This window comes from Bos grunniens, chromosome 13, assembly GCF_055505025.1.
Source record: "Bos grunniens cultivar Pamir isolate PY7600 chromosome 13, Bosgru_T2T1.0, whole genome shotgun sequence".
In the NCBI taxonomy this organism is placed as follows: Eukaryota; Metazoa; Chordata; class Mammalia; order Artiodactyla; family Bovidae; genus Bos; species Bos grunniens.
The window spans coordinates 80,019,974-80,263,766 of record NC_141177.1 but is presented as its reverse complement, the minus strand read 5'-3'; the positions used below and the strand labels follow the sequence as shown (position 1 = coordinate 80,263,766).

The 243,793-nt window shown below is 41.1% G+C and overlaps 1 long non-coding RNA gene across 2 annotated transcripts; it reads left to right on the top strand.

Annotated features, from left to right (window-relative positions):
- Positions 1–12,020: 12,020 nt before the first annotated feature.
- LOC147361285 (uncharacterized) lies at positions 12,021–174,327 on the top strand. Of its 2 annotated transcripts, none has more exons than XR_015140013.1 (3): positions 12,021–12,169; positions 74,964–75,061; positions 173,832–174,327. It is a non-coding gene; the product is annotated as an uncharacterized LOC147361285 (long non-coding RNA). The 2 variants fall into 2 exon arrangements; XR_015140014.1 differs by lacking the exon at positions 12,021–12,169 and adding an exon at positions 56,391–56,499.
- Positions 174,328–243,793: the final 69,466 nt, after the last annotated feature.

The window sequence follows — 243,793 nt, the reverse complement described above, 5'->3', positions numbered from 1 at the left end:
AGCATCTTTTCATGGGTTTGATTGCCATCTGTATGTCTTCTTTGGAGAAATGTCTATTTAGTTCTTTGGCTCATTTTTTGATTGGGTCATTCATTTTTCTGGAATTGAGCTGGAGTTGCTTGTATATTTTTGAGATTAGTTGTTTGTCAGTTACTTAATTTGCTGTTATTTTCTCCCATTCTGAAGGCTGTCTTTTCACCTTGATTATAGTTTGCTTTGTTGTGCAGAAGCTTTTAATTTTAATTAGGTCCCATTTGTTTATTTTTGCTTTTATTTCCAGTATTCTGGGAGGTGGGTCATAGAGGATCCTGCTGTGATTTATGTTGGAGAGTGTTTTGCCTATGTTCTCCTATAGCAGTGTTATAGGTTCTGGTCTTATTTTTAGATCTTTAATCCATTTTGAGTTTATTTTTGTGTACGGTGTTAGAAAGTGTTCTAGTTTTATCCTTTTACAAGTGGTTGACCAGTTTTCCCAGCACCACTTGTTAAAGAGATTGTCTTTTCTTCATTGTATATTCTTGCCTCCTTTGTCAAAGATAAAGTGTCCATATGTGCGTGGATTTATCTCTGGGCTTTCTATTTTGTTTCATTGATCTATATTTCTGTCTTTGTGCCAGTACCATATTGTCTTGATGACTGTGGCTTTATAGTAGAGCCTGAAGTCAGGCAGGTTGATTCCTCCAGTTCCCTTCTTCTTTCTCAAGATTGCTTTGGCTATTCGAGGTTTTTTGTATTTCCATACAAATTGTGAAATTATTTGTTCTAGCTCTGTGAAAAATACCGTTGGTAGCTTGATAGGGATTGCATTGAATCTATAGATTGCTTTGGGTAGTATACTCATTTTCACTCTATTGATTCTTCTGATCCATGAACATGGTATATTTCTGCATCTATTAGTGTCCTCTTTGATTTCTTTCACCAGTGTTTTATAATTTTCTATATATAGGTCTTTAGTTTCTTTAGGTAGATATATTCCTAAGTATTTTATTCTTTCCGTTGCAATGGTGAATGGAATTGTTTCCTTAATTTCTCTTTCTGTTTTCTCATTATTAGTGTATAGGAATGCAAGGGATTTCTGTGTGTTGATTTTATATCCTGCAACTTTACTATATTCATTGATTAGCTCTAGTAATTTTTCTGGTGGAGTCTTTAGGGTTTTCTATGTAGAGGATCATGTCATCTGCAAACAGTGAGAGTTTTAGTTATTCTTTTCCAATTTGGATTCCTTTTATTTCTTTTTCTGCTCTAATTGCTGTGGCCAAACTTCCAAAATTATGTGGAATGGTAGTGGTGAGAATGGGCACCCTTGTCTTGTTCCTGACTTTAGGGGAAATGCTTTCAATTTTTCACCATTGAGGATAATGTTTGCTGTGGGTTTGTCATATATAGCTTTTGTTATGTTGAGGTATGTTCCTTCTATTCCTGCTTTCTGGAGAGTTTTCATCATAAAGGGATGTTGAATTTTGTCAAAGGCTTTCTCTGCATCTATTGAGAAAATTATATGGCTTTTATTTTTCAATTTGTTAACGTGGTGTATTACATTGATTGATTTGTGGGTATTGAAGAATCTTTGCATCCCTGGGATAAAGCCCACTTGGTCATGGTGTATGATCTTTTTAATGTGTTGTTGGATTCTGATTGCTAGAATTTTGTTAAGGATTTTTGTATCTATGTTCATCAGTGATATTGGCCTGTAGTTTTCTTTTTTTTTTTTGTAGCATCTTTGTCAGGTTTTGGTGTTAGGGTGATGGTGGCCTCATAGAATGAGTTTGGAAGTTTACCTTCCTCTGCAATTTTCTGGAAGAGTTTGAGTAGGATAGGTGTTAGCTCTTCTCTAAATTTTTGGTAGAATTCAGCTGTGAAGCCATCTGGACCTGGGCTTTTTTTTTTTGCTAGAAGATTTCTGATTACAGTTTCAATTTCTGTGCTTGTGATGGGTCTGTTAAGATTTTCTATGTCTTCCTGGTTCAGTTTTGGAAAGTTGTACTTTTCCAAGAATTTGTCCATTTCTTCCACGTTGTCCATTTGATTGGCATATAATTGCTGATTGTAGTCTCTTATGATCTTTGTATTTCTGTGTTGTCTGTTGTGATCTCTCCATTTTCATTTCTAATTTTATCGATTTGATTTTTCTCCCTTTGTTTCTTGATGAGTCTGGCTAATGGTTTGTCAATTTTGTTTATCCTTTCAAAGAACCAGCTTTTGGCTTTGTTGATTTTTGCTATAGTCTATTTTGTTTCTTTTGCATTTATTTCTGCCCTAATTTTTAAGATTTCTTTCCTTTTACTAACCCTGGGGTTCTTCATTTCTTCCTTTTCTAGTTGCTTTAGGTGTAGAGTTAGGTTATTTATTTGACTTTTTTCTTGTTTCTTGACGTATGTCTGTATTGCTATGAACTTTCCCCTTAGGACTGCTTTTACAGTGTCCCACAGGTTTTGGGTTGTTGTGTTTTCATTTCCATTCATTTCTATGCATATTTTGTTTTCTTTTTTGATTTCTTCTGTGATTTGTTGGTTATTCAGCAGCGTGTTGTTCAGCCTCCATATGTTGGAATTTTTAATAGTTTTTCTCCTGTAATTGAGATCTAATCTTACTGCATTGTGGTCAGAAAAGATATTTGGAATGATTTAATTTTTTTGAATTTACCAAGGCTAGATTTATGGCCCAGGATGTGATCTATCCTGGAGAAGGTTCCTTGTGCACTTGAGAAAAAGGTAAAATTCATTGTTTTGGGGGTGAAATGTCCTATAGATATCAATTAGGTCTAACTGGTCTATTATATCATTTAAAGTTTGTGTTTCCTTGTTAATTTTCTGTTTAGTTGATCTATTCATAGGTGTGAGTGTGGTATTAAAGTCTCCCACTATTATTGTGTTATTGTTAATTTCCCCTTTCATACTTGTTAGCATTTGTCTTATGTATTGTGGTGCTCCTATGTTGGGTGCATATATATTTATAATTGTTATATCCTCTTGGATTGATCCTTTGATCATTATTTAGTATCCTTCTTTATCTCTTTTCACAGCCTTTGTTTTAAAGTCTATTTTATCTGATATGAGTATTGTTATTCCTGCTTTCTTCTGGTCTCTATTTGCATGGGATATCTTTTACAGCCCTTCACTTTCAGTCTGTATGTGTCCCTTGTTTTGAGGTGGGTATCTTGTAGACATCATATATAGGCGTCTTGTTTTTGTATCCATTCAGCCAGTCTTTGTCTTTTGGTTGGGGCATTCAACCCATTTACATTTAAGGTAATTATTTATAAGTATGATCCCGTTGCCATTTACTTCATTGTTTTGGGTTCGAGTTTATACACCCTTTTTGTGTTTCCTGTCTAGAGAATATCCTTTGGCATTTGTTGGAGAGCTGGTTTGGTGATGCTGAATTCTCTCAGCTTTTGCTTGTCTGTAAAGCTTTTGATTTCTCCTTCATATTTGAATGAGATCCTCGCTGGGTACAGTAATCTGGGCTGTAAGTTATTTTCTTTCATCACTTTAAGTATGTCTTGCCATTCCCTCCTGGCCTGAAGAGTTTCTACTGAAAGATCAGCTCTTATCCTTATGGGAATCCCCTTGTGTGTTATTTGTTGTTTTTCCCTTGCTGCTTTTAATATTTGTTCTTTGTGTTTGATCTTTGTTAATTTGATTAATATGTGTCTTGGGGTGTTTTGCCTTGGATTTATCCTGTTTGGGACTCTCTGGGTTTCTTGGACTTGGGTGATTATTTCCTTCCCCATTTTAGGGAAGTTTTCAACTATTATCTCCTCAAGTATTTTCTCATGGTCTTTCTTTTTGTCTTCTTCTTCTGGGACTCATATGATTTGAATGTTGGGGTGTTTAACACTTTCCTGGAGGTCTCTGAGATTGTCCTCATTTCTTTTAATTCGTTTTTCTTTTTTGCTCTCTGATTCATTTATTTCTACCATTCTGTCTTCTAGTTCACTAATCCTATCTTCTGCCTCTGTTATTCTACTATTTGTTGCCTCCAGAGTGTTTTTGATCTCATTTATTGCATTATTCATTATATATTGACTCTTTTTTATTTCTTCTAGGTCCTTGTTAAACCTTTCTTGCATCTTCTCAATCCTTGTCTCCAGGCTATTTATCTGTGATTCCATTTTGATTTCAAGATTTTGGATCATTTTCACTATCATTATTCGGAATTCTTTATTGGGTAGATTGCATATCTCTTCCTCTTTTGTTTGGTTTGGTGGGCATTTATCCTGTTCCTTTACCTGCTGAGTATTCCTCTGTCTCTTCATCTTGTTTATCTTGCTGAGTTTGGGGTGGCCTTTCTGTATTCTGGCAGTTTGTGGAGTTCTCTTTATTGTGGAGTTTCCTCGCTGTGGGTGGGGTTGTACGGGTGGCTTGTCAAGGTTTCTTGGTTAGGGAAGCTTGTATCGGTATTCTAGTGGGTGGAGCTGGATTTCTTCTCTCTGGAGTGCAATGAAGTGTCCAGTAATGAGTTATGAGATGTCAATGGGTTTGGAGTAACTTTGGGCAGCCTGTATATTGAAGCTCAGGTCTGTGTTCCTGTGTTACTGGAGAATTTTCATGGTATGTTTTGCTCTGGAACTTGTTGGTGGTGTTTGGTGCTTGGTTGATGGTGCAGGTGGTGCTTGGTTTCAGTGTAGGTATGGTGGCGTTTGATGAGCTCCTGTCAATTAATGTTCCCTGGAGTCAGGAGTTCTCTGGTGTTTGCAGGATTTGGACTTAAGCCTCCTGCTTCTGGTTTTCAGTCTTATTTTTATGGTAGTCTCAAGACTTCTCCTTCTATACAGTACCATTGATAAACATCTAGGTTAAAGATGAAAAGTTTCTCCACAGTGAGGGACACAGAGTTACATGGAGAAGAGAAGAGGGAAGAGGAAGTTAGAGGTGACCCGAATGAAATGAGGTGGAATCAAAAGAGAAGAGAGCAAGCTAGCCAGTAATCACTTCCTTATGTGTGTTCCACAGTCTGGACTGCTCAGAGATGTTCATGGAGTTATACAGAGAAGAGAAGAGGGAGGAAGGAGACAGAAGTGGCCAGGAGGATAAAATTGGGGAATCAAAAGGAGAGAGACAGATCCAGCCAGTAATCAGTTCCCTAAGTGTTCTCCACCATCTGAAACACACAGAGATTCACAGAGTTGGGTAGAGAAGAGAAGGGGGAGGGTGGAGACAGAGGCGACCTGGTAGAGAAAAGGAGAGTCCAAAGGATAACACTGGCATGTGTTTGCAGTGTCTCAGCCACACTGGGTCTGCCCCCTCTCATGGTCCGTGTGCCCTCCCTTCCCACACTGCTCAGGCTCTAGGTTGCTCTGCTGGGAACTGTCTGAGGCTGGCCCTGGGCTGCCTGCACCTCCCAGGTCTAAGCCGCTCAGGTTCAGGCACTCGGGTAGTCCTCAGAGGCGCAGACTCCATTGGGCCTGCGTTTTGTGCCTTCCCAGGTCCGAGCAGCTCAGGTAATGAGGTGTTTGGCGAGCGCGGTCACTGCGACTTATCTCCTCCCCCATCCCTGCCGCTTGGTTTTCTGGGTGTACACCTTCTGGCGCACCTTCACAGGTGGATGTCCAGAACCCCAGAAGTTTTAGTTAGCAATGAAGCCTGCTTGCAGTTTGGTAGATAATGTCTCTCTGGGGCTGCAATTGCTCCCTTCCAGCTCTGGCTGCCTGTCACTGGAGGGGGATGGTCTGCAGCAGGCTATCTCTGTTCAGTTCTTTGTTCTGTGTGCGGGCCTGGCGGTTTCTTAGGTTAAGGCTTTTCGCTTTGTAGGTATCCCTCAGTCTGGTTTGCTAGCCCAAGTTAGTTCCCTCAGATTGCCCTCAGGGCATTCAGGCCTGGTCCTTACTCTAAGCAATGCATCCCATGCCTCCCCACCCAGCCTCTGCTTGCTAGTGGTTTGGTGCAGGCATCTGCGCTGCTTCTCTCCTGGGGGAATTACCGTTGTGCTCGTAATCTGTGGGTTTTAATTATTTATTTATTTTTCCTCTGTGTTATGTTGCCCTGTGTGCTTCCAAGGCTCGCCACAGACTCGGCTGTGAGAGTGTTTCCTAGTGTTTGGAAACTTCTCTCTTTTTAAGACTCCCTTCCCAGGACGGAGGTCCATCCCTACATCTTTTGTCTCTTTTTTTGTCTTTTATATTTTTTTCTACCTCCTTTCGAAGACAATGGGATTCTTTTCTGGGTGCCTGATGTCCTCTCTCGGCATTCAGAAGTTGTTTTGTGGAATTTACTCAGCGTTTAGATGTTCTTTTGATGAATTTGTTGGGGAGAAAGTGGTCTGGTCCTATTCCTCCAGCATCTTAGGATCGCCTCCCCAGAGGCAGGTTTGAGGCTCATTTTTCTTCTACTGTTTCCATTTTTCATCCCACCTGCTTCTCAGTTGATGGAGTTGTATTGGGCCCTGATGGATCAAGAGGTACCTTTCAGGGAAGCCCAAACAAGGCAAGCTCAGCACTCAGGAGGCTTAGAGAAGTCTCTGAGGATAGGGAGGTGACAGTCTGCTGAACAGGGTAGTGTTTTGATGTAGTAAAAGTCCTGCAGACAGTGTCTACAGCAGACATGACCATTTTCCTGAAGGCCCCTGGCAGGTGGTTTTGGGGAATACCCAGAGTTTCTGGGCATCCTATCTGTGTGGCCTGTTTACAGGGCAAATGCCCTAAGGAAAGGGATTAGAAAATTGGCATCCTGCTTTTTGCCCCTCAGTGTGTGATTCTGAGGTGCATCCTACAGAGCCCTTCCAGGGGCCCGAGGCTGTGACCTCAGTTTCCCACAGCAATCCCCTAACAGACATGCTGTGTACTGGCTCTACTTCCCTTCCTTTTCTCCCTGCTCCCCTCTCGCACTTCCACTTCCTGGGACACTTCCCAAATAACATGCCCGCACCCAAGTATTTTCCTCGGGAACCCAAACTACACCCAAGTCAGATAAAAATTTAGTTGCCACAGCAAAAAGAATGCAAGGGACCCCCTGAAAGCTCCATCTCCCTCAAGCTGATACATCCAGGTGTCTTGCTTTGGATTCTCCAGAAGCAAACACTAAGATGAGGACTTCATCACAGATAGTTTATTTGGAAGATTCCAGGAAATGCTGGTAGGGGGGTAAGGAAGTGAGACAGGGAAGGGATGGGGGAGATAAAGTAGGTGTTATTAAGCCACTTACCCCTGTGAGCAGCTGGAGCCCAGTCCTGCAGAGGCACTCTGCTTCTGGAGCGCTGAGAGTATGCCTCCAAATCAATAAGTTAAACCCCATGGACCGCAGCACGCCCAGCTTCCGTGCCCTTCACCATCTCCTGGAACTTGCTCAAAATCACGTCCATTGGACAGTGATGCCATCCAACCGTCTCATCCTCTGTCGTCCCCTTCTTCTCCTGCCTTCCATCTTTTCCAGCATCAGGGTATTTTCCAATGAATTGGCTCTTTGCATCAGGTGGCTAAAATATTGGAGCTTCAGCTTCAGCATCAATCCTTCCAGTGAATATTCAGGAGACTCTAAATGCTTAAAATATGTCTCTGGAAGAAGAGAAAATGCAAAGGAGTCACACATTCTCTCATTCAGTAAATGCTTGTAAAGCTCTCTCCACATGCAGAGGAAGGTGGCCTTTCTGGGGTGTGAAGACTCCTCTCCTATAAGGAGTTCCACGGTAGCCTGCACAGAGGCGCAACTGACTTTTAATCCCGATGAGACCCCTTGAGTTCATGGGCTGTTATGTAGATTATAGACCTGAGAATTAGGAAATGTGTGTTCTCATCCCCACTCTGCCCTTGATCAACCTTGCTCCCAAGACCTCTGTTTCCTCTTGTGCTAAGTGAAGAAGTTGGCATAAGATGTTCTGCAGGCCCTTCCTGCCTGGAATGTGGTTTCAAAGGACCCATGTGCAGAAATGGGTGTAGTTGTGAGGATCATTTGCTGTGTGTAGCTTCCGGTCTGGAGGCATTTCAGGTTAGTTGGAGCTAGAAACTTATTTTTATAATTAATAGCAGTGATGCTTAAAGAAACACCATGCTCTGTGCAAGCTCACTCAGCTAATTGCTGTTGTTCACTTTCTAAGCTGTGTCCGACTTTTTGAGATCTCATGGACTGCAGCACAAGGCTCCTCTGCCCTCCACTGTCTCCCGGAGTTTGCTCAAATTCATGTTCACTGAGTTGGTGATGTCATCTAACTGTCCCATCCTCTGCCACCCCTTTCTCCATTTGCCTTCAATCTTTCCCAGCATCAGTCTTTTCCAATGAGTTAGCTCTTCGCATCAGAGCCAGAGTAGTGGAGCTTCATCTTTAGCATCAGTCCTTCCAATGAATATTTAGGACTGATTTCCTTTAGGATTGACTGGTTTGATCTTCTTGCAGTCCAGGGGACTCTCAAGAGTCTTCTCCAACATCACAATTTGAAAGCATCAATTCATCAATTCTTTGGCACTCAATCTTCTTTATGGTCCTACTCTCACATCTGTACATGGACTGCTGGAAAAGCCATAGGTTTGACTATACAGACATTTGTTGGCAAAGTGGTGTCTCTGCTTTTTAATACACTGTCTAGGTAATTTGGAGGTAGAATTGGAGCCAGAACCTACTTTTCTATTACTCAATTGATGGATCTTTCTATTAATCCATGAACCATATTCTGTGTCAAGCTATAAGGAATACGCCTTCCTAGTTGGTGGACTAACAGCTAAAACACACACTTGATCCAAGCACTGTGATCACGAAATTGAAAGACATCCTCATTTAAGGGCTTAACCCAAATCTCAGGCTATAGGCCTCTTAGGAAAGCTCTCCTACAGAAGTGGTTCTATGTACTACCCATAGAACTTACAATCCCACCTATAGAGATTGCTGTCAAGTGGAAAGGTGGACCAAACAAGTGGATTAAAAAGATCCAACCTTACCATGAGTGCTTAGGTCAGTAGATTTCACCTGTGTTATTTGGCCTTCGTTGATCTATACTGGGGCTTCCCAAGTGGCTCAGTGGGTAAAGAATCCTACTGTATTGTAGGAGAAATGGTTTAGATTCCTAAGTCAGGAAGATCCCCTGGAAGAAGGTGTGGCAACCCACTTCAGTATTCTTGCCTGGAGAATTCCATGGGCAGAGGAGCCTGGCAGACTTCAGTCCATGGGTGGCAAAGAGTCAGACAGGATTGAAGCAACTGAGCAGGCTTATATGATCTATATTCAAGATGTAATAAAAAATTTTAAAGAGTAAAAAGAATATATATATATATTCAAGATGGAAAGTTGGTAATAGTGACAGACAAGGAGAGGGAAGTGAACTGTGGAAAGAAGTAGGGGAATTCAGACTCCTTAGACTGTGAAAGAAATTTAGATGTGAATTGAGAACATAAAGACACACCAGCACTGCTGCTTCCCGTGTGAACACATGTGCCTTGATTTCATTCATCGAATGACCAGCTAGAAAATGGTAGCACAGTTGGCATCACATAGGACTGAGTTTAGGCTGGTGATCACAGGGTGAATTATAGGTATTATGCAAACTGCTTTCTATTTTCTGGTCTGATCTTCATTCATGTGCTCCATCATATTCCATCTAAGTGAAATTTTAAGCATTGGAAAATCCAACACAGTAAAAGTCCACTCTAGACTCTTGTGTGGTCCATGGACCAGTGTCATCAACATTACTTTGGGAGCTTGTTAGATATGCAAGGTATCAGTCCTGACCCCAGGCCTTTTGCATCAGAATATCTGCATTTTAACAAGATCTCCAGAGGATAAGATAAAATTTTAGAAGCACTTATCAGAGACCTGAAGTGCTATTCAAAACAAGCAAATACTTCCTTGAGTGGAACCACTGAAAAAAAATCTCAGCCAAAAATAGACTTCTTATGGAGACCTTGCAAACAAGTGGAAAAACTGAATGTAATTCAAATAATCAATACAATGACTTCATATTTACTGCTGTTGTGAGCTTAATATTGAAACAATGTTAAATCAGACACAGAACTTTTAAGAAAAACCTGCTTTAGTTTTTTCCATGTGTGAAGGTACAGGAGGATGTTACAGTTACACCTTAGTTCATTCTACAAAGGACAGGCATGCTGATACTAGGCATAACAATAATTAATGCAAAGAAAAACTCCAGGAGCTGGCCAAAGGCTGTTGTGACAAACTGTCTTCATTCCATGCATGAAATAGAAGGTCTCAAGACCATCAAATTCCCACCTTGTCTTTGAAACCAACAGAGGTATTGTTAATCTTAGTTCTGAAACAACCCCAGCCTTTTTTAGTAGGGAATCTGAGACATTTGTAAAGAAAGGAGGTTAAAGTTGGCTTTTTCTTTTTCAAAGACCATGAAAGGAATCATTTACAAAACAAATCTTGACTAAATACATTTTGTTGGGGGAAGTGGTGAAATTTTTTAAGAGAACAAACTTTTAAAAGCAACTTGAAAGATCTGAGAGGCATCCTTTCACTGGCAGAGTTCAACAGATTAATTACAAACCATTTTATATAACCATGTGAAGGCATGCAATTGCCTCTTGACTGCTAGGCTTGGAGAGGCACACGGTCACTTCTGCTGTGTTTCATTTGCCAAACCAAGGTCTGTGGCCAATCTTAGATTAAGGGATGGAAAATAGATTCCAACACTTGATGGAAGAAACTACTAAATTACATTGAATGGAAGGGAAATAATTGGGAGAAAATTTGTAATCCATTTACAACATCAGGGCAGGATGATTGCCATAGCAAATAACCCCCAAATCTCAGGATTTTGACACAATAAAGGTTTATTCCTTGCCTTTATTACAGTCAAGTAAGGGTGGGCAGGGGAGTGGGCGTGGGAGGACTCTGATCCACACAGTCATTCAGGAGCCTAAGTTCTTTCTGTCTAGCTGTGGTGTCATTCAAGGTCATGTAGCCTTCCACCATGTCTTCTGTTTCCAGCCAGTAGATGAGGGAAGACAGCAAATCTGTAGAAGGAACATCTAATCATCTCAACCTGGAAGTGTCATACAAATCACTCTTCCCCCTTTGGGAAACCCAGAACTGGATCATGTGGCCAAATACAATTACAAGGGAGGCTGGGAAACTTGGTCCAGCTGTGTTAGGAGGAAAAGGGAAGACGTTGGTTGAACACCTGGCCAGACTCTGCTGCAGCTACAGACTCTGTGACTGAGGAGCACGTTCCAAGAGAAGGGGTGCCTGGACACATTTCAAAATGTTGACTAGTGACCCGGTGCAGTGGACAAAGTTTAGAAAGACAAGGTCATAATTAGGGAGGGGAGACAGACCCAGGTCCCCGTATAAATCCCTAGGAGATGCAGCAGAAGTCTGGGGAGGGGTTTGGAGAGACTTTGGACAAAGTAGGCATTTTGGAGGCAGAGTGACTTTAAAGGAGGAGGCAGGAGTGAAGGGCATAAGAAGAGCTTGAGCCACGTGGGGAGACTGGGTTTGTGTGCTTGCTTGACATTGTTGCCTCTGCTGGGGCCTAAAGTTGCTGCCTTAATGTGGGACGGGTTTGTTAGTGCTGGTCAGAATAATGTACCCCTTTAGGGCTACATTAAAAAGTTATGCTTGGCGCCTCATTTGCACCTTCAAAATATGCACATACATGCACAGGGCAGAAAAGGCTACACTGAGAACATGCATTCTTATGTGCACTGCAGGTAATTGCACAAGCAAACAGGAAGTTGCATGGGTATGCAGGCAGTCTCCCGCTGGAGAGCTGGGTGTCGGCATGGGCAGGCGTGTGCCTTGTCCATTTGCAAAGGGTTTTAAAGGATTCTGTGGTGGGGAGGGAGGGAAAGCAGGCCTCCAGGCATCTACTTCTCCAGCTACAGCTGTCCTTGGTCCTTCTCAAGGTTTTCTTTCTGGGCAGGGCCAAGTTCAGGGCATGTTGTTTGTGGCTGTAGAAAAACAATGCCTTTTCAAGGTCTTATAGGAGCACTCATGCAGGGGGTTTGGTCTGAAAATGTGTCCCCCCCACCCCCAACACTCATGTGTTGGGATCCTCAAGCCCAGTGTGATGGTGTTTGAAGGTGGGGCCTTTGGGAGGTACTTGGGTCCTGAGGGTGGAGCCCTCCTGAACAGAATCAGGGCTCTTATAAAAGAGGCCCCAAAGAGCTCCCAGGCCCCTTCCATTAATGAGGACACAGGAGGAGCTGGTGACCCGAAGGAGGGCCCTCTCCTGACCGTGCTGGCTCCCTGATTTCAGACTTGCAGCTTCCGGAACTGTGAGCAGTAAATTTCTGTTTTCATAAGCCGCCTTGTCTGTGCCATTTTGTTACAGGAGCTGGACAGGCTAAGACACAGGGTTTGCAGGTGGCTGTGTGGACCTGTGTTCATTCTGTGCTGGGAGTCTGTGGTTGTCTCTTTTGCTGATGGCTGCTGTTGAGTAAACTCTTCCTTTTGCTGGGTTCTCTGCATCCTCGTTCTCCTCCCGACTCTGCTGGTCATTCTCCTTTGTCCTTCCTCACTATCCTCTTCATTTGTCCCTCGGATGTTTCCCTGTGAGTCTGTCCTCAACCATCCTCTAGATTTCTGGGCCAGCACTGTCCAGTAGAACTTTCTGCAGTGATGGCAACGTCCTCTATCTGTGCTGCCCCGTACCACTGAGCACTTGATACATAGCTAGTGGGCTGGAGGAGCTGAATTTTACATTTGATTTAACTTAGCCATAGGTGGTTGCTGGCTACTGTACTGCAGGCATACTGGGTATGTGTGCTTGTTTGACATCTAGAGCATATGCTCTAGAACATTCTCTATGGGAAATAATGTCTCCAACACTATCCATTCATTATTGCTGATCTGAATCTCTTGCCCTACATGTTTTCTGGACCCATTTTTGGAACATCTTGACCTGGGTGGTCTGTGGACCCCTCAAATGCAGTGTCCCTAATGTTCAACTCTTTATCTCTACTCACAACACACATTTTCTCCTGGTCTTCCTCCTATCACTTTACCCTTGCCCATTTTTTAGAAACTAGTTCTGATCATACCATGTCATTCATATATTATCATGAAGGTGGATCCAGGTTTTGGGGAACCTAAACTTATATAAATATGGAACTTGTACAAATATGCTCCTTAAGAAAAAGAATACAAAAGTGTGCATGGAAAAGTAGATTCAGAGTGTTACAGGGGTCTGGGTAAGTGAGAGAGGTGTCTCTGAAACTTAGGCTTTGTTCCCTGTACTATAAAGTGGCCCCAGTCATTACAATGTTTTATAGTTTCCGGGTTTGGATCTCAATTTGACCTTCTTCTTGCTGTATGAACTTGGGCATAATACTCAACCATGCTGAGATTCAATGGGCTTACTGGAGTTAAAAATAATAATGCCTATTCAACTGAGTTGTCACAAAATTAAATATTATATAAAAAGATTAATACATCTAGAAGGTATTCCCTGAAAATAATTTTATTCCCTTGTTCTCATTACAGAGGGAATAGTACAAGCAATGATAGTAATAATGTATCAGATGTTATGTTCACCACCTTACACAGAGTATCTCACTTATTCTTACAAGGTAGGTACTTTTCTGTCCTCATTTTACAGATAGGAAACTGAGGCCCAAAAAAGGTAAGCAGTGTGTGCAAGTTCTCACATGCTAGTTAGGAGGGGAGCTGGGATTCAAACCCAGATTCACAAAGAGTCAGACATGACTGAGCAACTTTCACTGTTACAGATGGAAGATGGAGATGCAATCCATGGAAGGTAATCACTCACCCTGTGTTCTTAGCCTCAGGCCTTGAGCAGGGCAAGCGGGATTCCTCACAACCCCTTTGCACGAGCTTGCTAAGTTCCAACCGCCCGTATTGGTGCTCTTGCAGCCAGGCTGCTAAACATTTCATGACTGGGGTGCTCTGTGTCTCCCCTCACACTGCTTCTCTTCCTTGGAATGGCCTTCCTTCCGCCTCAATCTCCTATGTGCTACTCTGTGTTTCTCTGTGCTATATTTACATCTTAATGGAACACCCTTCACTGCTTTCATTGTACAGGAGTTACTGAAAGGGTTTTATTTTCCTCCCCAAACAGCACAGTGTCCTATCCTTCATAGGAGCTTCAGAGATGCTCGTCTCCTGAGTAGCTGGTCTGCTGTTACCTCACAGGGGAGCTTTGAAAAATATGGAAGCTTGGGCCCTCCACCCCCAGGCCACATACATCAGGCTGGGCTTGAGTTCAGATTCACTGACCTAAAGGATTATGTTTTTTCCCTCTTTGAGCTGAAGAACCAAGTCCTAGCTCAGCTCTGCAAGGATACAGAACCTCAGGCTTCATTTTAATCTCTTCTCTTGATTTTCCCTTCACCCTTTATTTCAAATCATAAGTCAGTTTGCTTTTTGGCTTGCATTTTTGTGAGTGGGAATGTTAGTTGCTCAATCTTATTTGACTCTTTGTGACCCCATAGACTGTAGCCCGCCAGGCTCCTCTGTCCATGGAATTTTCCAGGCAAGACTACTGGAGTGGGTTGTCATTTCCTTCTCTAGGGGATCTTCCCAACCCAGGGATTGAACCTGGGTCTCCTGCATTGCAGGCAGACTGTTTACCATTTGAACCACCAGGGAAGCCTTTTTGTAGGTCACCTAATTTAATTTTGCAATCCTTAGAGTACAAATATAAATGGTGATATTGCTACTGATGATAACAGATTCACCTTGGAATGACAGGAAACTTTCTTGACAGCTGCCTATTGGCAGACAGGTAGAAGCAGATGGATAGAAAACACAAGATAAAATAAAATTGAAATTTTGAAGAAAAAATTCTGTTTAAATCCAGGGACACCAATCACTCCAGAAAGAATCCAAGGCCATGGCTGTGCAGCCCTCACATGGCCACCAGGCTCGTGCCTTCATCTTTCTTGGACCCTTCTTTGATTTAAGCTTTATTGAGGAGGTGAAAAAAAAAAACCTGTCTGTTAAGAGAGGTGTATTAAGTGAAATCTTGTAAAATAAATTGCCTTGTTTATTTGAAACTACTGACATAGATACATATGCAGTGTCTAACTCCACTACTCAGTTCTTGTTATTTGGGGGACTGGACTTCCCTGGTGGCTCAGTGGTAAAGAATCTGCCTGCAATGCGGGAGCCACAGCAGACTTGGGTTTGATCCCTGGGTTGGAAAGATCCCCTGGAGGAGGAAATAGCAGTCCACTGCAGTATTCTTGCCTGGCCATGGACAGAGGAGCCTGGGGTCTCAAAGAGTTGGACAGGGCTGAACTGACTTAGCACGTGTGCAGGCAGTGCTCAGGTGTCCCGATGTATCAGGTAACGTCTGAGTGTACTGAGCGTGGGCACTGGGCACAGCTGTGGGATTTCTCCATCTGCTGGCCTTCACCCTGGCTCATCTGAAAGCCGTAGGGCTGTGCCTGTGAAATGGCTTTTGTCCTCACATTTTAGGTGCTCTGAGGGCCCCAAATGGCAAAATGGAGAGGAGTAGCCAGGGAAGAGGGCCCAGTGAGGCTCCCTTAGTCTCCAGCAGGTCTTCTGCCCAGGCGAGGCCCACAGGTGGAGGTGGCTGGGGGCAGGTCCCACAGGTGGGGGCCCCAGTCCTGGCAGCCCCTGTGCCCAGCACCTCCTTAAAAGCCGATTATCCCAGCTCTGTGCTGTGAGTTGGCCCACTACCATTTCATTGTGTTGGGGCAATGCCCGCTCTGCGCCCTGAACACTGACTTCAGGCTCTCTTCTCTAGCTGAGTTACGGGGGGCAGTGTGAGAGCCGCGCTGCTTGCCCAGCTCCAGCCGGCCTGGCAGCCACTGAACAGTCTCCAGGAAAAGCTGTTCGCCTGAGCATATAGGGACAACAGTCACAGGCCACCACAGCGATTTATCAAAAAGCAGGAAAAGCAGAGAGAAGACCCTGAGGTCTTGCCCCAGCCGCCTGCTCGCCTTGCTTGCCTGCTTTCTCTGTCTCTCTCGTCTACCCCGCTCTCTTTTTTTCTCTCCTCCTCTTTTCCCTTTTACTCTCTTCCTCTCCCTTGTTCCTGCTTCTTTCACCCTTTCTCTCTCTGCTCTCATTTTTGAAAGGAGAGATGGGCAAAGGCCACTGTGTTTGAAGGCAATGCTTGAGGGACCTCGGGCCTCTTTTCTACACCTAAACACAGCACCCCAGTGAAGGGAGCAGGTCCCTAGGGTGATTATCTGTGATGCGCAGGGCCTGGGCGCTCGCAAACCCGTGCACATGCGCCCGAGTGCAGGAATCGGCGCACAAGCCCCTGCGCACTCACACCCACTGCGAATGGCGCGAGGCTGTCCTGGAAGGAGCTCTATTTGGGAAGGTGAGACAGGTGGTCCTCTCCTTGCCCCCTCACAGTGGTCCTGACCTTGAGCCCCTCCCCTGGTGCAGCGCCGGCTCCCGCCGAGACTACTCGGCGCAGTGGGCCCCGGCCGCCTGGCTTCTGCGGGCTGGTCCTTCTGCGGCCTGCTCAAGCCCGCCGAGCTCCTCTTTGCCTCGGGACACCTGACAGCTGCTGGGAGGGCAAAGCTTCCAGGGGAAAATCCAAGAAATTGTTTTGGATGATCATTTCTGTTGAGCTGACCCACCTTGGGATCATTGGGCTGGCTGCGTCGGGGGACCCTGGGCTCAGAAGGCAAAGAAAGCCAGCTGGTGACCCTGGGGTGCAGGCCACTGCTGGGCCATCGGAGCTGTTTAAGCCACAGGGATTTGTTTTCAGGCTATCTCTGAGGTGCTAGAACATGGGCTTCTCCTTCGTGGCTTCCAGAAGTTTTCCACACATGCTTGTTCTTGGAATCCACATCCAGTCTCCCTGCTTTGCTCTGGAGCTGATTTCTGAGCCCCCTCTCCTCCCCACCCAGCTGGCTGTTTGCTCAGGGCACTCTGCAGCCCCCTCCCCGCGTTGTCCCCAAATGCCTTGGCTCTCTTATCTTCCGCCATGAGGCTCTAATTAGCCGCCTCTCAACCCCATAAATCAACTGCCCCACCGCCTCCGGTTTGCTTCCTTGGCGGAGGCTGCAGGCTCACCTTTCCCTCCCAGATGACAAATCAGCCATTAATCTTGGGTTGAAAAAGGTTTATTGGCCAACTTCCTTCAGTGGCTTCTGAACTGTTTGCAATAAAGAGGAGGGATCTGGGGTGACCTCAGTAGAGATAGGAACTCACAGGTGGATTTATTCTCAGGTTTGATTTTTGTTGTTGTTGTTGTTCTTTTTTCAGGAAAGGGATAAATATATAACTCTGCCTCTCGGTGCTTGTGATTTCTTAGTTTTGAAAAGTTTCCAGATCTTCTGTTGGGCTGAAGTGTGGTTTGTTTGTATCAATGATCAGCCTGGTTGGTTGCTATGTTTGCATGGAGACAGGGTTACCTGCGGGAGTAAAGACAGGGGTGGTTTGACTGGGTGCTCAGTGACTCTGAACAGTCCAAGTAGGTCGCCACCACGATGTTTCCTTGTCAACAGACAACGACAGCAGAAGAGGATCTAAACGTTAGCAACCCAGGTCTTTTGAATCTCTTCATCAGTCTGGTGGTTTCCCTTGTCTGATCCCCAGGTGTTGAAGGGACCCTCCTCCCTTCTTGGGCTCCAGGAGATTGGCTCATCTTATAGTCTAGACTCAGCTGCTAGGAGGAGGGATGGATTTATCAGATGAAATGTTCCTTTAAGGATTTAGGAAATTAAGGTGGAAAGTTCAGGGGAGGATAGGAAGGACATTTCTTGAGGGAGAATTTATCTGCAAAAGGGAGACCAAGTTTTCCAATATCATGGGTTAGAGGTGGGCTGTGGGTAAAATGTCGGTATTGGGTCCTTAAGAGTCCCATCTGTGCTCTAGCCCTAAGGAATCTGTGATGTCAGTATTTTGGGTGTTGGGCCAGGGCAGAGGGGTAGATATTTTCATCTACTCTCAAGTCCTATGCAGTTTGTGCCTTTCAGAGAAGATTAATGGGGCTCCATGACCTCAAGGAAATGGATAGTCTTAAAACCTGAAGCCCTTGGGACACGATCTATGAAGCGGCACACCAAAATGAGGATGTTGGAGTTTGTAATCTTGGTGTTCATTGTCTGGTAATAGCACATTTGCCTCCTGATCCACCCCCACCCTTACAGTCACTTTAGACTGAGTACCACCCATTCAACTGATTAAAAAACTGCTTTTTTAGTTACCAGGGCTTTTAAATAAGAGGTCCCATGCATACTATAAAATGTGTTCGGCAACTCTGTCTTTTCCTCCTTACACTCTTTGACCTTGTCAGAGAGATAGTGTCTCCCTTGTCATTGGCAAGTCCTTGAATATTGTCATTTTCATCTCCCATGTTACCATCTGCCTCTCCAGAAGGGACCGTCCATTCTTTTTCACATGTATTTTAGTAGATGTATAAATTACTCATCAGTGAAATGCACAGATATTTGATGTGAGTTCAGTCATTTTGGACACATTCATACCCACATGTAACTCACAGAACATTTCTGTTTCTCCAGAAAATTCCTTTGGGCTCCTATGAGACAGTCCTCCTCCCCTTGCCAAAAACCAATTGTTTTGATATCTATCACTGTAGATTCGTTTTGCCTGCTTTAGAACTTCCTACAGTTGGAATCATACAGTATAATTATTTTGTGTCCTTTACTCAACAGACTGTTTTGAGATTGAGCCACCCATTGATGATTGCCATGTTTGGGGAGATGACTAATCCACAGAATTTTTCTGTGTAGAAATTCAATGTAGAAACCATCATTGCCACTAGGGTCTAGAGTGTAATCTTTTTACCCTGCATAACTAAACTACCAGTGCTGATTTGGGGGTGAAATCAGCTGCCTACCTACTATGTGTGTGCTGAGGTCGGGGTGGAGTGCACTCTTTTCTTCTGAGTGCTTGGAAACACTTTTGCATGTAACTTTTGGTCTCATTAAAATAATTATTTGACTGTTTGGAGGGATGGGGTTCTTTGTTGAGATTTCTGTGAGCTGGCTGAGACACTTATCTTTTGTGCAGAATATAGCTCCTGTATGACTCGCGAATGAACCCAGCCTGTTGGAAATGAAGGGATGCCTTGACCCAGGTATTCTTTGTTCTGTCAATGGCCCTGGGGCTCAAATCCTGACTTTGGAGAATTTTCTAGACACACAGTGTATACATGTGTTCTCCCTTTTGTAATCCCAGGCAGCTTAGGTTTGCCTGGCCTTGGTCGTACATCCTGCTAATTCTTAGGGTGGGAGTTGTACCAGTCTAACTGCTTAGGGCTTCATCTTGGGCACAGGCCAGAAAGTCACCTTAGTACTTACTTAATTTAGCTCCTTTGCCAGTGGTTCAGAGTTAATGATTAATGTCTTGTCCTTCATAATTGAAGGTAATCATACCGCCCTGAGGTTTTAAGTTTATAATTCTCTCTATCAATCCTTATTGACTTGTACTGTTACTGTCTGTCATTTAGTACTTACATGTCACAGAATTTTAGAGCACTGAGTGCTTTGGGGGTCGTTTTCAATAAAAGAAATGAAAATACACCTCAGAGAGCTTCACCGATTCCTGAAAGCTACTCCATTAATTAGTGCCAGTGGCTGCATGGCTGAGGTTGAAGACCCCTGCCTTCCAGAAAAGCATACGTGTGTATGTGTGTGCATGCCAAGTCGCTTTAGTTGTGTCCGACTCTTTGCGACCCCATGGACTGTAGCCTGCCAGTCTCCTCTGTCCATGGAATTCTCCAGGCAAGAATGCTGGAGTGGGTTGCCATGCCCTCCTCCAGGGATCTTCCTGACTCAGGGATCAAACCTGTGGCTTCTGAATTGCAGGTAAATTCTTCATCACTGAGCCACTGGGGAAGTCCTACACACACACACACACACATATAATATCTTTGTGCAAATATGGAAGCCAAGAGGCTATATTCTACAGTAATTGGATTACTAAATTCCACTGATAATATGTGGCCACTACATTCTTCATTAATGGGTGTTTTGAAGCCTTGGTGAGGAGATACTTTAACATGTCTCCAATTAGTTATACTGCTTGATGTTAATAAAATTTCTGGTGTCAAGACATTTTAGAATCATCTGTAGTTCAGTTTGAATGTGCTCTTTCTTGCTTTTGGTCTCCTATATTAGATAAACCTGAATTTGGACTCCTTACCATTTCATTTTTAGGTAAAAGAGTAGGGAGGTAACCCCCATCCAGACACAGGGTCTCAGAAGCCCCCCTGTTGATGCCTGTGAGAGCTGAACATGTGTGTGTGAGGCTCCAGAGGATGTGGCCTTCAGGGTTATGGATCTGCTGGCTAGGGGAGAAGTCGACCTTGACTGTGAAATAGTGGGTTTAAAAAGCAACTTTACCCAAGGGCCCACAGCTAATGATTCCAAAGTGTTGACTAAAGTATCAGAGTAAACAATAGCAGGTTTTCCCAGTGTTTGCTTAGTTCTGTGACTTACAAAGGATTTGCATGGGCTTCCATCCACCCCACTTTGCTGGCTTGTATCACCACAGTTCATTTTGAAGCAACTTAAGTGATTTTGACCTTTTGTTTAGGTTGTGGGTCAGCGTAGAAAGGAAGTTTTCTATAAACCACTGTGATGTTTGCTTCAAATCAGAATGGGTATGTCTTTGATTAGCATTCTTTTCATGTCTGAGAATGGCATCATCAGGGTGGATGAGAGTGTCATATAGGAGGGCATGTGCCTTACATTTGTCAGCCATTTACTTTTTATTATGTTTAGTCAAAAGCATGGTAGACAATCAGTTCAGTTCAGTCACTCAGTTGTGTCCGACTCTTTGCGACCCCATGAATCGCAGCACGCCAGGCCTCCCTGTCCATCACCAACTCCCGGAGTTCACCCAGATTCACGTCCATTGAGTCAGTGATGCCATCCAGCCGTCTCATCCTCTGTTGTCCCCTTCTCCTCCTGCCCCCAATCCCTCCCAGCATCAGAGTCTTTTCCAATGAGTCAACTCTTCGAATGAGGTGGCCAAAGTACTGGAGTTTCAGCTTCAGCATCATTCCTTCCAAAGAAATCCCACGGCTGATCTCCTTCAGAATGGACTGGTTGGATATCCTTGCAGTCCAAGGGACTCTCAAGAGTCTTCTCCAACACCACAGTTCAAAAGCATCAATTCTTAGGCACTCAGCTTTCTTCACAGTCCAACTCTCACATCCATATGTGACCACAGGAAAAATCATAGCCTTGACTAGACGAACCTTTGTTGGCAAAGTAATGTCTCTGCTTTTGAATATGCTATCTAGGTTGGTCATAACTTTTCTTCCAAGGAGTAAGCGTCTTTTAATTTCATGGCTGCTGTCACCATCTGCAGTGATTTTGGAGCCCAGAAAAATAAAGTCTGACACTGTTTCCACTGTTTCCCCATCTATTTCCCATGAAGTGATGGGACCAGATGTCATGATCTTCATCTTCTGAATGTTGAGCTTTAAGCCAACTTTTTCACTCTCCACTTTCACTTTCATCAAGAGGCTTTTTAGTTCCTTTTCACTTTCTGCCATCAAGGTGGTGATATCTGCATATCTGAGGTTATTGATATTTCTCCAAGCAATCTTGATTCCAGCTTGTGTTTCTTCCAGTCCAGCGTTTCTCATGATGTACTGTGCATATAAGTTAAATGAGCAGGGTGACAATATACAGCCGTGACGTACTCCTTTTCCTATTTGGAACCAGTCTATTGTTCCATGTCCAGTTCTAACTGTTGTTTCCTGACCTGCATACAGGTTTCTCAAGAGGCAGGTCAGGTGGTCTGCTATTCCCATCTCTTTCAGAATTTTCCACAGTTTATTGTGATCCACACAGTCAAAGGCGATAGGAGATGTTTAATTATAGTTTCAATCACTCAAGCAAAGCATATCCTGTAGACGTGTGCCCCTTCTATTGAACTTTAACAAGCAGCATTAGATGTACTGGTCTTACGCCCCAAGGTTGCTGTGGGATTTTTCAAATGGATAAATTTCCTCAAACTTTATCAAGGAAGATAATTTTGAACATTCAACTGCACATGGTACCTTTTTCAAAGAGGCTGGTATTATGTTCAAGAAAAATCAGGCATACAGACTCTGCCCAGAACTAATACATGAATGCTAGTGGTAAAGATCCTGCTTGCCAGTGCAGGAGATGCAAGAGATGGGTTGAACCCCTGGGTGGGGAAGATCCCCTTGAGGAGGAAATGGCAGCCCGTTCTAGTATTCTTGCCTGGAAAATTCCACAGACAGAGGAGCTGGTGGGCTACAATCCATGGGACCGTAAAGAGTTGTACATGACTGAGCACAGGACATGAAACTGATATAAAATTAGTATTCTGAATATGCTGGATATTATTATTACTATTCATTCCTCCACATTCTTTTTGAGATGTGAGAGGGAAAATGTACATACATTTTATCAACCCAAGTTTAAAACGTAGACCCTGAAGTTCAGCAGTTCAAGCAATGTAGGTAACGTCACCCAGAGCCTCTTGATGAAAGTGAAAGAGGAAAGTGAAAAAGTTGGTTTAAAACTCAACATTCAGAAACTAAATTCATGGCATCTGGTCCCATCACTTCATGGCAAATAGATGAGGAAACAATGGAAACAGTGACAGATTTTATTTTCTTGGGCTTCAAAATCAATGCAGATGGTGACTGCTGCCATGAAATTAAAAGATGCTTGCTCCTTGGACGAGAAGCTATGACAAAGCTAGACAGCATATTAAAAAGCAGAGACATTACTCTGTCAACAAAGGTCCATCTAATCAAAGCTATGGTTTTTCCAGTAGTCATGTATGAATGTGAGAGTTGGACTATAAATGCTGAGTGCTGAAGAATTGATGCTTTTGAACTGTGGTGTTGGAGAAGACTCTTGAGAGTCCATTGGACTGCAAGGAGATCCAACCAGTCCATCCTAAAGGGAATCAGTCCTGAATATTCATTGGAAGGACTGATGTTGAAGCTGAAACTCCAATACTTTGGCTACATGATATGAAGAGCTGACTCATTTGAAAAGACCCTGATGCTGGGAAAGATTGAAGGTGGGAGGAGAAGGGGATGACAGAGGATGAGATGGTTGGATGGCATCACCGACTCAATGGACATGAGTTTGAGTTAGCTTCAGGAGTTGGTGATGGACAAGGAGGCCTGGCGTGCTGCAGTCCATGGGGTTGCGAAGAGTTGGACACGACTAAGTAACTGAACTGAACTGAATGTCACCCAGTAACAGGACTGGAGCTAAGTCCTGAGTGTCCCAATTCTTGTTGCTGATCTGTTGGCAGTTGGCCACATGGCTCAGGATGCCATACCAGCCTCTAATGGACTGTCAATTCTGTTTACTTTAAGCCAAATGGCAGCTCTTCTCTGAACCCCTCCACTGCCTTTGAGTCTTGTCACTACCTAATCATATCAGTGCATGTGAACCCAATAGATGCGAAGTATTGCCTTTATGACATTTCTCCTGCAGTTGTCTGTATTTCACAGTTTCCTTGTCCCCTCTCCCAGCTAGGTTTAACCAATGCTGTGTCCTGTTTCCCCAGAGCCAACCTAGATGTCTTGATAAGTAAACGGAGGGTAACAATGGGACTTGTCACAGTGCCATGTATGTCTGAGCCCTTGCTGGAGAGCAGAGATCTTTCTTTCATGCCTTGGGTCAAAGCAAACCCATAGACTTCACCCTAAAACACCAAGACCATCTGATATGGGTAGTTGGTTCTGAATAGTGAATGAATGAAAGAATAATTCAAGTCCAATGTGTTTATTCTGAAGGGGCAAATTAGGGCCCAGAGAACTGGTATAGTCAGAGATCCCAGCAGTAGAGCAGAGACCGAAGCCAGATCTTTCAGAGGCCACACTGACATCCTTCAGGGTCAGTTCAGGTCCTGTTTGTGCTAGGATATCTTCCAAAGAAACTTCACCCTCTCTTTTTCAATCTGCTGCCGCCTTTTGACCCATTCCTCCCTCTACATGTCTCAGCACTGATTCCACTGAACGCAGCACTTTTTAATGTTCCGTTGTACTTTATTCTCATCCAAGCTCAATGCAAAAATACACTCAGTGAAATAAAAGTGTCTTCCAGTCTTCAGTACACATTCCTGAACAAGGAGGTATACACCTGCCTTCTATTTTTGTTGTTTGTATTTACACAAGTCACAGATGTGCCACAGGCACATAGTAGGTGTTCAGGAAAGATTTCTTGAAGGTAATTGAATTTCCTGGTAGCTGAACAACTGGACAGACTGGTGGACAGATATAAATTAGCACAGCAGATTTAAACCATGTGTTGATCATTGAAAAGTCGTTTCATTTTTAGCCAAGATAAATGCTTTTTTAATGTGTAAAGAAATCTATAATTTTTTGTGCTTTGAATTAAAGCTTCTACTTCCCAGGTTTCCTGCCTGCTTCTGGCTGCTCTTAATGAGCTAATTTACCCCACCGAGGTGAGAGGTTTCCTCTTGGGAAGGGCTTAGATGTGCCTGTCTCATATCCAGGGCCCCAGAGCGTTTCCTTACAGGGCTTTAAACACTCTGAACATATTTAAGAGAGAAGCCAAGAAACAAATCTGTTGTTTTAGTTTTATTCCTCGAGGCTCAGCGGCTCAGCTTTCCTCCCCCTTTGATCACACTCACTGGAGTGGCAGGACTGGAGACTGTGGAGAAGGGCTGGGTCTCTTTAGGAAGCCCAGTTCAGGGGGACCCACCCAGCTTTACACAATGAAAATAAAGTTGTCAAGCCTTTGAGGTGGCTGTGAAGATTTATTCTTCCTGGGCAAATTGGTGAGACATTTGTATTTTTTAAAAACGCTTTGATGAACTTGATAAGGAAGCCCTGGTTTGAATGTGGAAAAACATTCTAGAGCTTTTTCCACCACTGGACTGGGTTCTCAACATTCACTGTGAAGCTTGGCCTGTGGAAATGAACTTTCCCTTTAAATTAATGATAAGACCATGAAGAGGACTGTGTGGGAATTATGAAACGTGCTTACACTGTCTTGGAACATAAGTCTCCACAAGGCAGGAGGGCTTAGAACATTCTGCACATCTTGACCTGTTCTCCCCATCTTCCAGGCCTCAGCTGCTCACCCCTCTAATGACTCCTTATTGTTTTAATTTTTAGTTGTGTTACTAATTATGGTTCTGTTACTTTGGTAATGTTTACGAGCTAAAGCAATGGAGGATGCAGTCTTTTATTATGCATATAATGGAAATAGTTTCTGTCTTTCCTAAGATCAAGTATTGTTTGTTGTGGAAGAAGTGTCACACAGTGTTCCCAGTATGTCTTCGTCACATTCAGATCTCGAGGGATCTAGGAAAGGAAATGGAAACCGATGTGAAATATCTTACCCTTATATTCCAGAAAGCCTTTTTAGCCAGGAACATCTGCCAACATCCCTGAGATGGTCCTCTTAACATCTTTTAGTTAGACAGACTGTTATGAATGGCTTTTAAAAGGCTGTGAGCTTCAGACCCAGAAAAGCGTGAGCATTTATCAACTGGTAATGGCAGAAATTCTGCCATCATTGGGGAATTTTCTTGGGAAAATCAGAAAACTGTCCTTCTGTTATTAGGACAGCTTTGTCCTGGGTTGCATCTGACAATGTTGCTCAGTGGAGAGCCCGTGGACTTTTGACAGATGGAACCAGGTTTGAATTCATTGGTGGGTACTTATTTTCTGTATCAGCTTGGGTATATTCTTAATTCTTCTTGCTCAGTTAGTTCAACTGTAAAATCAGGGAAACTTGTGGTTTGCTGTTAGAGCCATTTAGGTTGTAAGGATCAAAGGCAGGGTCAGGTGATTCTGCAGATCAGAGATTTTACTACAAGAGACAGAGGCACTGAAGGAAATGCACCAAGTGGTCACCACGTAGGCAGAAAGCAGTTCCTTCATGAGAAGCACTTCCATGTTCATGGCATGATTTATTCTTGTCTCTCTTATCTCTCTGTGTGTCTGTCTCCATTCTGCCTTCATGGCTTTTTGTTGTTTCTACTCTGTCATTCTCTCTCCTTGACCTTGTATCACATTCAAACTTCACCAATAGCATCTCAGTGAGTCAGGAGGTAACCATCAAATAAGGAGTGCTCTTGGTCAGAGTTCTCATGCCAGGCTTCCTCAGAGCTGGCTCAGCCTATGAACAGTTGTCTTTGGCTCAGGATCCAATCCCTGAAACCATCTTCAGTAGCCCAACCAACAGGGACCCATGACATTAAACATGGTTATGTTGTTCAGTGGGGGGTGATCCTTGATAATCTCCATTTGCTCCTCCAGATCATTCTCCATTCTTCTTCACCCTCTTATGTGCCCTGGGGACTGACATCTATAAACTGTATTGTCTGTACTCCATTGATGTCGGGTTTCCTATTAGGTTAAATTAATGGGGAGCATTGGCAGGAGATCAGACAGTGGAAGAGAAAAAGGTTGGGGTACGTATTCATCTCCACTCCCTGCCATCTGACTGTGGTTTTGACAGTGCCCAGCCTGTGTCCATTAGCACCTGTATCATGACTATGGCTCTCTCTTGCATTTTAGTAACAGTCCTTTTCTCCAGGCCTTCAGGGTAATGGCTTCCAACTTTTGCTGGATCCTGGGTACTTCACCATCTCTGGTTTGTTCGCTTAACTGTCACCTCTGTTTTGTAAACAGTCCCTTCATTCAACTCATCAGTGAACACTTTGGGTGGGCCAGCTCTTTCTCGATGGAACCTGGACCGGTTCAGAGATTGCATGTATAATGGATCTAAACATGTCACATGCTGTCCAGGACAAATCCTCAACTTCAGGGGTAGTTGTAAGAACTAAGTGGGTTTACGTTCCTAAGGATCAAGTGCATCAGGCAACTCAGTAACTTGAAACTCCTATCAATATCACTTCTACCATGTTTGTGTGGAAAAAGCTAACATTACATGGTTAGGAGACCAAGTCTCTGCACATGTCCCATATAGTTCTTCAATAACTTAAAAGTGGTCCTTCCGAGATAATGGGAATGATGTTCATAGGCTCACCAGTGCCTATGTTGAATTTTCTGAAGCAAATTCAGAGAGATGGGGATGTAACAAGACTTTGTGGGATATTATCATTTTTTGTTAATTAAAATTTTTTTATCAAAGTATAGTTGATTTACAATGTTGTATTAGTTTATACATATATATATGTGTATATATATATATATATATATATATTTATATATATATCTTGTTGTTCAGTTGTTAAGTCATGACTCACTCTTTGTGACCCTATGGACTGCAGCATGCTAGGCTTCCCTGTCCTTCACTATCTCCCAGAGTTTGCTCAAACTCATGTCCATTGATTGAATTGGTGATTCCATCCAGCCATCTCATCCTCTGTCTCCCCCTTCTCTTCCTGCCCTCAGTCTTTCCCAGCATCAGGGTCTTTTCCAATGACTTGGCTCTTTGCACCTGGTGGCCAAAGTATTGGACCTTCAGCATCAGTCCATGCAATGAATATTCAGGGTTGATCTCCCTTAGGATTGACTGGTTGGATCTCCTTGCAGTCCAAGGGACTCTCAAGAGTCTTCTCCAACATCAAAGTTCAAAACCATCAATTCTTTGGCCCTCAGCCATCTTTATCATCCAATTCTCACATCTATACATGACCACTGGAAAAACCATAGCTTTGACTAGATGGACCTTTGTTCGCAGTGTAATGTCTCTGCTTTATATATATACTTTACATATAATTTCATAGTCTTTCTGTTATTACAGGTTATTGAATATAGTTCCCTATGCTATTGGTAGTTACTTGTTTTTTTATATACAGTAGTGTGTATCTGCTAATCCCACACTCCTAATTTATACTCTTTTGGTAACCATTAAATTTGTTTTCTATGTCTATGGGTCTTGTTTTGTAAGTAAATCCATTTGTGTCATATGTTAGATTCCATATATAAGTGATATCATATGATATTTGTCTTTCTCTTTCTGACTTACTTTACTTAGTATGATAATCTCTAGGTGTCTTCTACAGAAAAGTCAACAGAAGCCTAGGTCAGGAGGACAGATGTATGATGCATGCATGGCTACTCCTTCTCCCATGTCCTTGATGGTCTAGGAAGGCACTGCCTAGAAACCCATCTGCCATGGATGTTATCTGTCACTCTCAGACACAAGGGCTAGTGATTATAGCTCTTGGTAATGATGGAGAAGAACTGTTTTGGTTTTGCCTTTTGAATCTTGAGTTTTCAAGTTTCATAGTTATACAGATTAGCTGAAATAGAGCCTTTTAATGAGATGTGTAACTCATAGTTATACATGGGCTGCAGCAGCAGGCATGCGAGGGGAGGGGCTTGGAGGCCAAAATGTATGTGCAGCATTTGTTATCCAGTCTGACAGTTACCCAGACTCATGATTTCTTTCTTTTTGTTCTTTTTGCTACCTTCCTTTGGTCTATTTACCCACTTATTTAGATCACTTTCATGAGGCCAGTTAGAGGAAACCCAAATCGGTGCTTTTCTCCTTGTTTGGCTAAAGTGTTTGGTTGGTTCACAGTTTTTAGGGGATCTGCCACCAGTTTGGATTATTCATTGTCACTTATCTCTCATTCTGGTCAAACATCACTGGTTTTAGCAAACAACGCTGCCTGTTTACTCACGTTACATATCATTCAGCCATTTGAAAGGACCATGAAGATTTATGAGACATCTCTTTAGGTTTTAAAAAAATTTTTGCTCTCAATAACTTATGGGGTTGTGCCATGTGAGCTTGCTGATATTCATCTGTTTTTAAACTACAAAAATGGCAGTTTCATTTGGTTCAATCTAAAACTTATCAGTGACACCTTTGCATTTTTGTAGAAAAACCCTTGAAAATATGTCTGCAAATGGTATATATTAATAGTAAACAAGAGTATTATTATTATTTTTTTTTGGTCTGAGAGCAATTATGTGACACACAGTAATGATCAAAGATATCTGCTGTCACTGATCCAGAGAAGGCAGCCCTAACAAGCTCAGCATCTACTTCATGCTGCTTGAAGATGTAAGACCCAGGCAGAGCAGACACGCCAAACAGCTTTCGTGTTCCCCTTGCCAATAAACGTGTGTGATGCTCATGGAACCAGGAGATTACCTTCTCTCTTCTGTAAGTTACTACCCTACAGAGTGAATATTGGAAATATGGGCCCCAAAGACTTAAACATTTAACCTAAGTGGATGTTGACCAGATTTCTCTATGGAGCATCTGGTATTCATGAGAAAAAGAAGAGAGATTCAGGAGTCTCAATCTTTCTGCTTGTGGAGTACCTAAGCCTTGTGTAAGCATTTTGTTTGGAATTTTATTTCACTCAGTTGTCTAAAACCTGCCAGGTGTATGCATTCCCATAATGTGCTCAGACTCCATGAAGATGGTTGTCATCTGGCTCTTAATTTAGACGTTTCATAGACAGCACTAGTATAGTACTTGGGAACTTGGGTTCTGGCTTCTGGAGTTATAGGAATGGGATTCTCAACTCAGCTTTACTGCCTCTGGGAGTGTGTAAGCAGTTTCCTTTATCCTTCTTAGCCTCAGTTTCCCCAACTGTATGATGGTGACAGTAACCAAACATACTTTGTAAGTTGTTGGCTAAGACATGTAAAGTGCTTCATGAGAGATATTTGATCCTCAAAAATGTTAAGAATTATTGGTTGCTATAGTAATAGTTGCTATTGTTATCATATTTCCCCAACACCGATTGCAAAGTCAGGTGCCATCATGTCATGCCTACATTCCCTTTGCTTGTTTGGTGCCCCTATGCCATCTCTTGTCAACAGCTTGAACCTCTGACTGTCAGAAGGTTGCCTCTGGGCACTCAGAGCTGCTTTACCTACACCAAGAGACATGAGGGCCTGGGAGTTTACATTCCCCAACAACCCCAGCCTGACTGTCTATAGCCAAGACTGACCGGGGGTGGGACTAGGGAAGCCAGCTCCGTTGTCTTAATGCATGGCAGACTCTGAGTGGTAAGTAGCTCTGGAGCTTCTTATAGGACCAGACAGAGGCTGGGGATTTGAGGGAAATTCAGCCCTTGCTCTGCTTCTTCCCCTTTCCTGCCCAGCCACTCACGCCCTGATTTCTCTTGACAGCACTCCCTTAAATAGACCACCTGTACAGGATTCTTGCTTCAGTCAACTGCAGAGACTACTGTGTTTCATCTACACAGACCTTCCATGTAGGCATCCCATTTTACAGCTATGGAAATGGGGGCTCAGGGAGGCCACATGACTTACTGAAGATCACTTGCTGGTGGGTGACTCCACCTCCGGATGGTCTGTCCTTTTGGGTGCACCTGGTTCCAAGTCGCCTTTCTCCATTTCCCCCGGTTATTCTTAAGGATAAGAGAAAGGCTAGAGTATTTACTCCACACGATTTCCAGGGCCATGACTTGATTCTTCCCTTGACACCTATTTCTACCCATCCCTGTGGAGTAGAGGGGCCAGCCATCTTCAAATCAACATAAGCATTGTTTCTTCATGAGTGTACGTGGGGCAAGGTTTGCAGACAATGCTGTGAACACCATAATGGAAATGAAAACTGCTCTGGTCATTGGATCTAAATGCAACAGCTGTTCATATATCTGTGTTTTTCCTGATACTTGATCACATGTAGGTATATTTTTATATGGTTTTTGTCTTCACCATACAAATACAATTTTAAACCAATAATCTGTTTTTTGAAATAAGTAATAAAAGTTACATAAGAGAAAGCTAGAGTGAATGATCTCAGGAGGCCTTTGGGATTGAGATGGCAAAGAAAAACTTGAACTAAGTTAAGGAAGTGTCATGAATCTTATCAACAAAGACTAGATCCTGTTGCTTTTGGAACCACATGGTGAGAGAGATTCTCTGATAGCAGCAAGAAGGGCTTGAGAGGGGCCCTGAGGACTACTGTGTTTCTATGAGCTGGGTACCCTACAGCCTGCTTGATGCTGGGTTCGGCTGGCTTCGTGCTCAAACTGCTTATTAAAGTCTAGACGCAACATAAAAGCACATAAATTGGTTCCAGCCATCTCTAGTAAAAACTTCAGCTGGAGCTGGGAAGTGACTGGAGCATCTTTCGGTGTAATTAAAATTGACTCTTAAAGTTTCTTTAGCTTAATTGGTCACACTTTCTTTGGAAGTTGGTGAAAGCCTCTTGCTGGGAAGGTTAAATGCATTTCTGTGTATAAGATCAGAATTCAAATATAGTTTTATGGACACATTTACAGTTATGTTCTACCCGGGTGGTCTTTTTTTTCCTGTATCTTTTCTATTTAAGATTTATGCTGTCATTGACCACAGTCTAAATGTGTTTTGATAAAAAGGAAAAAAATGAACCGTTGCTGATGCATTTCAAACAGAGTTGGTAATATTTTGAAGCTTTCAGTAAATGAAATGGCAGTTTGGCTTAGTCCAAGCTCCTTCTTTCCCTCAAGCCCTTCACTTTGGAATCAGTGCTTGAACTTTGTTCTCCAGAAATTGAAAGTAACTACTACTGGGTCCAAAGGTAGGAAGCTGGCACTTTCTAAGATGGTCATGTCCTTGCTGTGGTCAAATGCACTCGACCCCATTATCTGAGACCATGTATGTTTATACACGTGAATGTGTTTATATGCACTGAGACTTTCTGCCCCTCAGTTTTGCTTCTTGAGGGATCTACCAGTGTAATAGGTTCTGATAGTCAAGAAGCTCATGTTTTAACATTTTTGGAGTGTAATTAGGGATGAAGCTCCCTGAATGATTCCCTAAATCATCCTTAATTTAGACTTGGGGGAAGACCTGCTTGGTTTTATATTTGTGAGTATTTATTCCACACGATTTCCAGGGCCATGACTTGATTCTTCCCTTGACATCTATTTCTACCCATCCCAGTGGAGCAGAGGGGCCAGCCATCTTCAAATCAACATAAGCATTGTCTCTTCATGAGTATACATGGGGCAGGGTTTGTAAACAATGCTGTGAATACCATAATGGAAATGAAAACTGCTCTGGTCATTGGATCTAAATGCAACAGCTGTTCATATTTCTGTGTTTTTCCTGATACTTGATCACATGTAGGTATATTTTTATATGGTTTTTGTCTTCACCATACAAATACAATTTTAAACCAATAATATGTTTTTTGAAATAAGTAATAAAAGTAACATTTTGCCACTAGGTATAATTGTAGAACATTTTAAAATATAGAAAAGTTGGTACCGTTATTCAAAGACAATGCCTGTTAGCATTTTGGTGTTTATTTCTTCAAACTTTTGTACCTGTATTGCTATTCTTCCTACATATATATATATATTATATTGCATATATAATTTTGTTTTCAAATTTATTTAATATGATGTTAAGCATTTATATTATTGTAAATCTTTGAATATCATTTAAATTGTTACATAATATAGAAAACAGGCTATAATTTGCATTAGCATTCTTTTATTAAAACATAGTGTTCCTTATTTTTTTGCTATTATAATGCTGCAAATGGGCATGATAATTATAAATTCAGATGTTTTTCTGTGTCAAGGATTATCTTCTTAATGTAGATTCCCAAAGATGAGATTGTGTAATCAAAGTTAATAAAAGGGTTTTCAGTTCAGTTCAGTTCAGTCCCCCACTAGTGTCCGACTCTTTGCGACCCCATGAATCACAGCACGCCAGGCCTCCCTGTCCATCACCAACTCCTGGAGTTCACTCAGACTCATGTCCATCAAGTCAGTGATGTCTTCCAGCCATCTCATCCTCTGTTGTCCCCTTTTCCTCCTGCCCCCAATCCCTCCCAGCATCAGAGTCTTTTCCAATGAGTCAACTCTTCGAATGAGGTGGCCAAAGTACTGGAGTTTCAGCTTTAGCATCATTCCTTGCAAAGAAATCCCAGGGCTGATCTCCTTCACAATGGACTGGTTGGATCTCCTTGCAGTCCAAGGGACTCTCAAGAGTCTTCTCCAACACCACAGTTCAAAAGCATCAATTCTTCAGCGCTCAGCCTTCTTCACAGTCCAACTCTCACATCCATACATGACCACAGGAAAAACCATAGCCTTGACTAGACGAACCTTTGTTGGCAAAGTAATGTCTCTGCTTTTGAATATGCTATCTAGGTTGGTCATAACTTTTCTTCCAAGGAGTAAGCGTCTTTTAATTTCATGGCTGCAATCACCATCTGCAGTGATTTTGGAGCCCCCCCAAATAAAGTGCAACAGTGTTTCCACCGTTTCCCCATCTATTTGCCATGAAGTGATGGGACCAGATGCCATGATCTTCATTTTCTGAATGTTGAGCTTTAAGCCAACTTTTTCACTCTCCTCTTTCACCTTTATCAAGAGGCTCTTTAGTTCCTCTTCACTTTCTGCCATAAGGGTGGTGTCATCTGCATATCTGAGGTTATTGATATTTCTCCCGACAATCTTGATTCTAGCTCGTGTTTCTTCCAGCCCAGCATTTCTCATGATGTACTCTGCATAGAAGTTAAATAAGCAGGGTGACAATATACAGCCTTGACGTACTCCTTTTCCTATTTGGAACCAGTCTGTTGTTCCATGTCCAGTCTTGATAGTCTTGTCAGTGGCTTTCCAAATAGCATTCAATTTATAGTCTCATGACAGTAAAGAATCTGCCTGCAAAGTGAGAGATACAGATTCAATCCCTTGTTCAGGAAGATCCCTTGGAGAAGAGAATGGCTATCTAGTCCAGTATTCTTGCCTGGAGAATTCCATGGATAGAGGACCATTTGCAGGGGGCTCACAGAGAGTCAGACACAACTGAGTGAATAAACACACAGAGTAACACATAGGCTGCCAGTCTTGATTATGATTGCATCCATGCTAAGTCTCTAGAGTTGTGTCCAACTCTTTTTGATCCTCTGGACTGTAGCTTGCCAGGCTCCTCTGTCTGTGGCATTCTCCAGGCAACAGTACTAGAGTGGGTTGCCATGCCCTTCTCCAGGGGATCTTCCTGACCCAGGGATTGAACTTGTGTCTCTTATATCTCCTGCATTCGCAGGTGGGTTCTTTACCACTAGCTCCACCTGGGATGCCCCTGGTTATGATTATTTTGCTATAAAAATGGCATCTTGTTAAATTTGCATATCTTTGATTAACGTGGTTGTCTAGTTCCCCCTTTCTTATCCAGCTCTGACTCCTCTCAAGTAATTCATCTATTTTCATCCTTTGCTTACATAGCTGTGGAATCTTTGTGCTTTAAAAACACGTTATATATGTTATGGATGTTAAAATATCTTGATTTTTGTATTTCTGCAGTTTTGGAAAAGCAGCATTTGCGTTGTGGGTTGGTTAGGTGTTGTGTGTGCAGATACCATTTCTACTTATTTTCTGGCCTCTCTGGGTTTTCTGGAAGTGCATTGTGGTGTCTTGAGCTGACATTATCTCTTCTCACTAGGGAGATAGACGTGCTCCCCAGTGTGGCTCCCCATTCCAGATGTCAGCCCAGGGGGTCCCCACATCACTTCTTTGTATATGAAAATCCTGTTTGCCCTTTAAGGCTCAAGTCACGAATAACCTTCTATTCCCATTTCCTGGTCTTCCATTGCTGCTTCCTTTTAATAACCTTGATCCTTTGTGCTTGATTAGAGAGGGAACACTTCTCAGAAGGTAGAGAATTTTTGGGGTAGGGGGAGTTTTCAAGTAGGTTTTATTCTCTTAGAGAAACACATAGCAAAATTATTGAGGTCCATTTGAAGGTGGGCAGAAAAGTTTATTTTCTTGGGCTCCAAAATCCCTGCAGGTGGTGACTGCAGCCAGAAATTAAAAGATGCTTGCTCCTTGGAAGAAAAGCTATGACAAACCTAGACAGCATTTTGAAAAGCAAAGACATTACTTTGCCGACAAAGGTCTGTTTAGTCAAAGCTATGGTTTTTCCAGTAGTCATGTACAGATATGAGAGTTGGACCATAAAGAAAGCTGAATGCCAAAGAATTGATGCTTTTAAACTGTGGTGTTGGAGAAGACTCTTGAGAGTCTCTTTGACTGCAAAATCAAACCAGTCAATCATAAAGGAAATCAGTCCTGAATACTCATTGGAAAGACTGATGCTGAAACTCCAATACTTTGGCCACCTGATGCAAAAAACTGACTCATTGGAAAAGATCCCAGGGCTGGGAAAGATTGAAGACGGGAGGAGAAGGGGACCACAGAAGATGAGATGGCTGAATTGCACCACCAACTCCATGGACATGAGTTTGAGCAAGCTCTGGGAGTTTGTCATCGACAGGGAAGCCTGATGAGCTGCAGTCCATGGGGTCGCAGAGTCAGACACGACTAAGTGACTGAACTGAACAGAGAAAAGTTTGTGGATTGGACAAAGGATTTGAAGCTCAAGGAAGAGTGAAAGGCATAGTTTGTTGTGTTGCCTTAGCCTTCTGCAGATGGGTGTGTGTGTGTGTGTGTGTGTGTGTACATGCATTAGCCTAGATTCTGCTGTTGGAAAGCAAAGCCTGAGGCAAGGATTTGTGTACAGGTAGGTAATTTTAGGCAATGATCCTGGGGAGCAGGAATGGGGAGAGTGACATAAGGAAGGAAAGAAAGCCAGTGTCAGGCCACATTATTGAGCTGGTGTTTGCTGTGGGCATGGGGCTCAGTCCATACCCACCAGAAACCACATAAGATTGTCTTCTGAGAAGAAGAGAATGTTTAACCACTGGTTTCCATTGCTCATTGTCATTACATGCTTCATGGGTGGTTAATTCCCTTACATTTCCAGGCTTGCACTTGTGTCAGAATGGTTGGTTGGGTTCCTGCTGGTATCCCTTGGGGCTGTGCCAGAGAAAGCCCCAGAATTGAAAGTGAGAGTAGGCAATGCAGTTGAGGTGAGGGATCAGGTGCTGTCATGTGCATGTGGTTGCTGCAGAAATGCTGTAGTAGAAAGGTGGAGAGACCACAGGTAAGGCACAAGTGGGTCACATACAGTGTGTATTCATAAGACTTTTTTCTTATTTAGTCTGATTGACTTGGCTTCTGAGTAGAAGCAGCATCTATTTACTCTAATCCTGATTTTTTCTTTTTAACCACACACCCTCACTTTCTTTCATCAACATTATCCCCCGTTCCCTTCTCCCACCTCCTGTATTCTCCAGACCTGACTGAATAGGACATTGCATTTCCCCTACCAAAGTGACTGGCTCAGGGGTGGGTATGTGACATCTTCAGAGTCACAGAGATCTAGTCAAGGCTTTTCTGGAACTGTTGAGGAGTGATCCCTTCTCCTTTCTGCTGGAAGCAGGTAAGACTATACCATTTAGAGCTCAAGAAAGAAGCAAACAGTGGAAAGCAGGGCCAAGATCCAAGGAGAAACCAGGTCCTTATGGGATGCCCTTGTTTGAATTCTTAGATTCAGCACCCATGAAATATTTCCATTACATTAACCAGTTAAATACCTGTTTTTGCTGAAGCCACTTTGACTTGGGTTTTCTGTAACTTGCAACCAAAAGAGACCAATAGATACTTTGACCAATAGATATTCCTGTTTAAGGTGAATCCTACCTTTTTACTTTATTAATTTATTTATTCATTCAAGCAATATTTGTTGAGTGTCTATTCTGTCTGGTACTTTGAAAAAGTTCAGCTTCCAGTTGCGTGGAGAACAAACAGAATAAAATAATGCTCAAAGCTACCATAACCCCTGGAATAGTGGATATACTATCATTGGGTAGGTGTGATTTAGTGTGATAGCTGAATTGCCAGAAAACACAATGGAAAGTTTTTGATTCTTAACAGAGTTCAAGAGGTGGGAGAGAATCAGGCCCAAAGGAAATTGTGTGTGCCTGTGTGAAGGGGCATATCTTTTTATTGAAACTTTATAATGATGGTAATATTTGTAATCTAGAAATTGTCATCAAATATTATTTTTATTACTTGTATCAGTTATCCATTGCCACAACAGTGCAGCATAACAAGTAACCACAAAGCCTGAGATGCATATGACAGTAAACACTTTTGTTCCTGAATCTGTGCTTTGGCTGGGGGTTCTGCTCTTCTGAGCTGAGCTTTGTTGGGCTTCCTCCTGTGCCTGTTACCAGTCTCCATTTGCCTGGGTAGCTTTGCTGGCCTTGACTGGACTCCCTCACATGTCCAAGACCTTGATGGAGATGGGTGGGATCTGTTCGACATGTCTGTCTAGCCAGGGCGTGCTCACCTATGAGACAGGAGCAAGAGACGAAGTGGAAGCCATGCAATGGCATTTCAAGCCTTTTCTCCCATAATGTCTGCTGGTGTTTAATTAATCAGAAAACCACATGACTGAGTCCAAGGATTAGAGGTGGGCACTGTGCTATTATACAGTCAAGAGCAGAGATTCAGGGAGAGGTAAAGAACTGAGGTCATTTTTGCAGTCTGTCTGCTACATGTGGTTGACTTGTATATAAAGATCTTTAAAATACATATTCATGTAGTTAGTTTGGTTTGTTGGAGTGTAGACCACTTAGTCTCTGAGATCCATGAAGAATGAAGGTCTTCAGAGAAGAGTGTAGGTCAAGTCACCTCTCCTTCAAACCCATGGGATATGTCCCTTTGCTCCATAGAAAAACCCAATATTTTGAGTCATTTATTTAATAGAAAAGAAAATTGCTTCTTGGACTTAAAATGTTCTGCCTTCTTTTATGGAGCTTAAATTCCCTAAATTGGAATCTATATATATATCTTTAAAAAAATTTTTTAAACCAAGGTTGGCCCTGTGCCTATGATTTCTGTTGTCTTCTTGGAAAGAAACAGAAACAAAATTCCTAGGGCTCTATACTATGTCCTTCCTCCAGATTTTATGTAGATTTTTAAAATGGCTGGTAGCTTTGGGCATGAGTGGGCCAGAATTATTACTACACTGGCTTTTTTTTTTTTTTTTTTTTGCTTTGCCTTTTTTTTTAAAGAAAATATTTATTTTTAATGGAAGGATAATTGCTTTACAGAATTCTGTTATTTTCTGCCAAACCTCAACATGAATCAGCCACAGGTATACATATGTCCCCTCCCTCTTGAACCTCCCTTCCATCTCCCTCCCCACCCTACCCCTCTTGGTTGATACAGAGCCCCTGTGTGAGTTTCCTGAGCCTACAGCAAATTCCCATTGGCTATCTATTGTACATATGGTAATGTAAGAAAGGCAATGCCAAAGAATGCTCAAACTACCGCACAACTGCACTCATCTCACATGCTAGTAAAGTAATGCTCAAAATTCTCCAAGCCAGGCTTCAGCAATATGTGAACCATGAACTTCCAGATGTTCAAGCTGGTTTTAGAAAAGGCAGAGGAACCAGAGATCAAATTGCCCACATCTGCTGGATCATGGAAAAAGCAAGAGATTTCCAGAAAAACATCTATTTCTGCTTTATTGACTATGCCAAAGCCTTTGACTGTGTGTGTGGTTCACAATAAACTGTGGAAAATTCTGAAAGAGATGGGAATACCAGACCACCTGACCTGCCTCTTGAGAAATTTGTATGCAGGTCAGGAAGCAAAAGTTAGAACTGGACATGGAACAACAGACTGGTTTCAAATAGGAAAAGGAGTACGTCAAGGCTGTATATTGTCACCCTGTTTATTTAACTTATATGCAGAGTATATCATGAGAAATGCTGGACTGGAAGAAACACAAGCTGGAATCAAGATTGCCGGGAGAAATATCAATAACCTCAGATATGCAGATGACACCACCCTTATGGCAGAAAGTAAAGAGGAACTAAAAAGCCTCTTGATGAAAGTGAAAGTGGAGAGTGAAAAAGTTAGCTTAAAGCTCAACATTTAGAAAATGAAGATCATGGCATCCAGTCCCATCACTTCATGGGAAATAGATGGGGAAACAGTGGAAACAGTGTCAGATTTTTTTGGGGGGGGCTCCAAAATCACTGCAGTTGGTGACTGCAGCCATGAAATTAAAAGACGTTTACTTCTTGGAAGAAAAGTTATGACCAACCTAGATAGCATATTGAAAAGCAGAGACATTACTTTGCCAACAAAGGTCCGTCTAGTCAAGGCTATGGTTTTTCCAGTGGTCATGTATGGATGTGAGAGTTGGACTGTGAAGAAGGGTGAGCGCTGAAGAATTGATGCTTTTGAACTGTGGTGTTGGAGAAGACTCTTGAGAGTCCCTTGGACTGCAAGGAGATCCAGCCAGTCCATTCTGAAGGAGATTAGCCCTGGGTTTCTTTGGAGGGAATGATGCTGAAGCTGAAACTCCAGTACTTTGGCCACCTCATGTGAAGAGTTGACTCATTGGAAAAGACTCTGATGCTGGGAGGGATTGGGGGCAAGAGGAGAAGGGGACGACAGAGGATGAGATGGCTGGATGGCATCACTGACTCGATGGACATGAGTCTGAGTGAACTCCGGGAGTTGGTGATGGACAGGGAGGCCTGGCGTGCTGTGATTCATGGGGTTGCAAAGCGTCAGACACGACTGAGCGACTGAACTGAACTGAATGTAAGTTTCTGTGTTACTCTCTATATATACCTCACCCCTCCTCCCCTCTCCCTGTGTCCATAAGAATGTTCTCTATGTCTGTTTCTCCATTGCTGCCTTGCAAGTAAATTCATTGGTACCATCTTTCTAGGTTCCATATATATGTGTTAGTATATGATATTTATCTTTCTCTTTCTGACTTACTTCACTCTGTATAGTAGGCTCTAGGTTCATCCACCTCATTAGAACTGACTCAAATGTGTTCCTTTTAATGGCCAAGTAATATTCCATTGTGTATATGTCCCACAACCTTTTTATCCATTTATCTGTTGATGGACATCTAGGTTGCTTCCACGTTCTAGCTGTTGTAAATAGTGCTGCAGTGAACATTGGGATACATGTGTCTTTTTCAGTTTTGGTTTCCTCAGGGTATATGCCTAGCTCGGGGATTGCTGGGTCATATGGTGGTTTTATTCCTAGGTTTTAAAGGAATCTCCATAGTGTCTTCCATAGTGGCTGTATCAATTTACATTCCAACCAACAGTGCAAGAGGGTTTGCTTTTCTCCACATCCTCTCCAGCACTTGTTGTTTGTAGACTTCTTGGTGATGGCCATTCTAACCAGTGTGAGGTGGTATCTCACTGTAGTTTTGTTTGCATTTCTCTAATAATGAGCATCTTTTCATGTGTGTGTTAGCCATCTGTATGTCTTCTTTGGAGAAATGTCTGTTTAGGTCTTATTCCCACTTTTTGATAGGGTTGTTTTTCTGGTATTGAGTTGTATGAGCTGCTTGTATATTTTGGAAATTAATGCTTTGTCAGTTGTTTCATTTGCTATTATTTTCTCCATTTCTCCATTCTGAGGGTTGTCTTTTCACCTTGCTTATAGTTTCCTTTGCTGTGCAAATGCTTTTAAGTTTAATTAGGTCCCACTTGTTTACTTTTGTTTTTATTTCCATTACTCTAGGAGGTGGGTCGTAGAGGATCTTGCTTTGATTTATGTCATCAAATATTCTGTCTGTGTTTTTCTCTAAGAGTTTTATAGTTTCTGGTCTTACATTTAGGTCTTTAATCCATTTTGAGTTTATCTTTGTGTATGGTGTTAGGAAGTGTTCTAATTTCATTCTTTTACATGTAGCTGTCCAGTTTTCCTAGAACCACCTATTGACATGGCTGTCTTTGTTCCAGTGTATATTCTTGCCTCCTTTGTCAAAAATAAGGTATCCATAGGTGCATGGGTCTATTTCTGGGCACTCTATCTTGTTCCATTGGTCTATATTTCTGTTTTTGTGCCAGTTCCATACTGTCTTGGTGACTGTAGCTTTGTAGTATAATCTGAAGTCAGGAAAGTTGATTCCTCCAGCTCCATTCTTCTTTCTTGAGACTGCTTTGGCTATTCAGGGTCTTTTGTCTTTCCATATGAATTGTGAAATTTTCTATTCTAGTTCTGTGAAAAATGCCATTGGTAATATGATAGGGATCACACTGGATCTGTAAAATCTGAGAAATGCTGGGCTGGATGAAGCATAAGCTGGAATCAAGATTGCTGGGAGAAATATCAATAATCTCAGATATGCAGATGACACTACCCTTATTGCAGAAAGCGAAGAAGAGCTAAAGAGCCTCTTGATGAAAGTGAAAGAAGAGAGTGAAAAAGTTGGCTTAAAACTCAACATTCAGAAAACTAAGATCATGGCATCTGGTCCCATCACTTCATGGCAAATAGATGGGGAAGCAGTGTAAACTGTGACAGACTTTATTTTCTTGGGCTCCAAAATCACTGCAGACGGTGACTGCAGCCATGAAATTGAAAGATGCTTGCTTCTTGAAAGAAAAGTTATGACCCACCTAGACAGTATATTAAAAAGCAGAGACATTACTTTACCAACAAATGTCCATCTCGTCAAAGCTATGGCTTTTCCAGTAGTCATGTATGGATGTAAGAGTTGGATTATAAAGAAAGCTGAGCACTGAAGAATTGATGGTTTTGAACTGTGGTGTTGGAGAAGACTCTTGAGAGTCCATTGGACTGCAAGGAGATCCAACCAGTCCATCCTAAAGGAGATCAGTCCTGGGTGTTCACTGGAAGGACTGATGTTGAAGCTGAAACTCCAATACTTTGGCCACCTGATGTGAAGAATTGAATTACTTGAAAAGACCCTGATGCTGGGAAAGATTGAAGGCAGAAGGAAAAGGGCACGCAGAGGATGAGATGGTTGGATGGCATCACCGACTCAATGGACATGAGTTTGAGTAGACTCTGGGTGTTGGTGATGGACAGGGAGGCCTGGCATGCTGCAGTCCATGGGGTTGCAGAGTTGGACATGACTGAGCGACTGAACTAAACTGAACTGACATTGAATCTATAGATTGCATTTAGTACTATAGTCATTTTCACAATATTGAATCTTCCTACCCAAGAATATGGTATATCTCTCTATCTGTTTATGTCATATTTGATTTCTTTCATCAATGCCTTATTATTTTCTGTTTACAGTTCTTTTGTCTCCTTACATAGGTTTATTCCTAGATATTTTGTTCTTTTTGTTGCAATGGTGAATGGGATTGATTCCTTGATTTCTTTTTTTTTTTAATATTTTTTCATTGTTAGTATATTTGAATGCAAGTGATTTCTGTGTATTGATTTTGTATCCTGCGACTTTGCTGAATTCACTAATTAGCTCTAGTAATTTTCTGATAGCATCTTTAGGGTTTTCTATGTATAATATTACATCATCTGCAAATGGTGAGAACTGTACTTCTTTTCTGATCTGGATTCTTTTTATTTCTTTTTCTTCTCTGTTTGCCGTAGCCAGGACTTCTAAAACTATGTTAAATAATAGTGTTGAGAGGGGACACCCTTGTCTTTCTTGTTCCTGATCTTAGGGGGAATGCTTTCAGGTTTTCACCATTGAGAATAATGTTTGCTGTGTGCATATTGTATATGGCCTTTATTATGTTGAGGTAGGTTCCTTCTATGCCCATTTTTTGAAGAGTTTTAATCATAAATGGGTGCTGAATTTTGTCAAAGGCTTTTGCTTCATCTATTGAGATGATCATATGGTTTTTATCTTTCAATTTGTTAATGTGGTGTATCACATTGATGTGTGTATATTGAGAATCCTAGAATCCCTGGAAGAAACCCAATTTGATCATGGTGTGTGAGCTTTTTAAGGTGTCGTTGAATTCTGTTTGCGAGAATTTTGTTGAGGATTTTTGCATCTATATTCATCAGTAATATTGGCCTATAGATTTCTTTTTTGTGTGTTGTCTTTGTCTGGCTTTGCTATCATGATGGTTGCCTTGTGGAGTGAGTTTGAAGCATTCCTTCCTCTGCAATTTTTTGAAAGACTTTTAGAAGGATAGGCATTAGCTCTTCTCTAATTGATAGAAGTCCCCTGTGAAGCCATCTGGTCCTGGGCTTTTGTTTGGGAGATTTTTGATAATAGTTTCAATTTCAGCATTTGTAATTGAGTTGTTCATAATTCCGCCCCCCCTCCCCCGGCTCAGTCTTCAAAGATTGAACTTTTCTAAGAATCTGTCTATTTCTTCCAGGTTATCTATTTTATTGCCATATATTGCTCATAGTCTCTTATAATCCTTTGTATTTCTGCATTGTCTGTTGTAGTCTTTCCTTTTTCATTTCTAATTTTGTTGATTTGATTGTTGACTCTTTTTTTCTTCATGAGTCTGGCTGAAGGTTTGTCAATTTTGTTTATCTTCTCTAAGAACCAGCTTTTAGTTTTATTAACCTTTGCTATTGTTTCTTTCATTTCTTTTTCATTTGTTTCTGCTCTGATATTTATGATTTCTTTCCTTCTACTAATTATGGTTTTTTTTTTTTTTCAGTTGTTTTAGGTATAAAGTGAGATTATCTATTCGTTGTTTTTCTTGTTTCTTTTTTTTTTAATTTTATTTTATTTTTAAACTTTACAAAATTGTATTAGTTTTGCCAAATATCGAAATGAATCCGCCACAGGTATACATGTGTTCCCCATCCTGAACCCTCCTCCCTCCTCCCTCCCCATACCATCCCTCTGGGTCGTCCCAGTGCACCAGCCCCAAGCATCCAGTATCGTGTATCGAACCTGAACTGGCAACTCGTTTCATACATGATATTATACATGTTTCAATGCCATTCTCCCAAATCTTCCCACCCTCTCCCTCTCCAACAGAGTCCATAAGACTGATCTATACATCAGTGTCTCTTTTGCTGTCTCATACACAGGGTTATTGTTACCATCTTTCTAAATTCCATATATATGCGTTAGTATACTGTATTGGTGTTTTTCTTTCTAGCTTACTTCACTCTGTATAATAGGCTCCAGTTTCATCCACCTCATTAGAACTGATTCAAATGTATTCTTTTTAATGGCTGAGTGATACTCCATTGTGTATATGTACCATAGATTTCTTATCCATTCATCTGCTGATGGACATCTAGGTTGCTTCCATGTCCTGGCTATTATAAACAGTGCTGCGATGAACACTGGGGTACACGTGTCTCTTTCCCTTCTGGTTTCCTCAGTGTGTATGCCTAGCAGTGGGATTGCTGGATCATAAGGCAGTTAGTTCTATTTCCAGTTTTTAAAGGAATCTCCACTCTGTTCTCCATAGTGGCTGTACTAGTTTGCATTCCCACCAACAGTGTAAGAGGGTTCCCTTTTCTCCATACCCTCTCCAGCATTTATTGCTTATAGACTTTTGGATCGCAGCCATTCTGACTGGCGTGAAATGGTACCTCATAGTGGTTTTGATTTGCATTTCTCTGATAATGAGTGATGTTGAGCATCTTTTCATGTGTTTGTTAGCCATCTGTATGTCTTCTTTGGAGAAATGTCTATTTAGTTCTTTGGCCCATTTTTTGATTGGGTCATTTATTTTTCTGGAGTTGAGCTGCAGGAGTTGCTTGTATATTTTTGAGATTAGTTGTTTGTCAGTTGCTTCACTTGCTATTATTTTCTCCCATTCTGAAGGCTGTCTTTTCACCTTGCTAATAGTTTCCTTTGATGTGCAGAAGCTTTTAAGTTTAATTAGGTCCCATTTGTTTATTTTTACTTTTATTTCCAATATTCTGGGAGGTGGGTCATAGAGGATCCTGCTGTGATGTATGTCAGAGAGTGTTTTGCCTATGTTCTCCTCTAGAAGTTTTATAGTTTCTGGTCTTACATTTAGATCTTTAATCCATTTTGAGTTTATTTTTGTATATGGTGTTAGAAAGTGTTCTAGTTTCATTCTTTCACAAGTGGTTGACCAGATTTCCCAGCACCACTTGTTAAAGAGATTGTCTTTAATCCATTGTATATTCTTGCCTCCTTTGTCAAAGATAAGGTGTCCATATGTGCATGGATTTATCTCTGGGCTTTCTATTTTGTTCCATTGATCTATATTTCTGTCTTTGTGCCAGTACCATACTGTCTTGATAACTGTGTCTTTGTAGTAGATCCTGAAGTCAGGTAAGTTGATTCCTCCAGTTCCATTCTTCTTTCTCAAGATCGCTTTGGCTATTCGAGGTTTTTTGTATTTCCATACAAATTGTGAAATTATTTGTTCTAGCTCCGTGAAGAACACCGTTGGTAACTTGATAGGGATTGCACTGAATCTATAAATTGCTTTGGGTAGTATACTCATTTTCACTATATTGATTCTTTCAATCCATGAACATGGTATATTTCTGCATCTATTAGTGTCCTCTTTGATTTCTTTCACCAGTGTTTTATAATTTTCTATATATAGGTCTTTAATTTCTTTAGGTAGATATATTCCTAAGTATTTTATTCTTTCCGTTGCAATGGTGAATGGGATTGTTTCCTTAATTTCTCTTTCTGTTTTCTCATTATTAGTGTATAGGAATGCAAGGGATTTCTCTGTGTTGATTTTATATCCTGCAACTTTATTATAGTCATTGATTAGTTCTAGTAATTTTCTGGTGGAGTCTTTAGGGTTTTCTATGTAGAGGATCATGTCATCTGCAAATGGTGAGAGTTTTAGTTCTTCTTTTCCAATTTGGATTCCTTTTATTTCTTTTTCTGCTCTGATTGCTGTGGCCAAAACTTCCAAAACTATGTTGAACAGTAATGGTGAAAGTGGGCACCCTTGTCTGGTTCCTGACTTTAGAGGAAAGGCTTTCAATTTTTCACCATTGAGGATAATGTTTGCTGTGGGTTTGTCATATATAGCTTTTATTATGTTGAGGTATGTTCCTTCTATTCCTGCTTTCTGGAGAGTTTTTATCATAGAGGGATGTTGAATTTTGTCAAAGGCTTTCTCTGCATCTATTGAGATAATCACATGGTTTTTATTTTTCAATTTGTTAATGTGGTATATTACATTGATTGATTTGCAGATATTGAGGAATCCTTGCATGCCTGGGATAAAGCCCACTTGGTCATGGTGTATGATCTTTTTAATGTGTTGTTGGATTCTGATTGCTAAAATTTTGTTAAGGATTTTTGCATCTATGTTCATCAGTGATATTGGCCTGTAGTTTTCTTTTTTTGTGGATCTTTGTCAGGTTTTGGTATTAGGGTGATGTTGGCCTCATAGAATGAGTTTGGAAGTTTACCTTCCTCTGCAATTTTCTGGAAGAGTTTGAGTAGGATAGGTGTTAGCTGTTCTCTAAATTTTTGGTAGAATTCAGCTGTGAAGCCGTCTGGACCTGGGCTTTTGTTTGCTGGAAGATTTTTGATTACAGTTTCAATTTCCGTGCTTGTGATGGATCTGTTAAGATTTTCTATTTCTTCCTGGTCCAGTTTTGGAAAATTGTACTTTTCTAAGAATTTGTCCATGTCTTCCATGTTGTCCATTTTATTGGCATATAATTGTTGATAGTAGTCTCTTATGATCCTTTGTATTTCTGTGTTGTCTGTTGTGATCTCTCCATTTTCATTTCTAATTTTATTGATTTGATTTTTCTCCCTTTGTTTCTTAATGAGTCTGGCTAATGGTTTGTCAATTTTGTTTATCCTTTCAAAGAACCAGCTTTTGGCTTTGTTGATTTTTGCTATGGTCTCTTTTGTTTCTTTTGCATTTATTTCTACTCTAATTTTTAAGATTTCTTTCCTTCTTCTAACCCTGGGGTTCTTCATTTCTTCCTTTTCTAGTTGCTTTAGGTGTAGAGTTAGGTTATTTATTTGACTTTTTTCTTGTTTCTTGAGGTATGTCTGTATTGCTATGAACTTTCCCCTTAGGACTGCTTTTACTGTGTCCCACAGGTTTTGGGTTGTTGTGTTTTCATTTTCATTCATTTCTATACATATTTTGATTTCTTCTGTGATTTATTGGTTATTCAGCAGCGTGTTGTTCAGCCTCCATATGTTGGAATTTTTAATAGTTTTTCTCCTGTAATTGAGATCTAATCTTACTGCATTGTGGTCAGAAAAGATGCTTGAAATTATTTCTATTTTTTTGAATTTACCAAGGCTAGATTTATAGCCCAGGATGTGATCTATCCTGGAGAAGGTTCCATGTGCGCTTGAGAAAAAGGTGAAATTCATTGTTTTGGGATGAAATGTCCTATAGATATCAATTAGGTCTAACTGGTCTATTGTATCATTTAAAGTTTGTGTTTCCTTATTGATTTTCTGTTTAGTTGATCTATCCATAGGTGTGAGTGGGGTATTAAAGTCTCCCACTATTATTGTGTTATTGTTAATTTCTCCTTTCATACTTGTTAGCATTTGTCTTACATATTGCGGCGCTCCTGTGTTGGGTGCATATATATTTATAATTGTTATATCTTCTTCTTGGATTGATCCTTTGATCATTATGTAGTGTCCTTCTTTGTCTCTTTTCACAGCCTTTGTTTTAAAGTCTATTTTATCTGATATGAGTATTGCTACTCCTGCTTTCTTTTGGTCCCTATTTGCATGGAAAATCTTTTTCCAGCCCTTCACTTTCAGTCTGTATGTGTCCCCTGTTTTGAGGTGGATCTCTTGTAGACAACATATGTAGGGGTCTTGTTTTTGTATCCATTCAGCCAGTCTTTGTCTTTTGGTTGGGGCATTCAACCCATTTACGTTTAAGGTAATTACTGATAAGCATGATCCCGTTGCCATTTACTTTATTGTTTTGGGTTCGAATTTATACACCATTTTTGTGTTTCCTGTCTAGAGAATATCCTTTAGTATTTGTTGGAGAGCTGGTTTGGTGGTGCAGAATTCTCTCAGCTTTTGCTTGTCTGAAAAGCTTTTGATTTCTCCTTCATACTTGAATGAGATCCTTGCTGGGTACAATAATCTGGGCTGTAGGTTATTTTCTTTCATCATTTTAAGTATGTCTTGCCATTCCCTCCTGGCTTGAAGAATTTCTATTGAAAGATCAGCTGTTATCCTTATGGGAATTCCCTTGTGTGTTATTTGTTGTTTTTCCCTTGCTGCTTTTAATATTTGTTCTTTGTGTTTGATCTTTGTTAATTTGATTAATATGTGTCTTGGGGTGTTTTGCCTTGGGTTTATCCTGTTTGTGACTCTCTGGGTTTCTTGGACTTGGGTGATTATTTCCTTTCCCATTTTAGGGAAGTTTTCAATTATTATCTCCTCAAGTATTTTCTCATGGTCTTTCTTTTTGTCTTCTTCTTCTGGGACCCCTATGATTTGAATGTTGTAGTGTTTAATATTGTCCTGGAGGTCTCTGAGATTGTCCTCATTTCTTTTAATTCGTTTTTCTTTTTTGCTCTCTGATTCATTTATTTCTACCATTCTATCTTCTAATTCACTAATCCTATCTTCTACCTCTGTTATTCTACTATTTGTTGCCTCCAGAGTGTTTTTAATTTCATTTATTGCATTATTCATTATATATTGACTCTTTTTTATTTCTTCTAGGTCCTTGTTAAAACTTTCTTGCATCTTCTCAATCCTTGTCTCCAGGCTATTTATCTGTGATTCCATTTTGATTTCAAGATTTTGGATCAATTTCACTATCATTATTCGGAATTCTTTATTGGGTAGATTGCCTATCTCTTCCTCTTTTGTTTGGTTTGGTGGGCATTTATCCTGTTCCTTTACCTGCTGGGTATTCCTCTGTCTCTTCATCTTGTTTAAATTGGTGATTTTGGGGTGTCCTTTCTGTATTCTGGGAGTTTGTGGAGTTCTCTTTATTGTGGCTTTTCCTCGCTCTGTGTGGGTTTGTACAGGTGGCTTGTCAAGGTTTCCTGGTTAGGAAAGCTTGTGTCGGTGTTCTGGTGGGTGGAGCTGTATTTCTTCTCTCTGGAGTGCAATGAAGTGTCCAGTAATGAGTTATGAGATATCTATGGTTTTGGGGTGACTTTTGGCAGCCTGTATCTTGAAGCTCAGGGCTGTGTTCCTTTGTTGCTGGAGAACTTGCTTGGTATGTCTTGCCCTGGAACTTTTTGGCCCTTGTGTGGCGCTTGGTTTCAGTGTAGGTATGGAGGCGTTTGATGAGCTCCTGTCAATTAATGTTCCTTGGAGTCAGGAGTTCCCTGGAGTCAGGGTTTGGACTTAAGCCTCCTACTTCCAGTTATTGGTCTTATTTTTACAGTAGTTTCAAAACTTCTCCTTCTATACAGCACCATTGATAAAACATCTACGTTAAAGATGAAAAGTTTCTCTACCGTGAGGGTCACCCAGAGAGGTTCACAGAGTTACATGGAGAAGAGAAGAGGGAGGAGGGAGTTAGAGGTGACCCGAATGAGATGAGGTGGAATCAGTAGTGGAGAGAATGGGCTAGCCAGTAATCACTTTCTTATGTGCACTCCACAACTGGACCGCTCAGAGATGTTCACGGAGTTATATAGAGAAGAGAAGAAGGAAGAAAGAGACAGAGGTGGCCAGAAGGATAAAGGAGGGGAATGAAAAAGAGGGAGACAGATCCAGCCAGTAATCAGTTCCCTAAGTGGTTTCCACCGTCTGGAACACACAGAAATTCACAGAGTTTGGTGGAGTAGAGAGGGGTTAGGGAAGAGACACGGGTGACCTGGTGGAGAAAAAGGAGAGTCCAAAGGGAGAGAAAGTAGTCAAGCCAGTAATCTCACTCCCTAGTGAAAAATGGGTACTGAAGATTGGGTTCTTAAAGGTATAAAATTGGTAACAAATACATAAATGCAAAAATTTTAAAAATCTAGAGTAGAGTTTGGAATTTCAAAAATACGATGTTAAAGAAAAGAAGGAAAAGAAAGAGAGAAAAAATAAACAAACAAAAACAAACAAGGTCATGAAAATTATCAAGAAAATATAGGTACAAAATTGATAACTAATACCAAAAAGAAAAAGTTAAAAATCTAGAGTAGAGTTTGGAATTTCAAAAATACAATGTTAAAAAAAAGAAGAAGAAAAAGAAATAGAGAAAAAACTACAAACAAAAACAAACAAAGTCGCAAAAATTATAAAGAAAATACAGGTACAAAATTGATATCAAATACCAAAAAGCATAAATTAAAAATCTAGACTAGAGTTTGGAATTTCAGATATACAATGTTATATAAAAGAAGAAGAGAAAGAAACATAGAAGAAAAAAAAAAGTCACAGAAATTATAAAAAAAAAAAAAAAACAAAACTATAGGTACAAAATTGATAACAAATACCAAAAAGCTAAAATTAAAAATCTAGAGTAGAGTTTGGAATTTCAAAAATACAATGTTAAATAAAAGAAGAAAAAAGAAAAAAAAAAAAAGGTCAAAAAATTATAAAATATATATATATGAAGTTTGCTGAAAAAAAAATAGGGTCTTTTTTTTTGGAAAGTACTAGGTTATAAAAGTGAAAATTAAAGGAATAATAAAGGACTTAAAATTTTTTTAAAAAATTAAAAAATAAAAGAAAGAATGATCGCAAAAACAGTAAAAATATATCTAGGACTTTCTCTGGTTTTGTTGTGAGTATTGTGGGTTCAGTTCATTTTTGGCTAGTTCCTTGGTCCAACTTATATTTCTCAAGATCTATAGGCCCCTTCCTTTGTAGTCGGTAGTAACCACAGGGTTTTAATCTATTGCCCGCAGCTTCCAAGGCAGTTCCCTCTGTTATAGCTTCTTCTGTTTGCTGGTCTCTTCAGTGTCTGGTTTCCACCCTTACACAAAAGGGATGGTGGAGGACACTTTTTTTTTTTAGGCTCACTTGTTCAGTCACGCTGTGGGGAGGGAGGGAGGGATGCTGCAAACAAATAACACTGGCGTGCGCTCGCAGTGCCTCAGCCACACTGGATCTGCCCCGGCTCACGGCGCGTGTAGCCTCCCTGCCCACACTGCTCAGGCTCTAGGTTGCTCCGCCGGGAACAATCCGTGGCCAGCCCTGGGCTGCCTGGACCTCCGAGGTCCAAGCCGCTCAGGTTCAGGCACTCTGGTAGTCCTCAGAGGCGCAGACTCGGTTGGGCCTGTGTTTTGTGCCCTTCCCGGGTCCAAGCAGCTCAGGTGATGAGGTGTTTGGAGAGCGCGATTGCTGCGACTTATCGCCTTCCCGCAGCTCGGTTATCTAGGTGTACAACCGGCGCACCTTCTCAGGCAGATGTTGACCGTCCAGACCCCTAAGTTTTAGTTAGCAAAGAAGCCTGCTTACAGTTTTATGGATAATGTCTCTCTGGGGCTGCGATTGCCCCCTTCTGGTTCTGGCTGCCTGTCACGGGAGGGGGAAGGTCTGCAGCCGGCTATCTCTGTTCAGTCCTTTGTTCTGTGCACCGGCCTGGTGGTGTCTTAGGTTAGGGCAGGCTTTTCGCGTGGTAAATATCCCACAGTCTGATTTGCTAGCCCAAATTATTTCGCTCAGATAACGCTCAGGGTATTCAGGCCAGGTCCTTACTCTAAGCAATGCAGCCCGTGCCGCGCCTCCCTGCCCAGCCCCCACTTGCTAATGGCGTGTGCACGCGTCTGCGCTGTTTCTCTGCTGGGGGAGTTACCGTAGGGCTCGCAATCTGTGGGTTTTAATTGTTTATTTATTTTTTCTCCCTGTTATGTTGCCCTCTGTGCTTCCAAAGCTCAGCACAGATTCGGCAGTGAGGTTTCCTGGTGTTTGGAAGCTTCTCTCTTTTTAAGACTCCTTTCCCGGGACGGAACTCCATCCCTCCCTGTTTTGTCTCTTTTGTCTTTTATATTTTTTTTTTACCTCCTTTTGAAGACTTGGGTTGCTTTTCTGGGTGCCTGATGTCCTCTGCCAGCATTCAGAAGTTGTTTTGTGGAATTTACTCGGTGTTTAACTGCTCTTTTGATGAATTTGTGGGGGAGAAAGTGTTCTCCCTGTCCTATTCCTCCGCCATCTTGGCTCCTCCGTTTTTCTTGTTTCTTGAGATTGGATTGTGTTGCTATAAACCTCTCTTAGAACTGCTTTTGCTTCATCCCATAGATTTTGAGTTGTGTTTTCATTGTCATTTGTTTCTAGGAATTTTTTGATTTCTCTTTTGATTTCTTTAGCAATCTGTTCCTTATGTAGAAATATATTGTTTAATCTCCATGTATTTGTGTTTTTTACTGTTTTTTCTTGTAATTAGTATTTGGTCTCATAGCACTGTGGTCAGAAAAGATGCTTGATATTATTTCAATTATCTTGAATTTACTGAGGTTTGATATGTGACCCAAGATGTGGTCTATCCTGGATAATGTTCCATGAACACTTGAGAAGAAGGTGTGTTCTTCTGCATTTGGATGGAATATCCTGAAGATATCAATGAGATCCATGTTGTCTAATGTATCATTTAAAACTTGTATTTCCTCATTAATTTTCTGTTTTGATCTGTCCATTGGTATAAGTGGGGTGTTAAAGTCTCCTACTATTATGTTAGTATCAGTTTCTCCTTTTATGTCTGTTAGTGTTTGTCTTGTGTATTGAGGTGCTCCTATGTTGGCTGCCTAGATATTGACGATCGTTATGTCTTTCTCTTGAATGGGTCCCTTGATCATGTAGTGTCCTTTCTTATCTCTCATAATATTCTTTATTTTAAGGTCTATTTTGTCCAATATGAGGATTGCTAGTCCAGCTTTCTTTTGATTTCCATTTTCATGAATATATTTTCCCATCCTCTCACTTTCAGTCTGTATGTGTCTTTAGACCTGAAGTGGGTTTCTTGTAGACAGCATATATATGGGTCTTGTTTTTGTATCCATTCAGTCATTCTGTATCTTTTGGTTGGAGCATTTAATCCATTTACATTTAAAGTAATTATTGATATCTATTGGCATTTTCTTATTAGTTAGGGTTTACTTTTGTAGATCTTTTTCTTCCCTTGTATTTCCTGATTATATAATTTTGATCAATATGTGTCTTGGCATGTTTCTCCTTGGGTTTATCCTGTATGGGACTCTTTGTGCTTCTTGGACTTGATTGATTATTTCCTCTTCCATGTCGGGGAAGTTTTCAACTATAATATCTTCAAAAATTTTCTCATACCCTTTGTTTTTCTCTTCTTCTGGGACCACTATAATTCAAATGTTAGTGTGTTTAATATTGTCCCAGAGGTCTCTGAGACTATTCTCAGTTCTTTTCATTTTTTTTTTTTTTTACTTTTTTCTTCTCTTGGGCAGTTATTTCATTTTATCTTCCAGCTCACTGATATGTTCTTCTGCTTCAGAGATTCTGCTATTGATTCCTTCTAGAGTATTTTTGATTTCAGTAATTGTGTTTGTCTCTGTATGTTTAACTCTAGGCCTTTGTTAATTGATTCTTGCATTTCTCTATTCTACTTTTGAGGTTTTCCATCATCTTTACTATCATTATTCTGAATTCTTTTTCAGGTAGTTTGTCTATTTCCTCTTCATTTATTTGGACTTGTGTTTCAAGTTTTTCCTCCATTTGTGTAGTATTTCTCTGCCTTTAATTATATATATTTTTAACTTATTGTGTTTGAGGTCTCCTTTTCCCAGGCTTCAAGGTTGAATTCTTTCTTCCTTTTGATTTCTTCACTCATAAGGTTAGTCCATTGGTTTGTGTAACCTTTGTGTAGGGTGTGACCTACAATTGGCTTTTTAAGGACTCTGTTATAAGTTTGCTTTTGCTTTTGTCATGTTATGGATTTTTACTGTATTTGGCCTTTGCAATCTCAGAGAGTTTTATCTAAAACAAGTCTTAAACCTTTTGCTCTCATAGTTTGTTGGATTCCAACTCTGAAGGGTGACTGGGGTCAAGACACTGCGTAGGCCCCTCCATTTAGCTACTATTTTTGGTTAACTGCAAGGGCTTTGAAAGTGGGTAGTCTGGATTTGAAACCAGGCTGTAGTACTTATTCGTGGATGGCTGAGGGAGATTATTTCATTGTTTTCAGTCTCAGTTTTTATTGCTATAAAATGGATGTCACAATATGTACTTCACAGTATTGTCATAAGGGTTAAATAAGTTAATGCAAGTAAAGCCCTTTGACCAATGCTTAGGAGATAGTAAGCACTCAGTTAGTGGGAGTTATTCTTATCTTAGCTTGTGAACTTGTCTTTCATTCACTGTCATCCGTGATTACCTTAAACACCAGTTTCCCATCCAAAGAACCCCCTTATACTAGTGATGGAGCTCAGAAACAAGTTCTAGGCTTGACATGATTCCAGGAATGACTCCACCATCTGAGCCAGGGCAGGAGGAAGAGTGTGGAGGCAGAGCCTTGTTCTGCCTTCCACAGGGGTTCTTGTGTCTGTTACCATCAATATCCAGCTGCTCTTCTTCTGTCTCAGACCTCTTATGTGCCTGCCCCCACATCCTTTCAGGGGGCTGTCACTCTCCAACAAAATGCTGTGAAGATCCAAATACAGTATATATTTGAATGTATAGTATTGAGAATTGCTTAGGAAACCTTAGAAAGCACTGATGCCTGGGCCCCACCCTAAAGATTTTGCTTTACTTCACCTGGAGTGGGGCTCAGGCATCTGCATTTTTAAAAAGTTCACCATGTGATGCCAATGTGTATCTAGGCTGAGAAGCACTGGGACAACATATCTCTGGACTTCTGTGCAAGATTTCCAGTTTGTTCTGCTTTTATTGTGGACCTAGTGCTTGTCATTTGGTTGCTTCAGCCTGTAAACATTCCATCATTCTCTGGTGAACAAGCTAATGGCTTTATCATGGTGTTCTGGGAGCTGGCAGTGCCTTACAATATGATTAGTCTTGTAGGCTGATTGGGGAATTTTTATTTGTGGATCCCAAATGTCCTTCTGAAAAGCAATAACCCAAATGTGTGCAACAGGAATGATTCAACCTTACATTTAGGCCATGATTTACACTCCTCTACAAGCTTTCACATTTGATGTGAGAGGTATTGCAGCACAGTGAAGGTTCCCAGGGTAGGACCTGAAAAGTATGGGCTGGAATTTGTCTTATGCCACTATTTTGTTATTGGGACTCTGGCCATAGCTTTTAAATTCTCCAAGACTTTGTTTTCTTACTTGCCCTTTCTAGATAATTCCAGTGTGAGGTATCGACTAGACATTACCACGTCTTTGTCCCATTCAGTAGATGAGGAAACTGTGTCATAGAGTGGACGGGTGAGTCACTGAGCTTTTTGCAAAAGCTTGGGGCTCATCAAAGTCAGGCCCCATGGCTCAGGTGCTCAGTGTAGGTACTCCTGCGTAGGTACTCCTGCTCTACACTAGCCATGTGTCTAAAAGGCTGAAAGATGTGTTGTTTCAGCTGTATGCAGGTACACCAGGTCCTTTCTCCTCCCCATTCCTCTTCTTCTGCTCTCTCCCTCCCTCCTTGGCCAGTGGGGAAGTCTGTGAACAATGGATTCCCTTTCATGGTGTGAGTAAGTGGTCGTAAAAGCTCAGAACGAAGTCTCCTCTATTGTGTTGGCACAGACATGTCTATTCTTGTGGCCTTCTCTGAGCAGAGTCAGAGAGCAGGGGTAGAGACTGCCTAGATGTTCCTCAAATGTGCTTCTTCCTGACATAACTGAACTATATTTCCCAGCCTCCCTTGCAATTCAGTTTGGCCATTGACTGAGTTCTGGCCAATAGGATATGGGTGGGAGCAATGCCTGCTCCTTTCAGGCCCTGAAAAGCTCCCCGGGGCCTCCACCTTGGGCTTTCCATCTCTTTTGTTTATACCGTGAAGACTGTGTGTATGAAGACTCTGGTGAAACAACACAATGGAAGGAGCCTAGGTCCCTGGATCAGGGCTCAAAGAAGAGCTTCCTGATGAGGAAAACTTGCATTGATCACTTACATGAGCAAAACCAAAACTAAACTGCTATTTTGTTTAGCTTTTGAGATATTAAGGTTTGATTACTTTATTACCTTAAGTGACTTTGGAGGAATAAAAAGAGGATTGGTGGTTGGGTGGGGTGATGGTTCTCACACCCAGAGTTCTCCATGGGATCAGCTGATCCTGCATCCTTTTGGAGCTCCTTTCTCTGCCCTGTGCTGTGTCCATCACTGTCTTACAAGTTTCATCTGAGAGTTTACCCTTGTAAATCACATGCTCAAGAATCCCCATCTCAGATTCTGCTCCATGGGGTCCTAATGCCTCAACTAGAATGTAAGGGCAGGAATGTACTCAAGTTCCATTGAATTTGTTACCTAATAAATGAATGTTTCAGTGCCTTATGTGTGTAAGTCACTAGCCATTGTGAATAAATACAAAGAAATATAAGTCATGAGTTTGGCTGTGTTTTCTCAAGTCTTTGAGGTTTCAGTTGTTGTTGTTTCTTAGTTGCTAAGTTGTGTCCAGCTCTTTGCAATCCCATGGACTACAGCACACCAGAATTCCCTGTCTTTCACTTTCTCCTGGAATTTGCTGAAACTCACGTCCATTGAGTCAGTGATGCTATCTAATTATCTTTTCTTCTGCTGCTGCCTTCTTTTGCCTTCAATCGTTCCCAGCATCAGGGTATTTTTCAGTGAGTCAGCTCTTTGCATCAGGTGGCCAAAGTACTGCAGCTTCAGTTTCAACATCAGTCCTTCCAGTGAATATTCAGGGTTGATTTCCTTTAGGATTGACAGGTTTGATCTCCTTGCAGTCCAAGGGACTCTCAAAAGTCTTCTCCAGCACCACAATTCCAAAGCATCAATTCTTTGGTGCTCAGCCTTCTTTCTGGACCATCTCTCACATTGTTACATGACTACTAGAAAAACTGAGTTTTGATCATACCTTGCAGTAGTCCTCCCACCCCTTATCTGTGACTTCACTGTCCCAGGTTTCTGTATCCCGTGGTCAGTAGCAGTCCAAAATATGAAATAGAAATTTCCAGAAGTAAACAATTTATAAGTTTTAACTTGCCCTCAGTGCTAAGAGTCCTGATGCATTATCTTTCCACCTGGTTTTGTCCTGCCTAGGATCCCCACCCATGGACATCGTCTGCTCCTGATACCCAGCCACCTGCACCACGGCCCTGGCCCAGAATCATCAGAAGCAGATGACAATCTTCTGACGTATTGTCAGTAGGTCAGTAGTAGCCTAATGTAGGTCACAATACTTACATCATTCACCCCTCTTTATCTCATCATGGAGACATTTTGTCATTTCACATCATCACAAGAAAGGTGACTACAGTACAGTAAGATATTTTGAGAGAGAGAGAGGGACAACATTCACACAACTATTATTAACAGCATATTATAATTGTTTTATTTTATTATTTTTGTTGTTAATCTCTTACTCTGCCTAATTTAGAAGTTAAATTTTATCATAGGAATGTATATATAGGAAAAAATATAGTTTGTATAGGGGGTCAGGAATCTGCTGGGAGTCTTGGGGAATACCCACATGGATAAGGGGGAACAACTGTACTCTTTTCTATGAATCTTAAAAGAATGTAGACAATATCACATATTTATGTTCCCTTTTTTTTTTAATGAGCAGCAATAAAGAGAATCCTACCACTTTATTTAATGCCCTTATTTTTTAATCCAAGTGAGATTTAATTGTGGAAGTGATTTTTAAGACAGTTTTATTTTCCTTGATCAGTTCTTTATATGCTTTTCTTTTCCTTGAAAACTGAGCATCTGAGAGAATTACTTTTTTTTTTTTAGTAAAACTTTGGAAGAATTTCATATCAATTATAAAAGTTTGCCTGGCTGTGTAGGCAAAGAACATATCCATTTTAGAGCCCTTTTAAATCCACGCATAATTCCTTTAAAGAACACTATAACAGACAATGTGGCCTTTGGTTTGCAAGGCCCGCTTTTGGCACAGAGAAGTGGGGGCTTTTCCATCTAGCAGTGGGAGAGAAATGGTGAAGAGCATGCAAAAAGCGATTGCTTTAAGCGTATTGGCATTTCCTTTCATATCTGCAACATGATCCTATTATTTTGAGGCAATGAGGTCATTTAAGTGTGCCTGGCTGGAGATTTGCTATTTTCCTCTATTCTTTCCTTTAAATCTTTTTGTCAACCATGTTGTCCTTGACTAGCAGAGCAGCTGTCTGGGTAGTTATAATCCCATTAAAAAGGCCTCTATTATGTCAATAATATATTTATAGAGAAATTAGTCACCTGGGGTTGTTGGGTGATTCTTCTGTTTAGACATATTGTACCTCAGAAAAGCAAGTTTGTCCCCTTCTTGTTAGGTAGACCCGCTGCCCTGTCACGGTGCCACATTGGCTGAAACTGATTAGCGATTAACATGGAATATGCCTTCCTCTGTTTGCAAAGCCCCCTTAATCTTTGCCACTGATCATATTCCTTTCAAGCTTTGCTGATAAAGCTAAGATTGTAGATGTGTCTGGGTGTACAGGGCTTATAGTGTTTAGGAAAATATGACAGGCATTAAATGACCATCCTGGTGGGAAAGGTGGGGAATCTAACTGCAGAAACTTCCTAAACCTGCTAAAGTGCTTTTGAGCAGTGTCTTAAAATTAGTAGTGCATCTTCCTGCACAGATTCCATTCTTTTTTCCAAAGAGATTTTACATTCTTGCCATATGAATTCAGGTCTAATGATGATCTATGAGGAAGTGGAAAGGCATGGGATGGACTGAATTCCTGAAATGGAATACCCGAGATTATTAACCTATCGCCATTAGTAGGTAGAGATTTATTTGTTGAAAACTCTTCATGTTTTTGCAAACCATAGAAATAGGGCACTTTTTAACAGGCTTTATAATAAAGGAGGGTAACATTGAAGTCAATCCCTATGCTACAGCATGTCCTTTGTACTGATTTTTCTTCATTTTTTCAAAACATGAAGGATTGATTTTTGAAACACAAAAAGGATTCTCTTCAAGGATGGCCTCATGGGCTCTCACTGTAATTCCTCAATAGTTTAGAAAATGCTGAGGCAGAGTCATCTATTGGCTAGGTGGTGCTTGCTCTTGGAATGTTGGGGAAAGTTGTAAATAGAAGTGCAAAGAAAAGCAACCTTCTGAGTTTCGATTGTTATCAGCTTTCAGTGCAAGGTAGGCTTTCAGGACCCTCATCAAATTGGCAGAGCAGGCCATAAAGTTTAAATAATGAAGTATAAAACAGATGAGTTAAGAGAAACAGCAGTATGTTTAAAGCACAGCTAAAATTCCCTCAGCTGTTTAGAATTATTTAAAATATGAAATTTAAAGAAACAAGAGTGGTTGGCCAGGTCTGTAATTCTATAAGTCAGATGTTCTTTGCCCTCAGGGTAGTCCTACTCCTTACCTAGAGAAAGTTTCTCACTGGTCTTTTCTATGTTCTGCACCTCACCTGCTCCCACCTCCCCTCCCTGCCTCCCCGTGTAGCATTTGCTACAGAAAATGTATACTTTTCTACCTTGGATATATATAGTTGACATTTGAGAAAATTGAGAATAAGGGTAGAGGACTATTAAGACATCAAATTGTATAGGTTCAGGAAAGCTTGTTGCCTTTTGCAGCTGTATGAAATCTGCATTTTAGTGCACTAGCAGGCTCACATGATTCTCATTAGAGAAACTGCTTATGGTGTTTCTACAGCCCCCACATGCTCATATTTACTTACAAGACCCCTTGGACTCAAGATGCCAATTTCCCACAGAGCTGGTAAACACCCTTATGACAGTACATCCTACCTTGATCTTAATTGCTTCTTCTTTCTTCAAGTTTGTTTCTCTTTGTGACTGTGGAACGCTCCTGAGCAGTGCCATCCAAGTAGAGCTTTTGGTGATGATGGGGGTGTCCCCTGCATTGTCCTCGTCAGTAGACACTAGCTGCTTGGGACTGTTGAGCCCTTGAACTGTGGCTCATGTGACTGAGGGAGTAAACCTTTACTTACACTAAATTTTAATTAATTTAAATCTAAACAGTCTCATGGGGCCACTGTTTTGGACAACTCTCATGAGGTAGGAGCTTGTCCAGTAGCCAAGATGGGAAATCGTGGTATGAATCACATGTCTTGAGACACATTGCAATGTAGTATCTGAGAAAGTTGACTCTGGAACCAGACTAGATGGCTCCAAACCCCATCTCTGCTTTTTTGAGCCATGAGATCATGGTAGTTGCTTACCGCTGTCTGTGTTTCCTCGTCTATAAATTTAGCATGCGTGCTAAGTCACTTCAGTTGTGTCCAGTGCTTTGCGACCCTATGAACTGTAGCTCACCAGATCCTTCTGTCCATGGGACTCTCCAGGCAAGAATACTGGAGCAGGTTGCCATTTCCTTCTCCAAGGCTATATAAATTGGGACATAGTGACAAAAGCAATCTCTACCTCCTAATGTTTGTGTAACAATTTATTGACTGATCCATTGAAAGCCCTTAGAATAGTCTCTGGCAAATTTTAAGCCAGGGTTAAAAGAAGACAATACCAATGGTCCAGTAGTCCCAAGACTCTGCTTCTGGAACCAATGAAATATATTAAGAGGATTACATAGAACATTGAACTGTTCATAGATGCTCAGTCACGAGTTTTCATTCCTCCTTTTCTTTCCTTTCAGCACTGGTAGTTAATTAATTTATATATTCATCTAACAAATAAGACTTCTCTGTATCAGTTTTGTCCTGGGGGCTGGAAAAATACCAGTGAACAGAACATATTACCAGTTCTTAAGTTCAAAGTCAGGTGGGGGAGACCATGAAGATTGAATGTAAATATAGCCCCACTTCTTCACTTCTCTCTGTACCACACTCCTTTGTCATATTATGTTGCAGAAGCTCTTATGAAGAGGAGTCTACTTCCTCACTCTTAAATCTGGGCTAGCCATGTGACTTGATTTGACCAACATCCTACGCTGTGCTTACTTGCTCTGTCAGGTCTGACTCTTTATGACCCCATGGACTGTAGCCTGCCAGGCTCCTCTGTCCATGGGGATTCTCCAGGAAAGAATACTAATTTGACAAATAGAATGTGGCGAGAGTGACCTCGTTCCATTTCTCAGCCTAGACCTCAAGAGGCCTTGTCTCTCCCTGCCCCCTTTTGCTCTCAGATCCTGGCCCAGATGCTTTGTGAACAAGTTCAAGCTAGCCTGCTGGAGGAGGGAAACCACAGACACATGGCTCAGAGCCAAGTCAGCCCAGTTAAGATCATCCTGGACCAGTTAGTGCCCACAGAGCCGACCACAGATGCATATGCAAGCATTGCTGGGCATAGCTCAGGAACTCATGTGTGAAGCCACTGAGTTTTAGGGGGTATTTGATACAGCAATAGTCCAATCACGGTGGCAGCAATTACCATATAGTCATAAAGATAGGAAGGGGGGAAAGTAGAGGCAGTGCCGATTTTCTTTTTTTGGGCTCCAAAATTGCTGCAGATGGTGACTGCAGCCAATGAAATTAGAAGATGCTTGCTTCTTGGAGGGAAAGCTATGACAAACCTAGACAGCATATTAAAAAGCAGAGATATCACTTTGCTGACAAAGCTCCATATAGTCAAAGGTATGGTTTTTCCAGTGCTCATGTATGGATATGAGGGTTGGATCATAAAAAACGCTGAGCACCAAAGAATTGATGCTTTCGAATTGTGGTGCTAGAGAAGACTCCTGAGAGTCCCTTGAATTCCAAGGAGCTCAAACCAGTCAATCTTAAAGGAAATCAATATTTGAAGGAAATCAACCCTGAATATTCATTGGAAGGACTGATGCTAAAGATGAAGCTCCAGGCCATCTGATGTGAAGAGCCAACTCATTGGAGAAGAGGAAGCAGAGGAAGAAATGGGTAGATGGTTTGATGGTGGCAGAGGAAGAGATGTTTAGATGGTTCAATGGACTTGAACTTGGGCAGACTCAGGGAGGTGGTGGTGGACAGGGAGGCCTACCATGCTGCAGTCCATGGGGTTGCAAACAGTCAGACATAACTTACCAACTGAATAACAACCATACAGAGATAAATACATGGTCTCCTAATGGAACATATCCCTCAGCTGAGGCCTGAGAGATAAAGATGAGTGTAGGAGATGTTTCAGACAGAGGAAACATCATTAGAAAGCTACAGCAGAAAAAGCAAAAACAGATTTTTTTTCCTACCTGCTGCTAGGAACATAGGAATATAAATATTCTTTTACTCAAAGAACTTCTTATATAGTTGTGATGTCGAGATACACACACATAAAAAGAAGTCAGTTCTACAGAGTGAGCTATATTAACTGCTGAATTGGTTCAGACCCTGGTCCAAAAAGTGGGGAGAACACAGAGAAAGATCAGTGAGGACTGAAATAAAGAGCCAGGATGACTTCTTAGAGGGTATGTTAACTAATGGGATGCAAGGAGTTCTAGGACATGGCTGGGAGTGTGGGACAGAGGGAAATATTCCTGGAACCATTTGGAGAATTTTGTAGGAAGGCCCATTGAACACCTACTGTGTGCTCTGTGGGAGGAATCACAGGAGATGAGAAAAAAGCAAGAAGCACAATGATGTCTTCATGAAACTGAGAGTTATGCTTGCCTTTGGGCTGCCAAGCGCTTCTTTTATGTCTTGGCTCTGGCACGTCATAAGCTTAGCCTGCATTCATTTCCATCTGCGTTGTTGAGGATGCTGCTTTGTGGCAGGGCACAAGGAGGACCATGAAATTGTAGATCAGTGAGTGTACTTTTAGCTGTTCTTCATAGCAGCTAGGGCTTTAATTGCCAGTTTTGCCAGAAGACGTCTCATGACCACTTTCCAGAGAGACCGAGAGTTCCACTTTTTAGTCCCCTGAAGTGTGGATTTCATGCTGAGCTGAAGATCTGAGCCCCGGGACATCGGCGCCTGTTGAGAGCTTTATCTTCTCTTCTTAAAACTTCTACTGAGCCTCCTTAGGATTTAGAGGCTTATATGGTGTTTTCTTAGCCAAAAGTCTTTGTAAAATTTGATTATCAGAAATAAAACAAGAGCAACCCCCACCTCCTGAAAACAGTGCTTAAGAAAACCTTAGTTTGGAAGGAGGAGCAGCCCGCACAGCACTGGCATTAGCTCGAACTGGCAAGCCTGGGCTGAAGCAGGGGTTTACTTATTTGTGAGAGACATAGGGAAAGCTGTCATCAAAACTAAGCCCAGATATCCAGGGACCTGTGTGGAGACGATTCACGCTGTCTGCTTTTCCAGTTTGCAGATGTCTTTGATACGACAGCGTTGGGGGATGGGGTAGGCAGTGTTTGTAAAGACTCCCGTGATCCCCGCCCCCGCCACCTTGGCTAGTGGAGTCAGTGTCTCTAACCCTGTCTGCTCTTATCTAGGATTTCCTAGACCTAGAAAGGGCTCTTGAAGACCTTTGAAAATAAACAAGTGAGAAAGCTTCCCAAGACCATCCTAGCAATCTACTCTGACACTCCGGAGACAGTGGGCCATAGCTGATCCCTCTCTGTCTCCTTTCATGGTCTAGCATTCTGAGATTCTTTTCCTTATTAGTTCAAAAGTGAGATTCTACACATGAATGTCAAGTTCTCTGGTCAAGAGCGTTTGCTCTAGTCACAATTTTAGAGAACTATTGTTTGAATGGAAACAAACACTTTTATTATTATCAGTGGCTTCTGAAAACTCATTTCAAATGTGTTTAAGTATAGCGGGTAGTTCCTTGCTAAGAAAATTCCTGTGGACAACTGGTTAACTTATAATAGCCATTTGGAAAAAATTTCTGTTTAAATCAGATAAAGGGGACTTTCTATAATATACAAAGAGTGCATACATATCAGTAAGGATAGGCCAAATACTCATAGAAAAATGAACTAAAGATATCAGATAGTTCTCTAAGAAACACATTAATTAAATCTATCCTGCATTTATAAATAGCCCCTCAGCCTTATAATAATAAAGATGTATATTAGGTATACATACTATAATAATAAAGGTACATATTAAACTATAAGATAGTTTTCACATCCCAGATTAGCAAACATCTAAATGTTTGATTATTTACTTCTTTGAAAAGTTGTGAAGAAAAGGGAACTCTCATAAATCATTAATGACCATAATAAATTGGTACTTTGGGGGCACAGTTTGGTACTAGCTACTAAAATGGCAAGTTGTTTGACCTAGAATTCTACTTCTTGAAATTTATCCTACAGAAATACCCACTTATGAATGAATTGTTCAATGCACAAAGTTATTTGTTGTGGCAATGTTTATAAGTTAAAAAGGTTAGAAATTATTCTAGATGCCCATCAATAAGGGACTAGTATATTATATATATTAGTTATGCTAGTCTATGTAGCAAATATATTATGCTACATCACAAGGTATTATGCAGTAGTTTAAAAGGATGAGGCAGATATTTATGCACTGCTATGGAATGCTATCTAAGATGTATTGCTGTGAAAAGAAATTCAGGGTACAGAAAAGTTTGTATTATGAGCTATCAGTGTAAAAAAAGGAAATAATGTATTTGTTTGTATGTGCATAACTCCTACAGCTCAACTCCAGAAAAATAAATGACCCAATCAAAAAAATGGGCCAAAGAACTAAATAGACATTTCTCCAAAGAAGACATACAGATGGCTAACAAACACATGAAAAGATGCTCAACATCACTCATTATCAGAGAAATGCAAATCAAAACCACAGTGAGGTACCATTTCACACCAGTTAGAATGGCCGCGATCCAAAAGTCTACAAGCAATAAATGCTGGAGAGGGTGTGGAGAAAAGGGAACCCTCTTACACTGTTGGTGGCAATGCAAACTAGTACAGCCACTATGGAGACCAGTGTGGAGATTCCTTAAAAAACTGGAAATAGAACTGCGTTATGATCCAGCAGTCCCACTGCTGGGCATACACACTGAGGAAACCAGAAGGGAAAGAGACACGTGTACCCCAATGTTCATCGCAGCACTGTTTATAATAGCCAGGACATGGAAGCAACCTAGATGTCCATCAGCAGATGAATGGATAAGAAATCTATGGTACATATACACAATGGAGTATTACTCAGCCATTAAAAAGAATACATTTGAATCAGTTCTAATGAGGTGGATGAAACTGGAGCCTATTATACAGAGTGAAGTAAGCCAGAAGTAAAAACACCAATACAGTATACTAATGCATATATATGGAATTTAGAAAGATGGTAACAATAACCCTGTGTACGAGACAGCAAAAGAGACACTGATGTATAGAACAGTTTTATGGACTCTGTGGGAGAGGGAGAGGGTGGGAAGATTTGGGAGAATGGCATTGAAACATGTAAAATATCATGTATGAAATGAGATGCCAGTCCAGGTTCGATGCACGATACTGGATGCTTGGGGCTAGAGCACTGGGACGACCCAGAGGGATGGTATGGGGAGGGGGGAGGGAGGAGGGTTCAGGATGGGGAACACATGTATACCTGTGGCGGATTCATTTTGATATTTGGCAAAACTAATACAATTATGTAAAGTTAAAAAAAAAAAAAGTTAAAAAAATCTTTAAGTATACACACACAGAATGAAAGTAGCTTTTTCTTCCAGAAGAGGGGATCTGGGTGCTTGGAAGACAAAAATGGGAGTGAGATGTATATTTTACTGTATGTTCTTTTGTACCTTTAGAATTTTGTACCACATATATGAATGTATTACCCATTAAACTCTAATCCCTAATCAGAATCCTCAGATAAAGGTTTGTTTTCTTTCAATTTTCATTCATCTGAAAATTTGGAATTATTTTCCCTCAAGTCTCTCTCTTTCGTGAGAGACTTCTTTACAAAACTACAGCTGATCACTGTCTTCTCCCCTTTGCCTAATCTAGTGCCTAGCAGAGAGCAGGGGCTCAAAAATATTTGTTAGAAATATAAAGGAAAGCAAAGGATACATGAGATGACTTCATATAGAGGCTTGCCACTCCCTCTGTGGATACATGGGGCTGATCATGTCCATGTGATTTCCAGGGGAATAATAATTTTACATTGAAATTGATTACTTTCCTTTTTAAAGAAAAACTGAAGAAAAAAAAGAGATGCAATTGAGAATGTGGTATTAGAAACCTGTCACTGTTTTGGCCACGCAGTAACCACATGTCCTTGGATACTGATTAAGTCTTCTGAGAGGATGGGGAATGAGCAGAGAAATCTGTGTGCTTTGTCTTGAGCGTCATATACTGGTGGTTTAATACGTGGCTTATTGTGTGAAAAAAACACACCCCGGTTTGTAGTGTTTGCCAGTTTCCATGGTGTGAATTCTGTCATCAGAGACACAATGTGACGTCTATGAATGTGAACTTGGGAGGATATGATGACAGTTGGCTCTCGTGACCCAGCAGGAGCCAAGTTCAGCACATCCCAGGTTATGAGCAGGCAAGTTAACGGAAGAGGCTTCAGAATGTAAGTGAACTCTTTGAAGGGTTGGGTTCTTAGAAATGTTTTGTAATTCTTCTAAGCTGGGTGGTTCTCAAAGAGTGATCCATGCACATTCTTGGGCCATTCCCCCAAACCTATGGAATTAGAGCCTCTGGGGATGGGGCCCAGCAGTCAAGATTTTAAAGAGCCCTGCACGTGATTCTGGTGCATGCCAGAATTTGAGGCCCGCTGCTCTAAGTCTCTCTTTTCCCTGGAAAGGGCCAGGAGTATTTTTTTTTTTTTAATGCAGGGCTATTTGTTGTTGTTGTTAAGTCGTTTCAGTCGTGTCTGACTCTGTGAGACCCCATAGACGGCAGCCCATCAGGCTCCCGCGTCCCAGGGATTCTCCAGGCAAGAACACTAGAGTGGGTTGCCATTTCCTTCTCCAAAAGCAAAAGCTTTAGACCAGAGTAAAGCTGGCCACCACTCTACTCACTGACAAGTTTAAACAACTGCACTGGCAGCCCTGCTGTATGACTTCCTGTCAAGTAACTGACATCCTCCGAGGTGACAGGAAATGGGTTTAAACACTGATAATATCACTAATCAATCTGAGACAGCACAAGTTCCCAGCCCACAATTGTGAAGTTTGGTTGCAATGTGTTAGCTGCTTTCTAGGCCATGTGATTCTGCATAATGACAGATGAAAGGAAAGATCAGATTTACTAAGTGTTGCAGAAGTGTCATCAAAAATGTGTATTACTTCAAGATGCCCTCTGCATCAGAGACATCTCATATATAGGGGTCAATTTCTTCTACAGAATTCTTCTGTTTCCCAACTACTTTTCTGGAAGCTCCCAAACTTATTTCAATATATGAAGAATTGAATTTTCTCTTATTTCTGATTGAGACCAGATAGTCCAAAGTAATGGTCTTACCTGTACATGATCCTACCTTGGTCTTCAAGTGCATACTTGTATATACTTTCTAGCTTTGCCAAATTCACTCTTGTCAAGTTAAAATAGCCAATTTTTCCTCAAAAGTTCTTTCGTGTGTTATCTTGATACTTCAGGGACTGAGATAGTTTCCTCCTCAAATATTCTTTTGTATTTGTTCTAAAGGCATTCTTCCATTTTACATGAAGGAGGGCATGAGGAAATATAATTTTCCCCTTATTTACAGAACAAAAGGGACTTTAGGGATCCTCTTACAGAGTTTCTTCTATTAAATATTCATTCCTACAGTCATAATTGTTTTTTAAACTTATTCTAAATCAGGAATTATGCTAACAGTTACAATAGTGACTAGACCCAGACATTGTTCCTGATCTCTTGGAGGCACTTAGATAATAAAACACTAAGTAATTATTTAAATGAATGTATAATTCATAAATCAAAATTTTATAATCATTAAATAAATAGGATTAAACATAATGATTATAAAGCATAGGCATGGTAATGAAGGTGACTTTTCTGTGGCTCAACTGAGTTTGAAGTATGCAAATTCCTTTTCTCATGTCTAAGGACAAGAGATAGTCCAAGAAGACACAACTGTAGCTTTCTATAGAGTTAGACCACGTGTAATTATCTTTTTTAAAAAATTGAAGTATAGTTGATTTATAATGTTGTGTTTCTGGTGTACAGAAACCTGATTCAGTTTTAGACATATATATGTGTGTGTGTATATATATATATACACACACACATAGATTCTATTTCTGATTCTTTTCCATTATCGGTTATTACATGATATTGACTAGTGTTCCCTGTGCTATACAGTTGGACCTTTTTGCTTCCTTATAAGTAGTAGTGTGTATCTGTTAATTGCAGGCTTCTAATTAATCCCTCTGCCCTTTCTCCTTTGGTAACTGTAAATTTATTTTTAATGTCTGTGAGTCTGTTTCTGTTTTGTAATTAAGTTCATTTGTATCATTTTACAAAAATTCTACATATGAGTGATATCATAGGATATTTGTCTTTCTCTGTGTGACTTACTTCACTTAGTATGATAGGTCCATCCATGTTGCGGCAACCATGTATAATTCTCTTAGTTCTCATAGCATCATTTGGGAGAGGTGAATACCAGCATTATTTCCCTGTAGCATGCTCATGTAGAGCTTGATGCCTCAAACTAAGGCCATGGAGGTGACTCTCCTTCAATACTCAGCTCCTTGGCAGGCCCCAGCCTTTTTTAACTGATTAAAGCAACATATATGTGCCAAAAACCAGTCTCTATGACAAGAATGTGGGGAATGGGAGATGTAAACGAGGAATGGGAGATGTAAGGAACATGTTTGGAGTTTTAGAACTTGAACCCCAGGAAAGGCTTGGAGCTGGATAACAGCATTTGTGATTTGGAGAATATTAGCTATATTTATTGAGCATCTATTACTTATTAGGGCTTATCACGTGACTCTTCACCATAGGCATTATCTGTCTATTTTACAGATGAGGAAACTGAGATGGAGAGTTCAAGTAAGGTGTTCAAGTAAGGAGTTCAAGTAAGGTGTTCAATAGGCAGTTGGATCCTTGTTTATAAGAAGGGAACAGAGTCAGTCTTTAACTATATTGTCTCTTTCCTTTTATGCCTGTTTTTTCCTCTTTTGCTTGTCAGTGATATGAATCATGGTGAATAGAAGGACCACTAACCCCTGTTCCACGTTTAAAAAAAAATATTTTTGCCTTTGGGCATATTTCAGAAGCTCTCATGCCAGAAAGATCAATGAGAGTCTTCCCTGGAGGTGCAAAGATGAACTTGCAAAGGAGTCAGTGCAGGGTGGGGGTGGGGCACCGGGGTCATGCCATCCAGTGGGTGGGTTCTGACTGTACCACTTATTAACTCTCTGATCTTAGGTCCACGGTTTTTCCTTGCTAAGTGTCTTAGGTCATATTACTTAGAATCAGAAACTCAGATGGAGATTTTTGTACAAATGATTTATTGAGGAAGGACTCCCAAGAGAACTCTGAAATAGAGTGAGGAAGCAGGGAAGGGAAGAGGAAGATACTGAGTGTAGAATCCAACTTAACTGGAATCTAGCCTGATCCCATGGGGAGCTCTGACGTGTAAATTGTACCAGAGACTTGGTCCCAAGGGGATCACCTTTTGTACCCTTGTGTCAGTCAGTTTTTGTCCTGGGGGCTTCCATGGAGTGGAAGCAGCCTCCCCATCAGGTGTTTCTGTCATAAGAAGGCAGTTTTCAAGAGAAGAAGGCAGCTAGCTCTGAGCATCAACAGCCCTTATTTATCTAAATGGAATCTGGACAGGGTAGCAATCTCCTCCTATGGTCACCCTCAGCTTTATCATTTTAAAATATAGATGCTAATGCCCACCCAAAGAGAGTATCATAAAGATTAAATGATATAATCCATTCAGAAGGTTAAGCACAGTGCCAGGGACAAAGAACACACAAAATCAATGAAAATGTCATTTCTCTTCCTTTTTAGTTTAAGGAAAGTTACTTCATTTCTTTGGTTGAGGTTGAAAGATATTTTCTCAAATAGCCTTCAGATTAGAAGAAGAAACTATTGTAGATGGTTATTCACTTTTTTATTCACAAATATTTCCTTCAGCACCTGCCGTGTACAGTTGTAATAAGATATAAGATCTCTGCTCTATGGGGGCTATCATTCTACTGTGGTTTAGTTCAGTTCAGTTGCTCAGTCATCTTTGCGACCCCATGGACCACAGCAGGCCAGGCCTCCATGTCCATCACCAGCTCTGGAGTTTAACCAAACTCATGTCCATTGAGTTGGTGATGCCATCCAACCATCTCATCCTCTGTCGTCCCCTTCTCCTCCTGCCTTCAATCTTTCCCAGCATCAGGGTCTTTTCAAATGAGTCAGTTCTTTGCATCAGGTGGCCAAGGTATTGGAGTTTCAGCTTCAACATCAGTCCTTCCAATGAACACCCAGGACTGATCTCCTTTAGGATAGACTGGTTGGATCTCCTTGCAGTCCAAAGGACTCTTAAGAGTCTTCTCCAACACCACAGTTCAAAAGCATCAATTCTTTGGCACTCAGCTTTCTTTATAGTCCAACTCTCACATTCATACATGACTACTGGAAAAAACATAGCCTTGACTAGATGAACCTTTGTTGGCAAAGTAATGTCTCTGCTTTTTAATATGCTATCTAGGTTGGTCGTAACTTTTCTTTCAAGAAGCAAGCATCTTTTAATTTATGGCTGCAATCACCATCTGCAGTTATTTTTGAGTCCAAGAAAATAAAGTCTGTCACAGTTTCCACTGCTTCCCCATCTATTTGCCATGAAGTGATGGGACCAGATGCCATGATCTTAGTTTTCTGAATGTTGAATTTTAAGCCAACTGTTTCACTCTCCTCTTTTACTTTCATTAAGGGGCTCTTCAGATATCTGCATATCTGAGGTTATTGATATTTCTCCCGACAATCTTGATTCCAGCTTGTGCTTCCTCCAGCCCAGCGCTTCTCATGATGTATTCTGCATATAAGTTAAATAAGCAGGGTGACAGTATACAGCCTTGACATACTCCTTTTCCTGTTTGGAACCAGTCCATGTACAGTTATAATTGTTGCTTCCTGACCTGTATACAGATTTCTCAAGAGGCAAGTCAGGTGGTCTGGTATTCCCATCTCTTTCAGAATTTTCCACAGTTTGTTGTGATCCACACAGTCAAAGGCTTTGGCATAGTCAATAAAGCACAAATAGATGTTTTCCTGGAACTCTCTTGTTTTTTTTGGTGATCCAGTGGATGTTACCAATTTGATCTCTGGTTCCTCTGCCTTTTCTAAAATCAGCTTGAACAACTGGAAGTTCAAGGTTCACGTTTTGCTGAAGCCTGGCTTGGAGAATTTTAAGCATTACTTTACTAGCGTGGGAGATGAGTGCAATTGTGCGGTAGTTTGAGCATTCTTTGGCATTGCCTTTCTTTGGGATTGGAATGAAAAGTGACCTTTTCCAGTCCTGTGGAGGAGCAGAGGATAGCTAAGAAATATATCTAGCAAATATTAGCTTGTGATAAGTACTACACAAACTATATGTTGCAGGGTTGGAATCCAGAAGGACTGGAGAGGTACATTAGACTGTGTGGTCTGATACTGACTTGAAGGGCAATAATGAGTTGATTGTTCAGGGTGGTAGGAGAAGATGGTTTCAGGCAGAGAGAACCGCTAGTGCAAATGTGCTGAGGCAAGAAGAAAGCTGGGAAATTCAGCTTGCATACAAGAAGCCGGTACTGGCATGTAGAACACCAGAGACAGTGACAGGAAAGGAGTCCAGAAATAAAGGTGGGAAGGTGGGTACAGGCTAGACTCTTCAAAACCTCGGTAAACTGTTCTAAGAAGACATACAGATGGCTAACAAACACATGAAAAGATGCTCAACATCACTCATTATCAGAGAAATGCAAATCAAAACCACTATGAGGTACCATTTCACGCCACTCAGAATAGCTGTGATCCAAAAGTCTATAAGCAATAAATGCTGGAGAGGGTGTGGAGAAAAGGGAACCCTCTTACACTGTTGGTGGGAATGCAAACTAGTACAACCACTATGGAGAACAGTGTGGAGATTCCTTAAAAAACTGGAAATAGAACTGCCTTATGATCCAGCAATCCCACTGCTGGGCATACACACTGAGGAAACCAGAAGGGAAAGAGACACGTGTACCCCAATGTTCATCGCAGCACTGTTTATAATAGCCAGGACATGGAAGCAACCTAGATGTCCATCAGCAGATGAATGGATAAGAAATCTATGGTACATATACACAATGGAGTATTACTCAGCCATTAAAAAGAATACATTTGAATCAGTTCTAATGAGGTGGATGAAACTGGAGCCTATTATACAGAGTGAAGTAAGCCAGAAAGAAAAACACCAATACAGTATACTAATGCATATATATGGAATTTAGAAAGATGGTAGCAATAACCCTGTGTACGAGACAGCAAAAGAGACACTGATGTATAGAACAGTTTTATGGACTCTGTGGGAGAGGGAGAGGGTGGGAAGATTTGGGAGAATGGCATTGAAACATGTAAAATATCATGTATGAAATGAGATGCCAGTCCAGGTTCGATGCACGATACTGGATGCTTGGGGCTAGAGCACTGGGACGACCCAGAGGGATGGTATGGGGAGGGAGGAGGGAGGAGGGTTCAGGATGGGGAACACATGTATACCTGTGGCGGATTCATTTTGATATTTGGCAAAACTAATACAATTATGTAAAGTTTAAAAATAAAATTAAATTAAAAAAAAAGAAATTTAGATTTCATTATAAGTCTCAAGAGAAGCCAGTGGTGAGTTTATACAGGGGAGTGAAATTAATTTATATATACTTAAAAAGATCATTCCAACTGCTTTTGAAGAATGGATGGTAGAAGAACAAAAGTGGAAGTAGAGTGACCAATTAAGTAGGTCATTTTAAAGATAATGTTGTCTTGGAACCAGGTGGTGGAACAGAAGAAACAGATGTAAACACATTCAGAAAGAGATGAAATGGATTCAGGAAATGTTTTGGAGGCAACTCAGCAGGCCATGTTGACAGATTGGATGCTGGCCATGAGAGGAAAGGAGAAATCAAAGATGGGTCCTGTATTTATGACTTGAGCCTTTGGGCAGATGGTTTAGCTATTTACTGAGACAGGAAAGACCAAGGGATTTCATGTATCCCAAAAAGAGGGGAGCAAATGAAAGACAAGGTATAAGGAGTGAAAAGAAAGAAAAGGAACATGCCACATGTATAAACTAAAATGTAGAAAATGTAAAATTAGAATACAATGGAGTAAACAAGAGTTTAATTCTATTGGCTTGGAAATTGTTTTTATGCATAATAATGAGATATATTGGAGTTTGAAAGGCCCATTGAAAAGAATTTGGTCTGGTGATCAGCATTTCTCAGAGAATGACAAATTTAAATTTATTCTTCTAGTTCTTCTAAGAGGAAGTTGTGTCTGAGGGTATTTAGGTTCTGGAATCTTGGAAGGAGTGAGGGTTTACTTACTTTAGAATTATAAGTGTTTTTTTTTTTCCCCTTCAAATCTAGTCATCAAAGCCATAAGTACTAGGAGTAAAGTTCTTTTCAAATGAGGATATTTTCTGAGTGATATACTTTGAAAGTCTCAATAGATGGGTAGAAAAAAAAAGCAAAATCTCAGCTTTTTCCATTGGCCCAACTTCTTTTGGGGCCATAAGAGGCAGGGGCTAGCATTCTGTTTCCATCATACTCAATAGTAAAAACTCATGAAGCAAATGTAGCATTTCTTCTTCAAAGATTTAAAATTAAGAAAAATATTTTGGGGTTGGAAACTTGGGAGCAATGTGCTGTGCTGATCTGTCTGTCCAAGACCAAAAATTCCGATGAGCTTAGAAGAAAACACAGCAGAAACCCTCCTGTAGCTTTGTTCTTGGTTAACTGTTCTTCCTTCAGGGCAGACTTTATTCTTCCCAATTAAGCCTCCTCCTATTTTACATTTTTTAAAACAAATCTCAAAGTTTAAGGATGAAAGATAGTATAGAGGCAGTTAAGATGTTGAGTTTTTTTTCATAGCCTTGCTGTTATGTTCCTGAGAGCAGCTCCCTGGGAGCCAAGGGAAGGAATGGGGATTCTCAGAGCCATCTGAGATCATTTAGTGGCCATCCAGTTGAAATCACAACCTTCCAGTCAGGAATCTCTCTTCCTTTTACTTGTCTAGTGGCAAAAAGGACAAGATCTTGGTGCAGACGAAGGGAGGTTATGGGTCCTAGTTGAGTGTTTTGATTGTGCTAACATTTCTAGCCACCTGTGAACTTATCTGGGTGAGTATTAGTTAGAAGCTGTAATGGAATCAGCCAGTCTCTAGCATCAGGAAATTATGCCTAATTCCAATACAGTTGAAATGACTAGAGGGAAAAGCATTCTTTCTTTCTTTAAAAAATTAATTAATTCAATTTTCAGTGTGCTGGGTCTTCACTGCTGCGTTCAGGCTTTCTCTTGTTGCAGTGAGTGGGGGCTTCTCTTGCTGTGGAACTCGGGCTCTAGGTTCTCTGACTTCAGAATTTGCAGCTCACAGGCTCTGGAGCTCAGGTTCAGTAGTTGTGGCCTATGGGCTTAGTGGTCCCACAGCATGGGACCTTTCTGGACCAAGGATTGAACCCATGTCCCCTGCTTTGGTGGACAGATGCTTAACCACTGGACCACTGGGGAAGTCCAAGCATTATTTCTTGATATCTACTATGCTCCCTACACTGGATGTTATATATACACTGTATTTATTCTTCACTTTAGCACCTGAATATTATAGTTTCCATTTCAGTTCCAAGTGAGAGCAGTCCTGCCTAGCTGGATCTGAGGTATGGATACATCAGGCAGGAGAAGCCGGGTGGCATCTCTTTCTCTAGTTTACTATGTGTACTGATTCTAGAAATTTCCTATAGGAGGAAAATAACTTGAAATGGACTTGGCAAGGGAAGGGTTACGACAGAATCCAAGATTCAGGGAGGGACTCTGAGATCCCCATGAGAATTTCTTTCAGTTATAGGAGACAGCATAGTGGTGCCGAGTCTACAATAAAGTCACATTTATGTTCATCCTGGGTTTAGAACCGAGGCTGGCACATGACTTTCTGATAGCGGTGTGAGCCTTTGGAAGAAAATGGGTGATGTTTTCAAACTAGAACTCTAGCTGACTGTCCAACAGAACTTTTTGTGATGATAAAAATGTTTTAGGTATGTTCTGTCCAATAGTATTCTCTGGTCCCATGGGGCAATTCAGCATTTGAAATGAGGCTAATGTGCTAAGGAACTGAAGTTTAGATAAAGGGCCACATGTGTCTAGTGCTCAGAACAACTGACTCCTTTAGTATCTACAGTGTTATAGAATCCCTACAATTAAGCATAGCTTCGTAAAGCCTAGTTAGAGACATGGAAGGTGGGGGTGGGGGCAAAGGGTGGTGAGTATGGAGTGAGAGATAGCAGAGGATACAGTCCAAATCAGTTTAGAGTCTGATAAGAATCAGCTTGTGTACTGAACTTCCTGTATAAGCAGGGGGAGTTTTAGAGCTGGCCAAATCTTTGCGTAAATGACTACATTTGGACCCATGTAGCAGTGAGCTTTAGGTTATAGTCAGAAGGGACGATTGAACTCTTCGCAAGGTGTTCAGCACCTGTTGTCATCCTTAGCACATTGCATGTATTCAGTACATATTTGTTTTGAATGAATAAAAGGATACATGGGATACAAACTCACCAGATCCTTGTCTCAGTTAGCTATTGCTATAGTAATGCTGCATAACAAACTGTGTGCAAAACTCGATGACTTAAAACAGGGTTCATGTATTTTTGCTCATAGGTCAGGAACCTAGCTGCAATGGCCAGTGTCATGTGAATTCATCTAGGGGAACAAGAAATCTCTCTTCATGAAGAGGCAACAGCACATGACCTCTTTAGGTGAGTGTTCAGAACTATATGTAGTTACTTCCATAGTTCCCTTGGCCAAAGCATGTCTCCTCACTAAGCCCGAAATTAAAGGCTAACCATGAAGTTACATAGCAAAAAACATGGTACAGGGTGGGGTAAAACATTGAGACTCCAAGTCTGATCTGCCATAGTCATGTGAGGAGCCAAGGAGTTCATACACACTTTTGTGCAGTTCCATAGTCTGCATTTCTTCCCCTGCTCAGATGCTTCATGTACAGTCAAAGACAGTTCTACTGTCCATGTGACTCCTAATCTCCAGGCTGGATATTATATTTCTATCCTTTAAAAATCTGATATTTTGCTTTTAAAAATTTTGTTATTTATCTCATTGAATGATTGTCATTTTTGTGGTACTGGACTGCAATCAATCCACATGATTTGGCTCTGTCATAGAGTTGGAGGTGTAGTCTCATGGAGGTTCAAAGAATCTGTTAGTCTGCACATATTTTTGCTTTAATCATGGACTGTCTCAGTTTCTGAGGGCCCAGAATGCTGCTGCCAATGGCTGAGGCACAGGAGGGTGGAATTTTCAGTCCCGGTACTCTGGGTTTGGTTTTCAACTCTGACTGAGGTTCTGTGCTGCTGTTAGAATCTACCATTACCTTTTAAAAATTTCATTTACTTAAAAAATGCATGCAGCAAAATTCTGTCTTTCTGGTGCATAATTCTATGAATTTGACAAATGTACACAGTCATGTACCTTCCCTCGTGGCTTCCCTGGTGGCTCAGTCAGTAAAGAATCCACCTACAATGCAGGAGACCTGAGTTCGATGCCTGGGTTGGGAAGATCTGAGGAGGGCGTGGCAATCCACTCCTGTATTCTTGTGTGGCGAATCCCCATGGACAGAGGAACCTGGTGGGCTGCAAGTCCATGGGGCCACAAAGAGTTGGACACAACTGAGCGACTAAGCACAGCACAGCACACAGTCATGTGACTACCAATGCAATCAAAATACTTCCATCAGCAGTAAAATTTCCTTGTGCTGCCCCACACATCCAGTCTTTTCTAGAATGTCATGTAAATGGAATCATATCATGTGGCCTTTTGAGTCTGGCTTCTTTTACTTAGCATGATGCATTTAAGTCTCGCCTACATTGTTATGCATATCCTAGTTCCTTCCTTTCTGTTTCTTAGTAGGATTCCATTGTGTGAATATCTGGCACTTTGTTTATTCATTCTATGGTTGAGGAACATTTGACAGTTTGTTTCTGGTTTTTGATAGTTATGAAAAAGCTGTTATAAATATTGGCATATACGTTCTGGTGTGACTGTAAGTATTCTTTTCTCTTGGATAAATACTTAGGGAGTAGAATTGCTGGATTGTATATTAAGAGTATGTTTTAGTATTCCAACTCCTCATTGGAATATTGAAGCCCAGACCAACCTTATGAAATAGTCAAATTGTTTTCCAAAGTGGCTGCACCATCTTAGATTCCTAGCAACAGTGTATAAGAGTTCCTATGGTGACTTATTAATTTCTCTATTTTCTCTTTTGCCACTTATTCCTTATATGAATGTGTAAGCTCAAACCCCATCTCCTTGCTTAAATTGAGTTTTTCACATTCCCTAGATTTTAAAAGAGACAGTTGCCTAGATCAGACCTGTTTTGGAATAAAGTACATAACCACTAACCACATGGTACAATAGGTGAGAATATTAGCATTCAAGAGGGTGAAATTAGAATATAATTTGCTGTTAGTGCCCTGAGCATCCAAGGGTCATTTTCTTCTTCAATACAAAATTAAGGTGCTGACCTAGAAAATATGTATTGTTTCTATAAAGCCAAGTCAATGATTTCTGGTTTCTTAGCCTTCAGTTCAGTTCAGTCACTCAGTCGTGTCCGACACTTTGCAACCCCATGAATCGCAGCACGCCAGGCCTCCCTGTCCATCACAAACTCCTGGAGTTCACTCAAACTCACATCCATTGAGTCGGTGATGCCATCCAGCCATCTCATCCTCTGTCGTCCCCTTCTCCTCCTGCCCCCAATCCCTCCCAGCATCAGAGTCTTTTCTAATGAGTCAACTCTTCGCACAAGGTTGCCAAAGTACTGGAGTTTCAGCTTTAGTATCATTCCTCCCAAAGAACACCCAGGGCTGATCTCCTTCAGAATGGACTGGTTGGATCTCCTTGCAGTTCAAGGGACTCTCAACAGTCTTCTCCAACACCACAGTTCAAAAGCATCAATTCTTCGGCACTCAGCTTTCTTCACAGTCCAACTCTCACATCCATACATGACCACTGGAAAAATCATAGCCTTGACTAGATGGACCTTTGTTGGCAAAGTAATGTCTCTGCTTTTGAATATGCTATCTAGGTTGGTCATAAGTTTCCTTCCAAGGAGTAAACATCTTTTAATTTCATGGCTGCAGTCACCATCTGCAGTGATTTTGGAGCCCAAAAAAATAAAGTCTGACATTTAGTTGCTTATAAAATTTTGAGCCATAAACCTACCATCATATTTGATATTTATCAAGCTGAATTCCTGACTTTGGCCTTTACCATTTCAACATATGCTGGCCTAGCTTTTAGTGACCAGCACTGCTTTTATTTCATTTAAGAACATGCTCCTGCCATCAAAGGCCACTCTGTTTATTCACATGGCAGGTTGGAGTACCATGGAATGAACACCACTAGGAGTAGTTGTCAGTCACTGAGGCACAGAAGAAGTAGAATGAATCTATATAAATGCTCCATTTCCCTTACCCTCTCGGATGGGATAACTCTGTGGTCTGTGGCTGTATCCAGGCTCCAGGGGTTCCCTAGTAGGTTTAAGTTCCAGATGCCCACAGTAGAGATTTTCTTAGAATACAAACTTTATTGGCTGCCTTCCTCCCCTGTTTGGCTTCCCCACGCTCTTGTTGGTATACCTCTGCTTTCTAAATCAACCACTTGAAATCAGTCCTTGACTTCGTGTCTATTTTGGGGGAAAGCCACATCTAGACTGGCCTATTCCTGATTCCTCTCCTCAACTCCTGTGTTCCTGACCTCCATGTGTTCTATTCTCATTAACTTAGTCTATGCAAACTTCTATCTAGTTCTCCAGGTCCTGACATATTCTAAGTATCTCTGCTGTCCTACAGCCCATGAACACGATGTAGCATTTGCTGTGGTGGAAAGGTTATGGCTGCAGGAGATGCATCTGTGTGAAGTTGGATGAGTGACTTAAACTTCTTCAAATATTAGTTATGATGCCTGTAAAATGAGGTTACTGGATCATATTATGAAGATGATTCAGAACCTTAGTGTTCCTTTGAGTAATTAGTGAATGATATAGGTCAGCAGCATAAGTTAGTTCTCTTGTTTCTCACTGTCTAATCACATAGTGATCAAGTCTTATTTCTTTCATGGCTGACCACTTTTCAAGAGCACAGATCAAGGATTCTGATTTTTATCTATGGCATTTTGTTTTTCATTGATTTGGTGATGTTATATGATATATTTGGGCCATAGTTCTTGTCTTAGTAGATTATTTCAGTAAAAGAAATAAGTTCTTTCAGTGTTTCAAATTAGGAATTTAGGCAAAAATTAGTTTCATAAGTGAATACTGAGGTTGAGTGAAAGGAAAGTGTGATACAGAAACAATTGCCTTATCTTTGCTTTGAATCCCAAGCATAATGAAAAAGAGAAGACTCAGAGCAAAACAAAATCTTAGAACTAGAAACAGCATGAAGAATCACCTGGTAGTAGTAATAATAATAATAGCTAATGTTTATTGAATACTGGACATGTGTGCCTTGTAGTGTTCCAATTGCTTCTTAGATGCTCCCTCCACAACAACCTTCTGAGGTCATTATTATTATCATCATGACCATTTTACAGATAGGAAAGTAAGCCCAGAGAAGTTAATTAACTTTCTCAAGTTCACCTTGCCAGTAAGAAGTGAGACAGGAGTCAGTCTCCGGGAGAGAAACACCATAGTCCCTACTTTGAACTTCTGTGCTGTGCTGACTCTCACCCCTGCAGCCTGAGTAACCCTGTCATGGAGAATCAGTGGTTTTCAACACATTTTGTTTCATGTTGACTAATCTTAGTTTTTTTATCTTGAGTGTAAATCAGCTTTCAAATCTCTTAAACTTTTTGATCCTAGTTCTAACTTTCAGAAAAGATTATTTCTACCTTGAAGGACTTCCGTGGCTTAATCCAACACCCTTTGGTTTTCTTTCCTGCAGTAAAAATAGGCCCTAAAAATTTCTGTTGCAGATCACTTGTGTAGTATGTGTGTTAACGATCATAGGAAGGCTGTTGCACATCCCTGCTTGTCATTACTGGAGCTAGTTTTTCGCCTAGGCATCAGTTTGCATTAGCTTTCTATCATGCCTAACTTTAGGCTTGTTTTCAAGGAAGAAAAGTTCAAAAGGTCCAAATGGAAGCAGAAGTCCAATATTCTGCAGGAAGAAATGAAGAACTCCAAAAACAATAAGTATGTGGGTAAACATTCAACTTATTTTTTCTATTTTTTAAAATGATAATTGACCATAAAAATACAATTGTCTATTTCAAGCAAAATAAGCAATGTATTTTGGGGCTTACAACATATATAATAACAACAATATGAAGATGGGTTTACAATAGCCAAGACACGGAAGCCTCTTAAATGTCCATCACCAGAGGAATGGACAAAGGTATGGTACATATATACAGTGGAATACTACTCAGCCATTAAAAAGAATGAGATAATGCCGTCTGCAGCAACATGGATGGACCTAGAGAGTGTCATGCTGAGTGAAGTAAGTCAGAACAGGAGAAATATCTTTTGACATTCCTTATATATAAAATCTAAAAAGAAATAATACAAATAAACTTAGTTACAAAACAAAACAGACTCACAGATTTAGAGAAAAAGCTATGGTTGCCAGGGGGAGGAACAGGGGGAAGAGAGTTAAGGAGTTTGGTACCAAGATGTACACATTGCTATATTTAAAATGTGACAGGATCTACTATTATTGTGTTAGTCCCTCAGTCGTGTCCACTCTTTGTGACCCCATGGACTGTAGTCCTCCAGGCCACTCTGTCTGTGGAATTCTCTAGGCAAGAATATCGGAGTGGGGTTGCCATGCCCTTCTCCAGGAGATCTTTCCCACTCAGGGATTGAACCTACATCTCTTGCATCTCCTGCATTAGGCAGGCAGGATCTTTACCAGCTGAGCCACCATTAATTCACGGTAATTGTGTTGAGAATGCATATTATGATCTTTAGAATAACCACTAATAAAAATAACCAAAGAGGCATAGCTTAAAAGATATTAGAGTAGATAAAAATAATACTAAAAGATAATTGATCAATTCAAATGAAGACAGGAAAGTAGAATCAAACGAACAACAACAAAAAAGTGGAACAAGCAGAAAACAAATCATGAGAGTGTAGAGTTAACTCCAGCAACGTCAATAATTGCATTAAATGTTAGTGGACTAAACACTCAGATTAAGAGGCAGAGATTGTCCAACTGGGTGAAAAATAAAATTCACCTATGTTTTACTTCAGAGAAGGCAATGGCACCCCACTCCAGTACTCTTGCCTGGAAAATCCCATGGATGGAAGAGCCTGGTAGGCTGCAGTCCATGGGGTCGCTAAGAGTCAGACATGACTGAGCAACTTCATTTCACTTTTCACTTTCATGCATTGGAGAGGGAAATGGAAACCCACTCCAGTATTCTTGCCTGGAGAATCCCATGGATGGGGGAGCCTGGTGGGCTGCCTTCTATGGGGTCTCACAGAATCGTACACGACTGAAGCGACTTAGCAGCAGCATGTTTTACTTAGATGAAGGATACATTTTCAATATAAAGGTACAGAAAATTTAAGAGTAGTAGATTGTTGTTATTCAGTGGCTCAGTCATGTACAACTCTCTGTGACCCCATGGACACACCAGGCTTCCCTGTCCTTCACCATCTCCCAGAGCTTGTTCAGACTCATGTTCTTTGAGTCGGTGATGCCATCCAAACAAGTTGTCCTCTGTCGTCCCCTTCTCCTCCTGCCTTGAATCTTTCCCAGCATCATGGTCTTTTCCAATGAATTGGCTCTTCACGTCAGGTGGCCAAAGTATTGGAGCTTCATCTTTAGCATCAGTTCAGTTCAGTTCAGTCACTCAGTTGTGTCGTACTCTTTGCGACCCCATGAATCACAGCACGCCAGGCCTCCCTGTTCATCACCAACTCCTGGAGTTCACTCAGACTCACGTCCATCGAGTCAGTGATGCCATCCAGCCATCTCATCCTCTGTCATCCCCTTCTCCTCCTGCCCCCAATCCCTCCCAGAATCAGAGTCTTTTCCAATGAGTCAGCTCTTCGAATGAGGTGGCCAAAGTACTGGAGTTTCAGCTTTAGCATCATTCCTTGCAAAGAAATCCCAGGGCTGATCTCCTTCACAATGGACTGGTTGGATCTCCTTGCAGTCCAAGGGACTCTCAAGAGTCTTCTCCAACACTACAGTTCAAAAGCATCGATTCTTCGGCGCTCAGCTTAATTCACAGTCCAACTCTCACATCCATACATGACCACTGGAAAAACCATAGCCTTGACTAGACATACCTTTGTTGGCAAAGTAATGTCTCTGCTTTTGAATATGCTGTCTAGGTTGGTCATAACTTTTCTTCCAAGGAGTAAGCGTCTTTTAATTTCATGGCTGCAGTCACCATCTACAGTGATTTTGGAGCCCCAAAAATAAAGTCTGTCACTGTTTCCCCATCTCTTTCCCATGAAGTGATGGGACCAGATGCCATGATCTTTGTTTTCTGAATGTTGAGCTTGAAGCCAACTTTTTCACTCTCCTCTTTCACTTTCATCAAGAGGCTTTTTAGTTCCTCTTCACTTTCTGCCATAAGGGTGGTGTCATCTGCATATCTGAGGTTATTGATATTTCTCACAGCAATCTTGATTCCAGCTTGTGCTTCTTCCAGTCCAGCATTTCTCATGATATACTCTGCATATAAGTTAAATAAGCAGGGTGACAATATACAGCCTTGACGAACTCCTTTTCCTATTTGGAACCAGTCTGTTGTTCCATGTCCAGTTCTAACTGTTGCTTCCTGACCTGTGTATAGGTTTCTCAAGAGGCAGGTCAGGTGGACTGGTATTCCCATCTCTTTCAGAATTTTCCACAGTTTATTGTGAACCACACAGTCAAAGGCTTTGGCATAGTCAATAAAGCAGAAATAGATGTTTTTCTGGAACTTTCTTGCTTTTTTGATGATCCAGCAGATGTTGGCAATTTGATCTCTGGTTCCTCTGCCTTTTCTAAAACCAGCTTGAACTTGTGGAAGTTCATGGTTCACATATTGCTGAAGCCTGGCTTGGAGAATTTTGAGCATTACTTTACTAGTGTGTGAGATGAGTGCAATTGTGCAGTAGTTTGAGCATTCTTTGGCATTGTCTTTCTTTGGGATTGGAATGAAAACTGACCTTTTCCAGTCCTGTGGCCACTACTGAGTTTTCCAAATTTGCTGGCATATTGGGTGCAGCACTTTCACAGCATCATCTTTCAGAATTTGAAATAGCTCAACTGGAATTCCATCACCTCCACTAGCTTTGTAGTGATGCTTTCTAAGGCCCACTTCACTTCACATTCCAGAAGGTCTGGCTCTAAGTGAGTGATCACACCATCGTGATTATCTTGGTCGTGAAGATCTTTTTTGTACAGTTCTTCTGTGTATTCTTGTATTCTTTAACATCAGTCCTTCCAATTAATTTTCACAGTTGATTTCCTTTAGGATTGAGTTGTTTGATCTCCTTGCAGTTATGTAATAAGAACAAGGGACCCTCACGAGTTTTCTTCAACACCGCAGTTCAAAAGCATCAATTCTTTGGCACTCAGCCTTCCTTATGGTCCAGTTCTCACATCCCTACATGACTACTGGAAAAACCATTGTTTTGACTATATGGAAAAGCAACTGATGGGAGAAGACATATCAGGGACTGAACCACATAAATTGAGGAACTCTGCATTATGTGAAACAGCAACCATAGGGAATCTACATAGATGTCCAAAACCTTAACAGAGAAGGAGGCAACACAAGAAGATGACTTCTTGGTGCAAGGAAGTAGCAACTGGTGATGGTTGCTGAAAATATTTCCTTAGAGATCTGACAAGTTGAGCAAACGATGTTTTTTCCTTTCTGCTTTGTAGAAATTGACAATATAAAGCCACATTTAGTGGTGCATAAATTGTGATTTCTCTGCCACTTCCTCCAGGATACGTCTTCAGTATCACCCAGTATCTGAGCTGTGGTCACCTGATTTGGGTACCCACTTCCTTTACTGGTTGGAGTTTGGTGATGGATTTAGCTGGATGCCATCTTTTTTCCTAGTTCAGTATGTCTTCTTTTCCTGTTGGCCCCTTGGCAGTGACTGTTGCCAAGCAAAAAATGACAGAATGTAAGAAAGAGAAATGAAGTGCTGGTATGTTTATTGCTTCAGTTTTGATGGTGGACCGAAGGGTGTAAAAATGAAAGAGATGCTGCTGTGGTTTTGTTTCCTCTCCATTGCTGTGAGGCTGTTATTTGACAAAAAGTAAGCTTTCTAAGTGATGAGTTCCTACTCATGCAGCAATATGCAGTACATGTCTGGCTCTCTGTGCAAGAAAAAAGCCTGGAACATTCCCTCTCTCTTTGTGACCTCCTGCTGAGACTCTTGCTTAACATCCATCCAAAAAGTCCTTTAGCTGGGCAATCTCAGAGATGTAATTTCATTGACAAAATTCATGATTTCAGTCCTTTGTGTGAAATAAATTTCAGGTAAACTTGAGTTTGTCTAAAATTTTGATACAAAGTTAGACTCGGCTAGGGAGAAACTCTCTGGGGTGGGTGGTTGTTTTTCTGGGAGTGACTTTAGTTAACCTGTCTACTGTATGCCTGTACACTGGAAAGACCCTTGAAGGTGGCATTTTCCTCCTGCTGTTCAAAGGGAATGAAAGTGACGGTTGAGTTTATTCTCAGCATTGGTAATTAGGTTGATATTGGGGCCTTTCCAAAGAAACCACTAAAGCTATCATAGAAGATGAAGGGCAACACATTTGTGAAGCATTCTGGAACATTTGGTTCTTGTGGTGGCCTGCAAAAAAAAAAAAAAAGGAAAAAGAAAAGGATGAATTCATTATCTCCAAATAGTGGAAAATATTATAAATGGCAGTAAATGAAGTAAATGGGAGTTTCCACTGTAATGTACAATTCTTTAAGCCAGCCACCCAGAAAGAACACAGCTTGGTTTGCTGGGTGGGGAGTCTGAGTTAAAATACAGGAGACTGTTCTTGGGCTCCAAGTGCCATTTGGGAGTAAGGCTTTTCCCCTGCTGCTGTGGATCTTCTGCTTTATTGCTGATCTGGACTGTGTGGGTCTTGCAGCCTGCTGAATTGAACCCAAATGGAGCTCTCACCTCTTCAACTTAGATCTGACCTTAGGGTGTTGCTTTCCTGCCTGACTCAGTCTCCAGAGGAAAAACAAATAAGACATTAACTTCTTTTTGTGCATGAGGAAATGGTCTCTCTTTGCTTTTGGATGGCTCTCCCGCTCTGGCTGCCTTTGCTGGCCCATGGAACAAAAGCCGCGGCTGTGTCTCCTTGTCAGGAGGATGCATTGCTGAGCACGTCTGCTCAGGCCTGGGCGATGATGCTCCCCTGTGGAACCCCCTCCTATCCTGGGAGCTGAATCTGTGGGTTGACAGCTTTCCCACAGAGAACCAGGACACTTCCGTCCCTGCCACCACCACTACCTCCTCTCCTGCTGCCAGAATCTATGAAGGGAACCCCAGCCTTCACCTAAATGAATGAGTTAACACTGGACCCGAGTGGAGATGAGGTCCATCTGATGGTGTCTCTTCTGTTCTGGCTAATAAAGCAAGTCATCCACAGCATAACCTCTTCTCAATCTTTTCTTAACTAATTTTCATGATTTGGGGGAAATTATGAAATATATATATGAAATTATTAGACTCTTGTTACCTGATACTTGCCATGGAATGCAGAAAATGAAGTAACTGTGTCTCTATAAACTCTAAAATAAACTCATCTCTAGGGTCCTATTTTCTACTTTTTATCCTGACTACAAACTGTCTTGTACTAAGCAAAAAAAATCTCTGAAGTTTGGTCTATGAAAATTTGCTGGCCTGTGGAAATTGAGGGGTGCTGGTGCCAAATTCAATTCTGCAAGTATTGTTGAGAACTCACTATTTGTGAATCCAAAAGAAATATGAGTCATAGCTTCAGACCTTAATATGCATAAAATCTACATGAAAAGACAGAAAAGCATATATGGTACACCTGATCTGTATTCCATCCCATTTGTTGGGTGTGGATGCTTCAGTTCATACACACATACCCACACAACACACAAATACACACATATGCATGCATTCACACAATACTTATATACATGTACTTACAGATACATATATACCCACCACATGCATAGAGACACAGAATATAAATGCTATCATAGATACACATATATACACACATGCATACACTTACATTTACCTAGCACTAGTGTGTAGTCAGAGTAGGCAATGGCACCCCACTCCAGTACTCTTGCCTGGAAAATCCCATGGACGGAAGAGCCTGGTAGGCTGCAGTCTGTGGGGTCGCAAAGAGTTGGACACAACTGAGCGACTTCACTTCTACTTTTCACTTTCATGCATTGGAGAAAGAAATGGCAACCCACTCCAGTGTTCTTGCCTGGAGAATTCCAGGGACGGGGGAACCTAGCGGGCTGCCGTCTATGGGATTGCACAGAGTCAGACACGACTGAAGCGACTTAGCAAGCAAGCAAGAGTGTAGTCACTCAGTCATGTCCGACTCTTTGTGATCCAGGACTGTAGCCCGCCAGGCTTCTCTGTCCGTGGAATTTTTCAGGCAGGAATACTGGAGTGGTTGTCGTTACCTTCTCCAGGGGAATCTTACCGACCTAGGGATTGAATCCATGTCCCCTGTGTCTCCTGCGTTACAGGCAGATTCTTTGCTGTCTAAACCACCGGGAGGCCCCAGATTGTAACCCAGTGTTAGTTGCTCAGTTGTGTACGACTCTTTGCGACCCCAGGGACTGTAGCCCCCAGGCTTCTCTGTCCACGGAATTCTCAAGGCAAGAAGCTGAAGTGGGTAGCCATTTCCTTCTCCAGGAGATCTTCCCCAGGGATCGAACCCAGGTCTCCTGCTTTGCAGGTGGTTTCTTTACTGTCTGAGCCACCAGGGAAGGCCTGTATACACCTAAATACATACAAATATACTCTCTCACACACATCCTCATGTGTACTTATTCTCTCACATATATATATATACATACACACATACATATTTTCACATGCATATACCTACTCTCACACATATACACACATTCATACACATATACACATATACATATGCACTCACGCACAGTCACAATCATACAGATACATGTTTACACATTCGTATATTGACTATGCCAAAGCCTTTGACTGTGTGGATCACAATAAACTGTGGAAAATTCTTCAAGGGATGGGAATACAAGATCACCTGACCTGCCTCTTGAGAAACGTATATGCATGTCAGGAAACAACAATTAGAACTGGACATGGAACATCAGACTGGTTCCAAATAGGAAAAGGAGTACATCAAGGCTGTATATTGTTACCCTGCTTATTTAACTTATGTGCAGAGTACATCGTGAGAAACACTGGGCTGGAAGAAGCACAAGCTGGAATCAAGATTGCTGTGAGAAATATCAATAACCTCAGATATGCAGATGACACCACCCTTATGGCAGAAAGTGAAGAGGAACTCAAAAGCCGCTTGATGAAAGTGAAAGTGGAGAGTGAAAAAGTTGGCTTCAAGCTCAACATTCAGAAAACAAAGATAATGGCATCTGGTCCCATCACTTCATGGCAAATAGATGGGGAAACAGTGGAAACAGTGTCAGGCTTTATTTTTTTGGGCTCCAAAATCACTGTAGATGGTGACTGCAGCCATGAAATTAAAAGACGCTTACTCCTTGGAAGGAAAGTTATGACCAACCTAGATAGCATATTCAAAAGCAGAGACATTACTTTGCCAATAAAGGTCCGTCTAGTCAAGGCTATGGTTTTTCCAGTGGTCGTGTATAGATGTGAGAGTTGGACTGTGAAGAAAGCTGAGTGCCAAAGAATTGATGCTTTTAAACTGTAGTGTTGGAGAAGACGCTTGAGAGTCCCTTGGACTGCAGGGAGATCCAACCAGTCCATTCTGAAGGAGATCAGCCCTGGGTGTTCATTGGAAGGACTGATGCTGAGGCTGAAGCTCCAATACTTTGGCCATCTCATGCGAAGAGTTGACTCATTGGAAAAGATCCTGATGCTGGGAGGGATTGGGGGCAGGAGGATAAGGGGATGACAGAGCATGAGATGGCTGGATGGCATCACCAACTCGATGCACATGAGTTTGTGTGACTTCTGGGAGTTGGTGATGGACAGGGATTCCTGGCGTGCTGCAAATCATGGGGTCGCAAAGAGTTGGACACAACTGAGCGACTGAACCAAACTGAACTGAACTGATACACACAAACACACTCACTGGTAAATTTTGCTCAATTAATTAGTTAGAACCTTAAGCCTGTATTAATTGTCATGTGTCCACATTTTAAAAAGTAATTTTGATGTAGATACTACCAAAATTAAAAGGATGTTGACTTTTGAAGAAATATATATATATATACATATATAATCATATTAAGGGACTTTGTTTTCTTACTTTGCTAAGGGATATTTTTTCTAAGAAATATGAAAACTACCCAAAAGTACAATGAATAATAACACAATGAATATATCGACCAGTCGGCACTGAGGATTGGAGATGTCTTCCTTTCTTTGCAGCATCCTAATTTAAATGAAAGAAATAAAGCACACAGAGAAAGCTGGTGTTTTCTTTGTCCTCCATGTGTAGTTTGTTCCTTGTGTCCCACAACCAGAAGAAAATGTAGAGTGAACACATATATTTTCTGCTCCATTTTAATACACTTACATATACACATATGTTTCAATGAATAATATATAATGTTCATTTTTGTGTTTGGAAATAGGGCATAAATGTCAAAGTGTGTATCATCTGAAACTTGCCTTTTTCCACTCAGCATTTTGTATGGAACTCTAGTTATATGGCTGAATACGGAGAACTATATTATTTTAACAGTTACATAGTATTCTAGTGTATAAATATACCAAATGTGAATTATTTGTTCTCCTATTGAAGTAATTTAGACTTCCAATGTATTTAAAAGAGGCCTTGCAATGGAGTAATCAGAAATGTCGGTATAGAAACCTGTGCAAAAATCTCTCTAGAATATATAGAATTTTTCAGTCATAGTACATAGGTTTTCAATTTTATTAGATATTTCCAAATTGTTTTTCTTTAAAATGATTTGACCAATTTAAACTCCCACAAGGAGTGTATGAAAAGTTCTATTTCTCACCCTCTTTGCCATCTTTTTTATAGTTGCAAATGTTTAAACATTAGCCTATATGGGTATGTGAGGTGGTATTGTATTGTTCAGTTTTCAGGTTCTAAGGAGTTTTTGAAAAATGGAAATAAATGCTTCTGTTCAGTGCCTTTTCTGACTATATTGAGGTTCTCTTGTTATCCATTTGGATTTTAAATTAATGTTAGTTAACTGACTTTTCATAATTGAATTATTGTGTGATTCCATAGATAATTTATTATTTATTTAATGCATTGCCAGATTGCATATATTAATATTTAATTTATGAGTTTTATATCAATATTGATAAATAAATTTGTAGTAAAATTTTTTCTTAGGCTATTTTCCTGACTTTGGTGTCAGTTTTATTTTCTCTTCATTAAAAAATTAGGAAATATACTTTCTTTAGATTCTAGAACATACTACATGGCATAGGAAAAAATCTTTTTGTTTTCAAAACATTTTTTGAAAAAAATTCACCCTTGAAACCAGTCAATCCTGGTGCCTTTTGGGATTTTAGGTTGGGAGGGGCTTATGGAAGATATGGAGCTAACTTTATAAATGTTTAAATTTTTTAATTTAAAATATTTAAAATTTCTTCCTTGGCTATTCACATTGTACTTTAACATCTCAAATTATTTCAGCTTTGATACTTTTTTCCTAGAAGGTCAGCTAGTTTTCCCAGGTTTCAAACTAATTCACTCATAATGAAAATCAGATATCTTAGTGATTTTCTAGAATATATAAAGAATATTACAACTCAACAATAAAAGACAAAGAATGAACAAAGGATCTGAATAAACTTTTCTCCAAAGAAGATACATAAATGTCCAACAAACATGTGGAAAAATACTTAGAATTATTAGTTCAGTTCAGTTGCTCAGACTCTTTGCAACCCCATGGACTGCAGCATGCCAGGCTTCCTTGTCCGTCACTAACTCCCAGAGCTTGCTCAAATTTATGTCCATTGAGTCAGTGATACCAGCCAACCATCTTATCCTCTGTCTGGAAATGCAAATCAAAACCACAAAGAGATATGACTTCACACCCAGTAGAATGGCTATAATCAAAAAGATAATAATAACTGTTGGTTAAAATATGGAAAGGAACCGTCATACGTTACTAGTAGGAATATAAAATGGTGCAGCTGCTTTGGGAAATAGTCTGACAGTTCCTTAAAGAGATAAAAATTGAATTACTATATGACTCAGCTATTTTACTTCTAGGTATATACCCAGGAGAATTGAAAACATGAGTGAGTGAGTGAGTGAAAGTTGCTCAGTTGTGTCTGACTCTTTGCGACCCTGTGGACTATACAGTCCATGGAATTCTCCAGGCCAGAATACTGGATTGGGTAGCCTTTGTCCAAACAAAAATTTGTACACAAATGTTTAAAGCAACATTATTCATAATAGTAAAAAATGGAAGCAATCCAATTGTCCACTAAAATGAAAAGAAAAACATGATATGGAATATTATTTGAACATAACAATAAATGAAGTACTGATTCATACTACATGGAGGAAACTTGAAAGTCTTATGTTAGGTGAAGGAAGTCAAAAAAGCCACATATTGCATAATTCATGTAAGATGTCCAGAATAGGCAGATCCAGAGGCAAAAAATAGATTAGTGGCTACCAGGGCCCAAGGGAAGAGGAATTGGGAGTGACTGCTAATGAGTATGGAGGCTTCTCTGATGGCTCAGTGGTAAAGAATTTGCCTGCAATGCAGGAGATGCAGGAGACACAGGTTTGATCCCTGGGTCTGGAAGATCCCATGGAGATGGAAATGGCAACCCCACTCCAGTATTTTTGTCTGAAAAATCACATGGACAGAGGAGCCTGGTGGGCTACAGTCCAAAGAGTCAAACACGACTGAGCAACTGAGCATGAACACATTAATAAGTATGGAGTTTCTTTTTGGAGTGATGGAATGTCCTGGAATTGGATAATGATGATGATTGCACACTTCTGCAAAAATACTATAAATAATTAAACTGTGCACTTTAAAGTAGTGAATGTTGGGATGTGTAAATGATATCTCAATGAAAATACATTAGTGAATTAAGACTACAAAATCTTAGAGTTGGAAGGGATTTCAGAGGTCATCAATTTCAAATTCAATCTAATATTGATAGTGCAGAGTCTTCGGCTGAGCCGACAGGGCAGCTCCTGACTGCTTTGGTTAACTCGTGACCTTGCAAGGGGCTGCTGGAGGCTCTTGTCCCATCTTCACTCCATGGCCTTGAACATGGAACTCTGACAAGTCTCCATCCCTCAGTGCTAACAACAGCTCTTGGGCACACACTGGCCTGTCTCGTATTTGCCCAGGTCTGTTAAAAGTGCTTTGTGTTCTCAGCCAGTGCTCGAAGTTAATCATCATTTGTTCCTTTGCTCATTCATTCATATGGGAAGTCTTTATTGAAAGCCTACCACAGGTTGCATTCTGCAGCAGATGGACACAAACAGAGGTTGTCTGTCTATGGCAACGAATTCAGTTCAGTTCAGTGACTCAGTCATGTCCGTCTCTTTGTGACCCCATGAATCGCAGCACCCCAGGCCTCCCTGTCCATCACCAACTCCCAGAATTCACTCAGACTCACATCCATCGAGTCAGTGATGCCATCCAGCCATCTCATCCTCTGTCGTCCCCTTCTCCTCCTGCCCCCAATCTCTCCCAGCATCAGGGTCTTTTCCAATGAGTCAACTCTTCACATGAGGTGGCCAAAGTACTGGAGTTTCAGCTTTAGCATCATTCCTTCCAAAGAAATCCCAGGGCTGATCTCCTTCAGAATGGACTGGTTGGATCTCCTTGCAGTCCAAGGGACTCTCAAGAGTCTTCTCCAACATCACACTACAAAAGCATCAATTCTTCGGCACTCAGCTTTCTTCACAGTCCAACTCTTACATCCATACATGACCACTGGAAAAACCATAGCCTTGACTAGACAGACCTTTGTTGGCAAAGTAATGTCTCTGCTTTTGAATATGCTATCTAGGTTGGTCATAACTTTCCTTCCAAGGAGTAAGCGTCTTTTAATTTCATGGCTGCAAATCACCATCTGCAGTGATTTTGGAGCCCCCAAAAATGAAGTCTGACACTGTTTCCCCATCTATTTCCCATGAAGTGATGGGACCAGATGCCATGATCTTTGTTTCTGAATGTTGAGCTTGAAGCCAACTTTTTCACTCTCCTCTTTCATTTTCATCAAGAGTCTCTTTAGTTCCTTTTCACTTTCTGCCATAAGGGTGGTGTCATCTGCATATCTGAGGTGATTGATATTTCTCCCGACAATCTTGATTCCAGCTTGTGCTTCTTCCAGTCTAACATTTCTCATGATGTACTCTGCATAGAAGTTAAATAAGCAGGGTGACAATATACAGCCTTGACGTACTCCTTTTCCTATTTGGAACCAGTCTGTTGTTCCATGTCCAGTTCTAACTGTTGCTTCCTGACCTGTGTATAGGTTTCCCAAGAGGCAAGTCAGGTGGTCTGGTATTCCCATCTCTTTCAGAATTTTCCAGTTTATTGTGATCCACACAGTCAAAGGTTTTGGCATAGCCAATAAAGCAGAAATAGATGTTTTTCTGGAACTCTCTTGCTTTTTCCATGATCCAGTGGATGTTGGATGTTGGCAATTTGATCTCTGGTTCCTCTGCCTTTTGTAAAACCAGCTTGAACATCTGGAAGTTCACGGTTCATGTATTGCTGAAGCCTGGCTTGGAGAATTTTGAGCATTACTTTACTAGCGTGTGAGATGAGTGCAATTGTGCAGTAGTTTGAGCATTCTTTGGCATTGCCTTTCTTTGGGATTGGAATGCAAACTGACCTTTTCCAGTCCTGTGGCCACTGCTGAGTTTTCCAAATTTGCTGGAATATTGAATGCAGCACTTTCACAGCATCATTTTTCAGGATTTGAAGTAGCTCAACTGGAATTCCATCACCTCCACTAGCTTTGTTTGTAGTGATGTTTTCTAAGGCCCACTTGCTTTCTAACACCCCAAAAGGCCCATCTTTTTTGAGTGTTAGTTCTAAAAGGTCTTGCAGGTCTTCATAGAACCATTCAACTTCAGCTTCTTCAGCGTTACTGGTTGGGGCATAGACTTGGATTACTGTGATATTGAATGGTTTGCCTTGGAAACGAACAGAGATCATTCTGTTGTTTTTGAGATTGCATCCAAGTACTGTATTTCGGACTCTTTTGTTGACCATGATGGCTACTCCATTTCTTCTAAGGGATTCCTGCCCGCAGTAGTAGATATAATGGTCATCTGCATTAAATTCACCCATTCCAGTCCATTTTAGTTCGCTGATTCCTAGAATGTTGATGTTCACTCTTGCCATCTCCTGTTTGACCACTTCCAATTTGCCTTGATTCATGGACCTGACATTCCAGGTTCCTATGCAATATTGCTCTTTACAGCATTGACCTTGCTTCTATCACCAGTCACATCCAGAACTGGGTATTGTTTTTGCTTTGGCTCCATCCCTTCATTCTTTCTGGATTTATTTCTCCACTGATCTCCAGTAGCATATTGGGCACCTAGTGACCTGGGGAGTTCCTTTTTCAGTATCCTATCGTTTTGCCTTTTCATACTGTTGGGTTCTCAAGGCAAGAATACTGAAGTGGTTTGCCATTCCCTTCTCCAGTGGACCACATTCTGTCAGACCTCTCCACCATGACCTGCCCATCTTGGGTGGCCCCACGGGCATGGCTTAGTTTCATTGAGTTAGACAAGGCTGTGATGCTAGTGTGATTAGATTGACTAGTTTTCTGTGATTATGGTTTCAGTGAGTCTGCCCTCTGATGCCCTCTTGCAACACCTACCATCTTACTTGGGTTTCTCTTACCTTGGACGTTGGGTATCTCTTCACGGCTGCTCCAGCAAAGCTCAGCCGCTGCTCCTTACCTTGGATGAGGGGTATCTCTTCACCACCGCCCCTCCTGACCTTGAACGTGGAATAACTCCTCTAGACCCTCCTGTGCCAGCGCAGCCACCACTCCTTGGACGTGGGGTTGCTCCTCCCAGCTGCAGCCCCTGGCCTCGGGCGTGGGGTAGCTCTTCCTGGCCGCCGCCCCTGACCTCAGACCTGGGGTAGCTCCTCTCAGCCATTCCTGCACCATCTCAGCCTGGCACTCTCGGCTGCTGCCCTGACCTTGGACGTGGGGCAACTCCTCTTGGCCGCTGCCCCTCGGGCATGGGGTCTTCCTGGCTTCTGCCCCTGACCTCGGACATTGGGTAGCTCCTCTCGGCCGAGCTATGTGCGCCGTCGCAGCTGCCCATGCTATGCGCTCAGTCACAGCCACAACGAAGGTGGTACTAATTTTTCAGCATCAAGGATTGTTTCCAAGGACTTCTCTGGGGGTCCAGTGGTTAAGAATCTGCCTGCTAATGCAGGGGATACAGGTTCAATTCCTTGTCCAGGAAGATCCCACTTGCCACAGGGCAACTCAGCTCATGTACCTCAACTACTGAAGTCCCAGTGCCTAAAGCCTGTGCTCCACAACAAGAGTCGCCACGGCAATGAGAAGCCCTCAGACTGCAATGGAGAGCAGCCCCTGCTTGCTGCAGCTAAAGAATACTCTGCACACAGCAACAAAGCCCCAGCACAGCCAAAGATAAATACTTTTTTAAAAAAAGAATCATTCCCAGGCTTTCCCCAGTGTAATCTGATGAAAAAAAGGCATTTAGGCAATTCTATAAAAGAAAATGGTTGAGGGTGCAGGGGAGTGGGGGACAAAAGATGATGTTTAATTTTGGATGTGCTACTTTGAGGTACTTGTGAAAGACCCAAGGGGAGATGTGGCTACATGATTCTAGAGTCATGCTGTCCAACATAAATGTAATGCAAGTTGCATATGTAATCGTAAGTGTTCTAGTAGCCACGTGAAACTGTCAAAACGAACAGGTGAAATTAATTTTAATACTCTTTTTGCTTAATCAAATATATACAAAATGGTATCATTTCAGCATGTAGGAAATCCTGCCTCTACACCAACAGGGATGGAACTTGAGGGCATTATGCTTAATGAAATGAGCCAGACAGAGAAAGGCCAGTACTGCATGGTGTCACTCAAATATGGAATCTAAAAAAAAAAAGTCAAACTCATAGAAACAGAGAAAGTAGAGAAGTGGTTGCCAGGGACTGCGGGGTAGGGAAATAGATAAAAGGTACAAATGTCCAGCTATAAGGTGAGCAAGGTTTTGAAGATTCAGTGTAAAAGATGGTGATTATAAGTGATAATGTCCTGTAATTGAATTTTGTCAAGAGAGTAGAATTTAAATATTTTTACCCATAAAAAAGAACTATGTGAAGTGATGAATATTTTAATTAATGGGATGGTAGGAATTCTTTAACATGTACACATGTATCACGTCATGACGATATACATTTTAACAGTTTTATTTGTTAACTCTACCTGAATAAATCTAAGAAAAATTAATGAAAATGTGACACTTTTTTGTACTACATCTTCTAAATCAAAAACATTTTACATTTACAGCACATGTCAAGTTGGATACTAAATTTCTAAGTTGAAAAGTTTGTGGTTGAAAAATTATATTCACATATTTAAATTGTTCCAAACATAGTTAAGTTAAAAGCATTCTAATAACGAAATTGAGTATCACTTTAAAAATCTAAATAAAGGTAAACTAAGTTAAAAAATTGGTTTCTCAATTGTCCTAGCTGCATTTCAAGGATTTAATAGCCATTTTGGTTATTATCTACTGTTGGGACAGTGCAGTTTTAGAGCTTAAGTGGGAGAACTGGCCTGCAGATTTCTCAGACTCCGAGAATGGGTGAGATCACCCAGGAAGAGTATGTGGAGGGAGAGGAGGTGCGGATGACCTCTGTGGGCCTGCCCCGCCCTGTGCTACTTCTGAGACTTTAGCCACTGCTTATAATGGCTCATCATCTGGGCTTTGGGCATGGGATGATGATCCTAGGCCACATCTGAAAATGGGACCACTGAGACTGTCATTGAGATGTGGATATCTGTTGCCTGAGTATAAGAGCATGTAGGTGTTTGCTAAGCCTTCTTATTTGCTGAGTCCTCTCAATCCTTTGGAGAGCTGGGTTAACTTAGTTCACACCCTATCTCATGGCCTGCATAGGCAGGTGCTCTCCTGAGATTCCTTCAGCTTCACCATCTCCTCTAACCTACAGGACGAGTTTAGTCTCTTTATCACTTCAAGTCGTCTGGTTGGAAAGCCTGGACTCTTTACTGCTTTCTACAAAAACTTCCCTCACCATTGAATTGGGTGCCTTACTGATGGTTGGAGCTGTTAATGGCTTCCTTCTGAATCCTCACCCTCTTCTCTTTTGCATGGCTCTCTTCCTCCTCCCTCAGGGACCGACACATTGTCTGGTTTCCCCATAACGGTTCTGTAGATTAAACTTGTTCTTGGTGTTTTCCCACAAATCCTCAACGTCTTATCAGACTTTTCCACCCAAGCAAATACAATAGCTTCCTTAAAGAATTTAGATGAATGAAGTGACCCCTCCTCCTCCAACATGACAACTGCTTTCTGACCTGGGTCTTTCATTCTTTATCTCATCCTGTGTCATAGCTCATCCTTAGGTTCCCTATAGTGCTTGCTCACAGAAAGAGGTCAGGTTATATTTGTTTAATGACTGTCCTGTTTCCTACTTCCCATAAAACCTCCCTTTCAGTGGAGAGTTGGACTAATTGCTCCTTTGCCCATTTCATCCAGGCCACAGACAAAACCACAGCTCATTTGGTGGCTGAGGCTTACTGAAAACTTCCTTTCCTCTAGATGCAGCCAGTTTATTTAATCACATGGCAGGGTTGGCCTGAGGGTAACAATGGGCCAGGGTTGTTGGAACAGTGACTGCTGATGGCTGGGGCTGAGGGCTTTGCCTTCAAAATTCAGCTTGCTGTGGCCCAGGAAATTAACCTTTAAGTCTACAAACTTGCAATAAGTGTGGTCAGGATGAGAATATTGACTGGTTTTGAGCATCATCAAGAAACAAAACATAATCTAGGTACTTTGGATGGCTACTGATGGCTGAGAAAGAGAGTAAGAATTGGGGTAGCCTTAAAGGGAAAAAATCAGAGCAATGCCAATGGCCTTTGAGGCATATATAGCAAAACAAAGTGGCAGCTTGAATTGCAAAAAATTATTTTGTTCATTTGTTCATTCATTCATTCACTAGGCTAACATTTATTTACTGATTAATGTATATCAGATACTGTTTTGACACTTGCCTCTATTCATTTAATTTTACCAATAACCTGGTAATCTAGCACTGTAAGAGGGTAACTTGCTCAAGCTTATACAGCCAGTAAATGGTGGAGTCAGAAACTGAACCAAGATGTATGACTTCAGAATCTTTTGACTTAACTACCAAGTAGGTGACCAGACTGTTTTCTGGCTCTCATGGATTTTATAGTCTAGTAGGTGAGACAGTCAATATACATTAGTAAATATTAAATGGGAAATATTATTTCAGATAATGAAAAAAGAATATTGCAGAGTAATGATATTGACGAACTGGGAGACCAGTGTGGCTCGTTTAGCTGGATGGCCAGGCGTGGCCACTCAGAAAAGATGATATTTGAACTGAAATGCTCTCATTTGATGATGAGAAGCTAGAGACATCAAGATCTGAAAGGAGGGTGTTTCTGGCAGAAGGAATAATTTAAACAAGTCCCTAAGATGGGTTTAGTAAAACCGGTGATGCTCTGCCTCGATTCCCTTCCCGGGCCCAGGCACCTGTTCCCTAGCTGTGAATGCTGGCTGCTGTCTGCTCACAAATGCAGTTGCCCCCAGCTGGAAGAGAATGCCTGTGATCATGTCCTTCCTAAGGGGTGGACCACAGCCAGTGACTGATGGACAGAGCGGTACAAGGTGCTGGCCTTGCTGTAGGTGGGGCTGTGGGGTCACTTGGCTGCGCCGAGTTTCCAGTGACACCGCAGTTCACCTGTGTCCTTCCCATTTTCTCTTCAGCTTTCCTCTCTCTCTTTTAGTTTTGTCTTGAAATCCTTCTCTCAATAAACCACATGCACCAGAATCTCCATCACAGTCTCTCCTATGAGGAAATCCAATCCAAAATAATGCAAAAGAGCCCAGTGTCATGGGAGGACAGCAAAGAAGGCCACTGTGGCTGAAGCACAGAGAGCAAGGGAGAGGGTGTTAGGGGATGAGAGTGCGGATGGGGAAGGGGATGGCTGATTGGGTAAAAACTTAGATTTCATCAAAAGACATTGGGAAGCCTTTAGGAAGTAAGGGAGGTCTTCAAACACTCTCTTCAGTTGTGGTGCAGAGAATGAAATATGTGGATGGATGAGGCAGAGAGCCTTGTTGACCATCAGTTGCAATATTCCATCCAAGAAATCATCGTGCCTTGAATTTAAAAAGGTAGTAGTGAAGAAAGTGTTGGAGAAGACTCTTGAGAGTCCCTTGGACTGCAAGGAGATCCAACCAGTCCATCCTGAAGGAAATCAGTCCTGAATATTCATTGGAAGGACTGATGTTGAAGCTGAAACTCCAATACTTTGGACACCTGATGAGAAGAGCTGAGTCATTTGAAAAGACCCAGATGCTGGGAAAGATTGAAGGCAAGAGGAGAAGGGGATGACAGAGGATGAAATGGTTGGATGGCATCACTGACTTAATGGATATGAGTTTGAGTGAACTCCAGGACTTGGTGATGGACAGGGTGGCCTGGTGTGCTGCAGTCCATGGGGTCGCAAAGAGTCGGACACGTCTGAGCAACTGAACTGAACTGACTGACTGAAGAAAGTGAGCAGGGGCTGGATTTAGGGGATATTCTAGAAGTCAAGGTAGGACTTCCTATTAGATTGCAGCTGGCACTTAAAACATCTAGATTTATTTAGCAGCCATGCAAATGACTAGGTTTGGTGGGAACAGTACTTGCTTTATCATTAGCCCTGGAAACTCCTCAAATGGGTTGTCTTCTCTTAATTGCACCTTCTTCATTGGTGCATGAACCTGAAAACGAACACAGTTTTGAATTAATGTAATGCAAAATGGTACTTAAGGGAAGAAGTCATGGCATTATCCAGTTGTGATTTTCTCCATGAAGTCTTCCCTGGAGCTGTTCATACCTAAGGGTGTTTGCTGTTCTTCCTCTTTCTGTGTCTTTAACAGTTACATTGTGGCTTTGATCAGATGCTCCTTTCAGGCTGGCAGTTGCATAGCTCCCTACTTTCTTCTGGGCAGGCGGCTTTGTCCATGGCTTCCTGCCACGGCAGCGGCCTTGATTAAGCCAAGGCCAAGGAGCCCCACAGCACCAGGGAGGCCAGTCCCTTCTCGCTCTCAGTTCCAAGCGGATGTAGTGGGAAAGAAAGCGAGTGTGGAGTGACTGGGTGAGAATGATTGCCTTGCCCACCAGAGAGCCTCCTGGAATATGGAATAGATTAGGACACCCGGAAGCTGTGAACACCACAGGTCATGCCGAGTGGAGCGGTGAGCATCCCAAGGGCCCGGGCCTCCCTGGTTTCAGGGTGAGGCCTGGAATTAGCGGGAGGCCCTGCCTGGGAAGTCCAGGCTCTTGGTGGAGGAAGGGAGCTTTCCTTCATTCTTTTTTGTTCAAAACAGAGACTTGTTTTTTTTTTCTCTTCTAGTGGGAGGTAGGACACATGTATTAGCCAAAAATTTATTAACTCTTCTTTTCCTAAATCAGGGAGGAAAATGTTAGTTAGCATCAGTGTCTTCCAGGAGTGTATCACTCACACAGCTCCTTGGGGACTGGGGATGCTGTGATTGGAAAAGCAGATCCACTAACAAGAAAAGTGAGTCTTGATCACAGAGAGATGCTTAACAGACCCACAACTAATTCGAGGGATGGAGTCCACACGGATCTTTTAATTGATGGAAGTAAAATGTTTGCAGTGTGAACAATAAGTGGAAAAGAGGTCACAGCTTTTCTTGATCCACTGTGCCCAAGCCAGACGCCCTCATCGCTTCCTGCTTCATGCAGTGCCATTGTGCCTTGACTTGCAGCCAAAATAAGTACTTAACCTTCTATCTCTATATGTACAAGCAATATTTGTCTAATTTTTGGTGATGTCTTGATGTGTTATCAGTATCTTGCACAGTGTAAATTTTAAGAGACCATGAGGCAACATTTGGTGCTAAACACAGAAGTAGTTGCAAATTTGCTGCTTTGGGTCAGGATCTGGCCTTGTTTTCTATCTCATATTCTTCCCTGAGCCAGGTAAAATCTTTTGCTTCTACCTTTAGGCCTGTTGAGCCTCAGTCTGATACCAGTTTCTACCCCCAGAAAAAGTCATATAAGAAGCTTTCTGACAATTATAAAATGGCTCCTCGTGTCATACCAGTGTTTGGCTTTAGTTAACTAGCGCTGATGGAGTCAATGGGCCATGCCTAGCAAGACATCAGGCAGGCAGCTGGGAGTGATGAGCACCTGCTATGGATGTAATATGAGATTTAGTAGTGAGTCTAGAAGTAGGGAACATACTTTTGGGAAACACACAGTGAGGATGGGAGCCAATGAAATTCATCATGAGTTAAAGATGGACAGTGCAATGAGCAGAGAACAGACTGAGGTTGGCATTTGGGGGGAATGAGCTCCACGAATGGGCAAATAATAGGGGGAAAAACACTGAAGGATACTTCAAATGAGCAGTACGCCAGGTCAGAGGGAAACCAACATCACAGAAAACCTAGGAAGAGAAACGTTCATCTTGAGAAGGGAGAATGCTGCTGGGAATAAAACCAGGATGGGCAGCAAACCAAGGCCTTTAATTTTGTTTGAACTTTGAGATCATTTCAAGGCCAGAAGAGAGGGAGAGCCAAGATGCATGAGAAGGGGGAACGGGCTCTATATTTATTGGTGCCTTCTCAATTTTCTGGATGGACAATATCTTGTTTTATGAGAAGAGACTATCCCCAAGAAAAAGAAATTCAAAAAGGCAAAATGGTTGTCTGAGGAGGACTTACAAATAGCTGAGAAAAGAAGAGAAGCTAGAGGCCAAGGAGAAAAGGAAAGATATACTCATTTGAATGCAGAGTTCCAAAGAATAGCAAGGAGAGATAAGAAAGCCTTCCTCTGTGATCAAGGCAAAGAAATAGAGGAAAACAATAGAATGGGAAAGACTAGAGATCTCTTCAAGAAAATTAGTGATACCAAGGGAATATTTCATGCAAATATGGGATCAATAAAGGACAGAAATGGCATGGACCTAACAGAATCAGAGGATATTAAGAAGAGGTGGCAAGAATACACAGAAGAACTATATAAAAAATATCTTCATGAACCAGATAACCATGATGGTTTGATCACTAACCTAGAGCCAAGCATCCTGGAATGTGAAATCAAGTGGTCCTTAGGAAGCCCAACTCGAACAAAGCTGGTGGAGGTGATGGAATTCCATTTGAGCTATTTAAAATCCTAAAAGATGATGCTGTGAAAGTGCTGCATTCAATATGCTAGCACATTTGGAAAACTCAGCAGTGGCCACAGGACTGGAAAAGGTCAGTTTTCATTCCAATCCCAAAGAAAGGCAATGCCAAAGAATGTTCAAGCTGCCACACAATTGCACTCATTTCACATGCTAGCAAAGTAATGCTCAAAATCCTCCAAGCCAGGCTTCAACAGTGAACCATGACCTTTCAGATATTCAAGCTGGATTTAGAAAAGGCAGAGGAACTAGAAACACATTGCCAACATCCATTGGATCATTGAAAAAGGAAGAGAGTTCCAGAAAAGCATCTATTTCTGCTTTATTGACTATGCCAAAGCCTTTGACTGTGTGGATCACAACAAACTGTGGAAAATTCTTCAGGAGGTGGGAATACCAGACCACCTGACCTGCCTCCTGAGAAATCTGTATGCTGGTCAAGAAGCAACACTTAGAACTGGACCTGGAACAACAGATGGGTTCCAAATAGGGAAAGGAGTACGTCAAGGTTGTATATTGTCACCCTGCTATTTAACTTATATGCAGAAAACATCATGTGAAATACCAGGCTGGATGAAGCACAAGCTGGAATCAAGATTGCTGTGAGAAATATCAATAACCTCAGATACGCAGATGACACTACCCTTATGACAGAAAGCAAAGAAGAACTAAAGAGCCTCTTGATGAAAGTGAAAGAGGAGAGCGAAAAAGTTGGCTTAAAACTCAACATTCAGAAAACGAAGATCATGGCGTCTGGTCCCATCACTTCATGGCAAACAGATGGGAAAACAATGGAAACAGTGAGAGACTTTGTTCTGGGGGGCTCCAAAATCACTGCAGGTGGTGATTATAGCCATAAAATTAAAAGATGCTTGCTTCTTGGAAGAAAAGCTATAACAAATCTAGACAGCATATTAAAAAGCAGAGACATTACTTTGCCAACAAAGGTCCATCTAGTCAAAGCTATGGTTTTTCCATTAGTCATGTATGGATGTGAGAGTTGGACTATAAAGAAAGCTGAGCCCCAAAGAATTGATGCTTTTGAACTGTGGTGTTGGAGAAGACTCTTGCGAGTCCCTTGGACTGCAAGGAGATCCAACCAGTCAATCCTAAAGGAAATCAGTCCTAAATATTCATTGAAGGGACTGATGCTGAAGCTGAAATTCCAATACTTTGGCCACCTGATGCGAAGAACTGATTCATTTGAAAAGACTTTGATGCTGGAAGAGATTGAAGGCAGGAGGAGAAGGGAATGACAGAGGATGAGATGGTTGGATGGTATCAGTGACTCGATGGACATGAGTTTGAGTAAACTCTGGAAGTTGGTGATGGACAGGGAGGCCTGGCTTGCTGCAGTCCATGAGGTTGCAAAGAGTCAGACATGACTGAGCGACTGAACTGAAGTGAAGAGAGAAGAGGGAGTAGAGTCTGGGAGGGAGACTGGTAGAGAAAGCATGGCTCGAAACTGGAGAGTGACTCTTGCTTGTGTGTTCATTTCCTTTTGATGAGAAGATCTGAGAACATCTTGAGGAATTGAACAAGTAACCAGTGGAGAAGGAAAACAGAGAGCGTGGTCATGGTAGGAGGCAGGAATAAGAGGTTAACCGGTCCATGTGTCAGGGAAAGTTTCTTCCAGATGGGCGGGGAGGACGAAAGTTTGGGTGATGATCCAAAGAAAACTTAAGAAGTTTGAGAGGAAACTTGTGGGAGTTCTCATCAGATGTTCTCAATTTTCCCAGGGAAGTAGGTGGGGAGGTCATCTTTGAGAGTGAAAAGGCAGGGGATGCAGTGGACTGGAGAACTGAAGGTGATGAGGAAGACTGCAGTGGTGAATTCTATGACCAGGAGGATGCAGTGGGTGATAACTGGGTTACAGCCAGGCACCGAGCCTAGACACCAAGGTCCCCCTTCTCTTTTACCCTGCCCTGGCACCCTTTGGCTCCAATGCTGACAAGGGCTTTTACACCCTCAGAGATTTAATGAAAGGATGGGAAATAGTTAAGGGAAAAACTCAGAATTGCTTTCAAATCATGAGGGAAGACTTTAACGAAGAGGAGAGAATTTAGAAGAAACCTGATCCAAAAACACAAAGAAAGTTTGAGGAATAGTAAGGGATCAGACGGGCCTCGTTGGGAATATATCCCTTAGTGTTGAGGGGAAACACACTGTGATTATTATTCAGTAGATTGCCTGGGTTCCTCTTTTTGCTTCATTGTACTGCTGCCAGAAATTGACTTGTAATGCAGTTCAGCCAATCTTACCACTTTTTAACCTCTGATAAACAATGGATCAGGGCTATTTCAGGTTATATGTGTTTTTCAACCATCAGTGTTATGCCCAGTAGAATGTTTTCATAGCAATATGTATACATTGAATGCCAGAGCATTAAACCAAGTGTGGGGCCCTTCTAAGCATGGCTCCCTTTGCAACTGCTCAAGATATTGGTCCTGGAAATAATCCAAGGGCAGTAATAGAAGTTTCAGAAACCTCACCAACTTTCTCCATTTCTTACCTCTCATGACTGAGCTTTAGTTTTGTGCATGGTCTAAGCCCTGAGCCACATTCTCCTTTAACTCTTCTTGTTAAAAAAAAAAAAGAAAATAGAATCAACCCAATGGACTACTCTTATGATCTGTTTCCCTGTGACTACCCTGGGAACCTGAACAGGGAGGTGGGAAGAGAATGGTATGATGGGCAGAGGCAGATATGGGTCAACCTGGGAGCCATGTCCTAGGATGGATAATGTGTTGGTTCCTAAGTAATTTTTAATTCTTGCCCAGAGGTGACTTCTTATAGAACTTTTTATGAGGTATCATCTTTTCGGTTCTTTGAAAAAAAAAAAAAAACTGGCAGCTAAAGCAAGTTAATAAGATAAAGCAGTGAAGAAGGGAGAGAGAGAGGAGCCTGCTCTGCCATTGGGCACAAGTTTCCAACAGAAAGTATGTGCCCACCTTATGATATTTACAGTAGAAATCCTCTCTCTTCTCTGCTTTCTGATAGACAGTATTCTAAGCCCTGACTATAATTTTGAATTTCAATGATTAAGTTTGATAAATCTCATCTAACTTAAAAGATCTGTGGTGGAGAAAGAGTTGTCCATCCTTGAAAGGGTTTTTGTAACTGCCCTGGGAGATGAATCAGGATATCCCATCAGAATGACATTGAAGTGGCATGGACTTGAGATTCAAACAAGACCATGGCTTAGAAATGCTGAAGCCTGCTAAAAATGAGATGCAAACAGCTGTGCAAGTTCAGAGTCAGTAGGTCAGAAGTGGAAGAGAAGAAGGAGGCTTGGTGGGGAAGGGCAGCCCAACTCCTGGAGGGCATAACAGGTGATAGAAAGTTCAGGAAAGCAGCATCTGGGGAAGGGGTGGGAACTCAGAGAAGGGCAGAGCAGGGAGAGAGAGCCAGAGTCAGCTATATAAAAGCTTGGGTTACCAAGGCAACTTGTTCAGCATTTTCTCCTATTTCTTCTAAGGTATGTGGAGTCTAGTTGCCAAGCAGAGGCGGTGACTGTTGGCTGAAGTGGTAGGAAGCAGAGCAGGAGGAGGCTCTGCAGAAACGAGTGTAAAAACGTATAATGTATAAAACATAAAAGAGTGTAGAAACTCATACCTGTGCAGTCCTCCACATTCAGCTGTTACAAAGAGGAAATCTCTGCATTTCCTATTTTTGTTCTTATAAATAAACTCTTAAAGGGCAAAGACCATTTATTCTATTCTTGTCCTTCTATTCTAGAGCATGTGACACCATTATCATGCCCTCATTCTCTACCCCCTGCACACACGCTAAGTTGCTTCAGTAGTACCTGACTCTGTACAACCCTATGGATCATAGGGTTCCAGGCTCTTCTGTCCATGAGATTCTCCAGGCAAGAAAACTGGAGTGTGCTGCCATGCCCTCCTCCAAGGGATCTTCCCAACCCAGGGGTTGAACCTGAGCCTCTGGCATTGGCAGGGGGGTTCTTTACCACTAGCACTATCTGGGAAGCCCCTTCTACCCCTTATTTAAAATTTTAATTGGGATATAGTTGTTTTACAATGTTGTGTTTCTGCTGTACAATGAAGTGAAATGGCTATATGTGTATGTATATCGAGTCCCTCTTAGACCTCCCTCCCACCCCAACCCCCATCCAACCCATCTAGGTCACCGCAGAGCACTGAGCTGAGCTCCCTGTGCTACACAACAAGTTTGAGGCATAGTTTGGATACAGTAAAACACACACATTTGAAATCTATAGTTTATTGAATTTCTGTGTCTCTAGATACCTGTGTAACCACCACCTGGATCAAGATGGAGAACACTTCTGTTCCTCCATAAAGTCCACGTGGATCCTGTTCCTAGTTACTACCTACCCCTCTTAAACCAGGGGAAACCAGTATTCTGAATTCTACACGTAGGCAGTGGTTCTGCCTTTCCTTGAACTTCATGCATATTATTTTTATCCTGTCTGTGCTCATCCCAGTGATGTGAATGCTGAATTTGTGGGCTTGGTTGAATCACAGAAAAAAACCCAGCATCTTAATCAAAAGAGCTGTGGAAGCCTGGTAATGTTACTAAAAGGACTGATATTTACCAGTTACGCATCACGTAATCTAGAACAAGTGGCTTTCTGAGTCTCAGATTCTTCATCTGTAAGGAGTGGGTCATAATTCTTTTTTTTGTCTCTGAAAGATAAATTCAGCATGAATCAAATATTTAAGGCAGACTATTTGGCATTTGGGGCTATGGTATTTTTTGGAGAGCATTAATTTAGTTGTTACATAAACACATATATAAACTGTAAGATGCATTACAAAATGTGATATTAAAGGTATTAAGGTGTTGAGTAATTGCAGTCCTGGACATTTCTATCTGTGGATGCCTCTGTGTAAACGGGTTTCTACTCAGTCATTCCAATGGTGTATGTCTGAGTGCAATGTGGTTATTACATGAAGTCTCCACTCTTCTGGAACCTTCTCTTACATGCCTCTGGTCTTTACAAAGTGATCATTAACTTCCAGGTGGCCTCCCATTCTGACTCCGGCAATGGGCCAATTTCTTGATTCTATCTCACAATGTAACTTCCAAAGTAAATGTCTATTAAGCCTTTGTGTAAACATTCCAGGCCTGTAGCAAAATCAACTGAACATAAATCACCCAACGAAAAGGGTTTAGGAAAATGTGTAAGTTTGAAAAATGAAACAGTACAGTGCAGTTTCATTGTGGATCTCTGGCCTCAGTTACCTCAACCAAGATTTCTCTGGTCTACATCACAGTTCATCTTCAGAGGTGGTGGTTTTCAGTTACTCCAATGGGCTTTGCCCAAATATAGAGAAAGCAAGCCCTCTGCATATAAAGACACTAAGATGCCTATTTGGAAATGGGCTTAACCGACTTTCTAAATAAAAGCCAGAATGTACCATTTCCTCACCGCTGACTGTATCTTTTGCACATTTAGAAGGTTTGGCTAGAAAACAGAGTGGTTGTAATATGTTTAATTGTTTTGTTTTGGTATTCTTTATTTAGAAATTGATGATGGATGAAAGTTTTTGCTTTCATATTGAATACATTGATTTTGGATTTTTTTCCTTTGGAACTTTTTTATCCCCCCGCTTTGGAAAGAAGGGTAATAAGATGAAATGAAAGCCCTGCCTGAGGGGATGAAGGGGAGCAAAGGGAGGGTATTTGATGAAGTTAAGGAACTTGGCTTGAGTGGTGCCTTAGGGGACTCAGGTGTGCCTTATATCTTTCAAGAGTAAACTTGTCAACTTGATAAGAGTTACTCCAAACTATACTGTTTTCTAAAAATATAACCCCCCAAAATATTTGTGGAGTTATTCCTGTGCAGAGTAATCAACCTGTTTGAAGACAGTAATTTTCAAATAGGTTATCACATTTTCAGAGAAGAGCATTTCAGCTCAGAGAACATTTTCTTTTCCACATGCCTAGCAGGCTCTAAAGCAATATCATGACTTTGAACAACTCCAGGAGACAACGAAGGGCAGGGAAGCCTGGTGTGCTTCAGTTCACGGGTCGCAAAGAGTCAGACGTGACTTAGTGACTGAACAACAACAATAACAACAAAATACATTGTCGGCCTTTCCTGTTGAAAACAAGTGTAGAAGGAAATACTCACCAAAAAGGATTTTGATATTATGTAGGGATGTTGTAAAGTTTGATAACCTCTGGAACAAGGAACCATCATCTGAATTCCTCTCCAGAAGATAATCTGGGAGATGTTTTTGGCTGAGTGCATTTAACTTTGGTTCTGTCTGGTGCACAGCAGGTCAAAGCACTCTGAGAAACGCATTCTATCCTGTAGTCTCTGATGTCACTGCCTGACTCATAGTCCTTTGGCCATGCCGGGAGGTCACTTGCAGATGGCTCTAGTCTATGCCAAAACTTCCTGCATCTCTAAGCCCAACTGCATCTGGTCCTGCGAGGCTGCTCCTCCCAGGCACGGGACTTCACTGAAGTCTTCACTGCAGGGTCACAGCCCCAGAATCGCCCTTGACAATGAGGGAAGGAGTTGGTGGATAAACTCCCCAGCTACGTCCTGCCTCGGGGGTAATTCTGAGGTGCGTTGTGTGTTCTGCAAAGTCACTCACAGGGACCCCGGTGGCATCATGCCTGGTTGACCACAGTGGTAACCTGCTCATGGCAAACCCTTCATTGCTTCCTTCCCTTTCCTGCTTCTGCTGGCTCTCCTCCTCCCATGTATCTGCATGGAAGTGTTTCGCATGGTCTGTTTCTGAGGGAACCCCAAATAAGACAGTATCTGATCTCCTTTAAGAAATGTTTAGGCCAGACATAGAATCCACCAGAGTCTTTATTATATTAGCTCTAGTATTCAAATACGAAAATAAAATATTTAGCATTCACTATGTGCCAGGCATGGTTCCACATGCATATATAAATATACATATGTATATACATATAAAAGTTTAACTCTCTGAGGTGTGTATGATGACCATCCGTGTTTTGCAGATAAGAAAGTAGAAGCATGGTGATTTGCATAATATCACAAAGCTACTAATTTTCTAGCCAGTATTCAAACTCAGGCATCTGCAGCCAGCATGCCTAACTACTAAGCTATCTAGCCTGCTGCTACTGCTGCTAAGTTGCTTCAGTCATGTCTGACTCTGTGTGACCCCATAGACAGCAGCCCACAAGGTTCCCCTGTCCCTGGGATTCTCCCTACTCCTTTGAAAATCTAATAAAATAATGGACATGAAAGTTACTAAAAAAGTTCTATACAAATGAGAGGGATACTTATAACTAAAACCTCCCCGACCATACTTTTACTACTCTCATGTGTGGAGAGGATTTTAGCGAAAATAGAGGCTGGTTCCAGGTCCACCCCACTCACTGAAAGCTGCTTACAGATGAGTTGAAATCAGTGTAAAAGGATATTAGATTCCATTTCCTAATTACTGTTTGTTTGTTGGAGTGATTGTAAAGACATGCATTGTCAAGATTAGGGAGGTTTCATTGAAGTGGCTCACAGGAGGCACTGAGGCAGTTGATACACTGGAGTGCATTAAAAATTATATCACCACCAAAGGACAACCTTGCTGCAGATGAGATTGCTTTGGGTGTGTGCTCCAGGGTAGGTGCCAAAAATGCTAAGACTTGGAGACAGGCGAGGAGAAAGTAGAGCTACTTCCTCTGTGTGCTTTGCTGCTTGGAAGAGATACAGAAAAACAGCAGGAAATGCTCGTTTCTTCTCCTGGGATCTTTCAGGGACCTCCCACCTGATCAGGACGGTTGAACTTTACTTGGATAAGGGATGACTTTCTGGAAGATAAAAAGTCCTAGTACAGTCCTTCTCTGTGCTCCAGAGCAGCTGCTAGGCACAGTATAGTGGAAGAAAGTGTTAAAAAAAGGTATGGGAGAGGTGAGGCTCCAGTCTCGAGGCTGAAAGTGTCCTTGCAGGGAAGCTCCACCAGACCAGCTGGGAGTCAGAACCCTGAACAAAACAGAAGCAAAGAAGCATTCAGCTTTTTCTTGACTATCTTCAATGAGGCTGTTTTTAGAGGAACCTCAAGGTGGTCAGGATTTCACAGGCAAATTGGAAGGGACCTAATCTCCATTGGACTTCCCTGGTGGCTCAGATGGTAAAGCTTCTGCCTACAGTGCGGGAGACCTGGGTTCGATCCCTGGGTCAGGAAGATCCTCTGGAGAAGGAAATGGCAGCCCACTCCAGTTCTCTTGCCTGGAAAATCCCATGGATGGAGGAGTGTAGTAGGCTACAGTCCATGGGGTCGCAAAGACTTGGACATGACTGAGCGACTTCACTTCACTTCACTTAATCTCCATGAGGCCTGGGAAAAACTACCTAGATGTTACAAAGGCACAGAGGTAAGGGAAAAGAAATTCAGGATCCTGAACCTTTCCACGGACTTCAAAGTATAAGTGGTGGGAACAGCCGACAGTGGCGTTGACCTCTGTTCCCTTGGTGCTTCAGTGAACCGTCTCAGGACTTGGCACAGTGCCATCCTTCCAATCAGATGGGGGAAATAAACACCATTAGCACATTGATAAGTGTTTGTTTTCCTTTGGCATTAGGGCTAAGAAAAATAAAGTGGGAAGGGTATCAGTTCCTGAAGTAAGCCTTTAAAAGGTTTCCCTTTTTGATTTTTTAATGAGTGTCTATTTATAACAGCAACAAACACAACAGAGAGAAAAAAACACTTTAATTAGCCCAGGACACATTTTGCCAAAATTACATTTAAGTGCTTTTTATTTATGAGTGAGATGCATTATCTTTTATGATGTCTTTAAACCAGTGAGGGGAAGTTATGGGTATAAACCAAGGTGTTCTGTGGCCTGTTGGTCTTTTTTTTTTTTTTGAATCCCTGGAAAGGATCACAAGAAGAATGCTCTGGATAACTCCGTCTGCCAGGCAGTTTGCATGAGAAGAAAGAGGCTTTATGAATTCCGTTAAAAATGATTCATTACTATTGATCATACACATACTTGCGTTTTATTGCTTAAACACATAAAGCATACATTGGCAACTAATTGTATCTATCACATTATCTGAGGCCCTGCAAGATGTGATTATTTTTCCAAAGAAAAGCCCAGGTTAATTCAGGAGACAAGACGACCACGTGTGTGATAGAGACAACACAAGGCATATGATTAAGTAATGGGTTGCAAATTATAGGCTGCAAGTGCTGTAACTCTCTTAGCTGTGACACAAAAGGCGTCACGGAAGCAGCAAAGCTGCTTGAAGATCTTGAAGGACTCGGGCCATGGAACAGGGGGTGGAGGTGCGGAGAGGCCCTTCTGGGTTAGGAGAATGGCATACAGAACAGCGTGGAGAATGCACGTGTATGTCTATGACATTTCAAGAAGAGCAGCCCACCCAATTGGAGGTTTGGGCAAATGAAGAGTGAGCAGTAAGATGAAAGAGAACCTGGCCAGGGAGGGGAGATAGGACTTAACCTGTTCCAAAATCGCGCATTCCCCTTCCTCTCAATTCAGTTACAAATCCATGTTAGATTATTCTGTTTTGTACACTTGCTTACTGTCATTTTTTTTAAAGGTATAATCTGTGTAAGTAGAAGCGGTCCCCAACCTTCTTGGCACCAGGGACTGGTTTTGGGGAGGACAGTTTTTCCATGGCATGGGGTGGGGGAATGGTTCAGGCAGTAATGCAAGTGATAAGGAGTGATAAGCTTCTTGTTTCACTCACTGGCCTGTTGCTCACCTCCTGCTGTGTCGCCTGGTTCTTGGACTGTACTGGTACATGGCCCAGGGGTTGGGGACCCCTGTTACATAGCCCGTACTGGTATACGTGATCTATCTTAGTTTGGTTTTCCCCAGAGATAGACCCTGATACAAGGAGTCCAGGACAAGTCATTTATTTGGGAAGTGATCCTAGGAAACTCTGGAAGCAGGGAGAAAAGTAAGACAGGAAGGTAAAAATAAGGACAGAAGAGGTGCATTATCTAGGTATTTACCAGTGTGGGCACCTGGGCCTTAATTCCACTGAATAGCAATGGAACTCAGTATGGAATGTACCGCAGAAAGCTTCTGCTTGAGGGAGAGGAACTTGGGGTATTTATTTACCAGTTCCCTTCAGTCACTGGTCAAGGGTTGCTTTGGAGGGCATTAGCTCCCTAACACTTTTGCCCTAGGAAAAGTCCACAAGCAGAAGTTGTAGGTGTTTGCAGTAGGCTATCTTGGTGCTAATATGTCAGTATTTCTAGCCTGGCCGCTGGTGATCATGCATGGTCATCTTGGGTTGCTACAACAAAATGCCACAAACTGGGTAGCCTGAAGAAACAGATCGTTACTTCTCCTGCTCTAGTGGAAGGATGCCTGAGATCAGGGTACACCATGGTCAGGTTCTGAAAACCTTCTGCCAGGTTACGGGCTGCTGACCCCTTGTCGTCCTCTCACGGTGGGAAGAGAGTGAGAGAGCTCTCTGCTGCCCCTTTTATGAGGACACTAATCCTGTTCCTGAGGGCTCTGTCCTCATGACTTAGTTACCTCCCAGAAGCCTCACCTCCCAATACTATCATGCTGGGCTCAAGGTTTCAACATATGAATTTCGGGAGGTCACAGATGTTCAGTCCATTGCCTGGTGCTCCACATTCTCTAATGAAGGTCAAGTCATCCTGAGACAGAAGTACTTGACTAGTTGTTACTTACCTTCTCCTTTTTCTTTCTGTGTTTTTACTATGGTCTGCTCTGATAAAGAGCAAACTTTGAAAGGACAGCTGTACACTTTGGCATGTGGAAGCATGAGAGAGAGTTTTAGTTATAATAAGACTCCACCTGGGCTGGTTTGCTTCTAGTCCAAGGAGTTTCCAACACAGATGTAAGTGAGATCAGTCAATATAATGGCTCAAATTGGAAGAAGCTAGAGCAATGATTCTGTATTGGCCTCTTGGTTTTCAGCGGAGAATATATGTCAATGAACTGAACTAACATTTTAGTTTTCATGGAAAAACTAAGATGGCCTCATTAAAAATCAGGAAACAAAACACCCACCCACCATCTACTCTCCCCCACTGACATCCTTTCCTCTGCCCTCCATGACACATAGCATTTCCACAAGCTACTCAGGAAATATAAACGCATTCAGGGGCTTAGCCCAGTAATTTTTTTTCTCTCCATTTGCAGCAACACTTTATGCCAGTTGTGTTATGATCCAGTGGGGCTGAGATCAGGTAAAGGGAAACCACTGTAGAGAAAGCATTTGAGAACCACACTCTTCCTTACTAAACGTTGATTTTTAACATTTGCTTTGGGTTGTGTTCAGTTAATAAAGAGAAGAAAATGTTTAAGAAAGGGAAACCAAAAGACATTTTGTTTTTCCATATGCCTTTGTGGAATCTTAGAATTGAAAGCAATCTTGAAAGGCCATTTTGATGTTCTTTACTTTCATCAATACTTGTTAAAAGTTGAATGAAAGCTGTACTTCATATGAGACATAGACAGAAGACTTGCAGAGAGATTAAAGCTCCCTCCATAAACTGGTCCATCTGTCCAGCCTGCCATCCATGCCTCTTCTTGCCATTAGAAAACTCTTTTAGGCCAAGTGCTGAAATGCCAATTCTTTTTCAGTATATGAAAAGAAAAAGCAAATCTCTGTTACAAGTGTGAGTGTGAGTTGAATTGATTACAGCTTCTCTCTCTGATAAACGTTCATGTCTGGGTGTCTCAGGCTACCTTTTTTCCCCCTGGATAATTTTCACTCCCTTTTGTAATCCAACTGGTACTTTTACTATGTGTAAGGTCAGAGGTTTTTTTTGTTTTTTTTTTTAATATTTTGGTACAAATGAACAGTTTTGAGAGCAGACATGAATGATATGCAAAATGTAAAAGATGACTTGAAAATGGAAAGACTTACTCATAGATAAGAAGAAGATATAATAAGGTTACCAATCCTTCTTTAATTTATAAATTCCGTATAATCTCAATAACAAGATTATTTTTAAAAGTAGGCAGATGATTCTAAAACTTATTTAGAAAGGCAAACAATAACTTCTGAGAAATAATGAGGGGTGAACATTGAATTTTATAAAAAATTGAGACAGTATGGTACCCGTGTATGAATAAGAAAACGTCACTGGAACGACATAGCACCTCCAGAGCAGACCCTGAAAGATGAAGGCTGCCTGTAGTCAGTGAAGAGAGACTGTTCAGCGGGTTATGTTCAGTTCAGTTCAGTCGCTCAGTCCTGTCTGACTCTTTGCGACCCTATGAATTGCAGCACGTCAGTCCTCCCTGTCCATCACCAACTCCCAGAGTTCACCCAAACTCATGTCCATCAAGTCAGTGATGCCATCCAGCCATCTCATCCCCTGTCGTCTCCTTCTCCTCCTGCCCCCAATCCCTCCCAGCATCAGAGTCTTTTCAAATGAGTCAAATCTTCACATGAGGTGGCCAAAGTATCGTAGTTTTGGCTTTTGCATCAGTCCTTCCAAAGAATCCCCCAGTTATGTTAGGACAACTAAATAGCACATCATACCTTACAATGTGACAAGTTCCAGATGAATCAGATAGTTAAATGTTAATGAGAGCAACCGTAAAAGTGAAAATGTAAAAATTACGTAAGAGGAAAGTCTTTCTAACTATATGACCTATAAGAAATAAAATCAAAGATTGATTAAAAACAAAATATTTGTACCCAGTAAAAACCACCAAATCAAAGTGAAAGAGAAATGACAAATTGGGGAAAATATTGTGGTTTTTTCAAAGTGTTAGTTTCTCTATTCTATAAAGGAGGCTCACAAACCAACAAGAAAATGACTAATGTCAATTAAATGATGAACAAAGAAATGAACAATTTACACAAAAGGAAATTGATAAGAAAAGATCATTTACTTTGCTTAAAAAAGAGAAATACAAAATAAAGCTAAATTAAGATGATTTTATCTGTCAAGCTGGCAAGACTTTAAAGTTTGATAATGCCTGATGTTAACAATGGTCTGGGAGCATGCAGACTTTCAAGTATAGAGATGGTTACGGTAAGTGGCAAGAGTCAGTACACTACAGATTGTGAGTGAAACCCAGCCCGATGCCTATTTTTGTACTACCCATGAACTAAGAACAGTTTTCACATTTTAAATAGTTGAAAAAAATCAAAAGAATAATATTGTGTGATATGTAAAGATTATAGGAAATTCAAACTCCATGTCCTTAATTATAATCTTATTAGAACAAAGTCATGCTGATTTCTTTGGTTGATCTATAGTTGCTCTTGTGCTTCAGTGGCAGATCTGAGTTGTTGGAAGAGACAATCTGGACTGTATGGCTGAAAATGCTTTTTTTTCCCATAGAAAAATTTTGCTGAGCCCTCTCCTACAATTTGGCAATATCTGTCAAAATCATATGTCCCTTTTGACCCAGTAAATTAACAGCTACGAACTCATTCTATAGACACATTTGCCTAAGTGTAAAAAGACACATGTCCAGGATACCTCCTTACAACATTGGATGGCAAAAGATTGGAAGTGAACTAAATGCCTATCAGTAAAGGACTGGGTGTAGAATTATAGTACATCCACATAGTGAAATCCTGTGCAGCTATGAAAAAGAATCTACAGGCCAAGATGGAATTTCTAAAATACAGTAGAACTTTTGACCATGTATTTATGTAATCTATTAAAAAAAAAGATTTTGAAAATTTCCTTTCCCTTCTCTCATTCAGTTATTCTCTATCTCAAAACCTGGTAATATTTTCTTCCTACTATATGTCTCCATCTGAAATTTTTGTTACTCTGTTTACTTCTCTAGTAGTTTTCGTAGACTCTAGAGTCTTTAAGATTGTTAACCTTGTCTGTATTGCTGACTCAATGACAACACCAGAGCCATATGAAATGAAGCACCAGCTCCCCATCACTTAAGAGGCAAGGATGTTGGGTGAGGGGGGAGCATGGATGGAATGGACGTTGGCAAGGGGCTTCCTTAGAAAAGATGGACCCCACTCAGAACACATACAGGATTCTGACAGTGGTAGTCTTAATTTCATAATCTTCCAATTAATAACCATCCAATAAATCCTGTCTTCTGCTGCCACTGTTATTGTAACTGGAGACCAAAGATGCGGTGAGAGGAAAACCAACAGTCAGCAAATGAAATAAACCAAAGGCCTTACTGTTTCATGTGTAGCTCCTGATGTTGGATATTCTAATGTGCAGCATAGCTTGTAACAGAGAAAAATCAGAAATAATCCAAGTGTCCATTGACAGATACATGGTTGGGAAAATGTTGGCATACCACACCGATATTATAATGAAGAAGGATGGTCACTATAAATTGACTTGAAAGGATGACCAAGAGATATGAAGTCAAGAAAGCAAGTTATAAGATAGTTTGTGTGATATGATCCTGCTTTTTAAAAAGTTATGCTTAAGAGAAATTAAAAGCAGTGGGAGAAGGGCACTCTGTGGGCCGTGGTGGGTTCTGGGGGCCTGTGAGAAGAGCAAATTTGACTTTTTATGTTGCATATTTATGTAATGTTTGAATGTTATTACTGTTAATATATTTCTTGTAGAATTAGAAAGAAAGAATGAATCTATATTTGTATTTAGCTCTGTGAATAAATGTCTGAATTCCTGACATGGGAACCTTATAGTAAAGAATACACATAATTTATCTAAAGCGCCTGTCAAAGGATAAATGACAGGAAACCGAGGTCTGGAATCTGGAAAGGAAGGGTACCCATCAGGACTCATGACATCTGACTCTTGGGAACTAGAAGAGCATATTCGTTTGACATTGACTCCCTAAAAAGAAATTGTACAGGGCTGGAGATGTGGGAAAGAAGGATGGTTGTCAGAACATAAGGGCCCTAATGTTGAAATAATAATCTGAGGACTAAAGTGACTCCAGGATGGAGTCAAGGAGCCACATCCATGTCCCACCCTCTATAAACACCTGCTGTCTTTGTTATTATGTCCTGCTCTTGTTTTCTTCATTTTTCCTGATGCAGCTGAGACAACAAGGCAGGGTGGTCCAAGAGCTGGGAGTGGAGACACCTGGATTCCAGTCCTTCCTCTCTCCTGGACTTGCCCTGGGACTTAGGGTTGTCCACAGCCTTCCTCCCTTCCTCATCCTTCCTCACTGCCTCACATCCCCCTTCACTTCAGTTTCCCATCCCCAGCAAGGGACTGGCCACATCCTCATGGTCTCATATGATAGTGTGTATATCATGTGATGTGGATTTTTCTTAGACAAATGTTTCCTATAAAAGTATGTTTCGATTTAATCTTCATTTTTGCCCCTGACATCCTGTCTAGAACTTTCTATTGTATCTCCCCTTTGCATCTTCACTTTGAAGGTCATCGTGCAATTGTGGGGCTGGAGGAAGATATAGACCATCTGGTCCAAGTCCATTTGTTTCCAAATGAAGCCCAGAGAAAACAGGATGACTTGGTCTTGACAGTTTTCCACCAGCTTGAAGCTGCACAGGAATCACTTGGAGATCTTGTTAAAATGCAGATCCTGATGCAGTAGGTGAAGGGTGGGCCTGACATTCTATATTTCTGACAGGCTCCTGGGGGACACTGATATTGCTGTTTCCCAGCCTGAACTCGGTGAACCAAAAGTATGGGATACAGAGCTTCTCAGAAGCAGAGGATGACCTTGTCCTAAATTCCTCCACTCACTGTCTAGTGCTCTTTACTACAGGGGAAATAATTATTAATCCATTGGTTGCAAGAACTAAAGCTATCATCTACATAGAAAATTTGTGTCTGAATCCCTTGGGAGAACTGTAACAATTGAGGGCATCTGGGCCTTTCTCCCAGAGCTGTTTGGTTAATACAGGCTGAAATTTGAGACTTATTATTTTTATAAGACCCCTTGATTATTTTGATTTATCCAGCTCATGACCAGCTTTTGGAAACCTCTGTCCAAGTCATTTAGGAATATTATATCTGGTATGATCTGGGTTTTAAAATTTATTTTAACTTGTTATTTTGTTAATGTGTATGATTCCCTGTATATTTCTTATCACTTCCTTAACCACTGAGAAGAGCAATGTACACAAAAGAAAGAGTATATTAACTTCCATGAAACTAGAAGGATAAAAAAGAAAATATAGGAAAATGATAGAGGAGAGCACAAAAATCCTGAATAAGAGACCCTTGATCTTATATAAATAATCACAAAAAAATATATAGTAAGCTAAGTATGCATACAAATGTCCATGGGATTCTCCAGGCAAGAATACTGGAGTGGGTTGCCGTTTCCTTCTCCAGGGGATCTTCCCAACCCAGGGATTGAACCCAGGTCTCCTGCATTGCAGGCAGATGTTTTAACCTCTGAGCCACCAGGGAAACCTGGTGTACAAATGTTAAATGCAACCAAATTAAACAATTTGGAATTCGCTATCTATGGGTAAAGAGACGGCAAGATTATGACTAACATATATACAGTGGAACACATCATATTCACATTTAACTTATATAAAGTGCCTCTACAGGCTTAATAGAAAGGAGAGAGAGGAAAAGGATTGTAAAGTGTGGACAATTCTGCCCACTATTCCATTAAAGAAGCAAAGAATGACCCACTTCCTGTGTACCCCTCAGAGTATAAGCAGCTTGTAATGCTGAGTCTGGTTGTTGAATTTGAAGGTAAACTTGAGCCAGTGTCTTCAATGATCTGTTTGTATAATAAAGGAAAACTAACTATACAAACAAACAAACAAAACATTCTCTTTGACTAATCAAGTGAAAAAAAGAGAAACCTCACATGCATTTATGACTGCCTGTACAGAGACACACACAGCCACGCTTGCGCATCTCACACATCCTGAGAATGGGGGTGAGTTGCTAGAGATGTATTTTAGACTTCAAAGACCCTTGGAAACCTTTTTTTAAGTAAATGAGTTTACTACCACCTCCTTTCTCCTGGCAGTTTTGGATTAACAAAACAAATACCATCTTAGAGTGAAGAAGACCTAGACTTTACTGCAAAAACCTCTGTTCCAAAGATTTCTGAGTGTTTACTAATGTTGACTTTAGGTAGATTCTCTCCTGTTTGTCTTTTTTTTAATGCTGCTTATGAGAAGACGTCTTTAAATGTTTGTTTATTCATAGTGGTGCTGGGTCTTCATTGGTGCATGGGCCTTTCTCCAGTTGCAGAGTGTGGGCTCCCCTCTAGTTGCAGTGCACAGGCTTCTCACTGCAGTGGCTTCTGTTGTGGAGCATGGGCTCTAGAGCCCAGGCTGAATATCTGTGGTGCATGGGCTTAGTTGTTCCGCAGGATGTGAGATCTTCCCAGATAAGGGACTGAATCCATGTCCCCTGCATTGGCAGGTGGATTCTTCACCACTGAGCCACCAGGGAAGCCCTTGTCTTGTTTTTTAACTCTTGTGACCACCAGACAACAGTGGGATTTGCTCTCTCACCATCACCCTCCCCATCACATTCTGGTTGGGGAAATCATTCAAGAGCAGCCATTTGCTGGAGGAGCCGTGTGAGCTAGGGAGGTTGCACTTCAAAAAGGTATGCTCATGTTTTGGGTTTTCTCTTGGTCCTCTATGGCTCTATACTGTTGCTTCCTCCAAGATGCCCCCAACAAGGATGGATGAATCTGTCTTCACGCAAGCAGAGCTCAGACGCATGCCTTTCCCCAGCTGTACTTTGTTCTAGCTAGCACCTAACCTCCAGCAACAAGATACTCTTTCATATTTTATCAGCAATTAATTGCAATCACTGCTGTTTTATGATCTGATGAAGGCCTTCATCTCCACGATTTGGTCTTTGTTTCCTGCTCTTTGGTGGGGCTCAGTGACCACCTTCCCTTCCAATGTTTAGATGAGTTTTCCAGCCTGCAGCTGGGTGAGGCAGTGGCTGAACCACGTGAATTGAGTTTTGACATTTAATAACATGCATTAGCTTTGAACAATGTATCCTTGCCACTGGCCTACAGAAACTGAGAACATGCTTTGCCTGCATAATGATGTCTCAGTAATGGAAAGAAAGAATGATTATTCAGAAGCATTGGTATCTCGAGGAAAATCTCAAAAGCATCAGGTCTCAGCCTGTTGTCATTTTTATTCTATCCCATTGAGAACCCATGATGTGCCAGATGATGGGAGGTTGATGGTGTGGAAAGTAAAAGATGAGGCACCAGGGTAAGAGATGGTGGCCTCGTTCTCTTCAGCTAACAGTGGACTCTCTTTTATATCTGTCATATAAAATTATTTGGTGGCACTCAAAGTGCAAATAAAAATGTTCAAAACTCAGATGAAATGAGTTTGGATGCTTAAGTCACCTCCAATAACTGCCTTAAGGAAATGGAACTGTCAGCATCTTAAAGAATTGAATTTATTGTTCTGGCAAGAAATAGAAGCAATGATCCTAGACTCCCAGGATTCTCAGTGTCTTCTGGAGCATTTCCACAGTTCTTATTTATTTCATGCATATTCACCTTGTCTACCAGATAGACTCTGTATTTCCCAGAGATAAAGAGCAGATCTTTAAACTTTGTTTCTCTTCTCTATAGTTTACACACAGCATGGAAGAATAGTTCCCAGCATATGAGAGGTGAATAAATCTTTGCCATTGCTACCAATAGCTGTACTTAGGAGCCTCAACTATGCCAGTTATTAATCTGGGTGCTTTACATAATAGTCCATTTATCCTCATCATGATCTCTGAGATGGATATATTTCTTTTGAAACCATGGGAGAGATGTTAATACTTGCATTATGGCAAGGGTCCAAAGGTTGTGGTTTTTAACCTTTACATTACACCATGTTATATAGATTGTACCTTGCTCTGGGTCTGAGATGTGTCTTCTTCAAGCAGACCCTGGCCGTCAGAATCTGGTCTCAGATCCTTCTTGACTCAGTAGGTGGATGACATTACACTGAGAAACATGTAAGTGGAAGCTTGGTGTGAACAAAGAGAGGTTGTATTCTGCAGTGATGCTCTTGAATTATTTTTGCATTTTTGATCATTTCTCTTGGGTTTTGGATTTGGTGTGAGCCCCATGTGTTTTTCTTTGGATTAACCAGGATAAAACCCAAGAGCTGATCAAAGCCCTGCTGTATTTGTCTTTCTCAAAAATAGCCCAGCCAGAAGATGTGAGAAAGAAGTATTGGGGGAGAGGTCCAGGAGATGAGGGTCAGCTTACCCTGTGAATTGAACCAAATAGTGGGAAGTGGTCACTACCCAACTCTATTTCATCTCAATGTGAATTAGGATAAAGGCACCACTTCATCAAGGTCTATCTCCATTAGCTGGAAAATCCTTGCAGTTTATTGATTTTTATTAGAACAGTCTGAGGCTTAGTATTCTTCTTCAGCATAGCACTCCTGGCAGCCTCTACTAACCATTGGAGTTGGCACTTAGAATTAAAAACTATCTGTGATCCCTGGTTTAGAGGTTTTTGTTTTTTTTCTTCCTATGTGTCTCTCTTTTCTAGTTGCAAAGCAAAATACCAGGAAAAGATGTGTTTCTATTTTGGCTGAAGCCACAGGTCTTCCCTTGGGATTATCCTTAGTTGTTGGGTTAGTCTCTTACCAAATCTAGCTGGAAACTGGATGTTTTCTATTTGCCTCAGAATTTGCCTCTCTTTTCAACCAAGAAGTGATATCATGGGTAGAGAGAGGGGAGATAGATTTAGCACTTTCTTGCTGTTATTTAGAATGAGATCCCAAAGACTTTTGGTGGGATTAGATGATCATTTGTCTTACTTGGGTAAGTTGAATATTTTACATGCCATTTTAATATCCAGTGGCATTTTTCTTGAATTTTTCTGAAAGTTACACAGAGGGAACTCAAATGTCTTAATGAGTAGATGAAATATGTGAGGGAGATATACTTTTGGGGGAAAACATGCAGTATAATAAATGATCATAATAAATGATCTTCAGTATTCCAGGATATTTATGGCAGATTGATTGCAAAGATGTCTCCAATTTTTTACCACTTTGTGTGTGTATACCATTGACCTTGTGGTCTTGCAGCTCACCTCATCAATAGGTGGAATCTTTCCCCTCTCTTTTTGAATCTGGGCCAGCCTTGTGACTGTGCTTTGGCCAACAGAATGGCATCCAAGGGATGATCTACCTTCTAATCCTAGGCCTCAGAGCTCTTGTGTGCTCCTGCTTGCTCTTGTCTCGTCTCCCCTTCTGTGTGAAAAGCCTGGAATAGCCTTTAGTAGGATGTAGAAGAGAAATGAGCCATCTGAGGTGAGGGCATGCTCAACCAGCCAGTCCCCAGCCAATCCAGGAACATGGGTGAACTCAGCTAAAATCAGCTAAACATGGCAGGAATCCACAGAGCCACCCAGCTACTCATCAGCAACAATGAGTTGTTGGGTTTTACACCACTAAATTTTAGGTTACTTTGTTATGCAGCAAATGCTAACTGATACATATTCTGATTCTAAGGATGATTCTGATGGATAATTTACATAGTATGCATATAGCCACTAGCTGTAACATCTAGCAGATAGTTAATAAATATTATTTCTTGTCTTCCTTTTCTTTCTTTAAAAAGATGTACTCCCAGACTGGAATCTGCAGGTTTCAGCCAGAAGATGAAATAGCAACTTGAAAGTCACATCAAATAGGTTTACATGAGTTGCCATATCTCATAACTGTCTCTAGAGACAGGGAGTAGTTTTTTCCTAGGCCAGACTGACCGATATTCTTTATTGCCTTAGAAAGAGACTTCAAAGATTTAAAAACACACCCCTTAACTACTGGCAAGTAAATGATACTGTTTCTGGTTTATGTAATTTTTTCTTTTTGGCAAAACTGTCAAAATGTGGAAAACACTGTTAGTAAAACTGAGAGTCCTGGGTCTGTGTGACCATGTGTAAGTCACCAGCTTTTTCTCTGCCTCAGTTTCCTCATCTCTAAATTGGGAAAGTTGATCTCTCCAACATGACCCCTAGCTCCAACCATCCACGACTCTTCTGGCAGCAACATGGTGAAATCAGGAAAATAAGATCCACAGCCAGATTACTCCCTCTGAAACCCAGCCCTGAGGCTCTCTAGTTATTTGCCCTTGGGCATATTGGTGCCTCAGTTTCTTTCTCTGAAAATGGGGCTGCCACATGTGTGGCTGTGTGGATTACATGATGGAGTCCATCTAACTGCTGAGAACAGTGTCTGGCACACAGAAAGTGCTTAACAAATGTAAGCCATTATTTCACTTGGCATAGGGTCATGTCTTATGCAACTGCACTTTCATGGGATTTAAATGATGAAAGTTCAAGTGGCGAACATCAACCCAGTAGATAAAACTGCCACGGTTTTTGAAACTCACCCCCACACAAATGAATTGTAACTATGCCGAAGCTTTTATACTCATTATTCAAAGGTTTTTCTCTCACCTAGTTGGGTGTAGCATCTTACACAAGTGAAATTGACTGCTTTAGCTCTGAGCTTATTGTTGTCTCTCTGTTGCTGCTACCCTGTGGCAACAAGCAAGAGGCAGTTTAATGCAGAGTTAAGAGGGTAGGCCCTAACTCTGGCTCTGCTACTTATTAACTTGCTTAGTTCTTTAATTACTCTGTCTCTCCATATTCTCATAAGGAAAATATCCATAATAATAGTGCCCACCTCTTGGGTTTATTCTGAACATGATACATTTAGAGAAGTGCCTGACACATGGTAGGCTCTTAATAAACACTGTGGGTTGGTATATTATATTCTGTTCCACTTGAATTGTTTTAAAGCAAGACTTAGGGGTCCGAACTTTGTCCAGAGGAATCAGGATGGCAAGTCTAGAGATGCTATTGCTGACCCACCCAGATCTCCCACGTGCTATGAGCATCAGCTGTTAATGGCTTACAGCTGCCTCTTTCTCTGGAGAATTACCATTGGTCAAATGGGAGTTGCCTAGCCTGGAACTGCCTGGGAAATTAAGCAACTCTTCTGCCCTTGGGTGTGGCCCACAGCCAGTGCCTGGCTGATGCAGGGGCATGAAAGGACCCTTTGCCTCAAAAGGGCAGGGGGCAACTCTGTGGAGCAATCCAGGCTCTGGAGCTCCCAGTGGAATAAGACCGAGCCAGACTCCAGTGAGGCCACACCTAACTTGGCCTCCCTTTCCCTGTCCTGTGTCCCTTACTCTCTTTTTTTCTTGCTCAATAAATTATTTCCATGTGAATCTTCATCTTGGGCTCAGAAGGAAGAAAGAACTGAAGCATGAGCGTTGCAGAGATTCTGAGACATTCCAGTTGGACTTTCTGGGAGAGCAAACACTCTAAGTAGGTGTAGTTTTAATTCTTTCCAAGTCTTTGTTTAGGAGGAGAGGCTGGAGGGACCTAACAGAAGTTGGGATAGCAATAGGATGTCAGGTAGTGGATGTAATGGTCTCCGTGTTACTGAGGGCTGTGCACAGCTTTGAATGACACATATGAACCTGAAAGTGTTAGTTGCTCATCATATCTGACTCTTTGTGACCCTATAGACTGTAGCTCACCAGGCTCCTCTGTTCATGGGATTCTCCAGGCATGAATGCTGGAGTGGGTGGCCATTTCCTTCTTCACGGGATCTTCCCAACCCCGGGAAGAAACCCATGTCTCCTGCATTGCATGGAGGAGAAATGGATTTACCATCTGAGCCACCAGGGAAGTCTCTTTACCATCTGAGCCACCAGGGAAGTCTAAAGTATGAACCTAGATATAGATTTTATTGGACCATGTTACTACTACAGTGATTAATACCAAGTATACCTAGAGTCTTCCAGTACTCAAGATAACCTCTATCCTAAACTCCATGCTGACTTCTTTTGACTACGTGGAAACCCCCTTTTGTGCTATGACACTAGCCTTTCTTCCATACTTACCAGACAAGGTTGTCCAAAGGACTTCAGGGATGAATTAGGATGGTAAGTATGAAGTTGTCCACTACTGAAATGCTGGATAAAGTGCTGTAAAACCTGACTGCAGGCTTTCCCTGACAAGATCATCATAGCTTGTCCCAGAAATAGGAGATAAAATTACCTGCAGGTTTAGTCTTGGGTTTGCATACATTGAAGAACCAATCACTTACTTGAATTCAAAGTTCTATTCCATCCTAATGTTTCAACAGAGGAATGAAATACAGAATAGTCCATAATTATCTTCTCTTTTTTTTTTTCTGTCAAGAAGGGAGCAAGGGATCATCTCTCAATTTCCTTTAATTCATTCTTTTGTTCTCTTTCTCTGCCCCTTGTATCTTTTCTTTTTCTCCAGTCAGTATGTGACATAAGTGTGTCTCTGTAAACTCAGTTCAACAAAATAACATTGATTAACATGTTATGTCCCTTTTTCAAAGGATCTTATAAAATGTGTCCATTGCTTCTCATGGAAGATTATCTTCAGAATAGAACATGATGCAGGTTCCTGGAACATCGCCCAATTTGTCACTAATTTTATATTGAAAGAGGGCACAGATAATGTATAATAGAATATAAGTAGTATTAATACATGAGCTTTCAAGATAAACATAAGGTTTCAAAGAAAAAAGTTGCAATGAGGTAAGACTACCCTGAGTTTAGCCTTCAGATCTCTGGTGTAGTACAATATTCTCTGATGCTAACAGGGTGACTTTGGTGGAAGTGTCTGAGAAGCACTTCTAAATATAACTTCAACCAGTTCAAAATATGATGTAGGCATGGCTTCACATAACTGTGTAATAGAAGGATGAAAAAATGGGAAAACTTCTAGGACCATTTTCATCCCAAGACTGGAAATGCAAATAATATTCCAAGTTTAGATGAGTAACTCAAGACATGGCTTGAAAATATAATTCTCTGCGTTCACTGGAAAAATTAAGAGTTTAGCTCATGGAGATACAGTTTTGATACAGTATGTGTCTTGAGGGGACCGTCATTGACCCCACTGTAGTGGATGAGATGCATGGCCAATCAAAGCTTACTTCTCAGAAGCAATTAAGTGGCTGCCTAGCAAATGAATAGGGGCCATTATGACTCCTTGGCTAGAAAAAAAGAGAAGTGTGTCATTTCATGAGTAAATTGACAGCTGTTAAGTTCTAGGAATTTTGTAGGCTTAACCTGGCCTGAGAGAAGCCTTCCTTCTCATGGATTCTGAATCACTATTATGTTGTGTGCTGTTCTGTGCTTAGTTGCTCAGTAATGTCTGACTCTTTGCAACCCTATGGACTGTAGCCTGCCAAGATCCTCTGTCCATGGGGATTCTCCAGTCAAGAATACTGGAGTGGGATGCCATGCCCTCTTCCAGGAGATCTTCCCAACCCAGGGATCAAACCCAGGTCTCCCACATTGTGGATGGATTCTTTACTGACTGAGCCACCAGGGAAGCCCAAGAATACTGGAGTGGGTAGCCTATCCCTTCTGCAGGGATTATGTAGCTACTACTCTGGAACTGGCAGCATGTAACTTGAGTTAAATTCATGAATTATCCCAGGTCAGTGGGAAAGGCTGTATTTCCTCATATAAGAAATTGACAGTGATTTTGTGTAGAAGGTGTGGGAGCCTCTTGAGGCTGAGTGATGCTTTGCACAGGTTGTTCTCATTCAGAAAGGACATGTGGAGAAGCTTCCCTTGGGCCAAAGTCACTAGGTTTTTTTCTGGGTAGAATTGATTCTAACATACTGGCTTTTCAGAAAAGAGGCATTCAGCAAACTCAAGAAGATGAAGTTTGAAATTGTTTTTAGGCCATATCAGTTGCCTTTTCATCAGGTGACTGAGATGATGAAGAATCCATCTACAATGCAGGAGATTTGGGTTTGATCCCAGGGTCAGGATGATCCCCAGGAGAAGGGAATGGCTACCCACTCCATTATTCTTGCCTGGAGAATTTCATGGACAGATGAAGCTGGCAGGCTACAGTCCTTGGGTTTGCAAAGAGCTGGACATGATGGAGCGAATAACACTTTCAGTTGCCTTTTCATAAAGTGGCAAGCATAAAACAGAGTTCAAGAAATATACAAAGAGAGACCTCATATAAAATCTAGAAAATAGTACAACGATATTGATTTCAAAGATAAACCTTGAGAAGAGAACATGCCATAAGAAAAATGTTAGGATACCAAATCCAATTGTCTGATCAGAAAATCTTTGCTCAGTTTTTGGTTCTGCTCTTAGAGAGAGTGTGCTTAAGTTTCTACCTCTTTTTTTTTTCTTTCCTTATTTTATTGGAGTATAATTGCTTTACAATGTTATGTTAGTCTCTATTGTATAACAAATTACATCAGCTATCTTCCTCCTGTGCTGTGCTCAGTCGTGTCCAAATCTTTTGTTACCCCATGGACTGTAACCCACCAGGCTCCTCTGTCCATGGAGTTTTCCAGGCAAAAATACCAGAAGGGGCTGCCATTTCATATTCTAAGGTATCTTCCTGACTCAGTGATTGAACCCCCTCTCTTGCATCTCCCGCATTGGCAGGTGATTCTTTACCACTGTGCCACCTGAGAAGCCCTTGCATCAGCTATATGTATACATATATCCGTTCCCTCTTGGGAAGTCTCTACCTCGTTTTCCTCAGCAGGGCCTGGGTCCAGTCTCCCAGGGCGTGAAGCAGGATGAAGTGGGGTGGGGTCTAGATTATGATTTCACTTCCAGCTGTATGGAGATATTTCATGCTTCCTTCTTGCTCTTTCCCATGAAGCATATAATTAAATGGGTGACTGGCAATATCTGCTGGCAAGCATAATATAGGGGACCCTAATGAGAGCAAGTGGTATGTATCCCGCCATGTGGCCTCTCGGCAGTGGCATCTGTGTGGTCCTGCCCCAGTACCTGTGGTAGATTTCACAGTGCTGTCTGAGCCGTGTTGCCCACCTGAGCTCCCCGTGCAACTGCTCCTTCCAAAGCTCCTCATTTCCAAGAGAAGGAATCACTCTTTCTCCTGACGAGCATGCAGACAGAGGAGGGAATTAAGGAGACAAGGGAAAACCACCCAGCAAGAGGGCTTGAAGAGCATGTGGGGAGTGGGGGGAGAGGAGGAAAGGAAAAATGTGTCAAACAATGTTGTGTCAGTTCTATAACTTTCCACTGATCCATATGTGGATTTGTATCAGCACTCACGTCTTACAATCAAGACAAGAGCCAGACAAAAAGGCTTGGACTTAATAAGTCCAGGAGAGAGGTTTGTTTATCAAGGTTTCTCATTGTTTGAAAACTCAACATCTGTCAAAGACTTGGAGGGCTTTGCCCCCCACACTTAGGGCAGGTGCTTCTGGTCTTATGACACTGGTGAGTGGATTTTAAAGAAACATTCAGTGGGAAAACCCAAGGTCCTCTCTGTCCAGTGTCACTGCCTTTTCTTCCCATCAGGATTCCTCACCTCTTAGGCTGTCCTGGGGCTTCCGAGCAGGTCTCCTTGCCTCCTACCACATCCACGCTCACCTTGGTCCACCACATAATGTTACTCTTTCCAAAGTCTTCTTGAAGAGCTTAAAAACTCACTAAAACTGTCCAAACTTCTTAGTAGGGACCTTCAAATTCTAGATCTTTTTGTTTCTTTCAGTCTAATTTTATTGCCACTATTCTCCCTCAGGTGATTTTTCTTATATTTTTTAAATGTAAATAGTTTTATGGAAGTATTATATCAGTGTAAAAAAAGTTACTTGATGAATTTTTATAAAATTTTCATGCCCATGAAACTGGCAACTAGATCATGAAAGAGAATATAGCCAGCACCCAAAAGGCCTCAAGGTCCTTCCCAGTCACTGCCCCCCCAGGGGTAACCATTGTCCGGACATATAAGCCCATATATTAGTTTTGCCTTTTTTGTGAACTGTGCAAGGATGTAGTCATAGAGTGTATCTTTTACCATGTCACTTAACATTATGTTTGTTTCTTCCATATGTACATGTGGTTGAAGTTGATTCATATTTATCACTATATAATGGAATCAGTGAAAGGATATTTTTAAACTTTTTTTATTTGGGTTTTTTAAAAAATTAATTAATTACTTGGAGGATAGTTACTTTACAATGTTGTGATGGTTTTTGCCATACATAGACATGAATCAGCCACAGGTGCACATGTGTCCTCCTATCCTGAATCCCCTTCCCACCTGTCTACCCCATCCCTCTGGGTTGTCCCAGAGCACTGGCTTTGGGTGCCCTGCTTCATGCATCAAACTTGCACTGGTCATCTATTTTACATATGGTAATATACAGGTTTCAGTGCTATTCTCTCAAATCATCCCACCCTCGCCTTCTCCCACATAGTCCAAAAGTCTATCCTTTACATCTGTGTGTCTTTTGTGGCCTTGCATATAGGATCATCATCGCCATCTTTTTAAATTCCATATATATGAGTTAATATACTGTATTGATGTTTCTCTTTCTGACTTACTTCACTCTGTATAACAGGCTGCAGTTTCATCTACCTCATTAGAACTGACTCAAATGTGTTCCTTTTTACACTTGAGTAATATTCCATTGTGTATATGTATCACAGCTTTCTTATCCATTCATCTGCTGATGGACATCTAGGTTGCTTCCATGTCCCAGCTATTATAAACAGTGCTGCAATGAACACTGGGGTACACGTGTCTCTTTCAATTCTGGTTTTCTTGGTGTGTATGCCTAGCAGTGGGATTGCTGGGTTGTATGACAGTTCTATCTCCTGTTTTTTAAGCAAACTCTACACTGTCCTCCCTATTGGCTGTACCAGTTTGCATTCCCATCAACAGTGTAAGAGGGTTTCCTTTTCTCCACACCCTCTCCAGCATTTATTGTTTGTAGACTTTTTGATTGTGATCATTCGGACTGGCACGAGATGATACCTCATTATGGTTTTGATTTGCCTTTCTCTGAAAATGAGTGATGTTGAGCATCTTTTCATGTATTTGTTAGCCATCTGTATGTCTTCTTTGGAGAAATGTCTGTTCAGTTCTTTGGCCCATTTTTTGATTGGGTTGTTCATTTTTCTGGTATTGAGCTGCTTGTATATTTTGGAGATTAATTCTTTGTCAGTTGCATCATTTGCTATTATTTTCCCCTATTCTGAAGGCTACCTTTTCACCTTGCTTATAGTTTCCTTTTTTATGCAAAAGCTTTTAAGTTTAATTAGGTCCCATTTGTTTATTTTTTCTTTTATTTCCATTACTCTGGGAGGTGGGTCATAGAGGCTCTTGCTGTGATTAATGTCAGAGAGTGTTCTGCCTATGTTTTCCTCTAAGAGTTTTATAGTTTCTGGTCTTATGTTTAGATCTTTAATCCATTTTGAGTTTATTTTTGTGTATGGTGTTAGAAAGTGTTCTATTTTCATTCTTTTACAGGTGGTTGACCAGTTTTCCCAGCACCACTTGTTAAAGAGATTGTCTTTTCTCCATTGTATATTCTTGCCTCCTTTGTCAAAGATAAAGTGTCTATAGGTCCGTGGATTTATCTCTTGGCCTTCTATTTTGTTCCGTAAATCTATATTTCTGTTTTTGTGCCAGTACCATACTGTCTTGATGACTGTAGCTTTGTAGTATAGTCTGAAGTCAGGCAGGTTGATTCCTCCAGTTCCATTTTTCTTTCTCAAGATTGCTTTGGCTATCCAAGGTTTTTTGTGTTTCCACACAAACTGTGAAAATATTTGTTCTAGTGCTGTGAAAAATATTGATAGCTTAATAGAGATTGCATTGAATCTACTGATTGTTTTGGGATAACTTTTTATTTTATATTGGAATATAGTCAATTAACAATGTTATGATAGTTTCAGCTGGAGAGCAAAGAGACTCAACCATTCTACTCTCGTGAACATTTGTGTTGTTTATAACTTTTGGCAATTATAAATAATGTGGTTATGAAAAATTATCATAAACAATACCCCAAAAGTGCTAAGCATAAAGGAGAATTTGGTAAATTGACCTTTCAGCCTTTCAAAAGACACTTTTGAGACAGAAAAGGAAACTCATAGACTGGAAGCTATTTACTGTATACACAGTATATATAGGATATTACTGTATATATATATTTATAATATTTATAAACATATATTTATGCTAATAAACATTTAAATTTATTTATTTATTAAATAAATAAATATTTATATACTATATATATATACACATACACACTATATATATATATATATATATATAGCAATGAAGGAGACTCAGGTTTGATCCCTGGGTTGGGAAGATATTCTGGAGAAAGAAATGTCAGTCCACTCCAGTATTCTTGCCTGAAAAATCCCATCACAAAGGAGCCTGGTAGGCTACAGTTTATGGGGTTTCAAGGGTTGGCCATAACTTGGCATCCTCATATATATATATATATAGCATATATACCTGGGTAAAGGATGCATATCTTTAATATATAAAGAGCTCACTACATCAATAAGGAAAAGGGAAATGAATCAGTAGTAAAATAGAATGCTTGAGATTTGAGTAGGCACTTCACAAGACAACATACTAATGTGAGCAATGGCCCTAAACACATGAAGGAGTATGAAGGCATTCTTATTCAGCTTTACTAATCTCTTCACCACCCCTGTTAGGTCATACACTTTTCTGTTTCAGTATCTTTGCATGGACTCTTCCAGCTACCTGTGATCTCTTTATCTCCTTTTCCACCTATTTTTCCTTTCAAGACCAGATAGACAATATCTGCTCCTTCCTGAGACCGCTGCTGATTCAATTAGGCAGAATTAATCAATACTTCTTTGGAATCCCAAAGTTTGATTTCCTAGAAGTGAGGTGTTTAACTAATATGTCTTCACTGCATGTAGCATTGCACTTGATGTATAATAGATGATCAATATACACCTTTTCTTTTGTATAGTCAAAGCTATGGTTTTTCCAGTAATCATATACAGATATGAGAGTTGGACCATAAAGAAGGCTGAGCATTGAGAAATTGATGCTTTTAAATTGTGGTGCTGGAGAAGACTCTTGAGAGTCCTTTGGACAGGAAAGAGATTGAATCAGTCAATCCTAAAGAAAATCAACTGTCAATATTCATTGGAAGGACTGATGCAGAAGTGGAAGCTCCAGTAATTTGGCCACCTGATGCAAATAGCCAACTCATTGCTGGGAAAAGATTGAGGGCAGGAGGAGAAGAGGGTGACAGAGGATGGGATGGTTGGATGGCATCATCGACTCAATTGACGTGAGTTTGAACAAACTCCAGGAGACAGTGAAGGACAGGGAAGCCTGACGTGCTGCACTCCATGGGGTCACAGAGAGTCAGGCACAACTTAGTGACTGAACAACAACGTGCCTTTTAAGATTGTTTAAGAAGATATTAAGAAGAAGTGGTAAGAATACACAGAAGAACTGTACAAAAAAGATCTTCATGACCCAGATAATCACGATGGTGTGATCACTCATCTAGAGCCAGACATCCTGGAATGTGAAGTCAAGTGGGCCTTAGAAAGCATCACTACAAACAAAGCTAGTGGAGGTGATGGAATTCCAGTTGAGCTATTCCAAATCCTGAAAGATGATGCTGTGAAAGTGCTGCACTCAATATGCCAGCAAATTTGGAAAACTCAGCAGTGCCCACACGACTGGAAAAGGTCAGTTTTCATCCCAATCTCAAAGAAAGGCAATGCCAAAGAATGCTCAAACTACTGCACAATTGCACTCATCTCACATGCTAGTAAATTAATGCTCAAAATTCTACAAGCCAGGCTTCAGCAATACGTGAACCATGAAATTCCAGATGTTCAAGCTGGTTTTAGAAAAGGCAGAGGAACCAGAGATCAAATTGCCAACATCTGCTGGATCATGGAAAAAGCAAGAGAGTTCCAGAAAAACATCTATTTCTGCTTTATTGACTATGCCAAAGCCTTTGACTGTGTGGATCACAATCAACTGTGGAAAATTCTGAAAGAGATGGGAATACCAGACCACCTGATCTGCCTCTTGAGAAATTTGTATGCAGGTCAGGCAGCAACAGTTAGAACTTGACATGGAACAACAGAACTGGTTCCAAATAGGAAAAGGAGTACGTAAAGGCTGTATATTGTCACCCTGCTTATCTGACTTATATGCAGAGTACATCATGAGAAACGCTGGACTGGAAGAAGCACAAACTGGAATCAAGATTGCCGGGAGAAATATCAATAGCCTCAGATATGCAGATGACACCACCATTATGGCAGAAAGTGAAGAGGAATTAAAAAGCCTCTTGATGAAAGTAAAAGAGGAGAATGAAAAAGTTGGCTTAAAGCTCAACATTCAGAAAACGAAGATCATGGCATCTGGTCCCATCACTTCATGAGAAATAGATGGGGAAACAGTGGAAACAGTGTCAGACTTTTTTGGTGGGTGGCTCCAAAATCACTGCAGATAGTGACTGCAGCCATGAAATTAAAAGACGCTTACTCCTTGGAAGGAAAGTTATGACCAACCTAGATAGCATATTAAAAAGCAGAGATATTACTTTGCCAACAAAGGTCCATCTAGACAAGGCTATGGTTTTCCCAGTGGTCATGTATGGATGTGAGAGTTGGACTGTAAAGAAAGCTGAGCACTGAAGAATTGATGCTTTTGAACTGTGGTGTTGGAGAAGACTCTTGAGAGTTCCTTGGACTGCAAGGAGCTCCAACCACTCCATCCTAAAGGAAAACAGTCCTGGGTGTTCATTGGAAGGACTGATGCTGAGGCTGAAACTCCAATACTTTGGCCACCTCATGCGAAAAGTTGACTCATTGGAAAAGACCCTGATGCTGGGAGGGATTGGGGACAGGAGGAGAAGGGGACGACAGAGGATGAGATGGCTGGATGGCATCACCGACTCGATGCACAATGAGTTTGGGTTAACTCCGGGAGTTGGTGATGGACAGGGAAGCCTGGTGTGCTGCAATTCACGGGGTCACAAAAAGTTGGACATGACTCAGCAACTGAACTGAACTCAACTTTCCCCTCAAATGTCCAAATAGAATCTAGCATCAGTGAAGCATATGTGCTAACAAAGTGTTCCTGTATTGAACATGGATGTATTTATTAGCCAATACAAAGCTTACTTTGTAGGGAAAAATGCTGGCCTATTTCCCAAATCATAGCTCATCTTTAATGAATAGTGTCATCTTTAATGAATGTCATCACCACAAGCTTGTGGACACAGACCTAGTGCTCTATAGATTTAATTGCATATTAAGATACATATTAATAATAAAAACAGCATTGCCCTCCACAAAGGTAACTGAAATGAGTGACTGGAGTCCTGTTATAGGTCAATAGCATTTATTTCACACCTATGGGAGCTCAACAATGGTATCAATCTGCATTTAAAATTAAAGTACTCCATGGTATAGCGATGAGAGGGAGGAGAGAAGTTTTTGCCCTCACAATGGACGTGAGTCTGAGTGAACTCCGGGTGTTGGTGATGGACAGGGAGGCCTGGTGTGCTGTGACTCATGGGGTCGCAAAGAGTCGAACATGACTGAGTGACTGAACTGAGCTGAACTGAACTGAACCTCCCCAAGCCCTGTGTTTCATGCCCCCAACTAGCTTGTTTCCAGCCTCATTAAATTTCTTCAATACCAGTTTTGTTCCCTCACTGTTATTTTTATTTTAACCAGATGATAAGAAAAAGGTTTTGTAGTCTCTCCCTCTCTTTCTTTTATTGAAAAAATTTTTATAATTCTATTTATTTGGCTGTGTAGGGTCTTAATTGTGGCATAAGGGATCTTCACCGCATCATGCAAGATCTTCCTTTGGTGCACTGCCTCTCTAGTTGTGGCACACAGGCTCCAGAGCGTGCAGGCTAAGTAGTTGCAGTGCATGAGTTTAGTTGCTCTGCAGCATGTGGGGGGTCCTAGTTGCCTGATCAGGGATTGAACCTGTGTCCCCGCATTGCAATGCAGATTCTTATCCACTGGACCACCAGGGAAGTCCCCCCTCCCCTCTCTCTTTTTAAGAGGAAAGATTTCTTATTTATGAAACTTTGTATCCCTGGATAGCTAAGTTTAGTGCCTTATACATGGGGTATTCTCAATAAATATCTTTTGAATCAACGGCTTGGCTTTAATTTCTTATTAAAGTGGGCAGAGTTGCTGACCCTCCTGATTCAGGCTTAAATTGAAGACAGTAGGGAAAACCACTAGACCATTAAGGTATGACCTAAGTCGAATCCTTTATTTGATACAGTGAAGGTGACAAACAGATTCAAGGGATTACATCTGGTGGACAAAGTCAGTGAAGAACTATGGACAGAGGTTCTTAACATTGTACAAGAGGTGGTGAACAAAATCATCCCCCAGAAAAGCAAATGCAAGAAGGCAAAGTGGTTGTCAGAGGAGGCCTCACAAATAGCTGAGAAAAGAAAAGAAGCAAAAGGCAAAGGTGAAAGGGAAATATACCCAAATGAATGCAGACTTCCAGAGAATAGCAAGGAGAGAGAAGTAGGCCTTCTTAAATGAGCAATACAAAGAATTAGAGGAAATCAATAGAATGGAAAAGACTAGAGATCTCTTCAGAAAATTGGATATGCCAAGGGAATATTTCATGCAAAGATGGGCACAACAATGTATACAAACTTCTAACAGAAGCAGAAGAGATTAAGGAGAGGTGGCAAGAATACACAGAACTAAATGAAAAGGTTTTAATAACACAGATAACCAAGATGGGGTGTTACTCACCTAGAGCCAGACATCTTGGAAAGTGAAGTCAAGTGGGCTTTAGGAAGCATTACTATGAATAAAGTTAGTGGAGGTGATGAAATTCCAGCCGAGCTATTCTAAATCCTAAAATTGATGCTGTTAAAGTGCTGCACTCAATATGCCAGCAAATTTGGAAAACTCATCAGTGGCCACAGGACTGGAAAAGGTCAGTTTTCATTCCAATCCCAAAGAACGGCAATGCCAAAGAATGTTCAAACTAACGTATAATTCCACTCATTTCACACGCTAGCAAGGTAATAATGCTCAAAATCCTTCAGGCTAGGCGTCAATAGTATGTGAACAGAGAGCTACCAGATGTTCAAGCTGGAGTTAGAAAAGGCAGAGGAACCAGATATCAAATTGCCAACATTAGTTGGAACATAGAGAAAGAAAGGGGATTTCGGAAAAACATCTACCTTTGCTTCATTGGCTATGCTAAAGCCTTTGATTGTGTGGATCACAACAAACTGTGGAAAATTCTTAAAGAGATGGGAATACCAGACCACCTTACCTGCCTCCTGAGGAACCTGTATGCAGAAATAAAAACAAAACAGCAGTTAGAGCTGAACATGGAATAATGGACTGTTTCCAAATTGGGAAAGGAGTACATCAAGGCTGTATATTGTCACCCTGCTTATTTAACTTATATGCAGGGTTTCAGGGTTGTTTTTTTTGTTTTTGAGTCACTCAGTTGTGTCTGACTCTTTGCAACCCCATGGACTGCAGCATGCTAGGCCTCCTTGTCTTTCATCATCTCCCGGAGTTTGCTCAAACTCATGTCCATTGAGTCGGTGATGCCATCCAAGCATCTTGTCCTCTATCGTCCCCTTCTCCTCCTGTCTTTAATCTTTCCCAGCATCAGAGTCTTTTCTAATGGGTCAGCTCTTTGCATCAAGTGGCCAAATTATTGGAGCTTCAGCTTCAACATCAGTCCTTCCAATGAATATTCAGGATTGATTTCCTTTAGGTTTGACTGGTTTGATTTCCTTGTAGTCCAAGGGACTCTCAAGAGTCTTCTCCACAGTTGGAACACCATAGTTCCAAAGTGTCACTTCTTCAGTGCTCACCTTCTTTATGGTCTATTTGTCACATTCATACATGACTACTGGAAAAATCATAGCTTTGACTTTACGGACCTTTGTTGGCAAAGTAATATCTCTGCTTTTTAATATGCTGTCTAGGATGGTGATAGCTTTTCTTCTAAGGAGCAAATCTTTTAATTTTGTAGCTGAGTCACCACCTGCAGTGATTTTGGAGCCCAAAAAAAGAAAATGTGTCACTGTTTTCATTGTTTGCCCATCTATTTGACATGAAGTGATGGGACTGGATGCTATGATCTTAGTTTTTTGAATATTGAGTTTTAAGCCAGCTTTTTCACTCTCCTCTTTTACTTTCCTCAAGAGGCTCTTTAGTTCTTCTTCACTTTCTGCCGTAAGGGTGGTGTCATCTGTTTGTCTGAGGTCATTGATATTTCTCCCAGCAGTCTTGATTCCAGCTTGTGCTTCATCCAGTCCAGCATTTCTCATGATGTACTCTGCATATAAGTTAAATAAGCAGGGTGTCAGTATATTTCCTTGACATACTCCTTTCCCAATTTAGAACCAGTTCCATGTCCAGTTCTAACTGTTGCTTCTTGACCTGCATAGAGGTTTCTCAAAAGGAAGGTAAGGTGGTCTAATATTCCCATCTCTTTAAGAATTTTCCACAGTTTGTTGTGATCCAGAGTCAAAGGCTTTATATGCAGAGAACATCATGCAAAATGCCAGGCTGTGTGACTCACAAGCTGGAATCAAGATTGCAGGGAGAAATATCAACAACCTCAGATATGCAGATGATACCATTTTAATGGAGAAAGAGAGTGAAAGAAGCAGGATGTGCATATGTCTGATAAGTTGTTTCAGTTGTGTCTGACTCTTTTCGACCCTATGGACTCTGTCTAGCCCTCCAGGCTCCTCTGTCCATGGGATTCTCCAGGTAAAAATACTAGAGTGGCTTTCCATACCCGCCTCCAGGGTATTTTCCCCAACCCAAGATGGAATCCATGTCTCCCGTGACTTCTGCATTGCAGGTGGATTCTTTACCGCTGAATATCGGGGAAGCCCCAAGAAGCAGGATAGGAGATGGGAAAAAGCAAAGACAAGATTTTAGGTTAAGTCTAGCTTCAGTCTGAACCAGAAAGGAGCTCTGAAGTGTGAATGGCACCACTGAGGGTTTGTTCTATATGAGAGCTGGGCTTTTGCCCTCACACACAGTCAGTCATTGTTTATGGGATGCCTCAGGGGGACTGTAAACTCCCTATAGGTGAGAAGTTCCAGATGCCCAAGGGCAGTCCTCCAGGGAAGATGCAGGCATGAGCACATGGTGGCTGGGGATGAGCAGAACTGGTAAAGGGGTCCAGATAGGACACTAATGGCAGTCTTCCATGGCTCATTCATTTGTTCATTCATCCATTCATTTAACAAATATTTATTGAGTGCCTATTCTGGACAAGTTCCTGTCCTAGGAGCTAAGGGTGAAGTAGTGAACAAGCCAGATAAGGTCCTCACTTTCATGAAGCCCACAGCATGTAGGGGAGACAGAAATAAACTAGTAGATAAATGTAGCCATGAGATAACTTCTGAGAGTGAGAATTTTCTAAGAGCAAAAATAAACAGTTAACTAGATTGTGGAATGACTGGGACAAGGGGTGGGCACTTGAACAGAAATGGGAATGGTGAGAAGAACAAGCCATGCAAAGATGTGAGGGCCTGATGTTTAGGCAGAGGAAATGGCCTTGGTCAAGGTCTAAGATAAACAGCTCGTGTGTGTGTGTGTGTGTGTGTGTTTAATGTTTTAATTGAAGTATAATGATGTACATTGTATTAGTTTCAGATTATAGCAAAGTGATTCAGTTTTACATGTATTTATATTTGTTATTTTCAGATTCTTTTCCTTTATAGGTTTCTGTGTTATACAGTAGAACTTTGTTGGTTATCTATTTTCTATAAGTAGTGTGTACCTGTTAATCTCAAACTCCTAATTTATCCCTTTCTTCCCTTTCCCCTGTGGTAATCATAAGTTTGTTTTCTATGTCTGTGGATTTGTTTCTGTTTTGTACATAAGTTCATTTGTGTCGTTTGTTTGTTTTTTTTTTTAGATTCCACATATAAGTGATATCATATTTGTCTTCATTTGGCTTACTTATTATGATAATTTCGAGGTCCATCCTTGTTGTTGCAAAATGGCATTATTTCATTATCTTTTATGGCTGAGTAGCTCACGTGTTTTCAGAACAGGAAGGAGGCCACCGGGCCTCTGGTGGAGTTGAGAAAGTTATAAGAAAAGGGTAGAGAAGTGGGCATAATGGATAGGGTAGAGGGTGGGGGAAGCCATTGTAAGGAATGTGGTGACTTTGCATTCCAGTTGTAGAAATGAGTTCCTTTGCCTGCGTTAAAATGGTAAAAATGGCAATTTGTCTGACTTTGACATTGATTTGCCTTAACATTGTTAGAAGAGTTTGCTAAGCAGATTCATGGAATAAATAAGGAAAAAGTTGTGATTAAAGGACAGTTCACTCTTTTCAAACTCCAGGAGCATAGCAGGCATTGAATTCAGACATCTCATACAGTAATTATGAGAAAATTTTCTCTTCTTGTTAAAACATTCCCAAAATTTTAAAAGATATATAGCTGGACTCAACATTCCTTTGTCCTTGGCAGTGTGACAAAGCAACATTTTTAGAAAAGAATGTAAGTTAGTCTTGACCTTGGCTATATGCAAGGAAAGTTATCAAGGTCACTTTTTTGTTTGTTTGTTTTTACTGTAATTGCTATTAAAATGAATCAAGAAGTAAGTAGAGACCATCTCTTTTTGCTCAATATTCTGCTCCATGCTGAGACCATGAGTCTTACATGTAGATCTATTTCCCAATTGCCAGTATGCATTTTTCTTAATTTTTTCAGGGTCCACTGGGGAAGGTACCTCAGTTAGAAAATACCACTGGATCATGATTATGGAAAATGTTTCCTGTACTTTATTTCTGGAGAAACATAATAGTTATAGAACACTCACCACCAAAGCTGTTGAATGGGACCCAATGACATTGTATAAAAGAAGCCCAGGAAAACAATGCTTTCTGTCTGATCTACTAGGTCATTGTTGAAGACCAAGGTCAAGGAACAGCTCTCCAAACTGAAATAAACAACATTTCAAATCAAGAGGAATTAAGTATAAGTAGTGTTTTTATTCTTTCTAAAAATGGATTTTTCAAATGGTTTTGATTTAACAAAGATGCGAAGTCTTTTTGTCATGCTCTTCCCTTCACCAGCCCCTGCTCTCACCCGCTTCATGTGTGAAACCCATGTTTAATTCAGGGGGAACTTAATCCATATGTTTCTGATTCATTTGCACAATGTTCTTTAGTAACAGCTAGCTGATGTCCAAAGAGTCTTCTGGGAATTTTTATAAGTCTTTAAATTTTTTTCTTCAAGCCAGAAAATCATATTTTCCAGCTCAAAGTGCCCCTCCAAATCAGAAATCCTCCGAGCCTATTGGAAACAGTACTTTGAGGAGGCCTTAAAATCAGGCGAAACACAACTCCCGTTGTGAGCCTTGCAACCAGATCTACTTGAGCAGCCCCTGAGAGATTGGAGAAGCAAGGGAGATCGGACAGAAAAGTGACCTGAATACCATAGGGAGTCTTGGACCTGCCATGTTTTTCCATTTCTAGGAGCAACTGCTGAAGTCCCACAACATATAAAGTCAGACTCAATTTATGGTGCACAACTGGAGCCAGATAATTTTCAGTTGGCTTTGTGTAAGATCTTTGAGCAAGGGTGGAGAATTCTAGAACTACTTTCAGATTCATAAATATAACAAGACTTCATTTGTGAGCACACTTAGCATTTGCTCAGCAATTCAGCAGCTAGGCTTCATTTTCTGGAAAGCCCGACAAAGTCTAAAGATGAGAATGGTTGTCTATAGAATTAAATTGGTTCTGCCAGGAATAGAAAGATGGTGGGCCTGTTAGGGACAAGTGAACAACTAACTGTTGGAGAGTAGTCTAAGAAACTGTTGCTAGAATCTAAGGATCATTTCCTTTGTCCCATTTACTTCAGCTGTGCTAAGACCCATTTTTTTTTTTTTTTTAACCACTCTTTAAGGGCACCTGATGTCTCTGGGGAGAAGATGATCCATAAATTAGCTTTGTTTAACTCAGTATTGGCAATGAGTGCATACTCATCAGAAAATAGTCATTTTATTGCCAAGGGCTTGGATTCATCCTAACTCATGTGTCAATTTTCTACTGGGCTATAAATGTGCTTCTACAGCATCGTAACCCCAATTTTGGCTATTTTGCCAAAGTGAGTTGCTGTTCAATCCTTCTAAGAAATTTTCCAATCCCCCAGCACTCCCCATCCCCCCACCGACTGCCATTGGCCCATACAGCAGTAAGCTGATTTAGACAGCCAGGATGGTGATAGAGCTCTCCATCTCAACAAATGCCATGACCATCTTTGTAATTCCCCCAGAGAGAGAAAAAAAAAGCAGAAATAATTTTTGATTCCTTTCATGCCTTCCAAATGCAATCTATCGAGTTGTATAGCCTCTTTCTTCTCAACTGTGATCTTCAGATCAGCAACGTTAGTATTACCTGAAATCTGTTAAAAATTTAGAACCTCAGTCTTCCCACTCCACCCTCAGGCTTGTAGAATGAGAGCTGGCTCATTCAGCAAGTTCCTGGTGACTCAAGGGCATGTTCAAGTTTGAGAAGCACTGCTAGACCATACCTTTTAAACGGCTCTTCATTCACCGTCTATCTCTTGCCTGAATGACTGTAATTGTTTCCCAGCTTCTCCCCAATCCTCTAGCATATTTTCAATTCAACCACCAGAGTGATCTTCAAAAGAAAGTTATTCCTGTCAATTCATTCCGCTTCTTAAAACCCAAACACTTCTTAACAAATGTAAAATAAAATATGAACTCCTTGCCATCACTGAAGAGTCCTGTGTGAAGTGGCCTCTGCATCTCCTCCCCTCTCAGCTGTCCTTTCTGGTCACTGTCTCCTCCAGCCACAGCCTCTCATTCCCATACAACCACCACCAGCTTCCCCTCCACCTGAAGGTTTTTTAGCAGAGCTGCTCATCATTCAGGACTCATCACAGATGTCACCTTGTGATGAACTCCTGGCTACCAAATTTAAATCTACCTCCTAGTCACTTTTTACTACATTGCCCTGTTTTATTTTTTATTGCTTTCTGAACCACCAGCAATGATCTTACTTATTTATGCGTTTATTTCTTGCTTTATGCGTTTATTGACAGTTATCCAAAATGGAGACTTTCCCCATCTTATCTCAGCTCTATCCTCAACACCTAGAATGGTACCTGGGACATTGCTGAATTCATTCGTTGCTGAATGAATTATAACATACATTTTTATCTATACAATATGGACAAAAGTCTGTGTCTTGTCGTTGATGTTTCTTCCACTTTTCCTCCCTCCTTTTTTTTTGACAAATATTTAATTTGAGCAGTTAATCTATGCCAGGTACAAGGCTAACAGGAGGAACAGGAAACAGACCCAGTTTCTGCCCATATGAAGCAGAGAGGGCAGTGCAAGATGGATATTAACCAATTAACCAAAATAAGAATGATACCATCCCATGGAGCATATAAAAGTTAGCTCAAGGGGACTACTGGGAACTGAGGGTTGAAGAATGAATATACTAACCAGGAAAGGAGAGTGAGAGGAATAGGAAAAGGGGAACATTTTGTGTAGAAAGAATAAGAAGGGAATGTTGAAGGAATAGAAAGAAGGCCTTTAGGAGGGGGTCCAGAGAATGAATGGGGAACTGTATGTGGTGAGGCTGGCAAGGCAGGCAATGGCCAGACCAGTGGGCCCTATAGGTACAGTGACTGTAAGTCCTGGTTTGCCTGGAGAGTTCTGGCTTTTATCTGCCACCTGGCACAGTTATGCATAAACTTGTTAGTCACTCTTATAAGCCATATCATAGCCTTTCATCTTCAGAGGCACTTCTCAAAGCCCAGTAGTTAACAATAGGAACCCTAGACCCAGATATTCTGGATTCCAGTAAGTGGTTTGCTGTTATTTGCACTGTGCACCCTTAAGCAAATTGCTAAACATCTCTGAACCTTGGCTTTCTCATCAGTCAAATGGAGATTCAGTAATTGTAGTATTCAACTCATATGGTTTTAATAAGAGTTAAGTGAGTTCATATACATCAGTGTTGTAGGACAGCATATGGTACACATGGTAGATAGGTAACCACTAAGTGTTAGCTATATTATTCTTATTATTTTTAATATGCAGATAATAATGGGAGCCTGTGAAAGGCACTACAAAGAGGTGACATGGTCAGAGTTGTGTTTTTCAAAAGTTATTTACAATTTTATGAGTTATAATATTTAGGCAAGGGATTAAAAGAGAAAATACATACAGAGTTTTTCTAAAATGAGATATAATATGTTTAATAAACAAAGTAAGCGATTGTCATGATCATTTTGTACTGAGAATATAAGAGTCCAGAAATAACATAGTTCTTAACTATTTCCTGCAAATTTCCATTTGATAGTGTTTGGGGACAAAGCAGCTATTTGGAATTTGATAATATTGTCCTTGAATCAGTGAGAGAAACAGCAAAGGTCGGAGTTGGAAGGACCAACCAGTTTTCTCTTATAAGTCAAATTCTATATTCCCCACAAATCTACACAATTAGCATCTCTGGCTTGCACAAAGGATTTCCATATAGATGGCCTGTTTGGTTCTCAATGACTTCCAGTGGGGGTCGGGTGGGGGTGGTGGTGATGGAATCAGCAACAGCAAGGAGATGGAAGGTTTCAGTAAATTCCTCCCAGTGGGCCTTGACTTGAACTTTCCGGGCCTGGAATATCTCCCTCACAGCTCCCTGACACTCCTGTTACTCCAAGGGTGAGAGGAAGCGACGTGAGTGAAAAGGGGCCCCATTTCCCTGGGGTTAGCATGGGACACACCTCATAGTCACTTGTCACTTTGAAATTCCCCTCTCCCAGGAGTGCATAGAAGGATTATAGAAACCTGGCAGATAATTAACGTTTCCCGGTGTGAACCGAAGGGATTTGTCACACACTGACTTGAGCATCATGACTTTCTCACTAAACCAGCGGAAAAGTAGATACAGATTTCCAGGACAACTCCATTGACTGATGGCTGAGGAATGGGAGCATGGTAGTAAATTGTTAACCATTTTATTAACCAGGACTCATCATATTACTCAGACTGGATTTCCCAGTTTAAAGATTTAGAGTATACTGAGGTGATTTTAGCAAACTAAGTTCTCTGACCTTTCCCAAGGCCTTTATAAGCTATTGGGAAGCCCATATAATTAAGTAGAGCTGATGAGAGGAAATTTAGCATTTCAAATTCTCTGGTAGCTTGGTTTTGAATGAAAGAGGGTCTATTGTATTGAATTAGACATTGATGGTGAAAAGCCTATAGAACTCTAGCAGATAGGAAAAAGAAGGTAACCACCTTTATATGTAAGGCAGTATTTAATTGCTAATTCACCAATAAGCAGTTTCTACTTATTTGCAGTTGACAGAGTACAAGTCCTTTTATATTTTAGGATTAAAAAAGAAACTTGAAGCCGTGTTGATTGTCATGAAATTACTTTAAGGAAATAGATCTTAAGGTTGGTTTAGAAAGAAGAAATGAGAGCAAAAACTGGGACAGACATTCCAAGTGGAAGGAACAGAGGAAAGAGGTGAAGAGATGTACCATTTTTCCTGTATGACAGGTGGAGGTACCAGTAACAAGGATGAGGATATTATTAACATTCAATCAGTCCTCTCCTGTGTCTCACTTAATTCTTAACATTATTAGGGAATTTATCTTATTCTCATTTTACAGGTGAAAAAATGGAAGATTAGGTAATTTAAGTATCAGGCCAACTGCAAAGCAACTTGAGTGCCAAGCTAAGCAGTTTATGACTATGTCCTGTATGATTGACGATTTTGTTAAGTTTAGTGGAATATTATATTCTGAGCTTTTGAAAGAGTGTTATCAAGTTTTAAGTGCCTTCCTTATAGGCATTTTTGGGCAGAACTCAAATTAATGAGTATTTTGTTAGGAAGGTACCATCTAATTCGTAAGTAGATAAGATAATATTTTAAAGAATGCGATGTACAAGGGAGGAAAGAAAACCTACTTCAAAAATCTCTCTTGTTGCTCCATATAAATATGTGGAGTTCCACAAGTGAAGATGCTTTTCTTGGAGTCCAGGAATACTTTGGAATTTTCTGGAATCTTTCTTCTTATCTTTCCTTACTCCTTCTGTCTTTTTCTTTCTTTCTCAAGCACTTACTGAGCTCCTGCTTAGTACATGGTATTTTGCTCCCAGTTGAGAATAATGAAAAAGCATGTTTTCCCTAGTGGGGAGACAATGAAGATAGCAAGTCACTGCCGCCCAATGTATTGGGGCTGACCTCAGAGAAAAAGTGCCTAGAAGGAGACTGGGACTATCAGAAAAACTTGGGTGGAGGGAAGAATAATCTAGAAGAAATCTGAAGGGTAGATAAAATAGGGACTGGCATTCCAGGCAAGGGGGACAGGATTTTCAAAGGTCTGGTTGCAAGAAATGAAACCACTGTGAGGTTGGAGGATGTTCACTATTTTTAGGACTTGGGTCAGGATAGGAGGGGGATTGATGGATAAAGGATGCGTGTGGTCAGTCAAAGGCCATATTTTTTTCTTCAAAGGAGTTTAGATTTTATTTGGCAGTTTATAAGTAACATTTGGAGAAGGCAATGGCACCCCACTCCAGTACTCTTGCCTGGAAAATCCGATGGACGGAGGAGCCTGGTGGGCTACAGTCCCTGGGGTCACTAAGAGTCGGACACGACTGAGCGACTTCACTTTCACTTTCATGCATTGGAGAAGGACATGGTAACCCACTCCAGTGTTCTTGCCTGGAGAATCCCAGGGACGGGGGAGCCCGGTGGGCTGCCGTCTATGGGGTCGCACAGAGTCGGACACCACTGAAGTGACTTAGCAGCAGCAGCAGCGGCGGCATTCTTTCCGCTAAAAGTAATTGCAAGGTAGTTGACAAGCACCAGGGAAGCCCAGGGTTGTATCTGACCTTAGGCACAGCTATGTCCAGTTGTTTTTCAACTTTGTTTCTTGTGGGTCAGCTTCATTCTTAGGCAAAGATGGTGCCTAAAAGCCCAGGCTTACACCTAGCAGTGCCTGCAAAAAGAGGGTAATGTTTTCATTATATTTCCATTAAAAGTCCCAGAGAAAAATCTCAACACCTCTGTTTGGGTCATGTTGCTTTGACTCAATCAGTCACTACAGACAAGAGAGTTCTGAAACCTGGGAGTGTGATCTACCTAACCTCCCCAGGCATTTCCATTGAACAGATGCTGGACAGACTGCAAATATTTCCACTAGAAGAGACTTTTTAAAAATCTGATGATATATGTGACATGGTTAGTTTGGTATTGAAAACCTCTTGTTTTATCTTTAAAATATGTATCCTTTGGCCCTAACATAAAGAAAAAGTTTATATTTTTTGTCAACAGGAAAAAATAACAAACATTGAGTGACACTAATTGTCTTGGAAGATGTTCCGTGTTTATACGATGGCCACATGTATTGTAGCAGGTCCTATAGTTGGCCCAGCCAGATGCCCTTCCCTGGGCTGGTAGGCTACTTCAGGTGTGGCCCCATGTCCAACAATCTTGACCAGCTGCATTGTGCCATCACTCTCTAGAGCTCCCTGCAGGATCAAGCTGAAGCTAGACTTTTGAAAACACATCTTTGTCTGACTCCCCCCACCCTGTGAACCATCTTGCTCTCCTTGCTTCCTCACAGGTTTCTTCTGAGTCCACCCTCCATGTATCACTTGCATAAGAACCCTCATCTGAGGCTCTGCTTCTCTCAGAAGAGGGACCCCTTCTAGGGCCTGAGAGTAGGCTCTTGTCTAACACTTGAGACTGTCCAAGGAGATATGCAGGCTGACAAAGCAAGAAGGGGAGCCCTGGTGGAGAACAGCAGGATAAGGGAGCCCAGGAGAGCTGTTCTGCCCCGTGGCTTGCAATCTTGGGTTTTATGGTGGCAGGATTCACATATGGATTGTCTCTGGCCAGTCACTGTGACTCAGGGTCCTTCCCAGTGGCACATGCATTGCACAGTTAAGATAGATTCTAGTGAGAAGGATTCTGAGAGGACATAAGGACTGGCATCTCCTGTCTGCTCTTGACCTTTCCCAAATTCTTCTGGTTGGTGGTGGCTTGTTAGTTCCATGTTCTTTACCAGGAAATCCTGTTGTAAAATAGCTCATGCAAATGGTTATCATGGCGCCTGGCTAGGGTGGGCTGTTTCAGTCAGTGTTTCCCCTAACACTTCCAAGGAACTGATGACCAAAGACACCCACAGGAATATTTCTGTGCAGCTCAAGGGCACTGAGCCATTCTCGCCTAAGATCTTTGAAGAGTCTGTGAGCACTAGAAATTGCTTTCTAGGAATGGAAGCTGATGGAAAGTGTAGGCAGTAAAGGAAGAGAAACTCTATGTTACTTCACTGCTCTGGGGCCAGGTCTGTTTTCTCTAAAGTTCTGAGGGCCTGTCTCAAATTCTATTGCTTATTCTTTGCTGAGTAAACATCTATCTCTATGTGCATTTTCAAGTTTGCTTGGGAAACTCAAGGTCTTTGGTTTACTTTTTTCAACTCTATGTAACCCCACCCCCCTAGAGCCTGGGGGTGCCAAGTAGAAGCACCCACAGCTCTGCTCTAACACCAACATTCTCCTTAAATGTAAAAAAAAAAAGAATTCTGACAATCTTAATATGCCAACACATGGTTATATTGTAGCTCATCCTGAGGCCAGCCATGTAAGTCAGAGATTTTTAGATTTTACTCCTTTTTGCTTCTGTTTCTATTATAAAGATTAATTGAATGGAATCATTTGGCTCTGCAAGGGTTTTGGATTTAAGTAATGGTTGTCCCTGGATTCTGCAAAAAAGATACATTTTAAAGAGCAGCTGCACAGGTTATTGTAGAAAGTACTAAATGATGAACAGCTAGAACTGCTGATTTTCTATAAGTTCATGAGTTAGAAATATTCAAGTTTCTTTTCCGTCACCCCAACTATTTGGAATCTTTTGATTTGGTCTGAGAATTCTCTTTCAACCTCCGGAAGAGGCATCACTTGGAGAAAGTTCACTGAGAACAGGGTGTTGGTTTTACATCTGACCTTTGTTTGGGAGTTTCAGCGAAGTTTCATGGTCCGGTGCCCAGTTTCCCTATCAAAATAATTACTGAAAAGAATATTTATTTTGTCTTAATTTCCATTGCAGGGCGGGTGTCAGGAGCTGAAAGTTATTGGCTAAGCTTGTAAACTGCTATTTCAACCATAGTCAGGCTTCTAAGTCCAAAGAAACTGAAAAGACCTGCATCTTAACCTGGTACCATGTTGACTGCTGAGAAGGGCGTGGGTCGTGGGAGAAATTCCTGGGGTTTTACAAAACAATGAGATCTACATATCCTCAAGTCTGGTAAAAAGGCTTCACTTTATTTCAGGGCTCCACCTAACTTTGTCCATCTGCCATGTGTGGTTCCACCCTCAAGCAATTTTCCTAGTGCCCTGCTCCCTGTGGTACCACATTTTTGTCTCTTTTGACAATAATTTTTTTCTTATTGCAACTTTATTTTTCTCCACCCAGCCCAAGGATGAGTTTCCTCCGTACCTAGAATTTTATGCTACTTCCCATACGAGGCAGCTGTATTTCCACACCGCTTGAGCATTTTATCTCTTGGATGCTGCCTTTTTATTACCTACATTTTTCCTTTTCTCCAGTATTTATCTGGCCATGTAAGCTTTCAGGAAGCAAAAAAGAGAACTGAACTAAATGTGTAACTATTTCCTTTTTGAAGCCTACTAGATACTTTTACAGAAAAAAATAAAAAGATTCTTAAACCTCAATTCTGCATTGTTTTCCTAGATTTAGCATGAATGAATCAGTTGCCCTTCTTAACTGAACTGGAGAAAATGCAGCAATATCAGAGATTGTTGGGTAACTGCTGTGATTTTATGACTGTGGCCCAAGAATGATTTTGAAAGTTTTTGCAAGACAAATTACAGACAGAAAAACTTTGCAGTGAAAACTGCAGCTTAGCAAAATGCAATTATCCTCCAAATGTTGTCATAAATCTAAAAATAAAAACAGTGTACTAGTAGACAATGAAATGGTAGTATCCAAGAACAAATTAATGAAACTTTCTTAGAAATGACATAAAAGGAGAGCAGTTGGGCATGGTTGAAGTAGAGATAAAAGTGACCACAGAATTGGAAACATATACACAGAGAGATTAGTATGTTTAATAGATCTGATCATATTTAATAGAATTCAGAACTTGGAAATTTTCTCAGTCACCCACACACAACTCTGTACTCAATGCTTTCACTTTGGTGCATTGCCCTAAGGATTTCACCATAACTTCAGGAAAGTGATGCTCCAGTTCTTGTTTTTCCATGACAGTGTCAGCCAAAGAAGCATTTCCAAGTCTCTCGTTCTGTGCTCATCCATGAAATGAGTTATTTTCGGATTTTAGAGGTACTTGATTTCTTAGATTTTTATTTTGACCTTGAGGTTCTGTTTGTCATTGAAATGGGCCTCCGCTCTGCTGGTTGAAAAGCTAGTGCATTCATCCTTAGACGATGAAGTCATCATTGACCCCTCTCGTGGACATCTTTGTGAGATCATGCTGAGCGCTAAGTCCAACTTAAATGAATTTTGACATATCATCTAGGAATATGATTATGGGATTACATGACCACATATACTCCCAAGGTAGTGAGCGCATTTTATTGAGTGGTGTTAGCAGGACAAAGCCGAGCAAACATTTTGGAAACCTAGACAGACAGAGGCTGAGGGATAGAGAGAGAGAAATGTGGTTCAGATATCCAAGGAAGATGGAGGAGACCTTGTAAAGTAGAAAGAATGGCAAAAATTCATCTCCAGGGAGCTAAAACTTGGGGTAACTCATTTAGTAAAAGCTTATTCTTTCTGCCTTATTTCTGCTTTTATATTAATCCCTACACTGCTCTTCCCCCAAGATAAAAATGTTTCCATTTGGCTTGAAAAACATGTCTGTATTACATCCTAAGCTATTTCCTTTGTAAGGAATATTTTTGAAAAACGTTTTTGTAACAATTTCCAAGTAGAGAACAATGAATATTTTACTGTAATTACCATCAGAGATTCACAGTGGACTGTCTTTCTCTCTTCTTTAATCATATAATGCCCTCTCTTTGTGTTTCATATATGTTTTAGGAAGATCCTTAAATTCAAGGGTCTGACAATAAGCACTCTTTAATTGGCATCCCAAGATGCTCCATACAAAATGTAAATACTGCCTCTTGAATTTTTTCAAAGCCTATCTTTTTAAGAAGGAAGAACTTTCATGTCATCATCAACTTTGCAAGTACAACTAATAGTGACTTAGAATATTCCTTTTGTTTTTTCACTAGTGGACTAACTGACCAGTTTATGCCTATTATAATTCTTGATGAATATTTAAAGAAGAAGGCAGTAAAGTGAGTAATATAAAGTTGATGGGTAATTAAGTTTAGGGAAGATATCTGCTCCCACTGCTGACAGTCTTAATGTGTCTGAAGATCTGAAGGTTGTAAATGGCTTTTTTATATTAATTTAGATTTTCACATCCTTATGGATAAAGTGTCCACATAAGAAACCTGATGCAGCCCAAGTTTGGTACTTACCCTTTGTCCTCTTAGGATCTAAAAAGGAAATGACATTTAAGTAGAAAGAATATTTGATGATGTCATTTGTGTGTATGCATGGGCTTGCTGGATAAATTAGGGTCAGATAGTATCTAAAATCTTATTTTCACCATAAAGTTAGTATTTATGGGCCAAATGAGTTTTGAGGTGCTTAAATCATCTGAGGAATTTGTTTTCTATTAGTATCTATGAAAAAATATTTTTCTAAGAGTACATCAGATCAGATCAGTAGCTCAGTCGTGTCCGACTCTTTGCGACCCCATGAATCACAGCATGCCAGGCCTCCCTGTCCATCACCAACTCCCAGACTCACATCCATCGAGTCAGTGATGCCATCCAGCCATCTCATCCTCTGTCGTCCCCTTCTCCTCCTGCCCCCAGTCTCTCCCAGCTTCAGAGTCTTTTCCAATGAGTCAACTCTTTGCATGAGGTGGCCAAAGTACTGGAGTTTCAGCTTTAGCATCATTCCTTCCAAAGAAATCCCAGGGCTGATCTCCTTCAGAATGGACTGGTTGGATCTCCTTGCAGTCCAAGGGACTCTCAAGAGTCTTTTCCAACACCACAGTTCAAAAGCATCAATTCTTCGGTGCTCAGCCTTCTTCACAGTCCAACTCTCACACCCATACATGACCACAGGAAAAACCATAGCCTTGACTAGACAGACCTTTGTTGGCAAAGTAATGTCTCTGCTTTTGAATATGCTATATAGGTTGGTCATAACTTTCCTTCCAAGGAGTAAGCGTCTTTTAATTTCATGGCTGCAGTCATCATCTGTAGTGATTTTTGAGCCCCCAAAAATAAAGTCTGACACTGTTTCAACTGTTTCCCCATCTATTTCCCATGAAGTGATGGGACTGGATGCCATGATCTTTGTTTTCTGAATGTTGAGCTTGAAGCCAACTTTTTCACTCTCCACTTTCACTTTACATAGAATAATATAAAATTTTTAAATTTTCATTACTTCAATTGTAATTAAAAAAATTAGTCAGTGACAACAGCAGACAACAGCAGCAATAGAAGAGATTGACCATAAATTTCATTGTATAAATTAGGATATTTTTTAAAGTGAAAGCAGGTTTTTTTTTTAATTAATTAATTTATTTTAATTGGAGGCTAATTGCCTTACAATGTTGTAATGGTTTTGCCATACATTGACATGAATCAGCCATGGGTGTACAAGTGTTCCCCATCCTGAACCCCCCTCCCACCTCTTTCCCTGTCCCATCTCACAGGGTCATCCCAGTGCACCAGCCCTGAGCACCCTGTCTCATGCATCGAACCTGGACTGGTGATCTATTTCACATATAGTAATATACATGTTTCAATGCTATTCTCTCAAATTGTCCCACCATTGCCTTCTCCCACAGAGTCCAAAAGTCTGTTCTCTGTATCTGTGTCTCTTTGGCTGTCTCACATATAGGGTCTTTGTTACCATCTTTCTAAATTCCATAAAAATGTGTTAATATACTGTATTGGTGTTTTTCTTTCTGACTTACTTCACTCTGTATGATAGGCTCCAGTTTCATCCACCTCATTAGAACTGATTCAAATGTGTTCTTTTTAATGGCTGAGTAATATTCCATTGTCTATATGTACCAGAGTTTTCTTATCCATTCATCTGCTGATGGACATCTAGGTTGCTTCCATGTCCTGGCTATTGTAAACAGTGCTGCAATGAACATTGGGGTACACGTGTCTCTTTCAATTCTGGTTTCCTCAGTGTGTATGCCCAGCAGTGGGATTGTTGGGTCATAAGGTAGTTCTATTGCCAGTTTTTTAAGGAATCTCCACACTGTTCTCCATAGTGGCTGTACTAGTTTGCATTCCCACCAACAGTGTAAAAGGGTTCCCTTTTCTCCACACCCTCACTAGCATTTATTGCTTGTAGACTTTTTGATGGCAGCCATTCTGACTGGCATAAGATGGTACCTCATTGTGGTTTGATTTGCATTTTTCTGATAATTAGTGATGTTGAGCATCTTTTCATGTGTTTGTTAGCCATCTGTATGTCTTCTTTGAAGAAATGTCTGTTTATTTCCTTGGCCCATTTTTTGATTGGGTCATTTATTTTTCTGGTATTGAGCTGCAGAAGCTGCTTGTATATTTTGGTGATTATTTCTTTGTCAGTTGCTTCATTTGCTATTATTTACTTCCATTCTGAAGGCTGTCTTTTCATCTTGATTATAGTTTCCTTTGTTGTGCAAAAGCTTTTAGGTTTAGTTAGGTCCCATTTGTTTATTTTTGCTTTTATTTCCAATATTCTGGGAGGTGGGTCATAGAGGATCCTGCTGTGATTTATGTGAAAAAGTGTTTTGCCTATGTTTTCCTCTAAGAGTTTTATAGTTTCTGGTCTTACATTTAGATCTTTAATCCATTTTGAGTTTATTTTTGTGTATGGTGTTTGAAAGTGTTCTAGTTTCATTCTTTTACATGTGGCTGACCAGTTTTCCCAGCACCACTTGTTAAAGAGATTGTCTTTTCTCCGTTGTATATTCTTGCCTCCTTTGTCAAAGATAAGGTGTCCATAGGTGCGTGGATTTATCTCTGGGCTTTCTATTTTGTTTCATTGATCTATATTTCTGTCTTTGTGCCAGTACCATACTGTCTTGATGACTGTAGCTTTGTAGTATAGGCTGAAGTCAGGCAGGTTGATTCCTCCAGTTGCATCCTTCTTTCTCAAGATTGCTTTGGCTATTCGAGGTTTTATGAATTTCCATACAAATTGTGAAATTATTTGTTCTAGTTCTCTGAAAAATACCATCGGTAGCTTGATAGGGATTGCATTGAATCTATAGATTGGTTTGGGTAGTGTACTCATTTTCACTATATTGATTCTTCCAATCCATGAACATGGTATATTTCTCCATCTATTTGTGTCATTTTTGATTTCTGTCATCAGTTTTTTATAGTTTTCTATATATAAGTCTTTTGTTTCTTTAGGTAGATTTATTCCTAAGAATTTTATTCTTTTCATTGCAATGGGAAATGGAATTGTTTCCTTAATTTCTCTTTCTTTTTTCTCATTGTTAATGTATAGGAATGTGAGGGATTTCTGTGTGTTAATTTTATATCCTGCAACTTTACTATATTCATTGATTAGCTCTAGTAATTTTCTGGTGGTGTCTTTAGGGTTTTCTGTGTAGAAGATCATGTCATCTGCAAACAGTGAGTTTCACATCTTCTTTTCCAATCTGGATTCCTTTTATTTCTTTTTATTCTCTGATTGCTGTGGTTAAAACTTCCAAAACTGTTGAATAGTAGTGGTGAGAGTGGGCACCCTTGTCTTGTTCCTGATTTTAGGGGAAATGGAAAGCAGGTTCTTAATTAAGGGCAGGACAGCCAGTTGAAAAAGAGCATATAATAACACTCAGAGAATAGTAATGATAGAAGTAGTAGTAATAATGTATAATTCTGTAACTTGAGTGGCCCTGTCTAATCAGGAAAATAGTTAAGCACACACACACACACCAAACACCCCCCCCCCACACACACACACACAGACACACACATACACACACAGTTAAGCATCCCCCTCTAAATTTAGAAATAGTCAAGTCCTTTTTTGATACTGTGAGTAACATAAGAACATACCATAAGACAATCAATTCATATCTCCCTATTAGTTCAGTTCAGTCACTCAGTCGTGTCCAACTCTTTGCAACCCCATGGACTGCAGCACACCAGACCTACCTGTCCATCACCAACTCCTGGAGTTTACTCAAACTCATGTCCGTTGAGTCAGTGATGCCATCCAACCATCTCATCCTCTGTCATCTCCTTCTCCTCCCTCCCTCAATCTTTCCCAGCATCAGTTTAGTTCAGTTCAGTTCAGTCGCTAAGTTGTGTCTGACTCTTTGTGACCCCATGAACCGCAGCACCCCAGGCCTCCCTGTCCATCACCAACTCCCAGAGTCCACCCAAACCCATGTCCATTGAGTCGGTGATGCCATCCAGCCATCTCATCCTCTGCCATCCCCTTCTCCTCCTGCCCTCAATCTTTCCCAGCATCAGGTTCTTTTCAAATGAGTCAGCTCTTCACATCGGGTGGCCAAAGTATTGGAGTTTCAGCTTCAACATCAGTCCTTCCAATGAACACCCAGGACTGATCTCCTTTAGAATGGACTGGTTGGATCTCCTTGCAGTCCAAGAGACTCTCAAGAGTCTTCTCCAACACCACAGTTCAAAGCATCTCCTTGCATACCACAGCCTTGCCTATCTCCTCAGGGCCTCTTATTTAATCTCTTGAACATATCTTGGCTTGCATCCTTTTTGTTTTTCCTTTGCTTTAGTCTGACAAAGCTGGGCCCTTCTGGGAGGACCAAAGGACAGGAAGCAATTAAGCAGACAAAGGGTAGTTTTCTTTAGCAGGCAGGGAGTGGGCAAAGCTGTTCATAATTGCCTATTAATAGTCTTGATCTTGTGCCAATAACTTATATTAATAGAGAAATCTCTATATGCCTGGTGCTATGAAACAATTATAAACCTCATCTAAATTTCACCCTTGATGCAGTTGCTCTTGACATTCCCATTTTGCAGAGGAGAAAACTGAGGTTTACCAAGAGCAGGTAAATTGCTCAAGTAGCAGAGCCAGCACCCAAACTTTGCATTTGACTGAAGAGTTGATTGTCTTAGCCAGCAAGTCCAAGGCAGGCTTCAGCTTATTATCATTGAGATTGCTTAAAGGTGGAAAAAACCCTCATAAGTTTTAGTAAAAATTTGCTATAGTAAAACATGTCTCGTGTAAAGACATGGTAGTCTTAGCAAGTATTTATTTCTCACTCTGAAAATCACTCTGGTGTGAATGAGGTATCTCAAGCTCTAAAAATGAACAAAATATGAAAATAAATGCATATAAGCACAAGTTATTTGGAATACTTGTGCAAAAGTGAGCAGAGCACTGAGAATGGGCTATTTTTCATCCAGTTTGAAAGGGCCATCATTGACTGAGTTTAGTTGCTATTGCCAGGAAGACATCAACCACTTTTAACGCTCAGACTATTTTTTTATGACAGTCTAAAGGATATCAGATGAGCCGTCTGTTGTAAATCAATAATAATTTGCTTTAGATTAATGAGGAACTAAAACTGTTTCTAATAAATCTCTAAATGCTTAACATATTTTGAAAACCATTCATTTTGTGAGAATTAGATTTTTTCTCTGTCCTTAAGAAAGAGCTAGGGGGCTGGGGGGTTGAGGCGAAGGGAAAAAAAGGTGGCCAAACATTTTGGAAACAGAGAAATGTGAAAACAGTGAATGAGAGTGTATGCGTTCCAGGGCTTTGTTTAGTAATCTCAGCTGTTTGGAGGCATACTCTGTGGCTCAAAGCATGGCCACTTAAGATGCTACAGTGCCCTCTGTGCAGATTCTTCAGAAAAACCCATTGGCTGCTTAATGGCTGGTCACAGTCTTCAGTATCCACTCAGTAACTGGAATATATTGAAAATTGTTGGATTCTAGTCCAAAGCATGGGCTGTGCATCCTGGCAACCCTCTGCGGTGATTGGGGAACTGGAGCGTGTCTTGGAATGTAGATGGATGGGTCTCGCCTTCTGTCTAGTCTTTTTTTGGTATTTAGAAGGCATCATGGGAAAAGAAGAATGTAGGCTCAGCTCATCTATTAATTTGATACTTTTTGCGGATCTATTTTACTTTCTTATGAAATTGGAAAGGGGAAAAAAAATCTGCTGGGGAGGTGAGGAGCAGAGAAAATTTTTTTTCCCCTTACTTGTATCTGAGTGATCTAATGTGATGCCAAAATTTTAAGAGTAATCCAGTGGTTCAATTCAGTTCAGTTCAGTTGCTCAGTCATGTCTGACTCTTTGCAACCACATGAATTACAGCATGCCAGGCCTCCCATCACCAACTCCAGGAGTTCACCCAAACTCATGTCCATCGAGTCAGTGATGCCATCCAGCCATCTCATCCTCTGTCGTGCCCTTCTCCTCCTGCCTCCAATCCCTCCCGGCATTAGAGTCTTTTCCAATGAGTCAACTCTTCGCATGAGGTGGCCAAAGTACTGGAGTTTCAGCTTTAGCATCATTCCTTCCAAAGAACACCCAGGGCTGATATCCTTCAGAATGGACTGGTTGGATCTCCTTGCAGTCCAAGGGACTCTCAAGAGTTTTCTCCAACACCACAGTTCAAAAGCATCAATTCTTCAGCGCTCAGCTTTCTTCACAGTCCAACTCTCACATCCATACATGACTACTGGAAAAACCATAGCCTTAACTAGATGGACCTTTGTTGGCAAAGTAATGTCTCTGCTTTTGATATGCTATCTAGGTTGGTCATAAGTTTCCTTCCAAGGAGTAAGCGTCTTTTAATTTCATGGCTGCAATCAGGTTGGTAGACTGCTAAATGTGACATTGATTAAACAAAGGAAAGCAAATGATTACTTGTAAAATTCATGCCCCTAATCCCAGGATTCTTTTTTGGAAGAAATGAAGAGTAGAAAATATTATGGTAGAGTAATAGTGTGTTCTGAACAAGTTTTCCTATCTTTAGCAGAACTTTTGCTTCAGCAAGCTGCAGTGAGTGTAAGAATTTCAGATTCTGAGTACTCAGTTGCATGAGCAACATTTTAAATTATTTTTTTATTGAAGAATAAATATAAAATGGGTTTATTCTTTTATTGGTCACTTTTTGGAATGGAGTGATTTTCTAAGGAGCAGAAAGGGCTTAATCTTAATGATGTGGTTCTCTATAAAATCAGCTAAGAGTCTGTGGCATAGATCTGCCACTCTCTGTGCTCTTACATAGTCCTTGGGATGTAGCTGGACCACATTTCCTTTACAGCCTGATGTGGTCACGTGCCTGGGCTCTGTCCTGTGGCATATGAGGAAGATGGCAGGTGCTGCTTCCAGGTCTGGCTCATAAAACCCTCTCAAGGACCTTTTTTTTTTCCTTCCCATGTTCTGGCTGAGTACTGAGAACCCTAGGACTTAGAAAAGGGTGGAACCACAATCTAGAAGGAGTTTGAGTTCATGAATAAGCCATTAAAACCCATGACTTGCCTTTGCAAGTGTGAAGCCTTTGCAGCAGCTAGTCTTTCTACTTTGCTGATACAGGGTTGGTTCATGTCATGACTGGGGTGGTGGCCTTGTATGATCATGATAACCGTATTGTCTATGTTATGTTGTCTAAATTGTTCCCAAAAGTAGATGCATGATTTGGGGCAGATAATTAGATTTCCTCTCTGGTCTGTTTTTCAGCAGCAAAGTGAAGAGTTTGGACAAAAGCTTTAATATAAGTTAAAGATTTGGGGATTGACAGGAACTCTGACAAATGTAAGCCAAAGGAGCTTGTCATAAGTGTACAGGCAGCTCATGATATCAATGATGATGTTAGAGAATTAGGCTCAGAAAGAGCAAAAATCAGAGAAGACCTAGGGAGCTAGGCTGCAAGAGGTAGTTAAAAATCTCCGCATGGGCCCTCTCAGAAGTTTACCATGGATCCTTTCCATTCTCATGTATTGGCTAGGTTTTACTGTGTAACAAACCACTCCAAAGCTCTATGGCTTAAAACATGTGTGCAGTTCATGATTTTGTAGGTTGATGTTTTGGGCTGGGTTCTGCTGAACTTCTTTGCAGAGGTGGATCAGGCCCAACTGATCTTTGTCTGGTACACTTATACAGTCACATCTTCCTTTAGCTCTATTGTTAGTTAAGGGCTTATTTATATAAGCTTATTTATGCTTAATACAGCTTATTTATGCTTAAAATGGGCTCTCATCCTCCAGCAGGATGGCAAGAATTAGTTCACAATTGAGTGGGAATGCAAAAGACGAGTAGATGTATTCAAGGTCTCTGAAGGCACATGCTCCGAATTTTCAGTGTCATTTCTGCCACATTCTGTTTGCGAAAGCAAGTCTCAAGGCCAGTCCAGATTCAAGGCATGGAGGGAAAAATTCCAGCTCTTGATGAGAGCAGCTGCAAAATTCATACAGCAAAATAATATGGATACAAGGGAGGTCATGGGGAACAGTTGTGACCATTTCTACAATTCACCAAACCTTGCTTAGATCGTGTGTCTGCTCCTTGGGTGGGGGAGGCCTGTCAATTTCATACTCCTCCTAGGAGGGAAGAATGTGGGAGAAGTTAGTTCCCATAAGAAAGTTGGGTTGAAGGGGAGATGACCTGAGCTTGACCGACCTGGTTTTGAACCCACCACCATAATAAGCTAAATATGTGACCTCAGTAAAACAGAGAGTCTCTTGGAAATTACTTTCTCTTTGACAAAGTAGGTTTAGTAATTCTTACTTACAAGTTCTTACAAGTGAGAATTAGAGGTGATAAAAGTAAGGCATGGGTAGCAGGTTTACATGTATTAGGCACCCAGTAAATTCTCTAGTTTTCACCTCATATGACACAATGAAATGAAAACAGATACACATATTTTAGAATTTTTACACACCATTTAAAATGAATTAGAAGCATTTGTCATTGAAATGAATGTCTTTGCAATTCTCAGAAATTAAGGTTGCTCCAGGGCTGTCTTCAGCTAGTAAATATAGAGTGGCCATGTTGTATTCTTCAGCTTCACCCTTTCTTATTGGTTGAGTGGGGGTGTTGTCTTAGTCTGCGCTGGCTGCTAAAACAAAAATACCATGGCCTGAGTGGCTTGAACTGCAAATGTTTATTTCTCACAATTCTGGAAGATGGACTTGCAGACTAAGGTGCTTGCAGATTTAGTATCTGCTGAGGACCAGCTTTGTTGTTCATAGATTCACTTGTCTTCTCATTGTGTTGTCACATGGTGGAAGGAGGGAGGGAGCTTGCAGAGCCTCTTTGTCACTAATCCCTTTCATGAGGGCTCCATCCTCATGACCTGATCACCTATCAAAAGCTCTACCTCCCAATACCATCACGTTGGGGATTAGATTTCAATGTTAAAATTTGAGGGGACATAAATATTCAGTCTATAGAAGGGTGTCATTCTGATTGACTGCTGCCCATGTTCTACCATTGTTAAACATCATGAATATCCATTTGGTGGTATCCAAAGAACATCCCACAGCATTAACTGGGTCCTCTTCTGGAAAATATTGTGGCTAATATGGAACCTGAGGTGATATTTGTCTCCTACAGTATTTGACAAATATGTGTTGAATGAACATTTTGAATAGATATGCAAATGAGTTATTTGGTGAAATCTCTTTTTTTCCTGGTAACAGCTTTGATAATAAGGAATATCTTCATTCAGTACAGATTATGATTTAGCTGTGAAGGCTGTTAGAAGAGGGAACTTAGGGAAAAAACTGTAGATGGAAGCTACAACAAATTGCATGCTTGCTTTACATCTTTTTCTTGAATTGGTTTCTCTCTTCACTCTAAACTAGCTCTTGAAATAGATACCAGGATTTGTTCTCTGGAATAGAAAGATGACTTTCATTAATTTGTCCTAAAGCTAGCTGAGCTGAGCTTTTGGAATTGTGTGAAAGGATTGTATCTCCTAATTTTGGTGAACAGGTAGCTTTGCCCACCCCAGAATTCCAAAGTGCAAGTGGAATACAGGTAGGGATTAAAAGTATGTGCCTGCCCTCATGGTTACCCTATATTCTCAGGCTTCATGAGTGTTAACAGCACATGTGTTACCCCTCACTGACTCATTTTTCCAAACTAGGAGACTCTAGAGGGTTTTAGGCTATTTTTGTGTTTTCATCTCGCTCTTGGCATTTTGGGGGAAACCAACCTTGAAAAGTATGAACAGTATGAAAAGGCAAAATGATAGGATACTGAAAGAGGAACTCCCCAGGTCACTAGGTGCCCAATATGCTACTGGAGATCAGTGGAGAAATAACGCCAGAAAGAATGAAGGGATGGAGCCAAAGCAAAAACAATACCCAGTTGTGGATGTGACTGGTGATAGAAGCAAGGTCCAGTGCTATAAAGAGCAATATTGCATAGGAACGTGGAATGTCAGGTCTATGAATCAAGGCAAATTGGAAGTGGTCAGACAGGAGATGGCAAGAGTGAATGTCGACATTCTAGGAAACAGCAAACTAAAATGGACTGGAATGGGTGAATTTAACTCATGACCATTATATCTACTACTGTGGGCAGGAATCCCATAGAAGAAATGGAGTAGCCATCAGGGTCAACAAGAGTCTGAAATGCAGTACTTGGATACAATCTCAAAAATGACAGAATGATCTCTGTTTGTTTCCAAGGCAAACCATTCAATATCACAGTAATCCAAGTCCATGCCCCAACCAGTAATGCTGAAGAAGCTGAAGTTGAACAGTTCTGTGAAGACCTACAAGACCTTATAGAACTAACACCCAAAAGAGATGTCCTTTTCATTATAGGGGACTGGAATGCAAAAGTAGGAAGTCAAGAAACACCTGAAGTAACATGAAAATTTGGCCTTGGAATACAGAATGAAGCAGGGCAAAGGATAATAGAGTTTTGCCAAGAAAATGCACTGGTAATAGCAAATACCCTCTTCCAACAACACGAGAAAAGACTCTGCACATGGACATCACCAGATGGTCAACAGTGAAATCAGACTGATTATATTCTTTGCAGCCAAAGATGGAGAAGCTCTATACATTCAACAAAAACAATACCAGGAGCTGACTGTGGTTCAGATCATGAACTCCTTATTGCCAAATTCAGACTGAAATTGAACAAAGTAGGGAAAACCACTAGATCATTCAGATCAGATCAGATCAGTCGCTCAGTCGTATCCGACTCTTTGCGACCCCATGAATCACAGCACGCCAGGCCTCCCTGTCCATCACCAACTCCCGGAGTTCACTGAGACTCATGTCCATTGAGTCAGTGATGCCATCCAGCCATCTCATCCTCTGTCGTCCCCTTCTCCTCCTGCCTCCAATCCCTCCCAGCATCAAAGTCTTTTCCAATGAGTCAACTCTTCACATGAGGTGGCCAAAGTACTGGAGTCTCAGCTTTAGCATCATTCCTTCCAAAGAAATCCCAGGGCTGATCTCCTTCAGAATGGACTGGTTGGATCTCCTTGCAGTCCAAGGGACTCTCAAGAATCTTCTCCAACACCACAGTTCAAAAGCATCAATTCTTCGGCTCTCAGCCTTCTTCACAGTCCAACTCTCACATCCATACATGACCACAGGAAAAACCATAGCCTTGACTAGACAGACCTTTGTTGGCAAAGTAATGGCTCTGCTTTTGAATATGCTATCTAGGTTGGTCATAACTTTTCTTCCAAGGAGTAAGCATCTTTTAATTTCATGGCTGCAGTCACCATCTGCAGTGATTTTGGAGCCCAGAAAATTAAAGTCTGATACTGTTTCCACTGTTTCCCCATCTATTTCCCATGAAGTGGTGGGACCGGATGCCATGATCTTCAGTTTCTGAATGTTGAGCTTTAAGCCAACTTTTTCACTCTGCTCTTTCACTTTCATCAACAGGCTTTTGAGTTCCTCTTCACTTTCTGCCATAAGGGTGGTGTCATCTGCATATCTGAGGTTATTGATATTTCTCCCAGCAATCTTGATTCCAGTCTGTGTTTCTTCCAGTCCAGCGTTTCTCATGATGTACTCTGCATATAAGTTAAATAAACAGGGTGACAATATACAGCCTTAACGAACTCCTTTTCCTATTTGGAACCAGTCTGTTGTTCCATGTCCAGTTCTAACTGTTGCTGCCTGACCTGCATACAAATTTCTCAAGAGGCAGATCAGGTGGTCTGGTATTCCCATCTCTTTCAGAATTTTCCACAGTTTATTGTGAACCACACAGTCAAAGGCTTTGGCATAGTCAATAAAGCAGAAATAGATGTTTTTCTGGAACTCTCTTGCTTTTTCCATGATCCAGCAGATGTTGGCAATTTGATCTCTGGTTCCTCTGCCTTTTCTAAAACCAGCTTGAACATCAGGAAGTTCACAGTTCACATATTGCTGAAGCTGGCTTGGAGAATTTTGAGCATTACTTTACTAGTGTGTGAGATGAGTACAACTGTACAGTAGTTTGAGCATTCTTTGGCATTGCCTTTCTTTGGGATCGGAATGAAAACTGACCTTTTCCAGTCGTGTGGGCACTGCTGAGTTTTCCAAATTTGCTGGCATATTGAGTGCAGCACTTTCACAGCATCATCTTTCAGGATTTGGAATAGCTCAACTGGAATTCCATCACCTTCACTAGCTTTGTTCGTAGTGATGCTTTCTAAGGCCCACTTGACTTCACATTCCAGGATGTCTGGCTCTAGATGAGTGATCACACCATCGTGATTATCTTGGTCTTGAAGATCTTTTTTGTACAGTTCTTCTGTGTATTCTTGCCATCTCTTCTTAATATCTTCTCCTTCTGTTAGGTCCATACCATTTCTGTCCTTTATCGAGCCCATCTTTGCATGAAATGTTCCTTTGGTATCTCTGATTTTCCTGAAGAGATCCCTAGTCTTTCCCATTCTGTTGTTTTCCTCTATTTCTTTGCATTGATCACTGAAGAAGGCTTTCTTATCTCTTCTTGCTCTTCTTTGGAACTCTGCATTCAGATGTTTATATCTTTCCTTTTCTCCTTTGCTTTTCACTTCTCTTCTTTTCACAGCTATTTGTGTGGCCTCCCCAGACAGCCATTTTGCTTTTTTGCATTTCTTTTCAATGGGAATGGTCTTGATCCCTGTCTCCTGTACAATGTCACGAACCTCATTCCATAGTTCATCAGGCACTCTATCTATCAGATCTAGGCCCTTATGACCTAAATCAAATCCTTTATGATTATACAGTGGAAGTGAGAAATAGATTTAAGGGACTAGATCTGATAGATAGAGTGCCCGTTGAACTATGGGATGAGGTTCGTGACATTGCACAGGAGACAGGGATCGAGACCATTCCCATTGAAAAGAAATGCAAAAAAGCAAAATGGCTGTCTGGGGAGGCCTTACAAATAGCTGTGAAAAGAAGAGAAGTGAAAAGCAAAGGAGAAAAGGAAAGACATACGCATCTGAATGCAGAGTTTCAAAGAATAGCAAGAAGAGATAAGAAACCCTTCCTCAGCGATTAATGCAAAGAAATAGAGGAAAACAACAGAATGGGAAAGACTAGAGATCTCTTCAGGAAAATTAGAGGTACCAAGGGAACATTTCATGCAAAGATGGGCTCAATAAAGGACAGAAACGGTATGGACCTAACGGAAGCAGAAGATATTAAGAGGTGTCTGGAATACACAGAACTATACAAAAAAGATCTTCACGACCCAGATAATCATGATGGTGTGATCACTGACCTAGAGCCAGATATCCTGGAATGTGAAGTCAAGTGGGCCTTAGAAAGCATCACTACGAACAAAGCTAGTGGAGGTGATGGAATTCCAGTTGAGCTATTTCAAATCCTGAAAGATGATGCTGTGAAAGTGCTGCACTCAATATGCCAGCAAATTTGGAAAACTCAGCAGTGCCCACACGACTGGAAAAGGTCAGTTTTCATTCCAATCCCAAAGAAAGGCAATGCCAAAGAATGCTCAAACTACCGTACAATTGCACTCATCTCACATGCTAGTAAAGTGATGCACAAAATTCTCCAAGCCAGGCTTCAGCAATACATGAACTATGAACTTCTCTCGTTTGGAAAAAGGCAGACGAACCAGAGATCAAATTGCCAACATCCGCTGGATCATGGAAAAAGCAAGAGAGTTCCAGAAAAACATCTATTTTTGCTTTATTAACTATGCTAAAGCCTTTGACTGTGTGGATCACAATAAACTGTGGAAAATTCTGAAAAAGATGGGAATACCAGACCATCTGACCTGCCTCTTGAGAAACCTATATGCAGGTCAGGCAGCAACAGTTAGAACTGAACATGGAACAACAGACTGGTTCCAAATAGGAAAAGGAGTACGTCAAGTCTGTATATTGTCACCCTGCTTATTTAGCTTATACACAGAGTATATCATGAGAAATGCTGGGCTGGAAGAAGCACAAGCTGGAATCAAGATTGCTGGCAAAAATATCAATAACCTCAGATATGCAGATGATACCACCCTTATGGCAGAAAGTGAAGAGGAACTCAAAAGCCTCTTGATGAAAGTGAAAGAGCAGAGTGAAAAAGTTGGCTTCAAGCTCAACATTCAGAAGATGAAGATCATGGCATGTGGTCCCATCACTTCATGGGAAATAGATGGGGAAACAGTGGAAACAGTGTCAGACTTTATTTTTTTAGGCTCCAAAATCACTGCAGATGGTGATTGCAGCCATGAAATTAAAAGATGTTTGCTCATTGGAAGAAAAGTTATGACAAACCTAGACACTATATTTTAAAGCAGAGACATTACTTTGCCAACAAAGGTCTGTCTAGTCAAGGCTATGGTTTTCCCAGTGGTCATGTATGGAGGTGAGAGTTGGACTGTGAAGAAGGCTGAGCACCGAAGAATTGATGCTTTTGAATTGTGGTGTTGGAGAAGACTCTTGAGAGTCCCTTGGACTGCAAGGAGATCCAATCAGTCCATTCTGAAGGAGATCAGCTCTGGGATTTCTTTGGAAGGAATGATGCTAAAGCTGAAACTCCAGTACTTTGGCCACCTCATGCAAAGAGTTGACTCATTGGAAAAGACTTTGATGCTGACAGGGATTGGGGGCAGGAGAAGGGGACGACTGAGGATTAGATGGCTGGATGTCATCACTGACTTGATGGACATGGGTCTGAGTGAACTCTGGGTGTTGGTGATGGACAGGGAGGCATGGTGTGCTGCAATTCATGGGGTCGCAAAGAGTTGGACACGACTAGCGAGTGAACTGAACTGAACTGAACTGAACTGAACCTTGAAAAGAAGGCAGTGAAAGGTCCTTTCTGAGGCCAGAGCATTGAGATTTCATGACACAGTGAATTCCTGTCTGCTAAGCAGATCCCTTTTGAAGGACTGAAAGATGGATACATGACTTATCTTCATGGGGAGAGTTCTGAGGAATTTATAACTGTGAAGGAGCACAAAAATGTAACTGTATGTTCCAGCTGTGCTGGTTTGCTGGGACATTCCTTGTTGAACTTCTTGTTCTATCATCCACTGAGGTTAGCATATGTCCCTGATTATTTTTTAAGCAAAGGATTATTGTCAATGTTTGAATTAAAATAATCTGAAATAGACTCAGAAGACCTCCACATTATACTTTGACTTCTCCCATGCTTTCCTAACCATGTGTGAGATGCATGTGGAGTCAACAGGGTTCTCACTTCAATAGGCAGTCCAATGTAAAAGGCACGGAGGACATGTTTTTTTTCCCCCTAACTTTCCCCAGATGCATCAAAATCAGTATCTCCCTTTCTAGGACAACATGAACTGTGCATTCAAGCAGGAATGACTACAGTGGACTCACTTGCCCTGGATTTGTTGGAGGGAGAAGAACTCCAGGCTGTGATTCTGTTGGACACTCAGTATCCCAGCCAGCTGTTCCCTGGCCCAGGAGGCAGCTTGCATGATAGGAGATTAGTGAAGGTGGTTCTATTAATGGTTTGTTTGTTTTTTTTTTCTCACCCAGTTCACATAATTGAAGTCAAGATTTTGCAGGTTCATTCCAGTGAAAGTAAACTACCTTTTTTAAATGAATCTGCTCATCTTGTTTGTGTCTTGTTCCAAATCAATTAGAAATCTTTAAATAAAATAATTCAATGAATGGAGTTTTGAGAAAATTACAATGGTTGAAGCTTTCAAACCTGAAATTATTGACAACAAAGCTTGCAGAAAAGAAGACATTTACATTTATTTCTACACATTATACATTAAATAAGGCAAACTCAAATGGTGTGCAAGATTTCCATTTGAAGCTATAACTTATGCTATGGAAAAACTCTTGTGGGAAGAAGCTATTGTAGACCTCCTATTTTTAACTGGTAAATCAAATTGTATTCTATATAAAATGGAATAAAATGAAATCGAGAAGGTCCATGATTCCATAGCATCTAAGTCTGGCAAAACATTCAAAAGGATCATAAATAAAATTATGTTTCTTTGAAGTTTTGTTTGTAAAAAACATTTTCCTAAGAAAAGTACTCTGAAGACAGATAAAAAGTCAGTAAATTATTACTGGGGTTGAAATATTCATAAATTTCAATAAGAAGTGGCATTGACAATGGTCTTTAGTAGTAACCCTTTCCCCTCCCCTCTGCCCCCAGTTTGTGTGTTAGGCGGTATTCTCCAGTGTGACTGCATTTGGAGACAGGGCCTATCGGGAGGTAGTTAAGGTTAAATGAGATTGTAAAGTTGGGACCCGGATCCAATAATATTAAAGTCCTTAGAGGAGGAGACACCAGAGAGCTGTCTCTCTCTGTCTCCCTCTACTCTAGTCTTGCAAGCCAGCTAAACAACTCTCGTCAGAAATGGCAGAATCAGCTGGTACCTTGATCTTGGATTTCCCAGAGATAAATAAATTTCTGTCGTCTTTGTTGTTTTGGTATTGTAGCCTAAGCAAACTAAGACAGCGTTTATTTAGCAGAATTTACTTTGAGCTTGGCAGACAGCACAGTGAATGTGAAGAGGTTGTCTCCTTAAACAATTACAAAGTTTCATATATTTTAATCATGCAATTTGGAAAACAGATCTCAGGTATTTTATGAAAACAAGGAAAATTATGAGAGAATGTTAAAAAACATTATAGTATAAACAGACTAATGCATATAAATAAGTACCTAGGAAGTTTGTTTTCTTGTCCTTTTTTAACATTCAGATTGTTAAAAATGTTAAAAATTTAATATATATGGATTTATTCTATGTTCATTTTTTAAATGCCATTTTTTAAAAATAGTTTTCGCCAGAACAACTTTATAGTTCTATCAGTAAATTAAGATCATTATGTTGGTTAATTTAAAAGTATTTTAAATTATTATTTTATTTTACTTTACCACCTTTTATCACTCTCACAATTGTCCCAGATTGGGACACAAATCATATGATCATTCTTTGAGAGAATAAAATATTCAACCGGAATAAGGCATTTTCATGGCAGTTTGTAGCTGTTGTCCCTTAATTAGCTTAAATTAGATTGATAGATGATGATAAAGTGAGTTCCTCATACCTACCTGAGGCAAAGACAGTGCCATGTGATATGCAAATCTCTGGACACCCAGAAGACAATTCTTAGTATCTCTTGAAGTGAGTGAATGAGTAAAAGTTACTCAGTGGTGTCCAAGTTTTGCAAAGTAGATGGCAATATTAACTGAATTCTAGCCAGGGGAATACAGGCAGAAGTGATGTATTCCATATCAGGACTGGCTTCTAAAATGTCTTGCATCATACTCCAATATCCTTTCTTTCTTATTCTTCTGGATGAATGGGAATAATTTAATGGAGGACTTGAAGGCTCTAAAGGATGGTAAAGCCAGATAACAGGAGGACCCAGCCCCTGAATGACTGGAGGCAGACCCTCCCTGTGGACTTGTGTTGAACTGTGACAGGAGCAGTAAAGAACCATATTTGTGTTAAACCATTATAATGGCTGCAGGATTACACCACCACTAATGTTCCATCCAACTTCCTCCCACTAAAATTGACCTCAGGATCAGTTCCTCTAGCTGTTTGGCTCCCATCTTGCTTACTTCTACATCACATGGAAGCACCTTGGTTTGAAAGATATCCTAGGACTGAAGAATATCCTCACCAATAAATCAATTGACTGAAAATAATCTATATCTTTAAAGTGTATGTATGAGTAGAAATAAATTTTTCCTTTGAGGTAATCCTGTATTATGTTCTTATAATAAAAATATATTAAACACGCAAGTAATATTAATATCTACCATATACTGAGGGCTTTCCAGGTGGCACTAATGATAAAAAACCTGCATGCCAATGCAGGAAATGTAAGAGATGTGGGTTCGATCTCTGGGTTGGGAAGATCCTCTGGAGGACAATACAACAAACCACTTCAGTATTCTTGCCTAGAGAATCTCATGGACAAAGGAGCCTGGTAGGCTACAGTCCACAGGTTCCAACAGAGTCTGATGTGACTGAAACAACTTAACACCAAATACTGAAGCTTCTCAGGTGGCTCAGTGGTAAAGAATCCGCCTGCCAATGCTGGAGACTCAGATTTGATCCCTGGGTTGGGAAGATTCCCCTGGAGAAGGAAATAGCAACCCACTTCGGTATTCTCGCCTGGAAAATCCCAAGGACAGGGGAGTCTGGTGGGCTACAGTCCATGGGGTCGCAAAAGAGTTGGACACAACTTAGTGACTAAATAGCAACCAACCGTCTACTGATATATAAAGCATATGTTGATAGGCAAAACTGCTAACTACACATATAAGTAAAATCTTTGTAGCAATCACTTAAGGGGGATAATTTATTATCCCCGTTTTGCAGATGGGGACTCTGAGGCCTAAAGAACTTAGATAACTTGCTGAAGGTCACATATGTGGAAATGGTGAAGTGGGGATTTGCAAGTAGGTGTGTTCAACTCTAAAACCTGGGCTCTTAATCATTAGATTAACTATAGTGGAGACATTCACTATTAGTTCTTTGACCTCTTAACTGTCACTATGATTCATGCTTCATCATGATGATATGATTAACATTTCTACACACTCACCTCTTGTCAGACCCTGCAGACTATGCTTTATGTCTGATAGTTTATTAAGTCTTCATAGCCATCAAATGAGACAGACATCCATAGTGTATCTTGTAACCACAGTAACACTCAATAAATAGAGATCAATCTCTTTTACAGAAAACTGAAGTTGAGAGAGACTAAATGAACAGCCATAGCACCTCACGAAACCTTATTTCAAATAAAGTGCCTTGGGCACACGAAGCCTACTCTGCTTCAGTTTGTTCAGATTGCAACCCTTTTCTTCAAAAAAAAAAAAAAAAAAAAAAAGGAAAAAAAATTGGGAAGAGGGAAGTAAATTGTGTGGAACCCTGTGACCTGTAAGTCAAAGCAATCCCCAAATTAAAAAGGCATGAGAACATTTACTTTTCCTAAGTGGGATGTTTCCATTACTTTAAGAAAGAGGGGTTTTATCCCTACCCTGCCCCCAGCCCTACCACCTCCCACCCACCACTACACACATACATACCCCTTTGCGTTGCTTTTGTAAATCAACAACAGAGAGCAAAATTCCATTGAAATCAAGGTGGCAGGGTTTGGCTTCATGGGACTGATCACAGTGAGTCTTCAATTGATTCTGAGCCAGAAGGGAAAAAGCAGCAGACATGAGGATCAAGAGATTGTAGCTATATAGTCTGGCTCCACTACCAAAAATGATGGAAAAAAAAAAAAAAAAAGAAGCAGAAAAACAAAACCCGAGACAGAAGGTAGGAGGAGACAAGGGGCAGTTCCAACTTTCAGCGAGCCGGCTGGGTTCTACTTCCTTTTGATTGTCCAGGAAAGCTAAGAAAAGTAAAAACAGGGCTGGGAGTGCGTGAAAGCAGCCCCGTGGAAATGGCGTGTGAAACAATTGGGCTGTGGGTCAATTGTGAAGGGCGTTAATGTGCGAGACCCCGATAAAGAGCTTTGCACAAATGGTCACAAAGCATTTCACATTTAAATACGGATCCCAGTTTGTTCTGCACAACAGTATAAATATAACTAAGGTAGGGTGGAGAATGAGATTTGGAAATCAGCCGATTTCAAGGAAGCCAACACAAACACTCCAACGAATGCAGAGTTTTGCACAGGCTTTTGTGCTTGTTACTAGTGTTGGCATAAACTCATAAAAACAGAAAAGGCCATGAGACATAGTGGTTGAGATATTGTGTGCCCGGGTGGTAATCAAGTACATTGTTTATCTGAAAACAGCCTTCTTGTTATGTATGTGGCCTTTCTTGGAAGGTGATGGTCATGTTTGATTTTGTTTCAGGGTAGTCATGACAACTTAGAAAAGTATATAACATCTCAAGAGGTTTTCTATCTCTTTTCAGTGGCTATCTCCTTATGAGATAGGTCTGGGGGTAAAAGTCCCCTTGCTGGCTTTTTCAATTGGGGTTTTAATAGAAAGGAATATATTTTAGCTTATTTAGCAAATTCATACTGCATGAAAGGATATTTTGTAATAGGCTAAGCAGGCCATATAAAATTAAGTAAAGCTGGATCTGGGGCCTAAAAATATTTGGCAGAAATCCCTGGTAAGCCACATTTGAACATTTTTAATATATATTATGAGGCAGAAAAGAGTAATTATCTTCTATTGAAGTTCCCAAGTAAGAGAAATGTATTTGTAGAGCCCTTTCAAAGAAAACTGTCTGTATTGCAAAATTGGTATACTTGAAATGATGTCCACTCTCCTCTGGTTTATGGCTTGTGGCTTGTGGAAAAGAAGCAGAAACAACCCAGACATTACTCCACTATATTGTGAGACTGCTACCTTGAGCAAGGTGTTTTGCCAAGGACCTTGAAACACTTGGCTAAGAAGTTTCCAGAACAAAGACTCTTTAGCCCTAAGGGTGTGATACCATGGAGGGTTTGGGAACAAAAACTACCGTGACTATCTCTCTATTTTATTTCTACTCTTGGTCCTTGATTTGGAATCAATTGGTCTCTCCTTCCTCTATTTCTTTCTCCAGGGAGGGTTGCCTTTCATTGGAAGCAGTCATATGTGTCCAGAGCATTGCATTTCTGAGATCATCCTCTGTTTTAGTTGAGATTGCTCAAACACAGACCGTCAGAAAAGAATTTTGGTCTAAGTAGATTATTTGGGAGTGGATCCCAGAAAGCACACAGAGGGAGCCCAGAGAGTGAGAGAGGAAAGGGAAGAAAGCCAATAAAGGATGTGAGGAACAAAACACCTCTGTAGGGCCCCATCCTGCTGGGGACCCTCTGGATTGCTGTGAAAAACACAGCTGAAAATTGTCCCTTGAAGGATGTAGCATCTGGGGCATGTATCCACCAACTCTGGCCCCTCTTGGGTTGAGGGTTGATCCTGAGTGGTTACCTTCCTTCTGAGACTTTCTAGCTTAGGTTGATAAAGTCAGAGAATGGCCTTGGGCAGAGAGAGATGAGGAGAACTGAGCCCTTCTGCATGGGAACTCTTTGCAGGCTCTCTTGAGGGTGAGCCAGGAGAATTTAGTGGAAACCTGAGAGCATCACTCTAGCCACCCACTCTGCCAATTAGGCTTCTTGCAAGGAAAACACTCTGCTTTGTTGAGTGCCCCACTGTGCTTTTTTCCCCCTTAGTGTATGTAAATCTTCCTAGTCTTTTGCAGTAAATGGGCATCTATGGCTTTTAATATCCTTCAGTTTGGTTCAGTCACTCAGTTGTGTCCGATTCCTTGCAACCCAATGGACTGTAGCACTCCAGGCCTCCCTATCCATTGCCAACTCCTGGATTTTACTCAAGCTATGTCCATTGAGTTGGTGATGCCATCCAACTATCTTATCCTCTGACGTCCCCTTTTCCTCCTGCCTTCAATCTTTCCCAGCATTAGGCTCTTTTCCAATGAGTCAGTTCTTCGTATCAGGTGGCCAAAGTATTGGAGTTTCAGCTTTACCATTAGTCCTTCCAATGAACACCCAGGACTGATCTCCTTTAGGATGGACTGGTTGGATCTCCTTGCAGTCCAAGGGACTCTCAAGAGTCTTCTCCAACACCACAGTTCAAAAGCATCAACTCTTTGGCACTCAGCTTTCTTCATTGTCCAACTCTCACACCCATACATGACCACTGGAAGAACAATAGCCTTGACTAGATGGACCTTTGTTGGCAAAGTAATGTCTCTGCTTTTGAATATGCTGTCTAGGTTGGTCATAGTTTTTCTTCCAAGGAGCAAGTGCCTTTTACTTTCATGGCTGCAGTCACTATCTACAGTCATTTTGGAACCCAGAAAAATAAAGTCTGACACTGTTTCCACTGTTTCCCCATCTATTTGCCATGAAGTGATGGGACCAGATGCCATGATCTTAGTTTTCTGAATGTTGAGTTTTAAGCCAACTTTTTCGCTCTCCTCTTTTACTTTTATCAAGAGGCTCTTTAGTTCTTCACTTTCTGCCATAAGGGTGGTGTCATCTGCATATCTGAGGTTGTTGATATTTCTCCCAGCAATCTTGATTCCAGTTTGTGCTTCATCCAGTGTTTCTTATGATGTACTTTGCATATAAGTTAAATAAGCAGGGTGACAATATACAGCCTTGACGTACTCCTTTTCCTATTTGGAACCAGTTCCACGTTGGAACCAGTTCTGTTGTTCCATGTCCAGTTCTAACTGTTGCTTCCTGACCTGCATATAGGTTTCTCAAGAGGCTGGTCAGGTGGTCTGGTATTCCCATCTCTTTAAGAATTTTCCACAGTTTGTTGTGGTCCACACAGTCAAAGACTCTGGCATAGTCAATAAAGCAGAAGTAGATATTTTTCTGGAACTCTCTTGCTTTTTTGATGATCCAACGGATGTTGGCAATCTGATCTCTGGTTCCTCTGCCTTTTCTAAATCCAGCTTGAACATCTGGAAGTTCATGGTTCATGTACTGTTGAAGCCTGGCTTGGAGAATTTTGAGCATTATTTTGCTAGCTTGTGAGATGAGTGCAATTGTGCAGTACTTTGAGCATTCTTTGGCATTGCTTTACTTTGGGATTGGAATGAAAACTGACCATTTCCAGTCCTGTGGCCACTGCTGAGTTTTCCAAATTTGCTGGCATATTGAGTGCAGCACTTTAACAGCATCATCTTTAGGATTTTAAATAGCTCAACTGTAAATAGCATTTAATATCCTTAAAATTATCAAATAGTATTTAATATCAAATAATGTTTGATATAGCTATTAATATCAAATAACATTTAATATCCTTAAATGTTTAAAGTAATAATTCTAGAATTTATCATTTATTGAATGTCTCACCTATGTCAAATCCATTGACTTATTAAATTCAGTCCTTATTTTATGACATATACAAAAATTAACTCAAATTAGGATCTAGACTATATAGGATCTATAAAAGCTAAAAATTTAAAACTTCTAGAAGAAATGGAGGACAATCCCATGACCTTGGGATAAACAAGTGTTTCTTAGACATGACCCCAAAGCATTACTTTTAAAAGGAAAAAAAAGGATTAAATGTATGTGATCAAATTTAAAACTACTCTAGAAAAGATATCATTAAGAAAATGCTTGCTGCTACTGCTGCTGCTGCTAAGTCACTTCAATCGTGTCCGACTCTGTGTGACCCCATAGACAGCAGCCCACCAGGCTCGCCCGTCCCTGGGATTCTCCAGGCAAGAACACTGGAGTGGGTTGCCATTTCCTTCTCCAATGCATGAAAGTGAAAATTCAAAGTGAAGTCGTTTAGTCGTGTCCGACTCTTAGTGACCCCATGGACTGCAGCCCACCAGGCTCTTCTGTCCATGAGATTTTCCAGGCAAGAGTACTGGAGTGGGGTGCCGTTGCCTTCTCCAAAGAAAATGCTTAGGCTAAGTTTATTCCTAGGTATTTTATTCTTTTTGAAGTTATTTTAAACAAGACTTTTTTTTTTTGCTTTCCCTTTCTTATTGTTCATTATTAGCGTATAGAGAAGCAACAGATTTATGTGTATAAGCTTGTATCTTTCAGGCTTACTTAATTCATTTCTTAGTTTTAATAGCTTTTTGATGGAGATTTTAGAGTTTTCTGTATATAGTATCATGTCATTTGCAAATAGTGACAGTTTTACTCCTTCCTTTCCAATTTGGATGCGTTTGATTTCTTTTTCTTGTCTGAATGCTATTGCTAGGACTTTCAATACTATGTTAAACCAAAGAAATGAAAGGTCTATACTCTGTTATACACTGTAAAACATTGACAAAAGATGTTGAAGATAATACAAAGAAATGGAAAGATATCCCATGTTCATGAATTTAAAGAGTATTGTTAAAATGTCCATACTACCCAAAGCAATCTACTGGTTTAATGCAATCAAAATACCCATGACATCCTTCACAGAACTAGAACAAATAATTCTAAAATTTCTATGGAACCACAAAAGACCGTAAACAGCTAGAGTGATCTTGATGGGAAAAAAACAATGCTGAAGATATTATGCTTCCTGATTTCAGCCTATATTATAGAGCTACAGTAATCTAGACAGTATGGTACTGACACAAAAACAGACACAGAGATCATTGGAACACAGTAGAGAGCTCAGAAATAGACCCATATACCTATAATTAATTGATCTGTGAGTAGAAGGCAAAAATATGCAATGAGGAAAAGATAGTCTCTTCATGGTGCCGGGAAAACTGAGCAGTTACATGTAAATTAATGAAATTAGAACATTTTCTTACACCATATAAAAAAAAAAAAACTCAAAATGAATTAAAGGCCTAAATGTAAGGCTGGAAACCATTATTTCCAAAAGAAAACACTGACAGCACTTTGTTTGCCATAAGCCTTAGCAATATTTTTTTGGAGTTTGTCACTTCAGGCAAAGGAAATTATTTGCAGTAAATATGACTGATGAATTTTTTTCTAAAATATACAAGTAGTTATTACAATTAAATAGGAAGAAGACAGACAAATCAATACAACAACAAGCAAGACTGGAATAGACAGTTCATTATAGTACTTGTGAGAATGGGCAACGTTATGGACTGAATGTTTGTAGTCGCTCCAAACTTTGTACTTTGAAGTCCTAATGCCCAATGTGATGGCTATTGGAAATGAAACACTTGGGAGGTAATATGGTTAGTGAGGTCGTGAGGGTAAGACTCTGGTCTGCTGAGGTCAGTGCCTTTATCAGAAGACATGTTGGGGAACATCCTGTCTCTCTCCCTCTCCCAGCCCTGGTCCTCTCCACTGTAAGAACACCGTGAGAAGATGGCTGTTTACAAGCCAAGAAGAGAGTCCTCACCAGAACCCAACCAGACTGGTACCTTTATCTCAGACTTTCAGCCTCCAGAATGGTGAGAAATTAAGTATTTGTTGTTTAAGTCACCCAATCCATGGTTTTGTTATGACAACTTGAGCTGACTAATAAGCCACTGAACCCACGAAAAGATGGTCAGCATTATTAGTCATGAAGCAAATGTGAATTAAAAACATGATTTATGACTACATACCCACCAGAATGATAAATTTAAAGTATTGACAATCTCAACTGTTGTCAAGACTATGGAGAAACTGGATATCTCATACATTGTTGGTGTGAGTATATATTTGACAACCACTTAGGAAAACAACTTAACCATTTCTTATCAAGTTAAATATCTATTCTACAAACTTGAAATTTGTCTCCTGGATATTTCTACAAGAAAAATAAAAATTTATGTCCACCAAAGCCTTTTACATGCTTATGGCAAATTTATTTGTAATAGTCAAATGCTGGAGACAAGCCAGAAGAATGGATAAATTGTGGTATCTTTGAACAATGGAATATGTTAGCTTTTGAACAATGGAATACAACTCAGCAAAAAAATAAAATAAAATTCTGATATATGCACAACATGGATAAATACTGAGTAAAGTGTGCCAGACAGAAAATAGCATACCCTATAAATTTCATTTAATTGAATTTTTTGAGTAGTTACAAGTAGTCTACAGTTATAGACATCAGATCAGTATTTGTTTGGGTCAGGAGTAGACTGCCTACACAGGAGCATGAGGGAATTTTCCATGTGATGGACATGTTTTAGAGCTTGATTGGGGTGGATTGTTACACAGATGTATTACATTTATCAAAATTCAGATTTACTCTAGACTTAAGATATGTGCAATTTATTTAGTTTATATAAATTGCCCTTCAGTAAGGTAGATAAAACAAAAACAAAGTCTGTATTATGGGTATTTGTTGTATTATTCTTTGTATTTTTCTATATTTTTTAAGAAGAATAAGTTTTCTACCAAAAGGTGACCAAATGGAAAATTCTGAGGCTACCGCCATGCACCATTTTTGTTTGTTGTTGTTCAGTTGCCCAGTTGTGTCTGACTCTCTGTGGCCCCATGGACTGCAGGACGCCCGTCCTCCTTGTCCCTCACCGTTTCCTGTAGTTTGCCCAGGTTCATGTTCACTGCATTGGCGATGCCATCCAGCCATCTCATCCTCTGACACCTTCTTCTTCTGCTGTCAGTCTTTCCCAGCATCAGGGACTTTTCCAATGAGCCGTCTGTTCATATCAGATGACCAGAATACTGGAGCTTCAGAATAACATTTCTTATTACTTATATTCTATCTCCATTCCTGTTGCTTTAGGAAATTATCGTGTTTAAGGGAAGCTAATACACAATTAATTCCTTTTATAGGACATTTGTTTCTTAATTTAGACATCTTTGAGCACATTAGTCTTGTTTTTTTTAAATTGTAGAGTCATTGCTTCACAATATTGTGCCAGTTTTCGTTGCACAACAATGTAAATCAGCTATATACATACATATACATATACACATACACACATATACACATACACATACATATACATACACATACACACACATACACATACACACACACACATAACATATACACATACACACATATACACATACACATACACATACATATACACACATATACACACACATACACATACACGTACATATACATATACACATACACACATATACATATACACATACGCATACATATATACATACACACATATACATATACACATACATATACACATACACATACATATACACATACACATACATATACACATACACATACATATACACATACACATATATATACACATACACATACACACATATACACATACACATACATATACATATACATATACACACATATACACATACACATACACATACATATACACACATATACACATACACATACATATACACATACACATACATATACATATACACATACACACATATACACATACACATACATATACACATACACATACATATACACACATATACACATACACATACACATACATATACATATACACACATATACACATACACATACATATACACACACATACATATACACATACACACATATACACATACACATACATATACACATACACATACACACATATACACATACACATACATATACATATACACATACACACATATACATATACACATACACATACATATACACATACATATACACATACACATACACACATATACACATACACATACACACACATAACATATACACATACACACATATACACATACACATACACACATATACACATACACATACATATACATATACACATACACACACATACATATACACATACACATACACACATATACACATACACATATATATACATATACACATACACACATATACATATACACATACACATACATATACACATACACATACATATATACACATACACATACACATACATATACACCCCTCCCTTTTGAACATCTGTCCTGCCACCACTCCCAACTCCTCCTCTGAATTATCACAGAGCACTGAACTGAGCTCCCTGTGATGTATAACAGCTTCCCAGTAGCTACCTATTTTACACTTGGTAGTGTATATATATATACAATCCTACCCTCCCAATTCATCCCACCCTCTCCTACCCCCAAATTCATTCTTGTACAATTTTGTACCCAGTACAAAATTCATTCATCATAAAGAATTCTTGACAGTTTTTTAAATCATTCATTGCCTTTGAATTTGGATACATCATAGACTTCTTTATTGTTTGGTTATATGGAGCTTTTTGACTTTCAGACTTCATGGATTTATATAGTTGCAGATTGTCTCAGAAGTTTTTCTGAGATGCATCTAAGAACACAGGATAGTTGTATGTGTGCACTTTGGGATAATTTTTTTCCTTCTTCCCTTGATAAAGATATTTGAAATATTTAATTAGGTCCTGGCATGAATTCTTATTAATACCATACTCAAGGGGAAACATGGCTGGGATTGGCAGTTTTTTATCCAGCTCAAATTACAGGACTCAGGTTTTCTTCCATCAAAGATAGAACATGGGAATCTCTTCCCTTTGCATTTATCAATCTTGGATTCCCAGATAAATTCATTTTGTGTTTTGGTGCAAAGTTCTCAACCCCCAGTGAGAAGGTCAGTCTTATCTGGATCAAATTTGTAATGAAAGTTAGAAAGAGAAAGTCATCTCAATCATTTTAGAGTAGGTGGTAGTAACAATTGTTTCTCCTTATGCATGAGAACCTTTCCTGTCCTATTCACTGTGGTATCCCTAGCACCCAGAAGCATGTTTAATAAATGTGAATTTTACCAGTAAGGAAATAGATGCTCAGAAAGATTTAAGAGAGTTGCTTAAATTTACACAGTTAGGCTTACCAGGTGGCAGAGTGGTAAAGAATCTGCCTGCCAATGCAGGAGACATAGGAGACATGAGTTCGATCTCCAGGTCAGGAAGATTCCCTGGAACAGGAAATGGCAACCCACTCCAGTGTTCTTGCCTAGAAAATTCCATGGACAGAGGAGCCTGGCAGGCTCCAGTCAATGAGGTTTCAAAGAGTCTGATATGACTGAGCAACTGAGCACACATACAGTGATCCAGAAATTCCACTTCTGTGTATATACCCAAAAGAATTAGAAACAGTCTCAAAGAGATGTATGTACACCCATGCTAATAGCACCATTATTTACAAAAGCCAAAGCTGTCTATTATAATAGCAGTGCAAGTATCCATCAGTGGGAGAATGGATAAACAAAATATGGTATAGACAGGCAAAGCAATAGTATTCAGCCTTAAAAAGGAAGGAAATTTTGACATAGGCTACAACATCAATAAATATCCTGCTGAGTAAAATAAGGCAATCAAAAAAGAGTAGATATTGTATGAGTCCACTTATATGCGATACCTAGAGTAGTCAAATTCAGACAGAGGGAAAATAGAACAGAATGGTGGTTGTCAGGGCCTGGAGAGGGGGAGGAAGGAATGGGGAGTTGCAGTTTAATGGGTGTAGAGTTCTAGTTTTGTAAGATGAAAAGAGTTCTGGGGATGCATGGTGGTGATGTTTGTACAACACAATGAAACTGCAATTAATACTACTGAACAGACTCACAGAAAACAAACTTACAGTTACCAGAGGGGAAATGGGTGGGAGGGATAAATTCGGAATTTAGGTTAACGTAGACACACTACTGTATATAAAATAGACAACCAACAAGGACCTACTGTGTAGCACAAAAAGCTATATTTAATAGCTTGTAATAAGCCATAATGGCAAGTGATTAAAAAAAACATGTATACATGTACATATAACTGGGTCACTCTGTCATATATATGAAGCTAACATAATATTGTAAATCAGCTCTACATTAATAATAAAATACTGAATTGTACACTTAAAATGGTTATGGTAAATTTTGTTATATATTTTACCACAAATGAAAATTCACACAGCTAGAACAAGACAGATTGATAGACCCTAAACCCAGGTTTCATTGACTCCAAACTCACCGTGGTTTTCGTTATAGTCATCTGCCATTTTGGTGCCATTCAGCAAGTTGCCCTAGCTGATTTGATATGAAGAAAAGCATGAATTTGATGGTTTAATACCATGACTTCAAAGCTGTGGGAATAGCTCTGCCATTTATCCAAAGGAACTCTCCTAATTTGCTTGATATCACCTGACATTTCACCATTTTAGTGATACTCAGCCTCAGTCTCAGGCTGGACTCTCCAAGGGAGTTTCATTGGAATTCATTGGAGATTCACTGGAGTCTCCAGGGGAGATTTAAAAAGTTTTGATGCCTAGCTTCTGCCTCCCGTGTATTCTGATATTATCAGATGAGGGTGTGTCCTGGGCATCAGAACTCTAAAAGCTCCAGGTCCCAATGCAGTAAAGGTTGAGAAGGACTGCTGTTACCAGATGTGATGTCTTGCTTCCTCATAGGATCGAGTTCCCCTGTACCACAGGATTCTGAATGTTTCTCAGATGCTGAGTACTTGAGCCAGAATGTAGGCTTGAGCATCTTATCCTCAGCTCTGGAGGAAACTTTATCAGATTCTTTCCTGAACTTGGAAAGGGAGGAATCCCCAAATGAGCATGGCATGGTTCCTCACTCACAGAATTATTTGAAGAATGGGTGAGATAATTCTTCCAAAACACAGTACTCAGCAAAGCTTGAAAATGCCCCCGGTTTTATTATAGTGTGACATATATTGTTCTGAGTTTCTGAAGATCAAGAGTGGGAGGGAGAGAGGAAGAGATAATGTTGAAGAGAGGGATGAGTGTGTGTGTGTGTGTGTGTGTGTGTGTGTGTGTGTTTGTGAAAATGGAGAAAATAGAGCAAGAGAGAATGGTCAAACTACCAAAAAAAATTGGGAACTGGGGACAACTTTTTGACTTCCTAAGCATAACACTTAAAATCACTACAGATGGTAACTGCAGCCATGAAATTAAAAGATACTTGCTCCTTGGAAGAAAAGCTATGACAAACCTAGACAGCATATAAAAAAGCAGAGACATTACTTTGCCAACAAAGGTCTGTCTAGTCAAGGCTATGGTTTTCCCGGTAGTCGTGATGAATGTGAGAGTTGGACTGTAAAGAAAGCTGAGTGCTGGAGAAGTGATGATTTTGAACTGTGGTGCTGGAGACGTCTCTTGAGAGTCCCTTGGACTGCAAGGAGATCCAACCAGTCCATCCTAAAGGAAATCAGTCCTGAATATTCATTGGAAGGACCAATGCGGAGTCTGAAGCTCCAATACTTTGGCCACCTGATATGAAGAACTGACTTGTTGGAAAAGAGCTGCGATACTGGGAAAGCTTGAAGGCGGGAGGAGAAGGGGATGACAGAGGATGAGATGGTTGTATAGCATCACCAACTCGATGGACATGAGTTTGAGCAACCTCTGGGAGTTGGTGATGGACAGGGAGGCCTGGCATGCTGCAGTCCATGGGTCACAAAGAGTCAGACATGACTGAGCGACTGAACTGAACTAAAGCTTAACACCAGCTGGAAATAGACCGAAGATCAGAGATTTCAAGCATCCTCAGAAGGGAGAGGGCTCTGCCACCCAGGGATGACGAGAACCTTGGCAGAAGAAATGGAGAGAAGAAAAAAGAACAAGCCTTGGAATCAACCAGGAGGGAAGAGACTTCAGAGAAAAGACTCTGAAGCCAGTACTTTCAGTATTTATTTATTTATGCTCCTACATGAAAAGTTAAACTTGGAGGAAAAGCATGTTTGAGTGTATATTCTTAATCATTTCTATAAAGGAGAAAACTTCTCTTTGATCTGCACATAGAAGTTACAGGAATGGAGGCTGCCTTGTAATGAATCTCAGTTCACCACCACATCTGGACTCTCGATGTACTGACCACAAGGATTCGAGCTCTACCCTGGAGAGCTCACAAGTCTGTTTGCCATATTCCCCCCATGGCCAAAGTCATCCCTCCTGCCATGGAGCAGAAACACTGCCTTGACCCCAGCTGCACGGAGCTCAGCGGAGGGAGGCACCTGCCCAAGGGGATGAGCTCAGATTCTCTGATAACGGTGCAGCTGGAGGCCTGGAGGCGACCACGAAGGTCGCCCAGGATGGCTTTCGTCCTGAGAAGGGTGTGTTGTCCATGGACCTCGGGTGGGTGCTGGGAATGTTCATAGCTCATTCCCCATTGTGTGCATTCCACTTGCTGACTAATTCTTTTGAGACTGAGTCAGAGGGAAGGGTTTTTGGCTGTTGCTTTCTCTGCACAAAATGTGGGCCTCCACTCTCACTGGCTGGAAGAGTTAGACCATTCTCGATCCTCTGGCAAGTTTACAAATCTGTGCGGTAAGACTGGCGACCCCTTGGCCCAGGTTCCACTTCCTCAAAGCACCTCTGTGCCTTTGCTAGAAGGTGTCGGAGAATACTCTGTGTTGAAATCTTGAGAGATTTCTTCATTCTGTTCTCTCTGATCAGCATTCCACCCCACATAGGGGTAAGGAAGGCAGTTTGGGTCCCACCCAATACTCATTTTGTAGCCCCCTCCCCTTCCAATTTGGTGATTCCCTCTGGGGTAAGTTCAGAGAAAAGAAAATCTCCAAGGAGTTCCCACAAGCTGAAGCCAGGGCCCCCTCCTTGGTGCCATTGGGTCGGCTAGCCTACATATTTTGAAGTTTTTTTTTTTTTAATATGACAGTTCAGACTTGAAAACCAGTACAGTTGGAAATATAAACTAGATGAAAACAAGCTATAATGAAAGTGAAAAAGAAAAACATATCAGTTTACTGCCGATTGAAAATCAGGACCAGATGAGACTGGGGCTCTGGGCATTGAATGCACTGGAGGAGGTCACTGCATGGCGAAAACCAAGCCCAGCCCCCGCATTGGCTTCCCCTCAGTAACACTGCGCTTATTTGTTTGTGCCCTGCCCTCATTTGTGGAGGGAATAATGAACCAGCTTGTTTGAAGTTCTTTCTGCCTTTCTATATCAGATGTGTTTCATTTTATTTCATTTCACTTTGAGAAAGGGATAGGAAAAGGGCATCAGTGGCCAACATGAGAATCCAATTTGTGTCCTGAAAAGCACCGAGGGCCAGAAAAGGGAAGGAGAGGTGTCAGCAGGCAGGTAGGATGCTCGGTGAAAGGGGAAGAGAAGCACAGGCTTTGGACCTTATGCAGTTCAGTCAGGTTGAGAACAGCAAGATGGAGTATGAATCTAGAACAGTGAGTACAGTACCACTCCAAGAGCACAGGTATTCAACACCAGCCTGCCCCAGACACTTTCAGGGATACCATTTGAAGCCATCCATAAGACCTTATGTGTTGGAATCTCTGTGATTCTTGTGCTCAGAGGTTGCACACTAGCTATCCAAAGACCACTTTTAATCAACAGATCTGTTTTGTTCAAGCTAGAGTGTTGGCCTGCAACGTATTCTTAATATTTAAATTTGATGCCAAAATTTACACATCTGGATGTAAAAAAAATCTAGACTTCTGACTTGTCATGACAAGACCAAAAATGTCTGGCATCACTGGGATCACACTCTTGTGAGGCTAGAGGTTCTGGTCATTAGATCCAACTTTTGGGTGTCTGTGTGTTGTGAATGGGGGTGGTGGGCTTACCAGCAAGCAGTTCTCTGACACCAGTGGAGTGTCTTACAGTTTAACTCAATTCTGACATGATCTACTTGGAGATGGCATCATATCCCATAGGTGAAGGACTCAGTCCTACAAGACTACATCTCCCCACTCCACCTCAGATGCCAATCACAATGGTTTTGACCAACCTGTTATAGATTGAGATTTCAGTGACCCCCTCCTCAAGTGTGATTAATTTGCTAGAGCAGCTGATAGAACTCAAAAGAAACATTTTACTTCCTGGATCATCAGTTGGTGATGAAAGGATATAACCCAGGAAGAGCCAGATGGGAGAGATGCACAGGGCAAGGTGTGGGGAAAAGGGCAGGGAGCTTCCATGCTCCCTCCAGGTGTGACATGCTCCCCAGTCTCCAAGTTCACCAGCCAGAAGCACTGCCTGTGGGGTTTTTATGGAGGCTTCATAGTGCATGCTCAGTAATGTACCAGCTCTTTGTGACCGCTGGACTGTAGCCTGCCAGGCTTCTCTGTCCAAGGGATTTCCCAGGCAAGAATACTGGAGTGGGTTGCCATTTCCTCCTCCAGGGGATCTTCCTGACCTAGGGGTCGAACCCAGGTCTGCTGCATTGGCAGGTGGATTCTTTACCAATGCAGCCCTTGGCAAGCCTAGAGGCTTGATTACCTAGTCATGATTGACTATCACTGGTCATTGGCAATCGATCGAACCTCCAGCCCCTCTCCCCTTCCCTTTCTTAAGGCCAGGGGTGTGTAGTGGCTGGGTGAAGGAGACTGAAAGTTCAAATCCTCTTATCACATGGTTGGCAACCAGCCCCATCCTTAGGTACTTTCCAAGTCACCTCATTAACATAACGGGACACCTTTATTGCTCTCATCACTTAGTCAATTCCAAGGTTTTAGGAGCTCTGAGCCAACAATAGAAACACAGATCTAGTATCTATTTCTTATATAAATCACACTATCACCAGGGCACAGTCTGCTGGAGCAGAGTTGAGCTCCCTCTTGGGTTTGTTTGATGTGCTCCACTTTCTTCTCAGACTTGAGGTCAAATGCCTACTGAAGTTTAGCCTTGCTTTCAGGTCTTTGGTGAGCAATTCAGGAATGGACATCTGACCCAGCTTCTCAGCTAACAGAACTTGAGGACAAATCTGCTGAAGAACTTCTAGGAAAAGTTTTTCTTTCCTTTCAGGGAATTTTTCTTTTTACCTTTCAATGTTGTCCTGTGTGAATGTCATGTCTGTGTCCATTTTGCTTCTATCCTGTGAATGCAACCACCACCAAGATGGTTGAGTGGAAACATGAAGAGAACCTGGACCTGTGGGGCTTAATGAAGTGTTCAGTCCACCCACCTGGATCCTGCCCCATGTCTGTGCTTCCTGTTCCGGTCATGGTGCAGTTCCTTGTTGTTTAAGCCATTTTATTACTTGCAACCAAAAACATCCTAGTCAATTCAGTGGAAAAGCAGTTTGTCAAAAGAGAAAGCTGTGTTCTTCTTGCAAGAGCCATCTCTGTTGCCTTCTCATGTCTGCCTGTTCAGGCCTTGCTTGGGATGTGGGCATAATGAGCTGGGATGGCTTCCCTGGTTGGAGTATGATTCCGGTATGATCCTTGTATGTGGAAATGCCTCCTGTTCCACATGAAAGGATGTAGTGGGTGTGCTTACGACAGTAGGTTATGTTGTTATATTGATGATCTTGACAAGTACCTTGACCTCCCTGAATCTCACTGTCCTTTTCTATGAAGTGAAGTGAAGTGAATTTGCTCAGTCATGTCCGACTCTTTGCGACCCCATGGATTGTAGCCTACCAGGGTCCTCCGTCCATGGGATTTTCCAGGCAAAAGAACTGGAGTGGGTTGCCATTTCCTTCTCCAGGGGATCTTCCCGACCCAGGGATTGAACCTGGGTCTCCCACATTGTAGGCAGATGCTTTACCATCTGAGCCACCAGGGAAGTCCTCTCTATGAATGGCTATCCAACTTTAGAAGGTCACAGTATGGATTAAATAAGGAGATTATAACTACAGTTTTTGATTGCTGAAAACTTTTAAGCCTTTCCACTTCCTCTTTCCCTTGTGCTCCACAACTGGACCCCCTGGTAAAAGAAAAAAAGCCTGGTGCTCTGTCTGGAGGTGGTGGAAGAGTCAAGCCCCAGGAGGCCCTGTCTACACTTGGGAATCCTTACCCTGCCTCAGCCTGAACACAACAAAAACACTGAGTTAGTTTCAGATCAGCTGGGAGTGGGGGGAGGAGGGCTGCCCTGTTCTCCCTGCAAAGCTTCATTACAATAGATAGAAAATAAATCTTTGTACTCTCTCTCAGTGTATGTGTAGCATCATCATTCTTGACATCTGAACCAGATTTTGGGTGGGGATCCATCCTGTTGCTATGGAGTGGCCACAAAGTATGTGTCAGCAGGGCAGCTGCCATGTCTGAGTGCTCAGGCAATGTTAACTCTGAAAACCAATGCAACATGGCATTATGATTATGATTATTAACTTTTAAGGATATTTTCAAACACACCCAAATGTAGAGAAAACAGTCCAGTGAATTACTACTGTTATTACCATCACTTAGCAATAACACCTAGTCTTTCTGCCTTTCTTGTTTCTTCTATCATCACTCCTTTTGAAAAAGTTCTTAAGCAAAACCTAGCAAATTCACTGTAAGCGCTGCAGTAGATGTCTCTAATACATAAGGACTTATCTTTCCTTTTTAACATTAGCAGAAAATCGCTATTCCCTGCTGGCTCAGATGGTAAAGAATCTTCCTGCAGGGCAGGAGATCAGGTTCGATCCCTGGGTCAGGAAGATCCCCTTGAGAAGGGCATGGCAACTCACTCCAATATTCTTGCCTGGAGAATTACATGGACAGAGGAACCTGGTGGGCTATTGTCTATGGAATTGCAAAGAATCGAACACGACTGAGCGACTAACACTATCCAACAAAATCAGCATACTTAAAAAAATGTAGCCGCATCATGTCTTAGTTGCGACACGCAGGATGTTTGTTGCATCACGTGGACCCTTCACTGTGCCACTTGGACTCTCTAGTTGCGATGCTCGGGTTTAGTTGCTCCGCAGCATGTGGGATCTTAGTTTTCTGATCAGGAATTGAACCTGTGTCCCCTGCATTGCAAGGCAGATTCTTAACCACTGGATCACTAGGGGCGTCCCAGCACTAATTTTTTAACACAATTAAATACATAGTTTGTATTCAGTTTTTCTTGATTGATTAAAAAATGTCCTTTACTATTGGGTTTCCAATCAGGATCCACATGAAATCCACTTGCCTTTAATTTTTTACATGGTATGTAATATCATTTGATATTTTTCTTATTAACTTATTATCTTGTTGATTAGTTATTTAATCATTATCATCCACACTTTATAACCCCAATAAAATGGAAGTTACATGAATGCATGAGTTCTGTCAACCGCCAGTCTACCCGCCCCTCACAGAGCATACATACAGGATTCTCAGTAAATAGCTGCTGAATGAATAAAAGTATGAATGCAAGGACAAGTATGGAAATTTCTCTGTTTACACATCCTTTTGTATACAGTTACAGACTCCTTTCAGGGGCCCACAAGCCACAGGACACATGACTCAGTTCTTCTCCTCTTTCTCAAGAGAAGGAAAAGAAAGTGAAAACTGAGCTAAAGGTCATGAAATTAACCTGAGAGTGTCTTCAGAAGAATATACTGAATGGTAGTGTGCTCTGATAAGACTGATTGCTGAATGTAGATGATTGTTTTCAAAGACCAATTAGCATTATTCTGAGGAATTTGCCCAGTGAAATCAGCATAACTTAGATAGCAATTAAAAATGTATTTACTTCTTTTTGGGAGAAAATATTTACAAATGACATGACCTACAAGGGATTAGTCTCCAAAATTTATAAACAGCTCATGATGCTTAACAGCATCAAAACAAACAACCCAGTCAACAAATGGGCAGAAGACCTATGACATTTCTCCAAAGACACACAAATGGCCAAGAGGCATGTGAAAATATGTTCAACATTGCTAATTATTAGAAAAATGCAAGTCAAAACTGCAATGAAATATCACCTCACACCAGCTAGAATGGCTATCATCAAAAAATCCACAAGCAATAAATGATGGAGAGGGTGTGGAAAGAAGAGAGCTCTTGTACACTGTTGGTGGGATTGTAAAATTGGTACAGCCACTATGGAGAACAGTATGGAGGTTCCTTAAAAACTAAAAACAGAGCTACCATATGATCCTGCAATCACACTCCTGGGCATATATCTGGAGGAAAGCATGATCTGAAAGGATTCATGCAACCCTATGTTCATTACAGCACTATTTACAATAGCCAAGACATTGAAGCAACCTAATTGTCCATTGACAGAGGAATGGGTGAAGAAGATGTAGTACAAATATACAATGGAATATTACTCAAGCATTGAAAATCATGAAATAATGCCATTTGCAGCAATGTGAATAGACCTAGAGACTGTTACGCTGAGTGAAATAAGTCAGAGAAGGAGAAGTATAGTATGTTATCCCTTATATGTGGAATCTAAAAAATGATACATATGAGCTTACCAAATAGAAAAAGACTCCCAGAATTAGAGAACGAACTTATGGTTACCTGGAGAAAGGATAGGGGAAGGGATAGTTAGGGAGTTTGGGATGAACATGTACACACTGCTATATTTAAATGAATGACCAACAAGGACCTACTGTATAGCACATAGAACTCTGCTCAATGTTATGTGGTAGGGTGGATGAGAGGGGAGTTTGGGGGAGAATTGATACAGGTATATGTATGACTGAATCCCTTTGTTGTTCACCTGAAACTGTCACAACACTTAATCAGCTATATGCCGATACAAAATAAAAAGTTCATTTTTTAAAATGTATTTACTTCTTTAATTCTTTATTTACCATGGTATGTCAAAAGAATTCCAGATTCTTTGGCTGAAACACAATTGAATTCACACCTAAGTATATATGTAATAGGAATATTTTCCTCAATTGTTATAAGTTCTATAGGAGTTACAATGAATGTTTGCTTTGAAACAGCAAGTAGTTTTAAAGCTAATCTGTAGGGCTGTGAAGAAATGTCCACAAGTTCTCAAAGTCATGTACCCTGCCTTTATTCCAAAAATGGTACCCATGTATTTTATTTTTTGCAAATTCAAGAAGAAAATCTCACAGAATTCTTCTCATGAAACTGGGTGACTCTTGAAATCTCCTTCCTTTAGGCTGACCCCATAACATAAGAGTTTCAAATATTGGTCTAAAGGCCAAGGGGGTTCCTTCAGGCCTTGTAGTTGGCTTGGGAGCCAGTATATGCATGGCCTATAGTATTAAAAAGAATTGGAGAAAGAAAAGTGAAAAGATTAGGGATAATTTATTTGGGGCTCAGGAAAAACTTAGAAAAAACTCAGCTTATCTAAGATATTGAAATACTAATGATGTTTTAAAATTCAGAATGAATTATCTTTATTTAAAAATTTATTATAAACAAATTTCCAAATTTTCTATTTATTTATATTCTTACTGTCATTTCTTTTTATAACTATGAATGACTAAGGATTTTAAGTCACATTAAAATATTTGTGTACCAACACATAGATATTCAAGACATTAAGTCACTTTGGGAAATCTTACACATTTCCCCATTATCTTACCCATATTATGCACGTGGGCCCTGAAAGTAAAATATAAAAGTGGGTCAGAATACTGAAGTTGCCAAGATCACACAGAGACTTCTATTTCAGATGATCTGAAAACTTGTGATGATCACACACATCGATCTGAGAGTTCCAGAGGCACACAGCTGTGGCTGGAGAACCCAGCTCTATTTACCATCTGTCTGTTAGCACCGTGGAGCTTGGCTGAGAGCTCTGCTTTTCAGATCTGAGAATTTTTTCCTTCCAAGCACCCTGGGCTGGGTTTTCCAGAGAACTAAGGGAACCTAGGAAAAGTAGCTTTTTTCTATTTCCAACTTGGGGCAAAAAGAGGGAAGGTTTGTAACTTGAAGTTAGTTGTGGTGCCTTTCATATATTTTTGTTTGTAACTCTGGTAGAGACATTAGTCACTCACCTTCCATGTGGGGAGTCGCTGAAAGAAGATGCTCAAGGAATTCCACGTCCTAATAGGGTCATTGCTGAAATTGGTGGGGAAAAAAGACTGTATTTTTGCTGGCTAATACAGCATTTCTAGATGCTCATTAAGCTGTTAAAAAATGTGAAATGATGACTCATCCTGAGCCTCTCCCAACCCCCCTCCCTACTCCAATTTGCCTGCGGGTTGAAGGAATGTATACTGACTTGAGTTAAAGAAGAAACTTGTGGTTTCCATTATAGTCTGTAAACATCGGTCGCTGAAAGCCTCAAGCGAGCTATCATCTGCTGCCACACACATGCTCTATATACAGTTCATCTTGGAAAGCAGACTGGGAGAGCGCCGTGTTTACAGCTCCAGAGTAACCCAACCAATGGCAGCCTGGTCTTCCCGGGGGTCTCCAGAGCGGCACGGCGCACAGCCAAGTGGAGGTCCCCTCTGATGTCCTCTAAGGCAAAGCATCAAGAGAGAAACCAAGGCCAGCTCTCCTGAAAGCAAGCTCTTCCTGCTGCTTGCAGTGTCCCTTTGCCACCTTTTCAGCAACAATTTTTTAAAATTAATTAACTATTTATGTTAACTTTTTTTCTAATCTTTTCGAAGACAGAAAAAGTTACTCATACTCTTTGCTTCCCTTTTACTTTTATTCTTGGGTCCGAGCTTTAAAGTCATTTGAAAAGTTGATTTATCTATCATTTTCAAGGCTAATGATAATGCTGTCATTTTGGATTCAAAATGAATTTAATTATATGGGCATGGGGGAAAGGTATGTGAACTATCTAGGGAAGAGTCTATGATTCTGATTGTAAGTAATGGGTTAAAAAAGTACCTCAGATAAACATTGCAGAGGATATCTGGATATTTGCTTGGCATCCTGACCATGGCCTGTAAGAAGAGCTAAACAGGGGCCTGTTTCTGTTGGAAGGGGCTTCCCTGGTAGCTCATTTGGTAAAGAATCCACCTGCAATGCAGGAGTTCTCGGTTCGATTCCTGGGTCTGGACGACCCCTGAAGAAGGGATAGGCCACCCACTCTACTATTCTTGGGCTTCCCTGGTGGCTCAGACGGTAAAGAATCCACCTGAGATGTGGAAGACCTGGGTTTGATCCCTGGGTTGGGAAGATCACTTGGAGAAGGGAACGGCTACCCACTCCAGTATTCTTGCCTGGAGAATTCCATGGACAGAGGGGCCTGGCGGGCTACAGTCCATGGGGTTGGACACAGCTGAGTGACTTTCACTTCACTTTTTCTGGAAGGAGGAGGACTCATGGATGTGGTCTGGGTGGGAAAATATAGGATGTAATATTAAGGGGGTTGAATTTGCCCTCTAGCTTTGACACTTTGTGATTAAGGGCAACGCTTCTTAAAATGTGTCCTAGGTACAAATTCCCTGGGGGTTTTGTTAAAATGTAGATTTAGACCCAGGAGGTATGGGCAGTGCTCCAGACTCTGACTCTCTTTGTGCTCCCCAGATCCTGGGATGCTCTTCCTCACACCAGCTGTGAGTAGCAGGGAATGGGCAAGTCTTGGAAGCCTTGGAACCCTCAGGAGAACAGGGGTTAGAATGATGTCAGCCTTCTAGGATTATCTTCTGGACTTGGCCCTGGTAAAGATGACTGGCCTGGAGAAGACAGGTATTAGATGTTGGCTTTGGGGTCCAGAGTATTCCATTAATGGTGGAAGGCATCTGAAGAAGGACCTAGTTTGGTGGCTCAGATAGTAAATAATCTGCCTGTAATGCAGGAGACCCAGGATTGATCCTTAGGTTAGGAAGATTCCCTGGAGAAGATATCCACTCCAGTACTCTTGCCTGGAGAATTCCATAGACAGAGTAGCCTGGCAGGCTGCAGTCCATGGGTTTGCAAAGAGTCAGACATGACTGAACAAGTAACCCTTTGACTTTTACAGATGGAGGATGGAGATACAGTACATGGAAGGTAGTCACTCATCATAGGCTCAGTAGGTCTCTACACCAGTGTCTGCCCTTTGAGTCTAAATGAAGGTCCAGTTGACAGAACTATCTGATTTGTACTTAGAGTGGGTGTGGCTTATATCTCTGGCATCATTTGACCTATGATTTGATATAAAATGAGTCACTGTTGCAAATATTTCAATTCCCTGTTCTTTCTCCCTTTTCTTTTCATTATTTTTTAATAACTTAAGGAGGACCCATTACAGGACATGCTAAAGTTTTCTATTTCAAAGAGAATGGGGCAAGGAGTCTGTGATTTCATTCACATTGAGCTAAAAGTGTTTGTTTTTTCCCCAGTGTCCAACTTCTCAGCCATCCCAATTCTTCACTCTAACTCATCCTTTCCTCAGCCCTTGAGAATGCTATGCAGGCCTAGTTGTCATCTTTAATCAAATAACATAATCAGTAAACACCATAAATTAGACCTTTCTACTCTCTCTGCATGGCAGGAGTGGGGAAGTACTAATGATGTAATGAAAAGGCTAATTAAAAACTCATAAATCTCATAGTCTTTGAGTTTGGTAACTGGCTAGCAAGAAAGGCTTGATTCCATAACTCACTTTCTAATAGCTCAATGGTCCTTATTAGGAGGTAATTCTCACAGTCTGCTTCTCTTTACTGAGACTGGTAGCATAAGGTTGTTGAAAGCCCCTCCACATGAATTGGCTTTGAAGAGGGCAATACTTGCAGGTTTCCCAGTTTTTAGAGTGTTGTGTTTGCCATCATTCCTGTTTTTAGCTGTCTGAGCCAGTGGTCTATCAGTATGATGGTAATGATGTTGGAGTTTTCACCCCAGGCATATTTGTAGCACTCAGCACAAATATGCTACAGTTATTTATAAAGAGACAGTTATTTTCTGACCAAGGCTGACCTGCTTATGTCCCCCTAATTGGCTGACCTGCTTATGTCCCCCCTAATTGCTCTATGAGGAGGACCAGGAGACGTCTGCTGATGACTGGCTTCAGTTCAGTTCAGTTGCTCAGTCACGTCTGACTCTTTGCAACCCCATGGACTCCAGCATGCCAGGCTTCCCTGTCCATCACCAACTCCCAGAGCTTGCTCAAACTCATGCCCATTGAGTTGGTGGTGCCGTCCAACCATCTCATCCTTTGTTGTCCCCTTCTCTCCTGCCCTCAATCTTTCCCAGCATCAGGGTCTTTTACAATGAGTCAGTTCTTCATATCAGGTGGCCAAAGTGTTGAAGTTTCAGCTTCAGCATCAGTCCTTCCAATGAATATTCAGGACTGATTTCCTTTAGGATTGACTGGTTGGATCTCCTTGCAGTCCAAGACACTCTCAAAAGTCTTCTCCAACACCACAGTTCAAAAACATAAATTCTTTGGTGCTCAGCTTTCTCTACAGTCCAACTTTCACATCCATACAAGACTACTGGAAAAACCAGAGCTTTGACTAAACGGAACTTTGTCAACAAACTAATGTCTCTGCTTTTTAATATGCTGTCTAGGTTGGTCATAACTTTTCTTCCAAGGAGCAAGCGTCTTTTATTTCATGGCTGCAGTCACCATTTGCAGTGATTTTGGAGCCCAGGAAAATAAGGTCTGTTAACTGTTTCCATTGTTTCCCCATCTATTTGCCATGAAGTGATGGGACTGGATGCCATGATCTTAGTTTTCTGAATCTTTAGTTTTAAGCCTGCTTTTTCACTCTTCTCTTTCACTTTCATCAAGAGGCTCTTTAGTTCCTCTTCACTTTCTGCCATCGGGTGGGGTCATCCTTATGTCTGAGGTTATTGATATTTCTCTGGCAAACATCATTTCAGGTTGTGCTTCATCCAGTCCAGCATTTCACATGATGTGCTCTGCATATAAGTTAAATAAGCAGGGTGACAATATACAGCCTTGACATATTCCTTTCCCACTTTGGAAACAGTTGTTCTACGTCCAGTTCTAACTGTTGCTTCTTGACCTTCATACAGGTTTCTCAGGAGACAGGTAATGTGGTCTGGTATTCCCATCTCTTTCAGAATTTTCCACAATTTGTTGTGATCCACACAGTCAAAGGCTTTAGTGTAGTCAATGAAGCAGAAGTAGATGTTTTTCTGGAAATCTCTTGCTTTTCCTATGATTCAGTGGATGTGGGTAGTTTGATCTCTGGTTCTTCTACCTTTTCTAAATCCAGCTTGAACATCTGGAAGTTCTCAGTTCACATACTGTTGAAGCCTGGCTTAGAGAATTTTGAGCATTACTTTGCTCGTGTGTGAGATGAGTGCTATTGTGCAGTAGTTTGAACATTCTTTGGCATTGCCTTTTTTGGGGATTGGAATGAAAACTGACCTTTTCCAGTCCTGTGGCCACTGATGAGTTTTCTAAATTTGCTGGCATATTGAGTGCAGCACTTTCACAGCATCATCTTTTAGGATTCGAAATAGTTCAGCTGAAATTCCATCACCTCCACTAGCTTTGTTCATGGTGAAGCTTCCTAAGGCCTATTTGACTTTGCACTCCAGGATGTCTGGAGTGATCACACCATCATGGTTATCTTGGTTATTAAGATCTTTTTGTATAGTTCTTCTGTGTATTCTTTCTACCTCTTCTTATTATCTTCTGCTTCTGTTAGGTCCTTACTCTTTCTGTCCTTTATTGTGCCCATTTTTGTATGAAACGTTCCCTTGGTATCTCTAATTTTCTTAAAGAGATCTCTAGTCTTTCCCATTCTGTTGTTTTCCTTTATTTCTTTGCACTGATCTCTTAGGAAGACTTTGTTAATCTCTCCTTGCTATTCTTTATAACTCTGCATTCAGATGGATATATCTTTCATTTTCGCCTTGCCTTTCACTTCTCTTCTTTTCTCAGCTCTTTGTAAGGCCTCCTCAGACAACCATTTTGCCTTTTTGCATTTTTTTTTCTTTGGCATGGTTTAGATCACTCCGTGGATGATGGATTCCTGGACAATGCTATGAACCTCCACCCATAGTTCTTCAGGCACTCTATGTATCAGATCCAATCCCTTGCATCTATTTGTCACTTCTACTGTATAATCATAAAGGATTTAATTTAGGTCATACCTGAATGGTCTAGTGGTTTTCCCTACTTTCTTCAATTTAAGTCTGAATTTGGCAATAAGGAGTTCATCATCTGAGCCACAGTCACCTCCTGGTCTTGTTTCTGCTGACTGTATAGAGCTTCTCCATCATTGGCTGCAAAGAATATAATCAATTTGACTTCAGTATTGACCATCTGGTGATGTCCATGTGTAGAGTCTTCTCTTGTGTTGTTGGAAGAGGGTGTTTGGTATGACCAGTGCGTTCTCTTGGCAAAACTCTGGTAGCCTTTGCCCTAATTTATTTTGTACTCCACGACCAAACTTGACTGTTACTCCAGGTATCTCTTGACTTCCTACTTTTGCATTCCAGTCCCCTTTGATGAAAATAACATCTGTATTTGTGTGTGTTAATTCTAGAAGGTCTTGTAGGCCTTCATAAATCCATTCAGCTTCTGCCTCTTTGGCGTTAGTGGTTGGGACATAGACTTAGATGATTGTGATATTGAAAGGGTTGCCATGGAAATGAACAGAGATTATTCTGTCATTTTTGAGATGGCATTGAAGTTCTGCATTTCGGACTCTTTTGTTGAGTATGAGGGCTACTCCGTTTCTTCTAAGGGATTCTTGCCCACAGTAGTAGATATAAAGGTCATCTGAATTAAATTCACCCAATCCAGTCCATTTTAGTTCACTGATTCCTAAAGTGTCAATGTTCACTCTTGCCATGTCCTGTTTGACTACTTCCAATTTACCTTGATTCATGGACCTAACGTTCCAGGTTCCTGTACAATATTGCTCTTTACAGTATTAGACTTTTCTCCCATCACTGGTCACATCCACCACTGGGCATTGTTTTTGCTTTGGCTCAGGCTCTTCATTCTTACTGTTCTCCAGTAGCATATTGGGCACTTACTCTCCTGGGGAGTTCATCTTTCAGTGTCATATCTTTTTGCCTTTTCATACTGTTCATGGGGTTTTCAAGGCAAGAATACTGAAGTGGTTTGTCATTCCCTTCTCCAGTGGACCACATTTTGTGAGAACTCTCCACCATTACCCATCTGTCTTGGGTGACCCTACACAGCATGGCTCATAGTTTCATTGAGTTAGACAAGGCTGTGACCCATGTGACCAGTTTGGTGAGTATTCTGTGACTGTGGTTTTCATTCTGTCTGCCCTGTGATGGATAAGGATAAGAGTCTTGTGGAAGCTTCCTGATTGTAGGAGGGACTGGCTCTGGTAGATGGGGCTATGCTCAGTAAATCTTTAATTCAATTTTCTGTTGTTTGAATTAAATCAACAGTGGGAGTGTGTTCTCTCCTTGAAGTTTTGCCTGAGGCCAAACTATGGTGGGAGTAATGGTAATAATGGCTGTCTCTTTCAAAAGAACTTATGCCAGGATGCCCCGTGGCTCCCAGGGCTGTTGTATTCAGTGCCCCTTATCCCGCAGCCAGGCACTGTTGACCCACGCCTCTGCTGGAGACTCCTGGACACTCACAGGCAAATCTGGCTCAGTCTCTTGTGGGGACACTGCTCCTTTCTCTTGGGTCCTAGTGCACATAAGGTTTTGTTTGTGCCCTCTAAGCATCTGTTTCCCCAGTCCTGTGGAAGTTCTGTAATCAAATCCCACTGGCCTTCAAAGTCAAATTCACTGGGGGTTTTCAGTCCCTTTGCTGGGTCCCCAGGTTGGGGATGTGTTGTGGATCCTAGAACTTTGCAACAGGGTGAGAACTTTGGTATAATTGTTCTCAGGTTTGTGGGTCATCTGCTCAGTGACTCTATGGTGGGGCTAATGGCGACCTCCTCCAAGAGGATTTATGCCACATGCAGTACCTCCCAGGTCTGCTGCTGCCAGAACCCCTGCCCCCGCAGAAAGCCACTGCTGACCCATGCCTCCCCAGGAGACACTCAAACACTCAAAGACAGGCCAGCTCAGTCTTTTGTGGGATCTCTGTGTCCTGGTGTGGACAAGGTTTTGTTTGAGCCCTCTGAGTACTCTGGAAGGTATGGGGATGATTCACTTAATGAACCCTAAAATCTTTGCCAAAGAGAGGAAAGGTATGAGCTCTGGGGAAGGTGGGTTTCTGGCCTCATTTTAGTTTACAAGGGATGGTCCACAAGTAGTAAGTTAAGGAAAGTGATGATATGTTCTCCAAGATGCTCCAGGAAAGAGGTTACATAGGGAGACCTGTGGGTTTAGGGGAAGCCATAGGACTAGAGGTAGGATTAGAGGGAGTCATAGGATTAGAGGGAGCCATAGGATTAAGAGCATCCTTGGTAGCTCAGTTGGTAAAGAATCTGCCTACAATGCAGGAGACCTAGATTCGATTCCTGGGTCAGGAAGATCCCCTGGAGAAGGAAAGCACAACCCACTCCAGTATTCTTGCCTGGAGAATTCCATGGACAGAGGAGCCTGGCAGACTACAGTCCTTGGGGTCGCGAAGTTGGACATGACTGAGTGACTAACACACACACGTAGGATTAGATGATGGAGATGGCTGGGGGTAGCAGGACCCCAAACCTGAGGGCAAATGTTGGCACCTTTACTTCCTGATTAGTGCTTCCAGAGGGCAATTGCTAATTTACTTGTCTGCAGCCTCACCTGACCAATACAGATCTTAAAGTCCCACCCCTTTCTTCTTGGGTCTGAGGACATCTAGACTTCCAAAGTTCTATGCATGTGACTGAGTGATTGAAATTGAGTATATAAGTCTGAATGTGTAGGCTCCATGGCTTTATGGCAGCAATGGTTAGTAACCAGCAAGGTAGATGTGATCAATTGCAAAAATGACCTCAGCTGTTTAACTTTCCTATTTATTATTTTCCTTCCCCTGGGATCTGGGCTGGCTTTATAAGTTACTTTGAACAATTCAGTTCAGTTCAGTTGCTCAGTCGTGTCCGACTCTTTGCAACCCCATGGACTGCAGCACACCAGGCCTCCCTGTCCATCACCAACTCCTGGAGTTTGCTCAAACTCATGTCCATTGAGTCAATGATGCCATCCAACCATCTCATCCTCTATTGTGCCCTTCTCCTCCCACCTTCAATCTTTGGACAATAGTCTGCAGTAAAAGTGAGGATGTGACATTTCCAAGCCAAGGACTCAAGAAGCCTTAAACATTTCTACTTCTTCTCTGGATTCCTGTGACCATCATGTAACTAAACCCATTAGCCTTCTGGAGGACAAAAATATGGAGAAAAGTTATCCCAGCTAAGGCCATCCTAGACTACACATCCTAAGTGGATCCCCCACTCTACAGGGCGGAAGCATGAGCAAGCCCAGCCAAAATCAGCCTAGCCCAGGTCACAGCAGAGGAACCCATATACAGGCAGACCTCAGAGACATTGCAGGATCAGTTGCAGACCATTGCAATGGAGCAAATATTGCAATAAAGTGGGTAACATGATTTTTTTTGTTTACTAGTACACGTAAAAGTTATATTTACACTATACCGTAGTCTGCTAACTGTGCAATAGCATTATGTCTCAAAAACAATGTGCACACCTTATTTTAAAAAGCTTTATTGCTAAAAATGCTAAGCATCATCTGAGCCTTCAGTGAATTGTGATCTTTTTGTTGGTAGAAAGTGAAAGTGAAAGTCTCTCAGTTGTGTCCAACTCTTTGTGACCCCATGGACTATACAGTCCATGGAATTCTCCAGGCCAGAATACTGGAGTGGGTAGCCTTTCCCTTCTCCAGGGGATCTTCCCAATCCAGGGATTCAACCCATGTCTCCCGCATTGTGGGCAGATTCTTTACCAGCTGTGCCACAAGGGAAGCCCAAGAATACCAGAGTGGGTAGCCTATGCCTTCTCCAGAGGATGTTCCTGACCAAGGAATCAAATTGGGGTCTCCTGCATTGCAGGTGGATTCTTTACCAACTGAGCTACCAGAGTGCTGGTGAAAGGGTTCGAAATATTTTAATAATACCCAAAATGTGACATGGATACACAGAGTGAGCAAATGCTGTTCTAACACTAACATCTAACATTTAACATCTAACACTAACATCTAACAGAGCTGATAGATGTGCTCAATGCATGATTGTCACAACCTTCAATTTAAAAACAAAACAAAACAGTATCTTTGAAGTTCAATAAAGGTAAAGTATTAGTCACTCAGTTGTGCGTGACTCTTTGCAACCCCATGGACTATAGCCCACAGGGCTCCTCTGTCCACGGATTTCTCCAGGCAAAAATACTGGAGTGGTTTACCATGCTCTGTTTCAGGAAATCTTCCCAACCAATGGATCAAACCTGGGTCTCCTGCATTGCAGACAGATTCTTATACCAACTGAGCCAGCAGGGAAGCCCAATAAAGTCAAGTGCAATAAAAAGAGGTATGTCTGTGTTTGTGAACTAAATAATATTTAGTTTTTCTTTTGACATATTTTAAAGAAAAATTCAAACATACAGAAAAATTAAATGGATTTTTCAGTGAGTAGCCATTTACTCAACAATCCAACACTTGTATTTTACTATATTTGTTTTATCCTCTATCTACATACCTATCATTCTATTCACTCTATTCATACCCTTTTTGAATCATGATTTTTATTTGTAGCCACTGCATTTTGAGATGAATTATTATGTAAGCATTATTTGTAGTAGTAAGTAACTGATACAGTGGACAAAATATAAAAAGAAGACTTTGGGGAAATAAGCCAAGGTTCTGTGAAAAGTGGCTGATATGACATTTTCTTACCAAAGGGACTAGTGAGATCTACTCTTCTAGGAAGATATGTATTGACCAGAAGCTGTGGAATGGCTAAGAATTCATCAGGCAGCAGGGGTATTGGTCAGATTATATTCTTTTCTATGTTCTGTGTCTCCTGCACAGTTGGCAATGCTCAGACTTTCAGACTGGAAAAGTGAATATTTAGGAAGCAGCTGTCCATGGGAATGAAGAGGAGGAAGGTCCCTTACATATTTCCATGGTTTCCAACTACTTTTCACACAGACATATGCTCATTTTGATATTAATATTGAGAGGAAAGCAGCTCACAGATTTCAAAATCAAAACTTGGAGATACTTTTGACCTGCCCAATGCCACTCAGTCTGAGATTAGACTAGAACCAGGGAATTTCCACGTAACTTGCAATGCTCTTTCTACCGTGGCTCAACTGTTTATTAGCAGAATCGCAAGTGAAATTAAGAATAAGAAAGATAGAAGAAGAAAAAAGAAGCATTGGATAATATACGATTGTTTTATTTGGAACTTGTTCCCATCAGGAATACTGACTGCACCTCCTTCCAAACATCTGGTGCTGTACGAAGTGCACAGAATAGTACCAGGTCAGGGAAGACAACCTCTGTTCTGAGAAACTCACAGCCCAAGTTGCCGTGGTATGCAACAGTGCCTCTGATACTGAGACCACAGACTCATGGCCCACTTCTATTTTTAGCCCACGTGGGAGACAATTCCATGAAACTCAAGACTCAACGACAGCTGTCAGCATCTTACTTTGAGGGTGCACTACATGGCTTTCTCTGCTTTGCCCCTGAGCCTCCTGCCAAACTCTGGGAGCTGGAGCTTGTTTGGCTATTTCAGAGTCATGCAGAAGAGCTAGGGAATCAATAACCACAGTGGGGGATGGAATCTGGTGGGTAAATACTCCAGCTTCCTACTTTGCAGCTGGACAATTCCAGGAGGTGGTTGCATCCTTGTCTCTGATTTTGCTGCTTTTCCCAAGCTAAGACAAAAAGACAAAACTACACTCACAAAATTATAAAGGCTGTAGACTATAATACCGTAAAGCAGTATGACATGACATGTATATGGGAGATAAATAGAAAATAGATAACAGAGGAGTTGTAAGAAATGAGAATACATCACTGAAAACTGGGGTCATTGGAGTCAAGCCTTTAAGTGAGAATATGATTTCAATACATTCTTAAATGGAATCCAGGTCATGGGAATCCGTGGGAGGGAATTTTTCTAGGATTCTTACAAATCTCTGTTTTTCTTTGCTTTACTAAATGTCAGCCATTAACAGTGCTTGGGTCTCCAGTGGAAACTTTAATCACCAAGTGGCCACCATGAAATAGCAGCTTGTTGACTGCTAACGCTCTTTGAAACCCAAGTTGTCTCTATCTTTTTCTGTCTTTGATTGGGATATAATGTTATTAGGGTTGACCCCTTCTCCTTCAGGGATGATCATATAGCTCCATTCCCTGGTAGGGTATTTTTGAGCATAGTCAATGCCAGAGTTACTTATCTGAACTCCCAGGGACAAGCAGGATGGGAAAGCCAAGGCTGCTTTGTGAAGGAACTTGTCAGTCAAGGAGAAGTGCAAATGTCATGTGGTTGGCTTTTAAATCAAGACCAGATGGCAAACGGTATTTGGTGGTTTTTGATTATATTCCAGTTGTCTGATGCTCAGAAATCTCCCAAAAAGTGGAGATAACTTTTGCCACAGTGAAATTCTGGCGTTGGAGCTGGTTGCAGCATGAACAGGCTCTTGATTTTCATTGCAGAGAACCAGTTCTGCAGCCTGACTCACAGAAGAGGCAGTGAGGAAGGCCTGGAGGGAACAGGTGGTCCTCTCTGGGCAGTGATCAGGCTGGAGAAGGAGCAGGGTGGGGGACTTGGAGAGCAGCTTCATCCACTGTCCCTTGATTTTGCTTGAAGAAACTAGCTTTCTTTTCAAGGACTCATGTCTCTCTCACTCTTCATCAACTCAGTGCTGGAAAGGAAGAATAGCCTCAAAGGGTAAGCAAGAAGGAAGAAATTCAAAAGGCAGAGAAAATATCTGCACATCATGGAGAGGATAAACAAAATGTAAACCTTCAATAACAGGCACCCATAGGCAGATGAAAAGGGGCGAAGTTACAGCCCACCTCCCAAGTTACCACAGCTGCACGGCTGTGTGTTGAAAACACTTTCAAAGCTCCAAACATTAACTGTTTTGTTCTTTTCAAAGTTTATAACCTTTTCCCTTTTGCTCAGCTGTGTTCTAATGACAAATTATTTTTTTCTGTTAAAGAGGATCAGTTTATGAGAACAGGATGTTTGTATTAAATATTAAATTGTCAAGGCTTCCTTCAGTCGAAGGTCCCAGCTTGGCTTCAGTTTTGATTGAAATAGACAAACCTACATTCCTACAGAGAGTACAAAGTGTTTGTCAAATCTTGATAATGTAACCCAGCATAGGGCCAAGTACAGAATAATTGGTTAATGTCCGCCTCATTCTTTGAAGATAGAAAGTACTGTGTAGGTTCTAAGTGATACTGAAAGCTGAGCCAGCCCTGGAGGGGCTGATTCTTGGGGTCAGTAGACTAAGCTCTTCTCCTTGACTCTCAAGGAGCAAAGATATTGGTTTATGTGGATGACCTGGATTTTTGGTGGGAGCCACTTGGGTTCTAGAAATTGGCCTTCAGCTCTACCTACTCTCATGTTTTCTCAGCAGTTTAATTATGGGTTAGCTGTGTTGTCTCTGGCCTTCAGAGACTGTGTAATGTCCTAGAGAGTGTCCTTCATTTCATGTGAAAGTATTCTGGGTTTAGGAGGTAGAACTTTGGAAAACTAGGCAAATGTGTCTTAGAACTTACCAGCTCTTTAGCAGGAAGTCAATAGGTGATTGCAAAAATGAGGGGAATATGGTGAAATTCATTCTTCCTCTTGAAGAGTCATAAAACAATTCAGTGTGTTGAATCCATTACAGTTTTTCAAGAAAACTGAAACCACTCAAAGTGGTTGATAGACTGTAATGTAGGAATTGAATCAGAGACTTATCAGAAAAACTGAAAATTAGGGAAGATGAGGCAGTCTACAGAGGAACAGTGCAGTATGCACGTGTGTCGGGCTGGAGGACAGAGAAGGGAGGTGATGTTTGCAGAACCCAGAGGTTGCTCAGGGAAATGTGGATCCTGGGAGGAGAGCCTGCCTGGAGACACAGAGGTGATGCAACCTCTCTGGAGAAGCTGCTCAAAGCAGAACAAGGAGGAGAAATACCTGGGCTTCTTTTCTTTCTTTTTTTTCAGTTTCCTCATTTTTTAAAAATTACTTTTTATTGGAATATAGTTGCTATACAATGCTGTGTTAGTTTCTACTATACAGCAGAATGCATCAGCCTTACATACACATATATTCCCTCCCTTTTGGACTTCCTTCTTATTCAGGTCACCACAGAGCATTAGGTAGGATTCCCTGTGCTATACCATAGACGCTCATCAGTTATCTATTTTACACGTAGTATCAGTAGTGTATAGGTGTCGATTCCAGTCTCCCAATTCCTCCCACGCATCCTTCTCCCTCTTGGCATCCATATATATGTTCTCTCCATCTGTGTCTCTATTTCTCCTTTGCATATAAGATCACCTATTCCATTTTTCTAGATTCCACACATACCATTAATATACGATATTTGTTTTTCTTTTTCTGACTTCATTCTGTATGACATTCTCTAGGTCCATCCATGTGTCTGCAAATGACCCAACTCCATTCCTTTTTGTGACTGAGTAATATTCCACTGTATATACGTACCATATCTTCTTTATCCATTCATTTATCTATGGACATTTAGGTTGCATCCACATCCTGGCTATTGTAATAGTGCTGCAATGAACACTGGGGCTCATGTATCTTTTAGAATTATGATTTTCTTGGGCTTCTTCCTTTTTCCTGCCCTGGGCCCCTAAGAGAACACCTCCCCACTGCCCTAGCTTACTTGGAAAGCATATAGACAAGAACATCTGGGAAATTTACCTTGCAGGGCCAGCCAGGTGCCACAGGACAGCAGGGTCAGGGTTGGGACAGATCTGAGGGTCAGGAGGCGAGTGCATAGCACATGTAGGGAGGTCTCAGGAAAGCTCTGCCACCCTGAGGTCTGTGGAGCATCATCTGACTCAGAGCCAGCCACAATTATTTGGCAACAGTGCTTTTAAAATGTGTATGATGTTTTAAAAACTCTCTTTGATCTTTTATGACTATCTTGTATGGACTTTCAAGAGGATTTCAAATTGCTAATCAAGGTAAGCTAACTTTTTGCAGTAGCATCTTGTTGCTTTCCCAATAAAGTTGATCAAAGAAGTGGAACAGAAAGTGAGCAGAGACAGGGACTTGTGGTTTCCCTAAGCAAGTGTCTTTCTCATCTTCATTCATGTTGTGGGGGCAGAGGCAGGCATGGAGGTTTGGGGGTCTGGTTAATGCTGGCCAGTGTGATCCTGGCAGAGGGAAAGTCCCTTGTAGGGAGCAGGATGTGCATATTGCAGCCCAGTCACATTGGCCAATGGATAGAGAGGAGACACCTGTCTCCAGAAAACTCCTAAGTGGACATAGTCCATGGAGCTTTTATTTTTGCAAACAGGTATCCTTGTCATGTGGGAAGTTACAGCCTAGAGTTTGTGCTATTAGCCTGATGAATCATGCCCTCCACCTAGAGTGGGAATTCCATTGCCCCACATTCTATATAGAGAAATGTACCCATCTTCCCTCTACTCTGGATCTCCTGCCTCAATCCCTAGCCCCTTCTGTAGCCAGTATTTTTTTAAGTGGCTCACAGAAGTGAACATACATTCATCAATATATCATATAAGTTAATATATCTAAATTATATATAAACATATATATTTGAAGGATTATGTTTACCTCTGAAATTTTCATGTAGTATGCATATGTACATATGCATGTAAGTTTGTGTGCACTCACTTCTACTCCTGCTTACAAGTGAGATTATTACAAACTGCATTGTGGTCCTTAAGGGGAGACTTCAACCCACACCTTCTCTGCCACACACCTCAGCATCAGGACACCTTGAGGTCTTCTAAGCCATGCCTGGGCACTGGGCATTGATGCAGGGGGTTGGTGCTGAGTGCCAATGTTGCTTCAGAACAAAAGAAGAGACTTTTCAAAGTGGCATCGAGGAATAGCCATATCTCAGCACTACCCAAACTTTGGTCCCCAGTCTGGAAGATATGCTGTGGAGAGGCACGTCGGCCAGCAGACCCTGATGTCCAGTAGCCTGGCTGCTGCCGTGCAAGGTCTATGACTGGCAAGGGGATGCTACACGGCATCTGTTACCCAATCCTGAAAGCACTGCCTTTTCGTCTCTTATCTCTGCCTTGTCATACAATCCACGTTTTCCATAAGGCCGGTCTCCGAAGCATAACACTAAATACGTAACACTAAATACATCTCCGACTTCAACAGCCGACGTGTGAAATGGAGACACTGACAATGAAATACTTGGTACTTTTCAGAAGAGGGCGTGGCTTTCTTCTTTTCTGAAGATCACTTTTCTTTTTTCTCTCTTTGGGTCTGGATAAAACCCTAGTACTTGAATCAGCTTCTTGATTCAAGGGTTTGCCTGGCTGCCTGAGAAGTCAATTATCTTTGTCGCCTCCATCTTCAACTTCTGTATTAACCACAAATTCCCTTTCCCCAACTCTGGCCAACTGCTCCTGCTCCAGCCCTTTCCTGCCTCTCCTCAGTCAGCACGAACAAGAAAGTTTTCTCACTAATTGGTACAACTCTCCAGTCTCTTTTGGAGATGTATCAGTTTATCCCAAATTTCAGATAGAACTGTGAGCATATTTGCATGCACTGGTGGTTGGTTTTCCACAAATCGACTAGACAGGTTATCTCCAGAGATCCTTTTCTAGTCTCTAGATTAAGCATTCAACCCAATATGGTGAATGAAACAGATTAGACGGTGAGAGGGGATGGGAAGAAAAACCAGGCACGTGATTTTATGTAGTTGAGGAAATTATCTGCATTCCACCTGTAGTGAAAACCAAATGAAACTCTTTGGAGGTTGCACAAATGGAATTTCCCTTCACTCTTACTTTGAATGGGGTATCTTTTGTATGCTGCTTTATCTCCTTTTGATTCCAGCTGGGATGGTAGCTGGAAGTACCAAAAACCACTACAGAGGCTGTGTTTGTGATATTGCCAGCCTGGCTGGAAACAGGAAATACCAAGACTCTTATAATAAATGCAGAGACTTCCAGCCTAATTTCACAGTCTCAGAAGTTTGAATAGAGGTTAGACTAGGCTGCAAATCTTGGGCGTACTTTTCAACAGAACTTCCGGTCTCCTGTGACCTGCCCTGTGTCAGAGAAGTGACTGCTAAACTCAGTCTTGGAAATCTCACTTCTGAGGTGGACACCTCCCAGCACCCTTTCACTTTTTGAATGGACCATGAATAGAAGAACTCTGGCTGTGGTGGATAGTGGGAAGGAAAGAGTACCACCTTGATAGCTCTCCAACGCCAGTTAGGAAACCATTTGCTGTGACTTAGATAAAGCCCTATTAGGAAAAGAGGGGAAGAATCCGAACAATTAGTGATAGTACTGACATTCCCTGGGAGCTTGGGAGAAGTGCAGACTCTCAGGCTCCAAACCACATCTCCTGAATCAGTGTCTGTGATTTTGTGAGGTATTTGAGGGATCTGTGTGTACACTGAAGGGAGACAACACTGGTTTGGAAGACTCCTGGATACTTCTTTGAAAATTCAGTGATTTCTACTTGGTAGGTGAATGATAAGTAGTTTTGATAGGTTGCCCTGTAGTTACACAAAACTGCCTATATTGTGTAGGTTGTATTCTAGTTTCTGTATGATCTGAAGACGCCCATGAAGCTTTCCTCCATTGAATTCTCCCAAATTCTTTTACATTCTAAGTGTCTGAATATGCGTGTGTTTTAGATTTCCCCCAATACTATGTAGCAAATTATAATACATTTTGTAGCTTAAAACAACACACCTTTATTGTCTCACAGTTTCTATGGGTCAGAAATCTGGATGTGTGTTAGCTGAGTCCTCTGCTCAGGATCTTATCAAGCTACAGTGAAGGTGTCAGCTGGCGCTGGGGTCTTCTCTGAAACTGAGGTTCCTCCTTGGAGCTCACTGACTGTGGGAAGAGTCTCTTTCTTGTGGTTGTGGGGCTTAAGTCTGTCTTGCCACCAGCTGTTGGCTGCAGACCCTCTCAGTGTTTGGACACTGCTCTCGGGTCTCTGCCATAGGGCCCTTTCCTTTCACAGCACGGCCGTTTGCTTCTCGGACAGCAGGAAAGCATCTGCTGCTGTTTCCTCCCTCATCTCTCATCCCCTTTCATCTATTTCAGCTGATTGGGGCAGGCCCACCTGAGATAATAACCCTTTTGATTAAGTCAAAGTCAACTGATAAGGATCTTAATTATTTGTAAACTCCCTTTTGTGTATAATGTAACATAATCATGAAAGTGATATTCTGTTATATTCCCAGGTTTTGTCTGCACTCAAGGGGGAGGAACTGTAGAGTATGTGTACCAGGGAATATTAGAGGCCATGTTAGAATTCTTCCTGTCATTAAACACACACATACACACTTAAGTAAATTATGTATACTTCAAACTTATGTACCTTCCAGGATTATGGGTAAAAGTTCTTTACAGTGAAGTTGTGTTTCCCAAACTTCATTGCTTCACTTAATACTTTTATTTTCACATATACATGAAAAAACTGTATTATTACTCTTTATATATCTTTTGCTTTGAATTGCTTACTTTACCCCTGAAAATTGTTCCAAAAAGGAAATTTTAATGCAATTAACATATTTTGAACGTGATTATTATTCATCATGAAATAGAAGGTGAAAAATAAAAATTCAAGGGAAATAAAATATTATCAAATTAAGTCTATCAACCATGGCTGGAACTTGAAGTTTGTACCTGATACTAACTTCTTTTTGATAAGAAGGAAGTGAAGTAGATGTTTAAAGAGGGATTAAGATGTCCTAGCTCCAATCAAGTTTTTTTTTTTTTAACAAAATGAATTGTTGACATGAGTGTAAAAAAAAATTATTTTCTCACAGTATGCTTCAGTGTTCTTGATGCTGTGTGAATGCCTTTAATTAAGGAAAGTCCCACACTTTGGGATACATTGGGCTTTCTGGTGGTCTTTATTAAAAGCAAAATGTCTTTTGCCCCAGGTGGAATTGCACATAAATTTATGTGTTCAGTATAGTTCAGTCACTCAGTCACTTTAGACTCTTTGTGACCCCATGGACTGCAGCACACTAGGTCTCCCTGTCCATCACCAAGTCCCGGAGTTTACTCAAACTCATGTCCATTGAGTTGGTGATGCCATCCAACCATCTCAACCTCTGTCGTCCTCTTCTCCTCCTGCCCTCAGTCTTTCCCAGCATCAGGATCTTTTCTGGTGAGTCAGTTCTTCCCTTCAGGTGCCCAAAGAAAGCATCAGTCTTTCCAATGAATATTCAGGACTGATCTCCTTTAGGATGGACTGGTTGGATCTCCTTGCAGTCCAAGGGACTCTCGAGACTGTTCTCCAACACCACAGTTCAAAAGCATTAATTCTTCAGCGCTCAGCTTTCTTTATGGTCCAACTCTCACATCCATACACAACTACTGGAAAAAATATGGCTTTGCCTAGACGGACCTTTGTCAGTAAAGTAATGCCTCTGCTTTATAATATGCTGTCTAGGTTGGTCATAACTTTTCTTCCAAGGAGCAAGTGTCTTTTAATTTCATGGTTGAAGTCACCATCTGCAGTCATTTTGGAGCCCCCCAAAACAAAGTCTGTCACTGTTCCCATTTTTTCCCCATTTATTTGCCATGAAGTGATGGGACCAGATGTCATGATCTTCGTTGTCTGAATGTTAAGTTTTAAGTGAACATTTTAACTCTTCTCTTCCACTTTCATCAAGAAGCTCTTTGCTTTCTGCCATAAGAGTGGTGTCATGTGAGTATATGAGGTTATTGAGATTTCTCCTGGCAATCTTGATTAGAATCAAGAAGCTTGTGCTTCATCCAGCCCAACATTTCACATGATGTACTCTGCATAGAAGTTAAATAAGCAGGGTGACAATATCCAGCCTTGACGTAATCCTTTCCCAATTTGGAAACAGTCTGTTGTTCTACATCCAGTTCTAACCGTTGCTTCTTGACCTGCATACAGATTTCTCAGGAGGCAGGTCAGGTGGTCTGGTATTCCCATCTCTTTAAGAATTTTCCACAGTTTGTTGTGATACACATAGTTAAAGGCTTTAGCGTACTCAATGAAGTAGATGTTTTTCTGGAACTCTCTTCTTTTTTCTATGATCCAGCAGATGTTGGCAATTTGATCTCTGGTTCCTCTGCCTTTTCTAAGTCCAGCTTGAACATCTGGGAGTTCACAGTTCACATACTGTTGAAGCCTGGCTTAGATGATTTTGAATATTCCTGCATTACTTTGCTAGCATGTGAAATGAGTGCAATTGCGTGGTGGTTTGAGCCTTCTTTGCCATTACCTTTCTTTGGGATTGGAATGAAAACTGACCTTTTCCAGTCCTGTGGCCACTGCTGAGTTTTCCAAATTTGTTGGCATATTGAGTGCAGCACTTTCACAGCCTCATCTCTTAGGATTTGAAATAGCTCAACTGGAATTCCATCACCTCCACTAGCTTTGTTTGTAGTGATACTTCCTAACGGTCACTTGACTTCACATTTCAGGATGTCTGGCTCTAGGTGAGTGATCACACCATTGTGATTATCTGGGTCATGAAGAGCTCTTTTTGTATAATTTTTCTGTGTTTATTTGCCACCTCTTCTTCTCTGCTTCTTTTAGCTCCATACCATTTCTGTCCTTAATTGTGTCCATCTTTGCCTGAAATGTTCCTTTGGTGTCTCTAATTTTCTTGAAGAGATCTCTAGTCTTTTCTGTTCTATTGTTTTTCCTCTATTTCTTTGCATTGATCACTGAGGAGGTCTTTTTTTTTTATTTCTCCTTGCTATTCTTTGGAACTCTCCATTCAAATAGGTATATCTTTCCTTTTCTCCTTTGCCTTTAGCTTCTCTTCTTTTCTCAGGTCTTTTTAAGGCCTCCTCAGACAACCATTTTGCCTTTTTACATTTCTTTTTCTTAGGGATGGTCTTGATCACTATCTTCTGTATAATGTGACAAACCTCCATCCATAGTTCATTAGGTACTCTTGTCTATCAGATCTAATCCCTTGAATCTATTTGTCACTTCCACTGTATAATTGTAAGGGATTTAATTTAGGTCATACCTGAATGGTCTAGTGGTTTTCCCTACTTTCTTCAATTTAAGTCTGAATTTGGCAATAAGGAGTTCATCATCTGAGCTACAGTCAGCTCCCAGTCTTGTTTTTGCTGACTGTGTAGAGCTTCTCCATCTTTGGCTGCAAAGGATATAATCAATCTGATTTCGGTATTGACTACCTGATGATGTCCATATGTAAAGTCATCTCTTGTGTTGTTGGAAGAGGATGTTTTCTATGACAAGTGTGTTCTCTTGGCAAAACTCTATTAACCTTTTCCCTGATTCATTCTGTACTCCAAGGCCAAATTTGCCTGTTACTTCAGGTATCTTATTGACTCCCTACTTTTGCATTCCAGTCCCCTATAATGAAAAGGACAGCTCTTTTGGGTGTTATTTCTAGAAGGTCTTGTAGGTTTTCATAAAATGGTTCAACTTCAGTTTCTTCAGCATTACTGGTCAGGGCATACACTTGGATTACTGTGATATTGAATGGTTTGCCATGGAAATGAACAGATATCATCCTGTCATTTTTGAGATTGCACCAAAGTATTGTATTTTGGACTCTTTTATTGACTATGAGGGCTACTCCATTTCTTCTAAAGGATTCCTGCCCACAGTAGTAGATATAATGGTCATCTGAGTTAAATTCACCCATTCCAGTCCATTTTAGTTCACTGATTCTGAAAGTTTTGATATTCACTCTTGTCATCTCCTGTTTGACCACTTCCAATTTACCTTAATTCATGGACCTGACATTCCAGGTTCTATGCAATATTCTTACAGCATCGGACTTACTTCCATCACCAGTCACATCCACAACTGGGTGTTGTTTTTGCTTTGGCTCCATATCTTCATTCTTTCTGGAGTTATTTCTCCACTTTTCTCCAGTAGCATATGGGGCACCTCCCAACCTGGGGAGTTCCTCTTTCAGTGTCCTGTGTTTTTGCCTTTTCATACTGTTCATGGGGTTCTCAAGGCAAGAATACTGAAGTGTTTTGTCATTCCCTTCTCCAGTGGACCACGTTTTGTCCACTGTGTTACCTTACATAATGTGTTATTTATGTGTTACCTTACATAATTAACCTTTATTACCTCTTATATAAAATCTTCATGTTATTGTATTAAATATTCTGACAGCATCAGAAATAATTTCTCAAACTTTTCTAGCTTCAGAGTTTAATGTTATATCCAATTAGTAATATTAGATATTGCAAAGAATTATTTTTTAAACATTCATGTCATTCTTTAAATTAAAAAAAAATGTATTTGGCTGTGTCTGGTGTTAGTTGTGGCATGTGAGACCTTTAGTTGCAACATGTGGGATCTAGTTCCCTGACCAGGGATCAAACCTAGGCCCCAGCATTGGAGTCTTAGCCAATGAACCACCAGGGAAATTCCTGCATAGAATTATTTATTAGATTGGCCAGCTTGCCACCTAGTAAGGAGTAGCCTCCTTGAAGGGTTGGGTTGAAGAAAAATATAAATATAAAGGAGAAATAGAAGGACTGTGCCCATCAGAGATATGCATGGTAACTCAGGGAAGAAAAGCATGTGTGGGGGTTGCATGGTGGTCAAAGGCAGTCCTAGATGCAATGCCTGATGATGGTGTACTTACCATGGTAGCCTAGGTCGGTAAGTGGGTCAGCCTAGGAAGAAATAGACCAGGAAGAGTTGACCATCAAAAGACTGAGGAGGTATCAGAGACAAGCCACTTACATCACCTTTGCCTAAAGCAGAACCCAACATCCCACAACAGTCTGGGTACCTTTCATTTACCTCTTTCCATCATCACCAGATTATCCACCTTATTCTGACCCCTGTGGATCTCTGATTCCAATTGAGTTGCTCAACAGCAGGCTTCAGGAGGAGATGGGAAAACTAGAGAGTGATGATGAGAGTGCTATTCCCCCGGCTCCCTCCCTGCCCTCAACCATGGATCAATTGATCCTGTCATGGAAGACCCCAGCTCTCTCCTACAGAAATCCTTCAGTATTCCAGCAACTGCCTCTAAATTGTGCTCATTCTGGTTTAGGAGCCCAAAACAGGCTCTCCTTCTTGTCATTTCTTGTTAGTGTCCTACACTTCACCTGCCCGTGGTAAACAGCCCCGCCTTAACCTTTCTTCAGTTTGTGCAGGCCATCTTTTCCCTTCCAGGGTCCACTGATACTTACACCATCAGTCAATTCAACCAGTATCTATTTTGGAATATTCCAAGCCTACAACTAAAGGACATGGCTTCCTGCTAAGATTAACTTTTCCCACCTTGGTTTGTGAAATTGGATATACACAATGCTTCTTCTTAAAGGTCACCCTCATACAGCAACACTGTCTGAGTACTCTCTCTGTACCACAGACTTGAGCTGTACATGGAAAAGTACTTGAAAATAATAATTTATTATGCTTTTTCACTTTAAGAAAATCTATCTTCTGAAGGTATAAGTAGAACCTGTGCCTAAAAAGCACTGCTGCTGCTGCTACTGCTAAGTCACTTCAGTCGTGTCTGATTTTGTGCAACCCCATAGATGGAAGCCCATGAGGCTCCCCCGTCCCTGGGATTCTCCAGGCAAGAACACTGGAGTGGGTTGCCATTTCCTTCTCCAATTAAATTTGTTTTTAATTTAATCTCAAAATGACAGAAATGCTTTTGAATTTGGGATTACAGTATGACAACTCCTTCCTCATATGGTTATAAAGACTTGACTTGAAATGAGACACTTAGACCTATTGAAGCTTCTCAATTTAGTCTATGAAAGGGATCAAAGTTGTGCATATAAGGCTGAGACAGGACGCTGAGTGTCTCTTAAAGGAGAGAAAAAAGAGACTAGATGTCAATTATTCTAGAATTCAATGGTTTCAGTTTCAAACAGAATACCAATTGAACATTTTAAAAAATCAACAATTATCATTTGATTCCAACACAGGATTAGGTAGGATGGTCCTGAATTTGAAGGTAAAGAGACATGGATACATATATATATATATATTTAAGGAAACAACACTAAACTGGCCATGTTTTATTCTTGTACTTCTTTACTGTCAAGAAGAAACTCACTCTATTTTGTGACTCAGACTTTCTTCAGCCAAACTAGGCTTAGAGATTCAACAGGGACATTTCAACCAGAAAATTTGATGACAGTTATTCTCTGTGTCTGTAACTAGGTTGAAAAAGTGTGAACAGATGATCATAAGTGCCTTTGTACATAAATACTAAGCAGTCTAGACTTGTGTCAACATCTCCTCTTTGAGGGGTTTGTCTTCCTCATAAGAACAATGATCGTTCTGCATTTATTGAGTGTAAGAGTTGAGTAAATGTGGCTATGAACCACTGGTGCTATGAGAAATGACTGCAAGTGATTTATAGATAACCCAATATACCCAATATATAACACCCAGATAATCATGATGGTGTGATCACCAACCTAGAGACAGATATTCTGGAATGCGAAGTCAAGTGGGCCTTAGGAAGCATCACTACAAACAAAGCTAGTAGAGGTGATAGAATTCCAGTTGAGTGATTTCAAATCCTAAAGATGATGCTATTAAAGTGCTGCACTCAATATGCCAGCAAATTTGGAAAACTCAGCAGTGGCCACAGGACTGGAAAAGCTTAGTTTCCATTCCAATTCCAAAGAAAGGCAATGCCAAGGAATGCTCAACTACTGCACAATTGCACTCATCTCACAAGCTAGCAAAGTAATGCTCAAAATTCTCCAAGCCAGGCTTCAACAGTATGTGAACCATGAACTTCCAGATGTTCAAGCTGGATTTAGAAGGCAGAGGAACCAGAGATCAAATTGCCAACATCTGTTGGAGCATCAAAAAAGCAAAAGTTCCAGAAAAATATCTACTTCTGTTTTATTGACTATGCCAAAACTTTTAATTGTGTGGACCACAACAAACTGTGGAAAATTCTTAAAGAGATGGGAATACCAGATGGCCTGACCTGCCTCTTGAGAAATGTGTATGCAGGTCAGGAAGCAACAGTTAGAACTGAACATGGAACAACAGACTGGTTCCAAATTGGGAAAGGAGTACATCAAGGCTGTATATTGTCACCCTGCTTATTTAACTTATATTCAGAGTACATCATGAGAAATACCGGGCTGGATGAAGCACAAGCTGGAATCAAGTTTGCTGGGAGAAATATCAGTAACCTCAGATATGCAGATGACACCACCCTTATGGCAGAAAGCAAAGAACTAAAGAGCTTCTTGATGAAAATGAAAGGAGAGTGAAGAAGTTGGCTTAAAATTCAACATTCAGAAAACAAAGATCATAACATTCAGTCCCATCACTTTATGGGAAATAGATGGGGAAACAGTGGAAACAGTGACCGACTTTATTTTCTTGGGCTCCAAAATCACTGCAGATGGTGACTGCAGCCATGAAATTAAGACACTTGCTCCTTGGAAGGAAAATTATGACCAACCTAGATAGCATATTCAAAAGCAGAGACATTACTTTGCCAACAAAGGTCCATCTAGTCAAAGCTATGGTTTTTCCAGTAGTCATGTATGGATGTGAGAGTTGGACTGCGAAGAAAGCTGAGCACCAAAGAATTGATGCTTTTGAACTGTGGTGTTGGAGAAGACTGTTGAGAGTCCCTTGAACTGCAAAGAGATCCAACCAGTCCATCCTAAAGGAAATCAGTGCTGAATATTCATTGGAAGGACTGATGTTGAAGCTGAAACTCCAATACTTTGGCCAACTGATGCAAAGAGCTGACTCATTTGAAAAGACCCTAATTCTGGGAAAGATTGAAGGCAGGAGGAGAAGGGGACAACAGAGAATGAGATGGTTGGATAGCATCAGCAACTCAATGGACATAAATTTAAGCAAGCTCTGGGACTTGGTGAACGACAGAGAAGTCTGGCGTGCTGCAGTCCATGGGGTCAAAAAGCGTTGGACACTACTGAACGGACTGAGCAACTGAACTGAACTGAATATATAACACATTTTGTAATAATTTTCCCCTTAAATAATCTTTAAGCCCTTCAGATTTTTTAAGGAGTTGGTCTCAGTTTGTTGACAACACATATTGTCGATTCTAACACACACAAATTTGGGGTGAATCATAATTTGGTGCATCTCAGATTGTCAGTCGTGGCAGTAAGAAGTAGTTAGATTGCCATTGCATGTTTGAACTTCAATTTGTTATTCTTCATATTGTCACTTCTATGTGTAAGTAGGTATAAAATAATCTATAAATAAACATAAAATATAGATGCCAAGTGAAAAGGGAGCATTGTGTCATAGTTTAATTGGTAGCAGTTTCTTTTTCTTTGTATAACATCATTCAATGACATGTCCTACCTTCAGTGACATTTTGAGGATAACCAGCTTGTGGTTATCTGTGTATTTCCTTCCTCTGGTCTTCTCTTATCTAGAATGTTCTTTCCTCTGCTATATACTTACATTATACTCATTCTCCAGGGCCTACAGTGAGCATCAAAACCACCAGTGTCTCCCAGTGCCCATAACCTTGAGCAAACAATTCAGCCCTCCCCTAGTTATAGTCTTATAATGGACAACTATTTTTGCTAATTTAGTTTTGTCAGGGACAAGCCATTTTTCTCCCCTGGGTCCAAGGTCCCCTATTTGGCATTAAAGGTTATAGCATCAGGTGTTCCATCTATTACACCAGGCTCCTCTGTCCATGGAGATTTCCAGGAAGAATACTGGAGTGGGTTGCCATGCCCTTCTCCTGGGATCTTCCCAACCTGGGGATCGAACCTGGGTCTCCTGCACTGCAGGCAGTTTCTTTACCGTCTGAGCCACCAGGGAAGCCTTATCTATTACACAGTCATGTTTTAAGATTAAATGCTAAAAATCTGATAGGATCTCCTTTGGTTTAAGGACCAGATATCTTATTCCTCAGTCTTTGTCTACTGTTGTTGTTGTTCAGTCAACCAGTTGTGTCTGACCCTTTGTGACCCCATGAATACAGCACACCAGGCCTCCCTATTCCTCACCATCTCCCAAAGTTTGCCCAAGTTCATGTCCGTTGCATCAGTGATGCCATGCAGCCATCTCATCCTCTGACACCCTCTTCTCCATGTTTGTCTGTAGAACTACAAAATCTTGCAAACCAGTTGGAGAAGACTTCACCAGAGCCTTAAGCAGAGTCCCTTGGCTCACTTGTTGTGGTTTTATCTGCTCGTTCCCCACCTCTGTGGGCTTTGGTTTTTGCACCTTGATTGTCAGAGTCTTGCCTGGTTACAACACTCAATGCAGCCCATACCCCATATCTGATGGGTGTGGGAGGTTGAAAGCTCATCTCCCTCCTCGGGGAAATGATAAATCTAGGGTTTGAATAGAGTACTTTGCCTCTAAATCCAGGGTTCTTCTCTCTGATTTCTCTTTGTGAATCCAAGATACTCTTGTACACTCTTGCTTGGTGGGTTTTGAAAGTGTCAGTCATTTGTTGAAGAATCTTTTAATATTAATTTTCTACATGTAAGCAAAGCTGCATAAAAATGTTGAATACATTTAGTTTGCTTTTAAACCCTGCTTCAGTTTCCTGGGAGAAATATGAGTTTGATTAGTTCCTAGTGCATGTAATTTCTGAGTTGATTTAGAAGTCAAAGGTTTTAGACAAACCAGGTCTTGGCATCAGAGCGGCCAGAAGTCCCATTGTACTGATGGCTGAGGATGACAATGGCAAAAACCCACTCATGGGCTTTTTGATAAACCCTTCACATCAAGGGTAATATTTCAGAAGGGTAAGACAGCTAGCAAAAGGTATAAGAAATAGCCTTCAAAGTTGGAGCCACTAATCCCCAAGCCAGATATTATATCTCTTGATATATTCAAGTCCAAGGGTAGCATTGAGCTGTGGATGGAACAATAAGGGGTTTTCCCATGATGTCAGCTTCATCACAGGGACTGCTTCTTCAGTAAGAGAGGCAGAAAGTTTGGCCACTTGTGTCTTCTTGCCAACTGAGTCCAGGTTTTTAGTTTCTTGATGCCATAGCCAGTACAGTAGTTTAATGCCTGTAAAGTGTCAAAAAGTACAAAAGCATCGAGACTTCTACATTGATCTTAAAACACTCAGGCTTAGTGTAATTTATATTTGCCCTGACCAATTTAGCACTCCTCTGGGATGGATCACTTAATTAGAAGAATAAAAAAAGGCTGTTGTTTGATGTACATGTCTTAATTATTTCCAAGTGGCAGAATTGATTCCCCCTGTTATGAATTTGCCTCCATTTGTGAGACTAATGAAGCACCATTAAAGGGAATGGAAGGTCAGAGGTCACCCTTTCTTTACATTTAATGTCTTCAAGCTGATAGATTATTTATGAGGGTTATTATGCCTGGGTAATGTTCCCAGTTTTACAGAAGTGCTATATCGATATGTAACAATGAGATACCACCCATATCAACTTCACTTGAGCTCCAGATGTCAACTGGAAAGAAATGGATTGGGAATATGATTCATTGCTGTGAATATTGGCAGTACTCAACATGGCTTTTATAATTTCGGAAACAGCTATTTGGCTAACATGAGCCATGAAGCTTATTCTTCCCCAATGTTGTAGACGGTTCTTTGTGTCCCTAAAGGGAAAAATAGTGCTTATTTACCAATAGCACTCATAAGTTGGATTCTGAGCAGTGCTTTCTTTTTTAATCCCATGTAAAATTTCAACCCAAAATATATATTCCCCAGGAACATGCAAGTGTGGAACACAGTGGTATAGAAGGGTTAAAAGTTTGTGTTCCTAAACTAGATTTTCTGGGCTCCAATATAATCTCTGTGATCTATAATTTGTGTGATCTTGGACAAGGTCTGTAACATCCCTGTACCTCAGTTTCCTCATCTGCAAAATGGGCATGAGGCAACATTGAGAATGAAATGAATAATTCCATGCAAAAATGCTTAGAATAGTCTCTGGCACACATGAAGGATTCAGTAAGTGTTAGCAGTCTTTAGGATAAACATGCTAACTTGACCACATCAGTTTGATTAAATCACGTTAAATCTGCCCTACAGTTTAATTCCTGGGCTGGCCCAGGACATTGATCCTCTGGTGGATTATCTGTTTGGTTGCTTCCCTCCAGCTTTCCCTCAGCTCCATACTCTGCTGCCTTCTCTCCCTGTGCCCTAGGATTCCCGTTGCCTCTTCTGAGGGGCGGGTGATTTGTTATAGGCCAGTTCTCATCAGGACAGGAAACGGAAACTCACTGTGTGTGTTTGTATGTGTGCAAGAGCCTGTGGTGGGGTAGAGGTTAGACCATAGGTTTTGGAGTCAGTTGGATCAGGTTTGTTGTTTATAGTTGGGGCTTCATAATGACTAAGTGACTAATGTTTTCACTTTCATAACTAGGAATCACTCAGAATCACTTCCTCATCCTGAGCCTCAAATGCTCACCTCTAAAATGGGTACAATACCTAAAGTAATTATGAGAATTAAAAGAAACAAAGTGGCATAATTCTGGGCACGTGGGAAGTCTTTAATAAATGCTAGCTATTATATTTACATATCCATCCACACCAAATGCACAGTCACCAGCAAATACCAAAGCCCTTACAATATAGTTTGTTACCTTTCACAGATTTATTGATAGATAATTTAACATTTAAAAATCTGTCCTTTTGGTTTCTAATCAAAGCTGTGTTTCAGTTGCCCTTGTCAGTTTTTAAATGGGCAATTTCACTGAATTATGCAAATGGCGGTGGTGGTTTAGTTGCTAAGTCATGTCCGACTCTTGTGACCCCCTGTAGCCCGCCAGGCTCCTCTGTCAATGGGATTTTCCAGGCAACAATACTGGAGTGGGTCACCATTTCCTTCTCCAAAATTATGTAAATACTAAGGGATAAATTTTACCTCTGCCTTGTGCTGGGGATTCAGACAGTTCCAGTCTTCATTTGATCAACTGTCTTTTGCAGAAAGTCCACGAGTTTGCTCTCATTTGTTTAGATGGTTGGTGAAACGGTATTCTTCATGATGGATAAAAGGGTGGACATGTTCCAGAGACAGATGGCAAGGGCTGGGCCCTCATGAATTTGTTATTGCTGTCATTGAAATGACAATTGGGCCTTGTCCTCCACTGCTGGAGGATAAATGAGGGGCTTTGCTTTGAAAGTGTGGAGCTGGGCAAGTCTTCCAAAAGGTGAAATGCTGGGCGGGGATGCAGGACCAGGACTTCACAGTCCTATGTGTGGCTATGGCTGATCCCAGTCAGGCTAATGCTGGTGTTCACAGCTGCAAGAAATGGGAGGGAAGAGAAGCAAAGGGGCCCAGTAGACCCCCAGCTTTGATTCTTTTAAAAACCTGAGTACATCTGAGAGAGCAGCATCTCCCTGCCGTCTATTCCATGAGACCTGAGGCAGGCTTGCCACCTCCTGAGTTCCCGACAGCACAGTTTTTGAGGGACACCTTCATAGGTTTCAAACCCATCCCTGAATATTCCTATGTTGTACTTTGAGGGCTGCATTGGAGTTCCTGCTGGGACTCAATGGTATTTTCCCTAAAATATCCTGAGATGGATCAAGCATTTTGTAGTGATGATGGTTCAATCTCATGTGACAAGTTTCTTCCTAGATGACATATCTTTAAACAATAACAGCTAAAATGCACTGAGTGCTTACTATGCAGCAGGTTAAACATCTAAGATTTATTATCACACTTGGCCTTCAGAGCAACCTTGAGAAGGAGGCGTTCCCCTTGTTCTCATTTTACAGATGAGGAATTAGAGCTTACAGGGAGGGAGTTTCGTGTACGTCTCAGAGCTGGAGAAGAGTAGTCATACTGAGATCTTGGGTGACTTATTTTATCATCCAAGTGGGACATTCTTGAGAATGACAAGGGGTGCTGTGGTACACCAGGGCAATAGTCAGAGTCCAGGACCATTCATGCAAACTGAGACACAAGCTTTCAACCACCACCTATATTAACTCTGTGTGTGTGTGTGTGTGTGTGTGTGTGTGTGTGTGTATTTAATGCATTTGTTTTTAATAAATCAACTGGGGCAAATGATTAAAGATGAGTTTTCCAGGCACTTTTTGCTAGGTTGGAAAATGAACAGTTTGGGGCTAGGGAAGCCTTTGAATGCTCCTCAAATGCATACATAAGGTATATAGTTTATAGGTCTGATTGGGTGCTCTCTTTCTTCTTGTTTTTCTTTTATTTAACACACTACCTTTGGACCTGCATTTCAACTCCTAAGAATCTTTTCCCAAATCAACATTGTGCTTCAACATTGAAGCGAGGCCAGCAGCTTCACTTTCTCCTGAATACCTGTTAAGCACCTTTGTCAACAATAATCCTGTCAGTGAGATAAATCAGATAAACCTTTAATGTTCTCATAGGCAAGACGGCTTTGAATTTAGTTCTCAAGGAAGAAGACCTGGGGAAAATCACCTGAATTCAAAATTGCTTAATAGTAAGTTTCAGGCTATGAAGGCAAAAAAAAAAAAGTCAGAATAGAAAGTATTCTGAGCTTCTTCATAGAACATGTTTCAGAACACAGAAGACAGGACCGGCCCAATTGTGCCAAATACCGATAAGCAATGGGTTTCAGTTAAATATTCATGAAAAGGATGTTTGTTTTCCATGGGGTACAGTGGTCTGCTCTGTTTGGGTTAGGCTGTATCATTCACACATTTTGGGAATCAACACTGATGACCCTAAAATAGATTATCTGGGACTGGTGTATTGATAGCCTCTGCAAACTTTGGTTGGACAGTGCTGCTAAAGAGAAAGTTATTTGGACTTCAAGCCTTGAAGGGCCTGTTTGTTTGTACAAGGTACCACCAGATGGACGTTTGTGGGGAAAACCTGCCAGAGCATGGATGTTCTGGTCTCTGAGCAAACTAAATGAGGGGGCTGCTGGCTGACTCCATGAGTACATGGTCTAGTTTGGAGAATATTTTAATCAGTAGGTTGTGACCAAGGCAGCCTTACAGTAGCCCAAATCTCTCATTGCTTTCATCTGTAAAGACCAGAGGTCACACCTGATCACTAAGGAAGGAATGCCTGTGATTATGTATTGTTTGACCTTTCCAGTGTTCATCTTCATTATATTTTTCGAATATGTGAACTAGTTAACACACTGTAGTCAGCAGATTTTGTATAAATATTAGGATTTTTGGATTCCTAAAGATATTGAAAGTTCTAATGACAATTGTCTAATTGTCATAATCACTACATCCGCGTGGATAGGAAGCAGCTTCTCTAGTTCCCTATCTGGTCCTTCCCAACAGGTCTGCTTCACTTACCTTGAGGACACAGAGTCTGCTGTCCCTTGGACAGGGCTTTATACTTTTGTTTTGCTGCTCTGTGTAGCATATGGGATCTTAACTCTGCAACCAAGGATAAGACTCACACCCCCTGCATTGGGAGCTCAGAGTGATAACCACTTCCCACAGGGAAGTCTGTATACTTCGAAGTTACTTCTCTGTGTTTTTATCTCATAGACCCCCTCCCTTTGAAGTAAGCAAAGCATGCATTATTTTTCCTAATATACTTCAACAAAAAGAAAATGAGACCTAGAAAGATTAAATGACATGGACAGACTTATCCAGAATCTTACTGGGGGAGTCAAGACCAGACGCCAAGCCTTCCGCTCTGTAGCATCTCCACTGCTGACTCACCCAGGACTGTTCTGATTCACGGGCCAGTGTTAGTTTGTGCCTTAGACAGACCACCACCCTATTCTATTCAAGAACACACATGCCAGGTACCCCAGTTTTCTCTTAGAGGTTTTGTCTTTGGAGGGCTGTAGCCTGGAAAATAGAATTGAACAATCCTACAAACCTTTTTCTTCTTCTCTTCCTTCCTCCCCATTCCTCTTCTTCTTCCTCTTCTTTCTCCTCCTCATTTTTCTCCTTTCTCCTCTTCTTTGGTTACCACCCTCTCACCCTTCTCTTTCTTCTGTCTTTTTCTCTAATACTTCTTCTTTTTTTTTTTTTTCTTTCACTTCCATCTACTTGTATCACATTTGGCCAAAAGCTTTCTTTCTAGTGACCCTGTAGGAATTAAAAGGTGAAACCCTCTCTGGACACATTTCAGTCCCAGGATCAGGCATGGGTTGCAGTCCTCCAGAAGCTGGTCCTGAGACAAGAATGGTAATCAAAGTAGTTTTTTATTGGGAGTGGAGTGATTTTAAGAAACACCAGTAAGGACATGGAGAAGTGAGACAAAAGAGGGAAGAAAAGCAATAAATGGTGTGTCATCTAGCAAATGACTGTGGAAATTCATCCACCTGGAGAAGCAAGGAGTGAAAACAGTTCAGAACATGTGTCTCAGAGTTGCCTGCTCAAGGGGCAAGGGTGCTGGCGGCCACTCCTGCGGGTCACTGAGAGGTGCTTTTTTGGGTTGGACATTAATCCCTGCGTTTCTAGCTTGAACAACCCAGAGCTGTTCAATATCACCTAGGAAGATTGAGAGAAATTTACATCAAACCCAAAGTTGAGTTTCTTGGCAGTCAATGAAATCTCTGGTAGCAAACGATTACACTTTATAGTCCTTTCCATGCACTGAAAGTGCAAGGGGACCTATGATGGTGGAAGAGTTAAGAACTATAGTTCTAAAATTTACAGATCAAATTCCAGTATGTTTGTTACATTTTTACTTGCAAATTTGATATTATTCAATGTAGTCATTTTGGGGGTCATTTTCATGGATTCTTTTATTTGTGTTTTCCATTTTATCCAATTTCTATGTAACTATTTCTACTGAACATTTTTTAAGTATTCTGGCTCCAAGGTATAAAAAAATAGCAGATTTTGTTTAAATTGGAGGATAATTGCTTTACAATGTTGTGTTGTTTTCTGCTTTACAACAATGTGAGTCAGCTGTAAGTACACGTGTAACCCCTCCATTTTGAACCTCCCTCCCATCACCCCCCATCCCAGCCCTCTAGGTTATCACCAAGCCCTAGGCTCAGCTCCCTGCACTCTACAGCATGTTCTTGTTAGCTATCTATTTTACACATGGTAAGGTATATATGCTTCCCTTGTGGCTCAGCTGGTAGAGAATCTGCCTGCAATGCAGGAGACCTGGGTTCTATCCCTGGGTTGGGAAGATCCCCTGGAGAAGGGAGAGGCTACCCACTCTAGTATTCTGGCCTGGAGAATACAGTCCATGGGATCACAAAGAGTTGGACAGGACTACTCTCTCTATTTGTCCCACCCTCTCCCTCTCCTCCCCACACTGTGTCTGCAAGTCTGTTCTTTATGTTATAGCACAGATTATTGAAATTTATTTTTTGTTGTTGTTGTTTGTGTGTTCTTTTTACATCAGTGGGGTTTTCACATATGAATATTTGGAATTAAATTGACTTATTATTTTATATATTTATATATCTTTAACCATATAGTTCTCAATGATTTTGTGTATATATATGTATATATATATATATATATATATGTAAAAGTCCATGTGTGTGTGTTAGTCACGCAGTCATATTTGACTCATTGCAACTCCATGGCCTGTAGCCCACCAGTCTCCAGTGTCCACGAAATTCTCCAGGCAAGAATACTGGCGTGGGTAGCCAGTCCTTTCTCCAGGGGATCTTCCCAATCCAGGGATCAAACCTGGGTCTCCCCCACTGCAGGCAGATTCTTTACCATCTGAGCCATCAAGGAAGCCCAGCCATCAGGAAAGTTCAAAATGAAAGTGAAAGTCCAATTCTTTGTGACCCATGGACTATAGCCCTCCAGGCTAGGAAGGCAAAAGAGTTGGACACGACTGAGTGACGAACACTTCCACTTTCATACACACGTGTGTGTATGTGTTATATATATATGTGTGTGTGTGTGTGTGTATCTCACACACAAAAAACTTTATTTTTCTACTTGGTTTTGGAGGTAAATCAATGATACTTATTTAATTTCCATTCACTGATACACTTATCTCTCTTGTCTTTCTGTTTCTTTCTCCACATACACACACACATACACATACCATGATTGAACATGATTTTCATAGAAATTAAGAACACATATCCACTTTTTACTCATCATATTACAAATCTGGCATTTTAGAGGGGAAGTGGATAAGTGGGTGTTCAAATCTCTGGATCTGTATCTAGTGACTGATTGAAAGATCAGGAGAAAAACAGGGTGAAAAAGCCGTGTGATGGTATCTCACATAGTCCTAATGGGAGGCAGCTAGTCCTTAAACAGCTGAAAAAGTTTTAAGGTAGATTTTGCATCTGAAATATCCAAGGAGTACTGGAGCTTTACCCCAAAACTGAAACCTCTTTTTTTGTTGTTTTCTTTTTTTATTTTTATTTATTTATTTATTTATTTTATTTTTTAACTTTACAATATTGTATTGGTTTTGCCATATATCAACATGAATCCGCCACAGGTATACACATGTTCCCCATCCTGAACCCTCCTCCCTCCTCCCTCCCCATACCATCCCTCTGGGTCATCCCAGTGCACCAGCCCCAAGCATCCAGTATAGTGCATCGAACCTGGACTGGCGACTTGTTTCATATATGATATTATACATGTTTCAATGTCATTCTCCCAAATCATCCCACCCTCTCCCTCTCCCACAGAGTTCAAAAGACTTTTCTATACATCAGCGTCTCTTTTGCTGTCTCGTATACAAGGTTATTGTTACCATCTTTCTAAATTCCATATATATGCGTTAGTATACTGTATTGGTGTTTTTCTTTCTGACTTTACTTCACTCTGTATAATAGGCTCCAGTTTCATCCACCTCATTAGAACTGAAGCCTCTTTTAAGACATAAAGATGTGAAATGTTTGTTAGTTGGACACAGAGTAACCAGATTGGCATTGATATGGTATATCAAATCCATCTTATCAAGAAGAGACAAGTTCTAATTGGTCAAAGAGAAAGAAAAGTCAAATACTTCAACTCTACTCACAAATTCATGCTACCTCATTTTATCTATTTCTTTATGAAATACTCATTGAGCAGCTAGTATGCTCCAAATCCCCATGCTAGGTGTTAGCACTTAATAGCTACTCCTACCCTCATCATTTACCTTAAAGACCTTGAACTTCTGCTTCTCTTTTTTTGCTACAGGTGGGCAGGTGTGTAGATTCTTGTTAATTATTTGTCTGGGCCTTGAACTCTTGAGAGAAGCATTCTAAGTATGGAAAGAATTCTGCTCAGCATTGCCTATTGATCATCTATCCTTTAGAACTTTTAAAAGGCCATCTTTGTTTACTCATGTGATCCTCCAAGGCATACTGTTATTCCCATCTAAAGCATGAAAAACAGTGGGATGGCTCTGCAATTCATTTTTGAACTGAAGAAATTCATAAACCAGAGGAAGTTAAGCTCTGGCAGAAGGGTAGAGCTGAAGGGTGAGGGCTGTGTGAGATCTGGAGTCAGACACTGCATTTCAAACATTTCAGAGCTGTGGAGTGGGTCCCGTTCTCCCTCCTGTGAGCCCTCTGCTGCAACAAGCTAGGCCTTGTTTTTTTTCCACTGCATTTCTCCTCAGAGGGCAAGAAGTCCACAGGTCTGAGAGATGTACCCACCTGGATCCCACACTCTCCCTTTGAGATCATGCTCCACGTAACCTGGATCAGAATTTCTTGCCAAATTCTCTTAAGTCCTTTCTTGGACTTACAGGGGGCTGCCTGTCCCCCAGTGTATCCACATGAGAGCAAATGGCACTGCCAGTGTATGTGCTTATAGGCTGGCGGAGTGGCACTGTGGGTAGGGCTGCAGCATGTGGATGCAGCCGGGACAGGTGGCCTAAACTCTCTGCATGTTGCACGCTCAGCCTCTTGTGAGTATGGATGGCTTTGATGCTATATAGAGAAGATGGACAGCTTCATTCATGTTCTTGCTTTGGACCCACATCTATGAGGAGCCAGCCTGAATCTCACACTGGACAAGTCATGTAATTTCTCCAAGCCCCAGTTTCCCCGACACGATGGACAGGCGTTTGAGTAAGCTCCAGGAGTTGGTGATGGACAGGGAAGCCTGGCATGCTGCAGTCCTTGGGGTCGCAGAGAGTTGAACACGACTGAGCGACTGAACTGATAAAGGTACTGAACTGAGTACTGAACTGCCAGTACTGATGGCATTGCTTTCATGATGAAAAGTTATGTGTAAAAAAGGCACTTGCATACTGAGTCACGTCCAGCAATTTGTGACCCCGTGGACTGTGGCCTGTCCATGTTCTTGTTCTTCCCAGGCAAGAACACTGGAGCGGGTGGCCATTTCCTCCTCCAGGGGATCTTCCCGACCCAGGGATCAAACCCAGGTTTCTTGTGTCTCCTGCATTGGCAGGTGTAGTCTTTACCAACTAAGCCACCAGGGAAGCCCCGCAAAAGGCACATAGTTAGCTTTTATTAAAAATTGCCTTTTTAGCACTATCATTTCTTTTTAAAGCACACACTGACTATACATCAGACAGAATTTTTAAAGGGAGGTTTGCCTTCAAAAGTTAGATTATATGAGAGAGGAAAGATCAGTGTGACATAGGATTTCTACATGGAGTCCTAGGATAAAGTTTCTCCTCTCTAAAAAGTAGTGCCTGCCTCATAAGATCAGTCAGTTCAGTCGCTCAGTCGTGTCCGACTCTTTGCAAGCCCATGAATCGCAGCATGCCAGGCCTCCCTGTCCATCACCAACTCCCAGAATTCACTCAAACTCACATCCATCGAGTCGGTGATGCCATCCAGCCATCTCATCCTCTGTCGTCCCCTTTTCCTCCTGCCCCCAATCCCTCCCAGCATTAGAGTCTTTTCCAATGAGTCAACTCTTCACATGAGGTGGTCAAAGTACTGGAGTTTCAGCTTTAGCATCATTCCTTCCAAGTTCACCCAGGACTGATCTCCTTTAGAATGGACTGGTTGGATCTCCTTGCAGTCCAAGGGACTCTCAAGAGTCTTCTCCAACACCACAGTTCAAAAGCATCAATTCTTCGGTGCTCAGCTTTCTTCATAGTCCAACTCTCACATCCATACATGACCACTGGAAAAACCACAGCCTTGACTAGAAGGACCTTTGTTGTTTACGGGAGTTCATTGTGCAGAGCAGTTAGAACAGTCTTGAAGTGTTTGGTGAACTTTAGCTATGAGAAGTATGACCATTATAGTAAAAGATGAGCCATCATCCATTTCTAATTTGTTCATGTCTACATCTGATGAAAAGAGAGAAAAAGGTGAAAGTGACATTGAGCCATGATGGTTGGACATATTTATTGAATTCCAAGTGACAGGCCTCCTTCTGCATGGATGTCAACTGTGGTTATGCAGTACAGGCATGGTTACTTAGGTTTTTCCTTTCCTTTTATTTTGTTTTTCCATCCCCAGTGTGTTTAAGAACCCACAAAGGCAAAGAATACAAAGGCAGAGAATAAATTGCATGTGGGAGAAGAAAGCAGCATTGAATGTGTTCTGAAAGCACACAGGGAAGATGATAAGAAAATATTGGACACATTACGCCCTTCAGAGATAGCTTATCGAGACTGGGTCAGCTTCACTGGTTTCACAGAATGGTCTTCTTATGGGAAGTTTTCCAGGACCAGCCAATCCCGTGACCATTGTCTGTGGGTTTCAAGTTCAAGAGAGATTACTGTTTCCAAAGCATTATTTTTGAAAGTTTCCTCTCTTCCCCTCACCCCACGCCCCCTGACACCCCCCAACCTGCAAGGAGTAGGAGGTAATCCAATCTATACATTGTTGTAAAGAAAGCAAATGAGCTTTGAGTTTCTATAGGAACGTGTCAGGCAATTCCAACCTAAGGAACGCAGTCTGTTGCCTACGTGAATGACAGAGACTGAGGTGGGGAGAGGAGAGGATATCTTGTCAAGCATATGGTCAAACTGAAATTATGTGGTGGTGAATAACTTAGAAAATTAAAAGTGAAATTAGACCAAGAAAACACCCATGTTAGGGTCCTAGTTGCTGAAAATTTTCAGTATCAGTGATGAGGAGTTATTTCATGTGGGGTTCCCTAGAAGCAGAGCCTGAGACAGGGATACAGTGCCCGGGGCTTAAGAAAGAAGGGGTCTTAGGAGAAAGGGAGTGAGGGGATCGGTGGGTCAGCGAAGGCATGTAGCATGTGGGTGGTCTCATCTGGAGCTGAGCTGCAGCCTCATCCCTCGGAGGGCCCCGAAGCATGAATTGTACCATGGTTGGTCCTACCTTGGGGCAAGGAAACTGGCCTTTATCTTAATTTTTAAAACAGTCATTGTCAGTCAGCCATTGGCTATCTCTCCATGGCTTCCAGGAGCAGGGAGTATAAATTTCCAGGCAAAGTAGATCTGATTTGGCCAAGGGCAATTATCCAAATAAGGGGACAGTTGTAAAATACCCACAGCAGTTGATGAATGGACACACCCGCCAGTTAAAGGGAGTAAGAGCGGAGAACCAAGAGTGCTGACCATGAGTATTGTGACAGGTGATTATATACGTGCTAATGTATGTGGATATGCGTGTATATAGCTTGGAGATTTAGGATTATGCTTACATAAGCATGTTTCCAGAAATCACAGATATATGTTGCAAACATGACTACATCTATTTTACATTCGGATTATCTTGGATCCAATTGTGAATATTAAAAAGATTTATGGAAGAACTGGGGTCTGTCAACATTGTCAGATTCCTAGTCTGTAAAAAATTTTGTACCCTGGGTCAATGTTTGGCCCTCGTTCTGTAAACCTTGGTAGTTAATCCATAGCATTTTGCTCCATCTTCATTCTGGGACATGCCTTGAGAGCAGTGACTGTCTTTGGAGTGGAGAGGGGGAGATGATTTTGCCTTGAACCTTTGGAGGCAGGCTGTAGAAGAGATCCCTTCACTGACTTGGTTAGAATTAGATGGAAAGAGAAAGAGGATCCTTTCTCTGGCTTTTCTTATACTTAATAAGGGAGCCTGAGGATGCAAGTATTCGGCTGGCCAAAAATCCATTCAAGTGTTTCCTTAACACCTTACAGAAAATCCTAGACAAACCTTTTGGCCAGCCTAGCAATTTGACTCCATTCCATCTCTTCCCCTTGAGGTGAGTTACTGAAGTTTCACTCACAGGACTTCTACGAGCCTATCCTTGCATGTGTGCTGACAGACAAGGCCGATGTGCATGGACTCCGTGTGTTCAGTGTGCCATAATTTCCAGTTCTGCTGTCCAAGGAACGAGGTGCCCCCAATACTGACAAACGGTCTACATGTTTGCAGCTTCTTGTTTGTCAGCTACTATGACTCAGTATGTCAGAAGGAGGCAACTTAGCTGTAGTATTTGCAATGAACATGACAAGTTTTATCACGGATAAACAAAGCTGCTAAAATACACATTTTGCATCTCATAGTGGAAGCCAGTATTGTTCTCCTTTCCCTATTTTAAGTGTATATTTGACACAGTGAACTAACTGTGGGGATTTTTATTGAAAAGGGAAAAAACCAAGTTTATCTAACAGATTGCATTTAATTTTACCTTCAGAAATAAATTTAAGAAAATAGGCACACATTTTTTTTTTATTATTTGGAACTATTGGAAAAATAACAACAATAATAAAAAGAAAACATTTAAGCAATAGTGTAGAAATTTTTAAAAAATATTTTAGTATATTAAGAAGTTGTTTTTCACAAATTGGCCTATAAAATAGGTTGACAGGACATAGAGGAACCACAAAACATTGGTCAGGCCATATAATCTTCACCTTGCAGTTACATTAACATCCTAACTTTAATTCCTCCATTATGGGTTTCATAATTTACTTAAGTTATTTAAGTCTATTCATTACATTATTTAATGAGCTTAAGCTTTTTATTTCATTATGTGTTCTGTTATTGGGTTGGCCAAAAAAGTTCTCCCAGGTTTTTCTGTATTAGTTCTGTTCCTGTTTGGGGCATAGATGTGTGGGGTGTTTTGACATGTTCATTTCAACAAATCAAAGACATAAATAAGGCGTGATTTATATATCCCTACCTCACCCCAAAATGCCCTCTCCATCATCAATCAATGAGAAGTTGTAACTGTTTTCTACCAATACTGAAGACCCAGGCTTCCCAGGTGGTGCTAGTGGTAAAAGAACCCACCTGCCACTGCAGGAGACATAAGAGACACAGGTTCAAACCATGGGTGGGGAAGATTCCCTGGAGGAGGGCATGGCAGCCCACTCCAGTACTCTTGCCTGGAGAATCCCCATGGAGAAAGGAGCCTGGTGGGCTACAGTCCATAGGGCTGCGAAGAGTTAGACACTGCTGAAGTGACTTAGCACCGAAGAACTCATGCCACTCAATTATTTTGGAAGATGAGGAAGTAGGGGAGACTGCTGGGTCAGGCTTACAATCTTAGAGATCTGCCTCTGACTCAGTTATGTGACTTGCTTTGGCCAATAAGACAGTAGCAAGTGTGATGAGAGCAGAAAGTATTTGGGCATTGAGGGTTGCTCTTTCCTGATGCTCTTTGGAACTTTGAGACCACCCAAGTGAAGAAGTGTGAGCTTGTCTGCTGGAGGAAGAGAGATGCTCAGCTCAGCCATCCCCGTTGCCCCAACCAACAGCCAGACAACCACTGGACATGTGAGTGAGGCCACCCCAGATCAACCAGTGATGTCCCAGCTGACCACAGGGATCAGCACGTAAGAGCCCAGAAACATCCATCGAGCTGGCCCAGACCAGAGCTATCAGTTGACCTACAATATTTTGCTCATTATTAGCTCATTAGTATGAGCTAAATAAATGGTTGTTGTCTTAAGCCTGTAAGTTTAGCTTGGGGCTGGTTTAAAGAAAACTGATATGGTCTTGAAAAGACCCATATTATTTCTAAGGTCATTTTGTGTTTACACACTTTTGTTTATCCTCGGGTTACTAGAAAGGGGAAGGAGTGTTTATTTTATGGTACACTAGATGGGAAGCTCTGGAGTTTTCCGTTTGCAGGTAGTTTATTCCTTAGGACTTAGCAAACCTAATAGCCCACTAGAGGTGAAACCTACCAGAAAAGACTGGGGTACCCGTAATGCCCCTTTCTATGCTCAGCCAAACTCCTACCCTCAGGTCTCTCCCCGCTCAGGGTGATCTTTGGGAAGACGGAGGCTTCCCTGCCAGCACTCCCCATACCCCAGCTGTGGAATAAAGGCCATGAGAGGGATTTTCATCAGACTCACTCTGCTCATCCATGTCTGCCACAGAACTCACACTGAGCTGGGCACAGTCAGTTAGTGATGTGACCTTACCAACAGCCAGGTCACTGCAAGAACAACAGCTTGGGAGGCAGAGCCCAGAACTCCAGCTTGTTGGGTCTGGTACAAAGGAAACCGATTACCTAATGAAAGATTCCAGGTCCTTGATCCATCGGATGTGGGCTTTACCTGCCTGACACAAGCATTGGCTTGTTAGCTAACACATTCCACCTGGAAGAGTCATCAGGGAAACCCCAGCCCTGACCTGGCTCTACCCATGAGAATTCCTGACACACACCCACTGCCGAACAATGGAGCACAGCTTGCAAACAGAGGAGCGAGTCTGACATTAAGCCACTGGGTCCAGGCACTTACTCCTAAGATTTTCTTTGCAGATGAAAATGATTTGAAGAGTATAAGGTACATGAAGAGGAGAACCAGGAAGCCTGAGTTCTTCTTGCCTGATCTCTACCAACTACCAGCTGTGCAGCTGGCCATGCAGCATCCTTTTGATCAACGGTAAAATGAGAAAACTTAAATCTGTCATTGCTTTGGCCCACTGAGAGCAGAGAGTGTACATTTCAGTGGCCTTGGATTTTTAACTGAGTACTGATGAGGGTAGTCTTTCAGGTGAACCCTTGAATAGAGTTCAGCAAGAGGTCTGAGATCAGAGAAGGTTGGAAAGAAAGATATTTTTCTAAAAGTTTTAGACTCTAGGCAATGTAACAGCTGGTACCAAACTTCCCGGCTGTAGTTCATAGGAATGTAGGATTCTGGACTAATCAGACTGTTGTCTTCACCTTGAACAGCTCTGTCTTGGCATGGCAACAGTGCCCGCTCCTAATTTCCCTTTGACCTTACTGGCCATGTCTCCAACTCCTTCCTCCCCCATCTAAGCCTTTAATATAAGGGACCAGTTTGGGCTTTTTTGTCTTTTTTTGGTCTATATTATATTCCTAGATAAGTGGCTTCAACCTTGGCTGCACCCCAGAATCATGTGAGAAAACTCTAAAAAACTCCAGTATTTGGTCCACACCTCATCAGTGGTATCATCCCCTCAAGAGATGGGACTCAGGCATCCATATTTAAAAAAACTTCACCTAGTGATTTCAATATGCAACCGAATTTGAGAACGGTGTCCTAGATCAATGGTTCTCAGTGTGTGGTTTGATTCAGCAACATCAGCATCACTTGGACACTTGTTAGAAATGCACATTTTCACATCCTTCTCCAGACTTATTGAATCAGAAAATCTGGGGTGGGAATCCAGCCATCTGTAGTTTAAAAAAAACTCTCCAGCTGATTATGACCTTCACAACCTCTTTTTTTGTTGTTTAGTAGCTAAGTTGTGTCTGACTCTTTGAGACCCTATGGACTGTAGCCTGCCAGGCTCTGCTGTCAATGGGATTTCCCAGGCAAGAATGCTGGAATGGGTTGCCATTTCCTTTTCCAGGGGATTTTCCCAACCCAGGGATTGAACCCATGTCTCCTGAATTGACAAGTAGATTTTTCTTTTCTTTTTTTTTTTTTTTTTACCACAGAGTCACCAGGGAAGCCCATACTCATAACCACTATTCTATATCTGATGTAAGCTGGGATTTCTCAGTCTTGATATTCAGGATAACTCTTTGTTGTGGGGTGTGCTGTGCCCTGTGTCCCAGGCCTCTGCTTTCTGCATGTCAGTGTCACCCTTCCCCCAGTAGTGACAATGTAAATATCCCCAGATGGTGCCAAATCCCTTAGGGGAAAATCTCCACCTGTCAAGACCACTTTTCTAGATGAACATCTATGAAATCGTCTTAGAATTTGGCAGCATTTTAGAATCACCTCAGTTCAGTTCAGTTTAGTTGCTCAGTCGTGTCCAACTCTTTGTGACACCATGAATTGCAGCACGCCAGGCCTCCCTGTCCATCACCAACTCCCGGAGTTCACTCAGACTCACGTCCATCGAGTCAGTGATGCCATCCAGCCATCTCATCCTCTGTCGTCCCCTTCTCCTCCTGCCCCCAATCCCACCCAGCAGCAGGGGCTTTTCCAATGAGTCAACTCTTCACATGAGGTGGCCAAAGTATTGGATTTTCAGCTTTAGCTTCAGTCTGTCCAGTGAACACTCAGGACTGATCTCCTTTAGAATGGACTGGGTGGATCTCCTTGCAGTCCAAGGGACTCTCAAGTGTCTTCTCCAACACTACAGTTCAAAAGCATCAATTCTTTGGCGCTCAGCTTTCTTCACAGTCCAACTCTTACATCCCTACATGACCACTGGGAAAACCATAGCCTTGACTAGACGGACCTTTGTTGGCAAAGTAATGTCTCTGCTTTTTAATATGCTATCTAGGTTGGTCATAACTTTCCTTCCAAGGAGCAAGTGTCTTTTAATTTCATGGCTGCAATCACCATCTGCAATGACTTTGGAGCCCAAAAAACCAAAGTCTGACACTGTTTCCACTGTTTCCCCATCTATTTCCCATGAAATGATGGGACTGGATGCCATGATCTTTGTTTTCTGAATGTTGAGCTTTAAGCCAACTTTTTCACTCTCCTCTTTCACTTTCATCAAGAGGCTTTTGAGTTCCTCTTCACTTTCTGCCATAAGGGTGGTATCATCTGCATATCTGAGATTATTGATATTTCTCTCAGCAATCTTGATTCCAGCTTGTGCTTCTTCCAGCCCAGCGTTTCTCATGATGTACTCTGCATAGAAGTTAAATAAGCAGAGTGACAATATACAGCCTTGACGTACTCCTTTTCCTATTTGGGACCAGTCTGTTTTTCCATGTCCAGTTCTAACTGTTGCTTCCTGACCTGCATCCAGGTTTCTCAAGAGGCAGGTCAGGTGGTCTGGTATTCCCATCTCTTTCAGAATTTTCCACAGTTTATTGTGATCCACACAGTCAAAGGCTTTGGCGTAGTCAATAAAGCAGAAATAGATGTTTTTCTGGAACTCTCTTGCTTTTTTGAAGATCCAGCAGATGTTGGCAATTTGATCTCTGGTTCCTCTGCCTTTTCTAAAACCAGCTTGGACATCTGGAAGTTCACGGTTCACGTATTGCTGGAGCCTGGCTTGTAGAATTTTTAGCATTACTTTACTAGCATGTGAGATGACTGCAATTGTGCGGTAGTTTGAGCATTCTTTGGCATTGCTTTTCTTTGAGATTGGAATGAAAACTGACCTTTTCCAGTCCTGTGGCCACTGCTAAGTTTTCCAAATTTGCTGGCATATAGAGTGCAGCACTTTCACAGCATCATCTTTCAGGATTTGAAATAGCTCAACTGGAATTCCATCACCTCCACTATCTTTGTTTGCAGTGATGCTTCCTAAGGCCCACTTGACTTCACATTCCAGGATGTCTGGCTCTAGGTGAGTGATCACACCATTGTGATTATCTGAGTCACGAAGCTTTTTTTTGTACAGTTCTTCTATGTATTCTTGCCACCTCTTCTTAATATCTTCTGCTTCTGTTAGGTCCATACCATTTCTGTCCTTTATCGAGCCCATCTTTGCATGAAATGTTCCCTTGGTATCTCTAATTTTCTTGAAGAGAGCTCTAGTCTTTCCCATTCTGTTGTTGGAATCATCTGGGCAGCTTTAAAAACTACTGATGCTTAGTACAACCATAGAGATTTGGATTGAATTGATCTATTACATGGCTTTGGTGTCAAAATTTTTTCAAAGTTCACCATGAGAATTAATCTAAGATACAACTAAGACTGGTGCTTCCCTGGTAGCTCAGCTGGCAAAGAATCTGCCTGTAATGCAGAATACCCTGGTTCTATTCCTGGGTCAGGAAGTTGCCCTGGAGAAAGGATAGGCTACCCACTCCAGTGGTTCAGACGGTAAAGAATCCATCAGCAATGCCAGAGATCTGGGTTCGATCCCTGGGTTGGGGAGATCCCCTGGAGGAGGGCATGGCAACCCCACTCCAGTATTCTTGCCTGGATAATCATCATGGACAGAGAAGCCTGGCGGGCAGTCCATGAGGTTACAAAAGAGTCAGACGCAGCTTAGTGACTAAGGAACAACAACAAACTTAATGAAACACTCCTAATTTTATACAATGATGATAGAAAGTAAATAGGCCTGTTGTTTTCACATTTCCATAGGCTATTGTGCCATCTCAAGGTCAATTCCATTGACCTCTTATTTTCAGGACAATATTATCCTCATCAAAACTTCACACGAGGGGGAATGTGCCTCTGTAGTTTTTCTATCTTAACACTTTTATTCTCTCTGATCTAAATTTTGACAGATTTATCACCTATTTAAAAAAATAAAACAAAACACTTTCATTGATTCCTTATTTTTCTATGGATAAAGAAACCTAAAAGCTGAGACTCTCTGTGCGTACACCTAAATGACTTTGGCAGTGTTGTCTTCCAGGAGGTAAGTTCCATGCTGTTCTGACATCAGCACACTCATCAGGGACCCTGTAAACATGCGCTCTTCTTTGTCTGGCCTTCTCATCACTTCTCTTCTCTCAAGGGGTTGTTCCTGCCTATACACTCTGTCCTACCTCTTTTCTTTGTCCTTGTTCTTCATTCTCAAATGTCCAGCATGCCCCTTCTTTCTCCATGAAGGTTTTTTTTTTCCTTGACAATTTGCTACTATTCTGTCTCCTCCCTCTTGCTTGACTATAGCAGTATTTATCAGTACATCCGCAATAGGTACTACAAGTCAACCTTTGTTAATATTGGATCCTTAATATTTCTATTCTTTTTTTAACTTCTCAACTAAAACATTAGGTTCCTAAGGGAAAACTGATCTTGTCTGGCAAGATCAGTTTCTTTCTTACTGTTAAAACTTGTATTTTTAAACAATTTGACATTTGTAGAAAATTTGCAAAAACATTACAAAACTTTTCCATAAGCTCTTCAACCAAATGTATGTATATGTACATACCTGTCTATGTCTCCTTCCATGTATATATATGTGACTGTGTGTGAATAAAGTTTTCTGAACTGTTTGAGAGTAAGTTGCAATTTTATAGTAGTTTAGTTGCTAAGTCGTGTCTGACTCTTGCGAATCCATGGACAGTAGCCCGCCAGGCTCCTCTGTCCATGGGATTCTCCAGGCAAGAAAACTGCAGTGGGTTGCCATTTCCTTCTCCAGGTAAGTTGCAAGCATGATGTCTATTTTACTCTTAAAAACTTCATTGGATACTTCCTAAAATCAAGGACTTTTCTCTTACATAACTGTAGAACAGTGACCAAATCAGAATATTGAGAGTGATAGAAATCTATTCTGTACTTTACAAATTTTATTCCAATTTCACCTATTAGCCCACTCATTTTTTCATAGCAAAAGAAGGAGAAATATGGCCCAGGTTCCTATCCGGGGTCATTGGATACATCTATTAATAGTTGCCATACCTCTTAGGTCTCCTTTAATCAGCAACAATGCTTTAGTCTTCCTGGCCTTTTATATCTTGACATTTTCAGAGTATAAGCCAGTCATTTTGTGGAATGTCCACCAACTTGAATTTTTCTGAAGTTTCCTCTTGATTAAATTCAAGGTTACTAATGCATATATATGGAATTTAGAAAGATGGTAACAATAACCCTGTGTACGAGACAGCAAAAGAGACACTGATGTATAAATCAGTCTGATGGACTCTGTGGCGGGGGTGGGGGGGATTAAAAAAAATAAAATCGAGAAACAGATATATCTTTTAGTCGCCATTTGAAGGTTCTAGGCCCAATGTTTTTGCATTTATTTACCTTAGAGAGTGTGGCCAAGTATTATGTAGATCCATAGATTAAAATTTTTGGACCTTTAGAGATGAAAATCTGAGTGAGTACAATCTGTTCAGGATTTTTCTCTCATTCTGGGTGTATACATGGGATTCTCTGACTTGTTGGAGCGTGTTAGGTTCTATTCAGAAGAGAACACCTTAGTCTAATAATGTATTAGTTCAGCCATTCAAATTTGAGTACCTATTAAATGTTTAGTACTATTCAGATCATAACAATATTAGATAATAATCTCTTTTAGCTTTGCTTCAGTACACTTTGTACCATTTTTTAGGAGAATAAATTCTGATTTTCTTTTCAAAGTAAAAAATAAATAAATAAATAAATTCAAGGTATGCATTTTAGGGGGCAATAATATCACAGGAGTGATGATAAATCCTTCTCAATGCATAATATTAGAAGGCATTTGATTTCCATTTCCATTTGGTCACTTGCTTAAGATGGTATTTGCCAGTCTTATTAAAGATACTATTTTTTCCTTTTGTAGTTAAATATCTCATAGGGAGATACTTAGAGATGATGTAAATATCTTTTTTCTCCTTTGAAATAATTTCAGACTTACAGAAAAATTGCAAAAGCCACACAGAGCTCAGTATGCCCTGTATCCAGCTTCTTCTTACATTGACAACTTACAGAAATAAGTTTGCAATGGTCAAAATCAGGAAATTAACATTAATACAACACTCTTAACTAAACTTAGAAATTCCCCCTCCCCTCCCCCTGCTCTTTTTCTTTCTGTTCCAGGATCCAATCCAGGGCCTCACATTGTGTATATTTGTTCTGTCTTAGTCTGCTCTGAACTATGGTTGTTCCTCAGTGTTTCCTTGTCTTTCATGACCTTTGTAATAAGTGCTGATTATATTTTTTTCAGGTTCATTTTCAAGTGGAGTTTTTCTGTTCTATTCTTCTGACTAGACTATGGTATGCGTTTGTGGGAAGAATGCCACGAAACTGTTGTTGTGTCTTCTCAGCGCGTGACAATGGGGAGAATCATGTTGATATATCCTATTGGAGGTGCTTTAACCTGGATCACTCAGTCAAGGAGGTGTCTGTTGGATCTCTCTCTGTAAAATTAATCTTTTCCCATTGTAACTGACCAATATCTGGAGAGAGATACCTGAAAACAATGCAAATATATTGTTTCTCCTTGAAATTCCCCATTGATTTTAGCCATTGGTAAATTTTGCCTGAAACAGTTATTACCATGGTCTTTGCCTAGTGGTGATTTTGTCTCACATATTGTTTTGGAACAAATTAGTTTTAACATCTTTTGATGATTCTTGACTAGAACAATGATTACTGTAGTGATTGTCAGATGGTGTATACTAAATCACCAGTCTTGTTTCTTATTGTTGAACATGAACCTCTCAGGTGCATAAACTAAAACTGGTAAATTCCTATTGCCAGCTGTGAACCTACTGATTCTACTTTGTGCAGTCCTAACCTTAGATTCTATTTCTAGGTGGTATTGAAACCAAAGTTGCTTTGGGAAGAACTGTAACCTCAGAGGAATTATTAAGATAATTCTATGGGGCTATACCATATCTTTGGAATTTAGGAAGTGGTTCTCACCTTAATTGGGTACTTGGCATAATAGTAGTAATCACTGACTTTTGTTCAGTACCTTATAATTTTAAAAGCAGTACTTAAAACACTTTGAAATAAATTATTTGGTATGTCCACAGGCCAGATCTGGTTACTGGCACATGTAAATCTCTTTTAATAGATAATTTTTTCTATTTTCTAAATCTTCTTTGGGGGAGGGCTGGTCTGAGTAATGAACACTAACTTGCTATGACAAACATTTTCAACACCTCAATCTCAGCAGCTTAACACAGTAAGTGTTTATCTTTTGTATAGAAAGTACAATGTAGGTGTTCCTGATCAGTATAAGGATAGTTCAGAGAACCAGGTTTCCTCTTTCCTATGGCCTCTTAGTTCTTGGCTAGATGCTCTGCATTTGGATGACAGAAGTAAAAAGAGGAACTCTGGAGAATTCCTTCGGTGGTTCTCTTGCCCAGGCTAGAAATGGCCTATCACACTTCTGCTTGCTTTCCATCAGCTGGAACTTGGTCACACGGCCATTTGTACAGCAAGGGAGGTGGGGAATGTACATACACCCAGGAGGTAGAAGAAACAGCTTTGCTGAAAAGAGCAGTTTCTGTCATAGTGTTGATTCTTGGATTATCACATGTCACTATGAAGCCCATAGCTCAACCCAGAGATGAGTCATCAAAATGTGCTGCACTGAACACATCTGGTGTGTGGAGCCCTCTGCCTCATTGATAGAAAGAAAGCTTCCTGATGATTTAATTACAGTTATCTTTGCAGCAACGTTTTTATTTCCTATTATAGCTCTGTTCCCCTTGAATGCACTGTCTCTAACTTTTCACTTCAAAAAATTAGTAAATCAACAGTCCCTTGAGTTACATAGTCAACCCACACATTCAGGAAAGAGTCACTGATAACTCTTAAACTCCAAGCCAGCAGAAAATAACTCAGAAGAGTTGAAGAAATCAGTGCATCTCTAAGGTAATACCACAGAGCCAGCAGGAGTAGAGAGAGGGCTTTTTGAGGAGAAGCCTCTCTTTTGCCCAGTTTCTACCAGAAAATAAATGCCAAAGTCAAAACACTTTGAACTCCTCCATTTGATGGAGACAATATGAATTTTCAAATGATTACTTTTAAAAGCTCATTAACAACAGCATGACAAATTTATCCCTTGTTGTCTAGAACAGAATGGCTGCATCTGAATTTATATTTTCTTCAAGTTAAATATCTATATCACCACCCACATAGTCAAGAAATACTAATCACTTCTTTCACATATTGAAAGAAGTCAATCCCCCTGGCATTAGGGACAGTGAATTCTCACTGTTCATTACAGAAAGCAATGGGAGGTAAGGGTGAGGGGTGGGGGGTGACCTTTTGCATAACTCTGGATTCTTCATTGTAAAGGAGTGGGGTTCTCCCTAGGAATTGCATAAATTTTCACCTGAGAGCAGCTCTAGAAAATGAATAAATCTAGCTCAGTAAGGATGTTCTTTATCAGAAAAGAGTCATTCCAAATCCCGTAATCTTGGTAGAATTAGCTGTTTGTGAGTCAGAAGTATGTTAAGGTATAGTGACAGAGCACGTGTTTTCAGCTGAACATAATTCCCTATGATTGGTTCTGGCTGCAAAAGCCTCTAACAGCAGAACATTATGGCAAAGTTGGCACCATCGCCCCCTGTCTGGACGGGCAGAGACACACTGAGCACGCACTTTTCTCCTGTGAGGCGCTCAGTGTCTTCGTGTTATTAAGAAGAAGAAAGTGGGGCCTCCCTTTCTGTCTAATCTACATCCAGTTCTGTAATTGATATGAAGCATGAGGTTTACAGTGGGGTCAACTGCCACATGACCTTGCAGCTTCCACTGAGTCATGTCATCACAGTGCCCTTTCTCATTATTATTATTTATTGTTCCTTGAACTCAGCAAGCAAAAGTGGCTCATATAATAACTCTGGTGGTGCCAAAACAAACAGACACACTCCTGCCCCAGCCACTTAGGGTTTGGTGACACAAATAATACTGTGTAAATGAAAAATGCAGAACAAATGAAGAATGGAAAGTGTGGGTGTCTCCTCTGTTGTTTCTTATGCCATCAACTCCATTCTCTTGGACTCAAAGAATAAAAGCATACTGGAAATTTATATCTCCATTTCTGAATAATTGCTTGAAAAACAGAAGATTTGGATATTTCAATAACTTGTGAAAAAGTATTTTTTAAATTCCACAGATTTAGAAATAATTCAACCTAATTTAGGGGATAGTTCTTGAAAAGAGAATTTTACTAATGACTATTGTTAAATCTAACTGTGAATATAATCTCTTTTCCTGCCTTCTTTAAAAAAAAAAAAAAGATTACCTGCTATTAGAGCCTCTTCTCATATCCACTTTTATTTTATTTATTTCTTTCTCTGGCTGTGTGGTGCAGCCTGGTGTCCCCTGAGCAGGCATTGAAACTGTGCCCCCTGCAGTGGCAGCACGAGTCTTAACCAGAGAAATCCATCTTATCTATTTTTAAAATATCTTATGTCCATCCCCTTGCCCAGTTTGTGGGCATTTACTGTTGTTTTTCTGTCCAGTATCTTTTCTCTCTTCTGGTAACAGTATTCTTACGTTCCTAGAAGAACTTTTTTCTCCACAATCAGGTCCTGTGCTTTATTTATTTATCTATTTTTTAAAAGAGTTTTATATGTGAAAGTGAGAGTGAAAGTCGCTCAGTCGTATCTGACTCTTTGCGACCTCATGGACTGTCCATGGAATTCTCCAGGCTAGAATACTGGAGTGGGTAGCCTTTCTGTTCTCCAGGGGATCTTCTCAACCCAGGGATCAAACCCAGGTCTCCCACATTGCAGGCGGATTCTTTACCAACTGAGCCACAAGGGAAGTGGGCCATTCTTAAAGACTTTATTGAGTTTGGTACAATATTGCTTCTGCTTTATGTTTTTATTTTTTGTCCATGAGGCATGTGAGATCTTAGTTCCCCACCCAGGGACTGAACCCACACCCCGTGCGTTGGATAGCAGTCTTAACCACTGGACACCAGGGAAGTCACAGGTCCTGTGGTTTAAATAGAGTTGAGTCCACCCCAATATCCCAGGGTGTTCACATGACCCAGGCTCATTGGGGGTGATCACGTGACCCATACGTATCCAATCCTAGTACATCCTGCACCTTTGGGGATGTGGAGCAAGTAATAAGAGCAAAGAAGTATAGAAGGCCTTGTCTGTCAGCCTTACGCAGAGGGTGAGCAACGTTCTGGAACCGTCAAGTCCCATTTTGCCATCTTGGATTGTGGTGGCAGAGTCAGTTTTGAAGGGAATCTGCCAAGAAGGGCTATGATTCCAGAATGTTCTGTGGACATCACTTGAGTTCCTAGATGTACTAGTTCCTGAAACCAGTCTTTGCTATTGAGTCAACACAAATTTTTACTTTTTGAAATGCCAGTTGATTTGGGCTTGCTGTTAATTTGCCAAAAGGGTTTGGAAGAGCTTGTCTCCACTGGAAACACTCAAGCATATTCATTTGAGAAAAAAATCATAAACTAGAATCACAGCAGTGTTTCTTCCATAGCTTTCTTTATTTCCCCTATCATTGCTAATTTTGGGGGTATCTTTGTTGGTATTTTCATACAAAGTAAATGCTGTATAAATCTCTCAATGCATTATTCTCCATATTCTGAGCATAAAAAAACTTGTCAGCTGTGCTTTAGGTTATTAGCTCACCGTTGTTAGAGCTACAGGTTAAATTATGTGTTGGCAAAGTCTTTCCCTCACGACCGTACTTTGGCCGAATCCCGTCTCCAGAGAGAGGAAATGTTTCTGTCACTCTCCCTCTTCCTGAGGAAGCATGTCCCCAGCCTTGCAAAGTCATCACGCCTGAAAAAATCACCACCAGGCTGTGATAACACACAGATCCTTCCCAGGTTGCTAATTATGTTGTCCCTTCCCCCTCTTAAAGCCACTCACCTCTGCAATGTCCCCACCTCTGAGTAATTGGCTTTTCCTAGAACAAACACACCGTATGTGCTATAAAGGCAAAGTCAGGCAAACTTCAGACAAAAAAAAGGAAAAAGAAGAGAGGTCCTGCTTTATGTTCAATTATTTATAACATGAATGCTTTTATTACTTCTTACTTTGTTTATCCTTTGTTTGACTCACTTTCTGAGGTGATGTGGTGTAGCTCCTATAATCTTATCCTGAATCCTGGCTCCTCTGTACATCAATTATGTAATCTTGGGCAAATAACTTAAACTTTGTGTTCTCTGTTCTATTTGTGGGGAAAAAAAAATTTACAATACCTTCCTTGTGATAATGTTGTCAGAATCAAATGGGATAATACATGCATAGTATTTAGGACAGTATGCAGTAGGCACTCAAGGTGAGCTGCCCTTAGTGGCTGGATAGTTTCTCTCATCCTCTTGCCCCCAGAACTGCCCTGCCCACTGCTCCAGCCTAGACTGGTCCTCTTCTTTGCTCAGTAGAACAGGCAACTCTTTAAAAGAGTATGATTTTAGGTACCTTGAAAATATTTTGTTTGTACTAAAATATTTATCTTTTTGCCTTTGCTGAAACAAGCTGGATGGTATAAAGATACTCCAGGTTGCAGTGAGAGCTCAGGCAGTAGCAGTCAGAACTCAGTCAGAACAGACCCTGGTCCACTTTGAAGTCAGAAGGATTTAAAACAGGGAAGTAGACACACAATTGATGGAAAATCTGAGATGCCAGCAGAGGCTGATGAAATGGTGAATTTAGGAAAAACAGAAAGTTATGCAAAACCTCTGGGGCTAGAAGTACAAGGGAGGGGGTGATGTCCCTAAAACTGGGGCCTAAGGCCTCAAGCAAAGGCTGGAACCTCAGGAACCTCTCTGGCAGGATCTGAAGCCACAGAGAAGGCCCAGAGACACATTCTACAGAACAGAAGGAGGGGAGGTAGTCTGGCGTCTTCAGAACAGAAGGAGGGGAGGTAGCCTGGCATCTTCTTTTCTTTGTCCTTTGACCTCCTGCAGGGTCTCCCTGTGGGTGAACCTTGCTGGAAGCAAGTTGGTTACAGGAACCTGAAAAACAGAACCTGCAGGACTCTTGTCCATGGCGTGTAGGGCAGCTTGGGAGATAGGGTTAAGGATGACCTAAGAGCAATCAAATGATGGGCATGGTGCTCAGAGGAGGAAGGAAAACTACTTTCCTGTGACCAAACAAGAAAGTAACTCTGAGGAATGGGAGCTGTCAAATGTCTTCTTTATGTCTGCCACGCGTGCCAGGGATTTTGGCTTGGTTTGTAGGTCTGGGCTTAGATGTAGAATATTATGCACTTTAATTTTTCTCAAAGGGGAGTCTGTGGAGTCTGGAGTAGAAACAGATGTACTGCTAATTCAACATGCTAATTCTTGGGCTTCACACCAGCTTTTAAAAGTGCATTTCCATTACTATGGGGCCCACTGGTTTATCCACTTCTCTCTGTTGTTTCTGAGGTTTGTGTTTATTAAACCTTTTGAATTTAAAATTAGAGCAGTCACTCCTTGGATGAATTTTATTTTGCTTCTTCTCCCTCCTGAGTGATGGGTGATGCTGTCCTTACGAAGTTGTAGTCTATGGGTCTGTTCAATATCCACCCAAAAGTTCTACCCAGGACTTAGATCATGGATGAGAAATGTCTCTTATCCAAAGATTGATGGTTTAACTTGAGAGAAGGGCAACAAATTCTCAAGCATGTTAACAAATCTCCCATCTCAGCAACAGGGTTGCATGATTGAAAAAGTTAGAAATAGAAACCAGAGGAATTCCTTGGTGCAAGAGGTCAAGGAGATAGACTCCCTGGCTAGACTGCAGAACCCGCTGCTCACGGGTCCTGGGAAGCCATTTCAGGCATTGGAAGCCAATTGCTTGGCATTTCCTGTAATGTTGTTCTGGGTGATTGGTTTCCATTTCTCCAACTAGTGGTGTGCTGGTGCTCATTAATGAGTATGTCCCTGAACATAGATGCTTGGGTTAAATATTCTTTTGGTGCACAAGAGAAGACTTGGATTTCTCTGACCCTGCTTTCCATCTTCAAAAGGAAGAAAGTTACTGTGCTTCCTTCATAGTGTACTTGGGAGATCACCTATGTTAATGGAAGACTGGTTTATTTATTGGGTGCTCCAACGTACTAGGTCGCATGTTAGAATTGTAAAGATAGCATTCTTGCATTTGAGGGCATCACAGCTTCTAACAAGAGACTCGGTGTGTGAAAGCATTTCCAATGCTCTATGGAGTTGAAAGCTATTATTTAAAGTGCTATGATAAAATCTGTTGCCACAACTGTATTTAAGATAGGTAAGTATTAGTTTTATAGTTACGGGATCTGAAGGACTGATTTGGAAAATCACCTTCTTAAATCTCAGGACCTCCAGAGAAGCATCATCAATGCCTGGGGTGCTACTGGCAGGTCTAAGCCTTCACTACCGGGAATAAAAATAAGAAGTAAGCCAGAGAAGGATGATTAACATAGGAAAATCAAAGAGTGGAATGAAAAGGCAGGAGGAACAATGCATAGCTGCTAATGTCTGCCTGCAGCTACCCCTAAGGCACCTGCCTGCCAAACAACTCCAACCTGGTTTTCTCTTTATAAAGTACTTACAACCAGGGATAATGTAAATGTGAGCAAAAATTTACTTTTAAGAGAAAACAAAAACTTGCCTTTCGTGTTTTAAGATTTATTTATTTTTCCTTATAAATTATCACACGCATTCTGTTTCCTTTGTTTCTACTTCTGAGGGTAATGGTAATCTTTCTTTTATCCTTTCAACTGGGATTGGCCTGAGTACTGTGCCTTTCTTTGAATATTGACCTAAGGCTTTCTTTATTTTAACACAGTTATTTACAAACTTTAGCTGCGTCAGAATCACCTGGAGGGTTTGTTAAAACAGAGTTGTCCAAACCGCAAATCCAGACTTTTCGGATTTTGTTTCTGCTCTGTGGGGTGGGGCTCAAGAACTAGCAGTTTAACAAATTCCCAGGTGCTGGTGAGGCTGCCGGTTGGGTGTGGGAGGCACTTCTTTAACATTTCAATAATATGATTGTATATTTCCTCCCTGGGGCCTCTCTTTTCCTGAGTTTGGTGGTCTCTCTTCTTCCTATAGAAAGAATTCATTGTAGAACACTGTAATAGAATCTGAGATGTTGACTCTAAGTCTATGGGCTTTTGTGTCTTTCCTGTGCTAAAGTTTACATCCCCAAAATTCAGAATTTCTTTGAATGAATGATTCTGTATGCATGAGGGAAAGCCTTTGCTTGGGTAAACAGAAAAGTATATGTTTCCAGTATCCAACCATCAGTTCTAAAATGGGAACGTGA